The sequence below is a fragment of the Saimiri boliviensis genome, chromosome 2 (genome assembly GCF_048565385.1).
Source record: "Saimiri boliviensis isolate mSaiBol1 chromosome 2, mSaiBol1.pri, whole genome shotgun sequence".
In the NCBI taxonomy this organism is placed as follows: Eukaryota; Metazoa; Chordata; class Mammalia; order Primates; family Cebidae; genus Saimiri; species Saimiri boliviensis.
In genome coordinates this window covers 205646550-205934907 of record NC_133450.1, presented here as the reverse complement: position 1 = coordinate 205934907, position 288358 = coordinate 205646550, and the positions used below count along the sequence as shown (strand labels likewise).

General features: G+C 43.9%; 4 protein-coding genes and 2 pseudogenes across 5 annotated transcripts; 4 read left to right on the top strand and 2 right to left on the bottom strand.

The window, feature by feature from the left end:
- Nucleotides 1–930: 930 nt before the first annotated feature.
- On the bottom strand, nt 931–1659 carry LOC101054470 (uncharacterized; annotated as a pseudogene).
- A 44160-nt stretch (nt 1660–45819) lies between these two features.
- Nucleotides 45820–76285, top strand: ZFP37 (ZFP37 zinc finger protein). The gene is made up of 4 exons (XM_003925222.4): nt 45820–46071; nt 64038–64164; nt 64459–64593; nt 73709–76285. The coding sequence occupies exons 1-4, from the start codon at nt 45940–45942 to the stop codon at nt 75247–75249; spliced, it is 1935 nt and encodes a 644-aa protein (XP_003925271.3). The 5' UTR covers nt 45820–45939; the 3' UTR covers nt 75250–76285.
- A 5730-nt stretch (nt 76286–82015) lies between these two features.
- Nucleotides 82016–86589, top strand: ZNF883 (zinc finger protein 883). The gene is given in 5 exon segments (XM_074395186.1): nt 82016–83291; nt 83293–83325; nt 83327–83414; nt 83417–83457; nt 83459–86589. Coding segments are annotated over 5 exon segments (1053 nt in total). The 5' UTR covers nt 82016–82757; the 3' UTR covers nt 83816–86589.
- A 64115-nt stretch (nt 86590–150704) lies between these two features.
- SLC46A2 (solute carrier family 46 member 2) lies at nt 150705–162024 on the top strand. 2 transcript variants are annotated; one of them, XM_010335956.3, is made up of 4 exons: nt 150705–151865; nt 156285–156368; nt 157063–157219; nt 161428–162024. In XM_010335956.3, the coding sequence occupies exons 1-4, from the start codon at nt 150899–150901 to the stop codon at nt 161483–161485; spliced, it is 1266 nt and encodes a 421-aa protein (XP_010334258.1). In that variant the 5' UTR covers nt 150705–150898; the 3' UTR covers nt 161486–162024. The 2 variants fall into 2 exon arrangements, with proteins under 2 accessions (XP_010334258.1, XP_003925272.1); XM_003925223.4 differs by having other exon boundaries at nt 150705–152027.
- A 4342-nt stretch (nt 162025–166366) lies between these two features.
- Nucleotides 166367–287700, bottom strand: SNX30 (sorting nexin family member 30). Its single transcript, XM_010335957.3, has 9 exons — nt 287281–287700; nt 234181–234372; nt 226217–226327; nt 210578–210736; nt 204457–204652; nt 202546–202745; nt 189779–189865; nt 177012–177164; nt 166367–172563 (listed from the first exon to the last, which is right to left on the bottom strand). Exons 1-9 carry the CDS (start codon nt 287434–287436, stop codon nt 172504–172506), a joined length of 1314 nt encoding a protein of 437 aa, XP_010334259.2. The 5' UTR covers nt 287437–287700; the 3' UTR covers nt 166367–172503.
- LOC104650948 (ubiquitin-fold modifier 1 pseudogene) lies at nt 214397–219539 on the top strand (annotated as a pseudogene).
- Nucleotides 287701–288358: the final 658 nt, after the last annotated feature.

Below are 288358 nucleotides of genomic sequence, written 5' to 3'. Positions count from 1 at the left end.
GTGGGCAGAGGCCGAGCTGCGGGCAGAGCCACGCCTGTGGCCCTAACCCGGGGATGCCAGGTTCCTCCAGCCACCCCTCCCCTTACTCACCAGCTGGCTTGGGAGGAGGCTTTCCATCGCTATCCCAAAAGTCTGCTCCAACACCACCCACATGGAACTTCTGACTCTCCAGAAGCAATAGTGTCCGTGTACTCAGAGACAACACGAATGACCCCCATGGAGCGCGGCTCTCTAGTGACGCCCCCTGTCTGGCAACAGCTGGACTTCCAACCAATAGCGCTTCTTCTATCAGTGATGCGGGCTGCTCTCTGGGCAGTGCTTGGGTTGAAGGGATTCCAGGACTTTGTGCTCAGAGCACACGAGTCTCCACCTCGCCCTTCTTGAGCGCCTGCCTGGGCTACCCACACACCACTGTGCTGGGGAGGCGCAGAGGCGGCCACACCCGCCCACATCTACTGCCTTCTCTAGAGATTTCACAGGCCAGTAACTCTAAAATGCCATCCTTTCTTCATACATTTCCAAAAGAAGGAATGAAGAACACAGCAGCGTGTTCAGAAACCTTTCTTCTGGAGGAAAAACAGAACTCTGGCCAAGGACACACATAAACCAAGTTTCTGCCATGCCCCGACAGTCCCTCACTTTCTGCAGCCGAGTGCAGGGTGGGCATGGGCCATGCCACTGTGGCTCCTATGACAGGGAACCTCTCATTCAGCTTCCAGGATGAGTAAGAGCCACGGAGCCTCCCATTTCACCAAATGCAGATGAGACGTTTCGGGGTGGCAGACCCTGCATTCACAGGGCAAAGAAGAGACAGAACCCACTGCCGGTACCAGTGGCCAGGACCCCCAGGAGTCCCTGGGCATCAGCTGGAGGCGGTGCCCCCTGCACTGCCACCCACAGGCCAGTAGCCCCGTTTTTCCCTGCTGTCCATCATGAACCGAGGAACGGGGCGCCAGCTCTGGGGTGTGGAGAGCACACGGGTGCCTGGCTCCTCCTCACCTGATTCCACAGAAACATGTCCTGACTCAAGGCACATTTAAAGGTCTTGACTTTCTTTCCTCTCCCAACTCCAGAGAGGGCACAGATGCCCCGAGTGAGGGCAGTTACTTGACCACCAGGTGTGGAGTGGCCCTGGCCAGCTTCGGGGATCCCTGCAGACCGAGGGTGGGCTGGTGCAGGAGAAAAGTGACATCCTCTCCTCCTCTCTCCTGCCAAGACTGGGACAAGGAGAGGGAGTGGTCCACTCGCAAAACCGAGTGGGAGGAGGGGTGACGTCATGGTTTTCTACACAGAATCCCTGCATGCCACAATAGGTGTCCCCGCTCTTCTTCAGGGCCCCTACTTCCATGCTGGGAACACAGTATTAGACCTCGGCACGGGCCACATGTCCCTCCCACCCCACGCCCAGAAGGGAATCAGGACCAGAAAGGAGTTTCCATGATATGGACAAGCGCTGGGTGAGCACCGGGTGGGGGGTCCTGCTGTGGCGGGTCCTGCGCTGACTGGAGCAGGGCGGAGAAGCAGGCGAGGTGCTGTGCAGTCTGCAGGCTAACTCTGCAGTTGAAAATGAGGACTCCCTGCTGGGCGCACACCTGGAGGAAGGGAAGCACCTTTCCTCGGAGTCTGTCCCTGTTGCCTGACAATGGCATTCGTGCCCATCCAAAGGACCAGCCGCCACCACTGCTGGCTGCAAATGTCCTTTCAGGCAAACACGGCACCTGGAGAAAACCAGGCAGAGAGGGAGGGAGGGGTTGGGTCGGAAAGTCACCTGGCGCTGACAAGGACACTGAGGGAACAGTGGTTCCATCGGAGCAGAGCTGTGTGCTGGGCCTTCTCTTGGAGCATAAAGCAGTGCTGCAGGGGTGGCTTCTGGCCTGGAAACTGCCTCTTTGGAAAGTGACCTGTGGCTCCGTGTAGCTGTTCTGGCGTGACGGTGCTGAATCTTGTCCTTGGTGCACCTTCTTGCGCTCAGGGCTGAGGAGCCCTCTGTGACCTGCCTGGACCAGGTAGCGCCACGGAGATCCCCTTCAGGGACGCAGGTGCTCCTGCGCACAGGCCTGCCCGCCATCTGCAGGAAGCATGCGGTGCTCCCGGCTCTCCCGGACAGTCTCAGCCGCTGAAGTCAACTCGCCGGCTTCCAGGGGAGGCTTCTCCCTGTGCCTCCGGGTTCTGTGGTCAAGGCCAATGCAGGGCCGAGAGTGATCGCTGCAAAAGAAAAGCCCAGGTGAAGCGCACTCAGCTATCTGTGGCCTGGGAGTCCCCATGAAGTAAGTTTAGGAAGAAACCACCAGAGCCACCGATGGCGCCTGGATCCCCGGTGGGGAGGGAAAGGGCAGCGCGCCTCATCTTCGCGGAGCCATTGCTGCTGTGCTGCGATCTCATCACTTCTATCTTCATTAGTTACTATTCCCATGAGAATGGAAGATATTCATGCAACATTTTATTTTATTTTAATTTTTGAGACGGAGTCTCTGTCGCCCAGGCTGGAGTGCAGTGACGTGATCTCGGCTCACTGCAACCTCCGTCTCCCGGGTCCAAAAGATTCTCCTGCCTCAGCCTCTCGAGTAGCGGGGAGTACAGGTGCCTGCCACCACGCCTGGATAATTTTTGTATTTTCCGTAGAGATGGGGTTTCAGCATGTTGGCCAGGCTGGTCTCCAACCCCTGACCTCAGGTGATCCGCCCCGCCTTGACCTCCCAAAGTGCTAGGATTGCAGGAGTGAGCACCACCGCACCCAGCCTTAACGCGACATTTAAAAAATCCAAATTCATGCTAAACCTTTCATCGTGGGCAAAACATCCGCATTTTAAACCAAGCCGTGGTCAGATCCTGTAACTGCAACACTCTGAGGGCTGTACGAGTGTTGGGCAAGGTGGGAAACGAAGTTTGGGCAAGTTCCATTCCACCTATAAGGTTGTCACCAAAGAAAAGGGAAAGGACTCACTTGCCGAATGGTCCACGCAGCTCCCAGGCGCACGGCACTGCCACAGAGCAGGGGTCTGCTCCCCGAGGACTGGGGCTTTAACGACGATGACCATTTCCCACTTTCGTCTAAAAGGACAGAAGGAGTTGGTGAAGTGTCCGGCTTTTTCCTAAGGGAAGGAGGTGCCGACAGCGTTGCTGTCACTGCTGCTGGCCACAGGAAGATGCAAACATACCGTCCCTCCCGAAGATAGTGTTTTCAACGTGGGCGGCTTAACTGAGGATGCAACTGCAGAAAGGAGCTGACGGGATCGAGGAGGTGCTCCCGGGAGTCTCCAGAGCGGCTCGGGGGCCGCGGGAGCTCCGAGTCATCAAAGGCCGGGCCAGGGAGCCTGGAACAGGAGGGGCGCTGCTCCCGGAACACCTCAGGGCACATGAGTTAGGGCCAAGAAACAAAGTCACTAATATTTGTTTTGAAACTCAGGCTTTTTCAGGACGTTTTCCTCACTCTTGGCGCCGCCCCAGCGTCTTCCAGGTCCCCGTCGGCGCCGCAAACACAGCCAGGCTTGGACCCAGACCTCCATCCTGTCCTGCCGGGTCCTGTCCTGCCCTGTTGGAGGGGGCGGTTGGGTTCAGTGCCAGGCGCGCGCCCTCTGCTGGCCGTTAGGGCGCAGCGGGGAGAGCGGGGAGCTCGCGACCGAGCGGTGGTCGCTCGGCCCCTCGCGGCCTCTCGCGGAATCGCTGACATTCTCCGTCCCTTGCTCTCTGCTCCTAGCCGAGGGATGCTCGGCTTCAGCCTTGCCTGCTGCCTTTCCTGAGGCACACCTGGAGCCACTGCTTTAAAGTATGGAAATCTTCATGCCTTTGACATGTCTGAATAGGATCCCCTCTCGGTCAGGCCTGAATGCAAAGACTCAGGCTGCTCCAAGTTCTCTTGGGAAACAGGACATAGCCTCAAAATCCGGAAAACACAAGACACCTGTTTTCACAACCACATTCTCCAGGCTTCAACCATCGACACGGAAGGCCACAGTGGTGCTTGGGATAAGATCTCCTGGAGAAACCACCCTCCAGCCTTGATCACAATTAGGAAGATGAAAGCAGAAAATCTACTTTGTCCTTGTTCGGGAATCATTGTCTAAAGGTTCTTCTAAAAATTCGCCCCCATCTGAAGGGAAAGAAATTCAGTCTTTGCCTGGGAGGTTTTTAGGGGTGAAATTGAAGTGCTTTCTTCCCCAGGTGCAGTGTGTCACACCTATAATCCTGGCATTTGAGAGGCAGGAGGTGAGAGATGAGAGGCTGAGGGAGAAGGATCCCTTGAGGCCAAAGTTCGAGACCAGCCTGGGCAAAATAACGAGACCCCATCTTTTAAAAAATTACATTAAATGAAAATATGAAGGTTTATTTTCCTTCATTTGACATTATCCACAGGAAAACTGTAAAGGAAGTTATACTTGTGGCTCTTTCTAATCAATCATACAGATTGTTTGCCCAGCTCAAAAAGAAATGTCAATTCTTTTTGCTCCTACTGGCAACTATTATTACCAAAATCATGGAATTGCTTTGACAATATCTTGTACATTCTGAGATACAAAAATGTTTAAAGAGAATAAAATCTGTATTCTTTGAAAAACTTTATTATTTGTAATATTCTTTCATCTATTATAATGATATGAAATTGCATTTGCTGTTCTTATGTTTGAACTGAACTTGTGACACTTTCTTCGAAAGAGTATTTTGTTAAGACCGATGGGTATTATAAAGATAAACAGTGATCGGTAGCTTGATTGTACTGCCAATTTATCTTTCTTTCATATAAAAGGCTGGTGCAGGTGTTTCTCATCAGGGACTCACCTGTTTGGCTGTCTTCCAAACAGTGATTCAGAACATGAGTTACTTGGTGTTTTGAGGCTTCGATATCATTAATGTATGACTGTGTAATTGTGGTGCTTAGGTTATTCTAATCCCTGTAAAGGGAAGAAAGTTGATATGATTTGGCTGTGTCACTACCCAAATCTCATCTTGAATTATGACTCCCACAATTGCCATGTGTGAGGAGCCTGGTGGGAGGTGCCCGGTAGGAGGTGATTGAATTACAGGGGTGGGTATTTCCTGCGCTGTTCTCATGATAGTGAATGAGTCTCACAAGAGCTGATGGATTTAAAAATGGGAGTTTCCCTGCACAAACCCTCTCGCTCCTTGCCTGCTGCCATTCTTGTAAGACAGGACTTGCCCCTCCTTGCCTTCTGCCATGATTGTGAGGCTTCTCCAGCCACCTGGAGCTGTAAGTCCAATTAAACCTCTTTCTTAGGTGTTTATCAGCAGTGTGAAAATGTACTAATACAAGTATAGTGGTGCATATGATTTCACAGGCCAGATCTGTGCACAGTACCTATCCCTTCCAGGCACACATAGAGGACCAGGGTTCTTTTACCTGGCCACAGATAATGCCTTCGATGCTGGAAAGAGTGTCCCATTTAGTGAGTAGTGGGAGAGAGGGTGCGTGTTTGGTGTATAAGTCTCCTGTTCATTTTTATACTGTGTGTAATAAGACTCTTTAAAAACACAAGAAACCAATTTCCTTGTTTGCACATTTTTTATACTCAAAGATACGACCTGAAACCTGATTTAAAAAAAAAATTAAACTCAGGGAAACAACTCAAGGAAGAGGGCATGGATGGAACTCAGCCAGTAAAGTTCAGCATCTTTGGTCCTTCAAAAGAGAAATTCATGGTTTTTTCCCAACAGCAGAGACTAGAATTAGAGAATGACTGGTTTTCCAAGGTCTTTGAATACGTTATTAGATTCAGCTGTTTCTCTATTGCCGGAGGAAGACTAAGCAGGCCTGGGGAGATCCGTGCAGTTATTCGGGATCCCGAAGAGGACTGACAGGACAGTGGGACCGAGGCCTCCAGTAGCAGCTACACCCTCCTTTCTCATCCTGATGCTCCAAATTGTGCAAATCCAATCTTTAAGAAAATATAATGAAATGATTATTTTTTTTAATATCCCATACATTTTTCATTTGTAACTTCCCTAGTTAGAGCCATGGATCCTTTAAAATGTGTCTTTGGATTAACTATCATCCTCTCAAATCACCTATAACTGGTATGTGTGTTTTTCTGTTACTACGGCCATCGTTGTTAACTTTGAGTATACGGACAAGAGTTCCTTAAATGGTAGGCTCTAGGCTGGATACCAAGGAAACCAGGTGATACACACTCTCCACCAACAGACATATTTGGGCCCCTTGGAGAGTCATTCTAAAAAGAGATCACGCCATCAAAGACAATACCCCTAGCAGTGAAAAGAGAGAACACAGCCATGCTTCCTGGATAAAGAAGGGAGAACATGCTAGCCCGCAACAGAGCGCACACGGCACTCACGTGCCTGTTTCGGTTTTCAACTGGTGTCCAGAACTACATGTCCTAATTTTGGAAGTTCAAATGGGAAAAGAGCCCACTATTCCATATGTTGACTAGAGTGGATGGGAATAACAAGGAGAAAGTGTCATTTTCATTATTTTAAGACTATTAATAGCTGGGACAGAAGAGAATGGATTTCTTTTTCAGATGAGCAAACAGTAATCTGTATAACTGATCAGAAAGTTACAGGTGTAACTTCCTCTATGGCTTTCCTGTGGGGAAGGTCAAACGAGAGGAAAGCTCCCTTCAGTTTCACCCCTGACCACCTCCCTGTCTTTGTCTTCAGGTGGTGATTTCTTAGAAGAATCTGTAGACAACGATTCCCAAACAGATACACTAGAAGAATTTCTGCTTTCATCTTCCAGTCTGCGATCAAGGCTGGAGGGTGGTTTCTCTGGGAGATCTTATATCAAGCCCCACCGTGGCCCTCCGTGTCCAGATGGCTGAAGCCTGGAGAATGTGGTTACAAAAACAGGTGTCTTGCATCTCCCGGATTTTGAAGCTATGTCCTGTTTCCCAGGAGAACTTGGAGCAGGTCTTTGCATTCAGACCCGAATGAGGGGGGATCCTATTCAGACATGTCAAAGGCATGAAGATTTCCTTACTGTTAAGCCGTGGCTCCAAGGCGTAGCCCAGTAAAGGGAGCAGGCAAGGCTGAAGCCGAGCACCCCCCAGCCAGGAGCAGAGAGCAAGGGACGGAGAATGTGAGCGATTCCGCCAGAGACCGCCAGGGGGCGAGCGACTAACGCTCGGCCGCGAGCTCCCCGCTCCCCGCGCTGCGCCCCAACGGCCAGCAGAGGGCGCGCGCCTGGCGCGGAACCCAACCGCCGCCTCCAACCGGGCAGGACAGGACCGGGCGGGACCGGACGGAGGTTTGGGTCCAAGCCCGGCTGTGTTTGCGGCGGGTCCGGGGCTTGGAAATCGCTGGAGCGGCGCCAAGAGTGAGTAAAAAGTCCTGAAACAGCCTCAGTTCCATAAAATTAATGAATTAGTTTCGTAGCGGGCCCTTCCTCTTCCGGGCTCCCTGGGCCGGTCCTTGATGACTCTGAGCTCCTGCGGCCCCCGAGCCGCTCTCCGATCCCATCAGCTCTTTTCTGCAGTTGCAGCCCCAGTGAAGTCGCCCACTTCGGCTCACGCCTGTCATCCCACCACTTTTGGAGGCCGAGGCGGGCGGATCACAAGGTCGGGAGATCGAGACCATCCTGGCCAACATGCTGAAGCCGCATCTCTACTAAAAATTCAAAAATTAGCTGGGTGTGGTGGTGCATGCCTGTCCTCTCGGCTACTCTGGAGGCTGAGACAGGAGAATCCTTTGAAACAGGTAGTCGGAGATCTCAGTGAGCCAAGATTGCGCCACTGCACTCCAGTCTGGCGAGAGAGCGAAACTCCATTTCTAAAAGAAAAGAAAAAAGAGAACACGATTGTAGGGTGGGCAGTATGTTTGCATCTTCCTGTGGCCAGCAGCAGTGACAGCAACGCTGTCGGCACCTCCTTCCCTTAGGAAAAAGCCGGACACTTCACCAACTCCTTCTGTCCTTTTAGACGAAAGTGGGAAATGGTCATCGTCGTTAAAGCCCCAGTCCTCGGGGAGCAGACCCCTGCTCTGTGGCAGTGCCGTGCGCCTGGGAGCTGCGTGGACCATTCGGCAAGTGAGTCCTTTCCCTTTTCTTTGGTGACAACCTTATAGGTGGAATGGAACTTGCCCAAACTTCGTTTCCCACCTTGCCCAACACTCGTACAGCCCTCAGAGTGTTGCAGTTACAGGATCTGACCACGGCTTGGTTTAAAATGCGGATGTTTTGCCCACGATGAAAGGTTTAGCATGAATTTGAATTTTTAAAATGTCGCTTTAAGGCTGGGTGCGGTGGTGCTCACTCCTGCAATCCTAGCACTTTGGGAGGTCAAGGCAGGGCAGATCACCTGAGGTCAGGGGTTGGAGACCAGCCTGGCCAACATGCTGAAACCCCATCTCTACGGAAAATACAAAAATTATCCAGACGTGGTGGCAGGCACCTGTGCTCCCCGCTACTCGAGAGGCTGAGGCAGGAGAATCTTTTGGACCCGGGAGACGGAGGTTGAAGTGAGCCGAGATCACGTCACTGCACTCCAGCCTGGGCGACAGAGACTCCGTCTCAAAAATTAAAATAAAATAAAAATAAAATGTTGCATGAGTATCTTCCTTTCTCATGGGAATAGTAACTAATGAAGATAGAAGTGATGAGATCGCAGCACAGCAGCAATGGCTCCGCGGAGATGAGGCGCGCTGCCCTTTCCCTCCCCACCGGGGATCCAGGCGCCATCCGTGGCTCTGGTGGTTTCTTCCTAAACTTACTTCATGGGGACTCCCAGGCCACAGATAGCTGAGTGCGCTTCACCTGGGCTTTTCTTTTGCAGCGATCACTCTCGGCCCTGCATTGGCCTTGACCACAGAACCCGGAGGCACAGGGAGAAGCCTCCCCTGGAAGCCGGCGAGTTGACTTCAGCGGCTGAGACTGTCCGGGAGAGCCGGGAGCACCGCATGCTTCCTGCAGATGGCGGGCAGGCCTGTGCGCAGGAGCACCTGCGTCCCTGAAGGGGATCTCCGTGGCGCTACCTGGTCCAGGCAGGTCACAGAGGGCTCCTCAGCCCTGAGCGCAAGAAGGTGCACCAAGGACAAGATTCAGCACCGTCACGCCAGAACAGCTACACGGAGCCACAGGTCACTTTCCAAAGAGGCAGTTTCCAGGCCAGAAGCCACCCCTGCAGCACTGCTTTATGCTCCAAGAGAAGGCCCAGCACACAGCTCTGCTCCGATGGAACCACTGTTCCCTCAGTGTCCTTGTCAGCGCCAGGTGACTTTCCGACCCAACCCCTCCCTCCCTCTCTGCCTGGTTTTCTCCAGGTGCCGTGTTTGCCTGAAAGGACATTTGCAGCCAGCAGTGGTGGCGGCTGGTCCTTTGGATGGGCACGAATGCCATTGTCAGGCAACAGGGACAGACTCCGAGGAAAGGTGCTTCCCTTCCTCCAGGTGTGCGCCCAGCAGGGAGTCCTCATTTTCAACTGCAGAGTTAGCCTGCAGACTGCACAGCACCTCGCCTGCTTCTCCGCCCTGCTCCAGTCAGCGCAGGACCCGCCACAGCAGGACCCCCCACCCGGTGCTCACCCAGCGCTTGTCCATGGCATGGAAACTCCTTCCTGGTCCTGATTCCCTTCTGGGCGTGGGGTGGGAGGGACATGTGGCCCGTGCCGAGGTCTAATACTGTGTTCCCAGCATGGAAGTAGGTGCCCTGAAGAAGAGCGGGGACACCTATTGTGGCATGCAGGGATTCTGTGTAGAAAACCGTGACGTCACCCCTCCTCCCCACTCGGTTTTGCGAGTGGACCACTCCCTCTCCTTGTCCCAGTCTTGGCAGGAGAGAGGAGGAGAGGATGTCACTTTTCTCCTGCACCAGCCCACCCTCGGTCTGCAGGGATCCCCGAAGCTGGCCAGGGCCACTCCACACCTGGTGGTCAAGTAACTGCCCTCACTCTGGGCATCTGTGCCCTCTCTGGAGTTGGGAGAGGAAAGAAAGTCAAGACCTTTAAATGTGCCTTGAGTCAGGACACGTTTCTGTGGAATCGGGTGAGGAGGAGCCAGGCACCCGTGTGCTCTCCACACCCCAGAGCTGGTGCCCCGTTCCTCGGTTCATGATGGACAGCAGGGAAAAACGGGGCTACTGGCCTGTGGGTGGCAGTGCAGGGGGCACCGCCTCCAGCTGATGCCCAGGGACTCCTGGGGGCCCTGGCCACTGGTACCGGCAGTGGGTTCTGTCTCTTCTTTGCCCTGTAAATGCAGGGTCTGCCACCCCGAAACGTCTCATCTGCATTTGGTGAAATGGGAAGCTCCGTGGCTTTTACTCATCCTGGAAGCTGAATGAGAGGTTCCCTGTCATAGGAGCCACAGTGGCATGGCCCATGCCCACTCTGCACTTGGCTGCAGAAAGTGAGGGACTGTCGGGGCACGGCAGAAACTTGGTTTATGTGTGTCCTTGGCCAGAGTTCTGTTTTTCCTCCAGAAGAAAGGTTTCTGAACACGCTGCTGTGTTCTTCATTCCTTCTTTTGGAAATGTATGAAGAAAGGGTGGCATTTTAGAGTTACTGGCCTGTGAAATCTCTAGAGAAGGCAGTAGATGTGGGTGGGTGTGGCCGCCTCTGCACCTCCCCAGCACAGTGGTGTGTGGGTAGCCCAGGCAGACGCTCAAGAAGGGCGAGGTGGAGACTCGTGTGCTCTGAGCACAAAGTCCTGGAATCCCTTCAACCCAAGCACTGCCCAGAGAGCAGCCCGCATCGCTGATAGAAGAAGCGCTATTGGTTGGAAGTCCAGCTGTTGCCAGACAGGGGGCGTCACTAGAGAGCCGCGCTCCATGGGGGTCATTCGTGTTGTCTCTGAGTACCCGGACACTATTGCTTCTAGAGAGTCAGAAGTTCCATGTGGGTGGTGTTGGAGCAGACTTTTGGGATAGCGATGGAAAGCCTCCTCCCAAGCCAGCTGGTGAGTAAGGGGAGGGGTAGCTGGAGGAACCTGGCATCCCCGGGTTAGGGCCACAGGCGTGGCTCTGCCCGCAGCTCGGCCTCTGCCCACATCTTGACTCTCCATGCTTTGGCGCTCAGTCTCCTTGTCCTTCCCTCTTCTCAGTGCAGGAGGACCCTGGATCAAATGCCTCATCCTGGTTTGTGTTTTACCCTTGGATGAAGCTTGCAAACCCTGGGGCTCTGTGGACCTTGCAGAGGCTTGCAGATCCTGGGCTCAGAGACTCTTCTCCCTGGGGCAGGAGGCAGTGTGGTGTGTGGACAGGGCTGGCCTGGAGCACAGTGGCTGCCTCGGGGACTTCCTAGCTTTCTGGGCCTTTCCAGCCCTGAGTGTGACCTTCCAATTCTTCATCACATCCCCTAACCTGGGAGCCTGCTGGAGCCTGCAGAATGCGGCCTCGTCCTCTTTCTCTGTGAGCAAAGAAGGGGCCTGGCAGTCCCGGGAGTCTCGGACACTTGCTCCCCACCTCCCTGGTGAGTACGTTCTTGGTGGACTTCTCTCCTTGCCTTCACTCTAGAGAATGCCCCTGTTTTGTGATGCAGGATGTGGTCAATGACTGACGCGTTCTTCAGAGTGTCAATATCTCTTTCGACACAGCTCTGATTTCTGGTGCTCCTGGGCTCTGCACACAGCAGGCGCCACTCTGGGCTCTGTGAGATGCATCCTGCAGTTCACTGGTCTTCTAGGTGGCTCTTTTCCCTGCGTACTCTGCCACTGCCCTGTTCTGGGCAGGAGGCCCTCACCCTCAGGTGGGGGGTCCCGCCTCCGCCTCCCGCCTCCCGCATTTCGCCTCCTCTCTTTGATCCTTTCCTGTAAGGTTCTGCTGGGGTTCTGTGTGTCGTTCATTGTTGATAGATTTCCATCCTGCTTGCTGTCCTCTCCATTCTGAGGGACCTCTGAGAGCCTGTGAGCAGTTCAGAGGGGCCTCTCCTGGCCCCTTCACCCATGGAATTCCGGCAAAGGGGTCGTGCTTGTGAGGGGCGCATCCTGGGAGTTTAGGATGTCAGGTGAGAAGGGAGAGCCCGTCCTCGTCCTCTGGGCTGCTCCAACAAAGTGCATTAGTCTGGGAGTTATAAGCCCCAGAAATGTATCGTCAGAGTTCTGAAGGCTGAGAAGTTCAAGATCAAGATGCCTGAGGATTCAGAGCCTGGTGAGGGCTGGTTCCTTAAGGCAGTGCCTCTAGCTGTGTCCTCATGTGGCTGAAAGGGCCAGGGGAGGTTTCTAGGGCCTCTTTGATGAGAGCACTAACTTCTCCAGGAGAGGATCGTTAATAATGCTGGTCTGGCTTCCGGACGATTCCAAAGGCCCCAGCTGTTCATTCTACCCCATTGGGAATTAGGCTTCAACATATAAATTTAGGGGACGCTGACATTCAGGCCATAGCACGTCAAAGATGAAGTGAGGTGTGCATGTGGAAAGCCTCCCCGAATCTGGATGTGGACCAGACAGAAGGAAACTGAACGTGATGGTGTGACCGATGGTCACTGGTCTGTGTAGGACTCAGCTGTGAGCGTGGCCCTGGACATGGTGGCAGTGCCTGTTGGAGGATGACAGGGAACGTGTGGGGTTTTGGGGCCGGTGGAACCCACCATGAGTGGAAACTCCCTGCAGGCCCAGGATGCAAAACTAGAGGAGACTCCCTTCTCCCCTCCCTGCACAGAGTGTCACTTCTGTGGTGGTCCTGTCGTCTGCCTTAGCACACAGGTGTTGCTGTAACAACTCCTGCAATTACCTTCAAAAGGCGGCTTGTGGAGGTGCCTGCAGGAGACAGGAGGCCTGAAGCGCATCCTGAGTGTCCCGGGGACAGGCGAGCCTGGCAGGGGTCCATACCCCACAGTCCCAAGAGCTGCCTCAGGGACAGGCAGAGCACATGCTTGGTTCTGGCTCGCAAGGTCCCCATCTCAGAGCTGTGGATAGTCGTAAGGAGTCCATGAGCATGAAGAGGGCCACAAATGACCCATGAACGTCAGGCCTCTCTGCTGCCATCAGCCAGGTGCAATGCACCGGCCTTTCGGGCCTCGAGATCCTTCTGTCCTCTGGGCCTTGCTGTTTTCCTCCTCTGGCCCCTCTGTGTGTATGCACACACACATGCACGCATGCACACACATTCATTGCAATTCCTCTCTGTTTCTCTGTATTCCCCAAAATTCTGTGGGTTCCTCTTTACTCCTCAGAGATATAGGCCTGGGCCCCGTCCCACCCTGTAGAGGCCTGAACCTTTCCCAGGACTGTTTCTAATTCTCAGGTCCTGCTTTAAAATAAAAAACTAAACCACTTTCTGGAAAGAATTATACACCAACATAAAGCGCAGGTATCCTGAGCATGTGGTGCGTATGTTGTCTTGACCTGACTACGCTGGGAAACCACCATCTGTGTTAAAACCCAGTGTTTCCCAAGACCTGGAGGTGCTCCCCGGTCACTAACTGTGATCACCTGTCCCGATCACCACTGAGCCCTGGAGGTCAGCGTCTCCTGACCTCTTACAGCACTGATTGCTTCTGCCGGGCACAGTTTTATACCTTTGCTGTTGAACAGTCTTATCATCCCCATAACCCGTGAGATCATCGTTCCCATATGACAGAGGAGAAAACTTGGGGACATGGGAGCTGTGTCCTGGATGAAGCTTGCTGGCAGGAAAAGGCAGAGCTGGAGTCCAGCCCGGAGCCCCAGCACAGTCCTGTCCTTCCCCCACTAAACTGGGCTGTGTAACATGTCATGGCGGTCTGGAAAGCAAGTTAGCTCCGTGCCGATGGAGGTGTTGATGCCCACCGCTCTCCACTTGGTGGGAGGAAGCCTTCATGTCCCCCTCAGTTCTGCCTCTTTCTGTGACTCAGAGCCTTGAGAAAGTGGGAGGCTCAGAGGAAGACAGGGACTTACTTGCCCAAGGCCCGCAGCTGCTAAGTGGCAGCTTAGGACCATTATTCTCCTGTCCCTTTCACAGAGGACAGGAGGAAGGTGAGGCCAGGTGGGGTACATGAGCTTAGCCTCCTCCTTGGGGCAGGCCCAGATCAGCTTTGCACATGGTTGGTGCTGACCTCGAATGCAGCCCTAGAGGGCGCTGTCTCTGTCCTGAGTGTTGAGGTGCAGGGTGCTGCTTTGTTCTGTCCACTGCCAGAACGGTGAACACACCTCCAGTGTGTTTCTGTGGATATTCTTGTGTGCATAGATGACTACTGTTGTAACATTTTATCCGGATTTAAAAATGCAGTATGCTATTGAAAATTAAAGAGAAATGTGTAATAAAATATTTAAAATATTTTTGTTCTGAATTGTCCGGTTCTCTGCAAAATATTTTGGTTTAACAATAACAAAGATAATATGGATATTAATAATGTTTCCTTGACAGAAATGGAGAATGCTTCAGTTTTTCTGTAGGGATTTAATTTTTGAATTGGGATTTTGGGTAAGATACATTTAGGATAAAATATGTGCACACAAGAGAATGCCATATGTTTTTCCTAAAAATTTGTTTTTTATTCATTATTTATACACATAGAAATAATTTTATTTCAGCCGGACATGGTGGCTCATGCCTGTAATCCCAGAACTTTGGGAGGCCAAGGCGGGTGGATCACTTGAGGTTAGGATTTCAAGACCAGCCTGGCCAAAATGGTGAAAGCCCGTCTCTACTAAAAATACATAAAATTACTCTGGCATGGGGCGGGCGCCTGTAATCTCAGCTACTCGGGAGGCTGAGGCAGAAATATCACTTGAACCTGGGAGACGGAGGTTGCGGTCACATGAGATAGTGGCGTTGCACTCCAGCCTGGGTGACAAGAGCAAAACTCTTATCTCAAAAAAAAAAAAAAAAGAGTTTTATTTCAAAATTAGAAGTGAAAAAGAATAAATATGTCCTGCTATAGAGACTCTTCTCCGGATGCTCATCACCTCATGTAAATGCAATCCCTCCCTCATCCCCATCTAAATATCCTTCTTCAGCCTTTTCAAATTGGAGTTTGCATCATCAGAACCACGTGAAAGGCTCAGTCTGTCTGATGAAGCTGAGTACTGGCCTCTTAACCAGTTTCAGTTGATGCAGCTGTAGGCACCGTCTCTTCCTCACCTTGTGTGTTCCCGGGAGATCTGGAAGAACTAACTTCCTAGATGGGAGATGTTTTCCATGGACAGTTTGTCATTGTTTTTTTCTATCTCCACATTGGCATAGATAAGGTGATCATTTTTCTATCCAGAGAAGCTGTACGTAGAAACTATTAAAAAGCAAACTGAGGTGCTCCATATCCATTTAAAGGCCATTTCTGAAGGTCTTTTAAGGAAAATGGCCAAGTTTTTTGTTTTTAAGAAGGGTTTCTGGTGCTCATGCATGTGGTTGAGTGAAATCAACATGCCACCATAGCAACAGTGATGGGACATAATGCTGTGGACACAAAGTAAAACCAAACTCTGAAAAGCAATTTCAGAATGAGTGCTAATGATCCAGTAATCTCATGGAAAGTACAAATGCTTTGATCAACGAAGAGAAAGAGATCTTGGGGTCATAGGCGCTACACTTAGCTATTGTTCCGGTTGTTCCTGGAACTTCCCTGTCCTGGCAATTCTGGAACCCAGAGGGTTTCCACAAATGCAGAGGCATGCCCATGAAGCTGGGTGTGACACAGAGATTGTGTGGGTAGAGGGGACAGCACCTGTACTCAGAGCAAGTCTAGCCCTTAATAATGCACTTTTTTTTTTTTTTTTTTTTTTTTTTTTTTTTTTTTTTTTGAGACAGAGTTTCACTCTTGTTGCCTAGGTTGGAGTGCAATGGCGTGATCTCGGCTCACTGCAACCTCCACCTCCCAGGTTCAAACAATTCTCCTATCTCAGCCTCCTGAGTACCTGGGATGGGTTACAGGCATGCGCCACCATGCCTGGCTAATGTTGCATTTTAGTAGAGACAGGGTTTCTTCATGTTGGTCAGGCTGGTCTCGAACTCCCAACCTCAGATGATCTGCCAGCCTGGGCCTCCCGAAGTGCCAGCCTTGGCCTCCCAAAGATAGCCTCCCTCTCTTTATCTGTTCTCTCTTGGGATCTAAATTATGTACCCCCCAAAGCTAAATCTTTGAGTATACGAAATAGCGCAAAATGTTTTTTAAAAACCCTGACTCCCCTGTGTACATGTGTTTTGGGAATCATATTGGATTTTAAAACTTCAGGAAGCTTACTTTTCACCTGGACCAATCGCCATGTTCACAATTAGGGGATTTATTTCCAAGAAGCAGGATCCAAACAATCAGAATGATAACTTTGTGTTGATGGGAAATCAAGCTTTGTACATCCTTAAGCACACAGAACTAACTCCTACTCTCACAGCACACACACTTGCTAGGACAGTGCGACAATCTGTATTAACAGGGTGTGCAAGAAAACTATTGCAAAACTATTATGATATCTCACAGAATCCAAGTCAAGGTTAATCAAGCTTCAGAACAGGTGAGAACTCTTAAGTCCTAGCAACCACAGAACATTCTCATTAATGTGACTTAGCTCCTGCTTCTGAGGTTTTGGACACCTTGAGTTTAATTTTAAGAATAGATTTCTGATTGGCTTTTCCTGATTTGATCAGCCACAGGACCCACAGATCCCACTGCCTTGGCTGCAGGCTGTTTTGGAATAGCAAGTGTGCAAACAACGTGGTTGCTTCCACTCCATCCCTGGGCTTCCCACAATGTATGTACAACCCCGTGTACTCCCACCATCTCAAAGATGAACAATCCAGTTATCTACAACTTCAGTATCCTCAATTAGAGACAACAAATGCCATGTTCATCAGGTCCTTCAAATGAACATCAGAAGGCATCATTCTCACAGAGCCCCTTGTCTTGGGTGATGTCCGTTTCACTCCTTTATGCCTTTTAGCACCTTAAGGACTGAGCTGAAAATTTGATAACAACCATACCCAAAAAGTAAAAGGAGAGAGAGAAAAAATTTCAAGGCTGGGTGCGATGGTTTGTTCTTATAATCTCAGCACTTTAAGAAGCTGAGGCATGAGGATTGGTTGACCTCAGGAGTTTGAGACCAGCCTGGGGAATATAGTGAGACCCCATCTCTAAAAAAAAAAAAATTAGCATGGTATGGCAGCACACGCCTGTAGTCTCAGCTACTTGGAAGGCTGAGGTGGGAGGATCACCTGAGCCCAAGAGTTTGAGGCTGCAGTGGGCCATAATTGCACCACTGCACTCCATATTGGGTGACAGAAGGAGACCCTATTTCCAAAAAGCAAAATAAAAAATGCTTTATTTTTAATGGGATAAAGAGTCAAATGGTAGTTAGATGTTCAAGTTTTGCATGCTCCATGGAAAAAACAACAACAAAAAGCAACAAAAACCCCACGACACTTGATGGAGACTACAGACCTGCTTTCTGTACCTGACTTTGAGGCAGTGATTGGATGGGATGGTATGCTTCCAATGCCTGTCCTGTCCCCTCTGTGTTTAATTTACTCTCAGTTGACCATTGTCCTTTCCATGATCTTATTTTCCAGGCATTGTCCTAGGACTCAAGGTCTCTTACATTCTTACATGAGTAATAAGAATTGAGAGAGCAGAAGCTATTTTTCCTCTGTCCTAGAACTCTGGGGAAAGAGAGATGTTTAAAGGGAGATACTGCATGTATTCTGTGTCATCATTGATCCAATTTCTACAGACCCTTCTTAAGGAAACTGACATTCATGTTGTACTTAATTCTTCAAGCAGTGTGGGCCAAAAATAAAGCCAAATATACATTTAGTCTAAAAGTACAAGTCATATTATTTCTATCAGTGGATTCCTATAATCCTGTGAATAAAATCTTATACTTTGGCATTTATAAGATACCCATTGATTCCCCATTAATCACTATATTTATGTTCTCACTGGGCTGAAAAAATTGAAATTTAACCTGATGTGTTTTCTGTGCTTTGAAATCTTATTTTTTTCATGGTTCTCTTGACTTTTCCCCACCCCACTGCACACATAGAAGCAAGAATATCGATAGTGGCAGTTCTTATCATTCAGAAAATGGGTTAAAAGCCATTCTAGTTCTTGGGGTCTCAGTAGCAGAAAAAAAATAGAAGAGGAAATGTATGTGATAGAAGTATATTTACTACCATACTCTCTGGTCAAACCTTGGGGAGAAGCAATGGAGTCCCAGGTGTATCCAGGAATGGGATCTTGCTTACAGTTTTCACAGCATTGCCTAGGATACAACAGATAATTCCTGGTTCCTATTGCAGGCTATGAATGAGACAGAATGGGATCTGTATGTCAATCTGGTGGGTGCTAGACAATTATGTTCAATGATGCCATTTTCTTTGACATGTAGTCTCCAGTGTTGCTACAGATGGAGAAGAGAGAAGGGAGGATTGCACACAGAAAATACATATAGCCAAGTACAAGCACGGCATCCATGACTTTTCTTCACACTGTATTGATGTAAACTCACACATGGGGTCCCAACTAACTGAAAGGGCTGCAATATTTTGTTGTGTCCAAGGGGAAAATGAAATAGGCTTGGTGTACATATAGCATAGGCTCTGCTACAGAGTGGCCTTCGAGTCACCAAAATTCGTATTTCTCTTTCCCTCTCGCATAGAGCACATTCACTCCATGTCCAAAGAAGAAGGTGTGAGGAGCCAGCCAAAGTATTATCTAGTGATGCATCCACATCAATGTTCTGGAATGTGGGGTCATGTGTCCTCTTCCCCAAAGTGGCTGGATGTGGCTCTGTGTATGCTGTGGAGACAGGGTAATGATGATAAAGACCCCCACTCAGAAAGGGATGAATAGAAAACACACAGCAATTTTTATTGCCTACTGGGTGAGCATTATAAAGGGTGAATATTTTTCTTGATGAACAATAGAAAAAGAACTAGGTTCTCATGAAAAAGTGGCAAAATAGTTTTTATAAATTCCAGCTACTCATACATTTTCAAAGTTGCCTCATCAATGGAAATGTATGTATGTCTGCATGCGTATATTAACTGAAGCCTAGAATTAATGATGACCTTAGCAGCAAAGGAACATAACTTATGTTCAGTAATTAGATAGATTGAAATTTGTTTTTATGTGTTTATTTTGCAGATAGCATTTCTTAGAATTTATATTTTGGAGAACGAAAGGTACCCATGTACATATATAATAGTTTTATTTTATAACATACAATTCCAGGCTCAAGCTGAAGGCTTTGAGGCCAGTACATGGAGTGGCCTCAATGGACTCAAATGATAGCAGGCTGAATTTGGTCCCATCGTATCTTTCTGCCCCCTATTGTTACTTCCTGGACTATATGATGTTTTGCAGCAAAAGTGATTTTGCAGATGTAATTAAGGTTACTAATCAGTTGACAGAAAATGATCATCTCAGTGGACCTAATCTAATCACATGAGCCCTTAAAAATAGAAAGATTGCTCTGGCTGGCAGAGAAAGATTCCAAGTTTGAGACTCCACGAGTAATTGCTGCTTTGAAGATGGAGACAGCCATGTTGGAGAGAATACAGGAAGCCCAGAGGAGCAGACGGCAGCTCCCAGCTGACAGCAAAGGAAAGGCTGCCTCAGACCTATAGGTGTGAGGAATTTGTTTTTTCCCAACATCCTGAATGAACTTCAAAGTCGATTTTCCTCCAGAATCTCCAGACAGGGGCCCAACAGCTGTAGCCTCGATTTCAACCTTGGGGATCATGTGCAGAGAGCCCAGTAGATTCCATCCAGACTTCTGAATCCACCTACAAAATTGGAAGAAAATAAATGGGTGTTCTTTTAAGAACAGAGTTTGTGGTGATATTGCAGTAGCCATGGAAAATTTATACAGTAATTAATAGTATTACTATGATTATTATTACTATTTTCATCTCCACAGAGTTACACCAGAGAAGGTATGCTGCATCTACAGTAGGTCCAGCTCAGTCAACACCTCTCTGAGTACATTCTACAGCCATAGCATGCATGAGGTTCTGAGGGCCCAAGCCCACTTGTGAGCACAGCAGCCCCCCAAAGACTCACAAGGCCAATTACTGCCTACTGAGGTGGAGGTGGGGGATCCATCAGAAAGGGCTGAAGGAAGCTCTAGTGACCCAAAAGTTTCCTCCAGGACCTAATTTGTGAGGTTACATCTCCAATTCTTTTTTGGAAGCCATGAAGGTAGAGCTTAGGTTCCAGAGGTGAAGCCTTTAGTGACTGCCACTAGATAGTTTGAGTGGGATGCCTATCAGGCCTCCTTCCCTTCTCTTTTAGGATGGCTCCATCCCAAGACATGGGCAAGTCCTATCCACAGATACACCTCCCATTGATCATCTGGTGCCCTAAGTGGTTCTTCAGCACCACATAAATGCTAAGCACTAGATGCCGGTGATGCTAGATGCTCACTAGATAGCAGTGAGCAATGCATATAAAATGCATGGCCTCTAAGAATCCATGGAGAGGCTGATATCGAGGACATGAAGATGTCAGGGAGCACCTAAACCCTCTTGAACCAATTATTGACACCATGGACAATATTCTGCACATTTGTAATAAAGTGTGGCTGGAAGGAAGGCAAAAATATCACTTATCCACAAAGAAGTGCCCAAGCACAAAAACAACTTCACAGACATAGTGTTCAAGACAAGCTCACACACCCTTTGGCCAAGATGGCAGCATTGTGTTCTACAGAGTCCTTTTTAGTCACAACAAATAGGAAAACTAAGTCAACGTTTGTGAGTTTATGTATGTGTGTGGGTTTGTGTGGGTATTTGGCAGGAGAGAGAATGCCACAATTAGTGACTGTGAAAATATTCCCGTATTTTCCATGAGCTGGTTCACTCTTTCTCCTCCTCTCTGGTTTTTTCCTTCCTAGGCACTCAAACCCCAATATCTTCTGATTTGCCTGCAGACGCCGTGTAGCTGCCCTATGAACCATCTCATCATTGAAGATTTTGTGATTTCCTTGCCTTTTGTCATTAAGCCAGGTGCCATGTTGAGTCCCTATAGGGAGGGGCTTCCCTTTTCCAAGATAATGAGTTCCAAGTTTGTCTTAAGATAGATGAATCCCAAATACACAGAAGATCCTTAAGGAGCACATAACTTGTTTGGCCTTGCTATCTCCACTGATGATCCACCTCAGCAATAACCCCCGAAACCTGTCCCCTTGAAGCTCACCCATCTCTGTGGCCACTGGACAGTGGCTGCTTTTTCTAGCTTTCAAAAAACATTATTTTCTGGAAAATAATCTTATTCTTGAATACTTTCAGAGTTCAGCTGTTTTGTGGTGGATGAGCAATTGGGCAAGGTGGCCCAGCCACAGACTGATTTGTATGTCCCTGGGTGGGAATCCAGGTAGCTGCCAGTGGCTGCAGAATGAATTAAGTGTACTTGAAGATACATGGACACTTTCTTGCAGGGAGTGGATGGGTTCTGTCTTCCCCAAGCCCAATAATAATACGTTCTTTCACTCTCAGCTTTGCTAAGACCTTACCCTTCCTCTTCCATCTGACCTCTTCCTCTGCTCACTTGCTAATCCATAAATAGAGCCAATATTTCTAATTCCCTGATACTCCAGAATCTGTAATAAAGGGAGAGGCAAGGGGAGTTGGTAATCAACTACATATTTTCATTAAGGCTAAGTTAAGAATTGGGAAGCATCTTCCCAGCCTCCATCAGGAAAGGGATGGGATCTTGAGGGCAAGAGGAAGCTCTTCGTCACCAATGTATTTAGGATCATGAGGATTGTTCCTTATCCCCTGAGTACAGAGTCTCAGTCCTCCCAAACTCCAGTTCCATGGTGTGATGTGTGAAGTTTCTTATTCCTTACTCTGCCTGAGGGCTGAGTAGAACACGTGTGGCCCTGTGGTGCCTATGCAACCCCACAAATTACACTATATATCTGCATACGGTTCAGTATGATGAAGGAGCAGAGAGCATTAGGTCTAGATTCTGAAGTTTGTTCTTTAATATTTTTTTTTCTCATTCTTTAAGCCTCTAAACACTTGTCCAGTTGGGTTTTTGTGTTTATTAGGAAGGAGGTTTTCAATGAACAAATGATAGAACCTGGGAGAGAGGGAGGTATGCGATGGCACTGTCAAAACCCCTCCCTAACCCAAGAAGTCAAGTCATCGGTAAGAGCTGGACTTGACTTCTTTTCTCTAAGCCCAGTCTTAAGATACTCCCAGCTTCCCCCAAACATGGTGAAGACAGAAGAAACCACTTTCCTTCAAGGAGAAACAGCTATGTATGGTAAGAACGACTACCACTGTTATTGAGAAAGAGACGAGACTCTTCAGAGGAATATAATATGAGCAGCAATACATTTTCTCTACTTGAGTGGAAATATTTTTTGAGAAAAATGTTGCTTGGAGGAAGGGATGAAGGAGAATCCTCTGGCTGACTTGAGGAAACAAACTTTATAAACAGAGCCTGAGGAGGGATGGGGATGGCCTAATGTCCCTTGGATCCTTGGTCCAGGCTGCCAGGGCCTGCCCAGAGATACAGGCTGCTCAGAGAAGGTGGAAGTGGATTACTCCAAATTGCTCATCATGAAACCATACCACATTCTTTGGTTTTCTGAACTATCTGTGACCTGCCTATTACTGAGATCATGCAGATTCTCATAATCTACTTGAAGGCTGCAGGATGCAGACTTCAGCCCTTTCCTTCTTCAGGAAATAGGGAATCTTTCCGTCACAGGAATATCAAGAAAAAGTGAAACTTGACTAAAGTCGGGACCTCAAAATTTTTGCCTGCCAACCAACCAATGCTTTTTTTTTTTTTTTTTTTTTTTTTTTTTTTTTTTTTTTTTAGATGGAGTCTCGCTCTGTTGCCCAGGCTGGAGTGCTGTGATGCAGTCTCGGCTCACTGCAACCTCCATTTCCCGGGTTCAAGCAATTCTCCTGTCTCAGCCTCCTGAGTAGCTGGGATTATAGGTGCCTGCCATCATACCCTGCTAACTTTTTGTATTTTTAGTAGAGACAGGGTTTCACCATGTTGGCCAGGCTGGTCTCGAACTCCTGAACTCGTGATCCACCCATCTCAGCCTCCCAAAGCACTGTGATTACAGGTGTAAGCCACCGATTCCAGCCCCAGTGCTTCTTTTATTACATCTCACAACATTATCTAGTAGTGAAGACGCATTGCCCTGCACCATCATTGTTTAATTCACATAAAGAAGCAGAACAAAGATTAGGACAAGTATTCCAGGTTCTGACTTCCTTCCTTTAAGCCTCTCCTTGAAGAGCTCTGTTCCCTGAGCACCAAGTCTAGGAATTGAGGCCCTCAGCCACTGTGGACCTGAGATTTCATGGAAAGGAAAAATTAAGTCGAGTTGAATAGCAAAACCTGACCTTTCCAAGCTCTAGCTCTAATGTCTTCTTGTCACTGAGTTGCTGCTGAGAGACAAAAACATGTGAGTTTGGGACCCATTTCTCATTCTCACGTTAATCAAGCAGCAGACATTCATTATTAATGAAATCTATCACTACGTTAATTTAATTGATATAGATCTTGTTCCCAGGATATTCATTTAAAAAATACTTTGTTTTGGCTGGGCGTGGTGGCTCATTCCTGTAATCCCAGCACTTTGGGAGGCCAAGGTGGGTGGATTATGAGGTCAGGAGATGGAGACCATCCTTGCCAACATGGTGAAACCCTGTCTCTACTTAAATACAAAACATAGCTGGGTGTGGTGGTGCACACCTGTAATCCCAGCTACTCGGGAGGCTGGGGCAGTAGAATCACTTGACCCCAGGAGGCGGAGGTTGTAGTAAGCCAAGCTCTTGTCACTGCACTCCAGCCTGGTGACAGAGTGAGACTCCGTTTCAAAAAAACAAAAAACAAAACAAAAACCACTTTATTTTATAAAGCAGTTTTAGGCACACAGAAAAACTGAGCAGAAAGCACAGAGAGTTCCAATATACTCCCCTCCCTTCACCACACAGCCCTTGCACTGTCAACATCCATCACCAGAGTGGTACGTTTGTTGCAGTCACGGAATCTGAATTGACACATCATTATCACCTAGAGCCCATAGTTTACATTAGGGTTGATGCTTTGTGTTGTAAATTCCATGAGTTCCGACAAATATAAAATCACATGTATCCACCATGATAGTATCATACAGAATAGGTTTGCTGTCCTAAAATTGCTGTGTGCTCTGCCTATTCATCACTTCCTTTCCTTAACCCATGGCAACCACTGATCTTTTTGGTTGTTTTGTTAGAGACAGGGTCTCACTCTGTTGCCCTGGCTTGAGTGCAGTGGCCTAATAATAGCTCACTGTAGCCTCAAACTCCTGGGATCAAGTGATCCTCCCACCTCAGCCTTCCAAGTAGCTGGGACCACAGGTGCACACCACCACATCTGCTCATTTTAAAAAACTTTTTTTGTAGAGAAGGGAGTCTCAGTTTGCTGGCTAAGCTGGTATTGAACTCCTGGCCTCAAACAATCCTCCCAACCCAGTCTCCCCAAGTGGTGGGATTACAAGTGTGAGTCACCATGCATGACCGAAACCACTGATCTTTTACTGTCTCCACAGTTCTGTCTTTTCCAGAGTGCCATATAGTATGCAGCCACTTCAGGTTGGCTTCTTTTTCACTTGGTAATATGTATTTAAGGTTATTTCATGTACCATTTGTTTTATTTTAATTGACAAATAAGAATTGCATGTATTGATGAGGTACAAAGTGATATTTTGATGTGTGTATACATTGTGGAATAATCAAATCAGAGTAATTAGACTATCTATCAGCTTAAATATTTATCATTTCTTTGTGATGAGAACATTTAAAATCCTCCCCCAATTTTTTTTTTTTCTTGAGACGGAGTCTCGCTCTGTCACCCAGGCTAGAGTGCAGTGGCACAATCTCGGCTCACTGCACCCTCCACCTCCTGGGTTCAAGTCATTCTCCTGCCTCAGCCTCCTGAGTAGCTGGGACTACAGGCACCTGCCACAACATCCAGCTTTTTTTTTTTTTCTTTTTTTTTTTTTATTTTTAGTAGAGACAACGTTTCACCATATTGGCCAGACTGGTCTCAAACTCCTGACCTTGTGATCTGCCCAGCTTGGCCTCCCAAAGTGCTGGGATTACAGGTATGAGACACTGCGCCCGGCCCCTCCCTCTTTTTCTTAAGAGACAGGATCTCAAATCCCTGGCCTCAAGTAGTCTCTTGCCTCAGCTTCTCAAGTAGCTGGGATTATAGGCAGGAGCCACCATGCCCTGCTTTAAAAAATCCCGTCTTTTAGCTAGTTTGAAATATATAATACATTATTACAAACTAAGTTACCTGGCCGTACAAAAGAACACCAGAACTTATGTCTCCTAACGGCAACTTTGTACCCACTGACCAACATCTCCCCTTTCTCCATGCAACCACCATCTACCAGCCTTTAGTATCCACCTTTCTACTTTCTACCTCTATGAGTTCAGCTTTGTGGATTCTACATGTAAGTGAAGTCACATATTTATCTCTGTGCCTGGCTTATGTTACTTAAATCTTTTAGGTTCATCCACATTGCTGCAAATGACAGAATTTCCTGCTGTGCTTTTTAAAGGCTTAATGGTTTTCCATTGTGTATATACACCATTTTTTTTTTTTTTGAGACAGGGTCTTGCTCTGTTGCCCAGGATAAAGTGCAGTGCCTCACTGCAACCTCAACCTCCCAGGCTCAAGCAATCCTCCTGCCTCAGCTCCCACAGTAGCTGGGACTACAGGCATCTGCCACCACACCCAGCTAATTCTTTTCTTTCTTTCTTTTTCATATTTTTTGTATAAACAGGGTTTCACTTGTTGCCCAAGCTGGTCTCAAACTCCTCACCTCAAGCAATCTACCCACCTTGGCCTCCTAAGTGTTGAGATTACAGGCATGAGCTACCACACCTGGCCTGACTCCTGCATTCTTGACCAAAACCTCCAAGGGTATAAAATACCTAGTCTTTCTGCTTTCAGCAGGCTCTCCTAAATCAATTCCTAAATATCATTCAGTCATCCAAACCACTTAAACTTATTATTAGTTTTTAAAATCTCACACTGATAGCCGGGTGCGGGGGCTCATGCCTGTAATCCCAGCACTTTGGGAGGCCAAGGTGGGTGGATCGCAAGGTCAAGAGATCGAGACCATCCTGGTCAACATGGTGAAACCCCGTCTCTACTAAAAATACAAAAATCAGCTGGGCATGGTGGCACGTGCCTGTAATCCCAGCTACTCAGGAGGCTGAGGCAGGAGAATTGCCTGAACCCAGGAGGTGGAGGTTGCGGTGAGCCGAGATCGTACCATTGCACTCCAGCCTGGGTAACAAGAGTGAAATTCTGTCTCAAAAAAAAAAAAAAAAAAAAAAAAAAAAAAAAAAAAAAGAAAAGAAAAGAAAAATCTCACACTGATAAAGAAACAAAGTGAATATCATTAATATAGAAGAATCAATTATTTCAAAAATCATTAATTTCAATTTGCAAAAGGGTTGACTACACATATTGGTAGTAATCAAGTTTGCAGCCTAGTCCCCACCCCCAAATACAGACGTCCTTGAAGTATATAAAATTTTTACAACAGAATCTCATTCACTCTAACCTAAAGTTGGAGGTTGTCTCCCTAGCCAGCCATAAGCACTTAGTAAACTTTGGGGAAAAAGTTAGAAGAGGAATGTCTTACTGCGTGTCTTGGAATAGTTGTTTCTTTCTTATGAAGAGAGATGTGATAGATACCATGTAAACGCTGCACAAAGCAGCTGAAGCTGATGGGTGACATTTAAGTGGACAGCTTGGAGTCAGCAGAGCAACCAATGCATCTACAATATTGAAGAGCAAGGTGGAGAGAACCTCAGATATAGATCAAAATATCCAGGTGGTAAATCAGTACATGTGAACTGCAGATCAGCCCTATTAATGTTACAATTTTTTCTTTCATTCTCATCTCTTTTTTGTAATTTAATATTTTTTCCCAGGTTCGTTACAGTAAAAAGACTGTGTGTGTGTGTATGTGTGTGTGTGTGTCTGTGTGTGTGTGTGTGTGTGTGTGTGTATGTGTAGTCTTTTTACTGTAGAATTATCTTCTGGGCATCTCAGAAAACAAGCTGGCCGAAAAACCCTATACTCAGGCCACACTACAATCCATGCGGACTCCCGTGTGGGGTTAGCCTGAGGTGTCTACAAAAGCTTTAAAACCATGAGTGATTTAGATCGCATTGGACCTACGGACATTAAAATTTCTTTTTAGCTTCTTCCTTTCTGAGCTCATCGTATACAACTTTTCTGGGGCTTTCCAAGGACAGCCTGGGCCTCACACCTCTGATTCTGAATTTATTTATTTATTTATTTATTTATTTTGAGACGGAGTCTCACTCTGTCACCCAGGCAGGAGTGCAATGGCACGATCTCGCCTAACTGCAACCTCCCCTTCTGGGTTCAAGTGATTCTCCTGCCTCAGCCTCTGGAGTAGCTGGCATTACAGGTGCCTGCCACCACTCCCGGCTAATGTTTTTATTATTTTCAGTAGAGATGGGGTTTCACCATGTTATCCAGGATGGTTTTGATCTCCTGACATTGTGATCTACCCGCCTCGGCCTTCCAGAGTACTGGGATTACAGGACTGAGCCACCATGCCCGGCCTGATGCTGTCTTTCTAATCGCTGCAAGTTTTCCCCCCATTCCTGCCTAGACTTTGGCCCCTTCTTTGACTCACGGGCTCCCCAAAGGTGTGGAGATACACATACCCCATTGGCACCTCAGTGGGATATTCCTGAGCCCAGTGTAATACTGGTCTGGTACAGAAAAGGAAGAAGAAAATCAGGTCGGGGAGGCTGGGAGGAACAAACTCAAACCAGGATGATCGAAGGCAAAATGTGGCCCTCATGCCCATAGCTCTCTGCTGCCTATTTCTGAATAGAAAGCTAAGTAGAAACAAAACCAAACCCTGTCCTTTCCTAACATCCATCAATGCATTCAGATAGCCGTGATAGAAATGAGTCCTTGCTCCACGGATGGCACGAGCAAAAGAATCTCTAGAATTTGATCACGCTTCATTCGAAATCTGCCTAGCTCTCCACAAAGTGTGCAAGAAAACACTAGCATACACTCACAAAAAAAAAATACACGCACACTCAAACACACAGACTCACGCTGGGAAGTGGAGAAATCATGAAACGCAGAAACAGAGAGGAATTGCAAACGGGAAATAAAGTACAGTTCTTCCTTTGAAATTACCGTGAAGCCCAGAACTAGTTTTGTCTCTGTTCTGCCACTCTACAAAATTGCTAATCAGTTGCTGGAGAAAGACGGTCAGGGACTCAGGGAGAAAGCAGAATCTCACCTACCCTAACCTAATCAAGGTAGTCAGCCACTGTGGGCGTGGCCGCAGCAAACCCTCCTGGGAAAACCCGACAAGGGGTCCTGGCTCTCTATAAAAACCTGCTGGTTCCACCCACCCGTTCATTTCCCAATTTGCCCGGCACAGGCTGCCACAGAGCACAGCCTCTCCACAAGGAACTCAGAGGTGTTTCCTGCAGGGGAAACTCGTCCTTTGAAGAGAAAGCAGACAGACCTCCCTGTGGAAAGCAGGGGAAGATGGAGACCCGCAAGAGCCTGGAGGGCTCTCAGAGAAAACGAGGTGAGGGTCCAGTGTCTTCTCTGTGCGGATTGGTGTGGGGAGGAGCTCACAGGGGGGCAGGGAAGCAGGACAGTTAGAGCTGGGGTGACAAAGGCAGCGCGCCCCCCCCTGACCCCACCATTGGCCCTGATCTGGCAGGTGGTGGGGAAATCCTAAGAGAAAAGCCAGATTCCTGGTGCTGGGTGGCTCCGCCAGCTGAGCCATTCTCTGAGTGCGCCCGCGGAAAAGGGTTTGCTGGAGGGTGCCAGGCAGCTGGGGAACAGCCTGAGTCAGGAGATAGGATGAGACCCGGGGAGTGGGGCCTGAAGGTCTTGGGCAGCTGGAGAAAGATGGGAGCAGCTGGGAGCAGAACCATTCCTGACTTGAAGTCACTTGGGAGCTTGGCCTTTGCAGCCCTCCCGCAGCCGTCTATGCACGGGTCATGAGACACTCACTGTGACCTCCTCTTCACCCACAGCTTCCAGCGGGCACAGCCGGGAGGCCTCTGTGTCCAGGCACAAACGGCGGAGAAGCCCGGATGGCTCCCCTGGCAGTCTCTGCAGAGACACTGGAAACCGAGGGCGGAGGGTCAAGCCACGACCAGCCCCAGCAGGAGAGAGACGCCACGACAAGCCCGAGTCCAGCAGAGCAGGACGTCCCCACGACCGCAGAGAAGGCAGGTTTCGGGGCTGGAAGTTTGGCGGGGTGGGGAGGAGGGCGCAGGGCCCTGGGAAAGGGAGCGGGGAGTGGGCGAGGGGGCTGAGGAAGCCCCCACTGCGCCAGGAACCAAGACCCTCGGTGGCCCTTGCGCTTCACGTTGGAAAGGGCGGAGAGAAAGGCACCCTGGGCGGGGCACAGGGATCTCCAGGATGCAGGGAGGGGCCAAGAGTATGTTGCTTGGAGGAGAGCTGCGCAAGGGTCGAGGATGGAGGGCGGGTGTGTGTGTGTGTGTGTGTGTGTGTGTGTGTGTGTGTGTGTGTGTAAGGGGCTGTGGGACGTTGGAAATGGGTCCCCCCCCCCCTAGCGCTGAACACAGCCTCTCTGACACCTCCCGCTCTCTCTCCCGCGCAGGTTCCGTTCCCAGCCTGAAGCGCCTGGAGGAGCCACAGCACCGACCTACATCCCCAGGGAGGGCCGGGGGCCTGGAATGCCAGGTGGACGTCTGGGAGGAGCGACCCACCCCCGCAAAACGCGGCCGGCACCTCTCCCCAGAAGCCTGTGTCCCCATCCCGCACCTGCTGTCGCGAGTCTTCAACCACCTGGGTGGGCTGGAGGTGGCCCTGGGCGAGCTTCGGGCCCCGGGGGGCGCCTTCCTGCCGGGGCCCGCAGGAGCCACGGAGCCCAGCGCCTCGCAGCGCGCCTGGCTCACCTGGCAGCTGGCGCACGCCGGGGCCGCACTGCACTGGGCGCTGGCCACGCTCGACGGCCTGCTGGCTTCAGGGCCCTGGCCCGCGGGCCCGGTGTACTTTGCGCCTGCTCCCGGGTGGCCTTAGGTGCGCCCGCACAGTTTCCAGCACCTTCGCTTTGGGAAAGCTCGGACCCTTGGCCCCAGAGATGAGCCGGACTCTGCACTGCAACCTCATGGCGCCCTGCTGGACGGTGGCCTCCGACGCTTGGACGCCAGGAGCTCCCCGAAGCAGCAGAGCAGAAAGAAGCAGGGCCCCGCCCCAGTTCCGCTCCAGGCAGCCTTCCTCCCGCCCCCTCACGGAGATAGATGGCTGCCTGGCTCCGGAAGCCTACCTGTTGTTCCAGGCATCCAGAGGAAGACATGGCTGTTCCTTCTGGGGATTTGGAAGATCTGGAACTTTGACGGCTTGGGACCTCTCTCCCATGGAATATTTGCACGTTTTCTTCGAAAGGAAGAGATGTGGGCTTTGGGGTTTGACCTGTGACTGGCCTTCTGCCAGCAAAGAGCGTTGAGCACCCCACCCCGAATGACACCCGGATAGAGATTGAGCCCAGTCTATTGGGGGAAGTGGGGGTCGGGTCTTGGGGAGGTACCACGCCCTAGGTCATTTGCAGTGGAAAATGAAATGCCCCGTTCTTGGATTCCTGGTCCATCAGATTCTTTGTGTGTCCCAAGAAATATCCTTAATATTTCAAACCTCTGCCACCAGAGTCAGGAAAATATTTCTGAGAGGGTTCCGTAAGCCTGTGGAATCTCTCTACCATTCCGTGTTTCTACCCTAGGCTTTGGCATGGATGAACTGCATCTTCTTTTTGGGAAACAGTTTGCAAGTGTTTGATGACACATGTAGCTACCTCTTTGAGTTTAATGTGTGTGTGTGTGCGCGCGCTCGTGTGCGTGTGCCAACGTCCCATGAATTAGAACTGAAACCTGGGAGCCTCTCTCCCTGCCAGTGAGGAGCACCTATGCAACTTTAGAGAAGAAGGTGGAAGGGGAATGTCCCACTGAGTGTCCTAGGAAGGTGGCTTCTTTCTTGGGAAAACAGATGGGACAAAGAAAATCCACCTGAGCTCTGTTTACAAAGCACTGGCACTGGTGGGTGATAGGCAGCAAGGGCTCGGGAACGCAGGGAGAGTTAGGGAAGATACCCATGTGCCTGGAATAGCGGAGAGCCATTTGAAGCAAGCGTCAGATGGAGAGTGACATATCCAGGTGTTCTGTCAATCCTTGTGAACCAGAGAGTGGTCCTATGAATGTTACACATTCACAGAAGTGTTCTCTCTTTGAAGTTTTGTTTCCCAATTTAATATTTCCTTCCCCTGCCGATGGCTTCAAGTATAAAGGACAATAAATATCATACATAAATACTGTGTGTGACGTGTTCATTACAGAATTCACTAGAATCAACCGAATTCATACACTTCTTTTCTCAGCGCACACCTTTCCCCTGTCCCTGTTGGGAGAATTTTAAGGTCTATTCCCATGGGTATATTCAAGAGTACATTGCATTCCGATAAACCACACTCACGTTGCCCTGTCATGGATATCCAGGAAGCGCTCCACCTGTCTCTCTGAAACTTCGTGCCCTTTGACCCATACTGTTTCCCCGCCCCTGCCCCTACCCCTACCCCAGGCCCAGACAACCACCTTTCTATCTTCCACTTTCGTGATCCTCACCGCTTTCCATCCCACATCTAAAGGAGATCAGGCAATACGGGACAGATGGGCCTGGCTGATTTCATTTGCCTGCATGACCCTTGGGTCCATCCATGATGTCTCAGATGACAGGGTCTCCTTTCCTTTATGTCTTTCTTTGGGGAACCATATTCCTTTGTCCTTCTCAATTCATCTGCTGATGGGAACTTAGGTGGATTGCACATCTTGGTTACAGGCAGCGTGCGTACAAACAACATACCAGGGCACATATCCTTAAGTGATATGCCCAGAGGTGGGATGGCTGGGTCCCAGTTCCAGTTGTGATTTCCTCACCAACCTCTGTATCAGTCTTGACCACTGCTTGGTCAACATTTACGTTGTTGACATCTTCCACACCCAGCTGGGCACGAAACCTTGGCCTCAGGCTTCAGTCCCCTCTGCGCGGGTTTTGAGGTGAAAAGAGCCTGAGATGTCCATGAAAGCCTCCAGGGCATGAGTAGATCCCACAGCGCCGGCCCTGCGGACATTTCATTTCCTTTCAGCTGCTTCCTTTCTGGGCAAGGTCTTCAGGCACGCTGTTTCTGAGGCTCACCGCGGACAACCTGGGCCTCTGGACAGTCTGACTCGCTCTTTCTTCTCTTATGGAGTTTCTCCTCCCCACACCCGACCGGGTCCTGCCTAGAGTTGTACCCCTTCCTGGATTCACGTGCTCACTGAGCAAGGCAGAAGACTGTGGAAATGCACACACGACCTAATCGGCAGCCGTGTGGGATGTTCCTGATCCCAGTGTGTTTTACAAAAAACGATCCGGTACAGAAAACGAAGGAGAAAATCAGATCGTGCAGGCTAGGAGAAACACACTCAGACCTGGATGGTCATAGACAAAAGGCGGCCCTCTGACCCGCTGCTCTCTGCTGTCTGTTCCTGGATAGAGAGCTAAGTGGGGACGAAACTACACCCCGTCCGTCCTTTCCTAACATCCACAGATGCATTCCGGCCTCTGTGGCAGAAATGAGGTTTTACGCCACAGACTGCAGGAACAAGAGAACCTCCAGGTTTGGGTCTCCCTTCGTTCGAAATTTGCCCGACTCTCAGCATAGCTTGCGCGCGCGCGCACACACACACACACACACACACACACGCTCACACCAGGAAGTGGAGAAATTGTGAAACGCAGAGGTAGAGAGGATTTCGAAATGGGCAATGAAATAAAGCACTTCCTTTGAAATTACCGGGAAGCCCAGAACTAATTTTGTCTCTGTTCTGCCACTCTGCAAAATTGCCCTTCAGTTGCCAGAAAAGGCGTGGCAGGGACTCAGGGAGAAAGCTTAATCCCTTTAAGGCGCCTGACCTAATCCAGGGAGCCTGCGGCTGTGGGCGTGGCCACAGCAAACACTTGGGAAAACCCAGCAGGGCGTCTAGTGCCTTTTAGGAACCCAAGGCCTCTGCTCAGTAGCTCATTTTTCTTTTTGTGCTCTTCAGGTTGCCCGAGGGTAGAGCCTCCCCGCAGGGAACAGAGATGTTTGTCCTTGATGGGAAACTTTCCCTTGAAGAGAAAGAAGACAGAACTTCCTGTGGAAAGCAGGGGATGATGGAGACCAGCAAGGCGGCGAGGCTTTTAAGGGGTGAGGTGAGGGTCTGCAATCTGGAGCTTCCTGCCTTTACCTTGGCTTAGTCTGTCTAGAGAGAGGATTCTCTCCATTTAGAGAGAATTCTAACTCTATTTGACATGGAGTTCTGCCCTTTGAGTAGAAATCTACATGTTGGTGCAATGGATCAGTATTGTATGATTTCTGTTCCGAGTATTTTCTCAGTTATGAGAATTGTTTAGTGTCTCCCGAATGTAATGTAATATATTGTCTATAGTCATTGTAAGGAAGTTTTCTTTTCTTTCTTTCTTTTTTTTTTTTCCCCGAGGGATTGTAGAAAATATTACATGTTCCAGGACCTCAATTGATTTTGTTTTTTTAACTGTGGAAGAATTAGGGTTTCATTTGACAAATTATGTTCTCACAATGGAAAAGTAAAATAGGTAAATATAGAAGTACTATATATTAATTTTTACATATACATATGTCAATGTATACTAACATGTGTTCGAATTTCCTTTTTTTATGTTTCAGTTTTTTGCATTTTACCTGCATTTGGGGTTCTTCCTTTGAACATCTTAAAGCTTTTTTCAGTCAGGACTTTAAATTGTTGAGCAGAGCAGATCATCATTTTGGGAAACACTATTTTCCTTTTTTAAATTAAAATCACCTGCTTCCTTATGCATAGCCCAGTAGATTTTTTTACATAAATCAAAAGTTTTTCAAGAGTTTAAATTTGTGTAACTTTATCTATTTTTAAATTTTAATTTATCCTGTTTTTACTGGTTCTTTTGCATTGTTTCAACATTGTTTTCTAAAATAGTTTTCCTTTGTTAGTACAAGTTTAATTCACCAATATGTAATGCCCTTGGTATTTTTAAAGTTGTTATAAATATGTACATTTTAATTTTTTATTTTTTATTTTTTTTGATATGTACATTTTTAATGACAATATTTTATACATCAAAACTAATATTTACAAACGTATACACACTGATTTGGTTTGGCTGTGTCTCTACCCAAATCTGATCTTGAATTGTAGTTTGCATAATCTCTACTTGTGGTGGGTGGGACCCCATTGGGATGTAATTGAATCATGGGGTAGGACCTGGTGGGATGTACTGTAATCATGTGGTGCGGAAGGTTCTTCCATGCTATTTTGGTGATAGTAAGTTCTCAGGAGATCTGATGGTTTCATAAGGGGCTTCCCCTTTTGTTTGACTCTCATTCTTTTCTCTCCTGCCCCTTGTGAAGACGGATGTGTTTGCTTCCATTTCTACAATGATTCTAAGTTTCTTGAGGCCTCCTCAGCCTTGTGGAACTGTGAGTCCATTAAACTTCTTTCCTTTATAAATTACACAGTCTCAGGTATGTCCTTATAGCAGTATGAGAATGGACTAATGTAAACAGCCATGTATCTAGCACACCAATTAAGACATAGAAATTTGTATCGTGTCACTTAGCAATCATTATTACACTTCTCTAACCAAGTATTGACCACATGCCTCTTCTTTAAAGGAATTTTTTTGATGGATACATTGAGCTTTATATCTCATTTCTCAATTTGTGCCTACTCAGAACATGTTCTTCTTGCATTGTATAACACTCCTTTTCAATTTACTTCATTACTATCTTTTATTAGCAGGGTTATAGTCATGGATAAATTGGAAGGTTCCCTGGCCATGTGAACTCAGAAACCTGAGAGACAAGGTCCTTCACACAAAGAATATGAAGGCATTTTATTCAAGGGAAAGCTGTCCTTTGAAAATGTGGAGAATAGTGAGGACCCAATTAAGGATGGAGAAAGAATGGACTGGTCAAGACCTGGGTGAGCTCTAAAAGGAGACTAGGTAAGGTTCCAGATTATTTCGGGGTGGGGTGACCGTAGGCAAAATGTGGCCCTCATGCCCATAGCTCTCTGCTGCCTATTTCTGGATAGAAAGCTAAGTAGAAACAAAACCAAACCCTGTCCTTTCCTAACATCCATCAATGCATTCAGATAGCCGTGATAGAAATGAGTCCTTGCTCCACGGATGGCAGGAGCAAAAGAATCTCTAGAATTTGATCACGCTTCATTCGAAATCTGCCCAGCTCTCCACAAAGTGTGCAAGAAAACATTGGCATACACTCACACACACAAAAAAAATACACGCACACTCAAACACACAGACTCACACCGGGAATGGAGAAATCATGAAACGCAGAAACAGAGAGGAATTGCAAACGGGAAATAAAGTACAGCTCTTCCTTTGAAATTACCGTGAAGCCCAGAACTAGTTTTGTCTCTGTTCTGCTACTCTACAAAATTGCTAATCAGTTGCTGGAGAAAGACGGTCAGGGACTCAGGGAGAAAGCAGAATCTCACCTACCCGCCTAACCTAATCAAGGTAGTCAGCCACTGTGGGCGTGGCCGCAGCAAACCCTCCTGGGAAAACCCGACAAGGGGTCCTGGCTCTCTATAAAAACCTGCTGGTTCCACCTACCCGTTCATTTCCCAATTTGCCCGGCACAGGCTGCCACAGAGCACAGCCTCTCCACAAGGAACTCAGAGGTGTTTCCTGCACAGGAAACTCGTCCTTTGAAGAGAAAGCAGACAGACCTCCCTGTGGAAAGCAGGGGAAGATGGAGACCCGCAAGAGCCTGGAGGGCTCTCAGAGAAAACGAGGTGAGGGTCCAGTGTCTTCTCTGTGCGGATTGGTGTGGGGAGGAGCTCACAGGGGGGCAGGGAAGCAGGACAGTTAGAGCTGGGGTGACAAAGGCAGCGCGCCCCCTCCGCCCCCCACCATTGGCCCTGATCTAGCAGGTGGTGGGGAAATCCTAAGAGAAAAGCCAGATTCCTGGTGCTGGGTGGCTCCGCCAGCTGAGCCATTCTCTGAGTGCGCCCGCGGAAAAGGGTTTGCTGGAGGGTGCCAGGCAGCTGGGGAACAGCCTGAGTCAGGAGATAGGATGAGACCCGGGGAGTGGGGCCTGAAGGTCTTGGGCAGCTGGAGAAAGATGGGAGCAGCTGGGAGCAGAACCATTCCTGACTTGAAGTCACTTGGGAGCTTGGCCTTTGCAGCCCTCCCGCAGCCGTCTATGCACGGGTCATGAGACACTCACTGTGACCTCCTCTTCACCCACAGCTTCCAGCGGGCACAGCCGGGAGGCCTCTGTGTCCAGGCACAAACGGCGGAGAAGCCCGGATGGCTCCCCTGGCAGTCTCTGCAGAGACACTGGAAACCGAGGGCGGAGGGTCAAGCCACGACCAGCCCCAGCAGGAGAGAGACGCCACGACAAGCCCGAGTCCAGCAGAGCAGGACGTCCCCACGACCGCAGAGAAGGCAGGTTTCGGGGCTGGAAGTTTGGCGGGGTGGGGAGGAGGGCGCAGGGCCCTGGGAAAGGGAGCGGGGAGTGGGCGAGGGGGCTGAGGAAGCCCCCACTGCGCCAGGAACCAAGACCCTCGGTGGCCCTTGCGCTTCACGTTGGAAAGGGCGGAGAGAAAGGCACCCTGGGCGGGGCACAGGGATCTCCAGGATGCAGGGAGGGGCCAAGAGTATGTTGCTTGGAGGAGAGCTGCGCAAGGGTCGAGGATGGAGGGCGGGTGTGTGTGTGTGTGTGTGTGTGTGTGTGTGTGTGTGTGTGTGTGTGTAAGGGGCTGTGGGACGTTGGAAATGGGTCCCCCCCCCCCTAGCGCTGAACACAGCCTCTCTGACACCTCCCGCTCTCTCTCCCGCGCAGGTTCCGTTCCCAGCCTGAAGCGCCTGGAGGAGCCACAGCACCGACCTACATCCCCAGGGAGGGCCGGGGGCCTGGAATGCCAGGTGGACGTCTGGGAGGAGCGACCCACCCCCGCAAAACGCGGCCGGCACCTCTCCCCAGAAGCCTGTGTCCCCATCCCGCACCTGCTGTCGCGAGTCTTCAACCACCTGGGTGGGCTGGAGGTGGCCCTGGGCGAGCTTCGGGCCCCGGGGGGCGCCTTCCTGCCGGGGCCCGCAGGAGCCACGGAGCCCAGCGCCTCGCAGCGCGCCTGGCTCACCTGGCAGCTGGCGCACGCCGGGGCCGCACTGCACTGGGCGCTGGCCACGCTCGACGGCCTGCTGGCTTCAGGGCCCTGGCCCGCGGGCCCGGTGTACTTTGCGCCTGCTCCCGGGTGGCCTTAGGTGCGCCCGCACAGTTTCCAGCACCTTCGCTTTGGGAAAGCTCGGACCCTTGGCCCCAGAGATGAGCCGGACTCTGCACTGCAACCTCATGGCGCCCTGCTGGACGGTGGCCTCCGACGCTTGGACGCCAGGAGCTCCCCGAAGCAGCAGAGCAGAAAGAAGCAGGGCCCCGCCCCAGTTCCGCTCCAGGCAGCCTTCCTCCCGCCCCCTCACGGAGATAGATGGCTGCCTGGCTCCGGAAGCCTACCTGTTGTTCCAGGCATCCAGAGGAAGACATGGCTGTTCCTTCTGGGGATTTGGAAGATCTGGAACTTTGACGGCTTGGGACCTCTCTCCCATGGAATATTTGCACGTTTTCTTCGAAAGGAAGAGATGTGGGCTTTGGGGTTTGACCTGTGACTGGCCTTCTGCCAGCAAAGAGCGTTGAGCACCCCACCCCGAATGACACCCGGATAGAGATTGAGCCCAGTCTATTGGGGGAAGTGGGGGTCGGGTCTTGGGGAGGTACCACGCCCTAGGTCATTTGCAGTGGAAAATGAAATGCCCCGTTCTTGGATTCCTGGTCCATCAGATTCTTTGTGTGTCCCAAGAAATATCCTTAATATTTCAAACCTCTGCCACCAGAGTCAGGAAAATATTTCTGAGAGGGTTCCGTAAGCCTGTGGAATCTCTCTACCATTCCGTGTTTCTACCCTAGGCTTTGGCATGGATGAACTGCATCTTCTTTTTGGGAAACAGTTTGCAAGTGTTTGATGACACATGTAGCTACCTCTTTGAGTTTAATGTGTGTGTGTGTGCGCGCGCTCGTGTGCGTGTGCCAACGTCCCATGAATTAGAACTGAAACCTGGGAGCCTCTCTCCCTGCCAGTGAGGAGCACCTATGCAACTTTAGAGAAGAAGGTGGAAGGGGAATGTCCCACTGAGTGTCCTAGGAAGGTGGCTTCTTTCTTGGGAAAACAGATGGGACAAAGAAAATCCACCTGAGCTCTGTTTACAAAGCACTGGCACTGGTGGGTGATAGGCAGCAAGGGCTCAGGAACGCAGGGAGGGTTAGGGAAGATACCCATGTGCCTGGAATAGCGGAGAGCCATTTGAAGCAAGCGTCAGATGGAGAGTGACATATCCAGGTGTTCTGTCAATCCTTGTGAACCAGAGAGTGGTCCTATGAATGTTACACATTCACAGAAGTGTTCTCTCTTTGAAGTTTTGTTTCCCAATTTAATATTTCCTTCCCCTGCCGATGGCTTCAAGTATAAAGGACAATAAATATCATACATAAATACTGTGTGTGACGTGTTCATTACAGAATTCACTAGAATCAACCGAATTCATACACTTCTTTTCTCAGCGCACACCTTTCCCCTGTCCCTGTTGGGAGAATTTTAAGGTCTATTCCCATGGGTATATTCAAGAGTACATTGCATTCCGATAAACCACACTCACGTTGCCCTGTCATGGATATCCAGGAAGCGCTCCACCTGTCTCTCTGAAACTTCGTGCCCTTTGACCCATACTGTTTCCCCGCCCCTGCCCCTACCCCTACCCCAGGCCCAGCCAACCACCTTTCTATATTCCACTTTCATGATCCTCACCGCTTTCCATCCCACATCTAAAGGAGATCAGGCAATACGGGACAGATGGGCCTGGCTGATTTCATTTGCCTGCATGACCCTTGGGTCCATCCATGATGTCTCAGATGACAGGGTCTCCTTTCCTTTATGTCTTTCTTTGGGGAACCATATTCCTTTGTCCTTCTCAATTCATCTGCTGATGGGAACTTAGGTGGATTGCACATCTTGGTTACAGGCAGCGTGCGTACAAACAACATACCAGGGCACATATCCTTAAGTGATATGCCCAGAGGTGGGATGGCTGGGTCCCAGTTCCAGTTGTGATTTCCTCACCAACCTCTGTATCAGTCTTGACCACTGCTTGGTCAACATTTACGTTGTTGACATCTTCCACACCCAGCTGGGCACACAACCTTGGCCTCAGGCTTCAGTCCCCTCTGCGCGGGTTTTGAGGTGAAAAGAGCCTGAGATGTCCATGAAAGCCTCCAGGGCATGAGTAGATCCCACAGCGCCGGCCCTGCGGACATTTCATTTCCTTTCAGCTGCTTCCTTTCTGGGCAAGGTCTTCAGGCACGCTGTTTCTGAGGCTCACCGCGGACAACCTGGTCCTCTGGACAGTCTGACTCGCTCTTTCTTCTCTTATGGAGTTTCTTCTCCCCACACCCGACTGGGTCCTGCCTAGAGTTGTACCCCTTCCTGGATTCACGTGCTCACTGAGCAAGGCAGAAGACTGTGGAAATGCACACACGACCTAATCGGCAGCCGTGTGGGATGTTCCTGATCCCAGTGTGTTTTACAAAAAACGATCCGGTACAGAAAACGAAGGAGAAAATCAGATCGTGCAGGCTAGGAGGAACACACTCAGACCTGGATGGTCATAGACAAAAGGCGGCCCTCTGACCCGCTGCTCTCTGCTCTCTGTTCCTGGATAGAGAGCTAAGTGGGGACGAAACTACACCCCGTCCGTCCTTTCCTAACATCCACAGATGCATTCCGGCCTCTGTGGCAGAAATGAGGTTTTACGCCACAGACTGCAGGAACAAGAGAACCTCCAGGTTTGGGTCTCCCTTCGTTCGAAATTTGCCCGACTCTCAGCATAGCTTGCGCGCGCGCGCACACACACACACACACACACACGCTCACACCAGGAAGTGGAGAAATTGTGAAACGCAGAGATAGAGAGGATTTCGAAATGGGCAATGAAATAAAGCACTTCCTTTGAAATTGCGGGGAAGCCCAGAACTAATTTTGTCTCTGTTCTGCCACTCTGCAAAATTGCTCTTCAGTTGCTAGAAAAGGCGTGGCAGGGACTCAGGGAGAAAGCTTAATCCCTTTAAGGCGCCTGACCTAATCCAGGGAGCCTGCGGCTGTGGGCGTGGCCACAGCAAACACTTGGGAAAACCCAGCAGGGCATCTAGTGCCTTTTAGGAACCCAAGACCTCTGCTCAGTAGCTCATTTTTCTTTTTGTGCTCTTCAGGTTGCCCGAGGGTAGAGCCTCCCCGCAGGGAACAGAGATGTTTGTCCTTGATGGGAAACTTTCCCTTGAAGAGAAAGGAGAAGACAGAACTTCCTGTGGAAAGCAGGGGATGATGGAGACCAGCAAGGCAGCAAGGCTTTTAAGGGGTGAGGTGAGGGTCTGCAATCTGGAGCTTCCTGCCTTTACCTTGGCTTAGTCTGTCTAGAGAGAGGATTCTCTCCATTTAGAGAGAATTCTAACTCTATTTGACATGGAGTTCTGCCCTTTGAGTAGAAATCTACATGTTGGCGCAATGGATCAGTATTGTATAATTTCTGTTCCGAGTATTTTCTCAGTTATGAGAATTGTTTAGTGTCTCCCGAATGTAATGTAATATATTGTCTATAGTCATTGTAAGGAAGTTTTCTTTTCTTTCTTTCTTTTTTTTTTTTTTCCGAGGGATTGTAGAAAATATTACATGTTCCAGGACCTCAATTGATTTTGTTTTTTTAACTGTGGAAGAATTAGGGTTTCATTTGACGAATTACGTTCTCACAATGGAAAAGTAAAATAGGTAAATATAGAAGTACTATATATTAATTTTTACATATACATATGTCAATGTATACTAACATGTGTTCGAATTTCCTTTTTTTATGTTTCAGTTTTTTGCATTTTACCTGCATTTGGGGTTCTTCCTTTGAACATCTTAAAGCTTTTTTCAGTCAGGACTTTAAATTTGTTGAGCAGAGCAGATCATCATTTTGGGAAACACTGTTTTCCTTTTTTAAATTAAAATCACCTGCTTCCTTATGCATAGCCCAGTAGATTTTTTTACATAAATCAAAAGTTTTTCAAGAGTTTAAATTTGTGTAACTTTATCTATTTTTAAATTTTAATTTATCCTGTTTTTACTGGTTCTTTTGCATTGTTTCAACATTGTTTTCTAAAATAGTTTTCCTTTGTTAGTACAAGTTTAATTCACCAATATGTAATGCCCTTGGTATTTTTAAAGTTGTTATAAATATGTACATTTTTATTTTTTTATTTTTTATTTTTTTGATATGTACATTTTTAATGACAGTATTTTATACATCAAAACTAATATTTACAAACGTATACACACTGATTTGGTTTGGCTGTGTCTCTACCCAAATCTGATCTTGAATTGTAGTTTGCATAATCTCTACTTGTGGTAGGTGTGACCCCATTGGGATGTAATTGAATCATGGGGTAGGACCTGGTGGGATGTAATGTAATCATGTGGTGCGGAAGGTTCTTCCATGCTATTCTGCTGATAGTAAGTTCTCAGGAGATCTGATGGTTTCATAAGGGGCTTCCCCTTTTGTTTGACTCTCATTCTTTTCTCTCCTGCCCCTTGTGAAGACGGATGTGTTTGCTTCCATTTCTACCATGATTCTAAGTTTCTTGAGGCCTCCTCAGCCTTGTGGAACTGTGAGTCCATTAAACTTCTTTCCTTTATAAATTACACAGTCTCAGGTATGTCCTTATAGCAGTATGAGAATGGACTAATGTAAACAGCCATGTATCTAGCACACCAATTAAGACATAGAAATTTGTATCGTGTCACTTAGCAATCATTATTACACTTCTCTAACCAAGTATTGACCACATGCCTCTTCTTTAAAGGAATTTTTTTGATGGATACATTGAGCTTTATATCTCATTTCTCAATTTGTGCCTACTCAGAACATGTTCTTCTTGCATTGTATAACACTCCTTTTCAATTTACTTCATTACTATCTTTTATTAGCAGGGTTATAGTCATGGATAAATTGGAAGGTTCCCTGGCCATGTGAACTCAGAGACCTGAGAGACAAGGTCCTTCACACAAAGAATATGAAGGCATTTTATTCAAGGGCAAGCTGTCCTTTGAAAATGTGGAGAATAGTGAGGACCCAATTAAGGATGGAGAAAGAATGGACTGGTCAAGACCTGGGTGAGCTCTAAAAGGAGACTAGGTAAGGTTCCAGATTATTTCGGGCTGGTGTAGGGATTAAGGCTGGAAGGTGGCACTAGCCTTTGCAGTTCCTTCTCTGAAATGCTTAGCTAACTTTCTTTCATTCATGCTTCAGATGTTAATTGAAATGTCTTTAGGAAATGTTCCCAAGTTTCTTAGATTACATTGCAAGCTATCATAGCACTATGTATCTTTTCTTCAAAGCACTTCTCATAATAATAATTTTCTATTAACCTTGTGTTCATTTGAATAATGCCTGACTTCTCCCCTGATCTTAACCTCCATGTAAGGGTTCATGTTTTAGTTTTTTGCTCATTGTATCCATAATGCCTAACATAGTTCCTGGCACATAGTAGATGTTTAATAGATACTTATTGATTGTGTAATGAGTTACTGAATGAATGAATAAATGAGAAAGCACTAATACATGGAATCACACAGCCCTCTCCCCTGTTTTGGTGGAACCTTACACAAAATCAGTTTGTGGGACACTTCCTAGAGATTATTGTAAAAAGTTCCCCATATCAAGAGCCAAAATACAGGATAATTTGGAGGATGAAGTTGGAAACTCAGATTCCTAGAATTCTATATGTCATAGTCAGCTGACTCCAGGAAAGATAATAGAGTTTATTAAAAGTGGAGATGATTTTCCAGGGGTTTCTTTAATATTCTTTATTAAATGTAATTTCTTTATTCACTTGAAAGTGTCTTAAAGTAGAACTTACATATTTTTAATAAATATATCACACACACACTAATCAATACAGTTTTTTTTTTTTCTTTTTTGAGATGGAGTCTTGCTCTGTCACCCAGGCTGGCGTGCAGTGGTATGATCTCAGCTCACTGCAACCTCTGCCTCCTGGGTTCAAGACATTCTCCAGCCTCAGCCTCCCAAAATGCTAGTATTACAGGTATCAGCCTGTACAGTTTTTTTTTTTTTTTTTAAACAAGATAGATTCAAATACAAAAGTTTCTGTTTTCCCATTTATCCTGAACTAGGCAACTGGCTGCCTTATGAAGAAGTGATAGAACTGCTGGTAAATTGAAGTTTTTGGCCATTATCCCATGTTCTGTTCTCACCAGCCTCCGTTTTCTACTTCCTTCTTCCTTGCTTCTCTTCCTCCTCTTCAGGACAGAAATATCTTTACTCTACCTCTCCTAAGGTTTCCACTCAGTCCTTTTTGTTTTTGATACCTTCTCTCTCGATGCCCTAACCACTCCAAAGCCTGTCTGCAAATGACTGGTCAATTACTAGAATCAAGGTAGCTTGGAAATCTTAAGATTTAGAACAGTATTTTCTTTCTGAATATGTTGGAATTTGTTTGGATGTGTGAGAAATACTTGTATTAAGAAAATCCTGGAGAAAATGACCTGCTTCTCTGATCTGTGAGGAAGTAAGGAACTGAGAGGTTTTGTTGTTGTTGTTGTTGTTGTTGTTGTTGAATTTTCAACCGGATTAGGATTGTATTATCAGGAAAAATTTAAGTCAGGACCATATCTGAGGAGGAAACAAAGCAATTACCCACATCTGGAAAGGTGAGGCTCAAAGAATACTCTGTCAGAACACAGGGCAGGGGGCTATGTCCTAAGGTTTACCTACTTAGGACACAGCTCCCTGCCTTGTGTTTATTATTCGACCCATCAATTATTTTTCAATCTTCATTGAGTCCTTAGTTTACTATTGCTAGATAACAAATTATCACCAGCTTTAGTGGATTAAAGCATCACAAACCTATTATCTCACAGTTTCTGTAAACTGGAATTCTGTGTATGGCGTGGCTGGTGTGATGGTTAACTTTGTATCAACTTGACTGAGCTAAAGGATGCCCAGAAAACTGGTAAAACACTATTTATGGGTTAGTGTGTTTCTGGGAAAAGATTAGCAGTTGAATTAGCAAACTGAGTAAAGAAGCCACCTACCCCATGTGGGTAGCCATCATTTAATCCACTGGGGGTCTAATAGGACAACAAGGCAGAGGAAAGATGAATTCTCTTTTCTTTAATATTTAACTTTTGTGGGTACATACTAGGTGTATGTGTGTGTGTATATATATATATATATATATATATATATATATATATATTTTTTTTTTTTTTTTTTTTTTTTTTTTTTTTTTTTTGAGACGGAGTTTCGCTCTTGTTACCCAGGATGGAGTGCAATGGCGCGATCTCGGCTCACCGAAACCTCCGCCTCCCGGGCTCAGACAATTCTCCTGCCTCAGCCTCCTAAGTAGCTGGGATTACAGGCACGCGCCACCACGCCCAGCTAGGTTTTTTTTTTTTTTTTTTTTTTGTATTTTTAGTAGAGACGGGGTTTCACCATGTTGACCATGATCCACCCGCCTCGGCCTCCCAAAGTGCTGGGATTACAGGCTTGAGCCACCGCGCCCGGCTCCATAGTAGGTGTATAGATTTATGGGGTACATGAAATAGTTTGATACAGGTATGCAAAGTGTATCCATCCCTCAAGCATTTTTTGTGTGTGCTACAATCCAATTATATTTTGTTAGTTTTTTCCTGAGACATAGTCTCACTCTGCCGCCAGGCCGGAGTGCAGTGGCGCCATCTTGGCTCACTGCAACCTCCACCGCCTGGGTTCAAGCGATTCTCCTGCCTCAGCCTCCCGAGTAGCTGGGACTACAGGCGAGCGCCACCACGCCCAGCTAATATTTGTATTTTTAGTAGAGACAGGATTTCACCATGTTGGCCAGGATGGTCCGATCCCTTGACCTCGTGATCTGCCCGCTTCAGCCTTCCAAAGTGCTGGGATTACAGGCTTGAGCCACCACGCCCTGCCACTTTCAGTTATTTTTAAATGTACAACTAAATTATTATTGACTATATTCACCTGTAGTGCTATCAAAGGACCCGTTAACCATCCCCACTTCCCTCCCACCTTCTCCTTTTTCTTGAGCTGGGACATTCATCTTCTGCCCTTTAACATGGGAGCCCCCTGGTTTTCTGGCCTTTGGACTCTGGACTTACATAATCCCTACCTCTCGCCACTCTTTGCCAGTACCTTGCATAGCACAGCACCTAACCTGCTCATATTCCATGAATGCAATTAATGCGTGAAATAGCGCACTGTGGAATTATTTCTGCTCCAAAGGCTTTGATCATTCTGAAATATCGCCACCAAACGCCGGCTCTCACGGAGGAGTGGTGTGTTCTCTTAACTTGCTGTTTCATTTTTTTTCCTCATTGTTCTTAACTATAAAGGAAAAGATTTATCGTATATCTCAAAGATTAACGTCTTCTTCCTATAAAACAATGTTATCGGCTCGATGAGGCTTTTCTCCGTTCTACCTCCAATTTCTCGCGTACCAGCTTTCTGAAGTCCGCACTAAGCATTGTGATTCCCGGACTTCTAGCCGCTGGCTGCACTGACATGTATTCCGAGAAGCAATTCCAAATTCTGTAAACAATCTTCCAGCGGCGAAGCGACCTTCGGACGCCAGCAAGAGGTTGTCAGGCCCAGCTTTCTCCCGCAGTGCGTAACGGAACAGGCTTCCGGCTCGCTCTGATCGCGTCACTCCTGCACCCACCAAGTAACGCCCTCTCGCGTCCGCATGCGTGTTGGCCTATCGATCCGGTTGTCCCAGAAGCCCCCGCACTTCCGCTGTACGGCTGGGTCTTTGCGAAGATGGACGCGCCCGTGGGCTATTACGAAGGGTGCCGCCATCGCAGCTGCCGGACCCGCTGAGGCGGCTCTCCGGGTAGCGGCCATGTCGGTCTCCAGCGGCGACCAGATTCTGACAAAGCCACAGACTGCAGACCGTAGGAGAAGTGCGGGAACGACCAAAGAGACCAGGCGACCACCAGAGATGGCTGTGTCCGAGCCGGAGGCCAGCGCCGCGGTGAGGGCTGTGATGAGAGAGGGTGGTTTGGCGGTCAAGATGGTCTAATTGCGGGGCAGTAATTGGAGGTTTATGGTAGTCTCTGACGATAGGTGATTTGCGAATTGGTGGAATCGATGCTAGAGAGTCTCTTGGGAGGTCGGTTTCTGAGTTATCAGTGGGGTTAGTGATTTGGTTTTAGGATATCAATGTTTCGAGGGATCTGCAGAGACGACGATAAGGAGGCATCTGTGGCAGTCACTGAAAGTCAGGGTTTGGGAAGGGGATCAGAAATGGGGGCTTTGTGGTGTGTCAGAGATAGGGAAGGACTGTGAGGGCTGGCGGTTTGGGGTGTCTGTGGGAGCCAGCGATTATGGGTGGCTGCGGTGATTAGGATTATCAAAGAGGGTCAGCGTTGGGATATGAGAAATTCAGTGATTGGGAGCATCTGGGAACATCAGAGATTGGGGCTTGGGAGTCAGTGACAGTGATGTTTGTAGAAGTTTGATTAGCAGTATCTTTGAAAGGCAGTGGGTAATGGAGGAATCTGGGGATCAGTGAATCGGGGAATATGACTGTTAGTTTGGGAAGTGAATGTTGAGGCGTCTCTGGGGATGGTAGATGATTTGTATGTCATCTGGGGAGAAAAGGTAATTGGGGATGTGTGCAGGTCAATGATTAGGTGGTCTCTAGCAGTAATAACTGTGCTTTGAGTAATAAGGTGATTAGTAGGAAGTAATGATTGAAGATCCTCTGATTCTGTGACTAGAAACCTAAGGGGGTCAGGAGTTTGAGGGGATCGCTGGGTTTAATGATTGAGGGTTCGTTTTCTTTATACTCTAAGTTCTGGATGTGCAGATCATGCAGGTTTGTTACATAGTTAGACACGTGCCATGGAGGTTTGCTGCATCCATCACTCTGTCATCTATATTAGGTGTTTCTCCTAATGCTATCCCTCCCCTAACCCCCACCCCCCAACAGGCCCTGGTGTGTGATGTTCCCCTCCCTGTGTCCATGTGTTCTCATTGTTAAACTCTCACTTATGAGTGAGAACATGCGGTGTTTGGTTTTCTGTTCTTGTGTTAGTTTGCTGAGAATGATGGCTTCCAGCTTCATCCATGTCCCTGCAAAGGACATGAACTCATCCTTTTTTATTTATGGCTGCAAAGTATTCCATGGTATATATTTTCTTTATCAGTCTATCATTGATGGGCATTTGGGTTGGTTCCAAGTCTTTGCTATTGTGAACAGTGCCGAAATAAACATACATGTGCATGTGTCTTTATAGCAGAATAATTTATAATCCTTTGGATATATACCCAGTAATGGGATTACTGGGTCAAATGTTATTTCTACTTCTAGATCCTTGAGGAATTGCCACACTATCTTCCACAATGCTTGAACTAATTTACATTCACACCAGCAGTGAAAAGTGTTCTTATTTCTTCACATCCTCTCCAGCGTCTGTTGTCTCCTGATTTTTTAATGATTGCCCTTCTAACTGGTGCAAGATGGTATATCATTGTGGTTTTGATTTGCATTTCTCTAATGACCACTGATAGGTGAGCGGTTTTTCATATGTTTGTTGGCTGCATAAAAGTCTCCTTTTAAGAAGTGTCTGTTCATATCCTTTGCCAACTTTTTGATGGGTTTGTTTTTTTCTTGTAAATTTGTTTAAGTTCTTTGTAGATTCTGGATATTAGCCCTTTGTCAGATGGGTAGATTGCAAAAATTTTCTCCCATTCTGAAGGTGGGAGTTAACATTCTGTTAACATTCTGTTAACTCTAATGATAGTTTCTTTTGTTGTGCAGAAGCTCTTTAGTTTAATTAGATCCCATTTCTCTATTTTGGCTTTTGTTGCCATTGCTTTTGGTGTTTTAGTCATGAAGTCCTTGCCCATGCCTATGTCCTGAATGGTCTTGCCTAGGTTTTCTTTTAGGGTTTTATGGTGTTAGGTCTTATGTTTAAATCTTTAATCCATCTGGAGTTAATTTTTGTATAAGGTGTAAGGAAGGGATCGAGTTTTCACTTTCTGCTTGTGGCTAGCCAGTTTTCCCAACACCATTTATTAAATAGGGCATCCTTTCCCCATTACTTGTTTTTGTCAGGTTTCTTGAAGACCAGATTGTTGTAGATGTGTGGTGTTATTTCTGAGGGCTCTGTTCTGTTCCATTGGTCTACATCTCTGTTTTTTTTTTACTAGTACCATGCTGTTTTGATTACTGTAGCCTTGTAGTATAGTTTGAAGACAGGTAGCCTGATGCCTCCATCTTTCCCCCCACCCGCCTTAGGATTGTCTTGGCTGTGCAGATTCTTTTTTGGTTCCATATGAAATGTAAGGTGTTTTTTTCCAATTTTGTGGAAAAAGTCAATGGTAGCTTGATGAGTATATCATTGAATCTATAAATTACTTTGGGCAGTATGACCATTTTCATGATATTGATTCTTCCTAACCATGACCATGGAATGTATTCCCATTTGTTTGTGTCCTCTTTTATTTCCTTGAGCAGTGGTTTGTAGTTCTCCTTGAAGACGTCCTTCACATCCCTTATTAGTTGTTTTTCTAGGTATTTTATTCTCTTTGTATCGATTATGAATGGGCATTCACTCGTGATTTGGCTGTTTATCTGTTATTGGTGTGTAGGAATGCTTATGATTTTTGCACATTGATTTTGTATCCTGAGACGTTGCTGAAGTTGCTTATCAGCTTAAGGAGATTTTGGGCTGAGACAATGGGGGCTTCTAAATATAAAATCATGTCATTTGCAAATAGAGACAATTTAACTTCCTCTTTTCCTAATTGAATACCCTTTATTTATTTTCCTTGCCTAATTGCCCTGGCCAGTACCTTCCAATACTATGTTGAATAGGAGTAGTGAGAGAGGGCATCCTTGTCTTGTGCCAGTTTTCAAAGGGAATGCTTCTAGTTTTGCCCATTCAGTGTGATATTGGCTGTGGGTTTGTCATAAATGGCTCTTATTATTTTGAGATATGTTCCATCAGTACCTAGTTTATTGAGAATTTTTAGCATAAAGGGCTGTTGAATTTTGTCAAAGGCCTTCTCTGCCTCTATTGAGACAATCATGTGGTTTTTATCTTTGGTTCTGTTTCTGCAATGGATCACATTTATCAATGTTCATATATCAAACCAGCCTTGTATCCCAGGGATGAAGCCGACTTGGTTGTGATGGATAAGATTTTTGATGTGCTGTTGGATTTGGTTTGCTAGTATTTTATTGAGGGTTTTTGCATTGTTGTTCATCAGGGATATAGGCCTGACATTTTCTTTTTTAGTTGTGTCTCTGCTAGATTTGGTATCAGGATGATGTTGGCCTAATAAAATTAGTTAGGGAGGATTTCCTCTTTTTCTATTGTTTGGAATAGTTTCAGAAGGAATGGTACCAGTTTCTCTTTGTACCTCTGGTAGAATTTGGCTGTGAACCCATCTGGTCCTGGAGTTTTTTGGTTGGTAGACTATTAATTACTGCCTCAATTTCAGACCTTGTTATTGGTCTATTCAGGGATTCTACTTCTTCCTGGTTTAGTCTTGGGAGGGTCTAAGTGTCCTGGAATTTATTCATGTCTTCTAGATTTTCTAGTTTATTTGCATAGAGGTGTTTATAGTATTCTCTGATGGTAGTTTGTATTTCTGTGGGATCGGTGGTGCTATCCCCCTTATCATTTTTTAATTGCATCTATTGATTCTTTTTTCTTCTTGATTAGTCTGGCTAGTGGTCTATCTATTTTGTTGGTCTTTTCAAAAAGCCGACTCCTAGATTCATTGATTTTTTCGTGTCTCTATCTCCTTTAGTTCTGCTCTCATCTTCGTTATTTCTTGTCTTCTGCTAGCTTTTGAGTTTGTTTGTTCTTACTCCTCCAGTTCATTCATTTAATTGTGACATTAGGGTGTTGATTTTAGATCTTTCCTCCTTTCTCTTGTGGAGATTTAGTGCTATAAATTTATTTAGTGCTATAAATTTCCCTCTACACACTGCTTAAAATGTGTCCTAGAGATTCTGGTATGTTGTCTTCATTCCATTGGTTTCAAAGAACATCTTGATTTCTGCTTTCATTTCATTATTTATCTAGCAGTCATTCAGGAGCAGGTTGTTCAGTTTCCATGTAGTTGTGTGGTTTGGAGTGAGTTTCTTAATCCTGAGTTCTAATTTGATTGACTATTTGTCATGATTTCTGTTCTTTTGCGTTTGCTAAGGAGTGTTTTACTTCCAATTATGCAGTCAGTTTTAGAATAAGTGCAATGTGGTGCTGAGAAAATGTATATTCTGTTGATTTGAGGTGGAAAGTTCTGTAGATGTCTATTAGGTCCACTTGGTCCAGATCTGAGTTAAAATCCTGGATATCCTTGTTAATTTTCTGTCTCATTGATCTGTCTAAAATTGACAGTGGGATGTTAAAGTCTCCCACTATTATTGTGTGGACATCTAAGTCTCTTTGTAGGTCTCTAAGAATTTGCCTTATGAATCAGGCTGTCCCTGTATTGGGTGTATATATATTTAGGATAGTTAGCTCTTCTTGTTGCATTGATCTCTTTACCATTATGTTCTACCCATCTTTGTCTCTTTTGATTCTTGTTGGTTTAAAGTCTGTTTTATCAGAGACTAGGATTGTAACCCCTGCTTTTTTTTGCTTTCCATTTGCTTGGTAAATATCCTTCCATGCCTTTATTTTGAGCATATGTGTGTCTTTGCACATGAGATGGGTCTCATGAGTACAGCACACTGATGGGTCTTGAGTTTTTAACCAGTTTGCCAGTCTGTGTCTTTTAATTGGAGCATTTAGTCCCCATTTACACTTAAGGTTAATATTGTTATGTGTGAATTTGATCCTGCCATTATGATGCTAGTTGTTTTGCCCATTAATTGATGCAATTTCTTCATAGTGTTGATGGTCTCAACAATTTAGTATGTTTTGCAGTGGCTGGTACCAGTTGTTCCTTTCCATGTTTAGTGCTTCCTTCAGGAGCTCTTGTAAGGAAGGTCTGTTGGTGACAAAAATCTCTCAGCAGTTGCTTGTCTGTAAAGGATTTTATTTCTCCTTAACGCTTATGAAGCTCAGTTTGGCTGGATATGAAATTCTAGGTTGAAAACTCTTTTCTTTAAGAATGTTGAAAATTGGCCCCCCATGGTGGTGCATGCCTGTAGTCCCAACTACTCGGGAGGCTGAGGCAGGAGACTTGCTTGAATCCAGGAGGTGGAGGTTGCAATGAACCGAGATTGTGCCACTCTACTCCAGCCTGGCGCATGGCAACAAAGCAAGACTCTGTCTCAAAAAAAAAAAGAAAGAAAGAAAGAAAGAAAGAAAATTGGCCCTCACTCTCTTCTGGCTTACAGGGTTTCTGCCAAGGGATCCACTTTGAGTCCCATGGGCTTCCCTCTGTGGGTAACCTGACCTTTCTCTCTGGCTACTCTTAGCATTTTTTTTCTTCATTTCAACCCTGGTGAATCTGATGTTTATATGTCTTGAGGTTGCTCTTCTTGAGGAGTTTGTGGTTTTCTCTATATTTCCTGAATTTGAATGTTGGCCTGTCTTGCTAGGTTGGGGAAGTTCTCCTGGATAATATCCTGAAGAGTGTTTTTCAACTTGGTTTCATTGTCCCTGTCACTTTCAGGTACACCAATCAAATGTAGATTTGGTCTTTTCATGTAATCCCATATTTCTTGGAGGCTTTGTTCATTTATTTTCATTCTTTTTTCTCTAATCTTGTCTTGTCACTTTGTTTCATTGAGTTGATCTACAGTCTCTGATATCCTTTCTTCCACTTGATTGATTCAGTTATTGAAACTTGTGTATGCTTCACGAAGTTCTCATGCTGTGTTTTTCAGCTCCATCAGGTCGTTTATGTTCTTCTCTAAACTGGTTATTATAGTTAGCATTTCATCTAACCTTTTTTTTTTTTTTTTTTTTTTTTTTTTTTTCAAGATTCTTAGCTTTCTTGTATTGGGTTAGAACATCTTCCTTTGGCTTGGAAAAATTTGTTATTATCCACCTTCTGGAGCCTGCTTCTGTCAATTGTCAAACTCATTCCCGTCCAGTTTTGTTCTCTTGATGGTGAGGAGTTGTGATCCCTTGGAGGAGAAGAGGCATTCTGGTTTTTGGAATTTTCAGCCTTTTTGCACTGGTTTCTTCCCATCTTTGTGGATTTATCTACCTTTGGTCTTTGAAATCGATGACCTTTGGATGGGGTCTCTGAGTGGATGCCCTTTCTGTTGATGCTGAAACCCTTTATTTCTGTTTGTTGGTTTTCCTTCTAACAGGCCCATCTGCTGCAAGTCTGCTGGAGTTCACTGGAGGTCCACTGCAGACCCTGCTTGCCTGGGAATCACCAACAGGGACTGCAGAACAGCAAAGATGGCTGCCTGTTCCTTTCTCTGGTAGCTTTGCCCCAGAAGGGTACCCACCAGATGCCAGCCAGAGGTCTCCTATATGAGGCATCTGTTGGCCCCTACTAGGAGGTGTCTCCCAGTCAGGCTATATGGAGGTGAGGGAACCACTTGAGGAGGCAGTCTGTCCCTTTTCATAGCACAAATGCTGTGCTGGGAGACACTGCTCTCTTCAGAGCTGCCAGGAAGGGACATTTAAGTCTGCTGAAGCTGTACCCACAACTGCCCCTTTTCCCAGGTGCTCTGTCCCACGAAGGTGGGGGCTTTATTTATAAGTCCCTGACAGGCTACTGTCTTTTTTCAGAGATGCTCTGCCCAGGAAGGAAGGAGTCTAGTGACACAGTCAGCCTGCAGAGGCCTTGCTGAACTGCCATGGGCTACCCTCCCCACCCTCTGTTTGAACTTCCCAGTGACTTTGTTTACACTGTGATGTTAAAACTGCCTACTGGAGCCTCAGCAATGGTAGATGCCCCTCCCTGCACCGAGGTCAAACATTCCAGGTAGAGCTCAGACTGGTGTGCTGGCTGCCAGGATTTCAAGCCAGTGAACCTTAGCTTGCTGGTGTTCGTGGGACTGGGACCCACCAAGCCAGATCACTTGGCTCCCTGGCTTCAGCCCCCTTTCTAGGGGAGTGAAGGGTTCTGTCTCACTGGTATTTCAGGCACCACAGGGTATGAAAGAAAAAAACTGCTGTGGTTAGCTCAGTGTCTTCCTAGATGGCTGCCCAGTTTTGTGCTGGAAACCCAGGACCCTGGTGTTGCAGGCACTGGAAGAAATATCTTGGTCTGTGGGTTGTGAAGACAGTGGTAAAAGTGCAGTATCTGGGCCAGAGTGCAAGGGACAGTCCCTAATGGCTTCCCTTGGCTAGGAGAGGGAGTTCCACGGTCTCTTGCACTTCCCAGATGAGGCAACACCCCACCCTGCTTCCATTCACTCTCCTCGGGCTGTACCCACTGTCTAATCAGTCCCAGTGCAATGAACCAGGTACCTCAGTTGGAAATGCGGAAATCACCCACCTTCTGCATCAGTCTCTCTGGGAGCTGTGCACCAGAGCTGTTCCCATTCAGCCATCTTGCCAGCAATCCGATTGAGAGTTTTTTAGTGGTCAGAGATTGGAGGTCTGTGAAGGTTAATGATTGTCCTGTGGATAGTGATAGTTGGGAACTTGTAGAGTTCCATAATTGGGAGAAGTTTCTGAAGTGACTGGGGAGCATTTGGATGTCAGTGATTGAAAACTTATAGGAGCAGACAGACTGTAAGGTGAGCATCAATTTTATGCCGTGGAGTATTTTTGGTTTTGTTTGTTGTTGTTTTAAAGTCCCTGCTTTGTCCTCAGAACCAGGGAATGTTTTTTTTTTTTTGAGACGGAGTTTCACTCTTGTTACCCAGGCTGGAGTGCAATGGCACGATCTCGGCTCACCGCAACATCCGCCTCCTGGGTTCAGGCAATTCTCCTGCCTCAGCCTCCTGAGTAGCTGGGATTACAGGCACGTGCCACCATGCCCAGCTAATTTTTCGTATTTTTAGTAGAGACGGGGTTTCACCATGTTGACCAGGATGGTCTCGATCTCTCGACCTCGTGATCCACCCGCCTCGGCCTCCCAAAGTGCTGGGATTACAAGCTTGAGCCACCACACCCAGCCAGGGAATGTTTTAAATGCTGGAGAGACACCAGGAAACTGAGCCAGAATTTCTCCCTTAATGGCTTTACATTCTAGAAACATGAAAGATACAATAACAAATAAATAAATAAAATCATTCCAGACACTAATAAGTCCTATGAAGGAAGTAAAAGAGGATGATATGGCAAAGAGTGGTTGAGGGTGGGAGTGCATGACTTTAGCCAGGTTAGTCATGGAAAGCTTTCCTTAGGAAATGACAGTTGGGTTGAGGCATCAATCATCACAAGGAGGCGGTCATGCAGAGATCTGAAGAAAGAGTGTTCCAGGAAGAAAAAAGATCAGCTGCAAAGGACTTGAGGTAGGAGTGAACTTAGTGTGCTTAAAAAAGAGAAGGAGCTGGGCGCAGTGGCTCAAGCCTGTAATTCCAGCACTTTGGGAGGCCGAGGCGGGTGGATCACGAGGTCAAGAGATCGAGACCATCCTGGTCAACATGGTGAAACCCCGTCTCTACTAAAAGTGCAAAAAATTAGCTGGGCATGGTGGCACGTGCCTGTAATCCCAGCTACTCAGGAGGCTGAGGCAGGAGAATTGCCTGAGCCCAGGAGGTGGAGGTTGCGGTGAGCCGAGATCACGCCATTGCACTCCAGCCTGGGTAACAAGGGCGAAACTCCGTGTCAAAAAAAAAAAAAAGAGAGAAGGAATATTAGTGCTGTTGGAGCACAGTCAGAGGGAAAACAGAAAGATGTGAAGTCATAGTGGTAGGAAGGTATCAGATAATAAAGGATTTTACTGGCTAGTGTAAGGATTTGGGTTTTATTCTAGATACAGTGAGAAGCCACTGAGTTTAAGCAGGGGATTGATCTGATCTGATTGATACCTTGAAAAGATAACCATGGCTACCTCATGACTGCAGAGGGACAAGAGTAAGTAGATACAGGGAGGTCACTTAGCAACTTTTTGCAGTAGTCAAAGACAAAAGATTATGGTGATTTAGAATAGAGTTATAGCAGTAAACTGAAATCAAATTCAGAATACATCTGGAGATAAGTCACTAGGACTTACTATTATATTGATATGGAGTATGAGGGAAGAGAAGAATTGAGATTTACATCTAGACTTTTAGCCTGAGGAAGTGGATGGATGATGATTCCATTTTCTGATTGGAAAGGGTTATGGTGGAAAAGACCAGATTTGGTGGATGGAAATGGGATCTGGGGTGGATGTCAGTGGCTCTGTTTTGGCCGTGTCAAAATGCTCATTACACATCTACCTAGAGATATTGGGTAGCCATTATATATATGAATCTGGAACTTAGGAAAGGTGTAAGTTAGGGAACCATATTTGAAATGTATCACAACAAAGATGATGTTTAAAGCCTTAAGATTGGCTCGGGTCACCTAGGAAGAGAAGACAGATAGGGAAGAGAGGAGGGCCAGGGAGAGAGGCCTGGGTCACTCTGGCATTTAAAAGCCTAATAGAGGACAAAAATAACAAGGAGAACGATGGGTGCCCATTGAAGTAAGAGGAAAACTGTGCAAGTGGGTGTCAAAGTAGCATAGAGAAGAAAGCCTTTCAAGACAATAGGAGTAATCAATTGTCATATACTCTTGTGAGTCCCAAAGCATGACTAGAGATCACTTGATTTTGTCAATATGTAGCTCAATGGTTATTTTGATTGATTAGAGCTCCTTTAGTGGACTTAAGAGGATAATTTCCTGTTAGAGTGACTTGAAGGAATGTGAGGTAATGAAGTAGAAACAGCAAGTATGGGCAACAGTTACAAGGACTTTTTCTGGTAAAGGAAGAAGAGAATTAGACATTGTATAGGATATGAAATCAAGAGAAGGTGTTCTTCAGATGAATGATATTAAGGCAACTCTGTATGTCAATGGGAATTATCCAGGTAAAAGGGAGAAAAAGATGTAAGGAAAGAGAAAGAGGTACTTGCAGGAGTGAAGTCTTTGAGAAGGCAATTGGGGATGGGATTGAGAGTATAAATGGAGAAACGGGCCTTAGTTGAGAGAAGGAAGAAAGACTTTCCATTTTAACAGAAGAGAAGATGTATTATATATGAATTTGGAAACAGGTTGGTGGAATTGGTGGTAACAAGGCAAGGTAATTCTTGTCCATTTGCATTTATTTTCTCTTGAAAGCGTAAGGCAAATTCATCAGCTGAGAGTGGGAAAGGAGTAGATGTTGGAGATTTCAGAGTTAAAAAGGAGAAGGTTCAAAATAACCATCTAAGAAAAGGTAAGGTGTGTTTTCTAGGGTTAGGTAGTAGGACTGCTGACAGTATTAGATGCCCATTTGGCATATGGGTTATAAATTTGAAGTCAGTCCACTCAGCAAAGTTTGATTTTTCTCTTGCAATGTTCAGTTGCAAGGTTGCAGGCAGATATTAAGAAGAGAGTTGCGTTAACCAAGGTTGAGGCTTTGATAGTTGAGTACAGTGGAAGAGAAGAGGAGCAAGGAAGTTAAAGCTTTATAGTTTTCAATTGAATGTGTATAGTGCTAGAACAAGGAACCTAAACAAGAAAGAAAGGCTAGGTAAAGGTGGAAGATGGTGAAAAAGTGGTTAGGTTCAGAGGGCTCAATGAGTTTGGAGAATTACTGGAGTGAAAGTACTAGAGAAAGTGACAGAGAGTGGAAAGTCTTAGAGATTTTTGGAGGTAGTATAGTGGTGGCAAGGTGTAAGTGCAGATGAGTGATGAATAGGTGGCCAAATCTGAGTGAAAGAAAAGACTATTGGTCTCATGAAAGAGAGAGGCAAGGGTGTTGAATGGCTCTTCCACATTGATACAGAGATACTGCAGAATGACGGCTGAATTTAGCTGGTGCTAAAGTTTTCAGTGAATGGGGTGGGATGACTGCCAAACAGAGTTAACACAGAGGTAAAAAACTGCTATCAGACAGTCCTGCTTGCAAGGTTTGCTTTTTGCTGACATGTGAGAAATTAGATTTCAGGAAGGAGCCCACCATTCCCAGAACTGGTTAAGAGTAGTTCCCAGTGCTTAAGAATATAAACAATGTGGTTTATGCTGAACACCTGCTTTCTTCTGGGAATCTGGAATTTTTGTACATGCAGGTAGAGAGTGTCTACATGACCAGCCCCCAGTGAAACCCTTGGGCAGTACTGGTCTCTAATGAGCTTCCTTAGTAGACAACGTATCATATATGTTATTATAACTCATTTCCAGAGGAGTTAAGCATGTTCTATGTGACTTCACTTGAAGAGAACTCATGGATGCTGGTGCCTGATGTCCTCTGGACTTCATCCCGTGTTGATAAACTGACTTTGCTTTGTATACTTTTACTACAATAAATAATGGTTAGGAGTACAATTACATAATGAGACATAGGAGTCCTCCTAGCAAATCACTGGACCCAGAAGGGTTAGTAGATGAATATCTGGTGATACTGTAAATAAGCTATGAATTTTGAATGAAGAATGAGAAATGGTTAAAAGTCATCATTTACCTCATCTTTAGACCCTAAAGGTATGTGGGTCATGGTGGGGAGAGGGGGTGCAGGAAAGACAGCCTCCATTCCTCTGAAACTCCTGTAAGAAAGCAGGATCTTCAGGAGACAGGTAGATTTCAGGTACAGCATGGAAATGAAGGGAATCTGAAGAGTTTGAGGGAGGAGTGGAATTTTCTGGCAGTAATGAGAGTTTCTTTTTTTTTTTTCTTTCTTTCTTTCTTTCTTTATTTTGTTTGTTGGTTTTTTAAATTGCATTTTAGGTTTTGGGGTACATGTGAAGAACATGCAAGACTGTCATTTAGGTATACACAGGGCAGTGTGATTTGCTGCCTTTCTCCATGCTATCTCTCCCCAATTCCCCACCCACCACTGTCCCGTCCCTATTTCCCCCCAACAGACCCCAGTGTGTGATGCTCCCCTCCCTGTGTCCATGTGTTCTCATTGTTCAACACCTGCCTAAGAGTGAGAACATGTGGTGTTTGATTTTCTATTCTTGTGTCAGTTTGCTGAGGATGATGGTTTCCAGGTTCATCCATGTCCCTACAAAGGACATGAACTCATAGTTTTTGATGGTGGCATAATATTCCATGGTGTATATGTGCCACATTTTCCCTGTCCAGTCTATCATCGATGGGCCTTTGGGTTAGTTCCAGGTCTTTGCTATTGTAAATTGTGCTGCAATGAACATTCATGTGCATGTGTCCTTATAGTAGAACGATTTATAATCCTTGGGGTATATACCCAGTAATGGGATTGCTGGGTCAAATGGAATTTTTATTTCTAGGTCCTTGAGGAATCGCCACACTGTCTTCCACAATGGTTGAACTAATTTACACTCCCACCAACAGTGTAAAAGCGTTCCTGTTTCTCCACATCCTCTCCAGCATCTGTTGTCTCCAGATTTTTTAATGATCACCATTCTAACTGGCATGAGATGATATCTCAATGTGGTTTTGATCTGCGTTTCTCTAATGACCAGTGATGATGACCATTTTTTCATGTTTGTTGGCCTCATGTATGTCTTCTTTTGTAAAGTGTCTGTTCATATCCTTTGCCCACTTTTGAATGGCTTATTTGTTTTTTTCTTGTAAATCTGTTTTAGTTCTTTGTAAATTCTGGATATCAGCCCTTTGTCAGATGGGTAGACTGCAAAAACTTTTTCCAATTCTGTTGATTGCCAACTCACTCTAATGACTGTTTCTTTTGCCGTGCAGAAGCTGTGGAGTTTGATTATGTCCCATTTGTCTATTCTGGCTTTTGTTGCCAATGCTTTTGGTGTTTTAGTCATGAAGTTCTTGCCTATGCCTATGTCCTGAATGTTTTTGCCTAGATTTTCTTCTAGGGTTTTTATGGTGTTAGGTCTGATGTTTAAGTCTTTAATCCATCTGGAGTTAATTTTGGTGTAAGGTGTCAGGAAGGGGTTCAGTTTCTGCTTTCTGCACATGGCTAGCCAGTTTTCCCAACACCATTTATTAAACAGGGAATCCTTTTCCCATTGCTTGTTTTTGTCAAGTTTGTCAAAGATTGGATGGTTGTAGACATGTTGTATTGCCTCCAAGGCCTCTGTTCTGTTGCATTGGTCTATATCTCAGTTTTGGTACCAGTACCATGCTGTTTTGATTACTGTAGCCTTGTAATATAGTTTGAAGTCTGGTAGTGTGATGCCTCCTGCATTGTTCTTCTTAGAATTGACTTGGCTATGCAGGCTCTCTTTTGGTTCCATATGAAGTTTAAGGTGGTTTTTTACAGTTCCAGGAAGAAGGTCATTGGTAGTTTGATCGGGATACTGTTGATTCTGTAAATTACTTTGGGCAGTATGGCCATTTTCATGATATTGATTCTTCCTAACCATGAACATGGAATGTTTCTCCATCTGTTTGTGTCCTCTTTTATTTCATTGAGCAGTGGCTTGTAGTTCTCCTTGAAGAGGTCCTTTACGTTCCTTGTTAGTTGTATTCCTAGGTATTTTATTCTCTTTGTAGCAATTATGAATGGCAGTTTGTTCTTGATTTGGCTCTCTTTAAGTCTGTTATTGGTGTATAGGAATGCTTGTGATTTTTGCACATTGATTTTGTATCCTGGGTCTTTGCTGAAGTTGCTTATCAGTTTCAGGAGATTTTGGGCTGAGATGATGGGGTCTTCTAGATATACAATCATGTCATCTGCAAATAGAGACAATTTGATTTCCTCCTTTCCTATTTGAATACCCTTTATTTTTTTTTCTTGCCTGATTGCTCTGGCTAGAACTTCCAATACTATATTGAATAGGAGTGGTGAGAGAGGGCATCCTTGTCTAGTGCCAGATTTCAAAGGGAATGCTTCCAGTTTTTGCCCATTCAGTATGATATTGGCTGTTGGTTTGTCATAAATAGCTTTTATTATTTTGATATACATTCCGTCAATACCTAGTTTATTGAGGGTTTTTAGCTTAAAGGGATGTTGAATTTTGTCAAAGGCCTTCTCTGCATCAATTGGGATAATCATGTGGTTTTTGCCTTTGGTTCTGTTTATGTGGTGAATTATGTTTATAGACTTGTGTATGTTGAACCAGCCTTGCATCCCCAGGATGAATCCTACTTGATCATGGTGGACAAGCTTTTTGATGTGCTATTGCAATCGGCTTGCTAGTATTTTATTGAAGATTTTTGCATCTATGTTCATCATGGATATTGGCCTGAAGTTTTCTTTTCTTGCTGAGTCTCTGCCGGGTTTTGGTATCAGGATGATGTTGGTCTCATAAAATGATTTGGGAAGGATTCCCTCTTTTTGGATTATTTGGAATAGTTTGAGAAGGAATGGTAGCAGCTCCTCTTTGTATGTCTGGTAGAATTTGGCTGAGCCATCTGGATGTGGGTTTTTTTTGGGTGGTAGGCTCTTAATTGCTGCCTCAACTTCAGACCTTGTTATTTGTCTATTCAGGGTTTCGACTTTTTCCTGGTTTAGGCTTGGGACCATGCAAGTGTCCAGGAATTTATCCATTTCTTCCAGGTTTACTAGTTTATGTGCATAGAGTTGTTTGTAATAATCTCTGATGATGGTTTGAATTTCTGTGGAATCTGTGGTGATATCCCCTTTATCGTTTTTTATTGCATCTATTTGATTATTCTCTCTTTTCTTTTTTATTAATCTGGCTAGAGGTCTGTCTATTTTGTTGATCTTTTTGAAAAACCAGCTCCTGGATTTATTGATCTTTTGAAGGGTTTTTTGTGTCTCTATCTCCTTCAGTTCTGCTCTGATCTTAGTTTCTTGTCTTCTGCTAGGTTTTGAGTTTTTTTGAACTTGCTCCTCTAGCTCTTTCAATTTTGACGATAGGGTGTCAATTTTAGATCTCTCCTTGCTTCTCATGTGGGCATTTATTGCTGTATATTTTCCTCTAGAGAGTGCTTTAAATGTGTCCCAGAGATTCTGGTATGTTGTGTCTTGGTTCTTGTTGGTTTCGAAGAACATCTTTATTTCTGCCTTCATTTCATTGTTTATCCAGACAATATTCAAGAGCCAGTTGTTCAGTTTCCATGAAGCTGTGTGGTTCTGAGTTAGTTTCTGAATTCTCAGTTCTACCTTGATTGCACTGTGGTCTGAGAGACTGTTTGTTATGATTTCCGTTCTTTTGCATTTGCTGAGGAGTGATTTACTTCCAATTATGTGGTCAGTTTTAGAGTAGGTGCGATGTGGTGCCAAGAAGAATGTATATTCCATGGATTTGGGGTGGAAAGTTCTGTAAACGTCTATTAGGTTTGCTTTGTCCAGGTCTGAGTTCAAGTCCTGGATATAGTTGTTAATTTTCTGTCTCGTTGATCTGTCTAATATTGACAATGGGGTGTTAAAGTCTCCCACTATTATTGTGTGGGAGTCTAAGTCTCTTTGTAAGTCATTAAGAACTTGCCTTCTGTATCTGGGTGCTCCTATATTGGGTGCATATATATTTAGAATCGTTAACTCTTCTTGTTGGATTGATCCCTTTACCATTATGTAATGTCCTTCTTTGTCTCTTTTTATCTTTGTTGGTTTAAAATCTATTTTATCAGAGACAAGAATTGCAACTCCTGCTTTTTTTTTTTTTTTTTTTTTCCTCTCCATTTTCTTGGTAAATCTCTCCATTTATTTTGAGCCTTTGTGTATCCTTGCATGTGAGATGGTTTCCTGGATACAGCACACCGATGGGTTTTGGCTTTTTATCCAATTTGCCAGTCTGTGTCTTTTGATTGGGGCATTGAGAGTTTCTTTAAAGGCCACTGCTTGAGAATTCTGTTGGTGTCAGTGATTGGGGATTGATAGGATGAGAGATTTAGGGTAATGGGAGATAGGTTACCATGTGTCCTATGGGTTTCATTGGTTGAGGAACATGTGGGAATACGTGATTGGAGTGTCTGTGGGGGCAGTGATTGGGAAGATCTGCTGCTGCTAGTGATTGGGAGGTTTGCTTTACCCAGTCATTTTGGAACTATAAGCCCAGTAATTAGGCAAAACTGTATCAGTTCAGTGATTGGAAGGCCAGTGACAATCAATGATGGGGGATTATTGGTAGTCAGTGACTGATCATAAATAGCTTTTATTATTTATGTGGAGGTCTGTGGGGTTAAATTGATGACTTTTGGAGGTAATTTATTGGTGGTTTGGCCAGGCATAGTGGCTGACATCTGTAATCTCAGCACTTTGGGAGACTGAGGTGGGAGGACTGCTTGAGTCTAGGAGTTTGAGCCCAGCCTGGGCAACATAGTGAGAACCTGTCTCTACAAAAAATTTGAAAATCAGTTAGGCAAGGGTGGTGCATACCTGTAGTTACAGCCACTTTGGAGGCTGAGGTGGGAGGACTGCATAAGCCCAGGAATTCAAGGTGTCAGTGAGCTATGATTGCACTATTGCACTTCAGCCAGGGCAAGAGGTAAGACCCTATCTCAAAAAAAAAAGAAAAAGAAAAGAAAAACAAAAAAAGAAAAACAAAAAGGTTGGTTATGAGGGTAAGGGATTATCTTTAAATGTTTGACAAACATGTTTGAATGTATATTTGTTAGTATCAAAATTCTCCAATAGCTGTGCCATCCTCCTTTCACCTACCTATAAGAGGACTTCAGCGTATTTTAATGTATTCCCTACTCCCACCCTCCTAGTTAGGGTTCTGCTTATTTTTCTTATATCATACCTTTTGATTTTAAGGACACTTTAGTAACAGTTGCACAAGCATATTATCAAGTTACTTAGATTTAACTAGACGTGTTACTGGTTGTATTAGTCATAGCTCTCTCTTGTATATTGTCTTTCCCAATTTTGAAATCTTTATTTTGATACAGTTTTTCTTCTTTTGAAAAATCATTCATTGTCTTTTTCTGCTTTTTTTCCTTTTCTCTTCCTCTTCCCCTTCCTCTGTTTCTTTGCAACTTTCTCCTATATTTCTAAAGAACATTGGTAGTATACTTTCTGCATTCTTACATGCCTAAAATATCTTACTTTTGCTGCCAAACAAATGAATGCCTTTTTTTTTTTTTTTTTTTTTTTTTTTTTTTTTTTATACACAGTCTCTGTTGCCCAGGCTGGAGAGCAATAACTTGATCTCAGCTCGCTGCAACCCCTGCCTCCTGGGTTTAAGCAATTCTCCTGCCTTTGCCTCCTGAGTAGCTGGAATTACAGGTGCCTGTCACCATGCCCAGCTCATTTTTGTATTTTTAGTAGAGACCATATTGGGCAGGCTGGTCTTGAACTCCTGACCTCACATGATCCACCTGCCTTGGCCTACCAAATTGCTGGGATTACAGGCATGAGCCACTGTGCCTGGCTCATAAATGATTTTTTTTTTGGACTGGTTTTAAAAATCAAGGGTCTCAATTCTTCTACTTCAGAACTCTAAACTATAAATACTGCTCCATACCCTTTTAGCAGCCCCCGTTATAGAAGAAAAGATAAAGATTGATTCTGTTCCTCTCTCTCTTTCCTTGGTTATTTGTCTTTTTCTCTGATATTCATGTGATTTTATCCTCCTGAACAAAGAAATTCACAATAGGGACATTTCTGTTTGTTGAGATAGGGTCTCACTCTCTCAGCTAGGCTGGAGTACAGTGGTGTGAACTCAGCTCCCTACAGCCTTGACCTCCTGGGCTCAGGTAATCCTCCTGCCTCAGTCTCCTGAATAGCTGGGACTACAGGCATGTACCACCATGCCCAGCTAAGTTTTGTGTTTTTTTTTTTTTGTAGAGCTGGAGTTTTGCCATGTTGCCCAGACTGGTCTCAAACTCCTGAGCCCAAGCAATCCTCCTGCCTCAGCCTCCCAAAGTGATGGGATTACAGACATGAGCCACTGTGCCCAGCTCAGTAGGGACATTTCTTAATATGGCTTTTGTTTCTCAAAAAAGTGAAAGATTGAGTAGAGAATAGGTATCCTTTATAATATCATGATCAACAGCAAGTAGTCAAGGGAAGAACAAATTATCTTGTCCAAATCACTCACCAAATGTGGATAACATCAGCGTGAACAGGAATATGTTATTACAGGGATCAGTAACATTCAAAGATGTGACTATGGCCTTTACCCAGAAGGAATGGGAGCAGCTGGATCCTGCCCAGAGGAACTTGTATAAGGATGTGATGCTAGAGAACTACAGCAACCTAGCCTCAATGGGTAAGGATAATTTCTTCGTAATTCAAAATGTGTCCACTGTGATGCCTTCTTTCTGGAATCCTTGACAAGTTTGGCCTTGGTTTTAGTAGATCAAAGGGTTTTCTTCCCTTCTGGGGACTAGGCAGGATATTTGTGCCCCTGCCTCCAAAATGGAAGGTCTACTCAGTTGACCTGGCATTCACATTGTGAAACTCCAGAAGCCAGGTATTCTTTAGGCCCTGAAGTACAAATGATGGGGCTTCATTTCTGGGTTGGTTGTTCTAACACTCAGTTTTTACTATTTCTCATGGGCAGGGTGTCAAGCTCCCAAACCAGACATGATCTCCAAGTTGGAAAAAGGAGAAGCACCATGTTTGGGAAAGGGGAAAAGACTGAGCCAAGGTTGTCCAAGTAAAATAGCAAGATCCAAGCAAAAAGAAACTAATGGAAGTAAGTTGTAACTTTGACATTTTTCAAATAATAATTTATTCTGAAATTCTTCTTTAAGATCCTAGACCTTTCTTTCCTAACTAGAAAATAGCAGTAGAAAAATATCAGGATTTCCTGGGGGAAGAATAATTCAAACTACAAAGATTCTCTAACCTTAGAGATTCTAATATCCCTTCCTTTTATGGACTTGTTCACATGAGAGATTCTATGTGAGGTTTGCTACAGTGAGCTAGTAGTGTTAACTACGGGAGTTTGGTTATTTCACTTTTATCAGTCAGTTTCCACTAAGTGTTGCTGCATGAAGGAATGACTCCCTGAAATCTTAGTTACTTACAATTAAAAAAATTTATTTTATGTTTAAGCTGCAGCCCTATTCCATATTATCTTTATTTGGGGACCTATGCTGAAAGAGCATTCTCCATTTGCAAATTTTGGTCTCATGGCAGAGGGAAAAAAAGGGTGAGTGGAACCACATAACTGTTAAAGTCGCTGCTTGGAAACTGTAGATATCCCTTTCAGCTCCCATTTTATTGGTCAGAGCAGGACATCTGACCACTCCTGAGTTCAACATGGTAGGAATGTATAATCCTTCCACTGGGAAGGGTGCTATAATTCAAAAGTCTATGCATTTGGGAGGGGCTGGGAGGTATAATCTTCTCACAGAAAACAATAATACCATCTGTCAAGGTGAAAACTAGGGCTCTGAAACTTGGTACCAGCCCCTGAGATGCCTAACTGACCCTTCCATATTGCCATGTATCCTTATTCCTATGCTCAGTTGCTGAATCTTCAGAAGGAGCAATGACCCTCTTAGCTGTTCTCAATCCTACTCCTGCTTACCTTATATAAATCAGTGCTTTTTTTTTTTTTTAAAGCCTCCTCCCTTTTCCTAATATCCTCGATTTTTCTCCACCCATACTCTAAGACCCTAGGGTATCAAATTTTCTTCTATGTATTCGGACATTCTTAGATCTGCTGTCTTTTCAATTTTCTTGGCATGATGCTCCTGCTTTGAGTTACTTTCTGTTTCCCTCCTTTTACTATGAAATTCTCTAGACCCATGATCTATAGCACATCATCGTTTCCATTTTCTCCTTAAACCCTGCAGTCAAATTCCACAGAATTCATGCCTCTGTCTAAATTTCTGACTTTAAAGTCACCACTGCTTACTTTTCAGTGCATATTTTAATAGTTTTGATTAGCTTGAAGTTCTCACTCACCTAGTTTGAATTGTACGACTCGAATCAGATCTTATCCTCTAAGTGCATCTTTATCATTTACTCACTAACTTCTCTTCCTTCTCGTTTTGCTGAGGTGTCCCTAAGGTTTTGTCTTCTACCATCTGTTCTTTTTTAAAATTATATTTCCTTCAAAGTGATTGATTATTCATTGTGCAAATAAAAGCTATTTATTCTACACTTGTGACTTCCAAATGGACATCTCCAATTCTTTTGTCTTACACTCATATTTGACCTGCTTACACAACAGCTTCTTCTTAGGATGTCAGAAATTGGAAGCTTTGTCTTTCTTTCTAAATTAGAAGTTCTTTTCATCCTCCCTGTTTTTATCAGGGTGTACTCTGATTATAGGACTGTCTCCCAGAGTTACTATCTTATCTTCAGTTTCTGTTTTTTTTCTCTCAATTTTCAATGTCATCACACAAATCAGGTTCATATTATCTCATACTTAAAATTTTCCAATTCTTAGGTAAATTTGCTAAATCTATTTTTTCCTAATTCTTTCTCTTTTTTTTCATAAAGACTGGGTCTTGCTATGTTGCCCAGGCTGGTCTTGAACTCCTGGTCTCAAGCTGTTCTCCCTCTTTAGCTTCCCAGTCTTGGGATTACAGGTGTAAGCCACCATGCCCAGCTTTAATTGATCTTAGATATTACCACCAAACATTAAAATATTCAGTTATTGTTTATGTTACTATAGTCCCCAAATTATTAATAACAGAATATCTGCAGTGTCTTTTAAGTTTCTTTTGACCCTGAATTGTCCAAGACTGTATGAATTCCCTGAGACCAGAGGAACCATTCTTTGAAATGACAAATGAAGAGACTCAGTGGAGTTTCTGATTCATCCATTTAATGGTTCCAGTTTTTGCTATCCTTACTTTTCTTGTTGACACTTTGAATTACAGCTAAAAAACAATCCTGAGTCATTTAATACATCTTTGTCATTGCTACAATGACTCTCTTCTTGGTTCAGGTTCTTAATGTACTACTTAGGAGGCTCTTCAAATAAGGGCTGTTCTATTCTCTCTAATAATTTGCTGGGGCCAAGTGAGCTCCATATTTGTTTCTGAAGTTACAGAATTTTTTTAGAATGTTTTAGCTTAGAATTTATGTTTTAGTTACTGTCTCAAATTCAAGAAAACCTTCCAGCCTTAGTCAATTGCTCTTCTAGACCCAACTCTTCTCTGGTATTACCATATTACTATACCAATTTATTTGTTCCAATTCTCCTCCTTTCCTTCATGATGATATTTTCTTGTAGTACCTTATGTCTTTTTCTGCTGGCAGATATCAGTTGGGGCCAGCCCTATTCATCATTGTAAAGGTTCTTATAATATTACATGTCAAGGGGAAAGGTTTCCATTTTGATTCCTTTCTTTCGAGAAGGAAATTTTCCTCCATCTTGTCCATCATCCTTGGGCATTGGTTGAAAGACACAGCCTTGTCATAGTACCTAAAAGTTTGTTACACTCTCTGCATCACTGAAAATTTCCTACATGAAAAAGCCAGCAACTGTACTTCTCTAAACTACTGATATGTATATACACACACACACTTTCTGCTCCATGGGAATTACTATCTTTAATGTCCTTTATAAAAGTAATAATATTTCCTGTTTCTCCATTCAGATATTGTAACTCTTTTTGGTTTGAGTCCAGTTTTCACTTTCTCAATGTCATGCTCCTTTACCATCAAGGTGGTTATTTACTTTCTCTCTCTTTTTGAAGTCATGAGGATTTTTGTATCTGCTTCTAAGACTGTTTAATTCTCACTCTGAAGCTTTTTCATGCATATAGCATGTGGCTGAAAAAGGACATCCCTAAATGGTGGCCCCAGCTCTTAAGATGATAGGTTTTTATACATGTAGTAGCCATGGCTGGCTACAAGAAGTCTATACATTTCAATTTCAGGTTCTTAGGCAAAAGAATATTATTGCACTACCCAGTGTTTACCACTGTCTAATCCATTGCTTTTAGCCAGAATTTGGATTATGTAGTACAAACATAGTGGCCCAAAGCTTTTAGTGTGGGTAATGGTCTCAGAGGAGGGAAGCAGGGATTAAGAAGATATCTCAAAATGTGTAAGTGTATAATATATGACAGAAAGAATGTAAGCAACCACTTAGAGCTGGGAATAAACTTTAGACCTGAAAAGAACAAATATATATTCCATAGCAAACTGTTGGAAAACAAAACAAGCTTGGATGTACACTATAAATCAGATTGAATAAATTTTGTTTCCTAATTACTATGAATTTTATCATTTGATGAAAGGATCAGGTAATTTAGAGAAACTATAGGGATTTTTTTTTAGACCACGTCTCACTCTGTCACCCAAGCTGGAGTGCAGTGGCATGATCTTGGCTCACTGCAACCTCCATGTCCCAGGTTCAAGTGATTCTTCTGCCTCAGCCTCCTGAGTAGCTGGGACTACAGGCACGTGCCACCGTGCCCAGCTAATTTTTGTATTTTTAGTAGAGATGAGGTTTCACTATGTTGGCCAGCCTGGTCTCGAACTCTTGACCTCATGATCCACCCACCTCAGCCTCCCAAAGTGCTCAGATTATAGGCATGAGCCACGGCACTTGGCCATACATAATTGAAATTCTGGCTAAAATGTACAAGAGTATCATTTTTGGGGATTATTTCAGTGGTAGCAGTGGAAAAGAAAAGATGTCAGCAGGAAAAGATCTAAATACTACAAAAAAATTCATCATGAGTAGTAGAAAGGGGATAACCTTTCCTATATATTCTCTCTCAGCCACCTGTCAGCTCTTTAGTACTTTTTTTTTTTTTTTTTTTCAGGAAGCTCAAAATCAACAACAGTGACATTTATTAGCAGTTAGAGTATTCCTGGCATATTCTGTGTCAGGTCTTTGGTATAGAAAAGATGATTATAGGCCTGGCCTACTCTCATGGCGGTTATAATCTAGCAACCTTGGGAGGTTATAATCAGTTACCTTTATTTTTTTAATTGCATTTTAGGTTTTGGGGCACATGTGAAGAACATGCAAGATTGTTGCTTAGGTACACACATGGCAGCGTGATTTGCTGCCTTCCTCCCCTTCACCTATATCTGGCATTTCTCCCCATGCTATCTCTCCCCAACTCCCCACCCACCACTGTCCCTCCCCTATTTTCTCCCAACATACCCCAGTGTGTGATGCTCCCCTCCCTGTGTCCGTGTGTTCTCATTGTTCAACACCTAGCTGTGACTGAGAACATGCGGTGTTTGATTTTCTGTTCTTGTGTCAGTTTGTTGAAGATGATGGTTTCCAGGTTCATCCTTGTCCCTACAAAGGACACGAACTCATCGTTTTTGATGGTGGCATAATATTCCATGGTGTGTATGTGCCACATTTTCCCTGTCCAGTCTATTGTTGATGGGCATTTGGGTTGGTTCCAGGTCTTTGCTATTGTAAACTGTGCTGCAATAAAATTTGTGTGCATGTGTCCTTATAGTAGAACGATTTATAATCCTTTGGATATATACCCAGTAATGGGATTGCTGGGTCAAATGGAATTTCTATTTCTAGATCCTTGAGGAATCGCCACACTGTCTTCCACAATGGTTGAACTAATTTACACTCCCACCAACAGTGTAAAAGCGTTCCTGTTTCTCCACATCCTCTCCAGCATCTGTTGTCTCCAGATTTTTTAATGATCGTCATTCTAACTGGCATGAGATGGTATCTCAATGTGGTTTTGATCTGCATTTCTTTAATGACCAGTGATGATGACCATTTTTTCATATATTTGTTGGCCTCATGTATGTCTTCTTTTGTAAAGTGTCTGTTCATATCTTTTGCCCTCTTTTGAATGGGCTTGTTTGTTTTTTTCTTGTAAATCTGTTTTAGTTCTTTGTAAATTCTGGATATCAGCCCTTTGTCAGATGGGTAGACTGCAAAAATTTTTTCTCATTCTGTTGGTTGCCGATTCACTCTAATGACTGTTTCTTTTGCAGTGCAGAAGCTGTGGAGTTTGATTATGTCCCATTTGTCTATTCTGGCCTTTGTTGCCAATGCTTTTGGTGTTTTCGTCATGAAGTCCTTGCCTATGCCTATGTCCTGAATGTTTTTGCCTAGATTTTCTTCTAGGGTTTTTATGGTGTTAGGTCTTATGTTTAAGTCTTTAATCCATCTGGAGTTAATTTTAGCGTAAGGTGTCAGGAAGGGGTCCAGTTTCTGCTTTCTGCACATGGCTAGCCAGTTTTCCCAACACCATTTATTAAACAGGTCATCCTTTCCCCATTGCTTGTTTTTGTCAGGTTTGTCAAAGATTTGCTTGGTAAATCTTCCTCCATCCCTTTATTTTGAGCCTTCGGGTATTCTTGCATGTGAGATGGGTTTTCTGGATACAGCATACCGATGGGTTTTGGCTTTTTATCCAATTTGCCAGTCTGTGTCTTTTGATTGGGGCATTTAGCCCATTTACATTTAGGGTTAGTATTGTTATGTGTGAATTTGATCCTGCCATTTTGATACTAGCTGGCTGTTTTGCCTGTTAGTTGATGCAGTTTCTTCATTGTGTTGATGTTCTTTACGATTTGGTATGTTTTTGGAATGGCTGGTACTGGTTGTTCCTTTCTATGTTTAGTGACTCTTTCAGGAGCTCTTATAAAGCAGGCCTGGTGGTGATGAAATCTCTGAGTACTTGCTTGTTGGCAAAGTATTTTATTTTTCCTTCACTTATGAAGCTTAGTTTGGCTGGATATGAAATTCTCAGTTGAAAGTTCTTTTCTTTAAGGGTATTGAATATTGGCCCCCACTCTCTTCTGGCTTGTAGGGTTTCTGCTGAGAGATCTGCTGTGAGTCTGATGGGCTTCCCTTTGTGGGTAACCAGACCTTTCTCTCTGGCTGCCCTTAGCGTTTTCTCCTTAATTTCAACCCTGTTGAATCTGACAATTATGTGCCTTGGTGTTGCTATTCTTGAGAAATATCTCTGTGGGGTTCTCTGTATTTCCTGGATTTGAATATTGGCCTGCCTTGCTATGTTGGGGAAGCTTTCCTGGATGACATCCTGAAGAGTATTTTCCAGCTTGGATTCATTCTCTCCATCACATTCAGGTACACCTATCAAACATAGATTAGGTCTTTTCACATAGTCCCATATTTCTTGGAGACTTTGTTCATTCCTTTTTACCCTTTTTTCTCTAATCTTGCCTTCTCATTTTATTTCATTGAGTTGATCTTCGACCTCTGATATCCTTTCTTCTGCTTGGTCAATTTGGCAGTTGAAACTTGTGCATGCTTTGTGAAGTCCTCATGGTGTTTTTTAGCTCCATCAATTCACTTATATTCCTCTCTAAGTTGTCCATTCTCATTAGCATTTCATCAAATCTTTTTTCAAAGTTCTTAGTTTCTTTGCATTGGGTTAGAACATGTTCTTTTAGCTCACAGAAGTTTCTTATTACCCACCTTCTGAAGTCTGATTCTGTCATTTCATCACACTTGTTCTCAAACCAGCCTTCTTCCCTTGCTGGTGAGGAGTTGTGATCCCTTGTAGGAGGAGAGGCATTCTGGTTTCGGGTGCTTTCATCCTTTTTGCACTGGTTTATTCTCATCTTTGTGGATTTATCCACCTGTTGTCTTTGAAGTTGTTGACTTTCAGATTGGGTCTCTGAGTGGACATCCAGTTTGTTGATGATGAAGTTATTTCCTTCTGTTTCTTAGTTTTCCTTCTAACGGTCTGGCCCCTATGTTGTAGGCCTGCTGAGGTCCACTCCAGGCCCTGCTTGCCTGGGGATCACCTGCAGCAGCTGCAGAACAGTAAGGGTTGCTGCCAGTTTCTTCTTCCCCTATCTTTGTCCCAGAAGGATACCCACCAAATGTCATTCTGAGCTCTCCTTTATGAGGTGACTCTTTGGCTATATGGGGGTCAGGGAGCTGCTTGAGGAGACAGTCTGTCCTTTATAGGAGCTCAAGTGCAGAGCTGTGATCTCTGTTGTTCATTTAGAGCTGCTGGGCAGGTACATTTAAGTCTGCTGCAGCGGAACTCATAAGCCCCCACTTTTTTCCACAGGTGCTTTGTCCCGGGTAGTTAAGGCTTTATTTATGAGTTTCCGTTGTGCTGCTGCCTTTTTATCAGGGCTGGCCTGCCCAGCAAGGAGGCAGCCTAGTCACCGTCTGCCTGCGGAGACTTTGCTGAGCTGCTGTGGGCTCCGCCCAGCTGCTGTGTGAACTTCCCTGCAGTCCTATTTATACGGGTGTAGTTAGAACTGCCTCAGCAAAGCTGGCCCACCTCTGTAATGGCAGACTCTCTCTGTAGTGGCGGGTTGCCTCGGCAATGGCGGGCTGCCTCAGCAGTGGCGGACTACCTCTGTAGTGGTGGAGTGCCTCGGTAATGGCCAACGCCCCTCCCCCACAGAGCTGGACCTTCCCGGGTTCAGCTGTGCTTGCTGTGAAACTCAACACAGAGTGTTTCCAATTGCTGTTTTTTTTGTGGGGGTGGGATCAGCCGAGCCTGATCACCTGGCTCCCTGCCTCAGAGTTATTTTTTTTAGTTGAACAGTTGACTCTCTCCCAGGTGTTCCAGTCATCTGTTGAAAAGGCGCCAGGATCTGTGTGATTTCCCATGTGGCGAACCACGGCGTTGGCTGAAACAGTGGCGCTGAGATTCACGGTGTTTTTTTTGCCTGGGAATCTCCTGTCCTGGCTCTCTGTTTCAGTCCCCTTTTTAATCAGATGAATGGGTGACTCTGCCTTCCTGGAGCTCCAATCGCCAGCTAAAATGGTGCCCGGGCCTGTGTACTTTATACAGAGAACTGCCGCCCCGGGGTGCTGGCCAAGCAGCCACGCCGGCCAAACCAGCCACGCTGGTGACCTGTGGGGCTCCTCCACTTGGGAATCTCCTGGTCTGTGGGCAGTCAAAATCCGTCTGGAAATGTGGTGTCCACTTACCCTCTGTGCTTTCACTGGGAGCTGCAATCCTGAGCTGCTCCTAATCGGCCATCTTGGTCCTATTTCCACCTTTTTTTTTTTTTTTTTTTGAGACCTCTTTAGTACTTCTCGGTGGACTCACTTTATTTTTCTTTTCTGGCTCTTTTGGATATAATAACAGAAGTGTACTTTAAATAGCTTAAGTAAATACAGGGATTTGTGATAAGGACATGAGTATATCTCTTATAAGCTAAGGGCAAGATAGTTCAGCCATTCCTCACCAGGGACTAGAACTAGGACTAGGAAGGAACTAGAAGCAATTGGGAATTGAAATTTTGCAAATGACCTCTTCAAGACACAGTTGTTATGTCTTTGCTTCTCTCTGTGTGGATGTTTCATTCTTTGACCTGATGAGCTTTCTGTTTACATAGAGAAAATACGGCTTTACTAGTGCCTGCTTTACATAATTTCTAAATTTAAACACCAAGTGGAGACTAACTGAAGTCAAATTTGTTAGAAGAAAGAATCTTGTTGGACATCTTGGTTTGAGACAGATTTGTCTCCAACTGTGCCCATGGAGAATTGGGGTAATATAGCACAGGCTGCAGGAGCAATATACTATGGCCAGCTTGGGAGTTACGAGAACTGGGCAGCTTGGACTGATGAGAAACCTCAAAAAGTGTCAGCTGCAATCATAAGCTGTTTTAACTCCATCTATTCCCTGTTCACTTCTTGTGTTTATTTCATCTTCTATCCCAGGTTCACACTCATATTTTTAAATAGCAAAACCATTTTAAAATCACTGTTGTCACTTTCCCCCCCTCTTTTTACTACAACATTTTCTCCCTCAAGTCCATTCACCCTAGTTGTTTCATTCACATTGGGATACCAGGCTTGAATAAAAATTTAACCCTACAACAGGTCATTTCTTTATAAGTTTTATTCTAAAATATAAGAGTACAAAGATTCACAAAGAATATCTCACTGAATTCCATTTTAGAAGTCCAGCAAGATGATGACCAGCTTGAAAATAACCAGAAATCTCAAAACAAATTCCTCAGGGAAGTGGTGGTCCAGAAGAAAACTCAGGCTAAGAGTGCCGGTGACTGTGGTTCACCGGGGAAAAGAAGTAATTTGCATACAAAACATGTTCCTTCAAAGAAAAGCTTTCTTAAATTTGAGTCACATGGAAAAGTTTTGAAACAGAATTTAGATTTACCTGATAACTCAAGAAACTGTGTAAAAAGGAAATCTGATGCAGCTAAAGAACACAAGAAGTCATTCTACCATAGTTTATCTGATACAAGGAAAGGCAAAAAGCAAGCTGGAAAGAAACATGAGAAATTATCCAGCCATAGCTCATCTGATAAGTGTGACAAAACTGGCAAAAAACATGAGAAATTATGCTGTCATAGCTCATCCCATACTAAACAGGATAAAATTCAAACTGGAGAGCAACATGAGAAATCATCCAGCCTTAGCGCATCTACTAAGAATGAAAAACCTCAAGCCTGTGTGAAACCCTATGAATGTAATCAATGTGGTAAGGTTCTTAGCCATAAACAAGGACTCATTGACCACCAGAGAATTCATACTGGGGAGAAACCATATGAATGTAATGAATGTGGGATAGCCTTTAGCCAAAAGTCACACCTTGTCGTACATCAGAGAACTCACACGGGAGAAAAACCATATGAATGTATTCAGTGTGGCAAAGCCCATGGTCATAAACATGCACTCACTGACCATCTAAGAATTCATACTGGAGAAAAGCCTTATGAATGTGCTGAATGTGGGAAAACCTTCAGACACAGCTCAAACCTTATTCAACATGTGAGATCTCACACAGGTGAGAAGCCATATGAATGTAAGGAATGTGGGAAGTCCTTTAGGTATAACTCATCTCTTACCGAACATGTGAGAACACATACAGGTGAAATACCTTACGAATGCAATGAATGTGGAAAAGCCTTTAAGTATAGTTCATCCCTTACTAAACACATGAGAATTCATACAGGTGAGAAACCCTTTGAATGTAATGAATGTGGGAAAGCTTTCAGCAAGAAGTCACACCTCATTATACATCAAAGAACACATACTAAGGAGAAACCTTATAAGTGTAATGAGTGTGGAAAAGCCTTTGGACATAGCTCATCTCTTACTTACCATATGAGAACTCATACAGGTGAAAGTCCCTTTGAATGTAATCAATGTGGGAAAGCATTTAAACAAATTGAAGGCCTTACTCAACATCAGAGAGTTCATACTGGAGAGAAGCCCTATGAGTGTAACGAATGTGGGAAAACCTTTTGCCAAAAGTCTCACCTTATTGTACATCAGAGAACTCATACTGGGGAGAAACCTTATGAATGTAATGAATGTGAAAAGGCCTTCAATGCAAAGTCACAACTTGTTATACATCAGCAATCCCACACTGGAGAGAAACCCTATGAATGTAATGAATGTGGGAAAGCTTTCAAACAAAATGCATCCCTAACCAAACATGTGAAAACTCATTCAGAAAAGAAATCCCATGAGTGAAGATAATGTGGGAAATTTGTTAACTAAATTGAAGGTTTTGTTGAACCTTGGAAATATGCTGAATTTAAAGAGTGTTAGAAAACATTTAGTTAGCAAAATGTCACACCTTGTTATACATGACAGAATGTGAAAATGGATCTTCGTATAGAATCTGGATGGAAACAAGGGTTTAAACTTGATACAAAACCTTTTATAAAAATGATTGTTTTAGCAATACTCAATTATTATAAATGATCTACATGTTCAGATAGAAATTGAAAGCTTTAAAAATTGTGAATAACTTGAATATTCAAAGCAAAGGAGGAATAAGTTATATATGCTGACAATTCCTGTGTTCTTCTTTTGTACTTAAGCACCATATACTAGAGTTGAATTTGCATATCTGTTTATCGCCTTATGTAAATGAATGTGGCCATTTGTATAAGCCTCTTTGGCATTTTTACCCAGCTCTTTCTTAATGTCTGTGTTGGCTTCTGCATCAGCAGAAATCTTTTAAAAGGGTTGTTATTTATGTAAAAAAAGTTAACAGGAAAGTGAGAGAAAATAAAGCAGCTGAGGATACAAATGTGCTGGTTGGGAGTGATATTCAAGATATATTGCGAAGTGTGAAAAAGCAGGTTGCTGAACCATGTATATAGTATGTTCCCCTTTGTGTACAAAAGGGTGTGTTTGTTTAACCTCTGTCTCTTATTTCTGTATGTGTATGTATCTTTGTATGCATATATACATGTATTTGTATGTGAACAGACTTTGAAAAAATATAGAATAAACTTCATGGTGGTTGCCATTGGGCACAGGAGCATAGGATTGTGGTCTGGGATAGGAGCAAAACTTCCTTGTATATTTGAATTTTTCAAATCATGCACATATATTATTTTTATAATTAAAATATTTTAATATGCATAAATCAACATTATTTAAAGTTGTCACTGAGCCCCTCCACAATGTTAAACAAAGTTAAAATCTTTTTATGCTTATTCATGAATGATGATGAATCTAAAGTATGTAATATTAAACTTGATGTTGAATTCATAAAGACTTTTTCTATCAAACACCAGTTCTTTCATTAACATAATGAATTATAACAGCACTGTGTTTCTCCATTTGCCGTTTTTTCAGACTGATGATAAACTGTAATTGCACGTGAATGAAAGTATTTTCTGAATAATTACCCCATTTTATCTCATATTCAAAGCACTAACACACAAACACCTCAATTAGGGAATTCAAATGTAACAAATGTCACCCCTCCCTGTTCTCACCTAATATTGGGTATTATTTAATGGATCACTGTATTCTTTCTGAGCGAACCCAGAGTTGATCTCAGAATTATCATGCAGCATGCATTCCAGAAGGTAATATGCATCAACTTGGGCTGTCATAGGAGACCTATTTTCCATTGCACTCCTGGATTTTTTTTTACACTTGAGCCTTGATTAAAAATAGTTTTGGCTATGCATAGTGGCTCATGCCTTTAATCCCAGCACTTTGGGAGTCCAAGGTGGGTGGATCACTTGAGGCCAGACTAGCCAACACAGTGAAACCCTGTCTCTACTAAAAATACAAAAAAATTAGCTGGGCATTCTGGTGCACATCTGTAATCCCAGCTACTCAGGAGGCTGAGGCATGAGAATCACTTGAACACAGGAGGTGGAAGTTGCAGTGCACTCCAGCCTAGGTGACAGAGTGAGACTGTCTCAAAGAAAAGAAGCATAACAAAACCCCACATACAAAAAAAAAACCCCACAAAACTACTGAACTATTTTAAAAATTTAAGTTGTTACACTAAAAACAGAGACATAAGTACAGAAATGGCTTTTCAAAAACATTGTACCATTATTTTAATACAATACTCATTTACATAATTAATGTAAAATATTGTAATGTGACATGTTATCTTTACAGCACAATTGCTACATTATATCATTTCTCAGAACTAACAAATGAGCAGTAATCATGACTTGTCTAGTTATTTCAATTCTGTTGAGTAAATATTTCACCTAGATAGTAGTTTAGCATAATAATTGGCCCTAAATGAATATGTGCTTAAATGCCATCTTGGAAAATACTTATTATTTAAGTTCTTTCCTGACCTCATTTGAGAGAATTATAATGTGTTAATATGTTGAGAACGGAATATGTGTTCATTGAGTACATGTGCACACATGCATACATGTGCATGGGTTGAAAGCTGGACAAATGAATATACCCCCTCATTTCCAAGTAACTTATTTATCTCATGGAAAGAGAATGCAGTATTAAAGCCATTTCTATCAGTAATTTCTTAACAAGTAGAAATCTAGCCCTATGCACAGAATGAGTTGTCACTGTCTAGAGCTGTACAAAGCCTGCACTTTTTAGAAGGATGAAACTGTTGCAGGTTATGGCTATGTTCAATTTCCACATTACTTGGGGAACCCATCATATTGCCACACCCGAGACAGTGGGGAATATAGGTCTGCCTGAATGGTATAAATGAATGCTGAAAGCCACTTTGTGCAGTAATAAAATGAATTAAGAATTAGCATTGATGAATCAGGAAAGGATGTCTAAATATAATTGGAGGTAAGTAGTATAAGAAAATAGACACACAGAGAGAAGTCTGAATCAATGATACATAAACTTTAGTGTGCATAGAAATTGCCTGAATGATTTGTTAAAATACAGACTTTAGAAATGCAAATTCTTGGGACTCATCATAGAAGTATGGGATCAGAAACCCTGTGGGTAGGGCTTGAGGATTAGCATTTTAATAAGTTTCCAGAGGGTGCCTGTGCTGCTGGTCTGGGGACCACCCTTTGAGAACCACTGATCTAAATCATTATGTAAGTAAATTTTAAAAAATTACTTTTACACTGTTTTTGAGATCCTCTTTAAGAAAATGTAGGGGTATAAGAGTAAATTATTATTAACATTTATTTATAATTTTGAAACATTTATTTATTCAAGTAATATGATCATCTAAGTGCCTGAGATACAGCTGTCTACAAAACAAAAAGAAAGCAAACAAACAAAACCCTTTTCTCATAGACCTTAATTCTAGAGGAGGATGTAGGCAATAAACAAATAACAGAAATATAAATTAAACAGATCATTGGAAGGCAAAAAAGCAAACCAAGGAAGGGGATGGAAGTGTTGGGGAATACAATTTTAAATATGATGATGGGAAGTGGGCAGTAAGCTTACTTAGATGGTGACAGAAGCAAAGACCCAGAGAGGGTAAGAGAGCAACCCATATGTGTGTGTGTGTGTGTGTGTGTGTGTGTGTGTGTGTGTGTGTGTTGTATATAATGGAAGAGCATTCCAGACATATCTTTTAGAATATAAGGTTGTGGGAAAAGAAAGATGCTAAACTCCTCTGACATAAAGAAGAGGAGAAAAGTGGAAACATTTTTCCTAAATCAAGATTTTAAAAAATAATTACGTTTGTGAGAGAAGTAGAAAATAATCTATCATACACTGCTTTTGGTAGGTGTATAAGTTTGTACAACCTACTAAATGTAAATCTGACAGTATATATCAAAGTCTTATGATGCTTGGCAGTCCATCAAGGAATCTATTCTATGTTACACACTCTGGGTGTACTATAATATTTATTGCAGAACAGAGAGTAATTGATGTACATTGCTAGTTAATTGATTAAATAAATTATACCTTCAAAAATTGAGTAATATTAAACACCACAAATTTCAAACTATATTTAAGAAGATACAAATGATTCTATATTATTACTTTTACTCTCAGGAATGTGTTTGTTTGACTGATGCATCTCCATGTATCAAGTGAGTAATCTAATATTGAAGAAAATTAAAGTTTTCCACAAAGTCCCTCTTCTAGCAGAATGTGCTCACATCTTTTGACCAGAAATGACCCAATTTAGTTTCAAAAGAGGCTTGAGGAAGTTGAACCTCTCGCTCTCTCTCTGTCTCTGTCTGTCTGTCTCTCTCTCTCTCTCTCTCTCTCTCTCTCTCTGTCTCTCTCTCTCTCTCCCCCCTCCCCCTTTCTTTCTTTTTCCATTTTTTTTTTTTTACAAGGTTTTTGTCACCCAGAAAGGAGTATGCAGTGGTGAGATTAAATCTTGGCTCACTGCAATCTCCACCTCCCAGGCTGAAGTGATCCTCCCACCTTACCCTTCAAGTATCTGAGACTGCAGGTGCATACCATCAAGCTAATTTTATTTTATTTTATTTTTTGAAGAGACAGGATTTTGAAATTTACCCAGGCTGGTCTCAAACTCCTGGGCTCAAGTGATCTGCCCACCTTGGTGTACCAAAGTGCTGTGATTAAAGATGTGAGCCACCATACCTGGCCAAATCTTTAACTTGTTAACCTTTGTAGTAGAGCAAGGAGAGACAAGGGTGTGGTGGCTCACACCTATAATCCCAGCACTTTGGGAGGCTGAAGTGGGCAGATTGCCTGAGCTCAGGAGTTAATGACCAGCCTGGGCAACACAGTGAAACCCTGCGTCTACTTAAAAAATAAATAAATAAATAATATATATATATATATATATATATATATATATATATATATATATATATATATATAATTAGCCAGGTGTGGTGGCATGCGCCTGTAGTCCCAGCTGCTCAGGACACTGAGGCAAGATAATTGCTTGAACCTGGGAGGCAGAGGATGCACTAAGCTGAGATAGTGCCACTATACTCCAGCCTGGGTGACAGAGTGAGACTCCATCTCAAAAAAAAAAAGAAAAGGATGTTGTACAAACCAACCTACAGCATGTGAAATAATTACTAAATAAAAAACAGGTTACAAAACTATATACACATTAGGGTTTTAATTTAAATATAGATATTGTACATATACACAAATACATATATTGAACAATGCATATTATCATTATGTAGACAGTGGTTCTTCCAGATCGTGGGTTTAAGAGTAAATTTTATGTTTTTCTAAATGGTTTGTATGTTTTCATGAATCAATTTTTAAAAAAATAATAACATTTCTGATATGGCCAAGTGGATTCCTACTGGGCCTGGCCCTCCCGCAGATAATTATAAACTCTGGACAAAACATACATACACACACACACACACACACACACACACACACACACACACATATATATACACACAGACACGCATGCATGCAGTGATCCAGTGGTACAGAAGAATGAACAAAAGCAGGCCTATTATATGAAAGAGTTGAATCTTGGAAGAAAGAAATGGCAAAGATTTAGACCACATTTTGTATGGCTGTTTGCCTGAAGATAGGCTGAATTTAGTATAACAAAGAGAGATTATTTGATAGAAAAATCTTTTTGACATGAAAAACCATAGGAAAAAGTTCAGGGCAACCACAGTCACTGGAAATTGAGTGAAGAGTCTCAGAAAAGAGGAACTCAAAAGAGTGGACAACCCAAATTCTGTGCATAAACTACCCAAGTCTCTGTATGACACCTGAACTATGTATGCATAGTTTACACTAAGGACAAAAGAACTGAGTTTTCATTTGTGCTGCTGGCCTAGAGATAGCATTCAAAGTTTGAGTTCAATTAAGTTCATTATTTAAGAAAACAAAAACATTAGCACTCTGCAGAGGAGCATAACAGAGTCCAGAATCTCCACATCTTAACCATTCATGTTATGTAGAATACAATTTTAAAAAAATTACCCGATATTCAAAGAATTAAGAACATGTGAACCCCCATTTCAAGAAAACAGGCAATCAACCTTGATGATGGAATGAGCATATGAGAATATTAAGGTAGATATTTTAACTATGCTTAATGAATTAAAAAGAAAATATTCTCACAAATAATATAGTTTTTTTCAAAGCTCCACAAAACAAATAGAAACCACAAATGAAAATTCTAGAACTGTAAATCCACTGTCTGATATCAAAAGTTCACCAAATAACTTTGCTTGCAGAATAGAAATGACAGAGGAGCCACTTATCTTGAAATAGATCAGTAGAAATTACCCGAACAAGTGAGGGGAAAATGACTGAGAAGAAATGGACAGAACCTCAGTGACCTTTGGGACAATAACAGAATGGGTTACATAAGTGTAGCTGAAATGAAAGAATAGGACTCACAAAACCACGAGCTAAACAAACCTCTCTTTATATGAAGTTCATTTCTTTCTATATACCTAGTCTCAGACATTCTTTAACAGCAACACAAAAAGTAGTAAGACAAACTCCATCTCAACACTTGCCTCCAGGGAACTCAAACACAATTATTATGGTTATTATTTATGTGATTATCATCTGAAGCGGAGGGAGTCTTGTGGGCCTAAGCCCTTTAACTTGAGGGATATAATGCTTACTCCAGGTAGGTAGTGTTGGAATTAAAGTAAATTGTAGGACATCCTGTCGCTGTCCAGAGAGTTGGCGAATTGGTAAGAATGGGAAAAAAAACCCACACATTTGCACACAGAAGTGTTCTAAGTATGAGTTATAGAAAAAAGAAAAAGAGATTGTTCTTGCTATACAGTTTGTCAGAAACATTGTGAGTAGAGAAACTGTTTTTCAGACATATATATGGATTCATTTCACATTTAAACTTCCCTATTAATCAGTACCTATATTGAAAAATCTTACATTTTATCATAGCACTGTTTTATTTCTATTTTCTGTAACTGAGTGAATCTTGTTTTCTGCCTTTGTATTTCAGAGGAAGGAGATAATATCTTCTACTTAATCCTGGATACTATATCCAAAGTCAGAGCATCCATTCCAAAGCAGAAAATTTCTGAAAACCAAATAATGCCATCATATGATGTTAGAATATTTTTCAAATGATGGTTCCTAATCGTGCACATTAGAAGAACTGGAATTTGAAGACCAGTTTGAGAAACACCAGTATCACCAGATTACAAGAAAAAGCAATTCAAAAGGAAGATCATGAATATAACAAGGGAAACATTTAATCAAAGACCAAAGCTTTTTAAACAACTGAGAGTTTTTATTAAAAAAAGACCTCAGACAGTAGTCTCCACTTATTCATGGGGTGTACACTCTGAGGCTACTCAGAGGATACCTGAAATCACTGATGTACCAAACCCTTACCAGGTTGTTAGTACGAGCTATTGTGACCAGTGGGTGGGTGGTATATATAGAGTGGATACACTGGACAAAGAGATGATTCACATCCCAGGCAGGATAGAGCAGATCACACAAGATTTCATCACAGTACTCAGAAAATCACACCATTTAAAAGTTAGAAATTATTTCTAGAATTTTCCATATAATAATTTTTGACCACAGTTGCCCATGGATAACTGAAATCATGGAAAGTGGAACTGTGGATATGGCAGGACTACTGTAACCATGACATCAGTGGTAGGAATTTGAAGCATAATTCTGCTGTAGTTGATTTTTTCAAAAGGCAACTCACAATTGAAAAATAATTTATCAGATATAAGAAAGATTGCATTAGTATCTCAAACTTTACTTATTCTGGAAATAAATGTAAAGCCAACATCTTTACATACCCACAAAAATTTAAAAATAAATAAATGTAAAGACCTAGTCCAGTACTGATGGAATCTGAGAAAATTTGTATGAGAGTGAAACCATACCTCTATACTGAATGTGGGAAAGGCTACACTTGTATTGCATCCCTGATCCAGCATCAGAAAACACATGTTGGAGAGAAATCTTATGAATATAAAATAGGTGATAAATCCTTCACCCAGAACACTAATCTTATCCAATATCAAAGAATACATACTGGAGAGAAACCTTATGAAAGCAATGAATGTGGGAAAGCTTTTAGTCAGATCACTAATCTTATTCAGCATCAAAGAGTCCATACTGGGGAGAAACCTTATGAGTGTAATGAATGTGAAAAAGCCTTTAGTCATAGGTCATTCCTTAGAAATCATGAGAGAATCCATACTGGAGAAAAACCCTATCCTTGTAATGAAGGTGGGAAGGCCTTCAGTCATATCTCTGCCCTTACTCAACATCATAGAATTCATACTGGGAAGAAACCACATGAATGTATTGAATGTGGAAAAACCTTCAGCCACAGCATCCACCTAATTGAACATCAGGGAATTCATTCTGGGGAAAAAATTCTACCAGTGTAAAGAATGTTGGAAAGTTTTTTTGTCACAGTACATCACTAATCCCACATCAGAGAACCCACACAGGAGAGAAACCATATCAATGCAATGAATGTGGGAAAGCATTGAGCCTACCCCAGCCTTCATTCAACATCAAAGAATTCATACTGGAGGAAAAACCCTATGAGTGTAATGCATGTGGAAAGCCCTTCAATCAGAGTGCACACCTGGCTGAACACCAGAGAACTCATAACGGAGAGAAGCCTTATGGTTGTAAAGAATATGGAAAAACCCTCAGTCAAAGTACACTCCTTAATGAGCATCTAAATATTCATTCTGGTATGAAACCCTATCAATGTAATAAATGTCAGAAACTGTTTTGCTATAGAACCTCACTAATTCGACATCAGAGGATGCATACAGGAGAGAACCCCTACCAGTGTAATGAATGTGGGAAATCCTTCAGCTTAACCTCAGCTCTTACTAAACATAAGCAAATACATACAAGAAACTCTAGGATTGTTATGTGAGGAATAATTTCAAGAAAAAACTCATTTACTTAATATTATACTATTTGTACTGAGAAGAAAGACTATTCTTATAATCTACAAAAGGTGTTATTGAAAGAGAAAGTGATAATGGAAGTGTTCATTCAAAACAGAGGTTTGTTTTTCAAAGACATATTTAGAAAGTTATTTTCAGAGATAATTTATTAAAATGCATATGTTTGCTTATAATAAAAAGCCTTTTGAAGTACACAGAAGTTTTAGTTCCCATGATCCCACAGCTCCGTGCTTAGCCTCTGAGGCAACTCATACTCCTAGTAAGAGGGAGGAGGCCCGGCATGGTGGCTCATGCTATAATCCCAACACTTTGAGAAACCAAGGCAGGTGGATCATGAGGTCAGATCAAGACCATCCTGGCTAACACAGTGAAACCCCATCTCTACTAAAAATAGAAAAAATTAGCTGGGTGTGGTGGCACGCAATTGTAGTCCCAGCTACTCTGAAGGCTGAGGCAGGAGAATTGCTTGAACCCAGGAGGCAGAGATTGCAGTGAACTGAGATCATGCCACTGCACTCCATCCTGGGAGAGACAGAGAGACTCCATCTAAAATAAAATAAGAGAGAGGAGTGCACAGACACATGGGCATGAACACACACATACACCCTGTCACTCTCCAAAAGCTGAGTCCAGGGCCTTGTGCCCTCTGCAGTGCTATCTGCTCTCTTGCCCTGGTACGGTCTACTTTATCCTTTCCTCTCCCTTGGTTGGGCATGGTGGCCCTTCACTTTCTTTTCATGGTCTCATTTCCTCTGTGGCACCTGCAGAGGTTTCTTGACTGGCTTCTTCAGCCTGCTGCTTGGGCTTGGTGAGAGTGGGGTGCAGAGAGAGAGACAGAAAAGAGTGAGTGGGACGCTGACCTCACCATCTTAGTTTGGTAAAACTATTAGACCAGGCTTCAAGCCATATCAAAAGCCAACTATGGCCTCACAAGTGTTCTGTCTCCACCTAGCTGCCACTAACCTTCAACTCCAGCTTCCCAGAGCCCTGCCTTTCACTGCAACTGCTGATTTGCCTGGCAGTTTTTGCCTCTCATTTCTGCATGCCTAGAACCTGGGGCCAGCAAGACCTCTTGCTAGTCTGGCAGGGGCATGAAGGGAATCAGAATTCAGACTCCATAGAATTTCCATTAAAATAGGAGAAAATTTTAAAAATGAATTAAATTCTCAACTCAAAAAACTAGTAAAAACATTCATGTATAACGAAACAAAATAATAAAGATAAAATCAGATATTGGTGATGTATAAAACACAAAGGCAGTAGAACTAACATATAAAGCTACATCCTCATTCATTTCTTTATTTACTTGTAATTTCTTTCCCTCCTCTTTTTCCCTCCATTTCCTTCTTTTCAACATGGCGACACATTCAACTGGAGAGGAAGCTGTTCACCTTCTTCAGTCAGCTACTTGTGCTTGTGCCCAATTTCATCTTGGGACTTTTTGTTTTTTTGGCAGAGTCTCCCTCTGTCACCCTGTTACCTAGGCTGGAGTGCAGTGATGCGATCTCAGCTCACTGCAACCTCTGCCTCCCCAGTTCAAGTGATTCTCCTGCCTCCCAAGTAGCTGGGACTACAGGTGTGTACCATCACACCTGGCTAATTTTTTTGTTGTTGTTATTTTTAGTAGAGACAGGGTTTCACCGTGTTGGTCAGGCTGATCTCGAACTCCTGACCTTAAATAATGTGCCCACCTTGGCCTCCCAAATTGCTGGGATTCCAGGCATGAGCTACCATGCCCAGCCCCAGGACTTTCCAGTTATCCTAGGAGCTCCCTTTACTTCTCTTTTCTGTATCATCTCCTATTTCCTGGATCCCAGATCTTTCTTTCTCTTAGTTTCTATCCTCATTTCATGAATTTATTCCTCCAGCAACTTCCCAAGAAAGGACACATTGAAGTAAATTTTTCAACTTTTCATATGTAAAACTGTTCCACTCTTAAACATGATTGATAGCTTGGCTGGTTATAGAACTCTAGGTTAAATACAGATGTTGGCAGTGTATAAATAACAGAAAAACAAAATAAATTTAAAAAAGAACTCTAGGTTTGAAATAATTTTTCCAGAGAAATTTGAAGGAACTTCTCTATAATTTCTTTTTCTTTTTTTTTTTTTTTTTTTTTTTTTGAGACAGAGTTTCACTCTGGTTGCCCAGGCTGGAGTGCAATGGCATGATCTCCTATCTTGGCTCACTACAACCTCTGCCTTCTGGGTTCAAGTGATTCTCCTGCCTCAACCTCCCAAGTAACTGGGATTACAGGCACCCGCCACCATGCCCGGATTTTTTGTATTTTCAGTAGAGATGGGTTTTCACCATGTTGGCCAGGCTGACCTCAGGTGATCCACCCACCTCAGCATCCCAAAGTCCTGGGATTACAGGCATGAGCCACTGTACCCAGCTGGCATTTCTCTATAATTTTCTAGCTTCCAGGGTTCCTGTTAAAAATGTCATTCTGATGTAGCTTGTGACCTGTTTTCCTTCCCCCTTTTTTTCAGAGGAAGTCTTGCTCTGTTGCCCAGGCTGGAGTGCAGTGGCACAGCCAAGTGGTGCAATCTTGGCTCACTGGAACCTCCCCATCCTGGGTTCAAGCCATTCTCCTGTCTCAGCCTCCCAAGTAGCTGGGATTACAGACATGCACCATTATGCTTGACTAATTTTTATATTTTTAGTAGAGATGAGGTTTCAGCATATTGGCCAGGCTGATCTCGAACTCCTGACCTCAGGTGATCCTCCTGCCTTGGCCTCCCACAGTGCTGGGATTACAGGCATGAGCCACTGTGCCCGGCCTTTTTTTTTTTTTTCCTGTGTGTGGACAAATATACTAACTATACCAGAAATTATCTATTCAACATCTCTTTTTTTTTTGAGATAGGTTCTCACTTTGTTACCCAGGCTTGAGTGCAGTGGCACCATCATGGAGTGGAGGGAGCTCATTGAAGCTTCCAACTTCTGGGCTCAAGTGGTCCTCCCACTTCAGTTCCTGAGTAGCTGAGACTATAGGTGCATACCACAACACAGGGCTAATTTTTAAATTTTTCATAGAGGTAGGGTCTCACGATGTCACCCAAGCTGGTCTCCAACTAGCCTCAAACTTGGGTAGTCTTTCCTAACCAACCTTCAAAAGCGCTGAGATTACAGGTGTGAGCCACCACACCTGGCCCAGATCTTCATTTAGTGCCTACTATGTCATGAGTATAATGGGGACTAAGACAAGGCCATGCCTCCACCAAAAAGATAGACAATATAAAAGTAAATAAACACAAAATCTTACACATTATTATCCATTCTAGGAAGAAAATAGAGTGCCTCAAAGTAAAGAACAGATATGCAAACTTGGATGGCAGGGTCATGGAAGGCTCTTCAGGGAGGTGATACTTAATCTGTTTGGATACATATGATCTGTTTGGATACAAGTAAAATGTGCTTACCTTTTGACAAGAAAATTCACCTTCTAGGAATATGGATTACAGAAATATACACACATACAAAAATGTATATGCAAAGGCATTTGCTCGTTCTTCCTCTCCTGCCCCATCACAATCCACTCTTGTCTGTTCATGTCCTTTGACAAAGTTTTAATGGGCTTGCTTGCTTTTTCTTGTAAATTTGTTTAAGTTCCTTGTGGACTCTGAATACTAGACCTTTGTCAGATGGATAGATTGAAAAAATTTTCTTCCATTCTGTAGGTTGATAATTTCTTTTGCTGTGCAGAAGCTCTTTAAAACTAGATCTCATTTGTCAATTTTTGCTTTTGTTGCTATTGCCTTTGGCATTTTCATCATAAAATCTTTGCCCATGCCTATGTCCTGAATGGTATTGCCTAGATTTTCTTCTAGGGTTTTTATGGTTTTGGATTTTACATTTAAGTCTTTAATCTATGTTGAGTTAATTTTTGCAGAAGGTGAGCCTACTTCTATCAATTCATCCCTCTCAGCTTCAGCCTAGTTCTATACCCTTGCTGGAGAGGTGTTGTGGCCATTGGAGAAGAGACGCTCTGGCTTTTTGATTTTTCAGTGTTTCTGTGTTGATTCTTTCTCATCTTTGTGGGCTTATCTACCTTTGATCTTTGAGGCTGCCAACCTTTAAATGGGCTTTTGTGGGGTCTTTTTTTGTTGATGTGATTGTTGCTTTCTGTTTTTTAAGCAGTCAGGACACTCTTCCATAGGGCTGCTGCTATTTGCCAGGGTCCACTCCAGACTCTAATCACCTCAGTCCCTCCTGCACATGGAGGTATCACCACTGAAGTTTGCAAAACACCAAAGATGGCATCCTGCTCCTTCCTCAAGACTGTAGAGTATATCTACCTAATAGAGCACTATAAAAGCACTGCATGTCCACACATGGAATGCTACACCATCAAATACTAGATAGTGAAATAAGTCTATACATTCTGATATAGAAATTTATCTGACATTCTGTTATTTACAGAAAACAAATTATAGAGCTATATATACAATACAGTCCAATTCACATAAAACAAAACTATGTGTACGTACATATATGTGAACAACTAAAAAAATCTTGACATATAGACATATAGACCAAATTGTTAATGATGGTTATATTTGTGGAGGTAAATCAAACTGGGGTTCAAGAAAGGAGTTACGATTGTTCTATATACATCTGTTTGCTTGCACTTTTAAGTAGAATATATATATGTATCTTGTATAATTAATAAAGTAAACCAACATAAGAAGAAAAATGATCATGACCAGTAGAGGTTGTCTTTACAGTACAATAAATTTCTCTTTACAAAAAATTCTATTACACAAAAAACGTTAATAATTATGATTAGAAAAATATGTTCACCCAAAACAAATTACCCATGATCTCAACATTTAGAGATAACAACTGCAGAGATACTGAATTCTTTTCCAAATAGCACGATACAGTACAAAACATTTGAAACATGTTCCCCCAACCCCACACTCAACAATATATAATTTATTTTTAAAGGCCAGTAAACATACAACTTCCAGATACTGCCCTTCACAGATCCCTCACTACTGAGCCATGCTGGCTCCATTCATTAATGCCTGAAAAAGTCTCAAATCACATACCTTCATTTAACACTCCCACACATGAAATCATTGAAACCATAGATCCTGGATTCCACAGAAATACCCTGACTGCAGGCTTTCATACACCCCTAAATCACAACATCCACAGAAGCCTCTCAACTGAATCCTAGACTCTCCTCCACCACTGATTTCCACTGATCACCAAATTGATCCTGACAGGCTATCAAAACTCACATCCAGCCATTCTCCAATAATCGACTTCTACAGCCATCAACCAAGAGCAAATCACAGTGGACTCTCAAATAACTCACATCACTAATTTCACAGTACCTCCTGTAAATTTCTGATTGTCATAGCTTCCACCAACAAAGAAATATCCCAAGTATAGACCCCACAGATCCTAATCACCATTACCCACAGGCAACCCCAATCATGAATTCCCACATCTATTCACTGAACACCACTGGCCCCTCCAAACACTGAATCCCACAACTTCCTCCAGTCTCTGAATTCTGGACATCCCAAACAATCCACAAACAGCGCGACCCCTGTAGACTGTCAACACTGACTCCCTAAAAATATTCCCCAAACCTGAGGCTCTGGCCCCCACAATCACTAAAAGCTATAGTTCTCTAATTTACTAACTTCTCACAAGTCTGCCCATTCATTTAGCTTCTACCAACACTCTCCTCCATAGGCCTCCTTCAGTTCCAGAGATGCTGCCAATCATTGATCTTCAGCAAATTTCAGTATATTCCTCATCCAACCATTTCACAGACCTTCCTCCCAAAGGTATCCGCCTGAAATCTCAGAATCCCCAAATTTAAGACACTCGTTTTCAGATTGCCCTCCATCTCAGAATCCCTGGGAAGTCCATCAATCCCAAATCTCTAGAGTGATGGGAAGACACTGGAGAATTTGAGCAGTGAAGTGAAGCGATCACATTCATTTCTACTCTGACACATTTGCTTTGAAAGCTGTGTAGGAGACAGTTTCCCCTTGTGAATGGAAATCAATGAAACGAAGATTAGAGCCAATAGCCATTGCCACGTTTCTCAGAGTTGTCAAAATAACAGACTTTTCCGTTTTTAAAAGGGACCGTAATGTGTACCAGTCCTGTAATTTGCACTGCAAATTATATTTCTATATAAATAACAAAAATAAACCACCATTTAATGCCCTCACAGAAACCTTCTCACAATACACAGTGGAAGAAAGGAAGTACCACCTGTATTAGATGGCTGTGGGTTGCAGCTCAGCTTCTGGCTGACCTGTTGGGAGCAACCCTGTGCCTTGCCCCACTTGCAGCCTCTGGTCCCACCAGTCAAGCGTCAATTCAGTTCGACTTCCTCTTTGACACCCTCAACCAGCCTCAACTGTATCCCAAGCAGCTGATAGAAAATGGAGTTATGAATTCTTCCCCTCTCATCTGTAGATGAGCAGGAAGAGATAAAAGCAGACAGTTGCAGAGATCTTGGCGAAGCTGCTGCCTCTGCGCCCCATGGGTACAGGTCTTTCTAAGACCACCTGTTATCTCCAGGATACTAAATCAGATGGACATATTTTCAGTCCTTATTTTACTTGACTTTTTAGCAGCATTCGACCTGCCTCCCTCTTCCCTTAATTTTTTTTTATATACTAAGTTATCAGTACATCACAACAGGCGACTTCCTAAGACAGTACCACTCCACACATTTCCTCATCAGTGCTCCTGCAGGAAAATAAAATCGCTCCTATTCTGCCACCTTGTGGCTATTTTACTTCATTTTCCTGCTTTGCTAGTTTTTAATAAAAAAGAATCTTGTGGTTTTATGAAGACTGCTTTCCCAGAAGAAAAAGCAAAGGACTCGCTTTCTTTTCCCTTTTCAAGGCAAAAGGGGGAGCTGATAGGGAAATATATTTGGTTTAAAAATGTATTAGTTAAGTCAGTACTCAGGAGGAAACCAGAAACAGAGAAGAATGTGAACCAGTTGTTTGAAGGGACAATGTCCAGTGGAGGGGGATATGGTGCCAGGCCATGAGCAAAAGAATGAAGAAAAGGGAAGCTGTTTGAAAGGAACTCGGAATGCAACCAGCTGACTGATACGGTTTGGCTCTGTGTCCCCACCCAAATCACATGTTGAATTGTGATCCCAAGTGTTGGAAGTGGGGCCCGGTGCAAGGTCATTGGATCATGGGGGTGGGTTTCTCCCTTGCTCTTGTGACAGTGAGTTCTCACAAGATCTGGTTGTTTAAAAGTGTATAGCACTTTCCCCTTCTCTGTCCTCTCTCTTCTCTCTCTTGCTCTCACTCTCCCTCTCCCTCCCTGCTGCTGCCTTGTGAAGACATACTTGCTTCCCCTTCACCCTTCCTCCATGATTGTTAGTTTCCTGAGGCATTCCCAGCCGTGATTTCTGTGCAGCCTGTGGAACTGTGAGTAAATTAAACTTATTTTCTTCATAAATTACCCAGTCTCAGTTAGTTCTTCATAGCTGCGTGGGGTTACCCATGTTGGTGCTCTAGGCAGAAGAATGCTTGTGTTTTTCCTGCCCGATCGCAGATACTTTGTCTTCAACTTCCTACGGTTTTTTGCACTAGACCTGACACTCAGCAAAGACTAGTTAGTTCCCAATAAGGGGGCCCTGGAGCAGTCTCCTTCTGCAGAAAACAGACCCGATTACTGCGACTGGCAGCAGCCAAAAGTAAGAGCTATTTTTCAGACAAGACTGAGTCAACAAAATGAGGCTGCATTTGAGGAATATAATTAATTTGAAGAATTGCTAAAATGTTTGGAGGCGAAGTACACTTTTCTTTAACCAAAGTAGGCCATTGTAATGCAGACGGCAGTGTGTGTCTGCCATGCTTTAAAGAAAACACCAGAGAAGCATCAATTTGTTGTCAGAAGGTAAAATTTGTAAAGGCCTATGGAGAGAATCACTCACTGTTTCTCAGTGGGAATGCTATGGATGTGCTGGATGAAAATGTTCCACCTTGTGGGGGACTGACCTGCACACTGAAGGGGGTTTATCACCTCCGGATCCAGGATACCAAATGTCAGTCATTCTCTCCAGTTACTGCAAACACCGAAAATACTCCCCCTACCTCATTTCCAAAACCTAGAACTGGTGCTGTCCTCAGTTAAGAAACTCTCAATCTTTTCATTTTTATCAATAGGTAAATTGAAGGCCAGAGAGGAATTTACCTAAACCACAGGTAAGATATATATACAAAACAATAAGAGATGATTTATTGAAAATCTACTACACAGAGCTCAGGGATACAAGGAATACAAGATATGGTCTCTGTCTTCAAAAGAGAGGAAAATATGAATGAACCAATATTTATTGGGAATCGATTGCTTTCCAGCCATTTCTACTTTTCAGGAAACTGAAGCTCACAGAGGTTGAATTGTGAAGTCAAAATCTGAACCCAGACTTTAATTATCTTTTCACTGTTACCTTTCCAATGTATGTGCAATCATAGAAACTAGTGTTTTGAATAATTACACAACAATTGAAAACAGGTTTAAAAAAATGACTGTGTGTCCTTTTAAACATACTAGAACACTGTTGTGTTTGTTTGTTTTTTGAGACAGAGTCTCCGTTTGTCATCCAGGCTGCAATACAGTGGAATAATCTCAGTTCACTGCAGCCTCCATCTCTTGGGTCCAAGTGATTCTCCTGCCTCACCCTCCTGAGTAGCTGGGATTAAAGGTATGTACCACCATGCCCAGCTAATTTTTGTATTTTTTTAGTAGAGACAGGGTTACACCACGTTGGCCAGGCTGGTCTCGAACTCCTGACCTCAAGTGATCCGCCCACCTCAGCCTCCCAAAGTGCTGGGATCACAGAGGTGAGCCACTACACCCAGCCTAGAGCACTATCTAAAAAGCCTTCATAGGCTCATCTGGCTCTCCTGGCAAATGCAGCTATGTTCAACTTATTATTTACTACTTTTTAAGAGCCAGACTCTGAAATTAGAAATTCATTTTTAAAACTGACGAAGTGCAAATCATTTTGTTTGGTAGATATGTAAATAACTTCTGGGCAATCAAGAAGATAACCGCAAAGTTGTACATTTATTGTCTTTAGGACATTAACCACTCTGTATCTAACTTAGCAATTTTATTCCAGATTTTTTTTCTCTTACTGATTTATATCAGCTTCTCATAGCCTCCTTTGAACCAGCTGTCATTCTTCTGCTTTTTAAATCATGAGTTAAATGATCAAATCTCTGAGACATGCTCCTATAGAGGATGGCTGTGCAACAGTTATGTTTCTTAACTCTTTGTGAATTACATTTTGATACTAACATGAGCCAATAAGTAGTTGGCTGCTGTTGTGTGAGAACAAAGCTCTACATGCAATGGAGACTATTAAAAGAAAAACTTCAGACAAATTTAAAAGAGTTTAACTGAGCAAATAAATATTTATAAGTTGAGCAGCCCTCATAACTAGAAGCTCAGAGGGTTCCACTCCTAAAGATGCACAGGCAACATTTATGGACAGGAAATGGAAGTGAGGTATAGAAATAACTTGATTGGTTACATCTCTGCCTTTGCCTGATTTCAACATGGTTTGATCAGTTGGTCCCCTGTGATTGACAAGCTTGGCTGCTGTGATTGGCTGAAATTAAGCTATTTGTTACAAAAGTATCCTCCTACTTAGGATTTCAGTTAGTTGCACATTAAGTCGCGTTGCAGTTTATGATATAGGAACTCTAATTGTGGAGGTAGCTTCAAGCCAAATTTAACTTAACAGGTCATACAAAGGACAAAAAAGATGACTGCTGAGAGAAGCAAGGAAGAGGAATTCTTGGCCAGGTGCAGTGGCTAACACCTGTAATCTCAGCACTCTGGGAGGACAAGGTGTGTGGATCCCTTTAGCCCAGGGGTTCAAGACCAGCCTGGGCAATATGGTGAAACTTCATCTCTACAAAAAATACAAAATTAGATAGGCATAGTGGTGCATGTCTACTTGGGAGGCTGAGGTGTGAGGATCACTTGAGCCCAGGAGGTCAAGTCTGTGGTGAGCTGTGATTGTGCCACTATATTGTAACCTGGGCAACAGACGTCTCAAAAAGAAAAAAAAAGGGGGGAGTCTTGAGCTGGGCTTTGGAGAAAGGGTAATAGGGTAATATTTGAACATGTAGAGAAGCAAAGACTTTCCGGGAGGAATGGCGTATGAGCAAAAGAAGAAAGAAATTAGGGGCTTTTGTAAAGACTGTAATTAGAAGAGAGATACTTAGCTAGTCTTTTTCCCCAGATCATGCTTTTGACCTTATAGGATGCAGAATATGCAGATTTCTAAAAAAACAAACACAGCTGGGTGCAGTGGCTCTTGCCTGTAATGCCAACACTTTGGGAGGCCAAGGTAGGTGGATCATGAGGTCAAGAGATCAAGACCATCCTGGCCAACATGGTGAAACCCTGTCTCTACTAAAAATACAAAAATTAGCTGGACATGGTAGTGCACACCTGTAGTCCCAGCTACTCAGGAGACTGAGATAGGAGAATCATTTGAACCCAGGAGGCAAAGGTTGCAATGAGCCGAGGTCGTGCCACTGCACTCCAGCCTGGCAACTGGGTGAGTCTCCATTTCAAAAAAATAGATAAATAAAAAATAAACACTGTAGAAGCTCAGTGAGGGCAAGGATTGCAGCTATTTTGATCAGCAGTGTCTCTGCTTGGACATATAGGCCTGCAATACCTGTTCAATAAATAAGTTGGTCACAATGAAATAATATGATTAGCCTCTATTAATTGAACACTTACTATGTGCTAGGCAGTGTCCCAAGCTCTTTACATAGATAATTGCATCAAATCCTCACAATGATAGTATGAAGCAAAATTTTCTCATTTGTAAAATTAAGTCCAACCTGTGGCAAAACCATAACATGAATAATCTCTACCTTGGGGCACTGTAACTCTTACCCTCAAGCATCCAAGATCCAAGACTTAGGATTGTTCTTCCCACTGCCAAACTGTATCCCCATCCCCCAAACTGGGGTGTCAGGGTCATTGGACTAACCCCCATCCCCTCCTAAATGATGTACTATTGAGAGAGACCAAGATGGTGCCTTGGGTAACCTGGGGCCACATGTAAGTAAGTACTTGCCGAATGGTGTTGAGTAGGTCTGGAGGTAGGCATCACTGAGATTCTTTATTTTCTTACCTGCAAGGAGCCCTCATATTGTGATGGAAACATTAAATTACAAAAGAGGGAAAAGAAGTCTACCTGTTACCGATACTAGTATGGTGTGCTAGACATAAAGACATATTGTTTAGATTCCTCCTTTAAGAAAGGACTTATTGCCCGGCTGTGTGGAGTGTGCTCCTTTGCTGACAGTCTTCAACCATTAACTCATTCAGATTTGCCTCAACTCTTGCGTTGAGGTACCAGTCTTCTCAGGTGGCCCCAGCCAACGACTGAGCAAAACTGTGGTACAAAGGCCTATCCATTTCTGCCTAACTCAGAACTCCTCTCACTTGCCCATTGGGCTGACAGAGACTTTGTCAGATCTACGTCACTGTCTGGCAACTCCCCTTCCCTAATTCTGCTTTCTCTTTTTTCCTTTCACAAGTGTTATTCCCCGATAAACCGTTTGCCTTCCTAAGTCTGTATTAGCATCTGTTACGGGAGCGGGGGCTGGCATCCAGCTGACACAGATGGAGTGTTGGTAGCTCCCAGCAATCTTCTCTTGGTAAAGGGAGTAAATATTTTAGAGCAAGTTTTGAGCCAGTATCAGCAGAATGGATAATCATCCTGGATGCTAGACCAAGGAATACTTCCATTCTGGCACATGAATTAAATAAGCTTGTGTTTCTTGCTGTTCTTGGAACTGAATATGCCTTAGTATTATAGAACAGGACTTGAATATTCCCATTGACTTCCTCAATGCATGAATTGTCCAATTAATTGAAAGTGTGAGTGAGGTCAAGGTCATTAAGTCCATTTCCAGTCAGCTAGTTACTGGGTTATAAATGGACTGTCATCTGCTCATACATGGACTCCAGAAACCCCTTACCCCACACACTGGGTCATTACTTGGGTCTGTCATTTTTCAGTGACCTGGCTGACTGTCACCCTTCCCTTAGGTCATGTATAAAGTGCCCTTGGGCAGAAGCATAGTCAGAAGTCACTGGGCTCCATGACTCTACCTCTGACAAATTGAAGTTGGGTAGGGGAGGCATAATGTGGTGACCAGGTGCTTAACTTGACACCATAAATGGAAGGGAACAGTTCTTATTTTTTGCTACAAAGGCATCTTCTAGTTCCTTAATAGGAGAGCAGTACTCCCTATTCATCCATCAAATATTTGTTGACCAGGAGAGAGTTGTTACTCTGCCTTCACTTGATTAAACTCTTGCAGCTACCCTCATAGTACCATGTTTTTAAGAAATCTGCATGCAGTTTCTTTGGTAGCAACTACCAGGCAAATTTCTCTAAGGGTCTACAGCCTTACTTATTCCTGTTCCTTCTATTCAACCATCTGCCCTTCATGTTCAATACCAAGCCCTCTATTCAACATCAAGCCCTGACCTGTGTAGTGGAATCAGTAAGAATAGGGGCTTTGGAATCCATTTGTTCACAAATGGGCTCTCTCATTTATTGGCTATGTGACCTTGGTAAAATTACTTCACCTTTCTGATTCTTAGTTCATACCACTGTAAAACAGGATAATGATATCTATCACACAGAGCTGTCATGAAAATTAAATAAGATAATGTTTGTAGAACACTCATCAAAACTTACTGAGTTCTTTTATTTCCAGCATCAAAATATTGTTTTTGTTTATGTGGCCCCAGGACAGATGAAACCTATTCTGCTGCAAAAATATATCTTTAAAAAAAGCAAAAGCTTGCTATATTTCACCCGTATCTTGTGAATTTGTGTTCCTTAGATAAAGTCCTGCTCATCTGGGGAGGAAAAAAATTTCTGGCTCCATGCCTAGAATTAGGTGGTCAGTCTTTCTCCTGTTACTCCTTTTATTCATTACTATTGCCACCTCTGTTTTCCTAACTTTTTCACTTTCGACCTGGTAGTTTGTTTGTTTTTAAACCATCCCCACAGTGGCCAGGAGTCTGAGGGCACAGCCCCCATCTGCTTTCTCTCTTTGGCCCTCAAAGTGCGTGGTATAGGCCTAATAGAAGAGGCACTGGATAATGTTAGTTGAATTAAGTTGAATCATCATTTAAAAAAAATTAATAGCATCATTTTGTAAAGCAAATTGCTGTACTACAGACAAATTACTCTACAGTTAAATTCCATACCCTGTGTATCTTGTGTTATACAATAGACATATTCCCTATAGATGGGTGGTCAAGTGAACTTTTATAAATTAAATCTTTGTTTCATGTGTTTATACTTTCTATATTGTCTGAGAGATGCTAACATCAGTGTTTTTTTGTTTTTTGTTTTGTCATTCTTCTCTATCTCTCTTCTCAATCCTCCTCACTATGGAAGTCTACAGTTCATTTGATGCAATATTTATTGGTCATCTACAATTTGTGAAACTGTTGTCAGGTTATTAATCTGTACTTCCTACCACAAATATTTAAATGCGGTACTAGAGTATTATTTAATGGAATCCTGTCATAAAGCAAAGCATCCCTCCTGATTGATTTTACATTTTAATATTATTTCACCTTTGGTTTGTCTGGGTTTTCTTTTACCAATTCTCTAGCTAGATTACATCACACTTCTTGGGTATTTTTGCAGGCTTGATCTTGCTATCTCAGTGATTACAGGCTGTCCTGGCAATGCATAAACCAACCACCAAAAATGTGGTAGATTTGAAATGGAGCAGCCAGAGAGCCAAAAAACAGAATGATCCCTTTCTAAAGAAAAAAAAAAGAGAGAGAAAAAGCAGACGGGAATGATGAGGGTAAACAGACCAGAGCAGCATCATTTTCCAGGTTCTTAGAATAGCTCAGAAGCACCTTGAGTCAATGCAGTGCTGGGAAAAAGTGTCACAACGGCCAGACGGGGTTGCAGGCTAAAGGTGCACACCTCTGAGGAGCAGAATGAATTTGAGACAGCTCCTCTCCCTTACATGGAGTCTCAGAGACAGGCTAATTCCTTGTGATAAGGCATCGTCACTTATTTGAGAAAGAAAAAAGACAGTCCTGGTCTCTCACAGCTGGGCTTCAGTGCTATCACAAGCTCACAAGCTGGGCTGCTCACAGCTAAGCCAGAATGTTCTGCTGGACATACACAGTCTTGTAAAACATCAACATTAAACAAAGTCACTCTGCAACCATAAAAACGAGATCATTGTGCAATCCACAAATATGCCTGTCGCTTGGCTAAAATGACTGGCAGCTATTTCTTTACCAATTACAGCTTTATCTTCATGCTTCTCTCTCCTCCCTGTTAATATTTTTTGAAATAGCCAATCATTAGATTTTCCCCATTTCTGGCAGCACCAAATCTGGAGCTCTCTTAGTAAGTTTTTTCCAAATCCTGTAGTAGCTTTTTTTCTACCACTCTCTTACTGAGACACAGATGGGTTCCCAGTGATGTGTGTTCTTCCTAGCTGCAATAGCTCAACTACATGTACTTTCAACTATTGCAACCCAGTTTGTTCAACTACATGTATGTTCCAGGGGGTCTTTGGTTGAAGGATGTTAACACTTTTAGGACAAGAATCCACTTCCACTCCATGTACCTGCAGCCTACAATTCTGGGAACTGCCAAACTAAATCACAAATGCAAGGCCTGGTTTGATACTGTGTACCTGGTAGGGGCTAGAACAGGATGCCTCTAAGGACTTCGGCCTAAGAAATTAAGAGGATGGAATTTGCCATTTATTGCAATCTGCTAGAGGAGGTTTAGTGGGGAAGGATAAATATATCAGTTTTAAACATTGCATTAGCTTATTTAACCTGCTAGATAAACTAGGCTGCTATAAAAGAGACTCAATCATAATCCAGTATGATTTAATAAAGATAGAATTACTTTCTCTCTTCTATGAACAATCTAACATAAATGATCCAATTTGGCTGGCAACTCTGTTCCTTGCAGTCATTCAGGAACCCAGTTCTTTCTTTGTACTATCCTCTAGGACATTGTCCTCATTTGCATGGTTAAAACTGAGTTGCATGTGGTAAAGGAAAAGAGGCTGGCAGAAGCACAGTCTTACATCCACTGGATGCTGTGGCCCCTAACTCTGGAAGGTTCTTTCTTGTTCCTTATCCTTCATGATCACTACCCATTTCCTGCTTGTGCACACATTACCCATTTCCTGCTTGTGCAGGCTTGTACAGATTGTTTTGAGGACTAAGGCATCACATGCAGCTAGGCATGGTGGCTCATGCCTGTAACCCCAGTGCTTTGGAAGGCTGAGGCAGGAGGACTGCTTGAGGCCAGGAGTTTGAGGCTACAATGAGCTGTGATTGTGCCACTGCCCTCCAGCCTGGGCAACATAGCAAGACCCTGTCTCAACAAAAGAAAAGATGAACTGGGTATGGTGGCGGTTACCTGCCTGTAGTCACCCCAGCTACTTGAGAGGCTGAGGCGAAAGGATCTCTTGAGCCTAGGAGTTTGTGGCTGCAGTGAACTACGATCGTGCCACTGCTTTGCAGCCTGGACACAGGGTAAGACCCCATCACGCTTTTGCTATAGGCCAAGGCTAAATTTCTTTCGGCAATACAAATTTTTCAAAAACTTAGTAGACTTCTACTGTATTTGCCTCTCGACTTTTCCATGTACAGGTAACCATACCCCCCACCCCCAGCCCAAATCTTATCTAGACATAAATTTAAGCCTGGAAACTCTGGTATTTCCTAGATTGCCTTCTATGCTCTGCCTATCCCATCCCTTCTCTTAATTTAACGGTGGCTGCTTTGAGACCATTTAAAACAATGGACCTGAGTGAGGTGGATTCTTAAGCCCTTTTCTGCCAGCAGGCTCACAACTTTTCTTGGTGAAGCCTATATTTTCACTCCTATTAAGCCTAGGTTTTTACTTCACAGCCATTACTTACAACTGCTTTGCTTTGGGGTATGGAAGTGGCAAACCTCAATTTAGAGTGAGGCTGCAGGCAGAGAAGGCCTCCTTTAGTAACGCCCTCCCTCCTTGAAGCTTGCCTGACTCCAAGTCTCTCTCTCATAAGTTTGGCTGAAAGCAGCAAGAAGTTGCCAACACAATACCAATATGCCAATATCCTGAATTGTTCCTATTTTCCCAGCTCTACAGCCTTTGTCAGCAAATGGTCCGTCTTCTCACGTACAGCAAGCAACCATTATTAGATCGAATGTTTTGCTCACATGTAATTAGAGGTACCAGCTTTCCAGGCTGTGATGTCTGAATCCTTGATACCTAATGCCTACCTTTTTCCAGTCAATTGGCCACAATCTTAAGTTCTGTCAGTTGCCTCAACTAATAAGTCTCACCATATCTGATATTCTTTAAGCTATCCTTGGCTAATAAAAATCACGAGAAAGCCAACATTGCACTTGTTAGTGAAGATCTAGGTCAGTAGAAGCCTTCTAGAATATGGAGCAATTTACGTCAGGTCAAAGCCTGAAGAGGTTTGTTGGTTAGTTTCCTTGAAGATATTAAGAAAATAAATCTCAATCCAAGTTAGAGTGAATGCCCCTTCATGTTCTGTATATCTACCCTCTTGATGTAAAAATATCGTTGCTAGTTTAATTTGCTTTGGACATTCCCATTGACAGTGAGATATCTGGACTTATAAATGTGATATTTTTTCCTGAGCATGTAACACTTTTGTGGCCAAAAATGGTAATTGCTTTTCTTTGGGAAGAAAGCTTCTTCCAGTGACTGATGCCCCAGAAAATAAGTAGGTGCATTCTTTTTTAAGTAGAAAGTGGTAAGTCTCTCTGGCCATCTCCATTTGTACCTGGTTGCAATAAATCAGTGCTATGCTATCATGCTGATTTAATAACAGATTTCATTATTAGCAACATAAATGCTAATTTTCTTCACCAAATTAAGAGGGAATGTACTAGATCTCCCTTAACATTGTTAGGTCTTGGAATCTAATTGATGAGTGAAAAAAAAAGCTAGTTGTTAAGATGTGCAGTTTAATACCATATATGTAAATTGTAAATAACACACAGAACCCAACATTATTTATGGATACCTATATATATAATGCAACTCTTCTCATAATATGCATACAGATCACCTGGAGATCTCGTTAAGCTGTAGACTCTAATTTAGTAGGCCTGGGTAGTAATTACATGTAAGCAAAACATTTGATCTAACGGTTGCTTGCTGTACCTGGGAAGACGGACCATTTGCTGACAAAGGCTGCAGAGCTGGGGAAATAGAAACAATTTAGGATATTGAAATTCTCCTTGCTAACAAGCTCCCAGATGATGCCAGTGCTATTGATCTGTGGTCTACACTTTGCAAGGTATTACATAATTAAAGTGGATTGAAAGGATACCTTCTGGCCATAGAGTTAGCTCCCGAGAAGTGAGTACAAGTCAGAGGGGATCCAATCTGTAGCAATTATTTTTATTATGAGTAATTTTTCAAAAGAAGATATGCGTAGATAAAATAACTAGGAAAAAAGGACCAAATGTTCAGAGTTGTTGCTTCTGGGTGATCGATATATGGATGATTATTTTCTCCTTTCTGCAATTTTCAAATATCGAGGTGGGGTGGGGGAGAAAAAAAGCAAAGGAAAGAATGTATCGGTATAGAGTTCTGAGCTGCATTCCTTCTTGGAGGCTCGGGAAGAATCTGTTTCCTTGCCTTTTCCAGCCTCTAGAGGCCATGGCCCCTTCCTCCACTTTCAAATCCAGCAGCATCAGATTTAGTTGTCACCCACCCATCTGTCTGGTTCTCTTCTCTGCCCCTTTCTTTCACTTGTAAAGACTTCTGTGATTACATTGGACCCATCCAGATAATCCAGGATAATCTCCCCATCTCAAGGTCAGCTGATCAGCAATTTAATTCCCTTTTGCTTTGTAACCGAACGTTTTCACTAGTTCCAGGAAGTGTGGACACCTCTCTGCCTACCGTAGGTCTCCTTAAGGAGTCCTCCATCACCTACCCCATGCTAGGCCTCCACGTGGATGGAGCTGGAGGCCACCATCCTTAGCAGAATTAAAGCTTCTAATTGCTGCCCAGGTCTCCTAGAAATGCATCCACCACATGTTACCTTCAGTAACGGAAACTCCCATTGTCTCTAACTCCCCACTAACCTAATGGTGCCGCAGTGAACATAATTATACATTTCCTCTTCTGGATCTCTGTGAGATTTCTGTGAATATATGCCCCAGAGTGGATTTCTGCATCAGACAGTATGTGTATACATGATTTGACTAAGTACTGAAACTTTCTCCCAAAAGGCTGCACTCATCTATACTTCTATCAACAGTGCAAGAGGGTTCCTGCATTTCCATATCTCTTCCAACCTGGCCCTATCCAGTTTTCCCATGTTTGCTAGTGTAATAGGTGTAAATTGACATCTCAGCATTACATAAGTAACATTTCTCTGGATACTAATGAGTTGGAAAATCTCTTCCTTTACTTATTAGCTTTTGGGGTTTTCTCTTCTGTACATTGCTTATTCATGCTATTTTTCCATTCAAATTTCTATCTTTTATTTTGTGTGTATATGCAGGAATTCCTGGAACACCATAGATTGTTAATTTCAGATATTACAAATATTCTCTCCCACAGTCACATTAATTTTGTTTATGATGTCTTTCAACTTTAATGCAATCAGATTCATCTCTTTTTTGGCAATAAAGGGCTCATGCTTTATGCTTTTAAAGGTTTCTTTGGAAAATTGCTTACTGCTTCTAGTACACAAAAATATTCTCCTGTATTTTCTCCTATTAACTTTATAGCTTTGTCTTTCACATTTCAGTCTATAATCTATCTGGAGTCTACCTTTACATGTGGTAGGAGGTACAAATCTAGTTTTCCCAACTTACTAAACAATCTATGTTTTCCTCAGTGATCTTTAGTGCCACATTTATCATATATTAAATTTGCAAGGTATTTGCTGGGAGATAATAGAAATATTTTAATTTTAACTCATTTCATCAAGATAATGAAATGTCTGTCAAGTTATTCAGGTGATCTTCTGCGTCCTTAAAGTTTCAACAAGTTTGAGTACCCAAGGCCCTCCCTTTTGGCATAAAAGAAATAAGCTCATCAGTAACCTAAGGCGGAATTTATGGAGAAACAGCAGACGGTCTTAGGGCGGGGGTGAGGTAGGGGTGGGTGGGCGGGGGGCAGAGCCCATAAAGTCATTCTTGCAGGCAGGGAAAGGGAAGCACATTTTGTGATGTGGCATCAGCTTGTGGCAGAAGTCTGGTGTGCAACAGTAGCCTCTGCATCAAAACACAGTTCAGTTCAATCCTCAGTTTGATTCTAGTTAGTTTCAGAACCAGATGAAACTAGCTTGATTATCTTGTGTATTCTTGGCTATTAACTCCTATATACTTTCATGATTTTTTTGGTGTTTGTTGTTTTCTTTTAGCATTAGTTAATGCCATTAGTTACTGCTGATACAGAAAAGTGCTATTGATTTTTATAGGATGATCTCTTTAGCAACCTTGATGAGACTTTTTTATTAGTTCTCATAAAACTAGAGAAACTTTGTGGATTCTGTTGGTTTTACAGGTATACAGTCATATTATCTGCAAATGATATCACTGTATCTCTTCCAATCTTTATGTTTCAGGTTTTTTCTCTCCTTTCCTTACAACTTTGGCTAGAATCTCCAGCACTTCTTAAACACTGAAGCCATATTTTCTATCCCAAGGGTTAGAAAAATATGCCCCATAGGCCAAATCCAGCGCACAGCCTGTTTTCATATAGCCCATGAGCCAAGAACATTTGCAATTGATGTGATACAACTTTCAACTCCAATTAAGCAAACTGTATGCCAAAAAAGAATTCCATTCTTATCATTAAAAGACCTGTATTTAAAAATCATTGTATGCAATATTATATTTAGAGTTTAAAAAAAAGCGCAAATGTGTTTGGCTATTATATAAATACCTACATAATATCATTGATTTTGCCTCTTGGCCTGCAAAGCCTAAAATATTTACTATCTAGCCCTTTAGAGAAAAATTTTACTGATCCCTTTTCTATCAGCCTTTACTCCCAACTGCTTTTTTTTTTTTTTTTTTTTTTTGAGACAGAGTCTCGCTCTGTCACCCAGGAGGGAGTGCAGTGGTGCAATCATGGCTTGCTGCAGCCTCAACCTCCCAGATCAGGTGATCCTCCCACCACAGTCTCCCCAGTAGCTGCGACTACAGACATGCACCACCACACCCAACTAATTTTTGTATTTTAGTAGGGATGGGGTTTCACCATGTTGCCCAGGCTAGTCTCAAACTCCTGGGTTCAAGCGATTCACCCACCTCAGCCTCCCAAAGTACTGGGATTACAGGCATGAGCCATCATACCTGGCCACCCCAACTGTTATTTACTATAGTTGTTTTATGCTGCATTTCCCCCCAAGTAACACATTTGTCCAAATGAATGACTTAGAATGCCTTTAATAAAATGGGCATTAAATTGGACAACTGTGTGATTAACGAACTATTTTGAAGTAGTCCTGTTACTGCTCCCCCTTAAACATTATGAATAATTTAAGCCTGAATGGAAGAAAACTAGATAAATTTCAAACTTCCAGAGTAAATATCAGATCAGGACATTCTGAGGTTATTTCAGGAATTCAAGGACAACAGCGAAGACTCCAGATTTCTATTGTTGGCATAGACGACCTTGCCGTTCCACGCTTCCATCCCAAGACAGAACTTTCATTGAAACTGTTCCTGGAAACAGGCCCGTCATAATACTAGCTGTTATTCCCGAAAATGAGTATTTCAGGAATATTGTTCCACTGGTTTAAAAAAGTTTATGACGGCTCTGTTCTTGGTTATTAGAACAAGAGACGATTACTGGCTAACCACTTAGTGAAGAGAGAAGTGGAGTGCCGGGTTGACTAAAGAGCCTGGCTCTGCACGTCTGATCTGGTCTGCAGCGCCAAGAGCCATTACCCAGCTGCCAGGATTCCCACAGCCTAACCCAACCTTCAATTTCCCCATGCTCCTGTTAAACCTCAATTAGCCCTGAACACAGTTTTCCCCAAAACCCAAGAACAATTCCCCCTCTGGACTCTTGTCCTTGCAGTTCCCTGTGTCTGAAATACTCATCCCAGATGTCTGCATGATGCACTTCCTCACAACCTTCTGGCCCCTGAGTGTCCCCTCACAGAGAATAGCCCCCAAAACCCCGGGAATAAAGGAGCATTCTTTCCACAGCCTCCTTGACTGGCTTCTCATACTTTTTTGCTGCCTGTACCCACTCTCTCTAGAACAAAGTGCAAGAAAGCCGTGAGTTTTATTTGTTCACTGTGGTATCAGCACCAGAAACAATACCAAGCATGACACAGGCACTCAGTGTTTGTTGATTTAATAAGTGGGCTTCTGGCCAGGTATGGTGGCTCACGCCTGTAATCCCAGCACTTTGGGAGGCTGAGATTGGCAGATCACTTGAGGTCAGGAGTTCAAGACCAGCCTGGCCAACATGGTAAAACCCCTTCTCTACTAAAAATACAAAAATTAGCCAAGTGTGATGTGTGCCTGTAGTACACACTACTTGGGAGGCTGAGGCAGGAGGATCTCTTGAACCCAGGAGGTGGAGATTGCAGTGAGCGATGGTCATGCCACTGCACTCCAGCCTGGGCAACAGAGAGAGACTCCATCTTAAAAAAAAAAAAAAAAAAAAAAAAAAAAAAAGTGGGCTTCCATGACCTGCATAGGCAGGAGTAGAAACCCATTCTCTTTCTCCTGTCTCTTGACCTAATATATTCCGGAGGGTGTCTCAGTTCACACTGAAGAATGTGGGCCCTTTCAGATTTTGCCTGCTAGTGGGATGGAGAGAACTTTAAGAAGATGGTTTCATAAAACCCTGGGCTCTTGGAACAGAGGCCTAGTTATCCCTCATGCACACAAGAAGAGCAGGCCTAGCAATCAAACTCTGAGAGAAAAACTAGGGGCCATGACCCTCCTTCCCCACCTTCTGTAACCCTGGCCACAATGCTACATACCTCACTCTTCATCCTGTCCTGCCTCCCAGGAGGTCTTGATAAAAGTTGGGATTCAAGATGATACTGAAATGGTAGTCACATAGGTGGCCAGATCAAGGGAAATGGGTGTTTCTGGAATATGACTCAGTCTTCTGAGTCCAGTCAGGGTGGTAGCAGGAGTTAAGGGTACCAGAGATCTCTAAATACACAGATAGAAATGAAGGAGTAGATTTGCAAGGTTCAGAAGAAAAGGACGGAGCATGTGGGGAGTCTTTACCTACATGTTTCTGTAGGTAAACAGAATCAGTTCCCCAATCAACTTACTCTCTGTCATAGCAGTTAAAGATATGAGATGTCCCTCAATAGAAACAAGGGGATAACCACCTTAGTCGTCATCTTGTATGATACGCATATTGCTAGACCTCTTCCCCAAACTGACAGCTATGCCTGCAGCTTCACATTCTTTAAAGCCAGGAAGAGATATATCTCCCCACCATTGAGTTGCTGCTCTCCACGCACCTTCACTGTACTTTTTCATCTCAGCTCTAAAGAAAGGAGTACCCAGCAATCCCATTACTGGGTATATATCCAAAGGATTATAAATCATTCTACTACAAGGACACATGCACACGAATGTTCATTGCAGCACTGTTTACAATAGCAAAGACCTGGAACCAACCCAAATGCCCATCAGTGATAGACTGGATAGGGAAAATGTGGTACATATACACCATGGAATATTACGCAGCCTCAAAAACGATGAGTTCATGTCCTTTGTAGGGACATGGATGAACCTGGAAAGCATCATTCTCAGCAAACTGACGCAAGAACAGAAAATCAAACACCGTATGTTCTCACTCATAGGTGGGTGTTGAACAATGAGAACACATGGACACAGGGAGGGGAGCACTACACACTGGGGTCCATTGGGGGGAAATGGGAGAGGGACGGGGGGTGGGGAGGTGGGAAGAGATAGCATGGGGAGAAATGACAGATACAGGTGAGGGGAAGGAAGGCAGCAAACCACACTGCCATGTGTGTACCTATGCAACAATCTTGCATGTTCTTCACATGTACCCCAAAACCTAAAATGCAATAAAAAAAAAGAAAGAAAGGAGTATAATAAAGATCCATCTATTTATTTCACATCTGTAAAATGGGTTAAAATTAATACCTAATTATGGATTGTTGCGGAGATTAGTTAATATTTCAAAGCACTTGGAATAGTGTCTGACACACAGTAGGCACTATTTAATGAGTTTGCTATTATTCCATTAATATATTTCTTCAGTTTGCTAATAATTAAATTGTAATTTTTATATCTAGTTTCATAATTTTGAGACTCACCATGGTATATTTTCTACATAATTCATATACATTTGTATGTTAAGGTAATGCTAAATTCATAAAATATGTGAACACTTTCCATCAGAAAATAATTCAAATGGCTTTGGGATGAGCTATTTTTGAGATTATGAATCAAATTACAGAGAATGTATCTGTGAAACTGTCAGGTCATCATCTTTGGTAACTGACTTTTTCCCATTTCTTATTTCTCTTGTGTAGGGCTGTAGGGCACCACAGGGTCGTGGGGTGTCCCTTATGCTGTGCTGAGGTGCAGGATCCAAGAAGTAAAGAGACAGGACACTGAAGAACTGGTGAAGAGCAGCTGGACCTGGGGGCGGAGGGCATGCAATCTATAAGCGAAGATCAGTGAGGACTGGAACACCCAGGTACAAGAAGGGGGGAAGGTCGAGAGTGAGGTCATCATCTATAGGCTTAGTGATGGGGCATAATCACATGAGTCACAAGTGAGGGGACCACCCCATTATGTCACCTAGGGCCCACCGAGGTATCTCCAGAATCTGGACCTTGGAATCATTTTGGAGCCTTCTGTTACACTCAGCTTCAGTAGGGGCTGACCTCAATGCCTTTAGGAACTAAGGGGTCACGCCTGGTAACAGCCCAGGGCCTCATACAGCATCTCCAAGGCCTGTGAGTCAATGCAGTGTGGCGTGTCATTCGCTCCACCTTCCAAACGTAACCATTTCCTGCTTCGCAACAGAACAGTTTTGAGATGGATAGACCCCTGAAACCATCACCATGGCCAACACTGAGAATATCTGTTTCTCTCATTTTCTCATGTCCCTTTGTGATCTTGCCCTCCTGCAGTGCCACCCAAACCCTTTGTCACTATGGTTTGCATTTGCTAGAGATTTCTCTCAACACATCATCAGTGTGTAACCTTTTCCTTTGGGCAGGGGGAGTCTGACTACTTTCACTTAGCATAACTCTTCTGCGATTCACTGAAGTCGTGTGTGTGAATAGCCCATTCTTCCTTTTCATTGCTGAGTAATGTCATTGTATGGATATCTCATAAATTGGTTATCTGTTCACCCACTGACGGACATTTTGATTATTTCCCCTTCTTGACTATTACAAATAAAGGTATATGAATGTTCATGTACATTTTTTTTTCCTCTGGGAGTGGAATGGCTGGGACATATAGTAGGTATTTAATATTTTAACAGGCTGACAAACTTTTCTAGGGTAGCACCATTTTACATCTCCATCAGCAGTGTAGAAGAGTTCCAGTTTTTCAACATTTGGTATTTTTATTTTTAGCCCAAGATGGCCTCAAATTCCTGAGCTCAAATGATCCTCCTGTCTCGGCTTCCCAAGTAGCTGGGACTACAGACGAGCTACCATGCCTGGCTTGCACTTGATATTTTTAAATGGATAAATTGTAATGTGTTACAGAGAACCCAAAACTTCCCAACAGTTTCCTAAAATCTAAGTAAAACACATTAAGTGTCTGTATGAAAATAGCAAACTGTAATGTTAGGACATAAAAAGCTTAAAACATTATTTCTTCATCACCAAAAATGAATACAGTTGCTTTGCATTCAGTAAGCCTGTGATGCTTTTCTTAGCACGTCAGAGACACACATCACTTTTGTGGAGGATTATGAAGTTCTGCCTTTACATGGAATGTAACATGAGCTTTCCCCACAGATTGTTAAAAATGCTAAGCATTAAGTTTTTTAATGTAAGCATTTTTTTCTGAACTATCAAAAAATATTGAGATACAAATATTCTATAAAGAGGTGGGTATTAAAAATTAGGTCAGATGTGGTGACTCACACCTGTAATTATAGCACTTTGGGAGGCCAAGAGGGGTGGATCACCTGAGCTCAGGTGTTCAAGACCAGCCTGGCCAAAATGGTGAAACCCCCATCTCTACTAAAAATACAAGAGCAAAACTCTGTCTCAAAACAAAAAAAATAAAAATTAGAAGACATTCTACTGGGACAACATTCTGTGGCATACGTTTTATTTCTGGTTCCACAGAGAATTGCTCTCCCCGTGCCATCCCCTTGAAGTTGTAAGACACTGAGTAACTTGTATAGCTAGTAGCATGTAGGCAGAAGTGATAGATGTCATTCCTCAGCAAGAGTTTTGAAAGCCAGTATGCAATTTATCCATTTTACTCTCTGCCACATCACCAGCTCACACTGGCCACTCCACCTGCCTGGTCCCAGAGAACAATGATCTAAAGCCCAGAGTCCTCCGCTAGCCTGTGATGAACATGTAGCACAATTAAATTCCTATTTGTCTAGTTTAATGTGTGAAAGAAACCTTTGTGGTGTTAAGCCACTGAAATTTCAAGGTTATTACTACAATATAACACAGCCTATCCTGCCGAGCACATGAAGTCAATCTTGGACACTCATGTTTTGCTATGAAAGCAAAATTTTTTAGGTTTCAAATGGCCACAGAGTTATACCCATGTTCTCGTATATGTTGTAATCTCTTCTAATTATGTTATTGGCTTGCCTTTCTTGTTCTCATATTTTCACTCTCCTGCTATCTCAATCAACTTTACCAGGATTTATATACTTCAGTTTCCAAAAAGCCAGGTCTTTTTAAACTTCACTATTTCTAGTTCATTTCAGCTTCAACATGAAAGAAAGTCTAGCGTGGTGGTCAAGGTCATGGGCTTGGAGCCAAACTGCCTACATGGGAATCACAGCCTTGTCAGTGTTAGGCTGTGTGGTCTAGAGCAATGCCTGATCCTCTTGTGCTTCTGTTTTCTCTGTAAAATGGGATGAGAGCACCTAATTTGTTTGGTCATTGGAAGGACTACTACATGTAAAACCGGGGCTGGCATTTGTATACGTTCAATAAATATTACTTATAAGTATCTCTTCCTCTTTATTCTTACCAAACTATTGAAATTGACATCCAGCTTATTTTTCAGTCTTAAAAATATGAAAATATATGCTCTCAAATTTCAGCTTAAATTGTGTCCCATTACTTTTGGTACAAAATGTTCCCTTTTCGTTGCTATGGTTTATCTTGATTTCTTATTGAATCTAGGTATTTAATCTCAGAATTTGTCAATTCAAACTAAGAATTCATATTTACTTCATTCCCAGTTTTATTGATCAGAAGAGACCCTTGAAAAAATTTTAAGTGGCCAAATATATATCCTATATGTTCCACAGAAAGTATGTTCTTTGCATAGTTGTTTTATTCAAAAACTGTTTTGCCTACTAGATAGTATAGTTATTTTTAAGAGGTATTTTCAATAGTCCCACTGAGATTGTTCTTATCAAGTTTCATTTATTTTGGGTGAGGTTTTTGCTTTTACAGTTGGCTAAAGGTAAATCAAGTTTGACTACCATATTTCCAACTTGGCACGATTACAGTATATAAAATCCCAGTTAGTCCTGTTCCTGCTTTGATAGTCTCAACCTTCCTTAAATTCCCATTTGTTCAGTAACATCATCCCAGCTGTTTTTTAATCACTGCCTTTCCTTAATCTAAAAACACAGTTGGGCTCTTTAATCCATGCCGAGAACCCACTTGGTAATAGGCAAAAGTCCTGTGGCTTCCATTTAGCTACTTGTATTTCCTATTTACTTTTGCTGCCTCTACTTTGTTCCTTAGCGTGGCTGATCTTTTTCCCTTGGTAATTTACAAGTGCTACAATGTTTAGGTCTAGGAGCTACTGTTTCACTCTTAAACATCTACATTTCTGTTTAATGTACTAGCTATGTTACAAAGTGACTATAAGTTACAAAGTGAGGTACCAGAAACTTTTGAAAAGGTGCTAGCTATTTCATGTCCATACACATTGAACTGGATTAAAGTGGACTTCTGGGGGTTGGGGGGTAGGAACTTTCTGGGGTGCAGAAGGGATGAGGTTTCTCTGTTGCCCAGGCTGGAGTGCAGCAGTATGATAATAGCTCACCACAGCCTGAAGTCCCTGGGTTCAAGCCACCTTTCTACCTCAGTCTCCAGAGTAGCTAGAACTACAAGCATGCTCCACCATGCCTGACCTTTTTTTTTTTTAAAGAAATAGTGTTTTGCTATGTTGTTGATTTGAAATGCTTTTCCCTGCGGGGGGCCGTAAGCATCCTGCCAAGCTATGTTATATTCTGTACTGTCCCTCAAAACATAGCAGTCTGGTGGGTCCCTTAACACTAGCTCCAAACAACATCTTGGGTGTAAGTATATTACTTCATAAACTGTGCCTTGAAAGTGTCAGGGACACTGCGACCACTGCTAAAATGTCAAGTTTTAAAATCGTTAGATATTTCAGAGGGTAGCCTGAGGAAAGTTGGAACGTTGCCTGGAAGATGGAGCTAATGTTCCTAGTGCAAGGAATACCTAAGCATTGTTTAGAATTAGAACTCAATTTATTGATAAACTTGTACTTTGCCCTATTTGCACATCCTGATAATGTGTTTTCTATAAATTTTAATGTGTTATTGAATACCAAGGGCATGATTTCCTACCACATGTATGTTGAAATTGCATTTAAAAACCATATGCTAGGTATGATGGTTCATGTCTGTAATCCCAGCTATTTGGGAGGCTGAGGTTGGCAGATTGCTTGAGGATAGGAGTTTGAGACCAGGTTGGGCAATGTGGCAAGACCAAGTCTTAAATAATAATAATAATAATAATAATAATAATAATGCTAGGCGTGGTGGCACACACCTGTAATTCCAGCACTTTGGGAGGTTGAGGTGGGCAGATCACTTGAGTCCAGGAGTTCAAGACCAGCCTGGACAACATGGCTTGTTGCTCTCCTGTCACCTCCATAAATTGATGTCCCATTCCAGGAGCTATAACTTCAGTTATTATCCAACCTTTTCCTGTTCACACCCAAATCTTCTGTAGATCAGGTGAAAGGGATAAGAACACTCTGAGATTTAACAAGTTTGAGTCCCCAAGGCCCTCCCTTTTGGCATAGGAAAAAAATAAGCTCATCAGTAACCTAAGGAAGAATTGATGGAGAAACAGCAGACAGTCTTAGAGCAGGGGGCAGAGCTGATAAAGTCAATCTTGCAGGCAGGGAAAGGGAAGCACCTTTTGTGATATGGCATCAGCTCGTGGCAAGAGTCAGAAGTCTGGTGTGCAACAGTAGCCTCTGCATCAAAACACAGTTCAGTTCAATCAGCAGTTTGATTCTAGTTAGTTTCAGAACCAGCCTGTGCCATGGGTATATGAGGGAGTATTCCCAATGGTTTCCAGTTCGAGAGGCCTTTTTGATATGTTCTTCTACTTAGAACATGAATTGGCAAACAGGTAGGCCATTAACAGCCCACGAGTTTGAGTTCTGCTCTAAGTGGGGCAACCATATTCACTCTTAGCTCTGCAAGGCTGGTTCTGAGGCTGAGGAGCTGCATCAGCCCAGTGGACACTGAGGTTTCAACTCAGCCAGACTCTCACTGAGGCAGGCTCAGGCAAGGGCAAAGGAGGACATCTTGGGCCAGTGGCTTTTCCTCCCAGTAGCAGAGTAGGTAGGATGCAGTTTCTCCATAGGAATTAGAGTTGCTTTTCCACATAAAGCCAAGATGCCGCTGGGTGAAGACCATTTCATTCTTGGCTATGTCATGGCTATTTCTAAGCAAGGCTTTTGGGGTGCTTTCTACTTTGTTAGTCTTTGAGTGCAAGTTGACCCATCCCAAAATGATAATTTCAGGACTAAGTCACAAAGCCTCCAGAGATGAGGTGTTACATTTCAGAAGCAAGCCAAGAGCTTCTTTCCAAAAGGGGTCTACCTGGGTATCCCCGTCAGAAGGGCCACAACTCCAAGACACCAATGGCACCTCCACGTGGGAGACTGACTCCCTTTGCCAGAGGCTCCAGCTGACAAAAGCCAGACCAGTTCCATTTCCAATGCCCAAGGACTACAGCGAGGCATTGCAGTTCACACCAGTAAGCTAAGCCCATTACTGACAGTTTCTAAACAGTTGCTCGAGGCTCAACCTAACTTTTGGTTCACCCAACACCCTGTGTCAGCTTTGGTGACTCCCTTGACCTTCTGTCTCCCCACTAGGAAGAAAGTGAGTGACTAAAAGCACCACTGGGGCTACTGGTTTCAAGTCTACCTCCCACCCCTGAGTCTCATTAACAGGACAGTGAAGACTTACTCAGGCAGCAGCGTTCACTACCAGACAGGGTCCCGAGGGACTTGCTTCTCATCTCCCCAGACCCAGCCTGTGAAGGATCTTTGTCCTTTCTCTTGCAGAAATCCACGTTTTGTTCTACTATCATCATCAAACTTAAGAACCATCTAGAGTCAAGATTTTACCTTACTTTCAAGCCAACAAGTTAGCCTGCCACAGTTTTACGTATGCTAAGACAGGAAACCCCTGGACAGAGACAAAAGACTGACTTACTGCCTGGTAGGCAGCATGAGCTTTGTGTCTGAATCAGTTTCCCTCAACCCCCAGCCTCCCTTATGCAAGTGTCACGGCAGTGGAGAGCAGCCTTAATCAGGTTAGCTCTGGCACAGCTGAGGGACTTGAATCTTAGGGAACCTCGATCCCCGATCATTCAAAGAAGATGCTAGTATGTGTGATTTGACACCTATCAAGATAGACTTCCAAGAATATTTAGGAAGACAACCTAGTTTTCAGTGATGATCTAATTCTGGTAAGATGAGTTGTCCCTGCAATTAAAGGACACTGCCCTCCTATTCCTTGTGCACCCCCTCCCAAATCTTGCCGTGTTCTCGGACACAGATCCTCAGTCTGGGTGCCTAAAATCCAGAACTTGATTTGACCACTAGCAACTGTCATGCAGTTCTGACAGGACTGCCTTTCTGCATAGGTAATTCTCATGGCTTAACTCTGACTTGCTCAATGCTGGGAGTAGGACCAAGTTTACACAACAAATGGAGGCAAGAATATCTGTTCTCCCATCCTGGGAGATCTTCCCCTCCTAGCCTCCGATGCCAAGAACCCGGGAACCTACCTTGTTCCAGCAGGACTGTTCTTTCCCACCCCTTCAACATGAAGATTTTGTCTCGGTCTTCAGAGTCCTAGTCCTCATAGGTATTAATTTCCTCAAAAACAGATTTGAGGCCTTTGAAGTCTGGGGTCTTTCAGGAAAAGCTGCTGGTTTAGTGAGAGAAGAAATCAGAGCACTGTGGGCCTAGGATTTGGGCTGGCAAAAGTGGATTTGGTGGTTTGGTTACATAAAAATAAATAAATAATCTGACCTTTCAATCAGGACCCAGGCTCAAGCCTGCGCTTCATCCATTTTTCTTGAAGAGCTCTCAGAAGAGAAAAGCTGTGGTAGAGTTTGAAGATGATTAAGGCTCGGAAGAAACATAGGCTTTTGTTACCATTACAAATTCCACCGTAATGGTTTGAATTCCAGGTACAGTTGTCACTCCAAGATGATTTTTCCTGGAAAAAAACAAAAAAAAAAAAAATCTATATGTTTGAGCGACTCTTAGGCTCAATCACATTCATGAGATGACAGACCCACCTGCTATGGAGTATCTTTAATTCTCCTACCAAAGACTAACCTCACTGTCAAGGTGTGTAAATGCCATACCCCAAGGTCAGTGAAGCTTATCAAGTGCCTGTTTAACAGCATGTGGTCATATTTCATATTATGCTAACTCGAGATGTCCTTAGTCCTGTGTTTTAGAGCTGCTGGTCACCTGAACTGGCTGGTTCCCTTCAGCCATTCTCCTCTGCATTTGGTGGGCAAATCTGGGTTCTGCCCAGCCAACGCTCCTGCTTCCCTGGAATCCTCTGGAAAGGAAAAGAATTGGAAGCAGCTGGAGCTGCTAGCTATGCCTGGAAGATCACCTCCAAGTGTTTTGATTTATGCCCCAGGACCCTACACACGAGAGAGGAGATAGCCTTAGCATAAAGGCTTTCAACTGGGAAAGGGTAGATCTTGTACTGCAAGGGAACATATGGCAATGTGTGAAGACGTTTTTGGTTGCTCCCGCTGGGAGGTGGGTGCTACTAGTATCTAGCAGGTGGAAGCCAGGGATGCTGCTGAACATCCTACATTGTACAGGACAGCCCCCACCCCTACCAAGAGAATCATTCAGTTCATAAGGTCAAGAAAGCTTGCACGGAGGTAGTATACGTCTATCCTCCGATGAGCTTGATGGGCATTTTAAGGTGTAGCATTGCTGTAAAACAAGTTCTCCATGAGATCTCAATGCAGGTACACTGAGTTTAAGTGATATCACACTAGATTTGAGAGAACATTGCTAGCTTTCTGCTCCTATCTCTAAAGCTCCAGTTTTTGCTTCCAGAGAAAATCTGATTCAAGCCAAGCCTTGTCACTTCCTGCCTAGGACTGTTCTTGTCTCTAAGTAGCTTCAGGATTTTTTACTTCTTCCCTTTTTCTTGCTCTTCTTTACTCCCTGAAAATAATTTCAGCTCCAAGGGGGGCTTAGGTATTCTGCTCATCACCCATTCATGCTCACTTTGGAGGTGTGCAGCCCTGCTGTTGTCTCTTAGTCTGCATCCACTCCCATCATCGCTGAAGAATTCTCAGCCCTATCTCCTGCTCCAGTCTCCAAGTCTCTATTCATCTTCCAACAAGGGGCTATTCCCACTTGTCAGTTATCTGTATGGTAAGGGTCACCATTCCAAAGCAATGATGAGTTTTCTCACGGTCTCCTAGGATACTCTAGAGCCTGGGATATAGCAGGGGATGGGGAGCAGACTGTCAGGGCTTCTCTTGGCCTTCACGAGCCCTGCTACCACTTCCAGTCTGCCACCATTGCCCTAAGTGCATGAGGCTCTTTCCTAGCCTAGTATCATAGCTACATACAAGTCACCTTTGTTCTCTGGTCCCTCTGAATATGAACCTGGAGTTGCTAATATAACCCTACACCTCAGGGAGGGGGTGTAGCAGAAGGAAGAAGCATCTCTTACAATCCCTTCAATCCAGGCTACCCACCTGGATTTCTCTTTTGAATCCCGGAGTCTACTCTCTCAGTTCCTTAAAGTGTAGAGGCCAAGCATTTTGAAGTCCCTGGAGGGCAGGGCTCACCCACTTAAATACTTTTCTCCCTCAACCAACTCTCAGCTGGAACCAAGGCTGTTTCGGGCTAAAGGTGGATCCAGTGACTTCAGCTGTGTGGAAGGGGAAGCAGCAGCCTCTGATTTGTGGGTTTAGAGGGATGATTCATTTCGGAGCATTTTAGGAGCCAATGTAAAAGGGAAAATGGTTCTGTTTTTCTGTGTAAGTTACTGATGTACCTAAGTTTAAATTATAATCACCATAAGCTTGAAAATCAGTTTTCTGTTTCCCTTTTCCTTCTCTAATGAATATATTAAGACTTTTGCTACATATACATGACCCCTTGAAAAATACATAGCATATTTTGCATGAATTAATATTTCATGTCAATGGTGTCATTCTACTTTTCCTTCTGCAACAGCTTTTCCTCATTTAAATCATTTGAATCATTCATCTATGTCAATACATAAAATCCGGTTCGTTCTTTCTTACCACTCTAGAACAGGGGTCAGCAAATCAGAGAGCAGCACCAAATCCCACCCACTGCCTGCTTTTGTAAAGAATTGTATTGGGATACAGCCAAATCCATGTGTTCACATACTATCAATGGTCACTTTGGGGCTACAGGAGCAGTGCTGATTTGCTGTGACAAAGCTAAGTCTAAAATATTTACTATCGAGCCTTTACAGAAAAGCTGGATCAGTCTCTGTCCTGTGATATTCCGTTGAATTAATTCTCCATTTTTTGACTTATCAATACTCTGGAGTTGATTGATATATAAGTTCTTTTCAGTCTTTTAATATTAAATAATGCTAAATAAACAATCCTATAAACATATATGGTATATGGACATGCTGACAAGTGAATCTCTAGGATATTCATACAAATCTCAAACATCTTTAATTAGATTTCTTATAATTTATCTTTTCCATTTTGATTATACATGGTTATCTTTTTTTAAAAACTAATACACTTTACAGCTGGTGAATAAGGACAGAAATAATTGTTCACATTGATTTCATATTCACTAACCTTATTGAATAAGTAAGAATTAGGCTTGGCTATGTGTAACAAAAATAACTTTTCCAACTATGACTTTGTCTTTTCCATACCAAGGGCCCTCAGAGATGGTACAACTGTTCACAGTTTTTTGTTGGTGGTGGACAATTAAAAAACAATTATGAGCAACATAATCACAATTTTCAGTTAAGAAATTGCAAGGATCATACAATTTTGGAGGTGGAAAAGTATAGCTTAAATGAGCACTTAAACAAGGTAATATGTAAAATTATATTAGTACTACATCGACAACATCAATATGAAACCATTTTAAAAACTAGGTTACTGGGTGTTACTGGGATGTCTTAGCTCCTGTAGAACAATCTGAAATACATGAGGTACATCCCGAGGACCCGGATGTTGGTCTCTAACACAGCCTGCACTAGAAGGAAGCATAGATCCTTGAAAAGTAGCTGTGTCTTTGACTTGGAACAAGTGAAATTTGTGAGCCTGGAACATCTATTTATCAGAAAGTGAAGATACATTCTTAGGTTCTAAAGTGTAGCCTGAAAGAATAGAGAAGCCAAGTAGAAGGGGCTCACATTGACCAAGATGGATCAATTTGAATGTCAAAAGACATTTTAAATTAAAATTTTAATTAAATTTAAATTAAATATTTAATTAAATAATTTAATTAAAATAGGCTTCAAAAATGAGTCCATAATGATACTCAAAAGATGAAAGCTTTAAATAACCAGGAGCATATTTTGGGACATGTATTTAGAAACATTTACATAAACATGTTTGAGTGTACATATGTTTTCAAATATTGACCCTATCATTTACAAAGACTAACAGACTCAATGTCATTTTTAAAAGAATTTTAAAACTTAAATTCCATGCTTGAGATATCCTTATCCATCACTAGGGAGTCAAGATACTCACTTAGGGGCCCAACTTAAAAGGGTACAATTGAGGCTCTTTGCCTCAGAGAAGCATTCGTGCTTGTGAATACTGGTTTCTACGAACATCCAAATACTAACACTGGAAATCACGAACATCTAGTTTTTTTGTAATCATTTAAATTCCAACTGCAACTCTTATTTTCTTGACAAATCCAGTGATTTTTGTAGAATAAGAACAATCTCCCTGGTTCTTCATTTAAAGAGCAGATTAGATCCTTCAAATAATTAGCCCTATTTATGAACTTAATTAACTAATTTCCATTACAAATGTAAACCACATGTAAAAATTTAACTTTTCTAATGCCACACAGGGCTAACTTACAAACTGAACCTGCATTTGGCTCCTCGGGGAAACTGACCTAAGAGAGAAATGATGCAACTTGAATTAATGTGATCATATACTCCCTGATCAAAATTTCTCTGCCTGGTCAGTTTAAATTTATCTATCTTACAGACCACCATTCCAGAGTCATTTATTGAAGGGACTGCCTTTTTAAAAATATGATAGTCACACCTGTGTTATGGCCCCCTCTAACTCACACCTGCCCTTCTACATTCCCTACTTATTTATTTATTTGAGATGGAGTCTTGCTCTGTTGCCCAGGTGGAGTACAGTGGCATGGTCTCGGCTCACTGCAACCTCCGCCTCCTGGGTTCAAGCAATTCTCCTGCCTCAGCCTCCCAAGTAGCTGGAATTACAGGCATGCACCATCACACCCAGCTAATTTTTGAATTTAGTAGAGACAGGGTTTCACCATGTTGGCGAGGACAGTCTCAATCTCCTGACCTCATGATCTGCTCCCCTCGGCCTCCCAAAGTGCTGGGATTACAGGTGTGATGTTCCGTACTCTTGAACAACTTGGTCTGGGGGAAGCCACCTACAATGTCAGCACACTCAAAGCAGCCCTATGAGAGGTCCACATGGCAAGGAACTGACATTTCCTGCCAACAGCGAGCACCAACTTATTGGTCATATGAGTGAGCCACCTTGGAAGAAGACCATCCAGCCCCAGTCAAGACCCCAATGACTGCAGCAGCCTTGAATGCCAACTCATGAGAGATCTCAAACCAGAACCACCAGCTAAGCTGCTCCCAAATTTCTGGCCCACAGAAGCTGAGATAATAAATGTTTATTGTTTTAAGCCACTAAGTCTTAAGGTAGTTTGTCTATCAATAGATAAAAAATCAAGAAATAATATGGTTGGAATTTTTAACCCAGAAAATGACATATCAGATAAACAAATAATGGAGGTATAGGAAATTTAAATAGCTGTTATTAATAATCCAAATATAATAGAGGGGAGACTGTAAAAAGAGCATAAATTCACTATAAGAAACTGGGGATCTTTGATGAAATGGCTGATCTCTGAGGCAGGACATATCCAAGGGACACCTTGTTGTGCTGAAAATCAAAACAAATCACAGAGACCACTAAGACCTTGCTGATAAGCACTCAGAAACCAACTTGAGGGGGTTCCCTCTGGCTTAAAATGGGACAATTCAAGCGTCTTCATGGTCCATGACAGAAAAGTCATAGACTACAATGGATTTAAGCACAAAACATGAGCTTACAATGATAGTTAAAAGAAATTTTTAAACCCCACTGATCACCATGGGGGGGGGGGGTGCTAGGACAACTCAATACTATGAGAAGCAACAAATAAAGGGGAAAATTAAATATTGATCTGCCCTTCTGTACAATCTGTATTTCAGATTTGATGTGGTTAATTTCTATTTACAGAAACATCCCAGCAAATCAGTGAAGAAGAAATAATAGGATTTAAAATTTGACATTTGCAACTCTTGGTGAATAATGTTTCTAGGCAACAACCATCAGGGGATGCTAAAACCATTAGGAGAAAAGTTGATGGCGACTTTATAGTGGGTCAAACAGACTGTCACCTGTAAACCTACTAATTAGTCTTGACATCCCTCAAAGTGGGACCAACAGACGCTAGCCTCCTCAAGTGAGACAGCTGAAACCACTCAGCACCAGCTGTGAGGGCTTTACAGCTAAAAAGGAATTGAGCCTGAATCTAATCAAACCTCTTAATCTCTAACCATTTCAGGAAATGTGGGAGGCCGAGGAAACACCCAGCAAATTCGGAGTGTCATTTGCACAAATGCCCCAGTTCTCCATGAAAGAAATGGGATAGAAGGGTGGGAACTTTTTTAAGAACTCAAAGAGACTTAAACAATGAAATGACATGGATGGACTTTGGATTCAGATCATTCAACCAACCTGCTTCTTTTGAAACAACAGAGAAATTTGAGTATTACCTAATTAAGGGAATTATGTTGACTTTTGTCAGGTGTACTAGTGGTGAGGTGTTTTTACATACTGAAGTATTTCTGAATAAAATGACATGATGTCTGGTTCTTGCTTCCTGCTACTCTGGTCAATATTTTTAAACATGGGGCAAGAATAGGCATATTAAGATTGTCTTGGATGAGCACAGTGGAGGCTGAGGCAAGTAGATCACTTGAGGTCAGGAGTTTGAGACCAGTCTGGCCAACATAGTGAAACCCCATCTCTAGTAAAAATGCAAAAAAATTAGCCAGGCATGGTGGCATGTGCCTGAATACTCCACCACTAAGGATGCTGAGACAGGAAAATCGTTTGAACCAGGAGGCAGAAGCTGCAGTGAGCTGGGATCAGGCACTTGCAGCCTGGGCCACAGAGCAAGACTCTGTCAAAAAAAAAAAAAAAAAAAAAAAAAAAAAAGATTGTCAAATGTTAATCACTGAAGCTGGTTGATGTGCACAGAGAGGGCTGGTGAACTATTCTCTCTGCTTCTATTTGCAACTGGGGCCGAGGGTAGTGGAGGGAGACAAATCCATCTTCAAATGTAGGCTAGCCATTTGCAGCTGAAGTCCTTTTAGTGTTGCCTAGGCAACTCCAGATGACTCTTCTAACCATGTGTAGATGATCTGCTAATATCATCCACAGAACTTCATTATTGATTTGAAATACGGAATATAAAGAAGTTCCATTGGATTTGAAATGGATTTACCAAAAAAAATTCAACATTACATTTGTCAATGAAAGAAAATAAGAGATATTAACTGTAATTTTAACTTTTAAAAAATTTCTAATGGTTGTAAAGATGGTTAAACCACTTGGTCACCTACTGATGCAGAGTTTTACTGATGACAGCGACCAAGAATTTGAAGAGATCCTTACTTAAAACTCTTAATCATAAGTTTCACATGGGTATTTCCAGCACAAAAACTGATAGTAGAAAGCTGAAGTTTTTCATCTGAAAAAAAAAAAAAAAAAAAAAAAAAACACCTTAGATTGTCTTCGGAAATTTTCTACAAATTGAATTTTTAATATATTTTCTAATATTTGAATTTTATATTTATCATAATTATATAATGAAAAATAAGTCCCATATGATGCCCCTAAATCTCTAGCACACCACAGTGCATCATGTGACTATCACTTTCTATGAATGCCAATAGTCTGAAAAATATTGGGAAGCAGTGCTGTAGATTTATTAAATAAATAATACAAAACTTTACATTCTTTTTTTTTTTTTTTTTTTTTTTGAGACGGAGTCTTGCTCTGTTGCCCAGGCTGGAATGCAGTGGCATGATCTTGGCTCACTGCAACTTCCATCTCCTGGGTTCAAGTGAGTCTCCTGCCTCAGCCTCCTGAGTAGCTGGCACTACAGGTGAGTGCCACCATGCCAGGCTAATGCTTTGTATTTTTAGTAGAGACAGAGTTTCACTATATTGGCCAGGATGGTCTCAATCTCCTGACCTCATGATCCACCTGCCTCACTCTCCCTAAGTGCTGGGATCACAGGTGTGGGCCACTGCGCCTGACCACAAAGCTTTACATTCTTTAAGATTGAAGGTTCTGTTCCAGGAAGATTAAACAGTGATTTTTATAGTGAATAGTCCAAGAAAAAATTTAGAAAGTGTTTTGCTTCGAAGAAGCAAAACTTGCTGTAAATATCTTTAAAAAGAAGAAAAAACACCATTTCTCCTCAAAGCTGATCTTGTTTCTATGCTCCTCAGTTTACAATAGTAGCCATTTTCCTTCCCTTCCTGGGGAGAATAACCAGCAGCCCATTATGGTGAATACTCACAGTAACCAAGGTGATCCTTCCCTGTGGTGTGAGCACTGTGAAGTTAGGTATCTACCATAACCCTGTGTCTTTTTATTTTGACATGTGTGAGCCACTTAAAGATAAATTACAGAGCATTGTGTATCAAGATGACAAAGAGTCTCAAATTCATTAAAGTGTTGTGGGGGACAGGGGGTACTTTAAAATTCTAAAAAAGATTTGTCAACAAGAGTATTTTTCAAGAGATTACACGGGTAACTCAATATGGCAGAAGGGAAAACATGCTTTACAACGGTGACATCTGGCGGTCACCATCTAAATCAAATGATTAAGCATCAGCAGTAGGGCAATCTGGCATTGTGTCTCCTTATGTGATGTAGTATGAAGTCCACCGTATCACCTATGACACATTCTTGCTAAAAATGTTAAACATGAACTTAAGCCTTTAGCCCTAGTCTTCAGTTTACAGGAAATTCGAGGGATACAGAAACAAGTTAAAAAGCACTATGAGTAAATTATTAAACACATTCAGAAGATGTGTTTAAAAAAAAAATGGTCTCTTTAAAGTCAGTATCACAGAAGCAAAAGTCAAGGGTGTAGAAAAACGTGGGAGTGCTGTTCCCAGGGCACTGTTGCTCACTGATCTGTCACCTGAAGTTTCTAATAAACGCCAATAGGACTGAGTATTTTGGTAGATGAAGAACTGTAAGGTGTCTTTTCTTTCATTGCTTCTTCCAATAACTTCAGCCAGAAAGCAGCCTCTCCAAGGTTTAAAAATAGTCAACTTCTCTTTGATTTAATATCTTCATCTATAAGATAACTAAATTCATCCCATAATTTGGAAAAGATTGAGAAGAACTGATTGCAATAGTAACACAGTGCTCCTAAGGGATAGTTCTGAATGGCCACCCTTCCTTCCTCTGATCCCAGGCAATCTCCAGGTTTCCATAGGCCCCAGAAGAACAGGGAATCAGATCTGGTTCCAATGGCCATCACCTCACAAACAAAACAATTGTCTCCATTCCTTCCCTGAAATCCCCTCCACTTTTTCCTTTAAGCTCTCAAAACAGAGTAGGACTGTTTTTCCTTTTCCCTGACAATGGGACTACTCACCTGTCCTCCTCCCCAAAAGGAGGCTACACTCAGGGACTCCAGGGGAATCCCTCTCTTACCTTCTACGGAAATTCTTCTTAGATACCCTAAGTAATTCTTCTAAGGGATCTACTCTTTCTTAGGGAGCTTCTTCAGAAGCTGCCTCTAATAAATACAAAGAGTGGAATTATTGGTTCATTGTAACAGAAGATTAGCGGGGGAAGAGGATCTACAAATTTAATCTCTAGTAATATATCTTCTCTGGTAGGATACACCACTATATCTTATTCTGAAACATGGTTTTTATTTAACCTAACAAATCATATGACTTCACACCTTCTAGGTTAGCAATACTCAGAAGGGAAAAAAAGGAATATAACAAGTGTTGGCGAGGATGTAAAGAAAGTGAAACTCTTGCATGGTGCTGGTGTGAATGTAAAACGGTGATGTCAACGTAAAAACAATTTGGCAATTCCCCAAATGGCTCAACATAGAATCTCCATACGACCCCTCAATTCTACTCTTGGGTATATACCCCAAAGAGTTAAACAGGAACTCATACACATATTTGTACACTCATGTTCTTTACAGCATTATTCACAGCAGCCAAAATGTGGAAACAACCCACACGTCCATGAAAAGATGAATGGATAAACAAAAGGAGGTAAGCATGCAATGAAATGGATTCAGCCCTAAAAAGGAGTAAAGTTCTGATTCATATTAAACATGGATGACCCTTGAAGACATTATGTTAGATGAAATAAGTTAGACACAATAGTGTAACCTCGTTTTAGGGGTGCGGGGGAGGCACCCATCTCACCACATCCAAGGTCGACACTGGTGGGAGGGAGGTGAAGATGGTATAGAAGTTTCCTGTCTCAGAGATCCCATCCTGGAAACTCAAAGATCACTGGTGGCAGGATCCTTGGAAGTCTCTAGGGTAACATTTTGGACAAGACAAGCTTAGGGGAGAATGAGATCACTATTGCCTCTTACAGGGACAGTCAATAAAGGAAGGCACATTCTCCTTTGGTTGTCGGCATTCAAAACATGAAGAAACCTATTCTTAATTCTTTCCCAACTTACACTAAGTGATGGAACAAGATTCTCTGTATAAGGCTCCTGCAATGACCACATTATCCGGCCAAACTGTTGTCATTTCCATCTGAGCCCTATCACCTTGAGATAAGTTGCTGTGGCTTTAGATACCAAGGGCTGAGTGATTTAAACCGTCAGGCTGACCTGCAGCACAAGAGAGACTCGTCATTCAGAAAACATACGCTGGTGACTCTGAGGCTCTTACTGCCATCTGCTGGCTGGGTAGCAGATCCGCAGGCTGTGACTCCCTGGAAAGTCCCTTCCTCTGCGTAGTGAACAAGGACCTCTTTCAATCCCTGAGCCAGTTTTGAATCTCATCATGGCACAGGACGAAATAAACGTGGATGATCTTGGAGATGAGTCTTAGCCCCCTGTAAATGAGAACCTCCCTGGACTTCCATGGGTGTTAGATGTCCACCTCCATTTATGCTTTGAACCTAAAGCAGAGTATGTAATCCATCTAACAGCATCTGAGACTTTGGTGTGTGTTTGGGGGAGGGGAATGGAGGTAAGGATAGATCGCTATGGTTGCAGATGTTTTCTGTTTTGATCAGTCTTCTACCAACATTACCAACATTTTCTGGGAAAGAGGAAAGGGCTGATCACTGATCTAGACATTTAGATGGTCAGGTTGATCCACAGTCACTGAAGTTTCATAAAGGCCCTCCTTTGCTATAGTAGGAGGTTTTAAAAGGAGGTGTTTAAGGTGGAAGGCTAGGCATAACATCAGGCAAAAGGACAGACTCTTTTTCGAACTTTGAGAAAGTTACAGTCTTCTTTTCCAGAAGACATACAATTCCAATTTTTGTTTGCTGCATCCTAAGGCTCAATATGCTCTTGGGCTATTGTCTCTAACTTTACAATATCATTAGACATCCTTCCTGAATGATGCATGGAGTAGTTAAGGGAAAGGTCAGCAACAAGCAAAAATTCCTTAAATGAAATCTTGCAAGGCCGACTCTTGGGGCTAGGAGCCAAGTGTTTCAACTTAAGTGAGTATGGCTCTTCCTCAATAATCTAACTCCTCATTTTGTTATTGGGAAAAATGGCACAATCTCTCAGGTCTCATAGCTCAGATGTTCCTAACATTAAATTGTCCTAAATCCATTGTAATTGGTTTTCATCTTACATATCTAGTTGTGTTTCAATTGCTCCTTTGAGTTTTCAGAGGTTAGATTCCAGTTCCTCCTTTATATCCTAAACAGTAAGTCAACACTTAAGGGGTAGATACTTCCAATTGTATCTGAGTTACTGGAAGAAGGAAGAAAGATCCAGGCCTTTGTCTCTGGAAATTTCTGAACCCACGCCAGACCTCTACAATCCAGAGAAAGGGACACACATACACACTCTCTCTCTCTCTCTCTCTCTCTCTCTCTCTCTCTCTCACACACACACACACACACACACACACACACCAAGATAACAATAAACTCTTGGTTCAATGCAATCTTCCTTTGAAGAGGACACCATAGATATATGTGAAAAGTCCCCTTATTCCAAGTTTGGGTATTAGAAATGACTTCCCACAGAGGTGACCCAAAACCCAACATTCAAACCTTCCATCTGCAGATTATCAAGGATTATGGTCTTTCCTCTCCTGGGTCGCTTTTCTATGGAATGTTTAAGAATCCTAGGGTAGTTACTTAGACATAAGTAGACTGACTCTACAGTCAGTCCAAATTAATTGTGCCTTTCAATACAAGCTAGAATACCTGCTTTTTGAGAAGGGTTGAATCATTTTCAAAGCCCTGCTTTTCTCAGTTTCTGGCTGTTGTGGGTAAAGCACAAAGTGGCAAAACCACAGTGAAGCAGCTCTCTGAATAGGGCTTCAGGGCCTCTCTGCCCAGGGAATTGCTGTGGAAGCTGGGGTTGAGGGGGACTTTAGATTTCAGAAACAAGGCATACATATAGGCCATCCCTACCTTAGGTGAGGTTTCTGAATTGATCAAAGCATAAGAATTAAGGATCCCAGGAGAAAAGGAGCTCAAGGCTAAGTGAGTTCACAGCATGTCCAGGTTGGTCACATTCTTCTGGGACCAATATTCCACCTCCTACTACCTTTGATCAACCCTGTTTCTTTCCCTGAGTTTGGCCAGCATAAAAACAAGAAGTCCTTTGACTTCCTGAGAAAAGCTCTGTAAGTACAATAGAAATTTCTTAGATGAAAGGCCAAATAAAAACTTAATTAAGGAGACTAAGAATATGTAAGGCAGGAGGAAGAGAGAGATTTTAAATGAAACAGTTACAGGAGATAGAAAATTTCCCTAAAACAATTACAAGAAGTTAAAGAGCGAGCACCAAAGAGAGAATATTTCAATTTGTCAACACACCACACGTTAGCCTAAAGATGATGTTTTTAGCAACACTACAGAATAAAAAAGAATTAAACCATGTTGATGACCTGTGGTTGGGCCCAATAAGCATTAAGGTTGGTGCAGGAAACTCCTCAAACCTAAGATACTCAAATCTGTCAATACGTTCCTGATAATGATGACCCTAAAGTTGTCAGTTCCATCAGTGGAGATGGTGAGGCTGTAAAATATTTCCCCAGTTCAGAAGTTTCAGTGGCCTCACTAGCGGTGGTTCCAAGGATTTAGAAGAAGAGCCATGATCCCTTTGGGAAGCAATTGTTCTTTTTTTGTGAAACTCTTCCTGCCTTGCTCCTGGGCTCTAACAGAGACTCTCTAATCAGATAATCCCAGGATCCAAACTGCCCATCAGAAGCTGACTGCCACCCTATCTGCCCAGGAGAGACAAATGTGCCCAGAAATACATCCTCAAATGGGACAAGGCCTAAACAGTCCCTAAAGGCATAAGCTGTATGAGCAGATAGTTTATACTCCCTACCTCAACCCAAACCTGCAGCCTCACAAGGAGCTTCCTATCATCAGTAACTGTGAATGAAAAAATTCAAAAAGTAAAATTCTTAAATATGGCTTCTTGATGGCTTTGAATGAAGTGCTGGTAACACTCATAGTCTGCAGTGGTATCATAACTCACCACTAGTGTCCATGAAAGACAGTCGAAGAAGACAATCCACCTTGAGGCAGGCCTGTTTTTTGTTTGTTGATTTGTTTTTAGTTAAACTTTTTCATTCAAAACCAATTGTGGATTCAGATGCAGTTACAAGAAATAGTGCAGAGACAGCCGAGCACGGTGGCTCATGCCTGTAATCCCAGCACTCTGGGAGGCCAAGATGGGTGGATCACCTGAGGTCAGGAGTTCAAGACCAGCCTGACCAACATGGTGAAACGCTGTCTATACTAAAAATACAAAAATTAGCTGAGCATGGTGGTGGGCACTTATAATCCCAGCTACTCAGGAGGCTGAGGCAGGAGAATTGTTTGAACCTGTGAGGCGGAGGTTGCAGCCGAGATCACACCATTGCACTGCAGCCTGTAGCAAGACTCTGTAGCCTTTACCCATTTTTACCCCTATGGTAATATCTTGCCAAACTGTAGGACAATATCACAGCCAGGTATAGAACATTGGATATAGGACAATATCACAACCAAGTATTGACACTGATACAGTCAAAATATAGAACAGCTCCATCACCTCAGCAGCACCGCTTCACTCTTGTATAGAAGCAGGGCTTCCCTCCCCCTGCCTCATCTCTGGAGCAGGATCTTTAACACATCTTACGGTCTTATCTTGCCTTCAGAGAGAAGGAAACTAAGGTCACATCTAATCCATCCCTGACTAGTGTCTAATCAGATCCGATGATTAGGAATTTAAAAGGAATTACACAGAATGACGGATAAAAAGGAAGACTGAGGAAGAGCCCTGTGGCTGGATCTGTCCAATGGTACTAGATCAGGAGAACCTAGGTGTTCCCTGTGAGTGTTCTGCAGAAGTCTCCTAGTGCTGAAGGGGCTCAGTTGGGCAGATAGAAAAATCTAGTTTGTAGATGTTAGTCAGCCTCTATTCCAGTGAGCATAGTGCTTGCTCCAAATATCCGTGATGACAGTGAGGAAGGTTATGCCTGGGTTAAACATCACATATATCACTTGCCAAAGCTGGCATGGCTGACACCTCCAGCATACCCCATCTAAAAAGGGCTAGTCATTTGTCCCTGGGGAATTAAACACTTATTTGCCTCCTTTCCTGTCATAACTCTGCCATAGCAACATCCACAGCTTAAGTAATGTCTCTGTGATCTCATGATACATTTTATATTGCTATTATGCTGCTTTTAACCAAGAAATAGGTGTCAAAGTAAAAGTAGTGAAGAAATGAGCTAATATTCAATAAATCAACTGATTTTGCAGGTTGTATTCAGAATCAGCTGGCCTTACCTAAAGGTAGAATGACTCATTGTGAACTCACCTATGACTCCGCCTTGGACATAAAACCCTGCAAGGATAAGGTTTTGCAAGATACAGTATATGTAGTTTCTCCTGTATGCAGGATTTATAAGTCTAGAAATCAAGCGGTAGAGGTAGGAGTAACATCTCTTGTGATCATATCTAAATAACCCACTCATAAATTGCTTACTTCTTATATCTGGATTTGGGGATCTGGTTGCTTAATAGTCTTAGTATTCGAAGTTAAAATGCTTCTATCCGTTCTACTGAAGTGGAGAGTGTCGTTTGACCACTTGAGGAATCTCATACCATTAGGTGGATAGGCAATTTAAGGGGGTCACATTGTTAGCTGGGTGACTTATCCTTATATCATGCATCAAAAGAGTTTCTGCCACATGATGGGAGCCATAAGACCTATGGAGAGAGTTCAGGAGACTTCCAGTGGTAAAAGTTAATGGAAGAGCATGCAATCTTCTACAGTTAAAACCAGCAAGAGGTCAAAGTCCTCAGAAATAAGTATTCAATCACTCCTATGGTAAACGAAATTATTGGTCTCCATTCTTCACTCTACTAAAGTAGAATTAGATATCTACTCATGACGTGTGAAGGATACTTCTCAGTCTCTTGACTTTGGATTGACCACATGACTTCCTAATGGATGTTACCAAACATGGTATGAGAAAAGGTTTGAATTTTGTGTAGTTGAATGTGTCCTCTTGTGTCCCTGCATTTTGAATTGGTAAGAATATGCCTTGGGTAGAGTCACTTGTTGAAAGAGGATGAGATATATGGGAAGTGGATTTTGATCTAACCCATAGTTTAAGGCCAAGCACAGCTAAGCCCGGGGTAGATCCATTGAGCCACAGCTAACCCACAGACTTGTGAGTGAGAAATAAATCCTTGTTACTGTAAGTCACCTAAACCTTGAAATTGTTTTATATACAGTATTACTCTGGCAATAGCTGACTGATACAAAATCCAGCAAACAAAGAATCCTGACTAGCTGAAATGTTAACTGAAGGCAAGAGGAATTTAAAATTCATGGCAAAAAACAAAAACAAACAAAAAAACCCTCAAATATCAGTAGTACCTCAGGATCTAATACTTAACTGAGGATTACAGCTGCTACCTTTCTTATTATTTATCATATACCTAATTTCTCTTCTTTTTTTCTTTATTGACCATTGAATACATGGTATTATTGACCAACTTTATCAATCAGAAGCCATGGATTTTTTTTTAAAGAATAAAAGATCATCTCTAGAATCAGAAAAAACAAACAAACAAATAGACAGTAGATAGAGAGCCCAAACAAGAATCTGGATACAATGAATTAATATGATTTCATGTTTTCCCTCTCTTTGAAAGAGAATTAGTATATTTTAAGCTTTATACTGGTTATATTCTGTCAGACAGTGATATTTTTAAAATTCTATGGAAAGAAGTAAATGTGGATTTAGTAGACAGCCCAGAGGTAGAATGTAGTGAGTGTAGAAGACACTGTCCTCTATATATGCCTGCAAATCCCTGAAACAATGCTCGAAGGTCATAGTTTTTTGTTTGTTTGTTTGTTTTTTAAGAAAGTTTAAGGTAGTGAATACCCCAGCCAGGAACCAGAGCCAGGTGTATGTGACTGACTCCAAGAAACTGTTAAAGTCACAGAATTAGAACTTACATAATGCTAAGGATTTCAAGACAAGGCTTGAAGGCTGTTTTGTTTGTTTGTTTGTTTTGGTGTTTTTGCCATCTGGCTTGGGGAAAACTAATTAAATGCATTACATTTGGGTTTAGTGGGAAATTTTAATGTGGGGGACCTATTGCAACCTAATGCAAGAGTCCAGAGAGAATGGATGAGGGCAGATCTCTACAGCTTATCGATCCTCTGCCGTATCTACAGTCATTGCAGCTTTAATCAATAATAAGGTATTATACAGTTAAAATTTTAAGAGGGTAAATCTCTTACTAAGTCTTCTTACCACAATAAAATGAAGTTCAAAAAAGAAAAAAGAAAGGATGAAGACAGGCTTTCTATGCCTGAGAACCAAGCCATGAGTTTACCCAAACTTCAGGAAAGATTGTGGGCAGAAGGGTTGCTGAAAACCCAGTAATCAGAATATTACCCTTTAACATTTCTGTTTCGGCATATACGTATTTTGCTTTTCTGCCCCCTTTAAATATGTCTGTAGAAACAATTTATTATATGCATGCTACAATTTAATCAGATTGCAGGTGATTCTACATTGGAGTATACTTCATTTCACTTACAAGCAACATCAGAAGGTGCCCTAACTCAACCATCATACCACCAATTGGCATAAATTATCATACAACTCACAGGATAGCTTGCAAGTCAAGTTGATTCTACATTGGAGTATACTTCATTTCACTTACAAGCAACATCAGAAGGTGCCCTAACTCAACCATCATACCACCAATTGGCATAAATTATCATACAACTCACAGGATAGCTTGCAAGTCAAGTTAGATCAACAAATATTGTGTAATTTTTATGCAATAAACCAATATTGCTCCTCCCACAGTCAACCTGGGTCAACTTCCTATTTATAAAACAAATTATCCAGCATTGTTGATTTGGAAGCCCTGTCTGTTCTGAGATTTCTCCAAATTGCCACTATTTGTGAGAAAAAGATCGATCATTTAGTGATCACGTCAAAGAGGATGGAAAATTTCAATAGCCATCTTTTTCCTTCTGAGTATCAAATGGACTTGAACTGGCAGAAACCATCCAGGGTAGTGCCGGGTATATAATAGTTGCTCTAAGAAGATGATTTATTGTATCATAGTGTTATGCATTAATTCAATTCAACAGGTGGCCTTTACTTAACAAATACCAGAGATCCTTAAAGGTTTGGATGAGGCGTGACAAATGAGAAAGATAAGAAACTCTTGCATAAAAATGCTGAACTTGAGCAATGATTCTGTTGATTCTCATATTAGTTTTTAATTAAAAATACTTTTATACTAATTAGCCTGTTAAAGTGTGAATTGAGAAATCATTATTTCCAAATATTTCATTGGGAAATGAGGCCTTATACTTAACAGAATTCATGATGTATTATAATAGATTGTGAGAAGCTAAATTATATACCATTTTACCTACGTAGACAACATCTAGACCAGTCAAACACTGAGACATCTTTATATGGCCTTGTACGAGGAGAGTGCAAATGTTAACAAACACACATTTTCCACTTTATATACTCTCCCAAAATAAAGGGGATTCTTATGGGACATTATCTAAGCTGGAAATAGACAAGACTTGTGGGATGCTCCTGGCTGGTCATGCTGAGCCTGCAGTTCAAGTGATTGAACTGGCTTCAAGGCAAGGAAGATAAGATCAAAACATTATGTGAAGAGGAAGAGAAGGAGAAACAAGTTTCTCTCCATCTTTTGTTGGTACGTAGTGTCCACATCAATAGTGGATCATTTAATAAAGCAAACCTTTATATGCCAAGGGTCACTTTAAGTCACAAACATGGTCTTGATTCTGAAATGATGCTGTCCACTATGACATATTAATCAACATTTGGATGTTCATTGTAAAGATAAATCTTCTCCTTTCTCCTTAGGTAAAATCACCGCAGGCAAACTGTAGGCTTTTTTTTTTTCTCTCTCTCTCTCTTTTTCCCATTGCTCCTCTCTCAGATGCCTAACAGCAGCTTGTGGCCTCTCTAGGATTGGAGTACAGGGAGGGAGAAGGAAAAGGGAGCAGGAAAAAAGTTTACCCTTACCTGATGCTATCATACAATTGCTTTGTGCTCTCTGGACTTGGCAGGTATTTAAACCTGACCCTTTCTCATGTGGGCTCCCCTGAAGGGTTCCTCTGATGATCACTCCCATGCTGTAGGCAGAGCTCCTTGACTGCCTTTTCTCTTCTTTTTGAGACGGAGTCTCACTCTGTCGCCCAGGCTGGAGTGCAGTGGCGCAATCTCAGCTCACTGCAACCTCCACCTCTCAGGTTCCAGCGATTCTCCTGCCTCAGCCTCCTGAGTAGCCGGGATTACAGGCACCTGCCACCATGCGCAGCTAAATTTAGTATTTTTAGTAGAGATGGGGTTTTGCTATGTTGGCCAGGCTGATATCAAACTCCTGGCCTCAAGCAATCCACCCGTCTCAGCCTCCCAACACACTGTTGTAAGCCACCGAGCCTGGCTTTAACTGCTTTCTTTCTAGCCATACTCGTCATCCCACCCAACATCTTCCTGTAAGATATCCCAGAATCCCCCCTGGTGGGTCATCCCCCTGGGCAGGATTCTTGTGAATCCAGACCACCATTCCTTCTATCATTTCTGAGAATTCATGGGCTTTGCTCTGCCTTTGTGGAGGGGAGGGGGAAGTGCACTTACCTTCTCACTGCAGACCCTCCTGTGGTGTTTCATGCCCACCTTGGCTTTCTCAGCTACGAATCAGATGCCAGTTCCCTGGGTCCCCAATAGCCAAGAACATATGTTCAGATCTGTCAGAGTGACTGATCCCTGAGGAATGTGGAACAATAGATTCTAAACTGGAATGATAGCGCAACCACAGATAAAGAAAACTGACAAGCCAGGCCAGGTGAAAGCACGCAGCCTAGAGTATGCAATGAGCAGCCATTCGAAGCACCGGGTATGATGGTGAGGATTTGACCACTATGAAAAGAACTAAAGTGCAAAAGAAGGAATTCCTTTTCTAGGGGCCTATCAGCTCAGCTGCAGGAACCCAATCTGAAGGATTCATTTAAAAGAAAAATATCTCTCCTCTATTCTTTTATTCCAGGATCCAAGAGAATAAATGATCCCAATATGAGTAACATTTGGGTTATAGTTGCAAGGTCCCTGGAAATGTCTAGGTCTATTTAAGGAGCAGTTCCTGGGAAAATAATACACTTCAGGCTAGTAAGCCAGTGGGGGCTTGGAATAGGCAACTTAAGGGTACCTTCTGAATATCACAGTGGACTCCAAGATAGAAGGAATTTGTGCCTATTTTGCTTGCTGCTATACTCTCAGATCCTGGAATCTTTCTGTGTATTAAAGAATTAGCCTTGCCCAAAGGGAAGTCTGGCCTTTGCCTCAGTTACTGGAAGGTGATCTCTAAGCCCAAAGAATATCCTGCCTCATAAGAGTGTCTTTGTTTACCTAGGGTCCTTGAGAGACACCAGACTGTCTAACCGTGTAATTTACAAGCATTTTGAGCCACACAGGATTAGCTCAACATCCATACAGGCTAGAGACAAAAGGCCAGCCAAACAGGCTACCCACACCATGTCCACAGGATGAAGCCCCAAATAAAAACTCTGGACACCGGCTAGGCATGGTGGCTCATGCCTGTAATCCCAACACTTTGGCAAGCCAAGGCAGGCGGATTGCTTGAACCCAGGAGTTAGAGACCAGCCTGGGCAACACTGTGAAACCCTGTCTCTACAGAAAATACAAAAATTAGCCAAGCATAATGGCATATGCTTGTAGTCTCAGCTACTTGAGAGACTGAAGTAGGAGGATCATGTGAGCCCTGAAAGGTCAAGGCTATAGTAAGCCACGATCATGCCACTGCACTCCATCCCTACCGCTATGGCTACTCTGTAAATGCACTCATTATTCCAACACCCAGGTATCGAATGATGAAGTCAAATGATATCATTTGGGTGAGTCACTTGGTCTATATTGGTTGGATAGTGCCTCTTTTATAACAGATACTCCAGTGGGCTAATGCCCATGTGAAACAAAGATCTTCATACCTCCCATAAGTTTGCCCACATGCCTCCTCTGCAGAGTTTCTTAATCCTCCTTAATCTCCTTAATAGATCTTTTAATCTATCTCCTTCCAAACCCACCAGCATACCATTTGCTACTACTAATGAAACCATGTATATTCATACCTTGGGAAACTTATATGACCAGACATACCTGCTAGAAATTTCCCCATCGGTAGAATTTCTCACTGCTAGCTTCCAGTACCACATCTGTGTCAATCTGTTTCTGTGTTGATATAAAGAAATATCTAAGACTGGGTAATTTATAAAGAAAACAGGTTTAATTGGCTCACAGTATAGGAAGCATGGTGCTGGCATCTGCTTCTGGTGAGGCCTCAGGAAGCTTACAATCCTGGTGGAAGGTGAAGGGGGAGCCAGCATACCACATGGCAAAAAGGAGCAAGAGTGAAAGATGGCGAAGGTCCCAAACTCTTTCAAACAACCAGATGTTGTGTGGATTAACTGGACGAAAACTCACTTATCACCAAACCTTATTCATGAGGGATTCACTCCCATAATCCAATCAGCTTCCACCAGGCCCTACTTCCAACTCTGGGAATCACACTTCAACATAAGATTTGCAAGAGACCAACATCCAAATCATATCAATACCTAAGTGAGTGTTGTGATGCAGCTACTGTCCCTGGTTGGTACTGAGATAGCAAGTTGACCCATTTGTGAACCAAGCTTCAATCTTTTATTTCCCCTCCATCAGTTGTCATAAGAGGTCTCCCTTGTGGCTGGTACTGAAGGAGAAGCACTGGACAACACGGGGTCTGGACCACCTGCTCTTGTGGATTGCTTGTTCCCTCTGGCCCTACTTGTGCCCTATGCTGCTGGTGTGTCGCTTCCACCTTATAAACTGCTTCTGGGCCCACCCAACCTTATGATGTGGTCATCTGAAACAAAACCTCTCATAATGGATAGTTCTGGTTACATGGTCATCTGATGTCTCCTGGTCACTTGCTCCATCTCCACCAGGACCCACCACAGAGATGGTGGGGAAACTTCTTTCTGAACAGCATATAGTCATCCCTCTATATAGGTGGGGGATTAGTTCCCAGAATCCCACAGATACCAGAATCTATGAATGCTCAAGTCCCGAATATATAATGATTTTAGTATTTGCATATAATCCTCCAGTATGCTTTAAATCATCTCCAGATTACTTAATACCTAATACAATGTAAATTCTATATGAATAGTTGTGCTGCATTTTTAAAAAAATTTTTATATGGTTATTTTTTCCTGGATTTTTTCTTTTTCTTTCTTTCTTTTTTTTTTTTTTTTTTGAGATGGAGTCTCACTTTGTTGCCCAGACTGGAGTGCAGTGGTGCCATCTCTGTTCACTGCAACCTCTACCTCCTGGGGTCAAGTGATTCTCCTGCCTCAGGCTCCCGAGCAGCTGGGACTACAGGCGTGAGCCACTGTGCCCAGAGCCACCGTGCCCAGCTAATTTTTGTATTTTTAGTAGAGACAGTGTTTCACCATATTGGCCAGGCTGGTCTTGAACTCCTGACCTCGTGATCCACCCACCTTGGCCTCCCAAAGTGCTGGGATTACGGGGATGACCACCACACCCAGCCTTTCCTGTATGTTTTTATTCAGTGGGTGGTTGATTGAATCCATGGATGTGGAACACATAGATGCAGAAGCCTGACTATATAGGTCTCTGCTATAGATGGAATAGTGTTTCTCCAATAGGCACAACAGCCTCTACTGTTCTCCTTCACGGGATTTGGAATTTGGGTAGGTTAATATTAGTTCTCTCTCTGGCATGTGTTATATTTTAACCCCAAAAGTCAGAGCTATTTTCCAGTTTTTTGTCATTGATGAATATAAACGATAATTAGTCATTACATACCTTACCTCACAATTAAATATATCACTACTATTATGCCTTCCAGCCATTGCCCTAGTAGTTTCAACAGCCAATTTCCTTACTCTGTAGTTAGGAATTTTTACCCAAATGTCATTGCCCCTCCTGTGGACTTTAGAGCCAGGCTGTAAAGTAAATTCTGTGAATTCCCATGGGAAAAAGCTTTCGGGCACAATGATATTGAACTTTCTATAAATACGTGTGTACTATGTATCGCCATTTTCCTCTGAGCTGGTGAGATGATTTGGTTCTTCACCTACACTCTTTCTGCGTGATGATGTTTATTCTCGTGGCATTGACTGCTAGCATTTTAAATCTTAAATCAATCACCCTTTGCCACCTCAGGATCTAACAGCGTACAGGTTATCATTTTCTACATCCATGGCCAAACTTTTTTGAAAAATCATGAGTCTGATAGGCTAAGAGTGATCTATTCTTTAACGTTTCACTTATTGCTAACAATGTTGAACATTTGTTTCACATTCTTGCTGATAAAATGATTTCTTTCTATTTGGTTTGTCTCTTCTCGTCACTTGCCCTTTGTGCTGGAGGCTGCGAAGCACTATCCTGACCTCCCTTTCAAAGCTGATCATTTCATTCTCTCACTGTCGGTGGCTGAAAGATCTCAGCTGAGTCAGTCTCTGGGAACTGGATTCAGCTGAAGAGAGCTGTGTAGCCTAAAATCACACCCCCCTCTCTCCAGGGCAGCCTGAACCTAATGGCTGATCAATGTGGTATTGTGGGGAGTACCAAAGCTTGGCCCCCTGGTCTCACGGTGGGGCGACATTGAAGGATCCTCTCAGTTCCCTCATTAAATTCGCTGAGACCTTGGATTGCAACTACATCACAAGTCAACACCTGCCTCTGACAGATCTCACGTCTCTCATCCCCCTAAGTGCTGATCCCCAGCGCACACTACAGCCCAGTGAGTTCACTTTGCCCACTGCCTAGACAGAACTGATTTATCAAGACAGGGGAATTGCAATGGAGAAAGAGTAACTCATGCAGAGCTGGCTGTGCAGGACCTTGGAGTTTTATTATTACTCAAATCAGTTTCCCTGAGCATTCACATTCAGGGATGGGAGTTTTTAAAGACGATTTGGTGGGTAGGGGCTCAGGAAGTGAGGAGTGCTGATTAGTCAGGTTGGAGGAATCATAGGGGGTCAAAGTGAGGTTTTCCTGCTGTGTCTGTTCCTGGGTGGGACTGCAGAACTAGCTGAGCCAGATTACCATTCTGGGTGGTGTCAGCTGATCATCGAGTACAGGGCCTGCAAGAGATCTCAAGCACTGATCTTAGGCTTTATAATAATGATGTCATCCCCAGGAACAAGTGGGGGAGGTTCTGACTCTTACAAGCAGAGGCTGCGTGACCCCTGAACCATAATATCTAATCTTGTAGCTAATTTGTTAGTCCTACAAAGGCAGACTTGTCCCTAGGCAAGAAGGGGATCTTTTCAGAAAACAGCTATTATCAATTTTGTTTCAGAGTCAAACCATACACGGAATTCCTTCCCAAGGTTAGTTCAGCCTATGCCCAGGAATGAATGAGAACAGCTTAAAGTTTAGCAGCAGGATGGAGTGGGTTAGGTCTGATCTCTTGCACTGTCATAATTTCCTGTTATAATTCTTGCAAAGGCGGTTTTAAGTAGGACACAATAAACCTTCTGAACACAAATCTTTCTCTTAAGTCTGCTTTCTAGGGAGCCCAACCTAGGCACCTATTTCTTAAAGCTGGGAATATTCGTATCCACAGAAAGCCCCACAGTGCACTTGCAACAAACTCTCTGCAAGATATGAATGCGAAGGTCATATATAGTTCACACACAGTTCACGTGTGTGCTTTCCCCGAGCTTTAGATGTGTTTCATCCTGGGCAACTCCTCAGGAGGCACTGGTACAAAGGACCTCCTTACAATGTGACCACACAGATTTTAGTCTGTGCACATACACCCTCACCCTACTTTTAGCACCAACTGCCTCCCAGTCCTCAATCTACAGGGCTCTGGAGTCCTGCTCCTTAACCTGCAGGAATCCTAAGGCCCTGAGAACGACCTGGACTCTTTTTCAACCCTAAACATTTTTGTCACTCCTACACACACACACACACACACACACACACACACACACACAGAGAGAGAGAGAGAGAGAGAGAGAGAGAGACAGACAGACAGACAGACAGAAAGAGAGACCACTATTCTTTCCCTGGCAGCAACACCAGCACACAGTTGCCCTATCTTACCAGCAGTCCCTACCCCTCACAGAAATGGTAGCTCTTCCTCTTCTGAGACAAGACATCATGTTTTGTTTTTTTTAGTTTTTTGTTCTTTTAGAGACAGGGTCTCACTGTTGCCCAGGCTGATCTTAAAACCCTGGGTTCAAGTGATTCTCCAGCCTTGGTCTCCCAAAGTGCTGGTATTACAGGTGTCCTGTAAGACGAGGCTGAAGTTAGGAAGGGTCAGACCCAGTAAGTCCATCATTATTCGGATTTTGGTCTTTATTCTAAGAGTATCTGGAAGTCATTGAAACGTTATAAGCAGAGAAATGACAGAATCATATCTGTGCTTTGAAAAGATCACTTTGGCTGCCATTTTGCTAATGTATTGGAGGCGGCCTTAGGGATGAGACAAACAAGTTAGGAGATGATTATAGTGAAGCAGGAGAGAGAAGCTGGTGGCTTATACTCAGGCAGGTTTGGAAAGCTCTGACTACTAAAAATTCCTTCCTTATGCCAAACCAAAATTTATACCCTGTGGTCCCAGAACTTTGCTCTAGGACCACAAAGAACCAGTCAACTCCACATCAGTGTAACGGTATCTAAGTAGCTTAAGGAATGTATTGTGCTACCACCTCTTCACTTTACCCCACCTTGCTCCCATTACTTAGTATTTTTTTGTTGTGCTTAAAAAACACAGGTCTTTAAACAGGATGTCAACTGCCCTGTACATGAATTCCCTTCACTGCCCCTTCTCAAGACAAGCTCAGTTGGCAAATAAAGACTAAATCCTTCAATAAACCAAAGCTTCTAGAGATTAAAATGAGCACAGAAAATAGGATTGATGTTTTAAAGCCATAATTACAGTATGAAAACAAACTAAAAATAGTTTAACCTACAATCTGACAATTAGAAAATTATAATTTTACATTTGACTTTGTCATCAAGCTAATAATAACAGAAACTAAAATTCATTGAAACTATTTTAAATATATTACGTGTATTAACTCTTACATGCATTAACTCATCTACTTTTCACAATTCTCAAGGGTAAGTCCTTATATGATTTCCATCTTACAGATGAGAAAATATGATACAAGAGACCTTAAGGTCACACAGCTATAGTAAATATCAGAGGCGGGACTCAAGTTCCAGTCTGATTTCAGAGCCTGCACCCTTAGCCACTACACTGTACTGCCTTCAAGGAAAATAATTATCTTCAAACTTAGAAGGAAAAAATAAACATAATGAAAAGGAATAAAAGCCCAAATACAGAAGATAACCAGAGAACTGCTAATTGCTTGATTTAATTCTAGTCTAACGCCCAGATGAAAAATATGTTAAGACACTGAATGAAGTCAGACATGGCCCCAAACATCAGTTGGTCATCCCCATAGGCCTTAGTAACCAAAAATCTACTTTTTATCTCTGTGGCTTTGCCTATTCTGCACATTTTGTAGAAATGGAATAATAGACTACGAATACTTTTGTGTCTGACTTCTCTCAGCTAGGATGATGTTTTCAAAGTTCATCCATGTTGTAGCATGTTTCACTGCATCATTCCTTTTTATGGAATAATATTTTACATCTTATTGCATTTTAGGAATATACCACATTTTGTTTATCCATTCATCACTTGATGGATATTTGAGTTGTTTCCACCTTTTGGCTATTATGAATAAGGCTGCTAAGAACAATCATACTCAAGTTTTTGCATGGACTCACATTTTCCATTTTCTTGGGTGCATACCCAAGAATGGAATGGCTGGTTCATGTGGTAACTATGTTTAACCTTTTGAGGAATTGTCAGAATGTTTTCCAAAGTGGCCCTACCATTTTACATTCCACCAGCAATGTACAAGGCAACATTTGCTATTGGCTTTCTTTTTGATGATAGCCACCCTAATGGGTGTGAAGTGATTTTTGTGTTTTGATTTGTGTTTCTCTGACGCCCAATCATGCCAAGCATCTCTTCCATGTGCTGAGTGATCATTTATATATGTTCTCTGGAGAAATGTTGATTTATATCTTTTGCCCATTTTAAAATTTGCTTATCTATCCTTTTATTACTGAAAGAGTTTATGTAGTCTAGACACAAGTTCCTTATATTTATGATTTGCAAATATTTTCTTTCATTCTGTGAGTTATTTTTGTCACTTTCTTGATGGTGTCCATTGCCCCACAAAAGTTTCTAATTTTGATAAAGTCCGCTTGGCCAGTGAGTTTGAGCAGAAGTAGTGGACGTTACTTCCTGGGCTAAGCATCTCACTGCCAGTGCGAGGCCTTTAGAGCTCTCTCTTTAACTGGTGACCAGAAATGTTCAAGATGGCAGCTGTTTTGTCAGTTTGAGTCCCTGAATGATCAATATGAGCAGACTCCAGCCTCCACGTCCAACCTATAATAGACATGTAGCCTGAGAGCGAACTAATTCTTGGTTGTTTCAAGCCACTGAAATTTGGAGTTTGGTGGTTGTTGTTACCACAGCACAGCCAAGTCTGTCTTGACTGATCAGCACATCTTCTGTAACTTTACTGGTTGTCAGAATGTTACCAAATAAAAACTAAAACTCTGGTTACTTTGAAAAGTAAATCAGAGTTTAAATTCAATTTTAAAATTTCAGTTCTATGTACTTTGGAGCACTCTATATCTTTTTCATATTCAGTCAAGAATTTCAGAGTCATTTCATGATATGGGAAAACGCCCTTGATATATTAAGGGTTGGGGGGTTAAATTTAAAGATAAAGTGCTAAATATTTACAGTGGTTACGGTTGCAGAACTTCTCCATGTCTTTACATTTATTTTATAAAACAATAGTCATTTATTTAAAACATTTTGCCCCTCAGAAATGGCATTTATAAGCCAGACAAGGTGACTCAATGGCTGTAGTCCCAGTGACTCGAGAGGCTGAGGTGGGAAGACGGTTTGAGCCCAGGAGTCTGAGGTGAATGAGCTATGATTGTGCTCACTCCAGACTGGGTGACAGAGCGAGATCCTGTCTCTAAAATAAATAAATAATAAAGACAGAAAAAATAAATGGCATTTACATGTGTTTATTCTTAGAAAAATTCCAGCATGAATGATGTTTTCCAATTTACATACTTTTGTCTTCCATTCTAACAATGCCTGTAAATGATCAGGAAAAGAATTCATAATCAACAGACTATATTTTGTACCATAATTTTCTAAGTGGCTAGCCAAACAGACACAATTTTACATCCATTAAATATGAGAACAATAGACTACATTAATTTTATGTTTTTTATTTAATATTCAGATTTCAGAGTCAGGCATTATAATCACAAATGCAGATTTATACCCAGTGGCCCACAGACTATCTTTATTATCTAAGGGCCTGGACATACTCAGATAAGATGTGGCTTTATCTCAAGGTGGTGGGTGAATATATGAAGTACCTCATCTTCGTCTCAAAATATTATCAAATGTAGAGGGAATGTAAATAAGTATAAATAAGAATAACTGCATTGAATAAAAGGCAAACAGGATAGATTCCATAAGTGAACCATCAAATGATTTCATTTGAACCAATAATGAACCTCTAGAAGATGCTATGCAGACAGAATCAGATTGAAGGCAAAATCCTGGAGCTAAGAAGTTCCAAAACACAACCCAGTAGAAAGAGAAAATGGCACTGTTCTCCTTCCTTATTAAAGGGAGTTGATGTGGAGTAAACACCAGCCCCAACGTATGATGACACAATCTAAATCTTCAAAACATTAACTTGATTTCCAGAAGGGGAAGCGGATGTATTTTGTTTTTTCCTCAGTCCTTCTGTGACTCTACGAGTTGAGCAACATCCACGTGTGAAGATGCCTTTAACTGTTTCTTTCATTCCTTTTCAGGCCTGTGCCAGCCATATCTTTCCAAGCTCTATTTTTTTTCAGTTTCACAAAGCAAAATGTGACTGATAAAACGATGTGCAGACAAGCAAGCACAGAGTTGGGGTGACTCATAAACACATATTTCAATTTTTCAACAGCAGGAATGCTGCCCTTTATTTCTTGCCTCCTTTGCTCCTGATTGACACAGTGCAGTTTGCTTTTTTTAATACATATTTTTTAGAGCAGTTTTAGGTTCACAGCTACACTGAGCAGACGGTGTTAAAATTCCCATGTCCCCACACCTGCATAGCCTCCTCCATTATCGATATCCCCCACCAGAGTAGTACATTTGTCACAATCAATGAACATTCATTGACACATCATTATCACCCAGAGTCCATAGCGTACACTAGAGTTCATTCACGCTTGGTGTTGCACATTATATGGGTTTCAGCAAATTCATAATGACATATATCTGCCATCACACCATCTACTGCCCTAAAAATCGCCTTTGCTCTGCTTGTTACACAGGGCAGTTGTTGAGACAAATCTTCAAGTACTCAGAAAATTTTTCTCAGGTCCTCATTTTTTTAAAGTAGTGGAGATTTTCATTTGATATAGCTGATCATGTGTTAGGTAAGGAGGATAGCTCAGAGCCTCACTTCCTAAATTAGGGGACCTCAAGTCTATCAGTTCCTGAAAGGGGGGATCTTTAGTGGGGACAGAATCCTGATGGTGACACATCAGTCCTTTCACCTCTTCTGCACTTTTCCAGCCCTTTGGTTCTCAGGGACCATCTCTACTGTTGAGGGCAAGTTTCCCATCCATATGGGCATGTTCCAAGTTTTTTCTTTGTTTGTTTTCAGGCACTGGATTATTTTTCAGTTAAAAAATGGTTTTTGACATACAGTCTTGCTCTGTTACTCAGGCTAGACTACAGTAGCATGATCATAGCTCACTGCAGCCTCAAGCTCCTGGATTCAAATGATCCTCCCTCAGACTCCAGAGTAGCTTGGACTACAGGCACACAACACCACGACTGGCCATTTTTTTTTTTTGTAAAGATGAGGGTCTCACTATGTTGCCCAGGCTTGTCTCAAGCAAATCCTGGCCTCAAGCAATCCTCCCACCTCAGCCTGCCAAAGTGCTGAGGTCACAGATGTGAGCCACTGTGCCCAGCTGTTCCAAAGCTGTAAAGCAGTTTTAAATTCATGGTCAATATTTAGAAGATGCTGTGAATATCATTTTGCACTTGTGTAAACACATGAAAGAGAAGATAAAAAATTTCAATGAAATGAAAAGCAACAGTAGCGAGAACCCAATTATGCCAACATATAAATTTACAGTGAGCAAAATGCAGTAAGAGAAATTGAAAAGTTTCTACTCTCAAATGGTGTGACAAATTGATGTATTTATGGCATACATAATGCTGAAGAGATTTTGTGGAATTAATTGATAAATGCTAGCTTCTCTACTTGGGCTGATAAGTCTACAGATTTCACTAATAAATTTTATGCTATATAGCATTTGTAAGGTTAATAAATGACGATAAATTCAAGAAAACTTCTGCTTTTAGGGACTATACTAAAGAAGGAAAGACAAGATGTATTTAGTGACTTGTTCTGCATATTTGGAAACGAGTTCTGTCTTGGATCCTGTTGGCATTTATACTGATGGGGCCACATTAATGGTTGACTCCCTCAAAGGTTTCACTTCTCTTGTTTAGAAAAAAAAATCACTAGGTGCAGTGGCTTATGCCTGTAATCTCAACACTTTGGGAGACCAAGGTAGGAGAATTGCTTGGGCCAGGAGTTTGAGAGCAGCTTGGGCAGCATAGCGAGACTCTATCTTTACAAAATAAAATAAAAAATCTCTGGTTGTGGTGGCATGCTCGGTGGTCATAGCTACTCGAGAGGCTGAGTTGGGAGGATTGCTTGCTTGAGTCTGGGAGGTTGAGGCTGCAGCAGTGAGCCATGATCATATCACTACACTCCAGCCTGGGTGATGGAGCAAGACTGAGAAGAAGAAAGAAGAAAGAAGAAAGAGAATGAAGAAGAAGAAGAATGAGAAGGAGAAGAAAAGAAGGAGGAGGAAGAGGAATAATAAGGAAGAAGAAGAGGAGAAGGAGGAGGAGAAAAGGGAAATCCTGATGTTGTCACAACATACTGCTTTTTTTTAAAGAAAAGGGCTGTATCAAAACTTATGCTACAAAAAATGTTAACTTTAATTCATTTCAGAATTTTTTAAAAAACAGTATGAAATGTGGACAAAGACCCCACAGATAAAACAGGGGGAAAAAAACTGCTCTTGCACATACCATATACCACACACTATACCTCATTACCACCTTGTAGAGCAGGATTTTAGTAAGACTTTAAAGCCCACTTGGATGAGATTTAAAAAGAAATTGAAAAAAAAGAAAAGAAAACTAAAGTTTCCTCTTTCTGCTTCCTGATTTGCATTAAAGTTATTTCCTTTGTAGGGAAAGGAAACCACACACCAAAAAAACATAGGCTAGTAAGGTCATTCAGGTTGATAGCAGAGCCTGGGGTGGAGAGAAATTCTTTGACAAGAGAGGAGACGTGACCGGCATCAGTGACTTTGAGTGTAAAACAGAGCATGTAGTGTTAACATGAGGGCCTTTTGATAACTCTTCAGACTAAAAGATCCTTAAGGCCAAAGGAATTTCCGTCCCTGGTACCCACTGGTGGGCCTGATATTTGAAAAATGCTTAAAAATTGACAAAGGGAGGGATGGATGGACAGATGGACAGATGATGGGTGGATGGATGAATGGATGGATAGATGAATGGGTGGGTGAATGGGTGGATGATTGGATGGATGGATGGATGGATGGATGGATGGATGGATGATGTGTGGGTGGTAGACAGATGGATGGATGATGGGTAGGTGGATGGATGGGTGAGTGGATGGATTGATGGGTGAGTGGATGGATGAATGATGGGTGGGTAAATGGGCAGATGGATAATGGGTGGGTGGGTGGATGGATGGATAATGGGTGAGTGGATGGATAGATGGATGGATGATGGGTGAGTGAGTGGATGGATGGATTGGTAGATGGGTAGAAAGGCAGATGGATGGATGGATGCATTAATGATGGGTGGGTGGATGCATGGATGGGTAGATGGATGGATGATGGGCAGGTGGGTGGATGGATGGATATGTGAGTAGATGGATGGATGAATGATGGGTGGGTGGATGGCTGGATGGGCAGATGATGAATGAGTAAATGAACAAACAAACCACTGAGTTTAAAAATATCTTAGATAGAAACATAGGCTCACAGTATTTGGTGGAAAACATTGAACCAAACACCATCTTAAAATGTACTCTTCTACTGAATTACTTCGGAAATGAAGCATTGTGAAAATAGATACACTATGAAGTCACACAAACCTAAGTACCTGGCTCTGTGTGACCTTGTGCAAGTGATTTAGCTACCCTAAATCAAAGTTGCTATAAAATTAGGCAATGTTAGGGTGCCATGTCTGAAAGAGAAGGCCAATGAAATATATCCCAAGAACACCAGAGGTGGCAGTCATTATTTTGAGGAATTTACCATGGACAGGGCCTGACTCTCAGTCTAACTGTAACATACTTCATTTCATCAGTATATGGGGAGGGAATAGAGGCCCAGAAAGGTATCTTATTTTCCTTACACAATGCTTCATTTCTGAGGTAATTCAGTGGAAGAGTACATTTTAAGATGGTGTTTGGTTGAATGTTTTTCACCAAATCCTGTGAGCCTATGTTTCTAAGATATTTTCAAACTCAGTGGTTTGTTTGTTCATTTACTCATGGATGCGAGGGAATAGAGACCCAGAAAGACAGATAAACTAGAATGCTAATTTATTAATTTATCAGGGGAAATTATTTAGAGACTCAAAGTAGCTAGCACATTTTCTCCCTGTTTGCAACTATAATTGGGAAGTAAAACCACAGTTGAAAGTTGCTCATGATCAGGCAAAGAGACTTGGGCAATATTTTGCATGTAGTGATGGAACAGTCATTGGGAAACACTTGAAAGAAAGTGTTTGGTGGTCACTGACAAGATTTGTCTCTGTCTTCTTTAATGAGTTTGTGTATCTTTACTTTTTTCTAGTGTATATTTATGTTTTCGGGGGTATCTTATTTTCCTTGCTCCCAATTTCTGAGGGAAAGGCTTACCACAGCACCTGAAATAGTAACCATAGAGACAGAGTTTCTCTCCATTGCCTAGGCTAGAGTGAAGTAGTGCGATCATAGCTCACTGGAGCCTCAAACTCCCAGACTCAAGCAATCCTTCCACCCCAGCTTCCCAAACACCTGGGACTGTAGGCATGCACCATCATGTCCAGCTAATTTTTAAATTTTTCTGTAGAGACAGGGTCTCACTTGTTCCCTAGGCTGCTGAGGCTGGTCTTGAACTCCTGGCTTCAAGCAATCCTCCTGCCTTAGCCTTCCCCATCAGTGTAGTCTGCACATCAGCTGCAAGGGTCTCTATACCCTTCAAGATCTGGGTCAGATGGACTTAACTTCCCAATCTCATAGTTTGTGAAAGTCCAAAGCCTATTCCAGATTTCAGTGAATCCTTGGGAGATTTGTGTTCTCATGACCTCCTTTTCCTCCCTCAAGGTCTCTGCTCAGCATCCATTATGTCAATCCAGAGAGGAAGCACAGCTTCTTTAGCAGTTTCTACCAAAATGAAAACAAAAAGTCACTTGTGCAAAACATTTATAAGTAAACTTTTCTAAAGAACTCAGGAAGGCCAGGTGCCGTGATTCACAGCTGCAATCCCAGCACTTTGGGAGGCTCAAGTGGGAGGGTTGCTTGAAGCCAGGAGTTTGAGATCTATCTGAGCAACCTGGGCAACACAGCGGTGAGATGCTATTTTTACCATAAATAAAAAAATTAAAAATTAACTGGGTGCAGTGGTGTATGCCTGTAGCCCCAGTTATCTGGGAGGCTGGAGCAGGAGGATTGTGGAGCAGGAGAATTGGTTGAGCCCAGGAGTCTGAGGCTCTAGTGAGCTTTGATTGCAACACTGCACTCCTGTGCAACTGGGCACAGAAGCAAGACCCTGTCTCAAAAAAACCAAACAAACAAAAAACTGAGGAGCAAAGGGAGGTCACAGGAAGGATTCACACATACATGATACAGCAAGATACTTAAAATCCACACTAGACATTCCTGTTCTTCAAAATTCCCTTTAGACCACCCTGACACCAAGGGTTCTTGTCCTGACTCTGCCAGTACCCGCTGGTCTCACTTCCTCCCTGAACTTCTTTCCCCTCTTCTCCCTCCTTGGTTCTCTCTCTCACCCTTCCCTCTTGTTGACTCATGCACAAAGGTTCCACCAGCTCTCTGGAACCTCCTGAAAGCCAGACCTGAGGGTTTCACTCTCTAACACTGACCAAAGGTGTTTTTCAAATACTGTGCCTTTCTAAGATGAATTTGGGGGCCATGAATTTTGTTGAGAAAACAGAAGTATTCCTTGCCTGAGTGTAAAGTGCCTGGGATATAGGTTCAACAGATAAACTATCCACTCTTGTTCTATTTATGCAATGCACATTGTTGATCAACAATAATCACCACATGCTTGTGTTGTTTCTACTCCTCTCCACATTCCTATGTGGGTTAAGAGGACATTTCAAAGAAAATTCTGTGGCAACTGTATTTTCTTCATAGCTGTAGGCTGGCAAAGACTGCCTGATGCCAAATACTAGTTTCCTGATTTACTGGCCTTGCGCTCTTATGCAAATGGCTTAACCTCTCTGGTCTCAGTTTCTCAGTCTGTAAAATGGGGTGATAGATCAGCTCACAGACTTTTTGGGAGGATCAAGTTAATTCGTGTAAAATGCTTAGTACATAATAAGGGCTCAATAAATATTAGCTGCTACTTCTTTTTAAAGTTCCTTTCTTCTGGATTAGTGTGATTTTATCAATCTGATCATCAGAAAGTTAAGTCTTTGCACTTTAATGAAGCCAACCTTGTGCTAGAGACTAGACTCCACACTCTGTTTTGGAGTGGCAAGTTCAGGGCTCCACTTGCTGGTAGCCTGGGCTGCAGAGGATGACCAGGCCCTACCTCAGCTGGGGCCTGCATTCACAGATAGAGCGAGAACTGGGGACATGATGAGAATATAATCCAACCCTCAGTAGCCTAAACTGGGAAAGACACTGACTACCCTAAGTCTAGTTCATTTCCAGGCCAGAGAACTCAGAGGCCTGGAAGGTCCTCGGGCTGGCTAGCATCCTGATAACCCAGCTCCCACCAGATCTGTCCTAGATCTGATGTGAATCTCTCAGGGACCCTTCCAAGGTCCCTGGTTTCCCAAGAGGATGGGAAGAACTGAAATACCACAGACCCTCCCAGAGATGACAAGGGCTGCCCCCTACAGTCTGCAGCCCCGGAATAGACAGACTCCTTGATCAAGTGGCCAGAGTTGTTCTCATGGCCATATTTAATTGCCGAATACCACCTGGCCCCATAACCCACTCATCCCCTGGAGTCTCCACCCCTCATAGGATCAAGGTGGTTGGACTGCTTGCTGCAGCCTCTAGAAAAATTAAGAAAAGAATGGAGTGGGAGAGCCAGGCTTGGGTTGGGTGAAACCAGTATCTCCCGAGGTGGCCCTAGATGAAGGGGAGAAAGAGGGAAATGGGCTGCTGGCCAGATCCACAGGGCACGTCTTGCAAGACGAGGCGTGTCTTTCTCTTTGCAGAGGACAGAGTTGTCTGGGCCTAGACACGAGGAGGCTGGGCCATGCTGGAGGTTGGGAGTTTCGGGGAAGGAGATTATAGCCCACCTAAACACTACCAAAAGAGCACATCGCTACACTACATCATTTGGAATCCAGTCCCTACTCCCTACATGATTACATTATTGATGTGGCTTTTTTTTTTTTTTTTTTTTTTTGAAATGGAGTCTTGATCTGTCTCCCAGGCTGCAGTGCAGTGGTGCAATCTCGGCTCACTGCAACCTCTGCCTCCCGGGTTCAAGTGATTTTCCTGCCTCAGCCTCCCAAGTAGCTGGGATCACAGGTGCCTACCACCATGCCCAGCTAATTTTTGTATTTTTTAGTAGAAACAGGGTTTCACCACGTTGGCCAGGCTAGTCTCATACTCCTGACCTCAGGTGATTTACCCACCTCAGTCCCCCAAAGTTCTGGGATCACAGGCATGAGCCACCACATCCAGCCTTCACATGGCTTTCTAAGCTCTCCCTACAAACCTGCAACTCCCTTTCATGTCTTGGGGTTCCTGTTCATCCATGCTGCCAGAGCTGTGGTGGGTTGTGGGTAGAGGGACAGGAAGGCTGTGTGCTTTGAGTGTCTGTCCCTGGGGCTGATCATGGAACAGGTCATGCTTCTTGGTACATTTTGCCCCTGCACCACCCATCACCCTGGTTCTCTGTGCGGAAGTGTGTGGCTAAAGAGGAAGCGAGGCCACCTGGGACGTGGAGGTCTCAGCCCTGTCCTGGGGAGTGAGCCCGTAGAAAGAAGAGCGACTACTTAGAAGCAGAAAGAGACCTGGGCACTTGATTCAGAAGAAGAGGACCCTGGTGACTCTGCCCTTTCCAGTGGGCTCAAGCCCCTGCTCAAGAGTCCAGTTTTATATCTAGGGGGACATCTAGGGTTGCCAGGATCTTGCCTTCTCTCCCTTGGCCCTGGGGTTTGAGGCAGGAGCCTTCTACACAGGGCCCATGCACTAGACCCACCAATGCAGGTGCACCAAACAGGACTCTTCTCTAAGAGGTCTTTGGCTTGGAGAAGAGCCTGGACCGAGCTGCTCCCAAGTTTTTACTTCTCTCAAAGTGCTACCCACCTGCCTATAGCACATGCCTCTCTTTTGCATTAAAACTCTGTAAATAAAACTTGACACCCCAGTACTAGGCAGAATCCTAGGAGTCCCACCCCTCCCCCAAACCTGCCTTCCTGGGATGGGAGAATTTGGAAATGCTCCCTGAGCCAGTCCAGGGGAGCTTCTTCCAGCTAGATCTAAGCCCCCGCCCTAGTGGCGGGCCGGGGGTGGCGGGAGTGGGGGGGGGGTGTCCCCAGCGATCCGCGGGAGGTCCAGGCACGCCTGGCTGTGGGGAAATTCAGCCCCGTCAGGCGTACGTGCTCACAGGCGCAGCGTGACCCAGCGGCCCCGGGGGTGCTGGTGCCTGGAGCCAACCCTCGCCGTGCGCTCCCCCTACGCCTGGCTTCCCTGGATTGTCGCCAGCCCTACTCCGCCTGAGGTGACGAGGGCGGGGCGGAGCGAGGCCTTTTCTGGACTGAGGAGGAGTCATTCAGGAGGTCACTCAGCTGCTGGACCGGCTGCTGCCACAGGCGCTGCGTGTCCTGGCTCCCTCCGCTCACCACTCTCCGGTGCGCACCGCGGCGCACCGCGCACACTCGCTCTCTCGGACCGAACCCTGTGCTGCCGCAGCAGCCGAATTTGGGAGCATCTCCCTGTCGCTGCAGCCAGCAAGCCCATCGATCCCCCATCAGAGAGGTCACATGAGCCCCGAGGTCACCTGCCCGTGGAGGGGCCGCCTGCCTCACTTCCAGCCGAGGACCTGGATCGAGCCCGTGGTGGCCTCGTCCCAGGTGGCTGCCTCCCTCTACGACGCGGGGCTACTCCTCGTGGTGAAGGCGTCCTACGCAGCCGGAGGCTCCTCCAACCACAGCGCCAGCCCGTCGCCCCGGGGGGCTCTAGAGGACCAACAGCAGAGAGCCATCTCCAATTTCTACATCATCTACAATCTCGTGGTGGGCCTGTCGCCCCTGCTGTCCGCCTACGGGCTGGGCTGGCTCAGCGACCGCTACCACCGAAAGATCTCCATCTGCGTGTCGCTGCTGGGCTTCACGCTCTCCCGCCTCGGGCTGCTGCTCAAGGTGCTGCTGGACTGGCCAGTGGAGGTGCTGTACGGGGCGGCGGCGCTGAACGGGCTGTGCGGCGGCTTCTCCGCCTTCTGGTCCGGCGTCATGGCGCTGGGATCGCTGGGCTCCTCCGAGGGCCGCCGCTCCGTGCGCCTCATCCTTATTGATATGATCCTGGGCTTGGCGGGGTTCTGCGGGAGCATGGCTTCCGGGCATCTCTTCAAGCAGATAGCTGGGCACTCTGGGCAGGGCCTGATACTGACGGCCTGCAGCGTGAGCTGTGCCTCGTTTGCTCTGCTCTACAGCCTCTTGGTGCTAAAGGTTCCTGAGTCGGTGGCCAAGCCCCGCCAGGAGCTCCCCACCGTGGATACCGTGTCTGGCACGGTTGGCACATATCGCACTCTGGATCCTGATCAGTTGGACAAACAGTGCGCAAGGGGGGACCCCCCATCTCCTGGAAAAGCAAAAACCCATAAAACCACGATTTCCCTGCTCTTTGTGGGTGCTATCATTTATGACCTGGCGGTGGTTGGCACAGTGGACGTGATGCCCCTTTTTGTGCTGAGGGAGCCTCTCAGTTGGAACCAAGTTCAAGTGGGCTATGGTATGGCTTCAGGGTACACCATCTTCATTACCAGCTTCCTGGGTGTCCTGGGCTTCTCTCGCTGCTTCCGGGACACCACCATGATCATGATTGGGATGGTCTCCTTTGGGTCAGGAGCCCTCCTCTTGGCTTTTGTGAAAGAGACATACATGTTCTATATTGGTGAGTCTGGCACTCTTGGGGAGGCAGGACATTGCTGGCCCTCTGCATCATGGGTGTCCTAGCTCAGCCCCAGGGATTGAATCTGTTACCTAGAAGGCACAAGGGACACAAGATGATGTGCCCCTGAGTTTATCTGTAATGTATTGTTAATTATCTATATTGCAAGTGAATGTTACCAGAGTGGTGTTCATGACTCTAGTGTACCAGGGTCATGGAGGTGTGCTCAGTGGTACCTGGAGGCAGTAGGGGAGGCTTCAGGATGGTCTTCAACAGAGGAGATGGGGTCGCGTGTCTTCCTCCCCCAATCCCCTGTTTAAAGGGATGGAATTTCAAATGCGGAGCACAAAGGCTCACGCCTGTAATCCCAGCACTTTGGGTGGCTGGCGGGGAGGATCACTTGAGGTCAGAAGTTCAAGAGCAGCCTGGCCAACATGGCAAAACCTCATATCTACCGAAAATACAAAAATTAGCCAGGTGTGGTGTGCACGTGTAGTCCTAGCTACTCAAGAGGCTAAGGCACAAGAATCACTTGAACCCAAGAGGCAGAAGTTGTAGTGAGCTGAGACTGTGCCACTGCACTCCAGCCTGGGCATTAGAGTGAAACTCTGCCTGCTCCCCGCAACACCCTCACTCAAAAAAAGATGGAGGGAAATTCAAGTAATTCAGTTGAAAAGGTCCCTTAGTTAAAATCATTTGTAGTCAAGTAAGAGCTTTTTAAAAATGCATAAAAACACTCAATGAAATACCTTGCACAACCAACTTAATAAATTCCCCAAGGAAGCACCATTAAGTTTCCATCTGAGAACACAGGTCAGACAACTACAAGCAGAAAGCTCTAAATTAATGCTCCAATAGAAGTTTCTAGAATGATGCAAATAGTCACTATTAATTCTGTCCAATACAGAAGCCACTGGCTCCATGTGGCTATTGAACAGTTGAAATGTGGCTAGTGCAACTAAAGCACAGATTCATAAATTTTATGTCATTTTATTTAATTTAAATAGTTACATGGGGCTAGTGGCTATCATATCAGAAAGAACAACTCCAGACAGTTAGCTAAGGCTGGCTCTTGGCCCAGGCAGGTCACACATCTCAGAAACATCTAACAAAATGGCAAGCTAACCTCTGGTCAGTCCTCAATTGAACAGCATAGGACAGAGTACCCTCTTCTCCTTTTGCCCACCACCTCTCTCTGTCTCTCTTTAGGTTTTTGTTTTGACCTCAGCTCACTGCAAATTCTACCTCTCGAGTTCAAGCGATTCCCCTGCCTCGGCCTCCCCAGTTGTTGGGATTATAGGCGTGCGCCACCATGGCCGGCTAATTTTTTTTTTTTTTTTTGAGAAAGAAAAAAAGAATAATAAGAAAAAGAATAAAGAAGAGGAATAAAGAGAAAGAGGAAGAGGGAGAGAGAATGGGGGTATTGCTTTATTGCCCAGGCTAGAATGCAGTCTAAATATGGGTCTGCCTATAACTGTCCTTAATAATGGAGACATGAAAGAAAATGAGGGAAGAGAATAACAAACAAGGAGCCAACCAGCATTTCATTTAAACTTCTAAGTTGATATGATGTGGTACTGATAAGAGTGTATATTTTGTGTATTTAAAGTGGAGAGTTTTATAAATGTTAATTACGTTTACTTGTTCCAGATCAGAGTTCAAGTCCTGGATATCGTTGTTAATTTTCTGTCTCATTGATCTGTCTAATATTAATGTCAAAGTCTCCCACTATTATTGTGTGGGAATCTAAGTCTCTTTATTAGTCTTGTATGTCTGGGTATTCCTGCATTGGGTGCGTATATATTTAGGATCTTTAGCTCTTCTTGTTGTTGCATTGATCCTTTTATCATTATATAATGTCCTTCTTTGCTTCTTTTGATCTTTGTTGCTTTAACGACTATTTTATCAGAGGCAAAAATTGTAACTTCTGCTTTTTATTTATATATTTTAGCTCTCTGTTTGGTTGGTAAATCTTTCTCCATCCCTTGTTTTGAGTCTTTGTGTATCCTTGAATGTGAGATGGGTCTGGATGCAGCATACTGATGGGTTTTAGTTTTTTATCCAAATTGCCTGTCTTTGGATTGGGGGATTTAGTCAATATAAATTTAGAATTAATAATGATATATGTGAGTTTAATACTGCCATTTAATATTAGCTGGCTATTTTGCCCATTAGTTGATGTAAATTCTTCATTATATTGATGCTCTTTACTTTTTGGTATTTTTTAGAAAGGCTGATACTGTTTGCTCCTTTCTATGTGTAGTGGTTCTTTCAGAAGCTCTTGTAAAGCAGGCCTGGTGGTGATGAAATCTCTGAGTGCTTGCTTGTTCACAAAAAAACTTTATTTTTCCTTCACTTATGAAGCTTAGTTTGGCTGGATGTGAAATTCTTGGTTGAAAGTTCTTTTCTTTAAGGATGTTGAATATTGGTCCCCACTCTCTTCTGGCTTGTAGGGTTTCTTCTGAGAGATCTGCTGTAAGTCTGATAGGCTTCCCTTTGTGGGTAAGCTGACCTTTCTCTCTGGCTGCCCTTAGTATTTTCTCCTTCATTTCAACCCTGGTGAATCTGACGATTATGTGCCTTGGAGTTGCTCTTCTTGAGGAATATCTCTGTGGTGTTCTCTGCATTACCTGGAGTTGAATATTATCCTGCCTTACTAGGTTGGGAAAATTTTCCTGAATAATATCCTGAAGTGTATTTTCCAGCTTGGATTCAATCTCTTCGTCACATTCAGGTACACCTATCAAGCATAGATTAGGTCTTTTCACATAGTCCCATATTTCTTGGAGACTTTGCTCATTCCTTTTTATCCTTTTTTCTCTAATCTCGTCTTGTTTTATTTCATTGAGTTGGTCTTCGACCTCTGATATCCTTTCTTCTGCTTGAGCAATTCGGCTGTTAAAACTTGTGCATACTTCACGTAGTTCTTGTATTGTGTTTTTCAGCTCCATCAATTCACTTATTTTCCTCTCTAAATTGTGTATTCTTGTTAACATTTCGTCAAACCTTTTTTCAAAGTTCTTAGTTTCTTTGGATTGGGTTAGAACAAGTTCTTTTAATTCACAGAAGTTTCTTATTATCCACATTTTGAAGCCTGCTTCTGTAATTGGAACACACTTGTTCTCCCATCAAGCCTTGTTCTGTTGCTGATGAGGAACTGTGATCCTCTGCTGAGGGAGAGGCATTCTGATCTTGGGTATTCTCAGCCTTTTTTGGCTGTTTTCTTCCCTTCATTGTAGATTTATCCATCTGTGGTCTTTATAATTACCGTCTTTGTAATTGGGTTTCTGAGTGGACGTCCAACTTATTGATCTTCAGCGCCAAAATCTGAGCGACCCACTGCACCGACTAAAACAGCGGCGTTAAGATTGATGGTGCTTTTCTGACTCTGCACCAAGAACCGACGCTCCGAGGCACCAGCAAAACTGCCTCACCGGTCACAAGAGTCATGCTGGCGACCCGTGGGGCTCCTCCGCTGGGAATCTCCTGGTGCGTGAGCAACAGGAATTCATGTGAAGGTGTGGTGTCCTCTCCTTCTTTGTGTTTTAACTGGGAGCTACAATCCCGAGTTGCTAGTGATCAGCCATCTTGGATCTCTCTCTAATTTTGTATTTTTAGTAGAGACAGGGTTTCACCATGTTGGTCAGGCTGGTCTCAAATTCCTGACCTCAGGTTGATCCACCCACCTCAGCCTCCCAGAGTGCTGGCTGGGATGACAGGTGTGAGCCCCTGTGCCTGGCTCACTCGCTCGCTCTCTCTCTCTCTCTCTCTCACACACACACACTGAATCTCGATAATCAACAGAGCTTTAGAGCTCTGCAGTGGGTGCATTCATGGGACAGATTGCTGGAGGCAGTTTGCCAAAGCTCCTGGGACCATCTACCAGAGATGTTCACTAATGTCAAGGACACACACTTCTCTCCTGGAGAAACAAGGAGAGGGTCCTTGTGTCACTGTGGTGGCATCAGTTTCACTTCCCTACTAATCACTTAACTCCACCAGTAAAGACACATTTCACGCTGTCGACTGTGTCCAGCCACCTTGCAGACTGGTATGCAGCATATACAGCAGCAGCAGAGCTCAGGGGGTCACAGACTGGTCAAGGGAAGGTGCTAGTGTGTCAGCAGAGAAATGACTTCTTCCAGGTCAAGCCACATTCAGATTGCGGGGAGATGGGAGTTCTAAATGAGGCTTCTGCTAATTTCCTCCTTGGCCCAGGCTGGGCTACAGCAAGGAGTGTTCCTGTGTGATCTCTTTCAGCTCGAGCCGTCATGCTGTTTGCTCTCATCCCCATCACAACCATCCGATCAGCTATGTCCAAACTCATAAAGGGCTCCTCTTACGGTGAGTAGTGTAAGACACTTCTGCCTGGGCTGTTTCAGAGCTTCTCAGCATGAGGCACAGGCCTGCAGAAGGCACTTGAGAGAGTATCAGAAGCATCTTTGAAGACACTAGGAACACTGGTTTCCATCCAGGGCAGAGAGAGTGGAGACAGGGCTATGGGAGTGACTCAGAAAGTCAGTCACTGAAAAGCCACAGTCAAAGAAGGATTATATCATCCATAGGCCTTGGGAAGATTGAGCCGACAGAGGCAGGATTCCTAGCAAATTGAGCCACAAAGACTGAGAAGGGGCTAGGTGCAATGTCTCAGTGCCTGTAATCCCAGTGCTCTGGGAGGCCGAGGTGAGAGAATTGCTTGAGGCTGGGAGTTCAAGACCAGCCTGGGCAACATAGTGAGACTCCATCTCTACAAAATATTTAGAAATTAGCCGGGCATGGTGGCACATGCTCGTAGTCCCACCTACTCAGAAGGCTGAGGCAGGAGAAATGCTTGAGCCCAGGAGTTCAAGGCTGCAGTGAGCCAGGATCGTGGCACTGCACTTCAGCCTGGGCAACAGAGTGAGACCCTATCTCTAAAAAAGAAAAAGAGAGAGAGAGTAAGAGGGAAGGTCTCCTCAGAGCTCTCCAGAGACTTAGCTAATGGGGAGTGAGGCAGGGACAGCAATGCACTCCTGAGCAACCTCCGTCCCTTCCACAGGAAAGGCATTCGTCATACTGCAGCTGTCCCTGGCTCTGACAGGTGTGGTGACATCCACCTTGTACAACAAGATCTATCAGCTCACCATGGACATGTTTGCGGGCTCCTGCTTTGCTATCTCCTCCGTTCTCTCCTTCCTGGCCATCATCCCAATCAGGTAGGATGGCAGCAGCGTCTGCTGCTTGGGTTGGGACCCCAGTGCTTTGGTCTAGGAATGCTGGACCTTCTCCAAACCCACCATCACCACATTATTTATTTTCAGCATTTATGCAGTGAGTTCTGAGTAGGCTCTCTCACAAAGAAAAATATCTTCCTGTTTCCCAACACTAAAAATCTGGCCATTTGGGAATTCCCCAAAATCTCAAGGAAGCAGCAGGGTCCTTAGGCACTGGCTCACTTTTTGGCAGTTTTGTTATGACTAATTATACGAGTCCCACGTACTTCTTTATAACTAGAGACTGTGATTAGAAACCCTTGTGAACCATCAGAGCCCTTTTGTTCAGCTGCCTTTAGGTGAAAGCCATCAGACCTCATTTCACAGTACAGTTTCTTCCCTGTGCCCTCACAGGGCTCTGTGCTCAGTGCCACTGAAAACTCCTTCCCGCTGGACTGTGTGAGTTCCAGACAGGGCCTCGGACAGTCCCCTGGCCTTCTCTGGGGGAATCATGTCATTTGTAAAATCAGAGCCCTCAAGAGTGGGAGCCAAGAGGCAGAAGCAAGACCAGAGGAATGGAGACCACTAGCCTGGGTCATCAACAAAATGGAAAGATGGAAAGACAGCATGGAATAGCTCTGTCTTCACCCAGCCCTGTCCCGCAGGAATACGGTGGGAGCCACAAATCCAAGCCATATGTGTGACTTTAAATTTTCTAGTAGCCACATTTTAAAAAGAGAAAAGTGACAGGTGAAATTAATTTTAATATTAATAACCTATTTGACATGTAAAATATCTCCACATGTAATCAATTTACAAAATATATCAATGAGATATTTCGCTTCTTTTTTACACTAACTCTTTGAAATCCAGTATGTATTTTATGCCTACAGGACATCTCAGTTTGGACAAGTCGCATTTCAAGTATTCAGTAATCACATGTGGGTTGAGGCTCCCACGCTCGACGGCACAGTTCTCTTTAGACTGTTAGACCCTTTTAACACTTCCTTCGAAGTGAGGTTCTCTCATGCTTTTACCACTGTTGCCACACGAGAAAGGAATATATATCTCTCTCTACAAAATAAATGTATCCACAGTAAGGCACAAGGATTTGATACAGATTTGCATTTTCAAGGGACCTGCCTAGTAGCACGTGAGGCCTCTACAGATCAGTAATGACGGTATAATAGGCAGCAGAGTAGAAAATAAAGGCAGGCAGGTCCAAGGCGACAGTGAAAGCCCTTTTGGAATTCTCACATCACATCATAATACACATCTTTGCCTGAATGGGAAGTTGAGCTTCCTAAGACAGGAGCCGTCAATCATTAGGGCTCTGCATTCTTTCCTAATTGCGAAAAATAAGATACAAAGACCAAACAGCTGACAGAATGTATAGCTCAGCAGGCATGACCAGTTCTCATTCCTAAGGTACAAGGTGAGTCAGCTCTGTTTTCGAACTGTCCTACCCTGCGGGCTTTTCATGTGCTCCTGTTTTCGTGTGAGTCCTGGCTGAATGGGTTGGATTTGAGCTAGAGCTACCATGCAATGCAGACTTCTCTGGAGTCCCACTCTCTGGCCAAATGAGTAAAGGATGAGTGGTTTTTGCCCATTTAAAAATCATCCAGTCCAATTTTATTGGCAGATGGTTAACTTAGTCTCTTTAACGTAAACAAAATCCAAAAATCAATAAAAGGAAACGAGTCTTACTAGTTCATGTATGTCAAAAAAAAAAAAAATCAGGAGACAAATGAAAGCAATGGGAAAAAACAGGTAAGCAATTGATTGCTGATGCAAATAAGGCACCCGTGAGGTACACTGTTTCCCTCCATTGTAGACATGTAGCAATAGAGAAACACATGCAGACAAAGCCAGATTTTAAATTGACTGCTGTCAGTATCCCACCCACCAGAGACTATGACTCAATTAATCTGCGGTACAGCCTGGGCATAGGAAATTTTAACAGCTCTCACGGTGAATCAAATGTACAACCAAGATTTGGAATCTCTGGTGTAAAGGGAGTGTTTCCACTACCTTTCCCTTCTGCAAAATCACTAAAGAAATAAGACCCTGAAAAAGTTTCACAGCTAGGAGAGGCCAAGGCTATACCATCAATCTTCAAATGAGAGCAACAGGAAAGACCAGTAAAGCTTTCGAACCACAGGAAGAAAAGTTACATTCCAATGCCATAAAAACCCAGGCAGGCATGCCAGAGCAGAGGAGGACTCGGAGGGCAGAGGCTGGACTGGGTCAGAGTCGACATCCTCTTCCTCGATGCCACGAGAGATCCCAGCCTGTCTGCAATCCTAGGGGGCTGTGGCTGTAGCCCTTCTTGGTACAAAAGTGAGCCAATTTCATGTTACCATAAGAACTTGCTCTCTCCTATTTGCTCTTTAGACGCAACAGGGAGATGCTGAGGAAATAATTGTGAGGCTCTGCTCATCCATAACCCTCTCCCTTCATGCCCTCCAATATACGTGCACTTAACAAATGTCTCATTTTTCATTGAGAAAACAAGCCAGATGGGGTGCAATGGCTCATGCCTATAATCCCAGCACTTTGGGAGGCCAAGGTGGGTGGATCACAAAGTCAGGATTTCAAGACAAGCCTGGCCAATATACTGAAACTCGTCTTTACTGAAAATACAAAAATTAGCCAGGTGTGGCAGCATGGGCTTGTAGTCCCAGCTACTCAGGAGGCTGGGGCAGGAGAATCGCTTGAACCCAGGAGGCAGAGGTTGCAGTGAGCTGAGTTTGCGGCACTGCACTGCAGCCTGGGTGTCAGAGCAAGACTCCATCCTGGAAAAAAAAAAAAAGAAAGAAAATAGAAGCCAAGCTATCACAACAGAATATCCTGGTCTTCTCTAATCCACAACCCTATTCATTTGCATCTATCTTCTTTTTTTAATGGTAATAACAGCAAACTCTTAAATAGCCCTTACCACCCAGGTACGGCTTTCTTTCATGTATTTTAACTAATCTTTCCAAACAATCCTCTGTGGGAATTACTATTATTATCCCTGTTTTGCATGTGAGGAAACAGGCTCCAAGGTATCATATAACTTTCCAAAGTGTACACAGCTAGGAGGTGGCAGAGACAGGATTTGAATGAAGCCAGGCAGTCTCTCCCATCCACCTCATCAGGATGTTATGGGCAACAGGGAGAAGTTCAGTACTCGCAAGACTGGCATGAACCTGAAGCAAGAGAAGTTCCTTCGGACAATCTCTCTCCACTCAGTACAGCATTCTGATGCCATAAATGAATAAAAAATTTTAAGTCTACCAGTGATAAAGAGACAGCCTGATGGATGGGGAGGAAAAGGTACACCGTTTGTTACAGGACCACCTGGTTCAACTGCCCACTGCACAGTAACACACTCCAAGACAGCAGGGTTGCAGCAGAAAATGCGTTTGATGATATACAGCAGCCGAACAAGGAGACTTAAACCCACCTCCCAGGGAGGTTTGGGGATGGGCTTCTAAGGGGTCTGGATGGGTGATGGGCTAGTGTAGGGATTGCTCTGATTGGTCAAGAAGTGAGGGCTGAAGTCACAGGACAGGGAGATGAAGAAACTGCATTGCTGTGCTGAGTTGTTTCCTTGGTGAGGGTCTTCAGGCTAGGTTGGCACCAGCCATTCTGCTGGAATTCAGGATCTGAAAAACACTGGCTGGGTGTGGTGGCTCATGTCTGAAATCCCAGCACTTTAGGAGGCTGAGGTGGGTGGATCACCTGAGGTCGGGAGTTCAAGACCAGCCTGACCAACATAGAGAAATCCTGTCTCTACTGAAAATATAAAATTAGCAGGGTGCATGCCTGTAATCCCAGATACTCAGGAGGCTGAGGCAGGAGAATCGCTTGAACCTGAGATGCGGAGGTCGCAGTGAGCCGAGATGGCTCCATTGCACTCCAGCCTGGGCAACAAGAGCAAAACTCCATCTCAAAAAAAAATAAATAAATAAAATAAAATTGAAAAACACCTTAAGCAATTCTTAAGTAAAAACGTCCAGTATCAGAGATTCTAAGTGGTCAACATGCTCCTTTCAGTTAGCAGCTGCAGGGAAGTGGGTCACAGTGCAGCAGCACACCTTGGTCAATGCCTACCTATGATTTTGCCTATTGCCTGGCTTGTAATTCTCATTAACCCTGCGAGGGCAGCTTCACCTTTACCCCAGTCTGGCTTTTCTCTTGTAATTCTCTACGGTAAATTCTTACAGCATCGTGGCCTATAAAGAAGTCCCATGGTCACCATATGGAGACATTAGAGAGAAATGAAGATACTTCCCTCCAGGAGCTGAAAACACCAACCATGGCCAGCCCCACAGAAGACAAAAGAAGGGACCAGGGAACTGGTAACCAAAGCAACCCACTGCCTAAGAAATCCACGTTCCAGCCAGAGTTGGTTTCAGAATGACTTGCTATGGCTCAGCGATCCCTGGTGGATGGGAAAGGCAATTTGCTGGTGATGGAAACACGTTCTCAGCTTTAAGACACCCCTGTAGGCAGAGATTAGGTTCTGTGACAGGAGAGCATGAACTAAAGGGTTCTATGCAGGCTGCACACAGCTGTCCCAGGCCCTGCGAGAGACTTCAGACTCCAGCTACAGCAAACCTGCCCCTTTTCTTCAAGGGACTGTCTTCAGGGCTCTAAGGTATGGCTAACTAGTCACCTGAGTGCTGTGCTAAAAGCCCCAAGGAGAACTCAAAGCATGAATTATCACAGTCTGAGAGGAATGTGGAAGGGATGTTTTGTAAGTATTGCCAACAGTTTTGCATGAACAATGTATTTTAAATTAAAATAAAAGCTTGAAAAAAGATAGCTTTCTTTCTTGAGTCTTTCTTAGCTACAAACACTCAGGAGAGAGACAGAGCTCAGGCCCTTGGCTTCTGGGTAGTTTTGTTATTACTGTTGTTTACAGCGGCACCGTTTACAATAGCAAAGACCTGAAACCAACCCAAATGCTCATCAATGATAGACTGGACAAGGAAAATGTGGCACATATACACCATGGAATACTATGCCACCATAAAAAATGATGAGTTTGGGTCCTTTGTAGGGACATAGATGAATCTGGAAACCATCATTCTCAGCAAACTGACACAAGAACAGAGAACCAAACACCGCATGTTCTCACTCATAGGCGGGTGTTGAACAATGAGAACACATGGACACAGGGAGGCGGCATCACACACTAGGGTCTCTTGAGGGGGCCAAGGGAGGGACAGTGGGGTGGGATGGGGAGGTCGGGGAGGGATAACATGGGGAGAAATGCCAGATGTAGGTAACAGGGGGATGGAGGCAGCAAACCACATTGCCATGTGTGTACCTATGCAACAATCCTGCATGGTCTGCACATGTACCCCAGAACCTAAAGTACAATTTAAAAAAAAAATTTTTTTTAAAGAAGCAAATGTCACAAGGCCTTCGTCAATGGGATATTTAATTGAGTACTTCCAGTCAATAGTGCTTCCCAAAGTGGGTGGTGTGAAGGAAGAGAGATATGTTACGAGCCATTTTATTTGGGTACTCATTTTTGTAACCTAGTCTACTTGGATTTATAGAAGCAGACTCATCTAAAAAAATCAACGTTCATGACAGGAGTGTGTGAATCATTCTTTCCCAGGTCAGATTCTATCCATGAGTACAGGCATGACGTTCTTATACAGGGTAAAACGCAAGGCTAGAGAATGTATTTAAATCTCAGGGTACTGGGGCTCAGAGAGTTTGTATCTCTAATCCTCTTGCAGGGAATGAACACAACTCTATGTCACATCTAATAAGGTCCAGGTCCCACGCGAGGTGCTGAGATTCAGAAAGAATAGTACGTGACTGTGTCTGCCCTAACAGAGCATACCAACAGGCGAAACAGAACAGCAGGTACGCTTCCTTCTACTGGGAAGGAGCTAGCACCCTTCCACTGAGTCAAGCAACGTCAGCAGAGCAGATGGGATGGGAAAAATGAGTTCAAGAAGTTCACGATCATGTTCAACCTCCCCAACCTCACTAATGTAAAGGAACATAGAATCCAGATTTGGAAGAGCAGGGAGGACATCCCAGAAGTGACTTCTATGATAAAGCTGGAGGGTAAGTAGGAGTTACCAAGGCCTGATGTTGAGGGACAGACATTCCAGGTAGAAGGAAGACTATGCTGGAAGGCTTGAAGGTGAAAATGTATCAAAGGTTTAGGAATTCAGTGTGAAGGGAGCAAAGATGGATGGAAGGACAGGTATTACAGAGGGACAGGTAAGATGAGACCGGAGTAATAGGAGAAGTAAAATAAAATATCCCTTCAAAAGAAAAAGATGTTTCTTTTCAGAGTAGATGGGGATAGCTGTCGGACAGTGTTAAGCAGGAACACGGAGTGCTTATATTTGCTTCTTAGAAACAGCTCCCTGACCACGCTGAGGACAACGAATTGGTGGAAAGAGTAAGCAAGACTTGCAGAAAGGAGATGAGCTGTGAGGTCCTTGCAGTAACCAGGTGAAGGATAATGGCAGACTGACCGGCCAGCCTTGGTGGCTCAGGCCTGTAATCGGGTAAGAAGCTACAAGCACGGAGAAAAGTAGACATGGAAAAGTATTTGGGAGCTAGAGGAGTTGGTTAATGGGTGGATGGTAGAGGGTGAGGTACACGGAGGTGGAATGACTCAGATTTGGGGCTCAGGCAACTGAATAAAAGGTAGCGCTCCCTCACAGAGTCTGGCAACATGATCAGAGCAGACGGGATGGGAAAGATGAGGTCAAGATCATGTTCAGCCTCTGCAACTTACTCATCAATATGCTCATTCCCCAACTCCTTACCTTCTGCTCCAGCCTCTGACCAGCTCCGCAGCCTTAAAGAATCTAATCCTTCCTACTCCTGAAAAGCCTGCTCTTGCTGTTTAATGTCCTTCCTTGTCCACACTGACCCTGCTCTAAACTTGTGCGTTTTCACCTGAGCTGAGGGCTCAACACCCAAGTATTGGCTCCTTTTCAACCCCACCTGTCACCAGGGTTGGAGTTTCAAACTTTGTCAGCTTTCCCAGGGTCACCATTTCTTCTAACAGATGTCCTAACCCAGTGGTTCTTGGGCTAGCAGCAGCAGCAGCACCTGGATTTGTTAGAAAATTCTGGGGTCCCACCCAAGTCAAATTCTAGGAGTGGGGGTCAATAATAGGTGACTCACAAGCCCTCATTTAAGAATCACCATTCTCATCTATGGGGCCCAATTTTTTCTCCTTAAGAATTTTCCCTGAGTCCGCGTCCTCTCCCTGCATTTTTTTTTTTTTTTTTTTTAAAGACAGAGCCTTACTCAGCTGTAATCTCAGCTCACTGCAACCGCCGCCTCTGAGTTCAAGGGGTTCTCCTGCCTCAGCCACCCAAGTAGCTGGGATGACAAGCACGCATCACCATGTCTGGCCGATTTTTGTATTTTTGATAGAGACAGGGTTTCACCATCTTGGCTAGGATGGTCTCAAACTCCCGGCCTCAAGTGATCCACCTGCCTCAGCCTCCCAAAGTGCTGCGATTACAAGCATGAGCCACTGCGTCCTGCCTACATCCTTAATTCTTGAGGCCCCAAGGCCCTGTCCCTGGTTCTCTTCCCATGTCATCTAGTCTATCCCCACGTCAACATCTACACCTGGATTTCCTCAGATCTAAAGCCAAACCAAGTTCTCCTTCTCCCATCCGACCACCTAAGTTCATTCCATCTTTTCTAATTCTTTTGTCTCACCATGTTGCTCAGGCTGGTCTCAAATTCTTGGCCTCAAGTGATCTCCTCCCAAAGTGCTGGGATTACAGTAATGAGCCACCATGCCCAGCCTCCACCTTTCTCTTTCTCTCCTCATTTTAGCTAATGGCATCATCTCCAAATCCCAGGCTGGCAATCTCCCTCTCATCTCTGGTCTATTCCTCTTGCCCCAGTAAATCTCTTAAATCCAGCCATTTTTCGCCTCCCTTTATCACTTCTTGCCATGGCATTTGGAATTTATTCCTCTCCATTCTCCAGGCCTTCAGTCGAACACAGTCCTTCAGTATTCTACTTCTATCATCTTCTTAAAAAGAAAACAGGGCCAGGCACAGTGGCTCATGCCTGTAATCCCAGCACTTTGGGAGGCCAAGGCAAGTGAATCGCTTGAGCTCAGGAGTTCAAGACCCGCCTGGGCAACGTGGTGAAACTCTGTCTCTACCAAAAATACAAAAATTAGTCGGGCACACTGGTACGCACCTGTGGTCCCAGCTACTTGGGAGACTGAGGTTGGGGGACTGCTTGAGCCCAGGAGGCAGAGGTTGCAGTGAGCTGAGATCATACCACTGCACTCCAGCCGGGGTGACAGGGCAAGACACTGTCTCAAAAAGAAAAAGGAATATCCTGTTCAAAAACAACAAATTGGCAAAGCATATAGGAAGGATAGTTGTCCTTAATATTTAAATATTAAATATCTTTAACATTTAAAAATATTATCCTAATAGCCTTAATATTTAAATTAGAAGTTTTCAGAAAGGGGCTATCACATGGTGAGAACCTGCCTGACACTTAAGTGCTTTGTATACCATATTGCTAGTCCTATTGACAACCCTTCATGGAAGGCCTGTTTTTATCTCAAAGATCCTAATACTACATGTTCAGAGAAGTGTGACTTGTCTAAACCCATACAGCTAGTAAATGGAAAAGCTGAGATTTGATCCACGCCTTATTCATCTTCCTGCCTTATTTTGTATGACTGCAGTCTTAATGATGTCTACTATCAGTAAGTCAAGTTCGGCACCATTTTAAGTATACTGAAGTTCAATGCATTACCATCGTGAGGTCAACTGGACTGGCCTTGACCCAGAATATAATGCTGTGCTTTGCGATGGGATAATGCAGGAAATCTTTCATGTAGTAAATACCTTGGCTGGCTGCCAGCCTGCCTGCCAATCGATGGTTACTACACTACGAAGTTTCTTCATCTTCCCAAATTGGTGCTGATGTGGCAGAGGGTAAATTGAGGACAGGCCTATAAAGAAGTGAAGAATAAAAATAGTTCAACTATATATATTTCTTCGTGTCGCTCTGTAGGTCTTGATTCTTACAGGCAAACAGACCATGTCTAAAGAGAAGGTAAGAAAACAGAAAAGCAGACACACGTTTTTCTGCCGTACAAGAAGGTACAAATGAGGACATGACTCAAGGTAAAGAAAGCATCTTTGATGGGTTTATTGGTCCATTACTTTTAAGTTAAATGAAGTAAAGAAACTTTAAATTTACAAGCTAATATTTATCAAGCAATACAAATTCTTTTGTTTACCTCAAAATGTAATACTAATTCCATAGTAAACAATTTTTTTATACACAGATATATGAAAAAAGTGGACAAAAACCTCGTGCCAGCATCAAAAAGTCAACAAAAATGACTCTGTTTTTCCATTTTACAATCTCTCGTTTCCATAACAAAGAAAAAAAGGTGACATTCTTCTTAAAGTTTGGTAGCTTCATGAAACAAAGACTCACCTGTAAATAAGCCACTCTCTTACCCACACACACTCTCTCAAGCACTTTTTTTTTTCACAGCTTTAATTTTGGCATAACGGCAGCATGGAGAGAAGGTAACACATTTACACGGCGGACTTCATCAATACCTCAGAAGGTTTGCATTTTAAAATCTTAAACGTAAAGAATGACTTTTAAAAATAAGAAGTAACAGTCCATAATGTGGACAGGTCCAAAGCTAAAGTTTTACGTCTCTTCTTTAACAGTTAAAATACAAGTTAGAAAGTTTGCTGGCAGTTGATTTCACAGGAATCTATCAGATGGACATCATCCCTCAATGCACTCCCAACTCACAGCGATGAAGGGAACAGACACACAGAAATACAACCGACAGAGAATCCACCAGACGGGACCCAAAGCTCAGGGGTGTCCAGGCCAACAGTGCCGTTAAGAGATGCTGGTTTGTTACTGGAGAAAGGCCCAGATGGCAGAGCCACTGCTTGATCACACTGATGCACATTTTGGTTTGCGATCTACTTTCTCATTTCCACATGGAAGAAAAAAGTGATTTCCCTTTCCTCTCTCCAGTATCATTTCTGACTAAAGTTCTGGACTAAGACTGTGAACAATCCTATCCAACAGGGGTGTTGCTGGGTGTCACCCACTAAAGGACCGGCCTACAGAGAGCCCAGAACCACCTGGTGTGACGGTGCCGCTGCTGGGAGCGAATATGCAATTCTCCTCATCACTGGTGTTGACTGGCAAAGGCTCTGCTGAAATGGACTAAATTACGTGAGTCAACACCATGTTTTCTGTTTTTGGCATTTCAACCCATGGAGAATTTCTATCTGAATCAAGCTGCTCTGAGGCTTGAAGATACCCCACGGTATCTTCAAACCTGTGCTGTAGAATCAGGAGTAACATTTAATACTGTTGTCAGCTAGAGCATTCTTTGTATCTACATGATTTGTCGATGTGGATACAATATTCTCTAAAATCAAAAGTATGCCAATAGGCACTAAATTAACCTTTCACACTTAAAAAAAAAAAAGGTTTTGTGGTCCCTGTGTTTCCTTACATTATCAAAAATATTATTTGGCAAAAGCAGTACTGAGCTTTCTCCTCCCCTAAGCTAACCCTAGTGATGGGCCTCACTTTCTTGCTGGCTTCTTTAGGGGGCCTGAGGGCTATGTTAGATCTCTATATTATTGAAGCTGAACAACTGATTACATTTCTAAAACTCTTTCTACCCAGGACTTTTAAAACAGTAGTTGAAGAAGAATAAGGCATATTAGTAGGTACTGACAATTCTGGAAAAAAAGTATAGAGCTGGGCTTTTAACAGTCTGTGGCATTTTTTAAAATTCTAGATTTGTTGATTTTCAAGTGCTAAATACACAGAATGTTTATACAGGAGACAAATATCTTATTGGTTTATTTTTCCAAAGCACTTATTTGTAGACTATCTAGAGTAGTAAAAACTACTTGGAAAACATATTTTTCGGCCCCATAGAATGGGTTAGACAGTAATACTCAGGATGCATCTCAAATTTATGATGAAGAAAGAAGAGTCAATCCCCTGCAACAAAGCCCCCACCCCAACCTTTTCAAACACAGACAACTCTTACGCACACTCCGATACGTGCAACTGTGAGGAGACCAGGCATCCCGCACACAAAAAGCTGACAAGAGTGGGTTGGTGAAAAAATTGGATTTCTAGTTTATTCACCGAATTGAAAAAAATCACAAGGCAGAGGAGAACAATTCCAACACACCCAACGCAAGCTGTGAGGTTGGCCCAAGAGAGAACATTTGCCTCAAATTTACTGATAAATGACACCTGCCACCTGACAGAGAAGCCCTAAGAAATGAGAGGGTATGTCCATCTGTTGTCATCTTGAAGGCTTTTGGAAGGGAGACAGGAAATCCAAATTCCCAACTTAAGTTTGTAAATGAGGGTGGCCAAAGCAGTGTTGCCTAACCCTATAATTAGATCACCCAGTTTCCACAGCTTCTTCAAGTAGATGTCTGGGAAGGTGGAGTCCAGACTGGTGTGCCCTGTCCTGACCACAGGCAGTCCAACTTCTGAAAGCAATCACCCCTCAGTGCAGCCAGCAACCCATCTGGCCAGACAAGAACCCAGTTCTAACTCACTCCAAGGCCCAAGCAGAAGAGGCCAACCCAGCCCTCAGAGGTTGCTCTTGACTTCCCTCTTCTCCTCTCTCACCAGCTCAGGATAGAGTGTGAAGAATGACTGTCCTGCAGTCCAATGAATGATGTCAAGACAGAGCCTGGTGCCTGTGATTTCAAAGCCAGCAATGGCAGGGCCAAGTTGAACAATCTCTGGATGTTCCTTGGGCTGCCACCCTGAGAGAGCAATTCCACTTGCAGACTGCCACACGGTCATCATGCCCTCCTCTGAAGCAGAACTTCCTCTCCTTTGATCACAAAAGGCAGCCTCACACTAAGTGAGCAGCCAGTATCCATTTACTGAACTCTCCCACATGGAGTGGTAACTGAGAAAACCATCCAAATCAACAATATCTAGAACACACTCTGGGTGGGGCTGAAAAGTGGCACGAAAACAGACTTAGCTTACAGTCACCTTGATTTCCAGGTCATGCCGGTTTATTTCAGCTAAAGAAAGGTGTCTGGTGAGTTGAAGGAATGATGTGGTGAAATATGGAGCCAATCAGCTCCATAATCACACTTTAAGTTGAACAGGAATCATTATAAAACTTTTATTGAAGGATAAAACCCAACACTAAAGCTGGCTGTTCCCTCCCCATTGAGGAGCAGCGGTTCCTCGCTGAGTAGAACAGCCTAGAATCTTCATGTAGATCTACCACATTAGTAAGAAAGAACAGCAGTGCCCATGCTTGCTACAAATCATAAGACTCTCCTTAACATCACTTGCATCTCTAAAATGTGCTCAGTTCCTAGGAAGCCTCTCTTCTGTCTCCCTTTGGATTTTTTAACCGGGGCATATGAAATCTATCACTTTCCAGGCCTGGGATGGCTGCTAGGGAGTGCCTTGCATTCCACTGCCATGTATTCAAGCCTCAAAACGATGTCTGTCTGTTTGAGGTAAAGTAAAAAAATAAATAAATACTTAAGAGAGGAATAGTGATCTTAGGGCCACAATTTTGTGAAGCCAAGAAGGGTGGGGTGATGAAAGCTCTACAAGGCAGTCTTTGGCACATAAGTCTCCGTGTGACACTTCTCCTAGGGAATATCTCCTTTGTGCTTGATCAAAATGAAGAGTAAAATGGTTGGGACTGCTGGTCTTCAGAGGCCCGGGGGAGCCTGCTTCACCACCTAACATCACCTTCCTTCTGGACCAGCCTCTTCACCTCATGAGACACCAGCCTAGAGGCTGGGAAGGAATCCTTTCTCCAGAAAGACTGTTTCTCCCAGAAAATCTGTAATGTACACTGGACTTCCTGGCTCTGCTATCAATAACATGCCTGAATGACAGAAAGTCTGCCTTGTTCCCGATCTTGCTGATGTCTTACAGCACAGAGCATTACATGTGGACCAAACAGAGCAAGACCAAATCCCACGGTGCCTGCCTCCCTTCAGAGCCAGCCTCTGCCTCCCACTAGGAATGACGTGTGTATTCCACGCCCCTCCCCACCTCTCCCAGTGAGGAACCTGATGAATTTTTTGAAGAGCTGCCTTCTTTCCCAACAAACCATTACACAGGAATGTTTCTGGGCTTTGGCAACTAGCAGGTAGTCAGATTTAGTTTTCCTGTAATTCCAGTTTTTTCTAAGCATTCATTACACTAGGCATTTATAAAGCATAGCTTCCCCAAGGCAAAGCTTCCTATGTTCCCAAAGATGAGCATTTGCTGCTGGGCTGGGCTGGTGTCTTCTGCCAAATATCAACAGAGGGCTTTCAGCTCACCATTAGACACACACCCCGATTCTCCCAGCACAGTGTCAGGTCAGATCCAGGCATCCATACCCACGCCAACACAATGGCTTAGAGGTAGAATGAAACACACAATCACTCGGGGGTACGTGGGTTGTTCTTCCCTTTCCGCATTAGTGAGTCATTTCTAACTGTATGAAACTGAAAATCCACATCAAAGGACTTGAGAATGGCACAGATAGGGTTTAACAGTACAGGAAAGTACCAATTGATTTAAAAATTACCATTTAAACTGCAACATTGTCAAACACAATGAAACAGAACCAAGCTGACCTATGTCATCCAACTGCGGCATCAACAGCACCACAGCCATGGCCGACGTGACCTGCAGTTAAAAGTGGGCTGAGGTGACCTTGACGTGCTGCCAGTTGAACAGTATTTCCAGGTGAACTTGCACCCGAAGCAGCGTCTTAACACAGCTGTTTCATTAAAAGCAAAGCAAAAAAACAAAAAACCAACCAAAAAACAAACAAACAAAAAAAACCTACAGCTTATCTGAGGCTGAGATTCATAGTTTTATAGGAATGAGCCACGGATGAAAGAACAGAAACATGACATGTCGCTTCATTTCAGCAGAAAAAAAACGAGTTGGAAGATGGATCCTTGGTGACCATTTGCTTTGTGATGGGAAAAGTAAACCAGGTGATCGGCTGAAATACAAACGTTAATGACAGCCAGCAGTTCCCGGGCATCTGGCTGCACATTGAGGAGACTTCAGCTTAGCTGGAAACAAAGGGTTCGCCGCTGTATTTGTCATTTTCGAGGCCCGTCCAGGTACCAGCTTTCCTTCCTGACCAGGAAATGTTAAGGGTTAAAGCACTTTATGTACAATGTTCACACCGCATCGACAAATTACGACTGGATCATAACAACATGACGTACCAGCCCTCTCACCAAAAGCTTGCCCAGACATTCAGTGGACACGGGAGGAAATATTAAAGTAGGTATTTTCAGTGAGGTAAAGTCAAATAGCACAAAGCTGACACCGGGGGTGGAGCTTGGTATATGCCCACTAATCTCAACAATGGGGAGCTACTCTGACTTTGAGACAACAGATATTCCCTCACAGGTCTAACCCTGCTCTGCTGACAGTGAACAAGCAATAGAAAGACACTGAAGACCTTCACGGGAAAAAAAAAGAAAAAAATGCACCTTTTTTTTTTTTTCACTTACACACACAGTTTCCAATCTATTGCATTCTAGTGTCAGAAACAAGCTTGGGGAGCATTCCCCTGAGCTTCCCAAAGACATCACAGGAGGACAAGGACGCTGGCTTGTTCACTCGAGCATGGACACAGGTTGACACTGATTTAAATGTCCCTATGTGAAACAAACAGTAAGACGGTATCACTCATCACAAGCAGGCAGCAGGCCACACTCACAGCGACAGGCCACTGGACGTTAAGGACTCTCCAGGGAGCCACCAACACCTCCGTGGCCAAGATGAGTCAATGGCCACAGGGGCCAATTCCAGAGGCACCACGTTTCCACAGAAAGCAATGGCTGCCTTCTGTTCCTGCCTCCTCCTCCTCCTTGAAAAGCAGGCCCCAGGTTCTCTCCTATCACAGGCCACTTAGCTGTCCCTAAAGAGGAAACTGTCACGAAAGGTCAGAATGTCAGCTGCAGGTTGTCTTGTCCCTTGGTTTCCAATGTTCATAGTGCTTCACTGAGCAGGTGCCTTCATAACACAGAGGTATGCTGCTTTTGCTGAGAGATGATTCTAGCCTCACAGACTCCACCAAGGAATAAATACAAATTTGGGGCAAGAGACGGGGGAGGGAAAAATACAAAGGAGAGATGTTTCTGTGGTTGCTTTCCCAGCGCTGCCTCTGGCACTGCAGGGACATTCTGGTATGGGGTGCCAGGCCCTGTGTAGGTAGAAGAGTCTCCATCCCAGGAAGAAACTTACTTGGCCTCTTGTTTCTCCTGCAGTAGTGGAATAATCGACTCCCACGCCATGAGGCACTGCAACGACAACACACACACACAGAATCAGCTCTGAGTTCCAGAGGTCGGGCCAGTGTCTTCATTCTGCTCTGATCTGCCCTTTTGTTGGGGTTGCTGCTGGGTCACCTTTGTCTAACAATGCCTGCATGTCTCATCCATAACTATTACAAACAGGGAGGTCGCAAGTGTTTGTTTCGAAGGTGAAACCTCATCTTTATGAAAGACAGCAATATCTCTGCAAGGCTTAAATGCATTCATGTTAGTCTGTAAAGCTCATATCCAGAGAATGGAAATGGATTCACAGGAGGAAATTCTTTGCCTTTCAAAAAAGCAGAAAAGAGATCAAGCAGAAAGCCCCTGAAGAGGCCCTAGGACCTCAGCAGGGATGAGACACCGCTCCAGGCGTGGGCGGTGTTCGTGCAGGATGTCAATCATAGCTGGAGCAGCCCAGCCACCTGACTCGGAGCGGGTGGAAAGCCCACTCTTCCTCACCAACCTTAAGTTTGCTTGTTTGGGTCACAATCTCCCAAAAGGGAAAATGGAAGCGGGAACCCAGATTTATTGAGTTTTACTATGTCCAAACACGGTGACAAACTTTATATTGTTAGCACCAGTCCTCACAGCTCCTCTATGAAGGAGAATTATTATTTGATACATACACATTGGTTTCATGGATGGGGAAGAAAAACAGGTTAAATAACAGGCTCAGACACACAGCTGGTCCATGGCAGAGCTCCTGATTCCCACACTGATGTTCTCTCCACACCACCAGCCTCTTGTCATTCCAGATCCTTGTGCAAGGCTGAGAACTCAGAAGACGCTGGCATTGTCCTCTGAGAGCAGAAATGATTCTCTCTTTGGAAAGTCTCTTGCAAAAAGAGGGCAGGTGAATCACACAAGGCTTCTTAGTAGCGGAGGCCTTTGTAGAGGCCTTAGTAGAGGAGGCCTTTGTACTGAGTCATTTAGGGAGGAGGTCTAAAGAGGTGGGGAGGAGTTCTGAGGAGGTAGGAAGGTTTGGGGGAGGTGGGGAGAGGTTCTGAAGAGGTGGGAAGGTGTTCTGAGCGGGTGGGAGAGGTTTGAGGGGGAAGAATTCTGAGGAGGAATTCGAGGAGGGAGGAGGAGTTCCGAGGACGGGGTAGGAGTTTCAAGGAGGGGGCAGGAGTTCCGAGGAGGTAGGAGGAGTTCCGAGAATGGAAGAGGAGGAGGAAGGAGTTCCTAGGAAGGAGTAGTAGTTCTGAGGAGGGGAGAGGAGTCCCGAGGAGGGTACAGGAGTCTCAAGGAGGTAGGAGGAGTCCCGAGAAGGTGGGAGGAGTCCTGAGGAGATAAAAGGAGTTTTGAGGAGGTGGGCGGAGTCCTGAGGAGGTGGGAGGAGTCCTGAGGAAGGGGGAGGAGTTCTGAGGAGGTAGGAGGAGTTATAAGGAGGTGGGAGGAGTCCTGAGGAAGGGGGAGGAGTTCTGAGGAGGTAGGAGGAGTTATAAGGAGGAAGGAGTAGTTTTGAGGAGGGAGAAGGAGTCCTGAGGAGGTGAGAGGAGTCCTGAGGAGGGAGGATTTCGGAGGAGGGAGGAGGAGGGAGGAGGAGAGAGGCATCCTTTGGTCAAGCCAGAAAGAGGAGTGGTGAAATTTTTCCCTGACTGCTCCTTGGTGACTCTCAGGTTAGAGAGGAAGCTAAACTCAGAAGCCCACCTGATGTAGGGAAGACTACCATGGGGTCTGTGGCATTCCAGGTCCTGCTCTCTCCCTAGGTCATCACTTCAGATCTGCAATGGTCTTTCTAGGTCAGCCATGAGAAATCAAGGCCATACCGGTTTTCTATTTGGTCTTAAACGTACCAAACTCTTTCCTGCCCGAGGGACTTTGTGTCTGTTGTCTCCTTTGCCTGGAATATATGTTCTCCAAGTCTCTGTCTCTGAAACTTAGATTAAATGTTATTGCCTCGAACCAGCCTCTCCTGCCTACTCCATTCGCCCCTCCCACCCTCAGCCTGCATTGTGCCCCCTGGTAGTTTCTCCCACAGCTTCCCATTCTTTTCCTTATCTTACTCTGAAACTGTAGGCTCCTCTGATGAACACATTCCCTCCATTAGACTGAGAGTGCCTTAAGGAAAAAAATCCTATGTATCAATTCTGTACACACCATTCCTTGCACACAGCACATGCGCAAAAAAAACATTTGTTAAATATGTGCAGAAGCAATACCAGGCCCCAAGATGGTGACCTTGCCTGTGATACGTGGGAAGACAGGTAGGAATGCTGGGATTCATTACCAAAGGGAGTGATGGAGACATCTGACGTAGTCGGTTCTGCAGTAGTGGGAGGGCCACTGAACAGCGGAGGGAAAGTGAGGAGTTAGGAAACAAAGGACATTGACCGAGCACGTGCCGTGTTCCAGGTATGGGTACGAGTACCATGAAGTACTCACGCACACATGACTTCACTGTATCTTTACAACTACTGAGTGTAGAAGGATCACTCCTATCTTACAGATGAAGAAACGGGTGCAGAGAGGCACCCTACCTAAGGCACAGTCAGTAGAGGAACAAGGCCTCGACCTCATGCGAGCGACTGTTCCACCTTTGGGCAGGCAGGACTATCCTGAGGATGTATGGCCCCTATCCTCTAGGCTGACAGTGCATTGGAACCACTCAGACAAGTGGACTCATCAGAACCAACTCCGATCCTAGCTGGGTCACTCACAAGCTGTGTAACCTCGGGCAGAACTTAAAACCTTTCTGAGGCTCAATTTCTTGAGCTTTACATTGGAAATCATAAAACCCGCTTGACAAGTGTCACAGTGAAGGTGAAATTTCATGAGACAGGACATACAAAACATCCAGTCCAGTGCCAGCCTGGCGTCATAGGGGGCTCCATAAAAACAGGAGTGAAGGGGCATATCACCTTTCTCCTTCCTTAAAAAAGTCCTTCCCTAAGACCTGACATGTAAGGAACATTCCATGACTGTTTCCTGGGCCCTCTTCCAGATGAACCTGAAAAGACGCAGACATATTGCCTCTGAACAGCAGGCCAGAGCCATCAAAGCTTTCGGAAGAGATGGCTTCTTCTCGTCTGGGATAAGGACGTTTCCAGAACTGTGGCATGAGTAGCCAAGTTAATACCTGTGCAGCATGCTGACAGCCTACAGTGTGTCCAACAGTTTGATTTCAAGTCTACAAGTTATGTGTTGAACTGCGATTGGGCTGTTCATCTTCATGTTTAAGCTTTTAAGAAGTACAAGGATTCCTTAGCAGAAATAATGTCAAGTTGGAGATGTATATATCATTTTTTAATTTTTTTTTTTTTTTTTGGCGACAAGGTCAAAAACTCTGTCACCCAGTTTGGAGTGTGGTGGTGCATAATCACGGCTCACTGTAGCCTTGAACTCCTGGCTCAAGCCCTCCTGCTGCAGCCACCTGAATAGCTGGGACTATAGGCATATGACACCACACATGGCTAATTTTGTATTTTTTGTAGAGACGGAGTCCCACTATGTTGCCCAGGCTGGTCTTGAACTCCTGGGCTCAAGTGATCCTCCCACCTCGGATTCCCAAAGTGCTGGGATTACAGGCATGAGCCACTGCACATGGCCTCATGTTGGTTTGTTGGATATATGAATCAAGCAAATCTTGATTGAGGGGACTGGGCTGTAGCGTGAAAAGAGTCATCGCCTTGTGTGTAGTGTGTGTGTGGTGTGTGTATGGTGAGTGAGTGGGGAGTGAGTGGGGTATGGGTGGGGTGTGTGTATGTGGTGTGTGGTATATGTGTGGGGTGTGTGTGGGGTTTGGGAGTGTGTGTGTGGAGTGTGTATGTGTGGGGTGTATGTGCCGGGGTGGTGTAGTGTGTGTGGTGTGCATGTAGTGTGAGGGGGTGTGGCGTGTGGGGGTGGTGGTATGTGTATCAGGGGTGCTTAAACTAGGGTCCACAAATCAACAGGATCCCTGAGTAAAACTTTTTAATAGTTCGTAATCCTACATCCCTTTATTTTAGGTATTTAAAGTCAATATTTTGAAGTCTATATAAAAAACAAATGAAAAGTATTTTGATGTGGGGTCTACAGGCTTCACCAGATGACCAAAGGGGTTCACTGCACAATGAAAGTGAAGGGCCCCTGTGTACGGAACCCCAAGACAGAGTAAAGTAACCCCAAAGCCTCCATTCAGTGGCTTCATCCCTGTGCTGAAGGTCTGACTGGCTCTGGGAAGCAACCAGCGCCAGTCCGGGAGAGCAGAGAAGACGAACGTGCTGCTTCTCCAGCAGCACGTGCGAGGGAGACCCCTGTGAGTCTCCCCTCTGTGCCAAACCCAGTGCTGCAGCCACATGGCTGAGCAAGGGCAGGAAGTAGGAGCCAAGACTAAGCAGATAAAATAAGAGAAGGAGATGAGACTAGCAGGATTCCCAGTTTCTGGATTTCTGGTAGGCCCACATGAAAGGCTCTGGCCACTAGAAACCAGTCTTGTTGGGCATACTCATTACCTTCTCATAGTACTGAATGTTCTTGTCCGCCATCCCCATGAGTAGCTGCCGGAAGTCCTGCCTCTTGTTGTTCTGCCACCTCTCCATGTCAGCTTTCAGGTCAGCATTGAAACACTCCATCCGATCCTGACATTTCTCAACGTCCACCGGCACCTGGAAAGGGAGGCCCACGTGAGTCCTCTGCACACAGAACTGGCATCTCTCGTCTTGAGCTCCTCTGCACACACATTTGTCAAAGGCCAAAGCCCTACATTAAAATGCCATCAACATGCTCCCTTCTCTGGAGGCATTTATTTGAAAAAGCAAAGCCTTGGGTTTTCAGGTCTAAGGAGGAGTTCTGCAAAGGTGCTCTCCTAACCCAAATCCTCAAACCTATCCAAACACAACAAAGACTCGTGGGAAAGACACCCCCATTTCCACACAGGAAGAAGAAACATTGCAATTCAGAGTCGTATGTCTTTGGTTCCTTCTAGGACTTACTCATCCATACTTCAAAGTGTGTGCAGACTTTGCAAATATACAGCAATACTTGGTACTGCCCTGCTAGCCTCCCGTGTCCCATACTGGAACTAGAAAAGTAGGTTTTCCCAGGTCACATGAACTATTCCATGACTTGGGACATTTGATGCTGCCTTTCCTCTTTAATCAGACAATTGCAATAAGACGACTACTGGCCAGCTGCCTCCTCTGAACCCCAATTTATAAATAAACTGGAGGCTTATTTATGCTTTTCCCAATAGCAGATATTTTTAAATGGAGAGTTAGAGAAGTCTGAGAAAATAGGAGGAAAGTGACTTATGCATGTCCAAAGAATCTGAAAGAAATATACAGCAGGTTATTTCGAGGTTTTCTTAAAGAGATTTAGAAGACTTTCTCAAATGGGAATTGTGTCATTTGAATTTCACAACTTGGCTCTGGTGAGTTTCAGAGTTATCCTGTGCAGCTGGAGCAGGCCTTGTGGTTGCAGTGGTTCCCAAAGCTGGCTTCTGCCTCCTAACTGAAGCGCTCCACCAGGCTCTGACGGTGGCCAGAGGGCCAACATGCCCCAAACTAGGTCAAACCCCCGACCTGCCAAATGTATCCCAACCACAAGTGAGGCCTTGTATGTTCTATGTACTGGGGCCCATGAACCAAACTGTCTCCAAGCCACGGCTCACCACTGGGAGTCACTTTCCACCCATCAGGGAGGTTTAGACCCAAGCCTGATGGGCAAGGAGCTGACCCAGAATGATGCCAATGAGGAAGCCAGGCCTGAGGGAGCTGGATACCTTCGGGGCACTCAGCCACCTTCTTCACAGACCACGTGGAGGTGGCTGTAGAACACAAGAACCAGGGAAGGGACACAGCCAAGGCAAGCGGATTCGAATAAGCCTGGCGCGAGAACTAGACACAGGTGAGACCAGGATGAGTCGGAGAGAAAGAGATAACTCGATATTCTGGGAAATTTAAAAGAAAGGAATTTTTCTGTTAAGATGGGGAAAGAAGCCTTCTTCAAAGCACGTAAGCTTCTGGAAGAGGTTAAAAAAAAAAAATACTAGGCTGGGTGCAGTGGCTCATGCCTCCCAGCACATTAGGAGGCCAAGGCAGAAGATCACTGGAGGTCAGGAATTTGAGACCAGCCTGGGAAACACAGTAAGATCTAATCTCTACAAAAATAAAATTTAAATAAGTAGGATGTGATGACGTATGTTGTCCAGGCTGGTCTTGAACTCCTGGCCTCCAGCGATCCTCCTACCTCAGTCTCCCAAAGCACTAGGATTACAGGTGTGAGCCACGACAGCAGGTCAGAGACTGACTTTTTCTTCTGATGCCATGATTTAAGTCTCTTTTGTGTCCTCTCGAAACCACCCATTACTATTGGTTACCTCAGGAAAAACTAAAATAAAGACCAGAGTGCCCCAATCTTGCCTCTCCAGAGTCACTCCAGGAATCAGCCTCAATGGACAGATGCCCAGCAAGCTGGCATCTCTGGCTGGCCTCACCTCCCTACAGGCACAGGCCAGTTCCTTACCTGTCTCCTGGCCAACACTCACGTTTGCATCAGGGTGAGGGTGCCTATGAGCCACTTCCTGTTTGCTTAATGAAACTTCCGCTGCTAGGAGAAAATGGAAAGCCCTGGAAAGAGAACCTCACTGGGACACGTAGAGAAGAGGGCAGCCGGGGTCTCTGAATCAGAGGACTTTGTACTGTGGAAAGATTCCCAGGTCTGTTCTGGAGACGGGAACTCTGACTGACCCAAAAAAATTAGGGTTTAAACCATGGCTGTGGGTTTTATGACTGCCTGAGCCTCCATCTGGGAAATACTTAGTGTCAGTTTCACAACACAGTCCGTGCTCGGCACTGAGGAATAGAAAAGTGCTCGGGTCTCAGCAGGCAAATCTTGTCTCCTGTTACCTACAATGTAGTTGGAAAGAAACAGGAACACACCTAGACACTGAGGCGAGATGTCACGAATGCTGGTGCCTCCCCTGGAGCTACCGTGATAAGCACGCTCAGGAGGGTGGAGAGGGAGGCCAACCTGGGAAGATCGCGCCTCGTGGAGGAAACAGCACCGAGGCGGCTCTTTAAAGATGACAGATGTGGCCGGGCGCAGTGGCTCACACCTGTAATCCCCAACACTTTGGGAGACTGAGGTGGGAGGATCATGAGGTCAAAAGATCGAGACCATCCTGGCCAACATGGTGAAATCCTGTCTCTGCTAAAAATATAAAAATTGGCCAGGCACGGTGATGCGTGCCTGTAACCCAGCTACTTGGGAGGCTGAGGCAGGAGAGTCGCTTGAACTCAGGTGGCGGACGTTGCAGTGAGCCGAGATTGCACCACTGTACTCCACCCTGGGTGACAGGAGCGAGACTCTGTCTCAAATCTGAGTGGTCGCACATCTGTGTGACACTCCAGAATAGCAATGCCTGCAAGGGACAGAGGAGAGAAGTCACCGGGACCCACCGCGGGATTCATGCACAGGCTGCAGGGCCCACAGCCGCATGGAGAGGGAACGGCAGCTGGCAAGATTGGTGGAGGGTGAGAAGCCTGGGGCTCGTCCCAGAGGCCTGGTTTCCTGAGGCCCACTTGCCTCATGCCCACTTCTGGAGAACAGAAAAAGCCCCACACTTCCTCTGGCTACAGTGGACAGCTCTAGAACCAACCTTCCAGAGCTTAGCTTGCACACCCCACCCGCCACTTCCCAGGTGTGTGGCCAGGGACCTGGCCTTAACTTCCCTATCTGGCTAATAATATCTTCTGCCTCACAAGGTTGTGATGAAGTCAAACAGGCTAATATGTGTTAAGCACTTTATGGAGTCCTAATTAGGAAGGGAGAGTTGGGCTGGTGGGACCAAGGGAAAGCTGAAAGAGAAGCAGATGAAGCTGTATGTCTGCCTTTCTTCATGGTCCAGGATACACAGCCTTCCTGCACAAATATTAATAACTCAAAATCTTCCTGCACCCAGTTATCACCAGACCCTCAGCGGATAGAAAAATGCAAATTTGCTCACTGCAACCTTGGAGTGATCAGCCCTGCACAAAGCCCTCTCAGTACACAGCACAAGCACCGTTCTGTGAAATCCCCAGCAAGTCCAGTTTCCTGGCAGTCAGCTCCCTTCCTGCTGATCTACCTGTTGCACTCTTGCAACATATTTTCCAACTTTAATAAATCTGTTTTGCTTTACCTACAACTGTCTTGGTAAATTCTTCTTCCACCCACACCAATGGCTCCAGACAGTCATTGCCTACCTGTAACACACTTGTGCCTGGCAATATTGTAGGTGCTCAATAAACATTTGTTAGCTCTTATCAGTATCAGTATTGTAATTTACTGTTCACACACACAAAAAATCTATCCTTTGCACAGCTTCTCAAGCTTTATTCCATGTGTTATAAAAAGATTTTCATTTTCCAAATATAAACTGTATTATTATATGTTCTCCCGAACAGTATGCCACCCTTTGCCAATGCTACCCCACCCTGAGATTTCATTAGACGGCAGAGATGAATCATCTCCAAACTATATATTAGCACGAGATTGCACTGGGCGCCCTGGAACCGGTGTGGTGGCTCTAACACCAGAAGGAAGAGGATGGAATAAACCCACCTGGTGGAGGCAGAACTGACAGATTTGGTATCTGGCTGCCCATGAGAAATAAAATACAGGGAGTTAGAAATAACCCTGAAGCTTCTAGTCTGGATGACTAGAGTGGCACTAGTACCACCAAAAGGCTCAGAATGAAGGACAGGTCCATAGTCCAGAGAAAGGAGAGAGTTGCAGCCAGGGGAAGAGTTACCCTCCCTCCACAAAGGGGGCTGAGATAAAGACAAAAAACAAAAAAACAAAAAAACAACAGAGCTCTTTTACAAAGGCTTATGGAAAAGAATACACAATCAAATTTAAAAATGAGCAAAGGACTTAAAAAACATATCTCCAAAGAAGATAAACAGTTGGCCAGGCGCAGTGGCTCACACCTGTTAACTCCAGCACATTGGGAGGCCCAGGCAGGCAGATCACGAGGTCAAGAGATCGAGACCAACCTGGCCAACATGGTGAAACCCTGTCTCTACTAAAACTACAAAAAAATTAGGCAGGCATGGTGGTGCACGCCTGTAGTCCCAGCTACTCTGGAGGCTGAGGGAGGAGAATCGCTTGAACCCAGGAGGTGGAGGTTGCAATGAGACGAGACTGCGCCACTGCACTCCAGCCTGGCAACAGAATGAGACTCTGTTTCAAAAAAGCGAAGAAGATAAACAGTCAACAAGGACATGAAAAGATGCTCAACATCATAATCACTAGCAAAGTGTTAAAGCCACAATGAGATAACACACATCAGGATGGCTACTATCAAAAAACACACACACACACACACACACACACACACACACAGCAAATAGGCTGGGCGCTGTAGCTCACACCTGTAATCCCAGCACTTCGAGTAGCCAAGGCGAATGAATCACCTGAGGTCAGGAGTTTTAGACCAGCCTGGCCAACATGGTGAAACCCCGCCTCTACTAAAAATACAAAAAATAGCCGGGCATGGTGGTGGGCGCCTGTAGTCCCAGCTACTCAGGGGGTGGAGGCAGGAGAATCGCATGAACCTGGGAGGCGGAGACTGCAGTGAGCCAAGATAGTGCCACTACACTCTAATATGGGAGACAGAGCAAGACTCTGTCTCAAAAAAATATATACCAGCAAAAAGTGTTGGTAAGAATGTGAGGACACTAGAACGCTTGTGCACTGTTGGACTGTAGAACAGTATAGCTGCTATGGAATTTGCAGCTATACTAATTTTTATAAATTAAAAATAGAACTACTATATGATCCTACTGGATTCTACTTCTGAGAATATATCCAAAGGAATTGAAAGCAGGGTCTCAAAGAGATATTTGTATATAAATGTTCATAGCAGCATTATTCACAGTAGCCCAAAGATGAAAGCAACACAAATGTCCACTGATGATCAACAAAATGTGGTATGTATATGTATGTGTATGTATCTCCCATATATATGGGATACTATTAGCCTCAAAAAGGAAAGAAATTCTGACACGTTACAATGTAGATAAGCCAAGGACATGGCACCGAGTGAAATAAGCCAGTCACAGGAACACCTTGTATCTATATTATTGTAGATACAAGGTATTTAGAATGGTCAAAGTCATAGAGACAGAAAGTAGAACAGGGGTTACTAGGGGGTGGCAGGAGTGGAAATAGGGAGTTAACGGGTCAGTTTCAGTTCTGCGAGATGAAAAGAGTTCTGGATACTGATTGCACAACAATGTAAATGTGCTTAACATGACTAAACTGTACACTTTTAAATGGTTAAGATGGCAAATTTCATATATGTTTTATCACAATGTAATCTTTTGAAATCTATGGAGGGAAAGGTGGGGCTGAGGGAGGCAGGGCCCAAGGGTTGAACTCACAAAGCAGCCAATATATATAGGGTTAATAAAGGACTCAGCAAAAGTCACTTGGAAAGGTGGGCACAGGAAGAGGAGGTGGCGAATCAGAGAACAGAGCCAGAGAAGTCCAGGGACGGCAGGAGTTAGAAGAGGATGGAGGGATTAAAAATAAGAAAATAAAAGGAACTAGGGTGAGTTGTGAGCAGCTTGGGAAGTTGCCCAACTTGAAGAAGGGGAGCGCTGGCAACTCACGCTCAGGCGTGTACTCTTCTCGACTTTGATTCTTCTTGGATAGTGTCTGCAACAATCAATTCACTGACCAGTAACACTAAGCATTCTTTTTTTAATTATTTTTGAGACAAGTCTTGCTCTGTCACCCAGGCTGGAATGCAGTGGTACAATCAAAGTTCACTGAAGCCGCAGTCTCCCAAGCTCAAGTGATCCTCCTGCCTTAGCCTCCCAAGTAGCTGGAACTACAGATACACACCGCCACACCCAGCTAATTTTTTTATTTGGAGCAGAGGTGAGGTCTTGCCATCTTGCCCGGGCTGATCTCAAACTCCTGAGCTCAAGCAGTCTTCCTGTCTTGGCCTCCCACAGTGCTGAGATAACAGGTGTGAGCCACCACCCTCAGCATTTCCTCTTATCTCAATGTTTTAATTTTCGTGACTGAGGTATTGTTATAGTTGTGCTACCCTGCATCTGAAGGATGTTGAGGTGACACAGCACTGCTAATGGCTGGATGTTGCTTATCATGACACCAGGGAATAATATCACTACATAAGACCTCAGACGACAAAAATTTATACACAGGGGACAAAATCGCATTTTTCACATTGGTTCTCAATCTCTCAGGAGAATTTCCATTACAGAATACAGGCTGATGGCGCAATGACAGAAGAGTCACGTGGATGGGACTGCGCATTTCTGTGGGCGGGGAACGGGACGGTAACTTAAATTCACTCAACATTCATTTAAAAACGCATCACTGAGCTCCTTCCATGCCACACAGTTCCAGGTCTGAGAACAGAAATCTCAACCTGAGTCTCCTTCTTTGAGCTGGGTTGGAGATGTCACATTATCTTCTCTCATGATAATAGTAGGTCAGGAAAATCTCCAAGACTACATAAGACAGATATAATCCCAAAGCTAGGGGGAGAGGGGAGCTCGTGGCTGCTATGGGACAGGTTCCAGGACCAGTGACAGCCACATGCTGCTGAGTGAGCAGGCGACAGGGCTCCCTAACTGACTGGTCACCTCCAGCTTCAAGCAGTGTGTTTTCAGCGTCTATCTGAGCTGTGAGGTGAAAACAGGTAAAAAAAACACTGAGACAGGATCAACTTTGAAAAGATGCCATGGAATCTGGCAAATAGAAAGTCACTGCCTCTCTGAATGAGTACTTTAATAATGATAGATAAAAACAAAGTCCAGAGAATGGCCGGGGGAGTGAGGGAGGGACAGGAGAGGGCACGAGATGAGGAGCAGAGAGGCTGAGAACAAGAGAGCCTCGAGCTCACCTGCGTGGTGACATGAGAGTGAAGCCCCAGGGAAGGCCACACATTCTTCCCTGCTAGCCACAGGAAAGGCAGGTTGCCCCTTCAGGGGCACAGCTGCCGATGCCCTCACCATTGGGGAAAAGGCCCACCTTTGCAGCCAGACGCACCTGGGCCCCATATGGGCTCCATCATTTGTTGACTTTGGCACTTAAGTCCCATGCTTCCCCTGACCCCGGCCCCCAACCTGTCACATTGGACCCACCGCACTGGCAGAGGGTGGCCACGGTGGGACTTAAGTCAGCTGATGGAACCGCTCTGGCTGGAGGCTCCTGATCTTCTGCCCCAGGCTGACGTCAGAGCGGTCTCTCTCCTCACTTGCCAGAAGGGTCTGGAAACAGACACCAGAGCCCACTCTCCAGTCTGCGGAAGCTCCGGACGTGGAAGTCTCCCTGCGGCCACTTTACAACTGGTATTCTCACTTCGCTACCCGCCATGTCTTTCCCATTCCAGAACGTTCACCATCCTGATGGTTCTAAGAGCTGTTCAAGGTCCACAGCCTTCAAGAGGTTTGTCCAGAGAGCCCAATTTCCACTTCCCCTCCACACTTAACAGCTCCGTGCACCCTTCTGCTCCCATTCAGCTCCACAACACACACCTGCTCTCCCACACCAATGCCCCACTTCCCTCCACACCCACACCCCCAAAGCACCACACACCACATGCCCCACATACCATATACCCTCCCCACAAGCCACACGCCCTCCCCATACACACACCACACACCTGCCGCACACCTCCACACACGCACACCACACGCCCTCAGCACACGGACACCACACACCCTCTCCACGTGCACACCACACACCCTGCCCACACACATGCCACACACCTCCCCACACGCCCTCCCCACACGCCTGCCACACACCCTGGCCACACACATGCCACACACCTCCCCACACGCACGCCACATGCCATGCCCACACACATGCCACACACCCTGCCCACACGCACGCCACGTCCCCTCCCCACACGCACGCCACACACCTCCCCACACGCACGCCACACACACACACGCCACACACCCTCCCCACACACACGCCACACACCCTGCCCACACACATGCCATGCGCCCCATACACACACAACAACCCCACCCCCCACACACACCACATACCCCACACACACCACACGCCTGCCCTTGTCCCCATGGCCCATCTCCTCACCTGCACTCTACCACCACCTATTTAAACTTCTTCAGCTGGCACCGCACCCAGGATGAGGCTACCCGTGGGTCAGGGCCTAAAACAGCACCCTGCTTTTTTCCACCTTTTGGAGATAACTAGGAATTCTGTGAAGCCTTCTCCCTGGCATCCACTCTTTCTGGAACTAGTAATACTGCGCGTACTAGCACTGAAAGGAGTCCAACGCAGAAGACAGAAAGAGGCAAAAGCTCCCTCTCAGTTACCCCCACTGTCATTCGAGGGTGTGGATGCTCCCGGTCCCATGCTAAATGTCATTCCTCAGCTTCTCCTTATCTTCTGTAAGAAGATAAGGAGATGCCCCCCACCTTCCACAAGGGGTCAGATTCTAAGGTATACACCAGGCTGCGGTCCAGCAGGTCCAGCAGAAGGCAGCCAGCCCCTGCTAAGTAAGTGCATGTCGCTTCTCCAACCTCACAATTAACATGAAGAAGGCCAAGTCTCCAAGGTCCAAAGCTCCATCTGCCTGGGAATCACCACCTCAGTGTCTGCTGAGCTTTCTCCAGCCTCAGCCCAACCACAAAGCAAACCTCTGCATTCTAGGACACCATTCTTCCCCAGCTCCAGAGGCCTCCACACCCTTGGCCCTCAGCACACTCTCCTCCAGCCCAAGACATCCTAGGACACCCCTGGACCAATGACCACAGTTCCAACCTTCATCATCTGCCTTTCCATAGCTATATGCAGCCTTTATGCTCTGGTGTAGATCACTAGGGGTGAGGCTGGAATCAACACAACAAACATGCACAGCATAGAGAGTCACTTGGCATCAAAGAGGCTGGGCAATCTGTCCAGCTCCTCTGTGCCTCATTTCCTCACCCATGAAATGGGGAAAGAACAATGCCTTCCCTCTGGGCCTCCGATGACCACTGCAGTGATCCTGTGATGCAATTAACATTAAAAACACTACCAAAGCCAAGGCGTCTCATTTCTCAGGTATGGGTTTCAAATTCCAAAGCTGACTCCTTTCCAGGTATGTCTTGGCATGGCGGCAGCAGCAGCAGGAACCGTGACCAAGGAGGAAAACCCCAACAGCTCTGATGTCAAACCATTTCCTGATTTGTGGGGTCCCTGCTATTAGCTTAACAACGTTCCCCACCCTCACCTGCTTCTTTGAAAACAAATACACCTTCCACTTACAAACCAAAAAGAGGCAGAGTAACATAAGGGTAGGTGGCAAGATTCTAAAGTCAAACTGCAGGGTACCACCCTAGTCTACCAGTGCTAGCTGTGTGATACTGGGCCTTGGTTTGCTCATCTCTCAAATGGGAATAATGATGGTATCCAAACCTCATGGTTGTGGTGTGGAATCAATGTGATTTTACACACACGTGCACATAAACACATGCACAGTTGTCACCTCACTATCTGGTGGGGCAGGGCGGGGACTGGTTCCAGGGCTTGTGAATGCTCAAGTCCCATATATAAAATGATGTAGTGTTTGCATATAACTTATGCACAGTCTCCTGTATACTTTAAATCATCTCTAGATTACTTATAATATCTAATACAACGTAAATACCATGTAAATCGTCATTATACAGATTGGGCATCCCCCATCTCAAAACCCAAAATGCCTCAAAACCCAAAACCTTATTTTTAAAGATGGGGTCTCTGGATGTTGCCCAGGCTGGAGTGCAGTCGCCATTCACAGGTGCCATCATAACCCACTGCAGCCTCTAAGTCCTGGCCTCAAGGGATCCTCCCACCTCAACCTCCTGAGTAAGAGGTAATACTCACACGCACCATTGCACCTGGCTCACGAGCTGAAACTTTTTGGGTGTCAACATGAGAAAAGCGGGAAATCCTACACCTGACCTCATGTGATGGGTTGTAGTCAAAATTCCGTTTCATGCACAAAATTATTTAAAATATTCTATAAAAGGACCTCTAGGCTATGTGTATAAGGTTTATAAGAAACATAAATATATCTCATGTCTAGACTTTGGTCCCACTCCCAAAATCTCTCTCTCATTATGTGTATACAAATATCCCCAAATCTGAAACACTTCTAGTTTTAAGCATTTTGGGTAAGAGATAGGAAACCTGTAAACCTGTACTGTATTCGGTTTTTTCCTTTTGTTATTTTCTATTGTTGTATTATTATTTTTTATTGTTCTCCCCCACTCCCCAATACTCTCAATCTGCAATTGGCTAAATCTGCAGATGTGGAACCCATGGATATGGAGGGCCGTGTGTGTGCGCGCGCGTGCGTGAGCACGTGTGTGTGTGCGCGCGCATGGGTGTGGGTGTGTGTGTGTGGAGAGAGAGAGAAAGAAGGCACAAGAGAGAGCAAGAGCACTTAGCACGCTGCAAGCACTTGCACACTGGCCATTATTACCCATTTTTAATCCTGGCTCAGGGAAGAGAAAGGCAACAACAGGGTAAAAATGCATCTGACTAATCCAACAGATGCATTTTTACAGCTGGGATCCTCTATCTAGACCCAGAACAGAAAACCGTCTTTGCAAAAATTATAACTGAGGAATTGTGACAGTGAAAGAGATCAGACCTAACCCACTCCATCTTGCTTTTTTTTCGTTTTGAGATGGAGTTTTGCTCTTGTTGCCCAGGCTGGAGGGCTGTGGCGCGATCTCAAGTCATTGTAACCTCCGCCTCCCAGGTTCAAGTGATTCTCCTGCCTTGGCCTCCTGAGTAGCTGGGATTACATTACAGATGCCTGCCACCATGCCCAATTCAGTTTTTGTAGTTTTAGTAGAGACAGGGTTTCACCATGTTGGCCAGACTGGTCTTGAACTCCTGATCTCAGGTAATCCACCCACCTCGGCCTCCCAAACTGTTGGGATTACAGGCATGAGCCACTATACCCAGCCTCCATCTTGCTTCTAACCATTAATCTGTCCTTGTTCATTCCTGGGCATAGGGTGAACTAGCCTTGGAAAGGACTTCAGTTTATGATTTGACTCTGAAACAAAACTGGTAATAGCCCTTTCCTGAAAAGACCCCTTTCTTGCCTGGAAACCAGTCTGCTTTTGCAGAACAAATTAGCTACTTAGGAATTAAGGTTTAGGGGTCACGCAGCCTCTGGCTAGAAGAGTCTAAACCTCCCCAAATTGCTCCTGGGGATAAGACCTCTACTGTAAAACCCAAGATCGGTGCTTGAGATGTTCTGTAGACCCTGCACTCAATGGATCAGCTGTCACCACCCAAAGAGTAATCTGGCTCAACCAGGTCTGCGATCTCACCCAGGAGCAGAAGACACAGCAAAAAACCTCACTTCCACCCGCTATGATTCCATCTCCAACCTGATCAATCAGCACTCCCCACTTGCTGAGCCCTTACCCACCACATTATCTTTAAAAACTCTGATCCCCAAATGCTCAGAAGGAATGATTTGAGTAATGGTAAAACTCCAGTTGTCTCATACAGCTGGTTCTGTGTGAATGACTCTTTCTCCATTACAATCTCCCTGTCTTGACAATTCAGCTCTGCCGAGACAGCGGGCAAGGTGAACCCACTGGGCAGTTACAAACACTGGAGCCAGAAGGCATCCTAGACAAGCTAGATCGGTGCGGCTCCAACTCTGTGGAGTAAAGGGCCACTTTCTGTTGGCCGTTTTCCCCAATTCGACCAAGGTGTAGTCCTGCCGTGCATAACTAGCAGGCGGCTCATTCCACGTGCGACTCCTCACGTGAGTCTAACACATTTGTCTCGGGTGTTCGACACAACGTGTTCCACTGGTTCTGTAGCAGCATCAGATTGCTATAGAAGCTTCCTAGTGCTTCCATACGTTCCTCATCATGGATCGTACAGTTTGTGGGCCTATGAACCACATTTTGAAAGCACTGATTGAAGCTTTTCTTTCCTTCTCTCTGCAATGCCATCTTATGGAGCCAAGAACTGCCAATGAATGGCAGAGCCGTGTCTTTAAAAATAAAAATTAAAAAATAGGCCCAGGAGACAGTGTGAAACTCAATCCCGAGTGAACATTAGGAACTCACAGAAATAGGACAGAAAAGGGAGTGAAAAGAGGATATCATGATTAACGAAGCCCGGGCGGCACTGACCATTCTCAGTCACACACATCTAGAGACGTGAACGCGCTTAGCACCAGCAGGGAGATGACTGCTTTGCAGCCCTTGCCAGGTGCTTCCCTGACCTTGGGGCGGTCTTCCTTCCGCAGAGCCACAGCTTCCAGTTTGGCTTCGTACTCTGCTTGAACTTGGTCCCTCTTCTTCAATACGCTCTGTGGGAGGCAGAGAGGAGAAACATGTAACACCGAGTCCACAAAGAGGCCTCCCACCCTCAGGCGATTGCTTCTTTTCCCTTCATGCCTCCTAAAATCAAGGCCTACCCCGGGCCAGGCCATGTGTCCCCAGGAAAAGGCCATGGCAGAAACTCTGGAGGAAGCAGGGGAAAGGAGGGAAGAGAGGAGACTCGCTCCTGAGACGGGGGTTTCTAGTAGAGTAACTCCAACCTGATGCTAAAAGGGAAGACATTCTAGGGAAAGGCAAGTGGGGGAAACAGCGCCCGTCCATTGCCACACTGCTGGGAGGACTCTCTGCTTCACCGTGTGCAGCCAGAACCCAGCTGTGCAGAAATGTGGAGCTTTGCAGGCTACACCACAGGATGTTCTCTGAACTCTTACAGGAAGTCTATGGCAAGAGAACTCTTCACTCTTTAATTCACGGAGCGGATCCCCAGAGGACTGACCCATTCACTGATTCATTCATTAGCAACTTACTGATCCTCTCCTCTGGTGGAGGTGTAGAAAGAGCAAAGGGATGCGCTCCCTACCTGAGGGGTTCAGTGTAACAGAGGCTCAGACACAGTATGTGTCTGTATGTGCTAAAGGGACTACGCATGTGCAAATCCAGAATTCCTAGAACCACGCAGCCAGCCCACCAGAGGGAAGGGTCAAGGGGCCCAAAGACAGCCAGACCCGGATGGGACGAGAGTGAGGCAAGCCAGGCATCCGGGGTGCAAAACGTAAAGAGATACTCCCTCTCTGGCCCATGTGAGTATAAGGTCAGCACCTGAGAGTGAAGGCCCCGTAAATCTCTGCCCGGGACTCCCCTCACCAGGAGCTCTGCTGCTATGATCCCACCAAGCAAAACAAAAACGCTTGCAGCAGACATTCTAGAAAGGTATCTGTTTCATCCAAGGGTTTCTTTTTTCTTCCTTTAGTAGAATCACAAGTGGCAAACCAAGAGTGATGAGAACTTTCTTTTCTGCTAACTCAAAAGAAATAAATTGCTATGAAAAGTTTCTCGTCATGCACTTTCCCCACAGGGAACCTTCCAGCGGAGTGTGGAGTCAAGGCAGGAAGGAGTCACTCCTTGGCTAAGTAAAGGCACCCCGTGTCCCTGACTGCTAAAAGATGACAGGCAACTGAGCAGTTGAGAGGGCTGTGGGGTCAGCTTTCTAATGGAATGTGTCACTACCAGGAACCTCAAGTCTTCCTCTGAAGAGTTGGTTTTATCACTTGAGAGTTGAGAAGTGTTTTATCATGAAATAAAAATGAGGTCTAAATTGCAAGAATTTTTCATCAATTGCCAGTCAGCTGTCTCCTAAGTGCTCTGACATTCCCTCCCCACACTCATTCATCTTGGAGTATGAACATTTACAGTGCTGTTCAATGGAACGTTCTGTTACAATGGAAATGTTTTGTAATCTGCACTAATACAGGAGCCACTACCTCCCATGCCTATTGCGCACTTGAAACAAAGCTAGTAGGACTGAGGAACTGGGTTTCTATTTTTACTTAATGTTACTAATTTGAATTTAAACTTAAATAGCCACATATGGCTAGTGACCACCATATTGGATGACATGAATCTATAAAGTAAAACAAAGCAAAACAAAACAAAAAAACAAGAGTCCTTTGTGGACTTCAGAGAGCCCAGAAAATAATGTAAATCTATTGGTCTGGTACCAGCAATAGTAAAACTCCTATTCTCCATGGATGTGCAAATGTGGTTCCCTCAGGAGCGATGACACAGCAGAATGGGGCCGTCTGGGATGCTACTCACTGGTGTGCACTTCCCTTCACAGGACGCCGAGCATCTTACTGGAAAAAACACACGCATCTACACTAACGCTTCTAGGAAGGAGCATGAGTTGTCCCAGCGACACACACTCTGTCAGTGTGGCCAGAACCTCCTCACTAAGGCTATTATAAAACAATGCCCTGGAACAATGTCAGATCCGCATAGAAGCTCCTGAGCAGCACTGTAAATATTCCTACTCGAAGATGAATGAGTGTGGGGAGGGAATGTCAGAGCACTTAGGAGGCAGCTGAATGGTAATTGACAAAAAAAAAAAAAAATTGCAATTTTTACTTCATTTTTCTGGCACTGCTGGGGTTGCAAGCCCCTCTGAGACTGACGGGTGGGGAGGAGTTGCATCAACCCACTCAGCTACGACAGTCCAAAAGCATCTCCTCTCTCCATGCCCAGAACAGGCAAGGGAACCTGCAGATCCAGTCACATCCCTCCCTTCGGTTAACCTGGGCCTGCTCTGGCCCACAGGAGAGGCGGGGTCTCGGTCTCCTTATCATTATCTGGCATGCCCAGAATGCTGCATTCTAGCACAGGCTGACTGGAGGATCTGCCCTAACGGCCTGGCATCACTGGACAGCACAACAGGCTCACAGCAACTCTGCGGAGGAGAAAGCGCACCATTCCTATTTTATAAATGAGAAGACTAAGGTGTGGTGGGGCCCTGTTCAAGGCCACATCTGGCTCATGACGCAGCAGTGACTCCGTTCCTGCTGTTCATGGCTGTTCCTGCTGCCTTCCAGCGTATGGCTTCACAGCAGGCTCACAATCCAGCCATGCTAAAGGCTGGGCTACGTGTTCTGAATCCAGACAAACTGCTGACAACCACCACTCTCACTGGGACACCTTTGCACGCTGTTGGTGATGTTCTCAGAGGACAGAACTCCAGCCTAGTCTCTGGCTGACAAAAGTGGTCAAACCAGCCTGTGGCTATGAAATGGGGCCCGAGCCTGCAGTGGGGTACAAAGGCCAACAGACCAAGCCAGCGTCTGCAGAGAGGTCCCTCTATCACGGAGTGACAAGCAGAAGACAGTCATCACTCGAGCTTCTCACAGAACTTTAGAGGGGGCCGCGTCTCATGGATATGTGACATCAGAAAGGCGAAGTGCACAGTGAGACTCTGCTGCTCACGCCTTGCGCCGCCTGCCCTCCTCCACACGCCCGTCCTCACCTGCTTCTGCTCTGCCTTCATACGTCTTCATTCATCTAGCCAGGGATGGGGACACAGCAGAGAACAAATCACAAAACCACGAGGAGCTCACATTCCAGAGGGGAGGCAGACAAGCAGCAAGTAAACTATACAGTAGGTAGCTCTGGGCATTAAGGAGGAAAACTAAGCCAGGAATGGAAGATAAGCACCAAGGGTCTGGGGAAGGCAAAACTGTACAGAGGGCTCCCAAGGAGGCCTCACACTCAGAAGGTGACTTGTAACTAGAGACATGGAGTAAGTTCCTCTCCGACACTTACTTGTTTAAATATAGAACATTTTGTCATGATTTCAAGTGGTCCTAATAATCTGGAACTTTCTCTCTTTTCCAGTGAAGACAAGACAAATGACTCTTTAACAAATAAATTATAAGGAAAAATACATGAATAAAGATTTTTTTTTTTTTGAGACGGAGTTTCCCTCTTGCTACCCAGGCTGGAGTGTAATGGCGCGATCTCGGCTCACCACAACCTCCGCCTCCTGGGTTCAGGCAGTTCTCCTGCCTCAGCCTCCTGAGTAGCTGGGATTACAGGCACATGCCACCATGCCCAGCTAATTTTTCTGTATTTTTAGTAGAGATGGGGTTTCACCATGTTGACCAGGATGGTCTCAATCTCTTGACCTCGTGATCCACCCACCTCGGCCTCCCAAAGTGCTGGGATTACAGGCTTGAGCCACCGCGCCCGGCCCAAGATTTTTTTAAAAATGTTTAAGAAACATGCCAATTCATGTACAAATCCTATCTGGATCCCAATTTGGAAAAAGAAACAAACTGTATCTGAGACAAACTGGGGAAATTTAAACACTAACTGGATATTTAAACATAATTAGGTAGTCCTTTTTTTTTTAAGAATGCTTGTGTTTTAGAGTTATGAACTAAATGTTTCTGTATGAAATAATATGATGTCCAGGATTTGTGTTAAATTAAACCACGGGGTGGGAGTTGGGAGCAGGGTGAGAGAGAGACAGAACGAGGTGAGTTAAGAGTGGGCAACTGCTGATGCTAGCTGGGACGCGCGCGGGGCGGCTGGGATACATGCGGGTTTATTGCTTTCATTCTATTTTGTGATGTGTTTGAATTTTTCTGTAATAAAAAGGGTAAACAATAGAAACATAACATCTGTCATCCAAATGTTTGAAAATTAATAAGTCATTAAGAGATATATAGTTATGTCATCCATGAAATATTAATCCAACAGCCTTTATCTACGATGACAAAATGTCTGGAAGAGTTGGATGACAGATGCATTCTGTGGTTTGGCTTTCAACATCTGCAGTGGATTTTCCCAAGAAAGACCACAGTGGTCAGTATCTACAGGAAAACGCAACATCCCTTTTCCTCACCCCCAGACTCATGCACAAGTCTTTCCCTGCCCAGGCTGTGGGCTCACAAACTATGCGAGGGGGAAAGGCAGAAAAAGAGCCCCAGCACTGAAGTTCAGCAGCTACCAAAAAGCTTATTCAAGCCCCAAAAGTTTTTCACCTTCAAAGCTTTGTGGAAGAGCAACGCTAGGATGCAGGGCTGAAAGATGATACCAAAGCGACAGGAACAGCTCAGCCCCGGGTACAGAGCTGCAGGATGGGATGGTTCATATTCCTGCATGACAGGGCTGACGACCCAAGATCCAAGTGGAATTCACATAGGGCAATGGGTGTTCAGTAATAAAGAGCAAATGAGAATAAAAATAAAATAACCACAGAGCCCTGTGGTTTAGGGCAGCCCTCTGGAAGGGCACTTCCCTGCAGGCAGGAAAATGAGTCTGACTTGGTCCTGGTGGTATCACTAGCTTTGGTTAAATGACTGAGTTCAGGTTACACCTTTCAACATGCTCCTTTTACACATTCATTCTATGGAAACAAGGACCACCTGTGAGTTAGATGTTCTAGGGCAAGGTTGGTAATACTGAAACCACACATTACCCTTCATTTTAAAAGATTTTTTTTTTTTTTGAGACAGAGTCTTGCTCTGCCACCAGGGGTCAGGCTGGAGTGCAGTGGTGGGATCTCGGCTCACTGCAACCTCCACCTCCAGGTTTCAAGCAATTCTCCTGCCTCAGCCTCCCGAGTAGCTGGGACTACAGGCGCACGCCACCACGCCCAGCTAATTTTTGTATTTTTAGTAGAGACGGGGTTTCACCATGTTGGCCAGGATGGTATTGATCTCTTGACCTTGTGATCCGCCCACCTCAGCTTACACAAAATTTGGAAAATTTAAAGAAGGGAGAAAAGTCATACACAATCTCATCATGCAGACACAACCAGTGATCCATTATTTCTTCCCTTCTGGTCTTTTTCCTTGAATGACTTCTTTGATGCTTCCCATTTCTCTGTTTTCTCTGCCTTCACATTTGTTATTCAGATGGTCTGATCCTCTTTCATATTTTTTCTCCAATTCTCCTTTTGTATCTTTTCACATGTGACTTCCTTAATTTTTTCTTCTAACTCTATTTTTTTTATTATTCCTATCATGGTTTTAATTTCCAAAAGCTCTTTGCTCTCTGAATCCTTTAAAGACTGTTTTATGGCTATGATACCTTCTCTTCTGAAAAACATTAACAATTTTTTTTCTAGAAACTTTCTTCTCCATCAGTGTTTTATTCAATAGACTTTTTCTTCTTTGTTTTTACTTCTGATACTTGTGTAAGTATCTCGTGACTCATCCAAGAGGGAAACTCCACAGAAATGGACTGGGAAGCTGTCTGCACAGAGGGCTTGTTGACAATCTCCATAGAAGACTTGGCTGAGTCCTTTCATTAAGGGACGACCCTGGCTCTCCACTATCAGCCAATATCAGTATCTGTGGGACACTTCTCTTGGCCCATCCAGATTTTCTAGAAAAGGCTCTTCCCCTCCTTGCATGGAGGATCCAAGCAGCAGAGTCCCAACATCAGTAATCTTTCACTGAACACCCTCGAGTGTGCTCAGAGTCTCTTGGTCCAGAGACGCAACTTTGCCCCCTCCAGAGAATCGACCCCCAGTTCTGCCAGAGTGGAGAAGAATCAGGGGCCCCTGTGTGAGCGAGGAGGAGAGGATCGAAGCTAGGATTCTTAAACAGACTCAGGATTTATTCTTCTCTTCAGCTCTACCTCTCCCTCAGTCCCAGAGGGGCGTGGTGCTGCCAACCCTTGACCTTTTGGAGGGGTCCGCGGCATAAACCAGGTGGCTTCTCAGTTTTTTTCCCCACAGTTGATTTCCAAATCAGCTTGAGTCATTTAAAGTACTTAATCTCAATCCGTTCCCAAAATTGTACTGCTATTGCCTCCTTGCCTGTTGCTCGTCTGTGGGATTATAACTTTTTTTTAAAAAAATCCTGTAGCGTCATTTTGGTGAAGTTTAAATGTGTATTCAGCCTGCCATTACTGGGATTCTCAGCGTTTTTGTTTTTTTTTTTTAACATTTTTCTTATTTTTTAAAGCCTTTGAGATCATGTATATTTCACATCCTGCTTCTTCGCATTTTTATTTTAGCTGCAAGAAATTAGCCCCTCTGTATAATCTCTTTTGTTCAGGAAAGGGGTTTTTTCCCCCCTGACAACGCCATCTTCCAGAAAATCTTCATTGCAGTTTTTTTTTTTTTTTTTTTTTTTTTTTTGAAAGGCACTGGAAATGGCCAACCGAAAAGCACCAACTGGTCCCCAGAGCTTGACTCATTAGCACCACCTTGTGGTCCTGTAGGGAAGAGGTGGGCAGGGTGAAGAAACCTCCTGACAAATTGGCTTTTGAAAAGGACTACCCTGAAATGCTGTAGAAGTTATCTCCAACAAACTTTGTCTTTAAACCAAAACTTCTGCATCCACATCTCACACCTGTAATCATGATCACCAGCGATGTCCATATAATTAAATCCAACAGACATATTTTGCCCCTTCTTAAATTATTTCTCTTGGCTTCACGGAGGCAATCCTCTACTGTATCCCTCCTGCCACCCCAACACTGCCTTCGTGGGCTCCTTTGCTACTTGTTCTTCCCTCTTAAGGTGACAGATCAACAAATATGACCATGCCACGGGCGCAGGCCTTGACACTCAGCGCACCTCAATCGCACCTCCCCAGACGATCTCCATCGGTCTCAGAGACTTAAACACCGTTCATACACTAATGACTCCCACATTTCTGTTCCCACTCTGGACTAACTCATAACCGACTGCCATGATAGCTTCACTTTAATGACTAAGAGGCATTCTGAACTCCACAGGCCCAAACCAGTGGACTTCCAACTGCCCCACCTGTGCCTCCCTGGACCCTCCCCATCCCAGTAAACAGTACTGCTATCCTACCCGCTGCTAAAGCCAAAAACCCCAATTCCTTTCTTATTTTGCATCACTACAGCAGCAAGTGCCATTGGCCCTTCATCTGAAATACACCCCAAATCCACGTCTCTACCACTGTTGTCCAGGCTCTACCACCTAGTCTTCTGCCCTTGGCTCCCTGTGACAGCTTTCTCAATGGCCTTCTCAACCACCACTCTCATCCTCTACAATCTATTCTCCACTGTAGCACTAGTCGTCATCTTAAAGTAAAAATCACATGCTGTCATCTCCCCCCATAAGGCCAAATGGCTTCCCTTCTAGTCCTTTCAATAAAGTCCAGACTCTTACCAGCCTTTAAGATGGTCTTTAAGATGCTACTTCAGGACCAGGCTGCACCGCTCTCTGACCTCACTGCTTACCACTGACTTCCTTGCTCACAGGCTCCATTCACATCAGTCTTTCCAATCTGCAAAGACTGAGCTCATTTCAGTTTTTGGACCTTTGCACTGGCTGCTCCCTTCGGCCTAAAATGCTCCATCTTCTGGCCCTTGTGCAGCTCACTCCCACACGTCATCCAAGTCTCCAGCCACAACTGCCTTCTCCATGTGGCTTTCCCTTACAACCCACTCTTACTTCAGACCCTCACCTCACCGTAGTCATTCACCGAGACCCCTGAGATAAGCATGTGCATTGACATAAACCTCTTAAAAATAAAATATACAAAGTGCTATTATTGTATATTTGCAAGTGTTCCAAATTCACCAAACTGTCTGATTCGATTACATATTTGCTGACCATCTTCTATGGATAAGGCAGCATGGGAAATAAGATGGTCCTGTCCAGACCTTCCTGAATAAAGCTTCTCCAACACTCGATCTAGTCATGACAATGCCAATACTCAAACGGCACTGCCAGAAGAATGGTGAGGACTTTAAGAGGGTCTCTTTGAGCCCATCACTACCCTAATTTCATTTTACACATACAATTTGTAGGATGTAAAATCCTACATAAGGGCTCACCTGTGGATGTCTGCAAGGTATTTAACTTGAGTCTGGGCTTAAGGGTAACTAACCTTTGGTACTCTTCTTCTGCCTACACACATATCCTTGGGCCACATGCCTTCAACCACCTTTCTAGTACAGGCTGTTCTCACTGCTAACTGCTGAAACTCACATTGTTCCATTTGTTCCGAGTGCCTTGATAATGGCCCTACTTTTCTAAGCTCTCTACCTCCAAAGGGAACAGAACGTACCCGGCCACAACTGTCCTGAAAGAAACACAACTGGAGGCTAGGCTTGAAAAGCCTGAAGTCACCAAGTCTGCCTCTTGGCAAGTAGTAAACGCACAGCTGCAAGCTGATTGGTGACTAGGGAGTGTAGTCCTGCGGCCATGCAACAGAGAAAAGACTGACCCACAGGGGTCTGTTTCTTCATGTCAACAATGAGCAAATGAGACAGATGATCCTAAAGACCCTTTCAAACTCAAGAGAGAAGCCCCAACCACAGTCCCATCAGGACAGGACTTTGATGAGTCCTGGCATTTTCCCATCCAGGGATGGACCAGCCCTCTACCATTTCAAATTCCTAAGGCACAGGCCACTGCCTCCAAACGATGAGGACAAACACTCACCATTTGGTTCACTCAAGGGCATGATGAAGGTAGACTGGCAGAACCTCAGCACACAAGTAACTCCTCCCCAAAACAAACCCAGGACTTTCCCAGCTCTGAGGACCATTCAGCAGCTGATGAAGACATGGGCCACAGGCTGGACACGGTGTCTCACACCCATAATCCCAGCACTTTGGGAGGCCAAGGTGGGCAGATCACTTGAGGTCAGGAGTTCAAGACCAGCCTGGCCAACATGCAGAAACCCCATCTCTACTAAAAACACAAAAACTGGCTAGGCATGGTGATGGGCACCTGTAATCCCAGCTATTCGGTAGACTGAGGCAGGAGAATCGCTTGAACCCGGGAGGCAGAGGTTGCAATAAGCCAAGATTGTGCTGCTGCACTCCATTCCTTGGTGACTGAGCGAAACTCCATTTCAAAAAAAGAACAGGCCACAGCCAGGCCTGTGGCAAGTCCTCTGCTCCATGCTTAGTTTCCATACTGCACAGCAAAGTCTGCCCTGCTTATGTTTCAAAAATCAGAAAGCCATTTTGGAAATGGAACTACATGACTCTCCTGGGGGAAGAAAATATACCTAAAAATTCTTAAAGAGCAGCAATATGAAAAGGTGGGGAAGCCACTTAAGACACCTATCACTGTCCTGGTGTCTTTAGTCCCGGCCACACAGACCCAAATAATCCTAGACACAGTCTTTGCTTTGGAGACCTATCGTTGTCCTGGTGTCTTTAGTCCCGGCCACACAGACCCAAACAATCCTAGACCCAGTCTTTGCTTTGCCATCCACTCTGCAGAGATGTTTTCCTGGCAGAAAGAGGAGGAGCAGGTGCCTCTGCTTCTTATTAATTGGACTCGGCTCAGCTACTATCGGGGATGGAGCCTGGGTTTTGGAGACTGCCAGCCCACACTCCCTCTTTTCCATGCCCTTCCCCAGGCAAGACTATACAATCAATCCCATTCTCTCAAGCTGATTGACCTGATTTTTCAGGCTCAGTAAACAAGAAACTCAATACATATGCCCCACACATGGGTGAAGAAAGAGCAAACAAATGTTTCTTTGATGTAGAACTTAAATTACTCATGCAAACTTATGTCTCACAGTATAATAACGTTTTAATAAAGACACCAAATAAATCCTTGCTATATGACATTTTAAAATCGTGCTTCGAATACAAATACATACTAAGTACTAACATACTTGCCACATGCAGGAACAGAGTAATTTGTACTATAGTATCTCAGTGCTGTGTGTTGCGTATCCATTGGATTTTTGGTCTGGAAGGTTGGAGAGTATTTGATGAAGGGAGTGTATACATAAGAGACCAATCCAGGGACACTCCATGGATTGTAAAAATTTATTTTTGTTTATAAGAACAGACACCAGCCGGGCGCGGTGGCTCACACCTGTAATCCTAACACTTTGGGAGGCTGAGACAGGTGGATCACAAGGTCAGGAGATCGAGAACATCCTGGCCAACATGGTGAATCCCCATCTCTACTAAAAATATAAAAATTAGCTGGGTGTGGTGGCATATGCCTGTAATCCCAGTTACTCAGGAGGCTGAAGCACGAGAATCACTTGAACCCAGGAGGTGGAGGTTGCAGTAAACCGAGACTGTGCCACTGCACTCCAGCCTGGCAACAGAGTGAGATTTGGTCTAAAAAAAAAAAAAAAAAAAAAAAAAGAACAGATACCATTAACTTGATAAGTGAAATATTCTGGTTTATTTTAAGGAAGTCAGGATGTCTTTCTATACTTGTTTCGGCCATAGGATGAAAAATTCAATGTGTATATTCCAAATTTTTTTTTTTAACAAAAGTCATGATGATACAGGAGAATGAGCTGCAAATTCAGTCAGAAGTTTTGGTTTTCAGCCTCAGTTCCAACAGTTTCCAACTAGTGGTCTCAGGCTAATGATCTCACATCTGACTTTATCCTATCACCACCATCATTTCCAACTTACAGGGAAGGAAATTCATACTATTTCCCTTATCACTGAGAGATTTAGATTCAATTCTGCCTTTGAAGTGTTTTATTAGCAGCTCTGTAGTGCACACACGAGAACGGGATTCACCAGAAGCTCCATTTCCCACTGTCCACACGTTAATACGTAGCAAGACCCTGAAAACCTTCACACCTGATGGGACAAGAAGGAATGAGGAGCATGGTTATGTGGGAGCTTGTCACTATTCTCTCTGCTTCTGTATGTGCTTAAAGTTCTCCATCATAAGTTTATTTTTTTTTTATTGCATTTTAGGTTTCGGGGTACATGTGCCGAACATGCAAGATTGTTGCATAGGTACACACATGGCAGTGTGGTTTGCTGCCTTCCTTCCCCTCACCTGTATCTGTCATTTCTCCCCATGCTATCTCTTCCCACCTCCCAAGTTAAGTTTTTATAACTAGCTGATCCGTTATTTTTTATTCCTCTTCTCAAGCTGTACAATGTTTTCATGGATCTACAATCTTTTTGGTTTTACAATTTTTTTCTTTTTTCTTTTCTTTTCTTTTTTTTTAATAGAGACGGGGTTTCACCATTTTGGCCAGGCTGGTCTTGAACTCATCTCGTGATCCACCCGCCTCAGCCTCCCAAAGTGCTGGGATTACAGGTGTGAGCCACCACACCCAACTGGTTTTACAGTTTTACAACCCAATGTTGACTGACAGGTCATCTCTTCAGAGATTCAGGTCAGTCCCTATTCAGGTCTTTCCTAATGGGACGCCCTAGACCTGCCCCAAAGACAGATTAATCATGCAGAGGTCTCCTTTGGGAAGCGGGAGGGGCACCATTTCGAGGTGGGAATGTTCAACACTGAGCCACGTCTCTTTTTTTTATTGATCATAAAGACTGAGTCTTTCCTCTAATCAGTACCACCATCATTGGAGTCTCTTGAAGCGATGCTCTCCAACCAGTCTGCGTGCAGGCTGGGGGAGGTTCCTAGCATGGGCACTGGGGCAGTTCACCCTGCAGTCTACCCTGATTCTGCATTCAGAATTTGGGGCCAGAGATTTGTCCTCATAGTTCTTCTTGTCCACCGCTGCTAGACAAAAGACATTCTGTTGTTCCTTTTATATATAATCTGCCCCTCCTTCTTTTTAAAAAAGCTTCCAAATTATTATCACTTTTGTTCTAAAATTCCACAGTAAGCTTTGGGTTGGTGATCTCTTCAATCCTTTTGCTGGGCAAATAGCATGTCCTTTTAATCAGACGATTTACGTCTCAGCTTTGCGGGATTTTCTTGTATTATTTCTTTTACAGTTTCCTTCCCCCACCGTCTTCCCTGTTCTCTCAGAAACTCTCTCTCAGTCAGATGCTGACCCTTTGGGATTAAGCCCCTATGTCTCTTTCCTTTCACATTTTCAGGACTTTCGCATTTTTGTTCTATTTTCCAATGACTTTTGTTTTGTCTTAAGATTTCTTCAACTTTACCTTCCAACTTTATTATTCAATTTTATTTCAGCAACCATGTTTTAACTTCCAAGAGCTCTAATTAGCTATTACTTTTCCATGGCATCCTGCTCTTGTTTCATAGACATTATATCTTCTTGAACTTTTGGAGAAACTAGTAAGAATTTCTTCCAAACCTTTTTTTTTCATTTAATTCACATACTTGGTTCACCATGTGCTCTATCTGTATGTCCATGATGTCAGTCCACATGTCTGATCCTGCCCACCCAGGAAGAAGGAAACTTATACCACATACAAACAGGCAACAATCCATTACTTTCTGATAACCGCTATGACAAAGAAGGTATTCACGTACCCAAGAAGCAAGCCAGCTTACCTTCATGGAGTCAGAGTATAAAATATATTCCCTGAGCACGGGTAGGAAGTCTTCTGTCATGTCATCCGTCAGCTCTTCCAAGGCTGTAGAGCAGTTCCCAATGCAAGCTGACACACCTTCCAGGGGTTCAGCCAGCTCACCCTCCAAGGCGCTCCACGTGGAGTACACAGGCCCATATTCTCTCAGCTCCACAAGGTACTCTGAACAGGGAAGAAAAACCAGTGAAAATCTGTCTGGGTAGCACTTGCTGCTATTACTGACTCAAGAGATCACCACGGCCAAGGGCTCTCTACATGAACATGTGTTTCCTTGGGCATTCACTCACCTAATCCCACTTTTCTTTAAACACAACACATTTCTAGCACAATTGCTTGAAACCTCTGAAAGCTCATGCTACATCAATCCATTCCATCCCACGATGGGAATGCCATACCACTGGATAATGGGCACTCCAGTACCTTATGGGAAAAGGGGGTAGCAGCCACATCCACCAAACATCTTCGAAAATAACCACTCGTCTACACACACTGTGAAGCAGTATTTTAACAGGCAATGGGGTCAAAGTTTCATATAGGTATAGGGAGATGTTTTTAAAGGTTAAAAAGACCAGGCACGGTGGCTCAGTCTCGTAATCCCAGCACTTTGGGAGGCTGAGGCGGGCGGATCACAAGGTCAGGAGTTCGAGACCAGTCTGACTAACATGGTGAAACCCTATCTCTACTAAAAATACAAAAATTAGCTGCACATCTGTAATCCCAGCTACTCAGGAGGCGGAGGCAGGAGAATCACCTGAACCCAGGAGGTGGAGGCTGCAGTGAGCCGAAATTGCGCCACTGCACTCCAGCCTAGGTGACAGAGCGAGACTCCGTCTCACCAAAAAAAACAAACCAGTCACAATGGATAAATAGAATTTTAGGAAACATTTTGATACAAGATGTCATCTTACACTGGCAGGTTTATTCTCGCACTCAGCGGTCGCCCCAGCACCTTGAAGCCCATCAGAATTTACTCCGCACAGTCCTTAGGTGTGGATGGTACCTAAGGCTATCTCCAAAAATTTATGGGCCCCACATAGTATCATCAGTGGATCAAGGAGAAGAAACAAGTACAAGGAATGAGAAAAAAATGTTGATTTTTTTTTCCCCCGTAAGAAAACCTGGCCCATCATTTGTCACCAGGAGTCTTGCCATTATTACAACAGAACATTGTCATGATGGCTTAGTGACCGATGAATGGCAGCTGCTAGGGAATCCTTCCCAACATGCTTCCCACGCCAGTGCCATCATTTACACTGTTCACATCTGTCTGCCCCTCACATATGTGTAAGGGGGCAAAAGATCCCAACATTCCGGGATGTGGCAAAGCAGGTGGCTCTGAGAGGGGTAGGAAGGAAGTGGAGGCAAAAACGAGGAAGAATCAATACAGGCCCTGGCAACTGCCCCATGTGGGAGGGGCGGGTTTAAAATTAACCGGCGTGGGATGGGTGAGTCAATTACAAGTCTGAAGATTCATCAGGGTCATAACTTTGGCAAACACAGGTCACTGTGCTGTCCTTTTGAACCATCTTTCCGCCAGAAAAGGTTTGTCTATTAAATTATTGTTCCCTATGGATAAAGCACAGGTGAGTCTATGTCTCCACTTTTAAAGCGAAAGTTAAGAGAGTGTAAAAGGAAATGCCTGGCGACTTGGCAGAGCTGGCCATGGGAAAAGCAAACACAAGGCTGGCACGGTAGGACAAAGGACAGGGTGCAACGTGACGTTCCAGTCACACCTACCTCCTCCCCTCCTTGTGTTTCTTTGTTAAGCACAAGATGGCCTAGTTCTGTCACTCCAGCATTTTGCAGTTTGATTCTCTGTAGCACACATGAATGCCGTTTCTGCCAATAATCCAGACCTCAACAGATAGCTCACCTATTTCTTCTTTGATGATCCGCTGGGCTATTCGATCAATGGTTCCCAGTTTGAGTGCAAACGTATCTAAGTAATCACCGATGGCTGCAAACTCCAGCGGCCGCGTCCTCAGCTTGTAGCCGCCAGTGACGTGCTTGACTGACTCGCCCATTCTGGTCAGCAATGCTATCCCTTGCTTCTTGTAGATGTTCAGATCCTGAGGATGATAATGTGAACAAACTCAGAGCACCCACTTACTCACACGGGCAGGACTAAATAAAACCGCTTCTAAAAGCAGCTTCAGTTTGGAAATGGAAGGCTCGGGAAACAAGGAGCTGAGTCAGGGGACCTACTCACATTCCCACGGGGACCTAGCCTGGACGTTACAACCACCAGACTCGGGCTCCGGTAGGTTGACACTGAGAATCCCTTTCAGCAGAGCTGAACTCCAGTCCTTAATCAAATTCACTCACCTGAGCGCACTGCCCTTTAAACACAACACTGTTTGTTTTTTTGTTTTTTTGTTTTGTTTTTTTTTTTTTTTTTGAGACAGAATCTGGCTCTGTCGCCAGCGTGGAGTGTAGTGGTGCGATCTCAGTTCACTGCAACCTCCGACTCCCAATTCAAGCGATTCTCCTGCCTCAGCCTCCTGAGTAGCTGGGATTAGGGTGCGTGCCACCATGCCCAGCTATTTTTTGTCTTTTTAGCAGAGATGGGGTTTCACCATGTTGGTCAGGATGGTCTGTCTCAATGTCTTGACCTTGTGATCTGACCGCCTCAGGCTCCCAAAGTGCTGGGATTACAGGCGTGAGCCACCATGCCCGGCCTCTAACATAATTTTTTTAAAGTATCCATTTCTCTCATACAAAATACCCTATGTTGTCTTTAGGAGCAAAACTGAAGAGCAGAGGTTCCGAGAGCCAGCACTCATTTATTTATACCCCAACTAGAGCCATGTAAGGGGAGTTAAGGGTGGAAAACAGGAAACAGTGACAGAAAAACATTGCTAGAAAACTCAGGCCTAGGATGGACGCTGTAAAGAGCAAAACATTTTAATCCTGCATTTCTTGAAGGCAAAACTAGAAATAAGCTGAGTTTCACAACCCATTATATCTAAATATAAAGGATATTAGCCAGACTAGGCACATTGGCTCATGCCTGTAATCCCAGCACTTTGGGAGGCTGAGGTAGGCAGATCACTTGAGGTCAGGAGTGCAAGACCAGCCTGGCCAACATGGTGAAACCCTGTCTCTACTAAAAATACAAAAAAAAAAAAAATTAGTTGAGTGTCATGGCACATGCCTGTAGTCCCAGCTCTAAGGCATGAGAAACACTAGAACCCGGGAGGCAGAGGTTGCAGTGAGTCAAGATTGTGTCACTGCACTCCAGCCTGGGCAGCTGAGCAAGACCCTACCTCAGAAAAGAACAACAACAACAACAACAACAACAACAACAACAAGAAGCCTATTAGCCTGCCTGATAAAACCAGCTTAATCCTATCAAGCCCTAAGAGGAACCTATAGCATCTTCAGGTTGTCCTGTGTCACCTGAAAGGGTAGCTTCCAAAATGTTTTTACAGAGAGAATACAAACAGAATGTTAATTCCCAGACCTAGAAGGGCATGACTAGAGAAAGATAAAGGAACCCAGAGGAAGGACATACGTAGTTTTCTGGTGACCTGGCCTGATGCAGAAGACAGAGCAGAGAATGCAGAATTCATGGCTAACATGGCCCAACAGCCCCTCTGCATTTGATGTACAATTTCAGGCTGAGGTCTCTATAGTATCTGAATGTAGGCTCCTTGTGAATTTGCTTCCTCCTTCAGGCCTTCATTTCTGCTCTTGATCCACCCTTTCCTATTGAGGTGTTAGTGAGAGAGTGAGAGAGAGAGTGAGTGAGAGAGAGAGAGAGAGAGTGTGTGTGTGTGTGTGTGTGTGTGCGTGTGTGTGTGTGTGTGCGTCTGTCTAGGTTTTTGTCCATGGTTCCTGGCTCATAACCCCTGCAACCCTTGCTCCAGTCTTTTTTTTTTTTTTTTTTTTTGAGACAGAGTTTTGCTCTTGTTGCCCAGACTGGAGTGCAATGACATAATCTCGGCACACTGCAACCTCCGCCTTCCAGGTTCAAGCAATTCTCCTGCTTCAACCTCCCGAGTAGCTAGGATTACAGGCATGCACCACTATGTCCAGCTAACTTTGTATTTTAATATATAGGGGGTTTCTCCATGTTGGTCAGGCTGGTCTCGAACTCCTGACCTCAGAGTCCTGGGATTACAGGCATGAGCCACCGCGCCCAGCCTGTTCCAGTTTTTCACTATAATGATGGGTGTATCAAGCCTCAGGAAACGGAATCTCTCTGACCTTCTCCTGCCTCTTCCCAAGGCAGGACTTGAATCTTCCCCAGTCTTTCTGACTATGGGTCAAAAGGCCCTCATTCCAGACAGGTTCTTTCCTCACCCTGGAGAAAGGAATGCTGTCATGAAGCTTCCACAAAAACCCAAGAGAACTAGATTCCGAGAACTTCTGGAGAGCTGAACATGTGGAGCTTCCTGAAGGGTGGTACACCCAGGGAGGGCATGGAATCTCCATGTCCCTTCCTCTACACCTTTCCCAATGCAACTCTTCATCTCTATCCTTTGTGATATCCTTTATAATAAACTGGTAAATGTGTTTCTCTGGGTCCTGTGAGCTGCTCCAGCAAACTAATGGAACCCAAAGAAGTGGTCACAGAAAGGCCAGCTTGAAGCTGGCCGGTCAGAAGCTCTGGAGGCTTGAACTTCATGTCTGATATCTGGAAGCGCTCAGACTCGGGGACTGAGTCCTCCACCTGTGGGGTCTGACGCTATCTCAGGGTAAATAATGTGGGAATTAAACTGATGGACAAGGAGCTGACAACTGCTGCTCAGTGTTTGGGCAAAATCCTGGTCCCCGCTCCCGACCCCACAATTTGGTCACAGAAGTCTTCTTCTGTGTGGATGACAACTGCTGTTGTTCGGGAGCAGAGGAAAATCATGGTTTCAGAGTTTTTCTTGAACACCTATCCACACCTTCCCCCAACCCAGGGCCTTGCCCTACCAATTATCCCATTTGTCTGTGTCTTCAGCTGCTAATCCTTCAGCATGTAAAATACACCCAAGGCTGACCCATCTTAAAAACAGCAGCAATCTCCTCTAGTTCCTCTCCACCCTTCTCCTTCCCTTCAGAGTCTGGCTGCCTGAGAGAGTGTCCTAAAGACTCCACCTCCCCTTCTGACCTCCCGCACTCTAGACAAACATCTGCAAAGGCACGAAGCCTCAGAGTTCTTGGAATTACCTCTGCAGATGGCGTTTTTAGAAGCGCCACTACAGTCAAATGGACTCGCTGGACTGCATAGGCTCCACTTCAAGGAGAGCTCTGAATGGGTGTCCTAGTTAACCAAGTTAATTTACATGTTGAATAAAGTTATGTAGTATTATCTATCTGACTGCCATACCCACTCCGCCAAAGATGAAAATATTGACTTGAATATAGTTACTATTGAGCGTCCCTATTTCTCCCAGCATTACTGGCTGCTGCTGCTGCTTTTTTCTTTTATTGTATAGAGATAGTGTCTTACCATGTTACTCAGGCTGTACATGAACTCCTGGGCTCAGGTGATCTACCTGCCTTGGCCTCCCAAAGTGTTGGCTGTTACAGGTATGAGCCACCATGCACAGCCTTACTGGCTTCTTCTTAAGGGCACTTCTAATTTGTTGATAAACTCATGTTATCACAAGGAAAAGGAAGAGTGTCTCTGCATTCCCTAAGGCAGAACATGTAAGTGTCATCCAAGAACAAGATCAAGTTATTCAAGGTATGTGAAACGAAAAAATGAGGGAGGTGGAGAGGGGAAATAGGGTTCTGCCATTTAATGGGCATAGAGTTTCAGATCTGCAAGATGAAACAGTTCTGAAGATGAGTTGCATAACAATTTAAGTATACTTAACACTATTGAACTGTATACTTAGAAATTGTTAGGATGGCAAATGCTATGTGTATTTTATCACAATTTTAAAAATGTTTAAAGAAAAGATAAGGCTGTTTAGCTGCTGGGTGTGGTGGCTCATGCCTGTAATCCCAGCACGTTGGGAGGCCGAGGTGGGCGGATCACCTGAGGTCAGGAATTGGAGACTGGCCAACATGGTGAAACCCCATCTCTACTAAAAATACAAAAATCAGCCAGACGTGGTGGCGTGTGCCTGTAATCCTACCTACACAGGAGGCTGAGGCAGGAGAATCGTTTTAACCTGGGAGGTGGAGGTTGCAGTGAGCTGAGCTCATGCCACTGCACTCCAGCCTGAGCAACAGAACGAGACTCTGTCTTAAAAAAAAAAAAAAAGAAAAGAAAAGATAAGGCTATTTAGCACATTTTGTTCAGCAAGGGATACTGAACTAGGGCTAGAATTTGTTCTGTTTAAAGCCACCTCTCCTGTGTTCACTCACATGGAGTTGAATTTTGATTGAGACAGTATAGGACCTTACATTTTTAAAGTCATTTTCATACTGCTTGGCCCACAGATAGATAAATCTCCTTCTCTCTCTCTCTCTCACACACACTCTCTTTCCTACTTATTCTTCATACAGATTCCTAACAACCAGGGGTCCAAGCTTTTCCCTCCCTTTTCTTTTTTGTTCAGTAAACATGACTGTACTTGAGTGCTTTTTGGAAAATGGATCTTGGGTGAGAAAGTGAATTGTACTTTTGGAGAACAGGATGTATTCTACTTTGAGTATGAGTTGAAAGGATTATACCTGAGGAGTAGTTCACCAGGAAATACTTATTTTTAAAAGGTGTACCAGTCCAACCTGCAGACAGGGAAAGCTTCTGGGAAGACACACTGACTTGGGAATGTTGTCAGTAAGGCTCAATGCCAACTGAGGTTATAAAACAAAACTAAAGAACTCAGTCATGTGGCTTCCATTGAATGAAGAATGGCACACTCTCTGAAGTCTTTAATGTCAACTAATGTTATCTGTAAAGATTTCTCAATTTTGCAGACTTTAAAAACTAAAAGGTATCTGGACCAAAATACCCTTCCCAACATGGAACATGTCGCATATAGTCTGAACAGGGGACTCTGATACCTGAAACCAAACAGATGGGACTCAAAGGAAGCTAGCAGGAGTGTCTGAGCATGTGACCCCACTTCTGCAGACCGTGAGAGCACAGCACCTCAGGTTTTCTGCCCAGTTCTGCCAACAGGGAAGTGCGGAGAAAAAGGCCAGTGAACAACCAACTTGAGTCTGAATTCACAGAATCTGGCAACTGTGTAGGACCCAAATGTTTTATGTGGCAAATGCCCACCTGACAGGAACAGCATCGCAGGTAAATAACAATCAGGCAGTATGATACACAGGGACGGTGTGGCCTCAGTAGCCACAAAGACCCAATCTGAAATCCTAGTGACGCTACCTGAACAAGGACAAGCTCGCGGAACTTGAGTCTCCTTGTCCGTAAATGTGGCTGCAAGTCATCACTCAAAGCGCCCTTGTGAAGAACACCCTCACCAAACACTCAAATGTTCCTTCTCTTCCGTGTCCATTGTTGGCCAGGCTGGGCTCACCCAGTAACACTGCCAAGAATGTTTAAGGAAACACTTAGCTTTGCTTTTGGCAGAGCAAATATGCTAACTTCCTCTGCAGCTGCCAAGTGGATGGGGCCCAGGGTGGGGTGAGGATGGATCTCCTAAATTCTAACATAGAATCCATCTATATGGATTTGCTAATACCAAAAAAACAAAAAACAAAACCATGCTAATGCACAGGGGCACCCCAAATAAAAAAGACCAATTTTATGACAGCCCTGTTAGAGTGAACCATTCATTCATGAAGGTGGTTTATGAAAGATCAAAACAACTTTTTTTTTTTTTTTTTTTAAAAGAGATAGGGTCTCACTCTGTCACCCAGGCTGCAGCGCAGTGGCACAATCACAGCTCACTGAAGCCTCAAACTCCTGGGCTCAAGCTATTCTGCTTTAGTCTCCCAAGTAGCTAGGACTATGGACACACATCACACTCGGCTAGTTGTTAAAATTTTGTGTAGAGACCAAGTCTTGCTCAAAAGAACTTTTAACAACGAACCCGAAGAATGGTATTTTGGGGGAAGAGCATGTAAACCTCTGCCCTTACCTTAGCAGTAAGGAAAATATTAAAGTGTTCGTTGAAAGAGAGCACAGGATGATCTGTAATTCTTTTTAGAAATTTATCCAAAGCTTTTCTTCTGGTCTCCACAAACTCTTCTGAAAAACGATCCACAACACCTTTTACCACAAACTTCTCGGGAAGAGGCTACGAAGACATGAAGAAAAAAATCAGAGTAATTGATGAGATGGTGCAAGGAAAAACAACCAGGCTAGCACACAGCTCTATGACCCCTCTGTGTAAGAAAAGTACATCTTAATCAGGCACATTGTCATGTAGCCATTAACATGAAGATTTCTGAAAAATATAAAGTAAATATCCTGTCAATTTTATAATGCAAGAAACAGAACACTATAGTCTCCGAAATACAGAAAAATAGACGTTTATGGCGTAAAGTCAATAGTACAGTTATTTTTACATTGCTTGATGTACACGTGATATGACAGAAAATGTGTGGCATGATAGGAAGGAAGGAAGGAATGAAGGAAGGGAAGGAGGGAGGAAGGGAGGGAGGAACGGAGGGAGGGAGGGAGGGACAGAAGGACAGAGGGGAAAAGAGAAGAAGTGGGAGAGGGAGAAGAGAAAGAGAGAGAGAAAAAGAGAGAACTGAGAGAGAGAGAAACGCAAGCAAGCAGGCAGACATCAACCACATAAAATGTACTTAAATATCTTAAGATTCTACTCCCAGTACTTCATTCCCCATTCATACTTGGTGAATGAAGAAATAAGAACATTAGGTAAATTCATGTATCTAAAAAAAATACCTTTTCTAAGTCAATTTTTTTTGGTTTAGGTTTTTTTTTTTTTTTTTTGAGACAGAGTGTCGCTCTTGTTACCCAGGCTGAGTGCAATGGCACGATCTCGGCTCACCGCAACCTCCGCCTCCTGGGTTCAAGCAATTCTCCTGCTTCAGCCTCCTGAGTAGCTGGGATTACAGGCACGCGCCACCATGCCCAGCTAATTTTTTTTTGTATTTTTAGTAGAGACGGGGTTTCACCACGTTGACCAGGATGGTCTTGATCTCTCGACCTCGTGATCCACCCGCCTTGGCCTCCCAAAGTGCTGGGATTACAGGCTTGAGCCACCGCGCCCGGCTGGTTTAGGTTTATACTAAAAAATTCTTTAAAATGTAATTTCCTTTATTCCCCTTACTCAAATAAATTTCTCTATCATACTGACTTACAGCCGATGCTGTGGGTAATTTAAAACTATGTGCCTACCAAGGGATCTCTGAGCTTTTAACCTATTTCCACAGTAGTTTGATCAAATGCTTGATTTTAAAGCCTTCTTTATTATCACTACCACAGGGAAAAGAAGTATCTGCTATGCACACGTTTTAAAATACTTAAGCTGTGAAATACTTTTAAAATTGTACATTTAAAAAATGGGCCCAGCCTGGCCAGCATGGTGAAACCCCATCTCTACTAAAAATACAAATTTAGTCAGCTGTGGTGGCAGGCACCTGTAATCCTAGCTACTCCAGAAGCTAAGGCAGGAGAATCACTTGAACCCATGAGGCAGAGGTTGCAGTAAGCTGAGATTGCGCCACTGCACTCCAGCCTAGGCAAGAGAGCAAGACTCCATCTCAAAAAATAAATAAATAAATAAACAGAAAAAGAAAAAAAAAATGGCCAGGCATGGTGGCTCACACCTGTAATCCCAGCACTTTGGGAGGCCAAGGCAGGCAGATCACCAGGTCAGGAGTTCAAGACCAGCCTGACCAACATGGTGAAACCCCATCTCTACTAAAAATACAAAAATTCGCCAGGTGTGGTGGCACATGCCTGTATTCCCAGCTACTCAGGAGACTGAGGCAGGAGAATTGCTTGAACCCGGAAGGTGGAGGTTGCAGTGAGCAGAGATTGCATTACTGCACTATAGCCTGGGCAACGAGAGTGAAACTCTGTCTCAAAAATTTAAAAAATTAAAAAATAAAAACTAGGCAACGAAATCTAATAGATATTTCTCCAAAAAGATATATAAATGGCCAAGAAGCACACGAAAGGATGCTTAACATCACTAGCCATCAGGAAAGTGCAAGTCCAACCATCACGAGGTGCCATTTCATACCTACTAGGATGGCTGTAATCTGGAAAAAAAAAAAAAAGTGTTGGTGAGAATGTGGAGAAATCAGAAACTTTATACATTGCTGGTGGGAATGTAAAACATGCAGCCACTGTGGAGAACAGTTTGGTGGTTCCTCAATCAGTTAAATATAGAATTACCACAAACTCAGCAATTCCACTCACAGATTTATGCCCAAAAGAATTGAAAGCAAGCCTGGGCATGGTGGCTTAGGCTTGTAATCCCAGAACTTTGGGAGGCCAATGCAGGTGGATTGCCTCATCTCAGGAGTTCAAGACCAGCCTGGGCAACATGGTGAAACTCCATCTCTACCAAAAACACTAAATACAAAACAATTAGCTGGGGATGGTGGCTTGCACCTGTAGTCCCAGCTATTCAGGAGGCTGAGGCGGGAGGATCACTTGCGCTCACAAGATGGGGAGGTTACAGTGAGCGGAGATCGTGCCACTGCACTCCAGCCTGGATGACAGAGACCCCATCACAAATAAACAAATATTTTTAAAAACTTTTAAAAAAGAATTCCAAGCCAGTGCTCAAACAAAATTTTGTACACATAGTCATAACATCCCTGTTTACAATGGCCAAAAGGCAGAAACAATCCCAATGTCCATCAACATGTGAATGGGCAAACAAAATGTGGCATGTCCATGCAATGGACTATGATTTGGTCATAAAAAAAAAAAATGAAGTACTAAAACATGCTACAGCATAGAAAAACCTTGAAAACATTACAGTAAATCAAAGCAGCCAGATACAAAAGGCCATATATATGATTCCATTCATGTGAAATATCCAGAATAGGCAAATCCATAGAGACAGAAAGTAGATGAGTGGTTGCTGGGGACTGGAGAGAATAGGGGAAATGAGATGTGACTGCTTCATGGGTACAGGGTTTCCTTCTGAGGATGATTTTAAAACTTTTGAAACTTTTCAGAAGGTGGTGATAGTTGCACAACATTGTGAATGTACTTGACACTACTGAACTGTTGGCTATAAAACGGTGTTATGTTTATTAGCACACTAAAAGAGCATATTATATATCTCAAAGTCATAAAGCATAACACCAGCACTTATTAATCTACCACTCAACTTGACAGAACACTGCCACCGACAAAGCTCCTTGTCAGCAGATCCCACTTACTCCTGTCCCCGTGAGAGAACTACAATCATCAATTTTTTGGTCACTGCTCCCCTATGAGTTTCAGTTTTAAAACAACGTTTTGTTTGCCGAACTTGTTTTTTAACTTTATAAAAAATAAAACTACAGTTAATGTGTCACTTAAAGAAAGAGATACATTCTGAGAAATGCACTGTCAGGCAACTTCATCACCATGTGAACATCAGAGAGTGCATCTACCCAAACCCAGACGGTGCGGCTAGTACACACCTAGACTACATGATATAGGCTATTGCTCCTAGCATGTTACTGTACTGACTACTGTAGGCAACTGTAACACAATGGCAAGTACTTGGGTATCTAAACAAATTTAAACGTAGAAAAGGTACAGTAAAAATACAGGATTATAATCTTATGGGATCACCATCTATATGCCATCCACCACTGACTGAAATGTCATTAAGCAGTACACAACCGTATACTTCACTTTTGTCATTCAACATCTTTCTGGGACTTACCCATATTGACATATGTTGAGCTATAGGAAAATAATTTTACTGTTCTATAGTCACGTACCATGTAACTGACTGTAGGACACATTGCCCATGTCCTCTCCTGCCTGTGAACATGTGCATGACTGTGTGAACGGTTTACAGCATTATGGCCCTAGCAGCAATGCTGCTGAGAACACTCATGTAGATCCATCCTCTTTAGAAAAAGCCAAATCTCTTTAGGGAATAAACCAAGGCAAGGATGGCCAAGTAGGTGTATTAAGACAATCACATGCTTTTTCCTTTAATATGGTAAGTGGTAAATTAATGTAATTTCTTTTTTTTTTTTTTTTGAGAAGGAGTTTCGCTCTTGTTACCCAGGCTGAAGTGCGATGGCGCGATCTCGGCTCACCGCAGCCTCCACCTCCTGGGTTCAAGCAATTCTCCTGCCTCAGTCTCCTGAGTAGCTGGGATTACAGGCACGTGCCACCATGCCCAGCTAATTTTTTGTATTTTTAGTAGAGACGGGGTTTCACCATGTTGACCAGGATGGTCTCGATCTCTTGACCTCGTGATCCACCCACCTCGGCCTCCCAAAGTGCTGGGATTACAGGCGTGAGCCACCGCACCCATCAAATTAATGTATTTTCTAATGTTAAACCAACCTAGCCGTTCAAGTTCAAAGTAGTAGGAGATTAAACACAAGCATTTAACTCCACAAACTCCTCAAACCCCCATAATATGGCAATAAAGAGGATATCTTAGTTATAAACCCTGAAGGACAAAAACAAATCAGAAATAAGACACAGCAACAAGGATTAGTGGACTCAGTGAATCCAAAAAAGTGGAATACTAGGACACTTGGAATAGGCCTAGTAAACCTAGATTTAGAACACAAAACCTTGAAAAGATTTAGAACTGGTAAAACCATCACTCCACCCCTGGAAAAGAAGTATCTGGAGTATGACGTAATTCAGTGGCCTCAAGTTCAAAGAGCTTTAGAAAGTCAGTATGCTTTAGCTGTCGAGAGTAAAGATTCTCCCAGAAGCAACATCACACATCTACAACCATCTGATCTTTGACACACCTGACAAAAACAAGCAACAGGGAAAGGACTCCATGTTTAATACATGGTGTTGGGAAAACTGGCTAGCAATGTCCAGAAAGCAGAAACTGGACCCCTATCTGTCACCTTACACTAAAATTAACTCCAGATGGATTAAAGATTTAAACATAAAACTTAACACCATAAAAACCCTAGAAGAAAACGTAGGCAAAACCATCCAGGACATAGGCATAGGCAAGGACTTCATGACTAAAACATCAAAAGCAATGGCAACAAAAGCCAAGATAGACAATGGGATCTAATTAAACTCCGGAGCTTCTGTACAGCAAAAAAAGCAACCATTAGAGTGAACCGGCAAACAACAGAATGGGAACAAATTTTTGCCATCTACCCATCTGACAAAGGGCTAATATCCAGAATCTACAAAGAACTAAAACAGATATACAAGAAAGAAACAAACAACCTGATTCAAAAGTGGGCAAAGGATAAGAACAGACACTTTTCAAAAGAAGACATACATGAGGCCAACAAACATGTGAAAAAATGCTCATCACTGGTCAGTAGAGAAATCCAAATCAAAAAAAAAAAAAAAGAAAGAACAAAGAGTAAAGATTCTGATGCCATGCTTCCTGGGTTTATCTTTCAACTTTGCTGTCTACTGGCTGCTTGCCTTAGGTCAAGTTCTATACATCTCTTGGTACCTTAATAAGTTGGTGCTAGGCAAGACCTAATAGCACCAACTTCATAGGGTTGTCATGATGATTAAATTAGCTGACAGGCTGAAAGTGCTTTGAATGATTCCTACCACAGACTAAACACAAATTTGTGTGTCTTTGTTGTAAGACTGGCAGGAGCTTCAGGGGACTACTGATCTTCAGGGACATCCAATGTTCATTTAACCTCGACATGGTGGGAGAGTTCAGAAAAGATGCTAGGAGTACCGGGGGATTCTTTATAACAGAGCAGGAGTTCCAAAGGGCACAGTGGAAAGGTTTGTAAATAAAAGAAGAGAGGGGAATAGAGTCAGGAATAAAATTACAGAGCCACATGGGGATAACATGTCCATATCTGACATCCAGCAGAGCTTATACTTGAGCAGAATCTCAGAAATGAAGTGCTGGATCTGATGTACGGGCCACTCAGCCCGATGCTGGCCCAGTCCAAAGCACTGAGAAGTTATCTTAATGTGATATGGTTGTCCTTTAGAATAATTTCTTTATTCTGGTCAGTTCTTCTCTCCTCCATTCCTTTAGGCAGCCATTCTCAAACTCTAGCTTTTCTGAAGATTACTAAGCAGATAACTATCTTTCTGAAGTCAGAACAGGGTAAAAGAGCATCGGATGGAAATTTCTTAACTATCTTGCTCCCTCCGCAGAAGCCCACCTACTGGGCATCACCCTCACCTCCATTCCTTAGTCCCTGTGGACAACAATCCCACCTCCCATAAAGCTAAGCATTCCATCTGTGTCCTTGACCCATTTGTTCATTTTTAAAAACTTTTAAAAGCTGAAAGCAGGTGCTCAAACAAAATTTTGTACGCAAACAATCATAACAGCCCTACATACAATGGCCAAAAGGTAGAAATAATCCAAATGTCCATCAGCATGTGAATGGGCAAACAAAATGTAGCATGTCCAAAACAGGCAAATGACAGATGCACCTGTCATTAATCTCTTGCTCATCCAGCTCTATTCCCCAAATCTATAAAAACATGGTTGGATTTTCTTCCTAAAAAATATGAATCCAACCACCCCTTGACCTTCTATCTTCTTCCTTCTCCTTCCTGGCTCATTCAATCTTTTTAAAAGGAGTCATTTACCTTGACTTCATTGTATCCCACCGATGTCTCAACCCCTAGTCTTCCCCCAACCCTCAAAACTAAACTGGCTGTGATATTGCCTCAGTGCTGCATTTCTCTGCCCTATCCCCACCCAGTGCAGAAACGGCCCTTTTAAAATTGAGTGCCAGTGACTTTCTAATTATCAAATCCAGTGGATATCTTTTTGTTCTTACTTTCTGAGTCCCGTTGTGACACTCTCATTTGCTTCTGCTGAATAGGACTTGAGAGGATGGCCTCAGGCACTAGTGCTTAGGAGGAGTGCCTCATTTAACATAAACATGACATTCTAAAATAGGGTCCCAGTCTTCAGATCTAGCACAATGAACTTACCTTTCATCAATCGGGGAACCTGTTATTTAAAGGAACCCTCTGGTGAATCCTTCTGCAAGCAGAATTTCCTTCTCTCTTAAGCGTTATTATTTCCAAATGTATGTAGTTTCGGAAATTTCTTCCTATTTCAAGATTCCTTAATGGGACACACCTACTCTCAGCCTCACCTCTATTACTTTCTGGGTTGTTTACACATAGGAATCTGGCTTGCTGGTGAAATCAAGTCCATCAATAGTCTATAAATCACATCATGTCAATGAAGAGCTCAACACAACTCCATAACCACACAGCACATGTCTAACAAATGTCAAGTATTTTTATTAATTTGTAAGCACTGAGAACAGAAAGCAAAAAGTGCTGGGATTACAGGCGTGAGCCACCACAATGTGCCAAAAATGTCTTAAAAAATCAGAAAGCAAATAAATATAAATATACATATTTACATAAATATATTTATACACACACACACACACACACACACATATATATAAGTTCTACCTGTAAGTACATAAATATATAAATTTATATTTACGTAAATATATATTAGTTTAGGCAAAAAAAAATTTTTTTTCTGGAAACGGAGTCTTGCTCTGTTACCCAGGCTGGAGTACAGTGCTGTGATCTCAGCTCACTGCAACCTCCGCCTCCCAGCTTCAAGCAATTCTCCTGCCTCAGCCTCCAGAGTAGCTGGTACTGCAGGAGTGCACCACCACACCTGGCTAATTTTTGTATTTTTAGTAGAGACAGGGTTTTACCATGTTGGCCAGTATGGTCTTGAACCCCTGACCTTGGGAGGCCAAGTTGCTGGGATTACAGGCGTGAGCCACGACACCCCACCAAAAATGTCTTAAAAAATAAATTGGGGGAAGCAGGGACAGTGGTTCATGTCTATAATCCTAGCACTTTGGGAGGTCAAGCTGGGATGACTGCCCTAGGCTAAGAGCTCCAGACCAGCTTAGACAACATAGCAAGACCCCATCTCTACAAAAAATAAAAAATTAGCCAGGCATGGTGGTGCACACCTGAAGTCCCAGCTACTTTGGAGGCTATGGTGGGAGGATCACTTGAGACCAGGAGTTGGAGGCTGCATAAGCTATGGTCATGCCACTGCACTCCAGCCTGGGTGACAGAGCAAGGTCCTGTCTCAAAAAAAAAAAAAGTTACTGGTCCTGTCTCAAAAAAAAAAAAAAAAAAAAGTTACTTGAAATCCACTTCTTCATATCCACTAGGATTTTGTTTAAAATAAAATAACAAGTGTTGGCAAATATGTGGAGAAATTGGGTCCTCATACATTTCTAGTGGGAATATAAAATTGTAAGTCATTACGGAAAACAGTTTGAACAACTCAAAAAATTAAACACAGAATTACTATATGATCCAGCAATTTCATTTCTTCTCGTGTAGCCAAGGTAACTGAAAACAAGTGCTCAAACAAAATCTTAAACAGCCACCAGTGTTTATAGCAGCATTCTTCACTATAACTGGGCTGCGAAAAGGAGGGAATTGAGGGTGATTGCTTAATGTGTATGGAGTTTCTTTTGGGGGTAATGAAAAAGTTCTGGATTAAATAGTGGTGATAGTGTACAACACTGTGAATGTACTAAAAGTCACTGAATTATATACACCTCAAAATGGTTAAAATGGTGATGTGTTATATGGCTTTTACTTCCATTTTTTTTAAAACAAGGAGATGTGGGCACAGTGGAGGAAGTCGTGCTACCCCGCGGGGCTGGCTTATGTTCTAGACTCATCCTCACACCACATGTCGAAGGTTTCCTTTTAAGATCACGCTGACGTCGGATCCGCGGCTGCCGTACAAAGTACTCAGTGTTCCTGAAAGTACACCTTTCACAGCAGTCTTAAAGTTTGCAGAAGAAGAATTTAAAGTTCCTGCTGCAACAAGTGCAATTATTTCCAATGATGGAACAAGAATAAATCCTGCACAGACTGCTGGAAATGTTTTTCTAAAACATGGTTCAGAACTGCAGATTATTCCAAGAGATCATGTTGGAAATTGTTAATATCTGCTATTTGGAACATACAATTGCCTTTCAGAATAAATATTGGCATTTGCTGCTGTTGTAAAAAAAAAAAAAAAAAAAAAAAAAAAAAGGAGATGTGATGGTGGAAGCAGAAATGGTGACAGATATGCCGCTGGCTTTGAAGACAAAGAGGCCATGAGCCAAGGAATGCAGATGGCACCAAGCGCTAGAAAAGGCAGGCAAACAAATTCTCCCCTAGAGCCTTCTGGTAGAATGCAGCCCTAGCCTATATCTTGATATTAGCTCACTAAAACTGATTTTGGACTTTTGAACTCCAGAGCTGTAAGAGAATACATTTCTGTTAAGGCACTTCAAAACAAAACAAACTACTTGAGTGCAGAGGGGAGGGAGTGGACAGAGATGAAAAAAGATTGGCTGTGAGCTGATAAATGTTGAAACTAAGTGATGGAGTTTCAAGGGGACTCATCGTACTGAATGTCTTCAGTATGGTTAATATTTTCCGCAATGAAAACATTTTTAAAAACTGAATATACACATACATATGTTGGATCCTGCAAAAAAAAAAATCCTATTTGCAAAGTATTACAATAATCCATTAAATACTTGAGGGTTTAATTTTGAAATACTGATATTATATAGCACTTAGTACTTTAGTAAAGCACTTTCATTAGAAAGCTGCTATTCCTGGGCAGGAAATCTAGACAAACATTTCAATTGCTGAATCCTGAAATGTCCATCTTCCTCATCAACTCATTTGCTTCTTCTAAGCAATTCAACAAGTATTTAGCGTGCATTAAATATTTACATGACAGAGATCTATTTCTCCTACCCTTGTCAAACCAATAGAAAATATTGCTTCTAAGCAAAAATAACTAGTAAATAAATAAAGGAGCATAGAAATTAAAAGCTTGCCCCCATAAACAGTCACCAAGCCCAGTTAAATGCAAAGCATTATGAAGTTCAACCAATGTTTCAACACTTAGTAACTTATCTATTGAGTAAGGTAAAAGCAGGTATATTTTTAACAGTACAAAAAAGGAGGAACCAACTAGAAAATGGAGTTATGGTTTCATATTTTTTTTAAAATTGTTGCATGATAAATTTCTTCCATTAATTCCTATGAGTTTACTACTACCCAAAGGAAAACTTGGTGCATAATACAAATGTATCCTTTCAGAAAGCTTCCTTCATAAAAACGGAGGTAAACATTAAGTTTCCAGGTGAAACTAAACACTGAAGTGTTGACTAAATGTATCTGCTTCATCTTCCAAATCTACAGTGTGCGCCCATCTAATTGTGAAATTGCTCTGCTGTGTAGCGAGTGCTCCAGGAAATGAAGAAGTGTCAAACCCACTGAACAAATACAGAAGTAGAATATAGAATGGTGGTTGCCAAGGGTGTGGAGACGGGGAAATGGCGAGTTGTCCAATGGACATAAAGTAATGTTATGAAAGACAAGTAAGTTCCAGATATCTGCTGTACAAAGTGGTATCTATAGTTAACAATACCGGCGTCCTCCCTTATCCCAAGGGGATATGTTCCAAGACCCCCAGCAGATGCCTGACACCACCGTGGATGTACTGAACCCTGTATATACTATGATTTTTCCTACATATACATACCTATAATAAAATTTAGAGACAAGGTGTTACTGTGTTGCCCAGGCTGGTCTTGAACTCTTGAACTCAAGTGATCTTCCCACCTATATATATTTATACATATACATATATATATACACACACACACACACATATGTATGTATATAATAAAATTTAGTAAATCAGGCACAGTAAGAGATTCACAATAATAATAAAAGAGAACAATTGTAACAACATGCTGTAATAAAAGTTACGTGGACAGGGTCTTTCTCTTTTTCTCTCAAAATATCTGATGGTACTGTCCTCACTCTTCTTCTTGTGATCTCCAGCCTAATAACCAAGAGGGCTACTAAGGGACTCACAGGTGGGCAGTGTCTACAGCATGGATAACTGGACAAAGATGATTTATGTCCTAGGTGGGGCTGCACGAGATTTCATGACACTATTCAGAACCACAAACAATGTACGACTTATGAACTGTTTATTTCTGGAATTTTCCATATTTTTGGACTACAGGTAACTGAAACAGTGGAAAGCAAAACCGCAAGTAAGGGGAAATGACTGTACGGTGTTGCACGCTGTAAAATGTGATAAGAGAAGAGATCTCATGTTACATGTTCTTACAAAAAAAAAAAAAAACAGCAAAGGGACACAAGAAAACTTGTGAAGGTGACGGATCTGTTTATTACCTTGATTGTGATGATGGTCTCAGGGGTACATACAAGACTATCGAATTGCATGCATTAAATATGTGCCAGGCTATTTTGTATATCAATTACATCTCAATAAAACTTTAAAAAAAAACACCGAGGAAAGAAGTCATAATGAAGACTGTCTGCTGGCTCCAACTATTACATAACGAAGGAAAACACAGTGAACTGCTATTATGAGATGATGAACATATACACCCAGCATACTTCTATTTCCAAGATGGCATTTTAAGAACACATAGTTACTCTTGGCCAGGTATGGTGGCTCATGTCTGTAATCTCAGCACTTTAGAAGGCCAAGGCAGGAGGATCGCTTGAGGCCAGGAGTTTGAGATCAGCCTGGGCGACATAGCAAGATCCTGTCTCTACAAAAAAAAAAAAAAAAAAAAAAAAAAGAATTAGCCAGGCATGATGGCACATGGTGCCTGTAGTCCCAGCTATTCCAGAAGCTGAGGTGGGAAGATCACTTCAGCCCAAGAGTTCAAGGCCAGCCTGCGCAACACAGTGACACCTTGTCTCTACGAAAATTTTTTTTAAAAAGCCAGGCATGGTGGCACGTATGTATGGAGGCTGAGGTGGGAGGATTGCTTGATCCTGGGAGATCGAGGCTGCAGTGAGCTGTGATTGTACCACCGCACTCGAGCCTGGGAGACAAAAAAAATTCCTGCCTCTAAATAAATATATAATTAATTTTTAAAAAGAACTATGAACACTTAAGGATAAAAAGGCACCCCAATTGAATGGGCAACAGACCTTAATTGATATTTCTCCAAGGAAGATATAAGAATATCCAAAAGCACATGAAAAGATGCTGAACATCATTAGGAAAATGCAAATTAAAACCACAATGAGATAGCACTGCACATCCGGTGGGATGGCCCCAAGTCAAAACACAAACAGGAATAAGGTTGATGGAGATGTGGAGAAACTCCTACGCATCGCATGTGGAAACGTAAGATGACAGCATCGCTTTTGAAAACGGTCTGGCAGTTCTTCAAAGTGTCAATTATAGAGTTATGTATGATTCAATAATTACACTCCTAGGAATACACCACCACCCCAAAAATGAGAACATGTGCACAGAAAAACCTGTACATGAATCTTCTTCACAGCAGCATTACTCATAGCAGCTGAAAGGTGAAACAACCAAAATGTCCATCAAGGGTGAACAGACAAATGTGGTATTATCCATAAACTGGAATATTATGTGCCAATAAAAAGGAACAAAACATTAATGTATGCTACGACATGGATGAACCTTGAAAATATGCTAAGTGAAAAAACCCAGCAACAAAAAAATCACATTGTGTATCATTTCACTTCCATGAAATGCCCAGAAGAGGTAAATCTGTGGAAAGTACACAAGGGGTTGCCAGGGCCTGGGGGATATACAGTGTTTGTAAGTGACAGCTAAGGGATGTGACGTTTCTTTTTGGGGTGATAAAAAGATTCTAAAATGGGTAACACTGATGGTTGTACAATTTTATGAATATACTAAAAGCCTTTGAACTGTACATATTAAATGGGTGAATTATATGTTATATAAACTAAATCTCAATAAATCCATTTCTAAAAAGGGAAATGAACATTTCTGCAAGTTCACTGGGTCTCCAACTGTTAATAAGTTCCCCAAGGCAGGGGTCCTTTCTCTTCCTTGTAACTTCTCATCCCACCCTCTGTTCCTCCCCAGATGATGCTTAAATAACAGAGAGACACCTCCTAGCAAAGCTGCTATAAAATGATTTTTTGTAGGAGATGAGGGGGTTGGTTTCTGGTTTGACTTTCACACTTAAATCAAGGAGCCTCTCCCATATTAAATCTCTCTCTATTCCAGATATGTGAGTATCAAGAATTTATGAAAAAAAGTAAGTTTCTGCTTATTTCTAAAGTAGCTTTCTACCAACTGCTTCTATCCAGACCATCAGAAACCACACTTAAAGATACTCTGAATCCACCTTGGGCATTCTGGAAACTCTGATCCTCTTTTAGTGTCTACGGAAGAGTAGACACTACATTTCACCAGCAGGTGTCACTGTCTTACCTTTGAGCTTCCAATACCAACCTCACAGGCACCAGCTGCCTGCCAGGAGGGCAGCTCCCTAATGCATAGAGTGGGCTACAAATAAACAGTGACTTTCTTCCGAAGAGTATAGTACAGAACGGCAGGGAGAAATGTACAGCGAAAAAAGCTGACCAGTACTACCTGAAATCGTCAATGGAGACGCACCCTGTTGACGGCACGTGCCCTGGACACGAGGTGATGAGCGTGGCAGCCCGCCTCTGTGGTTTCCTCCCCAAACACATTACCCCAATCAGGAAAGTCATCAGACAAATGTCAACTGAGGGACAGTCTACAAAATTCCTGACTAGTACTCCTCAAAATGGTCAAGGACATCCAAAAAAGGGAAAGCCTGAGAAACTGTCACAACCAAGAAGAGCCTAAAGACACGTGACTGCTACATGAAATGTGGGATCCTGGATAAGATCCTGGAATAGAAAAAGGAACTTGGTCCAGGCGTGGTAGCGCATGCCTATAATCCCAGCACTTTGGGAGGCCGAGGCAGGCAGATCACTGGAGGTCAAGACCAGCCTGACCAACATGGCAAAACTCTTATCTCTACTAAAAATACAGAAATTAGCCGGGTGTGGTGGCAGGCGCCTGCAGTCCCAGCTACTTAGGAGCTGAGGCAGGAGAACTGCTTGAACCCTGGAGGCAGAGGCTGCAGTGAGACGAGATCACGCCACTGCACTGCAGCCTGGGTGATGTAGCTAAACTCCATCTCAAAAAAAAAAAAAAAAGAAAAAGGAACTTGGAACAAAAGACTTTTAGTTAATAATGTTTATCTCATAGTAACAACTGGTTCACTGTGACAAATGTGCCACACTAATATAAACTGTTAATACTGGATGTGAGGTTTGAGAGAATTCACTCTACTACCTTCACAATAATTCTGTAATTCTGGTAACGTTTTAAAACACAGTTTATTTTTAAAAAAGTATTCACTGGCTGCCAATTTTGCCACCTTAAGATTCTAGTTTAAAAAATATTCCCAACTGTTTAAAAACTACTATTTCCTCTTCAGGCATGTTTTTAAGGGATTAGAAGACAGAAAAGCAAAACTGGAGAGCAGAAAGGGTATGTGGGAAAAAGGGAGATGCTCTGAGAAAGAACTGCGTCCCAGGTGAGAGCCATCATTTCTATCACAGTACTAGCAACGTGGCTCTTTTTGACTTAAAAACTGAGAAAACTGCCAGTGTGTTCACAGCATACACCGCCTCTTCTAACCATGGGGAAACAAAGAAGGCTGGAAGATGCACTGGTAACAGAAAGTTGGCAGTACTAACAAGTTATCATTCAACAAAGGTTTTTAGTGAAAGATAAATCAGCCCCTCTGAGGAGTTTTATGACTCAAACTGCCCTAAAGCCCCCAAGGCCCCAAGAGACATCTGGTGTGTAAACCGTTACTATTTCTACTTTTTGTGTGTCTGTGTGAGATGGAGTCTTGCTGTGTCACCCAGGCTGGAGTGCAGTGGCACAATCTTGGGTCACTACAACCCACGGCTCCTGGGTTCAAGTGATTCTCCTGTCTCAGCCTCCAATGTAGCTGGGACTACAGGTGCATGCCACCATGCCTGGCTAATTTTTGAATTTTTTGCAGAGACAAATTTCACCATGTTGGCTGGGCTGGTCTTGAACTCCTGACCTCAGGTGATTTAGTCTCAGGGAGGCTGAAGCAGGTAGATGATCTGAAGTCGAGAGTTCGAGACCAGCCTGCCTAACATAGTGAAACCCCATCCCTACTAAAAGCATAAAAATTAGCCAGGCATGATGGAAGGTGCCTGTAATCCTAGTTACTAGGGAGGCTGAGGCACAAGAACCGCCTGAACCTGGGAGGCAGAGGTTGCAGTAAGCCAAGATCGCACTACTACACTCCAGCCTGGGCAAGAGAGTGAGACTCTGTCTCAAAGGTTAAAAAAAAACAAAAAAAAAGCTGATTTAAATATTATTTGCTCTGGCTCTGTTTTTTAAAAACTGCAGATGGAAGCACCGGAGTAGATAAATGTCACGTTGCTTCAATGCTTCAATAAACAGAGTTAGATGGTTTCCTTGTTGGTTTTTTTAATGAAAAACTGGTTGGAATGGATTCTGTGCTAGATTTCTGCTCCCATGTCTAAAGAAAGCCCAGCCTGCCAACTGGTTTAATATATAGCAAATCAGAAACTAAAGCCTAAAAGGTAAAATATTATATACAGTGTCCATTAACATATTTTACGCACGTTTGCTGGGTGAATCTGGTGTAATTTAAGGGGTAAGAGTTGAGTGAACCCCTTCAGGAAAGACGACACAGGACAAGGGAGAAACAAGCTGTGGTGACTTACTACCTACGGGAATGAGATGAGTGGGCTGGGATTCTTCCAGTTTGCTCCTCAACCAGTCAAAATCCTGGTATCTTCGACGAACAGAATATTCTGGCAGGTCAAACTCCACCCGAGTACTCTGCAAATAAGAAGAGAATGGAAAAAAAAGTAAGCATAAGGGAAGAGCATATCTTGGCTGAATGGAGGGGAAAAAGCTCTCTTAGAATAACCAAACTAGGCGAGATCACATTTTCCTTCCACCAAACACACCGGCCAAATGCAACGCAGAAAAGACCAGTCTGGGACACTGAGCCCAGTCAAAAATCCAAGGAACTAGAATAAAAATGCCAGGTTTTTTCCCCTCCCCTCAGGAAACAGAATTCAACTATCTCCCAGAATTGTTTAGAAACATTTGATTCATTTCCTCCAAGCTTAACTCTAACAATTTTCTTTTAGCAGAAAAATTCCACTTAGGATATTGCTACTAAGTCCAAATCTGTGAAAAGAAATTGTCTCCACCTTCTGCAAAATGCCTGACAACTTTTGCCAAAAGGGAAATAAACAAAAAGTAAAGATAATAGATCACTCCTCATCTGGGGGCAGATTAGATGAAAATAGAAAAGCTTTTGCTTAATCTACCAGAACCATGACCTTGAAACTGTTGCATTTTATATGGATACGAAAAAATCTAGAAATAATCAAAGATGCCAGTGTATTGCAGAAAAATATTAATAATTTCATCCCCTTTCCTCCGTTTTTAAAGTTTTCTGAAATGTGACTGCAGCACTTTAAGAATGAAGACCAATGTTAAATAAAATTAAGTTGATTTATACCAAAACAAGATTTTTACTCATTTATTGGCTGAAACTAAAATCACGTCTCACATAAAGCCATTTTTCCCTACGAGGGTACAGACTATATGACCATCATAGTTCTCAGAAATTAAGGTTTGAGACAAAAATGGGTCAAGCTATCTCTCATAAATTTACTCTTTCAAGCCAAAAGTCTGTTTTAATTTACAACATCAAGAAAATCTTTAAAGAACATGAACGAGAGTGATTCATCAAAGAAAAATCTGTGAACAGCTCTGGCATCAAAAATTATGATTTCATCCTCCCTAAAACCTGTGCTCACAGTCTCAGCAAAATGGTGACGTTAAAAGGACTCAGTCTTGGACTGACCCCCTACTAACTGCACTGTTTCTCCTCCTCAGTCCCACACACCAGAATATGCCTGTGAAACACAACCTTCCCTTGTGCTTGCAAGGGGTGAAGATGTGGGGAAATTCACTCAGTGTAGGTATTTGTAACTTATCAGACGATTCTCCGGAAGGAATTAGCATGGTAGGACTGGAGAGTGAAACGAAAGACAAGGCTTAAATGCAGAGAGCAAGTCATTGTTGATGAATTTTCAAGCACCGTATGACAGAAATATTGGGAACAAGTGGGCTGATACTCCCATCCCCGCACAGCACGGGTGGAGTGGGAAGGACTCTGTGCCTGTGCAGTTCTTGCATCTCTACCAGATTCCTGACACATCATGTCACTAAGCCTCCTTGAGCCCTGGGTTCAACAGTAAGAAGAGAGTTGGGACTGGGCATGGTGGCTCACACCTATAATCCCAGCACTTTAAGAGGCCAAGAAGGATGGATCAGCTTGAGCCCTAGAGTTTGAGACAAGCCTGGGCAACACAGCGAGACCCCATCTCTGCCAAAAAGAAAATTTAAATTAGCCAAGTGTGGTGGTACGTACTTGCAGTCCCTACTACTCAGAGGCTGAGGCGGGAGGATCGTCTGAGACCAGGAGGTCGAGACTGCAGTGAGCTGACTGTGCCACTGCACTCTAGCTTGGGCGACACAGTGAGACCCTGTCTCAAAAAAAAACAAAAAAAAAACAACAGAGTTTGAAGGGAAGTTGAAGGCTTTCCACCACCCCCAACAGGCTCCATCTGAGAACTTGCCAATGATTATGGGCTCATGATAGGCATATTTTGAAAGGTGACAAATTAAAGCAACTCATTTTCATTGTAAACCAAACTGATGTGAGGCTCCACTTTTTGCCTTCTTAAATGTTACATGATTATCAGCTGGATGAGGTAGCTCACAACTGTAATCCCAGCACTTTGGGAGGCCGATGCAGACAGATCATTTGGGGTCAGGAGTTAAGACTAGCCTGGCCCACACGGTGAAACCCCGCCTCTGTTAAAAATACAAAAATTAGCCAGGTGCGGTGGTGGGTGCCTGTAATCCTATCCACTCAGGAGGCTGAGGCATGAGAATTGCTGGAACGCAGGAGGTGGAGGCTGCAGTCAGTCAAGATTGCGCCACTGCACTCCAGCCTAGGCAACAGAGCGAGAGACTCTTGTTTCAAAAGAAAAAAAAAAAAATTACACAATTACTAACTGATCATTTCTCTTATGTTTCTCAGATCCATTTCATAAGTTACACTTTATGAAATATTTCTATTCTAACTTGGAAATCATTTTTGGTAACTACAAAAGACAGCACAAAACAGCACATGTTTTGTTTTTGCCACAACCAGTTTCACTTTGGGGAACAGGCCTTTTATTTTTCCTCTATTTATTCGGGTTATATACTTATTTTAAAACTTCAAAAAAAATAAATAGAAAATAAAAGATCAGCCATAATCCCTCTAAATAGAGAAAAACACAACATCATAGTTTATATCTTTCCGTATTTTTTCTATGCATATTCATTCACTGACTCATTGTCTATATCACTTTAGTGCATCTTGGACATCTTTCTTCAGCAGTAAGTTCAGATGTACATAATCTTTTTTTTTTCTTTTTTTTTTTTTTGAGACAGAATCTTGCTCTGTCTCCCAGGCTAGAGTGCAGTGGTGCCATCTTGGTTCACAGCAACCTCCACCTCCCAGGTTCAAGCAATTCTCCTGCTTCAGCTTCCTAAGTAGCTGGGACTAGAAGTGCATGCCACCACCCCCGGCTAATTTTTGTATTTTTTAGTAGAGATGGGGTTTCACCATGTTGGCCAGGCTAGTCTCAAACTCCTGACCTCAAGCTTCCCAAAGTGCTGGGATTATAAGTGTGAGCCACCATGCCTGGTCTGTTGTTTTAAGAGGAAATGGGAGGATGCAAAATTAACTGTACATAAGGATTTCATTTACGTTAATATCTGGATATAGAAAAATTTAGAGCTGATGAGAACTGTCTTCTTTATATTCACCCTTGTTTTCAGATTTTATACTATTTTCATACAGTATTTTTACAGTCACACACACACACACACACACAATGCTCACTTTTTTTTTTCCAGCTTTTGAAGATGTTTGATCAAAACACACAATGCTCATTTTTTAAAAGCTCATTTAAGGACATAGGGAAGTTAATACAGCAAAAAAACCACTTGCTTGATGCTTTGGAAAGCAAGAAGGTAAAATGTCATCATGAAATGGATGCTCAAGGCCAGGTGCAGTGGCTCACTCCTATAATCTCAGCACTTTAAGAGGGCAAGGTGGGCGGATCACTTAGGAATTCAAGACCAGACTGGCCAACATGGTGAAATCCTGTCTCTACCAAAAATACAAAAATTAGCCAGGCATAGTGGTGAACGCCTGTAGTTCCAGCTATTTGAGAGGCTGAGGCAGGAGAATCGCTTGAATTCGGGAGGTGGAAGTTGCAGTGAGCTGACTTTGCACCACTGCATCCCAGCCTGGGTGGCACAGTCCAACTCCATCTCCAAAAAAAAAAGAAATGGATGCTCGCACACTCTCTGACCCAGTATTTACTTATTTTTACCACTGTTTGTTCTAGAAAAGATACAGTGATAAGTAAAATACGATCAAATGACATAAATTAGAAGTAGGTGAAAAAAGATAAAGAAAAAAACAAGGACAGAGTGCAAAAGCAGAGCCAGGAATGAGGCTAGCAAAACACACAATGAAACACTGCACACCGGCTAAAACTGGGCCAGAGACATGACTTGAAATTTCTGGAGAGAAATACATTTATAGGACTCACAGTATTCATAAAACAGGCAGCCCAGTAAAACTCCAAAGATGAGTTTGTAGTAAATTTTTCCTCTAGGGAATTCAGTATCTAACTCAGGAAAATTTAAAAATATACATTTCTCTCTGTTTTTGAATGTCTATAGTAAACAAAAGTTTTTAAAAAAGAACACAAAGCATACACGCACAATTCCATAATCAGAGACAACCACTGCATCATCGGGTTCTATGTCTGTCCACATCGTGTGTCCACAGTGCAGAATGCCCAAAGACCACAAGGTCATGGGCACATACGTAGAGTTGGGTCTAAGAACAGGTGACCAAGCACAAGAGTCACAGTCAAGAATACTCATTTTTACTAAGTTAGCGGTGTAACACCATCACTCCACGTGAATACGTCCCTGGTCATCTCTAGACATCCCTGGTGTTTTTTGTTTTTTGTTTTTTTCCTTTCGAAGTTCAGCACTTTGGAAGATTCAGCACAGAATCACAGTCTCATCGGTCACCCAGAGGGGCACCCCATCCACTGGGCCTCACTCTACCACATAAGGTCTCCCTTGATGCCCCAAGAGCTGACGTGCCCAACATCTGTGACCCTGGGCCATTCTGAAGAATGTCCATTTGATCCAAAATTGACAACTGACTCACTCCAGAGAGATGTGGTCTTCATCAGAAGTGTCATCTGTCCAGGCCACAGGTGAATCTTAAGAATTCTACGCAACCCCCATCTCCCAACAAAGGATCTCTTCCCTTATCAAACAAAAACCAGCTAGTCCCATTCTGCCTCAAAACCCCACTGCCCTGAGAGCTTCCTTTCTTCCAACATGGACTTGCACTTCTCTCCTTCCTCTCAGATCTTTCTGCCAAGCTCTCTGAAAGACCTATGCCATAATTAATAAAGTCCTGTTTTTCTCCCCATTCAAATTCTGAAACCTGGCTCTCCCTGAGAATGCGGGTCTCCCTGCCGTCGGTCCCTCTGTGAGCTGCTCACATTCCCCAGGCCTCACCCAGCCTGCAAGGCCAGGAGCTGCTGCTGACATGCTCCTCGTTTCACACAGCCCCTTACCACCACTCCTCCACCATCCTGTGAAAACCCTTGTGAGGCTCGTGCCATCCAACGACTCACATCCACTACCCCTCCGCACAGCTGTTGTCCTCTGACAGCTCTCCATTTCTCTTGATGCCCTGAAGATTCCAGCAGCTGGCTCTCAGGCTTGCCTTCCCAAGCCCTTCCACAGTCTAGGTGCCCTCAAGATCCAAGTGATTCACACACACAACACCAGCCTCTAAGCAAGCAATGTTTCCTTCCATTCCACGACCTCTCCCCAGACCGTCACCAGGCAGAAACCCACCCATCTCCCTCTAAATGGCATCCCCTATATTTCAGGCTCTTCCCCTTTACAACATCCCTGGTTTTTCAGCCTCTTGGGACCCAAAGGTCCTTGGCCTTCTGTCCATTCATGTCTTTACTTCCTTCCTTCCTCGGCATCTGTTCCGTGGCCCAGAACTTCAATCCCTTACTTACAGCAATATCTAAATGCTCCCTCCCCACTGCCCATTCACCCAATCGCAAAAACCCGCTTGCTCTACCAGACCTGCGTGTGTGAGCACATTGCTGGAGGAAAAACAAAATCAGGCAAATACACGGACAGACACGATACATTCTACAACCAGACCCTCAAACACTGCCAGGCACCCTTTTAATATTCCCTTCGTCAACTCACTCCCACACTGTCCCCATCATTTCTCAAAAGGCCCATAAAAGTTTTGAAAATTTCTAATCCCCACTTCAAACCCCCCGCCCCAACCCTGAGACTTCATCATCTATTCAGAGAGAAAACTGCAGATATAAGCAAAGAACCCCTTAACTTCCTGCCACTAAACAAACTTCCCTTCCTTCTCCACAAACAACGGAAAAAGTACACCGCCCCATCAGTGGCAATTCCAGCTTCCTCCACCTTCCCAGGAGCTTCCACCCTACTCTCCAATCTTCAACCTAATATCGCCTCCTCTACCAATAATACTGGGGACTTGGCACTTAAATAAGTCTCTTTCATCCTTAAAAACAACAGCAGAGAAAAAGAAACCTCCCTCTCTCTCCCTCAAGCCCACGCCCCCTTCTGATCACTGCTCTCTATGCTGGCTTTCATTGCCAAACTTCTAACACTCTTGTCTTCTCTCTCTTACCTCTCACTCACTCTAACCCACTTGGGTTCTGCAGCACTACACCAATGACACTGCTCAAACCACAGTCAGCAATAACTTTGTCATTAATCTAATGTCCACTTTGCATTGTACATAATTCAGCCTCTGAGCAGCATTTACACTCTGTCGACCACCGAGACATTTAGAAAGAGGAATTAGTTGTGGTTTTATGACTTTTTTTTTCCCACACCACTGGTATGAGGCTAAAGACAAGGGAAGAATAACCTCTGAAAGGAGCTGAAGGCTCGCCTCTATTTCCTCATCCTCAAATCTATTTCTGTATTGTCAGTTTCAACCACACATGCCATGCTATTGGACCACGGTGCTGGGGATAGGAAGCATCCCTCTCTTGAAAATCATGTCTTTTGGACTGAGCGTGGTGGCTCACACCTGTAATCCCAGCACTTTGGGAAACCGAGGCAGGTGGATCACCTGCAGTCAGGAGTTCGAAACAAGCCTGTCCAACATGGTGAAACCCCTTCTCTACTAAAAATACAAAAATTAGCCAGATGCAGTGCAGTAATCCCAGCTACTCAGGAGGCTGAGTCAGGAGAATCGCCTGAAACTGGGAGGCAGAGGTTGCAGTCAGCTGAAGTCCCACCACTGCACTCCAGCCTAGGCAACAGAGCAAGACTCTGTCTCAAAAAAAAAAAAAAAAAAGGAAAAAAAATCATGTATTTTGGGCATGTTTATTAATATTTACTACCTCTGGAATCAGCCAGACCTGGACTCTAGTTCCAGCTCCACCACCCAAGAGTTGCATGTCTGTGGGTGATTTTCTTAAGATCTCTGTCTCTCCGTTTTCCCATTTGTAAGATAACAGTATTTATATCTACCAGAGGGTGAAGATCAACTGATAATATATGTAAAGCATTTAGTACAAAATAAATGAGGGTACATTCATACAGTGGAACACTATTGCAGTCTTATAAGCATGCTTACTGGCATTTCCTAGCATAGAAACATGTTCACAATGTATTAAGCAAACTGGGAGTATGCAAAATACTTATTTTTGTAACCAGATGAAGAAAAGTAGTATAGAAAGTCACCAACGATTATTATTCTGGCTGGTGAGCTTACAGGCATTCTTTTACCGTTTTAGCTTACTTGTAATTTCTATGTTTTCTACAATGAACATACATTACTTATACGACATAAAAATAAAAGGGTTTCAACTGCAAAAAAGCACAGTGTAGGGTAACTGTCCAATAACTAGCTGCTGTTATGATGCTACTTTCTTGGAGCCCGAAGAGAAAGGTGTCAGAAGCTGCCTGCCCTCAGAAGGCCTAAACTGGCTCTGCATGACTGGAGAGAGAAGATAATCGTACCTTAGATTTGGGTGGGTAATTATTTGCCTACATTGACTGTCAGCACTAAGCTCATTTTAGCTCAAGCGAAAAGAGCTCTGTACTTTGTCCAGCCCTGGTCATCAGGAATCTGAATTAGGACTAGAGTGTTAAAGCCTTAAGGTAATAAAGCAAAGCATTTGAACAACCCTGTCTTCACACCATTAACATGTTAAACAGTATCATGGTAAAAAAAAAATAAGTGCGAGTGCAGGGATTAAGTGTTTATTTGAAAAATCTTGGTATAATTTCTTCCTCATTCTAAGATTTAAAAAAACTGCTATATATAATCCTCTTAATCTGAATTACATCTATTCTCTCAAAAACCCACACCCACAACTGTAATCAAGGTGAACAGAGATGTACAATGAGGCAGGGAGCAAAGGCAAAATCCACTGAGGTAGACCCCAATCCCCTGAGACCACTCCACACGGGCATTCTGTAACACAGGGACCTACTTTGGTGGTGATCCTATATGTGATGTAGGTCTCCATGGTACACACATGCTTCTTGGGATCATCGACTACAACGAAGAGATCTCTGGTCTCACCATCAATGTCATCATCAAGCTGAAGTCGGTTGAGAAGGGAAGATGAAGAAGCTGGACTTGAAGTACCTGCTGGAGTACCACCATTGGGCAAAATGAGATCCTAAAAGAAGAAAAGAGTTACCTTAAAATTAAATGAAAACACATACTGGAGAGTATCAGCAAAAGCAGCTGGTTTAGCCAAACCAAGAAACATTTCTAAAATCCAAAAATAACTTTCGAAACACCTGAGCCTCTCCTTACTCAGTGTTTCCTGAGCAAACGTATCTTTTATGACCAAAAGAAACAACCTCTGGATCAATTTCATGCCAGTTCATCTTTTTTGGAAGTGCTGGAGAAACCAACATAAGCAAGCAGCTCAAGGGCAGAAAACGAAATAGCCCCACCATCATCAAACCTCAACAAGGAAAAGATCTCTGCAAGCGTACTCTTTCTCACTTTCTCAAGACCACCACCTGGACCCAGGTAAACATTAAGGAACCCAGTCTGGCACAGTGGCTCAGGCCTGTAATCCTAGCTCTTTGGAATGCCAAGGCAGGAGGATCACTTAAGGTCAAGAGTTCAAGACCAGCCTGGCCAACATGATGAAACCTTGTCTCTATTAAAAAAAAAAAATACAAATATTACCTGGGCATGGTGGCACATACCTGTAATCCCAAGTACTCGGGAGGCTGAGGCAGGAGAATTGCTTGAACCCAGGAGGCAGAGGTTGCAGTGAGCCAGGATCGTGCCACTGCACTCCAGCCTGGGTGACAGAGCAAGACTCTGTCTCAAAAAAAAAAAAAAAAAAAAAAAATTAAGGAACCCTCTTAAATACTTTAACACATTTAAAACTCAATCAGCCAACACACAGACAACCAAACATTATGTGTTTCCCAAAAGAAGTTCACAGCACCACCTATGAAGTTTGCTTGCCAAAAAAGAATCTGAATCCTAAACAAGCCTCTAGATATGACACCAATTTGTAGAAAATACAGAAGAGCAGGAAACACATTAAACAATCCTGTGAGGATACAATCAGCTAATCTACACTATGTGAAACCAAAGAGAACCAAAGGTCTGGCTTCCTCAATAAATTGCAAGAAGAAAAGAGAGAGCAAGCACCTACAGATGTAAAGAAACTTAAGAGATCAACCAATTCAATTAAAACAAGATACAAAATGATAAAGATTTTGAGATATTTAGGAAAATTTGAAGACTGATACTAAGGAATTACTGGGTATGATAATGTAAGTATGATTTTACAAAATCTTTGTCTTTTAAAATTATATGCCAAAATACTTATGAATAACATGTCTGGCATTTGCTTCAAAATAATTAAGGATGAGTCGGTGGGATATAAATGATATAAGATGCCCAAGTTGATCACCGCTGAAGCTGACACTTGCAGGTTCATTATACAATTCTCTTCTCTTGTATACGCTTAAAATTTTCCACATTTTTAAAAGAGAGTAGTGGGTAGGAGGGTGGTGAGGCAGGCAAATGCGGGGAAAGGCAGGCCTTGCTCTTTAGACCTTAGTAGGAAGCCAACGAAGAAATTATGTCCCTACGATATTCAAAAAATGGCTGTGAAACTGAGAAGGCCCAGTCACCTTTTCTGGTTTGAAGGTTTGGTAACACGACAGAGCCCTGTGTAGCAGCAGATGTGAAGGCCTCTGAATGTCACCTTGGAGTAAATGGGAGACAGAGACTAAGGACTATGGCAAGAAAGTGACATGACTCCATGGAAAGGGCCTTGGAGACCACTCCAAGTGGGCCATCAGATCACAGGGGCGTAATGGGGAGTGCCTTCCCCATATTCTCTCTTCTTGGATCTCTGCAGATGAGTTATGGCCTAGCCCCAAGTAAGAGAACATACAAGAAACTGAAGGTTAACCAAGCAGTCACGTCCATGGGCTGTAGCTGATGATGAGACATCCAGGAAGGAGGATGGTATGAGGTGGAGAAAAGCAGCATGGCCTGGGGTCACGGGCAGTATCACCCAACTTGAGGGGTAATGGAAAGTACACAGAAAAGGCACCTTCGGCTGGTCTGAAGGTAGTGAGTTATCTCAACTGACAGTTCAGTCAGTTACAGACCCAACTCCTTGTTCTACTCTTTCCCCCTCCTCACTACTGCACTTAACTAGTCTTAAAAAAAAAGAAAGAAAGAAATATAGGAAAGGCAGCTTGAACTCCCATTCCACTGACCACAGACCATTTAATCACATACTTACTTATGCAATGTCAAAAAAAAAATAAAAACTGTAATTACTAAAATAGTACCATTTTCACAGAAGGTACTCATGGAGATAGACTCCTGGGAGGGACTCTACTTCTCTTACACTACACTTCTGACTGCAGGGCAGATGGACAAGCTCATCAGCTGGGACCTCACACCCTCAGCAGCCTCCCTCAGTGTGGACAGGACTGCAGAGCCCAACCACAGCAGCAGCCACTGATGGGATCGCCTCTTCACTACACTGGTACCACGGGACACACTGTGTCCACACCCCAGTGTCTGGGGATTTGTGGGGGACAACATCTTCTCTGGAACTCCAGAATAAACATCATGCCTTGGTCATTTCAGTATTTAAACACTGACCTCAGGCAAGATGCCATACTAGGCATCTCAGGGGTCCTACCTTACATTTTATCAACACTCGCATACTGGGCCTCAGAACAGCTCTGTCAGTGGCTGAACACTGCACAGAAGAAAAAGAACTCAAAATCTTAGGGCAGAGATGCCAAAATCAGCCCAGACAGTGGTTTCCCACAGTCCAGGCTGGCCTGATCTCAGCAGCCTCCTTTATTACCACCTCCTTCCACATCCAGGGGACCAGTTCCTGGGAACCACCCAGCCTTTTCACGCCCCTTATCTTTGCTGGAAAAGCCCTACTCTGTTGTACACAGCAATCTCCAAATATCTTCCAGGAATCTGCTCGAATGCCTTCTTTAATGCTTTCCCTGACCCACTCCCTGGTAGAATTACTCACTCCCTTCTTAATACTTTGAAGACAATTCCACCGAAGCATTTCATAGTTTTAATCGTTTATTTACACGTCAAACTTATCCACAAACACTGTGGGTCCCCAAAGACTGCAACTGTGCCTTGCTCATGTGCATGCACACATGCGTGTGTGTGTGAGACACTGTATTGTGAGAGTGTATGTAATTATCCGTTTTTCTCCCCAGGTCGAGTAGTGGCTCCAAGCCAACTCCCCTAACATTTGCCCTGGGAACCCTAGCCAATAACTTCCCAGGAACAGCCCATATAAAAATCTGAAATGTCTTGGCCAGAGAGTATGAATTAGTTCTCAAATCAGTTGTTAGGGATGAGGGAGCGAAGAGTCAGTCAATCAGATCTTGTCACATACTCCAGATTCTTCCCTCCTAGGACTATGCAATCAGGGGAAACCCCCACAGCCCTCATCCCAGGGTGTTCTTAGGAATGTTACTTGAGACATGAGAACAGTCAATGGGCTACCGGGGTCTGTCATCTCCTAAGCAGTGACGCTGCCACCTCAGACAGACGGCCATGACACAGCCATACACAGCGCTTCCCAGTCTTACTTCACCACACCCCATGACAGCCTCGTGAGGTTAGCAGGACAGGTATCATCTCTACTGATGTGGAAGCAGACTCAAAAAGGTGAAGTAACTCACCCAGATGTACAGACACTAGCATCTGCTGTGCCAAAGGTGGAACCCAGGGGTCTGGTTCCTAGGCCAGGGTTTCTTCCCAAGCTGAATCCTTTTTGTGTGTCTTCTTCCACCCCTAAGTTGTCTCTCATGTCTAATGTCTGGCCATAAATCCTCTAAGGTACATATGAAGCTTCTGTTTTTAAAGCCAGTCAGGGAAAGTTAACATTTTTTTCCTTAGGGTCTTAATACAAGTCTATCCCAAAATGACTCCCTTCAAGATAGGGTCCTCATGAGCAGTGAAGGTGGAGGGAAAGCATGTGCATCTCAGGAGGCCTGGGCAGAGGGTAAGATAAAACTGAATGACACTGGCTGCCCCTCAACAGCATGCTCCAGCACTGGGGTTTGCGACACAGAGATCCGAGCTCAAGAGCAGGTATCAGGTGGTAGCAGCATGTTTATGACCAACTTCTATCACCTTTATGACCGACAGTTCCCTCCAGGAGAGGGAATCCCTTGGCTCAACACAAAAGCCTCCTGCTTTGTTTTTGCTACCCTATAGTCAGTTCTTCATTCTACAGCCAGAGTGCTCCTTTAAAAATTTAAATCAGGCCAAGCTGGGTGGCCTATGCCTGCTATCACAGCACTTTGGGAGGCTGAGGTGGGAGGACTACTTGAGCCCTGGAGCTCGAAACTAGCCTGGGCAACATGGAGAGACCGCGTCTCTACAAAAATTTTAAAAATTAGCCAGGCGTAGTGGCACCTCCTGGTGGTCCCAGCTACTAGGGAGGCTGAGGTGGGAGGATCTCTTGAGCCCGGGAGACTGAGGCTGCAACGAGCTGTGACTGTGCCACTATACCCCAGCCTAGGCCACAGAGGAAGACCCTCTCTCTAAAAAAAATAATAATCATAAATCAAAACACATCACTCCCTTACCCAAAAATCTCAAAGCTATCCCCTGACATTCAGAAGAAAAACCAAACCCCCTCCCCATAACCTGCAAGGGCCAAAACGACCCGGCCCTTAACCTGTTCTCTGACCTCACCACCAACACTCGCGCCAGCTCTAGATATACCAGTCTTCCATAACTGGCCGCACACCATGCAGGCGCATTCTGACCTCAGGACCTTTGCACCTGCTGCTCCCACTACCTAGAGCACTCCTCTCCCTCCAAATCTTCCCATGGCTGCCTCCTCTTCTCAGACAGGCTTCTGCTCAAATGACACCTACTCAGAGAGGCCCCCTCAACTCATCAAATCTAAAATAACTCTACATCCCTCCATCCCTCTCTATCCCCTTCTTTATTTTCTTTACAGGACTTACCACTGTTTGAAAATGTATTAAATATTTATTGACTGTCTGACTCCCCACTAATCTATGAATTCCCTAGAAGCAGAGACAATGCTATCCCTGGCCCATGGTAGGTACTCAATAAGTACTCCATGAATGAATGAATCTTAGAAATGACCCAATTTAATCCTTTGCCAATCGAAAGTACTCAATACATGTCTGTGGAATGACAAGCAACTGAGACTAACCGGAGCCAGACTGCCCAGTTCCGAATCCTGTACCACTAATTACTATCAATGCCAACTGAAGCAAGCTTCTTAATCTCTCTGAGCCCCAGTGTCCTAATTTATAAAATCTGTGTAGTGGGGTCAAGTGAGTTAGTCTACAGAAGCAGTTGGAATAGTGTCTGGTACATGATTGGTGCTATATCAGTACACACACACACACACACACACACACACACACACACACACGTCCTTGTCTGTAAGTATTCTTGCATCCTCTTATAAACTATCAGGCTAGGTTCATAGCAGACACATAATAAATGCTGCTAAAAATAAAAACTGCATTGAGACCCACAGTTGGGGCCTCAAATAAATTTTCTTAATGATTTTATTGTAACAAAAGATATCCAGAATAGCCTTTGTGAAGAGTTACGACCACACAGTTGATTAATAAATGAAACTCCCCATTGTGCAAAATACCAATTTTCACTATGTAGGTTTCCATTGTAAAAGCATTTCTTCCTCCTTCCCCCTTTTACTTTATCCTAGGAAGACAGATGCAGAGTGAGGTTGCTTTATAAATTCCTCTGCTTCAAAGAATTTCAATTTTAAGATACACCATTACGGTCAGCAAGCCACAAGACAGAATATTAAATTAACATAAATCACTGGCAAAATTCTATACTAATTAAACATATGATGTATGAAAACAGTGGGTATATATTAGAAGCCATACAGTTTTAATAAAAACAAGGCATGCTAAAATAATCTAATCTCTCATTTTTATTCTATTGGAGGAATGTGGGCAAGTGGATGATCTAGTTTCAGAGGAGCCTGACAAAGCCTCTCAAGGCATCTTTACGTTAAGGGTAAAATGATGGCTCTCTGAATACAGAGACTACGTATTACTTGTCTTAATTTACCTCCCTTATGCCAGGCACACAGCAGACGCTTAAAGATTGAATGTGTCAGCCGGGCGTGGTGGCTCAAGCCTGTAATCCCAGCACTTTGGGAGGCTGAGGCGGGTGGATCACGAGGTCAAGAGATCGAGACCATCCTGGTCAACATGGTGAAACCCCGTCTCTACTAAAAATACAAAAAATTAGCTGGGCATAGCGGCGCCTGCCTGTAATCCCAGCTACTCAGGAGGCTGAGGCAGGAGAATTGCCTGAACCCAGGAGGCGGAGGTTGCGGTGAGCCGAGATCGCGCCATTGCACTCCAGCCTGGGTAACAAGAGTGAAACTCCGTCTCAAAAAAAAAAAAAAAAAAAGATTGAATGTGTCAGCCAGGTGCGGTGGCTCATGCCTGTAATCCCAGCATTTTGGGAGGCTGAGGCAGGAAGATCATGAGGTAAGGAGTCAAGACCAGCCTGACCAAATGATGAAACCTGGTCTCTACTAAAAAGATAATAATTAGCTGGGTGTGGTGGTGCACACCTGTAATCCCAGCTACTAGAAAGGCTGAGGCAAGAGATTCACTCAAACCCAGGAGGTAGAGGTTGCAGTAAGCTGAGATGGTGCCACTGCATTCCAGCCTGGGCAACGAGAGTGAGACTCCATCTCAAAAAATCAAGAATGATTGTGTCCTATACAAACTGAATATTCTTGATTGTTGATTTTGTTGTAAAATTTAAGCCCACTTTGGAGAATAAACTCAAAGGGACAATTTCAAAAATGTTCTTTTCAAAGATGTTCATGACACAGAGAACAGAGAGTGAAACCTAGAACAGTCCCAAAGGCTCAATAACCAGGAAGCGATCATGTTTGCATTAATAAGACAGAATGTGACACACTCACTTAAAACTTAGATAAACTCGGTGAGTTGAAAACAAGCCTCTGCTTTCTCCCTTTTTCTACCCTCCAGATACTAATTTAACCTAGAGAATGAAAAAAAGAAAAAACAGTGGAGGTAAAAAGAACAAGAAAAACAGTGACTGGAGTCACGTCAATAGTGGAAACTAGGAAAGGGTGCCAGCCAAATGCCAAAGGTCTCGAAGATTATCTATCTACGGGCTCTAACGGGGCCACGACTGATAAAAGAACTAAGAGGAATCTTTAGCCCATGTCACTGAAGTTACTTCAGGTCATCGAGGTTATCTAGCAAGTAGAAAATGTCCTGAACCCCCTTCACATGCACCCCTAATTTGAAAATACGATTGTCAGTGGGGAGTAGAGGGCACGGAAGGTTTGGCAGTGGAGCAGACAAGGACCACCAAGGTGTTGGCTGCCGTGACTGTGACCAAGGGGATGCCAAGCGCAGGCCAATACACCAAGTGTGGGCCATCAGCAGAGGGTACCCTCTCCGTATGGCCCTCCACCTCTCCCCCAGGATGGGTAGAGATGCAAGAAGCAGCTCATAGGAATATGAAAGCATCTTGTTTGGCTGCCCTGGAGTGTGTCCAACAAGCCCACGGCAGGCCAGAAGGCAAATGCTGGAGGGACTGGGCTCTACTGAAATCTCGGCTCGCTGCGACCTCTGCTAAAACACAGAGGAAGCCAGGCTTCTTTCCCATCTGACAGATAACTAGTAATCTATGGATCTAAGACAATTCTAACACATCAAGTAGAAACCCAGGGGATCCGATAACTCACTTGATCTGATGGGGGCACAAATAGCAGGCCTGCATTATCATCTCATCAGAGTCAAGTAAACCATAAAAACAAGTCAAAATGACATGAGCTCATCACTCAGACCCAAGAAAACCAAAACACAAAAAATCAAGAGTAGACATACATTTGAAAAAGACATAGTTCATAAAACAGAACCTTTAGGCCAGACTTACTCTGTGGTCCCCACTTAAAAAAAAAAAAAAAAAAAAGCCTAAACAAAGTGGATTAAACAGAAAAGAGCAAAAGTTATAAACAAAAGCAAAATTTAATTCTTCTAAAAGATGAATGAGATCAACTAAACTTAAGAAACCTGACCAATAAAGAAAGAGGAAAATGGCCAGGCACAGTGGTCTCACACCTATAATCCCAACACTTTGGGAGGCTGAGGCATGAGATTGCAGTGAGCAGACATTGTACTACTACACTCCAGCCTGGGTGACAGAGCAAGATGTTGTCTCAGTAAAAATAAAAAATAAAAAGAAAGATGAAAATGGAAAAGGGGAACATGCAACAAACAATTTAGATCTTGTGTCTATATATGATTATAAATTATAAGGTTGTGCTATGTATAACTGTGCCAACAAATTTGAACATCTATATGAGCTAGATGGCTTTCTAGGAAAAACTATGTGATCAAAGTGAAATTAAGTAGGGGTAAAAAACCCAAGCAGATAAATAACCACAAAACTGTTGTCAGAGAACATCCACTAAGAGGTAAGCTGGGTCCCAAGTGTTTTACAGTGAGCACTCATGAACCTTCAAAGAGTTAGTCCTACTTTATTCAAATATTCTAAGACATAATTTTAAAATGAAGAAAACTTTCAAAATCGTTTCACCATGACTATCTATATCTAATATCAAAATACTAGGACAAAAAAGAAAATTAAACACAAGTATAAACATCATTAATAAATTAACAGCTAATAGTACACTAAAATAAATTTTGAAAAGAAAAAATATATAGCAGGATCAAGTCAAATGTATCCAGGAAAGCAAGAATGATTTAACAATAGGAAATTTATCAAAACAGTTTATTATATTTACTTATTCCATATATAACAATGGTTGAAGATACTCATGTCCAAAACTACCAATATATTTACTGATATCACTCATATCAGCCATTCCATTAAAATCTCTAAGTAAAATTAAGGAGTAAAAAGAAAGTTCCTAAATATGTTTAAAAGTATATATCAGAGGCCGGGCACTGGTGGCTCACACCTGTAATCCCAGCACTCAGGGAGGCCAAGGCAGGTGGATCACGAGGTCAGAAGTTCAAGACCAGCCTGGCCAACATGGTGAAACCCCATCTCTACTAAAAATACAAAAATTAGCTGGGGGTGGTGGCAGGCGCCTATAATCACAGCTACTCAGGAGGCTGAGGCAGATAATTACTCGACGGCAGGAGGCAGAGGTTGCAGTGAGCCAAGATTGCACCACTGCTCTCCAGCCTGGGCGACAAAGCGAGACTGTCTCAAAAAACAAAAAACAAAAGTATGTATCAGAAAACATGAGCAATTAATCTTGAAGACATTATTCTAAGTGAAAGAAGCCAGATGAGAAAAACCACATGCTATATAATTCCATTTATATGAAATATTAGAACAGGCAAATCTTGAGAGACAGAAAGCAGACTTGGTTGCCAGGGGCTACAGGGAGGGGGAACAGGGAGAGATAGCTTAATAAAGACCAAATTTCTTTTTGGGGTGACAAAATATTCTAAAATTAGATAGCGATGATGGTTGCACAATCCTGTGAATATACTCTCAAATATATACTTTAAAATGGTGAATTTCATGGTCTGTAAATTAGCTCCAATAACAAAAAAAAAATCAAAAATTTAGTGGACATATTTTTAAAATGAAGAAACCTTTCAAATCACACATGCATGTCCACTACTTTAAGATACAAAGTATTTGCCATAATTCAAAACCATTCTGGAAATTCTAGGTACTGCAATAGTGCAGAGAAGAATACTTGAATTCATACAGTGATCTGCCACATCACCTCATAGCAATAGGTCAGGCTCCTTCCAAATTATCTAAAATTTTTAATACACATAATAGCAAATGTGTTCAAAGCATTTTTAAATGGTAAACATGAACTGATATATTTACTAAATGTTCTGGGAAAGAAGTAGAGGACAGAGACTATATGATAGATGACATTAACATTCACAATTACGAACTTCCCTTCCTTTCAAAGGATCATATATTCTTATCATTGCCAAGTGACCTCCCATAGGAAGACACATCTCCACCACACTGACTTTGGGCTTGGACACGTGACTTGCTCCGGCCATGAATGACATGGATGTACATCAGATCAAAGCAGATCCTTTAAGAGCCACTGCACGCTTCCACCAGCTCCCCTGCTCCTTGACTTTGAAAGTAGTGTGTCCCAAACAGGGACTGCTCATTTGGAACGGGAAGACTTGCAGGAGAGGGCCAGAGAAGCTGACTCACGGCCACGGACACATAACATGACCTAGAAATTAGTGCTTGTTGCAAACCTTTGCATTTTGGAGTTATTACCACAGCAAAGCTGACAAGTACATATAATCATTAAAATGTCTGCATAATTTTTAAAAATCTAGGCCAGGCGCAGTGGCTCGCACCTGTAATCCCAGCACTCCATCTCAAAAACAAAAACAAAAAAATCTAGATAGGAAACAGTGATATAAACAGTAGGGAATATTAAGACACAGAGATTTATCTCTTTTTTTTTTTGGTTTTTCTTTTTGTGGAGTTATTCGAATGTATCTCATGTTCTGCGCTCCTACTTGCTTATGAGTAGGAAGTTCAGTTTCCCTTGCCACGTAGCCCAGAAATCCCCACTTCAAATATTCTCCAAATACTCCAAGGTTGCTTATATAAATCTCCAAGTTCCCAAGGCCCATGAACCTGTGGTTTCTAGGTTAGTATCCCCCCACTGAACAGTTCTACGTGTTTCCACTTTGGATTCACTTCTTATATGGCAAAGGCTTGTTCTTTAAACACGGTTTAAGAGACCACCTGTCTCAAAGCTTTATCTGTTGTTAAAGTTATTTAGAAACTGAAAAGGTTTTCATAGGTTTTCTATTAGAAACTCTGCCCTTCGAGCAAATTCCACCCATTGGCCTGATGCAAAAGAACACCTCTCAACAAGATCATAAATAAAGTCAAAATGAAAGAGCCCAAGTCCACATTCCTTGGCAAAGTTTCCGGTGTCTGTTAATAGTTTTCTAAGAATCTCCGGACTAACAATCACTTCTCCATACATTCTTATGATTCTTGGGAGCAAAGATTTTCCCCAACTCTCAGCTGCATTTATTATATATGATTCCTATTCATTCCTTCTAAGGAAGATCCAGTATTTCAAGCACATACTAAACACCTGATACACAATGCCAAAGTGCCAAAGCAGTGCTACCAAACAAAATAGAATATAGCATCCGTGTTCAAATAACTTTAGCTGGAGATGTGGACATGAGACCTCTAATTCTGATGCAGTGCAATACTGGTTATGAACGGAGCTCCATGAATTGATGAGGGCAACTTGAGAATAAGAGAAGAAAACAAGGCTGGGGGAGAGCTTGGCCAGGACATTCCGGTGGAGAAATCCCCAACAATCAAGGATGAGAGGCATTTCCGAGAGCTTGTTCCTAACAATGATAACTAAGGTCCCCAACACAAAAATTCTGCCTCTGCTGGTGGTCAAGGATGTGCATGCCACTTGGAGGACTCAACAGCCCAAGCAGACGGCTTTCTAGAAAGACAAAAGTAACCTGCCCAGAGAGCATAGACAGAGAGAACACAACTCTACCTAAAATCCTGCGCTCGGGGCCAGCTGCAGTGGCGCACGCCTATAATCCCAGCAATTTGAGAGGCCAAGGCAGGAAGATTGCTTGAGCCCCAGAGTTCGAGACCAGCCTCAGCAACATAGTGCAACTGTATCTCTACCAAAAATACAAAAATTAACTGGGCATGGTGGCACATGCCTGTGGTCCCATCTACTGGGGAGGCTGAGGTGGGAGGATCACCTAAGCCTAGGCGGTTGAGGCTGTGGTGAGCCAAGATCATGCCACTGCACTCCAGACAGTGACAGAACAAGACCCTGTATCAAAAGAAAAAAGAAATCCTGCAATCCTGCTCTCTTTTCTGCCTACTTTGATACTCATTCTCAGGAGCTTGCCAACTGAAGATTTATAAAGCAAAGGAAAGCATTCCTCCACTGAAATTTTCTGCACCAAAATCACACAAGGGTCTAGGGGGTAGAACACCCCCAGAGATCGTCCAAGTTGTCTCTATTACACAGAAGGAAAAGTCTTAGACGTAACAGGCATGAGGTCACTTGAGTGGTGTGTGAGGAGCCCAGGTAGGGCTGCGCTACACCACAGTCCAGGCATTCCTCTTCATGGCTTAGGTAGGAAGAAGGTTCCTAGAATGATCCCTTCATAAATAATAGTTCCTTTCCTACCCTTTGGCCAACACCTCTTAACTGTACCATCTGTTCATCTTACAAAGCCTGGTTCTCATCTATGTGCTTCCGTTCTACCATGTGACACGGTACTACACACACAGAGGGCAACTCAGCATGTGACCTAACAAGTCAGGTGCCGAAGGAAAGTTCAAGAAAAGGGCATTTGGGGTTTTTAGAACAAAGGCCTAGAGGAAATAATTTCTGATACAGAGCTGAGCATATTCTTGCTGATTAATCATCAGCCCAGTCCAAACCTTCTCAAGGACAAAAAAAAAAAAAAAACACTCAAGTGAGAGACAGAACAGGGCAGGACGCAACTCTCAACAGCAAGTGCCGAGTAGTTCCTGTTCATCCACTCTACAGCCCACACTTCTCAGATGTGCAAAAGCCTTGCACTTCTAGCAAGACTAAGTGTCCTTGCCTCGGGTGGATTCCCTGAGGTCAGGAGTTCGAGACCAGACTAATTAATATGGTGAAACCCCGTCTCTAAAAATACAACAACAACAACAACAACAAATTAGCCAGGTGTGGTGGCATGCGTCTGTAGTCCTAGCTACTCAGGAGGCTGAGACAGGAGAATTGCTTGAACACAGGAGGCGGAGGGTGCAGTGAGCCGAGATCGCACCACTGCACTCTACCCTGGGTGACAGAGTGAGACTCAGTCTTAAAAAAAAAAAAAATGGTCCTTGCCTCAAAAATTACTGAAAACTCACCACTCCTCTACAATAAAGGCTGTCTCTCTGGAACCCACAGGCACCTTGGGGGCCAAAAATTATGCACCAACATTTGCATGTGCACATTTAATGATTTGTGATACATATACCCTATCTATGGGGCTGGGGGCTGTCCTTAAATCCTCAACCCAGACCTAAAATGAACACAAGAGGAGGATGTGCTAAATGAGAAGGAAATGTGTGACTATATTCAAATAGGTCATACTTCCTTCCACAATGTTTTCACTTCATTTTTTTCTCCCTATACAGAACAGGTTCTCTCTGTACTGTACTAGTTTCGTGGCACTTGACAATGTTGTATTGATTCAGATCTGCATCTAACCACAAAGCAGCTAGAGGAGACGTTTTTCTGTGGAACTTTTCAAGGCCCAAGACACAGTTTCCCCATAGCATCTTTTTAGAATCCTGAAGTGTGCCCGCCTACAACCCAGAAGTGCAGATGGCCTTTCAGGGTGGAGCTCCACCTGACTGGCTACCTGGCTGCCCCAGATGGAATTCCCATGTTCCTACTGGCATGACTCAGACTGAATGTGGGTGATTTCTATTTCCATGGTTAGTTTATTCACTGGAAAAGAAAAAGGCCCTGAATCAATTGTCTGATCATAGTCAAAACATTAAAGAATAAGAGAAAAAACAGGAACAGGGTATTCTAAACCAAAACTGCTCAAACGAGTTTCACACCGAAGTAACCAAACAAGGACAGGTAAGGAAAGCGAAAAAAGGCAAGAAGAGGCTGGGCATGGTGGCTCACGCCTGTAATCCTAGCACTTTGGGAGGCCAAGGCAGGCAGATTGCTTGAGCCTACATGTTTAAGATAAGCCTGAGCAGTATGGTAGAACCCCATCTCAAAAGTTAAAAAAAGAAAAAAAGAGGCAAGGACAGACGTAAAAGAAAAGGGCCTTGGGCTGGGCACGATGGCTCACACTTGTAATACCAACACTTTGGGAGGCCAGGGCGGGTGGGTCACCCGAGGTCAGGAGTTCGAGACCAGCCTGGCCAAGATGGAGAAACCCCGTCTCTACTAAAAATACAAAATCAGCTGGGCAAGGTGGCACATGCCTGTAATCCCAGCACTTGGGAGGCTGAGGCAGGAGAATCGTTTGAACCCAGGAGATGCAGGGTACACTGAGCTGAGATTATGCCACTGCACTCCAGCCTGGACAACAGAGTGAGATTCCATAAAAAAAAAAAAAAAAAAAAAAAAACTTAGCTAGGCATGGTATTACATACCTGTAGTCCCAGCAACTCGGGAGGCTAAGGTGGGAGGATCCCTTAAGCCCAGGAGGTCAAGGCTGCAGGGAGCTGTGATTACACTACTGCACTCCACCTTGGGTGACACAGTGAGGTGATGTCTCAAAAAAAAAATTACATTCTTAAAAAAAAAAAATAATATATATATATATATATATATATATATATATATATATATATAGTTAAATGTACTGTAAGCAACTTTCTTCAAGTAATGAAATATTTGATTATGTTTCTATGAGATGGCAGAGTGTGAGAGAAAATAAACACTCCCTTTTTATCCTATATACCAAAACATAGATGTTTTCCAACACACAGGAGTTTTAAGCAGCCTAATTAACACAATTCTATATTCCCCTAAAGCACGCATTAGAAAACATGGAAGGCAAAATTTATTCACTCATGTATTCATCCACACACTTACCAAGTTTCCACGGACTGCCAGGTGTTATTCTAGACATGGAGGAAAGGGCGCCTATAAGGAATTTACTTGAGGAATCAGGTTTAGGTGACCTGTGTACTAGAGCCCAGAAGCAGCCAGGAGTAATTCTGTTCTCCAAGGAAGGCTTCAGAGAGGGCGGTTTGACCTGGGCTTGGCAGGATGGCAGAAGACCTGGGTTTAAATTCTAGTTCTCTCACCAGCTAAGCGGTCATAAGAAAACCAGTTCAACGTACTGACGTTCACCAGAAAACAGCAAAACCTGGTCCAGGCTAGGCTGCATGGAGATTATTGGAAAGAGAAAGGAATTGCCTGCAAGAAACACCACATCAGCAGAATCGCCAGGTGGGGGACGGGCGGGGGCGCAGAAGGCAAAAAAGAAGGCACAGGCAGGGGACCAGTCACCCTGGATGGATGTGAGCTGCTCCAGGGGAAGCAGCAGGAAATAAAGCCTGGAAAGTGGATTAGCTCCAGAATCCGAGGAATTTTAAATAACAGGCTGAACAATCTGAGGTGCACCCCATAGGCAATGGCAAAGTTGTTAACAGGAAAGTGGCAATCATGCACACATTTTACAAAAAAAAAAAAACTTCAGAGAACGCCTGCAGAAAAAATGAAGAGGGAAATATGGGAGATGCAAGAAGGGGCAGCTGGGGAGCTGCTGAACTGTCCAGGTTCCCCTCTCCCAACAATACCTGACCGAGGGGGCAGGTGCCAGGAGAGGCAAGGGCAGATGAGAGGAGCTGTCAATGCCAAGGTCAGATGGCCTGGGATACTCTGGTGAATGTTTCCTAGGCAGAAAACAGTCTGGCCACACCAGGAGGAATCATGTTTCAAACACAGATAAATTAAAGAGGACTACACACTGATACCATTCTAGTAAAATTGAATAAACCTAAGTTCAGCAGCCCTGTGTGCCACCTACAGAGTCCATCCTTAGGACATGAGGGCAAGTCCTACTGAAACGGCTGTGTTCAGCAAAAGCTCAAACCAAGGTCACAGGGTACACCTTAACATATTCTTACCCACGTGACAGCTGCCTTTCACACTCACTCAACTTCAGTAATTTGCTTCAGTGATACCTGATTCAAGATATTTTTTTCCACTCTCACAAGCCAGCAGCCCTCGCCACAGAAATTCACGTGGGGACTCTTGGCCACAGTTCATTTAAGGAGGCAGGATGCACAAATAGCCCACAGGCTGTCATCACAGCCTGGCTCTGACACGGCCTGAGTGTTCTCCTTTAGGACCTACAGACCCACCCTTGGCGGAGAGCAAAAGGTGGCCAGCTAACTGCCCAGGAACCTGGGCTATAAGTTGATTCAAAACCACAACAAAACCTCAAAATAGAAAGCAAATTCTTGGAGCTAAGAAGGACTTGGAGACAAAATCTATCCTTTTCACAGCAGTCTATCCATATAGCTCTAAATCAAGGGCAAGGAAGATAAAGAAATTAAATCTGGCCGGGCGCGGTGGCTCAAGCCTGTAATCCCAGCACTTTGGGAGGCCGAGGCGGGTGGATCACGAGGTCGAGAGATCGAGACCAACCATGGTCAACATGGTGAAACCCCGTCTCTACTAAAAAAAAAAAATACAAAAAATTAGCTGGGCATGGTGGTGCGTGCCTATAATCCCAGCTACTCAGGAAGCTGAGGCAGGAGAATTGCCTGAACCCAGGAGGCGGAGGTTGCGGTGAGCCGAGATCGCGCCATTGCACTCCAGCCTGGGTAACAAGAGCGAAACTCCGTCTCAAAAAAAAAAAAAAAGAAATTAAATCTTTAAGTTCACACTCTGCCAGGCACTGTACAAGCCACTTTACATAGTAATGTCTCACTTAACCCTTAAAATAACTTGGTGGCAGAGGGGAAGAATTTTATTATCCCTGTTTTATTAAGAGACTAGGTTACAGACCAGGAAAGTTAAAAGACACAGTCACTCAGCTAGCAACAAGCAGAGGCCCAACCCAGCCTCAAGACCTCAGAGCAGAGGCTAGCAGCCTCCATCATCTGCCTCCATGGCACCAGAGATTTTGTTAAACAGGTACCTGCAGGACAAGAAATCCCCAACTACCACCACATTCACCTTTGCATCTGTGGCATCTGGAGAAGTACCTGGTGGTCAGCAATCCTTCATTAAAGTTTCTTAAAACAATGAAACTCCTGAACCACTAGTGTCAGAGAAATAAATCAAGCCACTTCTCTTCTCAAGGGAGCTGAAGAATCAGCCGGCTCCAGAGAAGATCCAACACAAAGTGCCAGAAACCATTAACACACAGCTCCACTTGGCCATCAGCAATCCCCAACAGAATCCAGAAAAATAAAACAAGACCCCACCAGTGTCTGCTCTTATTATAGAAATAAATGCAAGTGGTCAGACAGCATTGTACAGGGGCACATCTGGCTTGAACATTCAGTGTTAATGCAGGAGGTAGGGGGAACCAAATCTCCAGGGAACTCTTGAGTAACATATCTCTTGTCCAAATAGCTTGATGACTCACCCTATCATTCCCTAAACTGATGGAATGGATCTGAGTTTTAATACATAACTGTGGAACTTCGAAGAGTGAAGAGAGAATAGATTATTCTGTAAATGCTGATGAAGATTTTGGTTAACTATGTAGAAAATAGTTTCTCTAATGTTAAACGCAAAAATAAATGTCAGGCCATTTAAAGGTTAAAAAAATGATGAGTACTAGATGATGATTTATATCAAGGGTCAGCAAACTTTTTTGTTAAGGAACAGTTTGTGGCCATAGTGTCTCTGCTGCAACAACTCAAGTCAGCCGTTATAATGCAAAGGCAGCTATAGACAGTAGGTAAACAAATGAGCGTGGTTTTGTTCTAATAAAACTTTATGGCCAGCTGTGGTAGCTCACGTGGTAATCCCAGCACTTTGGGAGGCCAAGGAGGATGGATCACCTGAGGTCAGGAGTTACAGACCAGCCTGACCAACATAGTGAAACCCCATCTCCACTAAAAATATAAAATTAGCCGGGCGTGATGGACCATGCCTGTAATCCAGCTACTTAAGCGGTTGAGGCAGGAGACTCTCTTGAACCCCGGAGATGGAGACTGCAGTGAGCTGAGATGCACCATTGCTCTCCAGCCTGGGCAACAGGAGCAAAGCTCCGTCTCAAAACAAAAACAAAAAAGAAAAACCTTTATTAACAAAGACTGACATTTTAATTTCACTGATTTTCACATGGCACAGAATATAATTCTTTATATTAGCCACTTAAAAATATAAAAACCACTTTTAAGACTAATGATGGTAAAGTATCAGGGTGGGGTTTGGGGTAGGTGTGGTAATAAAAGGGAAGCAGGAGGGCTGGACGCGGTGGCTCAAGCCTGTAATCCCAGTACTTTGGGAGGCCGAGGCGGGTGGATCATGAGGTCGAGAGATCGAGACCATCCTGGTCAACATGGTGAAACCCCGTCTCTACTAAAAAAAAAAATACAAAAAATTAGCTGGGCATGGTGGCGTGTGCCTGTAATCCCAGCTACTCAGGAGGCTGAGGCAGGAGAATTGCCTGAACCCAGGAGGCGAAGGTTGCAGTGAGCCAAGATCGCGCCATTGCACTCCAGCCTGGGTAACAAGAGCGAAACTCCGTCTCAAAAAAAAAAAAAGAAAGGGAAGCAGGAGGGAGCCTTACAGTGATGGAACAGTTCTATATCTTGACTGTGATGGTGCTGGTTATAGAAATCTATACATGTAGTAGAACTGCACAGAACTGCACACATACATACATGCACATAAAACTCACGAAACCTGAATGACTCTTATGGATTGCACCAAAGTATTATCACCCAAGTGCACAAGACATTTCCATTGAAGGAAAGTTAACAAAGGGCATCTGGGACCTCTTTCTCCACATTTTTTGGTAATTTTATGTGACTCTATAGTTACTTCAAAATTAAAAGTTTTGGCTGGGTGCGGTGGTTCACACCCATAATCCTATCACTTGGGAGGCTGAGGTGGTGGCTTGATTGAGGCCAGGAGTTTGAGACCATCCTAGCCAACAAAGTGAAACCCCACCTCTACTAAAAATAGAAAAATTAGGCCAGCGTGGTGGCGCATGCCTGTAATCGAAGCTACTCAGGAGGTAGAGGCATGAGAATCCCTTTTTTTTTTTTTTTTTTTTTTTTTTTTTTTTTTTTAAAGAGATGGGGTTTCACCATGTTGGCCAGGATGTTCTCAATCTCTTGACCTTGTAATCCGCCCACCTCGGCCTCCCAAAGTGCTGGGATTACAGGCACGAGTCACCCCGCCTGGCCGAGAATCCCTTGAACCCAAGAGATGGACATTGCAATGAGCTGAGATAGTGCCACTGCACTCCAGCCTAAGCAACAGAGCAAAAGTCTGTCTCAAAAAAAAAAAAAAAAAAAGTTTTTAATAAAATTAAACAAGACAATAAAAAAGCATTCTTAACCCATGAGCTATACAAAAACAGGCAGCTGGCCAGATTTCCCCTTTCGGCCTTCATTTGCCAATTTCTGATTTTGATGAACAGCATATAAAAATCTTGTGGTTAGAAAGGCTTTCTAAACCCCAAACCAAAAGCAGAATCCATACAGGAAAAGCATAATAGACGGCAATTTTTTTTCCTATGTCAAGAAGATATAACAAAGATTAAAATATAAATAAACTGGGGAAAGGATGTGAACATGTATGAAAATAGGTTGTTTGCTTTAACATATCAAGAGTTTTGAAAATCATTATTTAAAAGGCAGAACGCAGTACAAAAATGAATTATGTAAATATGGCAATAAACAATAATCAATAGTAAACAAAATGAAAATGAAAACAAGGTATCTTTTCTCGCACAAAAGCAACGAAGATTAAAAAGATTACCTCTGATTGCCAAGCCACATTGTTTCTACAACACGCTAAAAAAATATTCAGGACACCAACACCAAAATAAAACGGCTTTTTCAAAGCTCCGTTCACAGCCAAAAGAGCAAGGAAGGGCATTGCAAACGAGAGACTGTAAGCTGGAAGACAATACTATGGTTAAGGGACTCTGTGATGGGTTGAATCATCTTGGCTAAAGAGAAAATTTTGGTAACAGAACTGGCATTCCCTCCTTCAATTTTCAGCCATGGCTAAGTGTCATCAATGTCTACGCTGAGGACAAAGATTCGCAACACACTACCGCATCCATTTGTTTTCAATGACCCAGATGCTTTTCCTCTGTCAGTGGTGATTAATGACAGATGGTAATATTTATACCTAGTGAATTTCATCTTACTATGAAATTCAAGCCCTGGGAAAACAGACAGCCCTCAAAATCACCCAAGGTAGCAGAAGACACAAGTGGCAGTCAGGCAGATGCTGTGCGGATGGTAGGTGTTAGGAACATTTTCCAATTCTGTGCACAATGGCGCTACCACATCAAGGGAGGAGCCCACATAGAGAAGGCAGAAAACCCATTCTTCTTGGGTTTTGGTGAAAAGGAAATAGCTTCCAGAAGTGCAAATAGAAGGCTTAGAGATCCCCTTCCAGCTGCCATCAGCAAACCCACGTCAAGTATTTTGAGAACTCTAGAATGACTTCCTTAGGATATGCCAAGCAGGAATTACAACCTTCTTTCTCTGTTTTTTAACTGTAGTAAAACACACATAAAATAAAACTTACCATCTTAACAATTTTTCGGTTCACAGTTAACTAGTGTTAAGTACATTCACAGTGTTGAGGGAAACAATCTCTAAAACTCTGTTCACGCCCTTCTTTGTTTTTTTTAACCAAGGGACTTTCTGGCTATGATTGGTTTGAACTCTCACCCAAATTCTGCCTGCTTATACACATACACGTACATGTTTAAACAGAAAAGTACAAACATGCATGCATGGCCACAACAACATGCACCCCAGTAGTGGCACCAGAATAAATCTCACTGCTTAGGAGAACAGCAGGTGCCTCCTCCAGAAGGTGGAAGCAGTGGGTTGGTCCCCAGAGCTGCAGACTGGCATGAGAGCATTCTAGTCTAACAGCAGTCTGTCCTAGGCCAAGATCCTCGCCTTGCACACACATCCTGAGACAAGCATGTGTCAAAAGCATTTGCGGGGTACAGTGACAGCTGCCGTCGCTCCTCACCAGCTGAGAGATTCCCCGCGTCCTCTCAGAGTTCCCATTTCCTCACCTGTAAAACAGGCGCCCTGCATGGAGGCAGGGATAAAGCGCCTGCCTCGAGTATGAATGAGAGAAAACCAGTGGGGCGCTCAGCCAAGCGCACCCTGCACAGAGTAGCTTCTCCACAGCCAACTCCCTTCCCTCACCTGCCCTCACCCTTCGGCAATGAATGTTACTCCCTTTTTATGTTGGTTTTTTTGAGACAGATTCTCACTGTGTCACCCAGGCTGGAATGCAGTGGCACAATCTTGGCTCATTGCAACCTCCAGGTTTCCAGGTTCAAGCAATTCTCCTGCCTCAGCCTCTTAAGTAGCTGGGACTATGGGCACCCACCACCATACCTGGCTAACTTTTGTATTTTTAGTAGAGACAGGGGTTTCACCATGTTGGCCAGCTGGTCTTGAACTCCTGACCTCAAATGATCCACCCACCTTGGCCTCCTAAAGTGGTGGGATTAAAGGCAGGCACCACCATGACTGGCCCAAGGTAACCCTCTTTTATGTGTTCACTTGAGCAGCAGACTGGGAAGGAAAAAAGAGAATATGAAACAGAAGGAGAAATAAGTGGTGGAGAGTGAAGAGAATCCACAAAAATCTCCCCACAGTGAAGCTAATGAGGCTCACTCTTCTCTTCCCCCTCACACAGCCCATCCATCATCTCCTAGGGAGATAAGTAAACGTCCCGCTAATGTCACACAGGACCAGCTAGAGCCCTCACAGGCCAGGCCACAGATGCAGAGAATCTAATGGGAGAATACACCTTTACCACCTCCCATCACATGTGCCAGCATGCTCAAGTCTAACAGGGATACGCTATCGTCCTAGGCCAAGATCATCATCTAGGTATCACAATGAGAGGTCCAAAAACATGGGAACGCTAAACAAACATAGGTGAGTTTAACTTCAAATTAAACAGAAAAGTGGAAACACCAGGATGGTGAAATAAAAATAAGTGCATCATACAGGCCAGCAGATCAAGGAATTCTCTCAAGAGGCACAGTGAAAAATATAATGCAATAAAATGAGACAAGAAAGAGTGAAGTTAAAAAAGGAGAGACTAAAACTCAAATATCCATAAGAGCTTTCTCCAGAAAAAGAGAATAAAGAACGAAAAAGGATGCAGATGAAGCAGTAAAACTGAGAGGGCCCACTGGGTTTCAAGTGGGAAATTTAAAAACACACACACACACAAAATACCAGAAGACTGGCGAGATTTCTAAATTTAAGAAGAAAAATCTAAGGATATGTAGAAGACTACATGAAGAAGAAAAAGAATCACTAGGACAGACTTCTCATCTGGGACAGTTGGTGCTGAACTAATTGAAACAATGGAGTACTATGTAATCATTAAAAAGGAAGAGGGTGGAGGCAGCTAATGGGGAGGAAGTTCTCTATGTGCCAATTTGGAACAATCTCCAAGAACTAAGGTTATATGTAAAGCATGGTACAAAAAAGGTATGTTACCATCTTTTTTTAAAAAAAAAAAAAAAAGAAAAGAAAAGAGACTACACACAGCCATTTTTATATTTATGCATAGCGTATCTTATAAACTTTCTCCAGAAATTGGTAACATTTGTTGCCTCTGGGGAGAGAAACCTGCTGACAGTGGAAAGGGGTGCTGAGCCTAGGGCAAAAGGGAGATTTTTCACCAGATACATTTTTGTAACTTCTGAATTTTGTGTGAAGAGAATGCATTGCCTACACACACACACACACACACACACACACACACACACAAATTTAAATTTAAAAAGACAAGCCACAGAATGGGAGAACACACAATATTCACAATATATAAAGAACCCTTAATAAGAATATATAAAAGGTCAGGCTCAGTGGCTCACTTGAATGAGGTATTAAGTTTTGGTAGGCACACAGAAGTTGGAGGCTGAGTCAGAGGAGAAGCAGACCAAGCAATCTGCAGATGAAAGTTAAAAAGGCGCGTGGATCACAAGGTCAGGAAATCAAGACCATCCTGGCCAACATGGTGAAACCCTATCTCTACTAAAAATACAAAAATTAGCCTGGCGTGGTGGTGTGCACCTGTAGTCCCAGATACTCAGGAGGCGGAGGCAAGAGAATCACTTGAACCCGGGAGGTGGGGGTTGCAGCGAGCCAAGATCAGGCCACTGTACTCCAGCCTGGGCAACAGAGCAAGACACTGGCTCAAAAAAAAAAAAAGTTAAAAAAGGACAGATAGGCTAGGTGATGTATTTACATTTTAGATGGAGATAGCCATATAAGGCCCAGTGAGGCTCACCCCTGTAATCCCAGCACTTTGGGAGGCTGAGGCTGAAGGATCACAAGGTCAAGAGATCAAGACCATCCTGGCCAACACGGTGAAACCCCGTCTCTATTAAAAAATACAAAAATTAGCTGGGCATAGTGGCACATGCCTGTAGTCCCAGGTACTCAGGAGGCTGAGGCAGGAGAATTGCTTGAGCCTGGAAGGCAGAGGTTGCAGTAAGCCAAGATTGCACCACTGCACTCCAACCTGGCAACAAAGTGAGACTCTGTCTCAAAAAAAAAAAGACTATATAAAGAACATATAGGCAGGGCACAGTGGCTCATGCCTGTAACCACACCACTTTGGGAGGCCAAGACAGGCATATCATTTGAGGTCAGGAGCTCAAGACCAGCCTGGCCAACATAGTGAAACCCCATCTGTACTAAAAATACAAAAAATGAGCTGGGTGTGGTGGTGCACATCTGTAATTCCATCTACTCGGAAGGCTGAGGCATGAAAATCGCTTGAACCTAGGAGGCGGAGACTGCAGTGAACTGAGCTTGTGCCACTACACTCCACTGACAGAACAAGACACTGTCTAAAAAAGTAATAATAATTAAAATATATATATATACAGAACTCAGTAACAAAAACAACCCAAAGGGAAAAGATCTGAACAAAGACTTCACAAGAGAATATACAAACAGCCAATTTGCATGTGAAAGAGGCTCAGCATCATTAATAATCACGTAAACACAAATCATAACCTCCAGATATTGCTACATACTCACTAGAATGGCTAAAACTAAAAAAGTTGACAATCCCAAGTCTTGGCAAGAATGTGGAGCTACTCAACACTGTAACTTCATTTTTAGGTATTTACTCAAGAGAAACATGTCAACCAAAGACTTGCAAATGAATGTTTATGGTAGCTTTGTGTCTTTCTAGGAATTTGCCCATTCTGTCTAAATTACATAATTTATTGGCATAGAATTGTTCACAGTCCTCCTTGTAACCCCTTTTCATTTCTCTAAGGTCATTAGTAATATGACCTTACAGACCCACTCGTTCATTTCTCATTTTAGTAATTTGAATCTTCTTTTTTTTCTTGGTCAATCTAGCTATAAAGATCTGTCATTTTTCCTGATTTAAAGAGCCAAATTTTGGTTTGGGGTTTTTCTCCATTGTTTTAGACTGCTATCTTATTAATTCTGGGGTAGAAGAAGAGAAACAGAAACCTGAAAAGCCCTGAAATGCAACAGTGGGGATTTGGCTAGCAGCACCTAGCACAGTGCCCAACACTTGATCAATATTTGGTGAATAAATGAATGGAATAGGACCTTCCTGATTAAGTCCAGTTTCTCTCATCCATTTCCTCCGGGAGAGAATTCTGTTTTCTTGCCAGTTGAAATAAACCTTCCTTCTGAAGATGTACAGGTCACATAGAAAGATTCCTCTTTTCTTTGCAGCATCATCAAGTTGAATGAGCCAAGGGTAATTTACTCTCATTGAAACAAAATGAAAATCAAATTAAGGTGAAAACATGAACATTTCTACTATAATCATATCCATGGAAATATAAATATAATTGTGAATATTTATTGTGGGCTGCTTGTTTGTTAAGGGTATCTATAATTTGGCCTTAAAGTCATAATTTATAGTAAATGAATCCTAGCTGACTCAGAATTTTCTTCTCCAAAATTTATGTATGCTTTCTGCAGAACTGATTGTCTGCCCCTACCCATAGGCGTTGAGTTTTATCATAGTCTCAACTATATAATCTTACTTTTCTAGAAAGTATTTTTCTGTTTTTTCATCTGTTATTTTTTGAATGTTTAAGGTATACCACACACCTCAAGATGCACTTACTGGCTGTCCCTAGTATCAGTATGTAGCAAAATAGGCAAAGATGTAGTCCTAGCTACTTGAGAGAACTGCCTGAGCCCAGGAGTTCAAAGTTGCAGTGAACCGCAATCACACCACTGCACTCCAGCTTGAATGACAGAGCGAGACCCTATCTCTTAAAAAAAAAAAAAAAAAAAAAATTCTTTTCTTTGCAGTCTTTGTATAAAGTATGTTGTTTATATGAGTTATGACTATCAGTTAGGAGAAGAGCTTTTGGACCCTATTGCACATAACCTCATTAAGTTATCAAAGCAACCTTATGAGACAGGTACTATTATTATCCCCATTTGACTGATGAGACAACAGAGTTCTGAGGAGGTAAGTAACTTGCCAGCCAGTAAGTGATATTAGAGCTCCCCTGGCCAACTCCAAAGGCTCCATTCTCTCTACTCAGCTGCAATGGCCTCACACCTACATTGCTCTAACCAAACTCTAACGATTCTCAGCTTCTCTACACATTGTGCTTCCTTGCTTTGGAACAAGAGGTGGTAAGTATACTTTATTCATTTAACGTCTGGCGACATGGTTTCTCAAAATTAACAGATTAACAGATTCTCTTGACCCATTTACTGCAATATCATAAATCTACAGATAGCTGAGAATTTTCTTGATTCATAAATAAACCAATAGCAAGCCTTTCCCTTTTCATAACGTAAACACAAAGAAAATTTAAAATGGAAAATGTGTTTTTCTTTTAAATCAAGGAGCAAACACACCAGAATCAACACTTGAAGACATATTCATCTATGTAATAACACAACTGGTTTATGTGAAGTGCAAACATTGCTTCCATAACTTATAATCTTGAAATACTGCAATGTGTCTTTAGTAAATGTTACCCTTTCTACTCACACTCAGTACTGGATACAGCAAAATATAAGAGAATTGGAATGATTTCAGAAAAGCAAAATACAGTGGCTACCCTGTTCTTCAGAGTCAACCAAAGACTTGCACTAACTGAAAGTGAAGATGTGACCATTTTGCTGAAACCATGGCAGGTGAGACATGCCTAGATACCTGCACATGCACACATGAGCACAACCCCACACCTGTTAAGCCACAAATCTAAACAATGTCTAGCCTATAATACTATATAAGATACTTTCTAGGTTGCTCAAAAAGCTCCAAGAATGCCTAAAATAATGCTCCAGGTCTCCCAGCACACCTGGCGGGGAAGATCTGGTTACAGGAGAAGAGCGAAGGGAACTCAACTGCATCCTCTTACAAAGAGGTGTCAATCTAATCCCTAAAAGCGCCATCTCTCAGAAACACTTCTATTTGTTGAAAAGTTGGAGAAACTTTTCCCGCTCTCTGGGGAGAAACTGAAATGAAGCTACAGTAACCTCTCACTAGAATAAGGATTCTTCTGAAGGAAACCAGAACAGAGCTAAAGTCACTGGGCTGAAAACACCTCTTCCTCTTTCATGGAGACTGGCAATGTCCAAGGCAGTCCTCTGCCAGGAAGGACGGAGGCAAGAGCATGAAATGGGGTCCAATAAAGTCTGGACAACTGGGAAACAACGGAGGGTTTGCCCCTGCGCCATGATTTGAATTAGGAAAGAAAAGAATGTCTCAAGCCAGAACAAAAAGTTCACAAAACTGACCACAGAGAGAAAGGGTGACGCTCACCACAAGCCAACATTCACCCATATTTGACCTGAACAGATTTGAAAAAATACCAGAAAAGCACTGCCTCTTTTTTCCCTTTGTCACAGCTTAGCCTTATCTCTTTGGGGTTTTGAGCAGTTATGACAATGTGGCTGTCATCCCTTTTCAAAAACAGTCATAACTGCTCTGAACAGGACTATGAGTGAGAGCCCTCACCGGCCCCTTTTTTAAAAGGTGATCAGAATTGTTCGGCAGTTGATTAGTCAAGTTTTTCCTTTTTAATCAATACCAACCATTATTAACCAAATTAGAGAGAGAGAGGATTCTGTCTCCCTAATTGGGTCAAATAGCCACCCGGGGAGACTACACTCTTGAAGGGCGGGAGAATGACCCTCAGACACAGCACTGCTGCATCCTTCCAAGGCTGGCAGACACACTGACACACAAATTCTTTCACACACACACTCACACACGAGACAATAGACTACACAGAGTTTGTACATTTTTTCAACTTAACTTTTTTTCCATTGTTGGATGTTAAGTATATACAGGGCTGCCTTATTCTTTTTAATACTGTATTTCAAAAATTACCATAGTTTATAAAATCAGCACCCTATTAATAGCCATATAAGCTTTTATCTTTTGCTGTTAAATACTGCAACAGATATCCTTAAACACACAGCATTTAGCACATGTCCATTTATTGAGTCACCAAACGTCTGTATACTCACCCCATGCCAGGTTTTGTTCATGCAGGGAAGTTATAGCAATAAGCAAACCAGATCAGGCCCCTTTCCTTCAGGAAGTTTACAGCATAGTACAGAAGAAAGTAAACCAAGTACGTCTGCTGGTATGAGTGCTATGAAGCAAGATTAAAGCAAGATAAAAGGGAGAGAATACGCCGGGCGCGGTGGCTCAAGCCTGTAATCCCAGCACTTTGGGAGGCCGAGGCGGGTGGATCACGAGGTTGAGAGATCGAGACCATCCTGGTCAACATGGTGAAACCCCGTCTCTACTAAAAATACAAAAAATTAGCTGGGCATGGTGGTGCGTGCCTGTAATCCCAGCTACTCAGGAGGCTGAGGCAGGAGAATTGCCTGAACCCAGGAGGCGGAGGTTGCGGTGAGCCGAGATCGCGCCATTGCACTCCAGCCTGGGTAACAAGAGCGAAACTCCATCTAAAAAAAAAAAAAAAAAAAAAAAAAAAAAAAAAAAAAGGGAGAGAATAACCAGGCAGGGAGGGGGCTGCTACTAGTTTATACAGGAAGGTTGGGAGAGGCCTGAATGAAATAGATGAACAAGATGGCAGGCTGGGCCAAAAGGCCTGAGGCAAGGGGGTGGGCAGGGAGACAGTAGTGGATGCAGGATGGAGAAGCAGCAGAGCCAGATTACATATGCGCTCGGAGGCCGTGGAGGATTTGAGGGGAATGTGTGAGAAGTGAGAAGTCTCTGGATGGTTTTAAGCAAAAGCAAAAAAGACATCATGGGACTGATGTTTCTTATGTTTTCAATAATCCCTCCGGTTGCCGCATAGACAAGTGACTGAAGGTGGGAAGCAGTAAGACTAGTCAGGAGGCTGGTACAGTAACGCAGGCAACAGGGGAGGGCGGCAGGCAGCGCAGCAGTGGAGAGAGTGAGAAGTGATCAGATTCTGGATATGGTATCTCAGAAGGACTTGCTGATGGATTGGGTATGGGATGAAAGAGAGAGAGGAGCCAAGGATCATTCCAAGGCTTACCCTTGAGATTAAGAGCAGGCTAGATAACTAGCTTGACATGCCTGTTGGAGATGCAGTCCTAAATGTCAAGGCAGCAGTGGGAGATAGGAATCTGGAATTCAGGAGAGCGGTTTCTGGCCTGGAGTTCTCAGTGTGTGGATGTGTGAGGCTGGATGAGATTGCTCAGGGACGCATGCAGAAGAAGAGAGGCCAGGTTAGAATGGAGTCCTAGAGCATTCCAACATTTAGAGGTAGGGAGATGAGAAGGAACCAGCAAAGGAGAGAGAGGAAGAACAGTCAGTAAGGTGCCAAAGGAACCAACAGTGAGTGGAATCCCAGAAGCCAAGTGAAGATTCAGCTCTTCCTGTCTGTGCCAGGGTGGTGCCTGGTCCATGCCAAGCCACACAGATACCTTAGTTATGCCCTCAGGATGACCGCATGGATACGGCTGCACCACAGTAGTGGAGACTCCTGACATCAAGCTCTTTGGTAAGCAGACATTCTCCTGCAGGATGGCATCCCAGTAACAGAGACGTATGCCAAGTGCCAGCCCCAGAGTGCAGGGTGCTATGTGGTCAAGCACTTCTTCAAGTGAAGGGAGGATCAAAAGACAGAAACTACCTGAATGTAGAGGTCTTTAATCATGTTAACTAGAGACGGAGAGGAAAGAAAGCCCTCCCCTTTCATGTGCTAGTTTATCTGCAGGACAGACACAAATAGAAAGGAAACTGTTGAATCAAAAGAAACATAGACTTATAATTTTGACAGATGTTACCAAATTGCCCCCACAGGTGTTTGTACCGTTAGTCATATATGAGCCGACACCTACTGGACAAGGCTGAATGAGAAAAGCTGAAGGCATGTTTGTCTGATGGTGAACTTCCTCTGAGTCAGTTAGAGAATTTTCCTAAGTCAACTGATCTCAATCTTGGCTGCCCATTAGAATTATCTAGAGGAGGCCAGGCGCAGTGGCTCACGCCTATAATCCCAGCACTTTGGGAGGCCGAGGTGGGTGGATCACCTGAGGTCAGGAGTTTGAGACCAGCCTGGCCAACATGGTGACACCCCATCTCTACTAAAAACATAAAAACTTAGCCAGGCATGGTGGCAGCCACCTGTAATCCCAGCTACTCAGGAGGCTGAGGCAAGAGAATCACTTGAACCTGGGAGATGGAGGTTGCAGTAAGCCAAGATTGCACCATTGCGTTCTAGCCTGGGCAACAAGAGCAAGACTCTGTCTCAAAAAAAGAAAGAATTACCTAGAGAAACTTTACAAAAAGGAATACTGCTCCCTGGGCCATCCTATTACATCGAAATTTCTTGAGGTGGGAACCAAGCACCAGTATTGTCTAAGAGGTCTTTGGAGGATCTGAATGCTTAGCCAAGACTGATAACCTTGCTCTAAGACAGTGTTCATGTTGAATGTGCATAAACATCACTTAGAGATCATGTCAAAATGCAGATTCTCAATTTGTGTGTCTGGAATTGGGCCTGAGAATCTGCATTTCCCATGAGCTCTCAGGTGATGTCAATGCCACTCATCTACGGGCCACACATTAAGCAGCGAGCTTCTAAGCAATAGATGTTAGCTGGAAACATATCAAGAGGAAGATGAGCTTAGCAAGGGTGGGCACACGACCTTCCAGGCAGCTCGTGAGGAAAATCACCTGGCAGAGACGTAACCTCCCAGGAAGAGACCAGGGAGGTAAACAGGTACCTGATCTCAGAAGGCCAGGCTAAGAACTTGGACCATTACTGTGTAAGCAACGGGGAGTCACTGCAAACCTCCAAAGATGGGAATGAGGCGTATAAGGCAGCACTTTCCGAAGGTGGATTCTGGCTACAGTACTCAGAACAGACTGGAGGGGAGAGGAGGGCCTGACTGAATGAAAGCCAAGAAAACCATTTAGATAATCATACATCCAATGAGGATAATGACAATGGAAATGAAGAGCAACATTAAAGAACAGTAGCTGGCCAGACAAAATGGCTCACATCTGTAATCTCAACACTTTGGGAGGCCAAGGTGGGAGGATCACTTTAGTCCAGGAGTTTGAGGACAGCATGAACAACATAGGGAAACCATGTCGCTACAGAAAAAAAAAAAAAAAGGTAAAAATTAGCTGGGCGTGGTGGCATGTACCTGTGGTCAAAGCTACTCAGGAGGTTGGGAGGTTGAGGCTGCAGTGAGCCATGATCGCGCCACTGCACTCCAGCCTGGGTGACAGAGCAAGACCCTGTCTCAAAAGAAAGAAAAATTTAAAAACAGTGGTGCTTATGCAGAACAGGATACGTAGGAGGAAAGGGGAGAAGAGCTGTGGTTTTAAATACCCTCACCACAGAGTGATTATAGAAGCACTTGGAAAGATGAGTTGGAAGCTAGAAATGAAGATTTGAGAATCCTGAGCCCTGATGTACTGGTAAAGCCCATCAGAAGATCATATATAAGGAACTAGCAAAGGGCAGGACCCAGGACGGAGCAGACTCACAGAGATTAAAAGAAAAAGCGAGGAGGGTCCAGGGATGTGGAAGCAGATCGGGAAAGGACCAAGAAAGGAAAGAATCAACTCATTCAGTGAAAACTTATTAAGCACCTGCTATATGCCAGGTACTGGGCTGGGGAAAAAAAGCCATGAACAGAATAGCCCCTGAGAGAAAGGACAGACAGGAAGAAAAGAATTGAGGGAAGACTGGTTCATGGTGTCAGTCAAGGAAAGGGAGCACTGAACCAGAGTCTAGAAACCTGGGTCCCAACCCCAGCTCTACCATGAAGTAGCTGGGTGACCCTGGTCTGACGACAAATCACTTCTCTGTCTGGGCCATAGTTTCTGCAACTAAAAAGAGAAGGACCCAGAGTGGGTGACCTCCATGGCCTCTGTGGCTTAAAAGGACAGGGATCCTGGATCTGAGTAGTGAGTGGTGGGGACAGGATTTAGACTACGGGGGAAGGACGTGGAGGCAAGAGGAGGCAGATGGCGAGGCAGATGGTAGCAGTGCCCGGAGCACGCTCATCCCAGGAGCCTGGTGGGATGGGGGCACGAGGAGACGGAGGCCACGAGCCTTCAAAAACTCCTCTAACAAGGGAGACTGGTGCGGCATGGAGGAAGAAGCCAAAAAGCCAGAAACAGAGATAAAGAAGGAGACACGGGCTAAGATACAACAGACATCAGCCTGAAGACTATGCTCAGACAAATGCAACACAGCATACTGCCAGTTCTGTAGTGGTGGTGATGGTGAAGACAGTAGGCCCTGTAGGCACAGTGACTCACACCTGTAATCCCGGCACATTAGGAAGCCAAGGCAGGTGGATCACTTGAGGTCAGGAGTTCAAGACCAGCCTGGCCAACATGCGGAAGCCCCATCTCTACTAAAAATACAAAAATTAGCCAGGTGTGGTGGCAAACACCTGTAATCCCAGGTATTTGGGAGGCTAAGACATGAGAATCGCTTGAACTCAGGAGGCAGAGATTACAATGAGCCAAGATCATGCCACTCGCTGCCCTCTCGTCTAGGAGATAGAGCAAAACTCTGTCAGAGAGAGAGAGAGAGGAGAGAGAGAGAGAGAGAGAAAGCGAGCACGCACGCATGCAAGTGAGCGAGCACACCCTGAAGTGTTCAAATCCCATCCTCACTCTCCTCGAGTTCTGTGACCTTAACCACATTCTTTCACCTCTCAAAGCAATTTTCCCAGCTGTCCAAGGGGAATGAGACAGTAGCCACATGTCACAGGATAGTACACTGAAATAATACAGTGAAGCTCCCAGCCAAAGTGAGTGCTCCATAAATGTTAGCAATGATTACAAACACACATTACTGTTACCTCTCAAAGAAGGTGAAGATAACCAAGGGGGCACATATTTGCTGGATAGCCTCAATGCAGAAGAGACAAGAACAAAGGGAAGAGAAAGTAGGAGCCAACGGTTTAGGAAAACGAAAAGCAGTCCCAAACACATATTAACATGAATGACTGGGCACAGGGGAGTCCACGTTCAGTTTTTCTGCAACAGAGAATGCTAGAGAGGGATGTGACTGGCAGGGGACGGAGTAGTGCCGGTCAGCTCCACAGTCAAACCAAGACTGGAGAAGCAAGCTCTGGGACCCCAATTCATATGTAAGCATGTCCAGAGAATGGGAGCGGGCCTGACCTAGAACCAGCATTGACAAATGAAAATGCTTTTCAACAAATAGCACCTGGAAACCAGTATCTCCAAAGGTAACACTAGTGGCAGCTTCATGGGTACACAGTGTGTGCAGTCTCACGGGGCCCTGTGCTCAGAGGGCCCCACACTGGGCTTAATGCTTTGTCACTCTGTCTTACGACTCTTAATAATTTTTAACAGAGAGACAAGCATTTGAATTCTGCACTCGACCCCGCAAACTATGTAGCCAATCTTGGATACACTGGTAAGAGACACTCACTGGATTAACATATACATTAAAAAAAAAAAAAAAAAAAAAAACCCTGAGGGCTGGCCAGTACAGTGGCTCATGCCTGTAATCCCAGCACTTTGGGAGGTCAAGGCAGGTGGATTGCTTCAGCTCGGGAGGTCGAGACCAGCCTGGGCAACATGGTGAAACCCCATTTCTATCAAAAATACAAAAATTAGCCAGGCGTGGTGGTGGGCATCTGTGGTCCCAGCTACTCAGGAGGCTGAGGCAGGAAGATCACATGAGCCCAGGAGGCAGAGGTTGCAGTGAGCCAAGATCACGTCACTGCACTCCATCTAGCCTGGGTGACAGAGTGAGACTCCATCTCTAAGAAAGAAAGAAAGAAAAAAACCTAAGAGCTGAAAAGTAGTAAAAAATTTCCCATTACCAACAGACCAGAACACTATTCAAATTCTCATTGAAATTCCAACATTGATCATTAATTAAAAGACAAAATGCATCTGTTACCTAGAATGGGCAACCCAAGACCTCCTTAAACAGGCTTCATCCTAAAATTTAACTTAAACTCACTCTCTCTCTCACTCGCTCTCTCTCGCTCTCTCATTCCCCTTCATGGTATTCTGTATATGGCCCTATCATCACATTAAGTTGCAATTATTCACTCATATTTCCTCTGCCTCTGTTCCTGGACCTTGCGTGCCTAGAAGGTACAGTCATCATCTCTATGTATCTCCCAAGCACAGCACATGACAGACTCATATAAATCTTGGAAGAAATGAACAAAAACTCCAAGTGCCCTTCACAATTGCTGATGCAAGTTATGAAATAAACAAGATTTGCTTGAACAGACAGTGCAGAGAAAAGCTGCTATATTGCATTTTTGCAGCATGCAGCAGATGCCAGCAGGATGACAAGCCAGTTCCTTAGAACATATCTTTAACATCCAATAGCCCTGAAGGTGGTCTAGGCCTCCTACAATCATTTTTATTCTAATTACAGTAAGATATTATTTACATGGGATGTATGAGACCTAACCTGCACCAAACTAATGTCATTTCCAGTATTTAGATTTCTTAACTCCCAGAACACTTTACAGAGAAGGCATTCAAACACTGGTAGAATAAATTCATCCCAGAACTTTGAATATTAATGTGCTGTATCAATTTTGTAAGAAATAAATGAGCTTAGGGCCAGGCACAGTGGCTCACTCCTGCAATCCCAACACTTTGAGAGCCTGAGGCAGGTGAATCGCCTGAGATAGGAGTTCGAGACCAGCCTGACCAATATGGTGAAAAACCGTCTCTACTAAAAATATAAAAATTAGCCAGGCATGGTAGGATGCACCTGTAGTCCCACTTACTCAGAAGGCTGACACAAGAGAATTGCTTGGGCTTGGGAGCTGGAGGTTGCAGTGAGCAGAGTTTGTGCCACTGCACTCCAGCCTGGGCAGCAGGCTCCACCTCCAAAAAAAAAAACGAAAACAAATGAGCTTTACAGGTATATATACCTTCAGTCAGTAAAAGACAGTCTTTTTTTTTTTTTTTTTTTTTTTTGAGACAGAGTTTCGCTCTTGTTACCCAGGCTGGAGTGCAATGGCGCGATCTCGGCTCACCACAACCTCCGCCTCCTGGGTTCAGGCAATTCTCCTGCCTCAGCCTCCCGAGTAGCTGGGATTACAGGCACAAGCCACCATGCCCAGCTAATTTTTTGTATTTTTAGTAGAGATGGGGTTTCACTATGTTGACTGGGATGGTCTCGATCTCTCGACCTCGTGATCCACCCGCCTCGGCCTCCCAAAGTGCTGGGATTACAGGCTTGAGCCACCGTGTCCGGCAGGACAGTCTTTTCAACAAATAGTGCTGGGAAAACTGGGCATCCACATGGAAAAGAACAGTTGGAACCCTATCTTACACTATACATAAAAATTAACTCAAAATAGGCCAGGCGCGGTGACTCATGCCTGGAATCTCAGAACTTTAGGAGGCCAACGCAGGTGGATCACCTCAAGTCAGGAGACTGAGGCAGATGGATCACCTAAGATCAGGAGTTCAAGACCAGCCTGACCAATATAGTGAAACACCATCTCTACTAAAAATACAAAATTAGCCGGGCATGGTGGCAGGTATCTGTAATCTCAGCTACTTGGGAGGCTGAGGTGGGAGAATCACTTGAACCCAGGAAGCAGAGGTTGCAGTGAGCCGAAATCACACCACTACACACCAGCCTAGGCGACAAGAGCAAGATTCTGTCTAAAAAAAAAAAAAAAAAAAAAAAAAAAAGTAACTCAAAATAAAGACCTAAACATCAGACCCAAAACCGTAAGACTCCTAGGGAAAAAAACACAGGGGAAAAGCTTCATGACACTGAAGCTGGCAACAGATATGATACCAAAAACACAGACAAAAGCAAAACCAGGCAACCCTAAAAACTTAGGTTTTGTGCAAAGGACACAACCCACAGAGTAAAAAAGCACTTACAGAACGGGAAAAAAAATGCTTGCAAACCATATGATAAGGGGCTAATATTGAGAGTATAAAAACAACTTCTGTAACTCAAAAATTTTAAAAAAATTTTTAATGGGCAACAGATTTGAATGAACATTTCTCCAAAAATGACACAGGAATGGCCAAATAAGCATATAAAAATATATTGAACATCAAAAAATTGTAAACCAAAACTGCAAATGAGCTGTAACTCCACACTTTCTAGAATGACTACTATAAAAAATAATAAAAAATAATTAATGTAGGCAAGGACATGGAGAAAACAGAATCCTCGTATACACTGTTGGCAGACTGTAAAATGGTGCAACTGCTTTGGGAAACAGTATGATGAGTCCTCAAAAAATTAAAAACAGGTTATCACATGATTTGCCAATCCCCTTCTAGGTATATATCCATATCCAAAAGAAGGTCTCAAAGAGATATTTGCATAACCATGTTCATTGCAGCATTGTTCACAATAGCCAAGAGGCAAAAGCTACCTAATGTCCATCAGAAAAACGTGTTAAGAAAATGTGATACATATACACAATGAAGTACTATTCAGCCTTAAAAAAGATGGAAATCCTGTCACAAGCTACAGCACAGATGAGCCTTAAGGATGTTATGCTAAGTGAAATAAGCCAGTCACAAAAAGACAAATATTGATTATTCCATTTACAGGAAGAATTTAAATTAATCAAATTAATAGAAACAAAGTAGAAAGGTAGTGACCTGGGGCTGGGGAAGATAGAAAAGGGTGGTAGTCATTTAATGACTACAGAATTTCAGTTTTGCAAGATGAAAAATTCTGGAGATCTATGGTACAATGTGAATATACTTAACACTACTCAACTGTATACTTAAAAATGGTTAAGATGAGTAAAAACAAGCAGAGGTACTTAATACTGTCTTATTGCATATTCATATCTAAAATTATAATTAACCTCAAATGTCAAAATTGTTGTAGAAAAGTAATAAACTGTATTTAATATCTTTAAAAAAAAAAAAAGTAAATGTGGGTCAGGCATAGTGGCTCACACCTGTAATCACAGAACTTTGGGAGGCCAAGCCATGTGGATCACCTGAGGTTGGGAGTTTGAGACCAGCCTGTCCAACATGGAGAAACCCCCGTCTCTACTGAAAATACAAAAAATTAGCCAGGCATGGTGGCACATGCCTGTAATTCCAGCTACTCAGGAGGCTGAGGCATGAGAATCGCTTGAACCCAGGAGGTGGAGGTTGCAGTGAGCCAAGATCACACCACTGCGCTCCAGCCTGGGCAACAAGAGCAAAACTCCATCTCAAAAAAAAAAGAAAAAAAAAGTATGTGTGCTTAAGAAACAACTCAATGTCCATCAATGGATGAATAAACAAAATGCGGTATATCCATAAAATGAAATACTATTCACCCATAAAAAGGAGTGAAGTAATGCTGGATGGGTGGAGGAAAAGGAGAGATACTGGTCAAGAAGTGTCAACTTTCCATGCTAGGATGAATAAGTTCTGGAGACCTAATATATGGCATAGTAACTATAATGTATTTTATGCTTAAAATTTGCCAAGAAAATAGATCTAAAGTGTTCTTAGCACAAAAACGCAAGTGCGTGAGGTGATGGATATGTTAGCTTAATTGTGGTAATCATTTCACAAGATTTATGTGTATCAAAACATGTTGTACACCTTAAGTCTATACAATTTTTATTTGTCAATCATACTTCAATAAAGCTGGAGAGGAAAAGGAATGAAGTACTGATACTTACAACATGGAAAAAACTTCAGGACATTAGACTAACTGAAAGAAGCCAGGCATGAACAGCCAGACACACATACTGTGGGATTCCATTTATATGAAATGTTCAGAATAGGAAAAATCCAGAGACAGATGGCAGATTAGCAGTTGCCAGGGGCTGGGAGGAGGGAAAATGGAGTGTTTGCTAATAGGTATGGGGTGTCTTTGGAGATGACGAAAATGTTCTGGAATTAGATAGCAACGACCCTTGCATTACCTTGTGAATGTATTCAAAACCACTGAAGTATACGCTTTAAAAGGGTGAATTTTGTGGTATGTGAAGTATATCACAGTTTTTTAAAAGCATATATGCCTCAGAAAATCCATAATTTTTGACCTACTTTTCCTCAAATTCCTGTTCTATTCTTGCCGTCATCATTCAGCCAGTTCCTAAAACCAGTGACCCTAGAGTCTCTTCCCCAATAATCTCTCAGTGTTTGTCCTGCACACCTCACAGCTGCTTCTGAATTGGGACTGCCTTACTCTTTCAGACTCCTCTCCCAGCCACTGCTGATTGGCCCAGGTTGAGCTCTTGTGCCCAGTTGCGCCAATCACAATACCTCACTCTCACAGCCCAGTTGATTAGCCTAAAGGGCGGGCGCGTGACACAAGCCAGGTCTCCCCATCTTCTGCCCTGGGAAGAGAGAGAGACATCCTTTCTGTAGGCAAAGCTGTGCAATGTGAGGGAGGCGAACTGCTGCAACTCCCCCTACATGGATGATGCTGGTCTTAGAGAGTAAAACTGACCCTCAGTAGCATTCAGACCCCTGGTTCCAGCTCACTCCTACATTAAAGCAAGCTGTCCATCGGCTCACCTTTTTGCTAAGGTAATGCAAGCTAGACATCTATTATTTGCAAACAAAACCACTAAGCAGTACACTCTCTGAATCCAGTGAGTCAAAGCCCTACTGAAACCGCCTCCCCCAACCTCCCACTGCAACAGCCTTCTTCTTCCTGGACTCCTCTCTTCAGGCTCCACCCACACAATCCCAGCTAGGACTCAGTCAGTAACTCTAACCACAAACAGGGACCTGCTCCTCCCCTGCTTAAAACACTTGACTGGAATGAAAAAAAAACTAGCCAGGCACAGTGGCATGTGCCCTTAGTCCAAGCTACTGGGTAGACTGAAGTGGGAGAATTGCTTGAGCCCTGGAGTTCTAGCGAACTATGATTGTCCCACCGCCCTCCACCCTGGCCAACAGAGTGAGACTCTGTTTCTTAGAAAAAAAAAAAAAAAAAAAAAAAAAAAATGACAACAATGACAATCACTTAATTGGTCTCCTAACTGCTCAAGTTAAAGACCTTACTATTTGCCACTACAGACCACAGCCAGGACCCTACCAAACTGTCCAGCCTCATCAATCCCCTTGCTCGCTGTGAGTTCATCACTTGACACTGCTAAGCTCTGGTACATGCTGGTTCTCTCACCTGAGTTGCTCTTCCTTCTGTCCATTTGTAAAACATGTATCCCGTCATTCTCCAGCTGAAACATCATCTTCTTTGGAAAAGCCGCCATCCTCCTAAGCAAGGTCTCTCCCTACTTTATTCCCTATACATAACTTTCATAACTACATGGATGTAGGGCATGAAACAATAGACAAAGGAGACTCAAAAGGGTAGAGGGAATGGACGAAGGCGGATGATGTGAAATTACCAAGTACAATGTATATTATTTGGGTGATGGGTACCCTAAAAGCACTGGACTTCATCACTCTGCAATCTATCCATGTAACAAATTACTTATGTACCCCATAAATTTCAACAAATAATTATTTTTAAAAACATAGCTGGGCACGGTGGCTTATGTCTGTAATCCCAGCACTTTGGGAGGCCGAGGTGGGCGGATCACCTGAAGTTGGGAATTCGAGACCAGCCTGACCAACATGGAGAAACCCTGTCTCTACTAAAAATATAAAAAATTAGCTATGCATGGTGGTCCATGCCTGTGATCCCAGCTACCCGGGAGGCTGAGGCAGGAGAATGGCTTGAACCTGGGAGGCAGAGGTTGCAGTGAGCTGAGATCAAGCCCTTGCACTCCAGATTGGGCAACAAGAGTGAAACTCTGTCTCCAAAAAAAAAAAAAAAAAAAACCATAATAACTGTGTCAGGCGTGGTGGCACACACCTATAATTCCAGCACTTTGGGAGGCCAAGGTAGCAAGATCACCTGAAGCCAGAAGCTCAAGACCAGCCTGGGCAACATAGTGAGATTCCCCTCTCGACACACACACACACACGCACGCACACACACCCACACACACACACACGCACGCACGCACGCACACACACGCACACATTTTAATAGCAGGGCATGCTGGTACACCACTAGGAGCTAAGACTGGTCAGGAGCTAAGGACTACTCAGGAGGCTGAGGAAGAAGGATCACTTAAGCCAAGGAGGAGTTCAAGGCCATAGGAGCCAAGATTGTGCCACTACACTCTAGCCTGGGTAACAGACCAAGGCCCTATCTCTAAAAATATATATATACATATATAAACTGTAGCATATGCCAGTGCCCCACCATACATCCCCTCGCCATGATCACACTTCAGTGCCCATTGGCCTGACACCCACCTGCCAGCATCTGCATGTCTTGGCCTGACCACTTCCCCTGACCACTGAACCTGCTTTGCCCACACATGGGGCAGGCTAGAAAGCACCTGGGAATTCACGCCCAAAATCCCCAACCAAGCATCCATCAACCAATGACTACAGAGAACTGCTGTTTGAAGGCCCCAGCTTCCTCATCTGGAGTGGGGATAACCGAGGCCCATGTTCCATGTTCCATGACAGCTCCCAGGGCTTCCCTGTAGGGTAAAGCTCCAGTTACGCTCAATGGAAACTGGCCTGGTAGCGTCACCTTTGCTGATTGCCTTCCCTTCCCTGTCTCACTTCTTTGCTCCTCTAATGCCAGTTCCTTCACCTCTCAAATGAGCTAATGGCAATTAAATGCTTTCTCAGGGTCTGCTTCTAAGGCAATAACAAAATATAGCATTGCTGTGGTATTTACTGCGTCCCAGACACTAAACACTCAACTAAGCTTCTGAACTCCCCTGTAAAACGATCCAAAATTTAGGTAGGGGAAACAGAGGCATTACAAGGTTAAGAAACTTGCCCAAGGCCACAGAGCTAAGTAAATACATTCAGCATGTTTCACATTCTACTGTAACAGTCGATCATGTGTCTCTCTTCTTTGCTGGACCCTTAACCTCTAAGGGGAGAGACCTTTTTTCTCTTTCTCTATAGCCCCAGCATCTAGCCCAGAGCCAGGCTTGTAACAGATGCTCAAGAGCTATAGGGGTTTTGAGAACCTGCACTCTGCCACCCAAACACACTACGTCCTTTTCCCGCCTCTGTGCCCCTTCTCAAGCAGGAACCCCCAAACACCTTTTCCATGATCCCCCTTCCCCCACCAACATATACACACAAACTCACACAAATGACAGTAATTCCTGATCCCTACACTGGCTGCCAAAATGAAGAATTCTACAGGGCAAGGCAGACATAAAACAGCATATGAGTCCTTAAATGTCTAGTAAACAAATCCCATTGCTCATACATGAATCAGCGCCTGCTGGCCAGGCTGTTGTTTATCTACTTATTTTACTTTGAGAGACTCTCATTTATCGTGGAACCCCTGCCTTCCTCCCAGAGGCCTTCACTAACACATGACTCTCAAACCAGCATGACATCCTGCCCCCTATTTTATTGTCAATATGCACTTCGTCTAAATTCTGACCTCAAACCTCTGCATCTGCTATTCCCATCTCTATTCGGATCTACTGAGATAACACATCTATTTAATAAAGAAAAGGTTCCTGGAGGCGGCATTGTTTGAGTCTTGAAGTTTGAGTAGGTTTGCAACAGCGGCCTTCAGACATCCTCTGTCCCGAACACCTGACTTTAAGCCACGTCCACATCATCTTTACACTTTGCCCGCACACGTGCTTCCCAGCCTGCACTCCCCCTCTCAAAGAGGGCACCACTGGACAAGGGGCAGATGATGTGAAATTACTGAGTACAATGTACATTATTTGGGTGATGGTACCCTAAAAGCACTGGACTTAATCACTACACAATCTACTGGCTTGATTCCCACCTGCCAGCACCTACAGCTGGGAGTCAGGCCGGTATTCGGCATCAATCTCCTAGACTTTCTAGTCAGTCACCCCCACTACACCAAAATTTGTCATCTTATATTTTCTAATCTTTCTCTTCCCAGGCAACAAATCCAACCAAAACCAGGTTAATTCTTCCCATCTTACCTCTTTCACTGCCAGTCTCTCCCCATCCCAAGCCCTGATCATACATTCCTTGCTCAAAAACTCTCGGGGCTGGGAGGAGTTCCTCACACCTGTAATCTCAGCACTTTGGGAGGCCGAGGAGGGTGGATCCCCTGAAGTCAGGAGTTCAAGACCAGCCTAGCCAACATGGTGAAACCCCACCTCTACTAAAAATACCAAAATTAGCCTGGTGTGGTGGCACGCACCTGTAATCCCAGCTACTCGGGAGGCTGAGGCAGGACAACTGCTTGCTCTAAGACTGGCTACTGCTGAAAGTGTAAAAGCTAACCTCCACATCACAGCATTCAAAACAGTCTCATTCTGCTCCTGACCTGTCTACCCACCTCCTCTCTCACTAATATCCACCTTTAAACTCGAGATGGAGTCTCAAAACCCACTCCCAACACATGACCCAATTCAGTTCTCCTCCAGTGAGCACAGGTCTTTCCTGCCTCTGTCCTTCATCTTGGGGCTTTTCCCACCCCACATCTGAAAGCCCCCTCCAACGTCACAGACCTGGTGAAAACATAACCTCTGCCACCTCAGCTGATCTGCAGACATACCCCCTGCTAGTGGGGCTACCAATAGGAATAAACACTCCCTTCTCCCTGCCCCCATGTAAAACCCAATGTTTAAGTCTATTTTAAGGTCATGGTATTGGTAATTCTTTTTACGTTTCAAGTAGCAAATCAAATTGAAAACTGTATCAACAAAAGGGAATTTATGACCCCCTATAACCAGGAAACTGTGCTAACTTCAGGCACAGCTAGCACAGTCAGATTCCGAACTCAAATGACCTTGCCCCTCTTCCTCTCCTAGCTTTACTTCCCTCTGGCTTCATTCTTAAGCCAGGTACTCTCCGCACTGAAGGATACGACCATTCACAATCTAGTAGTTAAGACAGACATTCTTTCCCCCATCATCCATCTAGTAAATCTCAGCAAAGACTGCCTGGTTCTGCTAGGGTGACATGTCCACCAGGGATGCTATTTTGGCCAAGAGAAGATATTGGTATTAGACCAGAACAGGCAGGATAAGGAGAGAAGCCGGGGTATTTCTGCCCCAGCCCAACACCTGCTCTCTGCCTCAGATCACGCCCCTGGCAGCGGCTGCCTCCCCTCCAGGGCTCCCTTCCTCTGAGATCCCAGCTCTTGCTCAATGACCCTGCCACAGGTCTAGTTCCCACAGAAGCTCCTGGGTTCTACTTAATATCGCCTCTTCCCCTAACCCTCCAGTCCTGAGGGTAACAGCAACTTCCTGCTATTGCTACTCTCTGGGTCACCTTACCATCCATCACCTGTGTAACTAGCTCCTTGTATTAAGGTCTCTCAGTTTGAAATACCTTCACTGGCTTTTATTCCCTGATCAGACCTCAACTGATATGGAAATTGACAAAGCACAGGTCAAAACGGAGAAAAAAATGTGGAGAGTACAATATCAAGGAATAACCACCACCACCATCACCACCACCACCACCTCCCATCTCTTAAAGTTTCACTATACGTCATGCACTACTTTAGGAATTCACTGAATCTTCATATCACCCAGCGATGTGGTTACATCTGTTATCCCCTTTTCACAGATGAGGAAACTGAGGCTTAAAGATGTTAAACAGCTTGCCGTTACCAAAACTATAAGTGGTGGAGCTGAGATTCAAATCCAGACAACATGATTCCAGTGTGCACACCTTTTTTTTTTTTTTTTTTTTTTTTTTTTTTGAGATGGAGTCTTGCTCTGTCACCAGGCTGGAGTGCAGTGGCATGATCTTGACTCACCGCAACCTCCGCCTCCTGGGTTCAAACAATTCCCCTGCCTCAGCCTCCTAAGTAGCTGGGACTACAGGTGCGTGCTACCACACCAAGCTAATTTTTTTGTATTTTTAGTAGACACAGGGTTTCACCATGTTGGCCAGGATGCTCTTGAGATCTCTTGACCTTGTGATCCGCCCGCCTTGGCCTCCCAAAGTTCTGGGATTACAGGCATGACCCATCGTGCCCGGACCACGCGCACACCTTAAAACAGGAAGCAGAGGAGAAGCATTTCAAGTAGGAGGGTATGGACAGGATCAAGTGTTACCTACCAAGGGGTCAGGTGAAATAAGGACAATAAAACATCTACTGGATTTAGCAATAAGGAGGTCACTGAGAACCCTGAAGAACCGAGTCAGAAAGCAGGCAGCAGAAGGCTCAGGAATACGTCAGAGGTCAGGAAATAAAAGCAAACGCTCCAAACCTTCTCTTCAGAAAGTGTATCATAAAGAGGAGTCACAAAATAGGCACAAGGTCAGGCACAGTGGCGCAGGCCTATAATCCAGGCACTTTGGGAAATTGAGGCAGGAGGATCACTGATGCCAGGAGTTCGAGACCAGCCTGGGCAACAAAGTAAGACCTTATCTTCTCCCCCCCCCCACCGGCCCCCCAAAAAAGGCACCAGATGCAGAAGAGAGGATCATACCGGAGTTTCTTTTACTCTGTGTGTGTGTGTGTGTGTGTGTGTGTGTGTGTGTGTGTCTGTATGTAAGAGAGACAAGGTCTCACTATATTGCCCAGGTTGGTCTTGAACTCCTGGGCTCAAGCAATGTTCCTGCCTTGGTCTCCCAAAATGCTAGGATTACAGGTAAGAGGCACCACGCCCAGCCACTCTTTCTGCTCTCCTGAGAGCAACTTGGCCAGGCATAGTGGCTCACGGCTGTTATCCCAGCACTTTGGGAGGTTGAGGCCGGCCGATTGCTTGAGCTCAGGAGTTCAAGACCAGCCTGGCCAACATGGCAAAGCCCTGTCTCTACCAAAAATACAAAAATTAGTCAGGTGTGGTGGTACGTGTCTGTGGTCCCGGCTACTCACAAGGCTGGGACGGGAGAATCTCTTGAGCCCAGGAGGCAGAGTTTGCCGTGAGTAAAAGATCATGCCACTGCATTCCAGCTTGAGTGACAAAGTCAGACACCTCTCAAAAAAGAGAGCAACTTGAGTGTGTTTAAATAACAATTTGTTATTTAAATAAACAAATTGTTATTTAAACACACTCAAGTAGTGCGCTGGTTGAGAGGGAGCCCAAAGACGGCAGGGGTGAGTCAGGAGGCCAAGCAAAGCAGGGTCTCCAAGAGGATGGGGGATTGGGGGTGGGTCTAAACCCTCAATCAGCCTTAGACTCTCTCCTTGGAACGAGGGCCAGAAAGAAAGCATGGCTATGGATTCATATCATTCTGAAATGTGAAAGAGGGAAGTTCCTTTCTGGTGGCTTCTATCTTCTCTAAGGTAGAAGGTGAGGCAATCAGCAGAAGGGAATGTGAAGTAGAGGGGTGGAGGGTATGAGGAGCAGAGAAAAGGTTCAGATAAGCAACCGTGCAGAATGGGGAGTCTGTGGGAAAGAAGGAGTGCCCAGGACTACTGAAGCCCCGGCTGTGGCTGGAACCTGTGAACTTACATTGGCAGCAACCCTTGAGCTCGCTGAGGACCCTGGGTACAGGTGAAAGACATGAACAAATGGAATAATCCAAGCTGGGTATAAAAAGAAGAGAGCAAGGAAACTGAATATAGAGGCAGGTGCAACCACAGAGATGGACCACAGAATCTAAAGGAGGCAGGGGAATCCAAGAGGTCACAGAACAGGTATAATCAGTTGTTATTGACTCAGAGACCCAGAAAGCCAGAAGGGGAAGGCAAGACAAAATAATATATGTGGGGAAGAGGGAACCTTTGTCCAATGTTGGTGGGAATGTAGATTGGTACAGCCATTACGGAAAACAGTATGGAGATTTCTAAAGAAATTAAAAATAGAACTACCATATGACCCAGCAATCCCTCTTTTGGGCACATAACCAAAGGAACTGAAATCAACACCTCATAAAGATATCTGCACTCCCACGTTCACTGCAGCATTATTCACGATAGCCAAGATATGGAAACAACCGAAGCATGCCTCAATGGACAGACAGAGAAACTGTACTGTGTGTGTACACACACAACTGAATATTCTTCAGCCCTAAAAAAGAACATCTTGTCATTTGCCATAACATGAATGAGCCTGAAGGACATTATGCCAAGTGCAAGAAGCTGGACACGGAAAGAAAAACATTGTATGATCTCACTCATATATGGAATCTTTTTTTTTTTTTTTGAGACGGAGTTTCGCTCTTGTTACCCAGGCTGGAGTGCAATGGCGTGATCTCGGCTCACCACAACCTCCGCCTCCTGGGTTCAGGCAATTCTCCTGTCTCAGCCTCCGGAGTAGCTGGTATTACAGGCATGCACCACCATGCCCAGCTAATTTTTTGCACTTTAGTAGAGACGGGGTTTCACCATGTTGACCAGGATGGTCTCGATCTCTTGACCTCGTGATCCACCCGCCTCGGCCTCCCAAAGTGCTGGGATTACAGGCTTGAGCCACCGCGCCCGGCTCATATATGGAATCTTTAAAAAAAAAAAAAAAAATCAGGCCGGGCACGGTGGCTCAAGCCTGTAATCCCAGCACTTTGGGAGGCCGAGGCGGGTGGATCACAAGGTCGAGAGATCGAGACCATCCTGGTCAACATGGTGAAACCCCGTCTCTACTAAAAATACAAAAAAAAAAAAAACTAGCTGGGCATGGTGGCGCGTGCCTGTAATCCCAGCTACTCAGGAGGCTGAGGCAGGAGAATTGCCTGAGCCCAGGAGGCGGAGGTTGCGGTGAGCCGAGATCGCGCCATTGCACTCCAGCCTGGGCAACAAGAGTGAAACTCCGTCTCAAAAAAAAAAAAAAAAAAAAAAATCAAATTTATAGAGACAGAATACAAAATAATGGCTACCAAAGGCAGGTGGGAGAGGAAATGGGAAAATGCAAGTAAACAGACACAAAGTAGCAGATACGGAGGAGCGTACAAGTCTGGAGATCTAATGCAGAACATGAGGACTAGAGTTATCAATAATAAAATTGTACTGTACTTGACAATCATGCTAAATGAGATTCAGCTGCTCTTGCCACAAAAAATGTGTAACGATGAGATGATGACTTCGTTAATTTGCTCCACTATAGTACACTTTTACTATCTATAGGTATCCCATAACATTAAGTGTATACCTTAAAGAAACACAATAAAATGTATTTCTTAAAAAGAAATAGTATCTAGGCCGGGCACGGTGGCTCATGCTTGTAATCCCAGAACTTTGGGAGGCCGAGGCAGGCAGATCATGAGTTCAAGATATCAGGACCATCCTGGTCAACATGGTGAAGCCCCATCTCTACTAAAAATACAAAATTAAGGCCGGGCGCGGTGGCTCAAGCCTGTAATCCCAGCACTTTGGGAGGCCGAGGCGGGTGGATCACAAGATCGAGAGATCGAGACCAACGTGGTCAACATGGTGAAACCCTGTCTCTACTAAAAACACAAAAAAAATTAGCTGGGCATGGTGGCGCGTGCCTATAATCCCAGCTACTGAGGAGGCTGAGGCAGGAGAATTGCCTGAACCCAGGAGGCGGAGATTGCGGTGAGCCGAGATCGCGCCATTGCACTCCAGCCTGGGTAACAAGAGCGAAACTCCGTCTCAAAAAAAAAAAAAAAAAAAAAATACAAAATTAGCTGGGCATAGTGAGGTGTGTCTGTAGTCCCAGCTACTTGGAAGGCTGAGGCAGAAGAATCCTTGCACTGGGGAAGCAGAGGTTGCAGTGAGCCAAGAACTCGCCACTGTACTCCAGCCTGGTGACAGAGTGAGATTCCATCTCCGAAAAAAAAGATAATATCCAGTGGCACTATTTCAGAGCTGGAATGCTTCTACATATTACAATGCAGGGTGCGGCTGTGGGAGAGGACAGATGCAGATGAACCGTTAAAAAGGTGAAGGTAATTAGCCAGGCATGGCGGTGTGCACCTGTAGTGGAGGCCAAGGCGGGAGAATCACCTGAACTTGGGAAGCAGAGGTTGCAGTAAGCCAAGATCGGGCCGTGCCCTTCAGCCTAGAGGATAGAGCAAGAATCTGTCTTTAAAAAGAAAGAAAGAAAAGGTGAAGGTGATTAAACATCAGGAGATCAAGAAACTAGTAATTTTGAAGAATCAGACAGATCAGTCATGTGGATGATTAAGGCCCCAGGGTAAGGACAGTAAGTTGGGGTCTAAAGATTTAATGAATGAGAGTGAGGCAGTGAAGCTGGAAAATGACAAAGAAAACAGTAGCAGAAGGTCGGTAGTGGGTATTTCTTGTTTCCTGCTTGTCCAACATCTACTCCTTGATTTTGCTCTGGAAACCACCTCCTCCCTTTCCAGGCACAGAGCAGGCTTCCAAAATATTCATAATATTCTATATCCTAATCTGGGGATAGAAGCATATTATTATTCTTTAAACTGCACAGATAACTTTAACTCTTTAAACTACATACATTGTTATAAACTTCGTGTATGTATTTTCCAATTTTTAAAAAAAAAATTCCTTCTCCTCATTCCAAAGATAGGCACCTGATCCATGTCTGTGCAATCAGAATCAAAAACTGGTTTAGGCGCCTGACCCAATTTAGACCATTGAGATACCAGCCCAGAGCTGTGGCTGGAACTATCAGGAAAAGAGTGCTCTTTCTGCTGGAGCTGGGAAGCTTGTTTATAGAACGTATTCCTTCACTGGCTTAATAACAAGACTGACACAGAAGCAAGCAGTGCCAAGATATAGAAAGTGACTGATCCCCGACATCATTTGAATACCTTGCTCCAGCCATTCCTGAAGCCAAAATACCTGGCCCTTTTCAACAACAGACTTTTTTTTCCTCTAGGCCAGTCTGCATTCAGTTCATGTCCTTTTAACTAACAAAGAATCCTAACTAATTTAGGGGAATGCTCAAGGTAGTTTCAATGGAACAGCCTATGTGATCCTTTTCAATACATAATCAAACTATGCCCCCCCTCCTGTTAAAGACCCTGAAACACCCCCTGCCATGCTAACTTCCCACCCCTTGGCACTCTCCGGTAAAGGCCAAAGTCCTCAGGGTGGCCAGCCACACTCAACATAATCTGACCCCTCTCTTCTCTGTCCCCAACTCTGTAACTCTCCAACGCTCACTCTGCCCAGCCACAATAGCCTCCAGCTGCTCCCCGACACAGCAGGCCTGGGCCTTCTGGCCTCTACTTCGGCTGGGCCCTCGCGAGATACTCTTCTCCAGATGCTCACCCACAAACTCCCTCATCTCCTTGCAGTCTGCTCAAATGTCAGGTTCTCAACAAGGCATAGCAAATCCTCTTCCTCTCGGCCAGTGTTTCCGAACACCCCTCCCCCACCAGTTCTCCTTTTTCCTCCTTCCATAGCATTTATTTTGTAATACAGTACGAACTCACTGGAAAGCATCCAGTGAGGGCAGGGTTTTTGGCTAATTTATTCATTTCAAGTTCCTAGAATAGGGCCTGGCTCACAGTAGGCCCTCGAATATGTATCAAATGAACAAAAAGAATGACAAGAGCCTCAAAGGAGCAGAGCTTGGTTTGTAAAAGGTGATGGAGGAAAAGCCTTCTCTATTTTGAAAACTTCAGAGGATGTCTAAGCGACCTAAGAGGGCAGGAAGTAGATGAAGAGTTCAGAGAAGAGATTGAGGATGTGGGAAGAGGTGTTAGCCACACAATGAGGCTTGAATCAGATATTAAGTTTTGGGAGGCACACAGAAGTTGGAGGCTGAGTCAGAGGAGAAGCAACCCAAGCAATTTGCAAATGAAAGTTAAAAAGGGGGGTGGATCAAAAGGTCAGGAAATCAAGACCATCCTGGCCAACATGGTGAAACCCCATCTCTACTAAAAATACAAAAATTAGCCAGGCATGGTGGTGTGCACCTGTAGTCCCAGCTACTCAGGAGGCTGAGGCAAGAGAATTGCTTGAACCCGGGAGGTGGGGGTTGCAGTGAGCCAAGACTGGGCCACTACACTCCAGCCTGGGCAACGGAGCAAAACACTGTCTCAAAAAAAAAAAAAAGGAAAGAAAGTTTAAAAAAAAGGTGAGAGAGGCTAAGTGATGCATTTACATTTTAGATGGAGATAGCCATATAAGGCCCAGTGAGGCTCATCCCTGTAATCCCAGCACTTTGGAAGGCCGAGGCAGGCAGATCACCTGAGGTCAGACGTTCGAGACCAGCCAGGCTAACATGGTGAAACCTCTTCTCTACTAAAAATACAAAAATTAGCTAGGTATGGTGGTGGTCACCTGTAATCCCAGCTACTCAGGAGGCTGAGGCATGAGAATCACTTGAACCCAGGAGGCAGATGTTGCAGCGAGCCCAGATCGTGCCACTGCACTCTAGCCTGGGAGACAGAGTGAGACTCCATCTCAAAAAAAAAAAAAAAAAAAAAAAAAAAAGCCCAGTGAGTTCAGCAGGCATTTAAAGAACTAGTCCTGGCCACCTCTGGTAGATAGAAAGGATCCCTCCTTTGAGATTCTATGACAGGAGGCATCACTCCATGATTTAAACATTTGAGAAACTGGTAGAGAGTCCATCTTATTTGGTCTTTCTCTTCTACCCAAGCACCACAGAGCTCATTCACAAGTGTCAGCTGGACCAAGACACAAGGCTACCCTGTACCATCTTGGACCCTCAGAAAGCAAACCCCCTCTACATAATAACCCTGTACTATCAGCAGCCCATCAAACATTCATTCATTCCCCTAGCCCAGAATGGACCCAGAATCCCTGTCATCCAGGATCACAACTCCAGTATCTAAAAAGACAAAACTGGCATCTTTTCAAAGACAGACCATAGCATTGAACTGTCCTACCTCCCCTCTGATGACTCTTACACTGCTGAGGCAGGAGAAAGCTGGCCACAGGGAAGGCTTCCTGCTTCTGGCTCTGACTCACCTCTGTGGCTTGCTAGCGTCTCTCTACAGAAATTTCTTCAGTTATGAGACCGTATGTGTATGCCAAGATTCAAGGAAAATGTTACTCCTAGTCAGAGAAAGAAATTGCAATGCTTAGCCTCTAAGGAAAAGTGGCTTACTATAAATCAGGCCCTTGAGAATGGTGTCATTTAGATGCTCCCCACAGCTGTTAGGAAATTTATTAAATATTCAATAATTAGGCCAGGCACGGTGGCTCATGCCTGTAATTCCAACACTTTGGGAGGCCAAGGCGGGTGGATCACTTGAGGCCAGGAGTTTGAGACTAGCCTGGCCAACATAGTGAAACTTCATCTCTACTAAAAACAAAAAACTTAGCCAGTCAAGGTGGCACATGCCTGTAATTCCAACTACTCTGGACTGAGGCACGAGAATCACTTCAACCAGGGCCATGGAGGTTGGAGTGAGTCAGGATCAGGCCACTGCACTCCAGCCTAAGTGACAGAGTGAGTCTCTATCTCAAAAAATACATATATATTCAGTAATTGGCCCAGAGCACAGTGGCTCATGTCTGGAATCCCAGCACTTTGGCAGGCTGAGGTGGGAGGATCACAAGGTCAGGAGATCGAGACCATGCTGGCCAACATGGGGACACCCTGTCTCTACTAAAATACAAAAAATTAGCCGGACATGATGGTGGACACCTGCAGTCCCAGCTACTCAGGAGGCTGAGGCAGGAGAATCACTTGAACCCAGGAGGCAGAGGTTGCAGTGAGCCAAGATTGTGCCACTTCACTCCAGCCTGACGAAGAGCAAGACTCCATATCAAAAATATATGTATATATATTCAATAATTAAAAATGCCTTCAAGACTGTCCCTCCCACACAGAACAGACCCTTTAAAGGAAGCTATCAGTAATTAGACTTGAGACTGACTTATTGACCACTAACCAGATCTTGGTGGTACATGGAATTTGTCTTCCAAGTGCTTATTAGTAAAATACCCATACTCTGAGTCAGGTATCATCCAAGAGTGAATCGTTAAGCATATATTTAAAATAGCTATCTACAGTAGCCAGTCTCCAAGATGGCCCAGTGATTCCCGTCTCTTGGTATTCACACCCTCTCCCCACACTGTACCAGTGTCAATCTGTGTGACCAACAGAATACAGCAGAGGCATGTCACTTCCAAGATAGGTTATACGAGACTGGCTTGAGTCTTGGGCTCTCTTGGATCACTCGCTCTGGGGGAAAAAACCAGTTGCCACACCAAACAGCCCTATGGAGCTTAACTAAGCCTGCCAACAACCATGTGAGTGAGCTTAGAAGTGGATACTTCCCTAACCCAGCCTGCAGATGGCTGCAACCTCAAGAAAGACCTAATTCTGAAACACTCAGATTGTCCCAGACACTATTTTCAGGTGGTTAAGTTTTAGGGTAATTGGCAACACAGCAATAGATAATTAATTCAGTGTCCTAGACAGAACTGAGAGGAAAATGTGAAGGTTTAACCTCAGTTCCTACACTACTTTAAGAACAATTTTTATCCCTAAGAAAGCAAATTTATTCAGTCATTCAACATTTTTTTGAGACAGGGTCTCACTCTCTTGCCCAGGCTGGACTACAGTGATACAATCATAGCTCACTGCAGCCTTGAATTCCAGGGCTCAAGCTATCCTCCAGCCTTAGCCTCCTGAGTAGCTTGGACTACAGGTGCATGCCACCATGCCCAGAGTGTGAGACAGTGTGAGAGTGTCAAAGTGTGAGAGTGTGTGTGTGTGTGGAGACGGAGTCTCGACATGATGCCCAGGCTGGTCTCAAACTTTTGACCCAGAGTGATCCTCCAGCCTCAGCCTCCCAAAGCGCTGGTATTACAGGTGTGAGCCACTGCACCTGGCCTCCATCAGCTTTTTAAATTTTCCTGTTCCTAATGCTTTAGAATTCCCTGCTTTCACAAAACCTCTGCAGAAGGTACAAATCCCACTCTCTAGAGATTTTAAGTGCCCAGTGCCCTTTTGACTGCAAGGCGGACAAATTATATTTTCTCATCCTCATTTTTACTGTACCGTATGCTGTCCCGTGCGGTACATGTAGTAAGGGAAGAAGCAAGTTAGGTCCCCTGCTCCCATTAATTTTGGGACAAGGGGGAATTCATTTAGTATTTTATTAGGGAGAGAAAATCTTGATCAGAGGACCTGGGAACAATTCTAGTTTCTGCAATTAGTGACTAAGTGGCGGCAGGGGCGCTGATAGAATCACTGCTCAAGTTCCCTTCATAACTGAAATGGCCACGGGGATAGGGAGGAGGCCGTCCCTTACCCCTGCCTGGACTCTGCGGTCTCTCCAAGCAGCAGGAGGGTTATGCTGCTCTAAGAAAATCTGGAGCCTCCCTCTGTACAAAAAAGGTCAAAGGGCGAGCCTTGTTTTTATCAACCACAAAACCAGCCTCTGCCAAACCTAAACAGAGTGGTAGGCCGTCGGAGGTGAATGGAGCCCCAGACAGAAAACCACAAAGAGGTTCTCGTGCAGCCGCTGGCTGGGGTCTGAGTCAGGTGACTCCTCGGGGCAAACGGCAAACCTAAACAAAGATCACTCCCCACATGACTGACTCGGGGGAATAAGACTCTCCCGGTAAGCCCAGGGCTGCCCGGTCCCAGCACCGAAAGCCATGAACTCCTGCTTCTGTGCAATCTCGGGAAACTGGAGGAGCTACAAGTTATGCAGCAGCTCAGCCTAAGGGGATGCACCTGGAGGAACTCGGGACCCCATCCGAGGACACAGGCTCCCTGCCCTGCACACACACGTCCCGCCCCAACACGCAGGCGGGACCCCTCCCCACCAGCTGTCACCGGCGCTCGCGACCAGTCACAGCCAGCGAAGCCCGTCCCTCTGCGGCTGCGACCCCGCGGAGGCGGCAGGAGAGACGCTTTCGCCGAGGACTCCGGGGCCAGGGCACGCCCGTCCCGCGGGAAGGGGAGGCAGGGTGGGCGCGGCCCCAGGCACAAGGCGGCTACGGATCCATCATCCCCACCCCCGGGAGAGCGAAATAAACCTCCCAATCCCCAGTCCCAGGCGCCCCACCTTGTCACCGAAGCTGCGGGCCATCAGCAGGTCCGGGCTGGGCGTGCTGTCGCCACCCACGGCCTCCTCGCTGCTGGAGCCGGCCAGCGGGTGCGGCATGTCGCGCAGGGAGTGGGGCCCGGTGGACGGCAGGGCCTTGGGGGGCCCGCCCGCCATGGCGTGCACCGCTCGGGACGCGCCGCCGCCGCCGCTTCCTCCAGCTGCCGGCCGCTGCGGGCTCCCCGAGAGCCCCGGGCCGAGGCTCCGCACGGCCGCCGCTCAGCCCGAGGCCTTGCACCGGCCGGGCCGGGTGCCGCCGCCACCCGCCGGCTCGTCCCTGCCCGCGCCGAGACGCTCCGCTCCGCGCCGCGCGCGCCCGAGCCCGCCGCGGGTCCACTGGCAGCACCGCCGCGGCGCCCAGCCCGCACAGCCAAGCCGCCCACCCGCTCCGGCCCCGCCCCCGAGGCGCCGCGGCCGCCCGGGAGGGGGCGGGGAGAGCGGGGAGGGGGCACGTGGGGAGGGAGGGAGCGAGCGAGGAGGCGCGGCCCCGCCCCCGCCCGGCAGGAAGTGCGCCCTGGGCCTCTGCGGCTGTCCTCCCGGTGTCCAACCTCGCCTCGCGGAGGCCGCCGCGCGGAGGAAATGTCTAACGGAAATCGGAGGTGGCAAAGAGGTTAGAGGAGCCTCTTCCATTCCGCTCGCGTTTACTGATGCGCCCGCCGGCAGCCAGGCTTGGGGCTGGGGGCTTCGAGGACACGCACGAGAGTCAGGGTCTTCTGGCCTCTAAGGCACGCGCAGAAAGAACCCCAAATAGACGGAATTACAGCCCGTATCAGAAGAATAGCATAAAAGGCGACGAGGCTCAAAGGAGCTGGAGGACATCGGGTGGGGAACCTGGAATGGACTTCAAGGAGGCGGTGTGGGGAGGCTTCAGGCTCACTCTGAGGTCCCCATTGTGTCTTGCTTCTGCAGCCGAGCTGGGTTTGTGTAAAGTCTAACCTCAGAACAGCGAGCATGAGTAGAGAGCTACAAATGATACGCGACTCCAGCTCACGCTTTCGCCAAACAGACTTTTGAAAGAACCATGAGGTTCGAGTTATTT

Bases quoted from the DNA above. Each gene is read 5' to 3' on its own strand.
- SLC46A2 (XM_003925223.4), top strand. From the start codon at position 150,899: ATGAGCCCCGAGGTCACCTGCCCGTGGAGGGGCCGCCTGCCTCACTTC. The intron at 152,028-156,284 runs GTGAGTCTGGCA...GATCTCTTTCAG, and splicing joins GACATACATGTTCTATATTG to CTCGAGCCGTCATGCTGTTT. The intron at 157,220-161,427 runs GTAGGATGGCAG...AAATTCTTACAG, and splicing joins CTGGCCATCATCCCAATCAG to CATCGTGGCCTATAAAGAAG.
- SNX30 (XM_010335957.3), bottom strand. From the start codon at position 287,436: ATGGCGGGCGGGCCCCCCAAGGCCCTGCCGTCCACCGGGCCCCACTCC. The intron at 210,737-226,216 runs GTAGGTAGTAAG...ATGTCTTCGTAG, and splicing joins AGCCCACTCATCTCATTCCC to CCTCTTCCCGAGAAGTTTGT. The intron at 202,746-204,456 runs GTGAGCTATCTG...TTCCCTGTTCAG, and splicing joins GATCATCAAAGAAGAAATAG to AGTACCTTGTGGAGCTGAGA.
- ZFP37 (XM_003925222.4), top strand. From the start codon at position 45,940: ATGTCGGTCTCCAGCGGCGACCAGATTCTGACAAAGCCACAGACTGCA. The intron at 46,072-64,037 runs GTGAGGGCTGTG...ATGTTATTACAG, and splicing joins AGCCGGAGGCCAGCGCCGCG to GGATCAGTAACATTCAAAGA. The intron at 64,594-73,708 runs GTAAGTTGTAAC...ATTCCATTTTAG, and splicing joins GCAAAAAGAAACTAATGGAA to AAGTCCAGCAAGATGATGAC.